The following is a 288358-nucleotide window of genomic DNA, read 5'->3' on the forward strand; positions in this document are numbered from 1 at the left end:
AAAACCATATCATGCACAATATTGCCTCCTAGGCTGCCTCATAAGCTGCTTGTCCCTGTACAATCAATTAAGGTATTTACAAATTCAACAAATATTCTACACATAAAAAAAAAAACTTGATGCAAGTTAAGAGAAAGGAAATCTTGATCCCATTCAAAGGCCCACAAGTGTAGTTTGAACAAGTGAACACTTTTGCCTAATAGGAATTGAATAATGTACTAATGTATTCTCACACACACACACACACACACACAACAGAAATACAATCAGGTTCTGTACATTATGACTGCAGACTTTGAAACTGCAACATGGTTTTAATGATGTTTTAGTCTGATCCAATGTAGGTGCGATTAGCTTATTGGAGGAATCAAAGCCAGTCCTGTGTTTCAAGGCATTGGGAAGTCTTTAAAAAAAAAAAAAAAAATGACAAGAGTATATGAATTTTTCCTCCCTCCACATAGTCCTCTTCTCAAGCTTATTTTATCATTGGATGTGACTTTTGCAGTCCTGCCACTGCCTCTGTTCCAGTCACTGAACTCTGGAAAGAGACTTCAGAATTGAATCGTTGTTTATTTTTATTTTTTTTAAAAGGCACTACCTGCTGAAGGAGCACTGCAGGGACCGAGGCAAGCTGTCACACACGCTTGGTGTTTCCCACTCGCCTTCAGATCAAGCTCAATAAGAGGTTACATGCAGGGCAAAGGTCATGAGCTCATATGACAGGCCATGCAGCATTTCAGCTTCCTCCTTCATTCAACAGAGTGGTGACAGATGAGGATGTATTAATGCAGCAATCTCAAAAATTGCTGTGTGCACTGCTCCCAATATTCTGTTTACAGATAGTTTACTATATATATATATATATATATATATATATATATATATATATATATACACACTGTACATGATCTGCCTTATGCACTGGAATTACATGAAGGAATTACATTATTAAATAGATTCCGATACAAGCTTCGGTGTTGGAAAACATACATGAAACTGATTACTATTTGAACATAGTAGATAATATAATAATCAGTAACAAAAACAAATATAGTTCAGACGAGCACTGCATAGTCCATAAGAGATTCCTGGTAAGAATGTGACACTTGTTAATATCAAAGTGTTAATTTAAATATGGATTTAGGTCATATGAGTTGTTTCATGCACTGTTAAAAATCAAATGTCTGGTTGAGCTACTTCATTCCTAAATGCTGCTTTAGGTCTCCAAGCCTCTCCATAAAGATGTGTCATGTGTGGCACTGGGGATGGAGATGTGATCATAAAGCTGTGAGGTGTTGGGACACCCCTTTAAGAGAGATGTGGGGATTGAGCAGTCATTGCAGCGCCTCACACTCGTCTGTGAGGACTGATAGGCTACACAAAGGAGTTCAAGGAGTTCATGGCATTAATAGGGGAGGGAGCCTCCGAGCTCTCGTGGCCCTCAGCAGTCTCCCTGCTGGCACTCTTTCCACTATACTGGCCGATAAACGAGCCATCCTCGTTGAACTGTCCGTCTCCTCCTTCCCCGTAGTCAACTAAACTGTCGTCACTGTCGTCTCTCTTAACTGTCCCATTAGACGGCGTGCGGCTCCCTTTTAACGGTTTATGGTCCTCATTGTCACTGAAGGAGAAAATAACATGCAGGTGTTACAGGTGAGATGATGTGACATATGCAACAAGGAGATTAGTGAGTTTTTTTTAGATGGAGCACTGAACAGCAGATATCTACTTTTACCACAACCTACTGTATGTTTGGTAGGTAATGGGAAAAGGTTTTTTCCAGATTGAAAATAAGTTTGTTCATTTCTTTAAGTCTTTGCTTTTCAAAAGTGTAAACTCAGCTCATTTATAAGCAACAGTGAGCATTGCTGCCCACTGTACAAGAAGCAAATTTGAATTTAGCTTGCTCCATGTCTAAAAAACAGTAGCAATGAATGATTAGTTGGTTTCCATCAGGCAACAGGGGAATAAAGCTCAAGCAATCATACCCTGTTCAACTTCCCCATGAAACCAAATATGAAGTGGTAAATGTATTGTATGACAAAATCATTTCCCCCAGAGACAGAGGTTGAGACAAAAAAAATGACATTCCAAGGCAATGATGTTAATAAAACTTGGAAAGCAAGGTTTCAGCCAAACATCCCCCGAAGCAAGCATGATAATAGTCACAAATTGGCAAAATGCATGTACAATGTGCAAAGAAAGTTTTCTTTGGATATCAGATAGTCGGAAACATTCCACAATCCACATACATGAGTTGAACATCAATGAGATAAGATCACAAAGCCATCATAATGCTGACATGTTTTACATTTAGAATAGATATATTTCAGGGATACAACTAGCACAGTAAAGCCATAGATTAAAATATTTGTCTATGCAAAGTACATGATGAAGGCTTTATGACCAAATATTAAACTTGATGATAGCTGTGAAAGAACCTGGGATGCTTGTACAGCGAGTGTTTTTCTCCACAGTGACGCAACTATCCACTGACAGTCCTCACATGCTAGATTTACAAAACAATGACCCTCAACCCCACCAACACACCATCGCCCTTACCTTTCCTGAGACCTACACCCCTGCGATCAGATGAGGAAATCCAGTTGAGATCCCACACAACTCACCAGTCACTCCTCAGGATGATTACACTTTGCACTTCAACAGGCACATATGCCGTGTACATGTATAATCTGAACTTACAGTATACTCTTCTGCAGTCAAACAAAAACCGCTGAGTTGAGTGAAGTTATGCCTTTATTGACATAGTGTAAGGTTCCAGCTGAGCTTAATGAAACAGCATGGAAAGAAGTTTACTCTCACAAAGGCACTATAATATTTATACACTTTGCCCTGTGATTTGTTGTCTACGGTGTTCTTTGAGTTGATGTCCATTGGAGAGATTCCCCTGCTGTGCAAAAAGGTCTCTCCACATGAGTTTTAAAGGATAAGTCTGGGGATATTCTACTTTTTTCTTGTTGTGATCAAATTCCATGAAAAGAACGAAACAAATGATGAATTAACCGCACTGACAAATATTGACTGCTCGTTCAAAGCCTGACATAGATAATTCCAATTCCTCTGTGGCATAGTGCTCCATTATTGTCCAAAAGTAAAAACTGAGTCACATTGTTGCACTGGGTGATGTTTCTTCATTTCAATGAACATAGGCACTGTAGTTTATTTTCAATGTCAATCCTACAAACACCATCCTGCTGCCTTAAATACTTTCAAGCGTAACAAGTCTGCCACTGAAAGTGGTCCCAGATAAATACACTATTTGCTCCTGTTTTGTTAAAAAAGATTTTTTTTCAGTTTTCAGTAAGAATATGGCTTAAAGAGCAACAAACAAGATGGAGAAGTCAAAAAGTATTGTCAGACAGACTAACACATCATTGGTTTTGGTCTATTTAAAGAATTTGTTAACAATAATACAAATTTGTAATATCACCAGCCTTATCCTTTAAGAATTATTACTATTAAAAATGGCTACTGGCCTGATACAAACAGCATTAACCAGCTCTGGTATACTCAGTGATGATGCTTCCCTCAAACATGCTGATAATGTCATAGAAGATCCATATATATATATATATGAACAATAATTCCATTCCAACACATTATTGCCTAGAGCAAATTTTCATATATCAGATCTCCACACCATTCATGTCACATTATTATATACTGTATATATATTGATATGTATTTATCAAAGCATAAAATCCATAGAATAGGTTTATGTATACATAATACAAAAAGGAATATAAAATATAAAAGCAAGACCCATCTTATAAATTGACTTATAAAAAACAATTCAGAAATGCTAGCTATACAGAAGTAAAGTGCTTCATTTTCTTTATTCTGCGTGCGATTAGAGAAGCAGCCTAGAATGAGGACGCTAACAAGCTTCGCTGGATAACTGCTGTAAGTTAGAAGGAAATGATCATTTCAGTAATTTTCAGAACTACCAGAGTTTATATGCAAGTAGCAATACACTAGGCAAAGTGTTAATACTATATATACTGTACACAGGATGTCTATGAGTAGCTTATTAGTTGATGCTTGGGGTCAGTTCAGGATGTGCTGCAAATGACTCTAGCTTATATATTTTTTCCTGACAGTCTTATTTAAAGATTTAAAACGCCCAAACCCCTAAATTCCTTGAACCTGAAGAATCCTTCTTCTCAAATGACACCACAATGTCATATCAAGCACACACACAAAATAGTCCAACACACGTAGCATCCAGGACGTCCATGAACCCAGAAAAAAAATTATTGTGCTTCACAATGGTAGAAGTTCAGATGAGTGGCACTTGTTGTTGTTGTTGTTGTTGTTGTTGTTGTTGTTGTTTTTTGAATTTCTGTTATTGGTGATCCTGGATCAGTTATTAGTTAGCTGAAAGGGTTGAGAAGAGGGAGGGAGTGCAGAGCTCCAGCCCAGCCAGAGAGAGCAGATCTGGGCAGAAAGCAGGGACGGGGCAGGGGTTGATGGGTAAAATAGGGCTCTGGGGGCTCCAGAGGCCGGAGCACTTTCTCTCACCTGTATTCCCCAAAAGTACAGTCATCGTCTTTCATGGGCTGGAACTCTGGGTCTGTGTGTGCATCCTCCTTCTCTTTGACTAGTGAGACAAGAGAAACAAATTTAGACAAAACAGCTTATGAGGTAGAGTATAGTAAAGATCAATCACGACGGTGTATGTGTAATATTGTATATTGTATGGAATAGTGTATAAAGTTGTTTTAATTGTCCTCATCTTTATAGTTGCTCATTATTCAGACTGAATGGGACTAAAAGCTACAGCAGAGTATTGCCACCATAACACCAAATATTTGCTCACTTTCTTGTTCTAACGAGACCCTTTTCACACAACACAATAATATATTTTTTGTCATTACTACTTATCAAATTATTCCTTTTTAAACAAGAAACTTTTCTTATTATGACAACGTATAATTTTATGTTATGTTACAAAATGTTCCTGCTAATTCAAAATATCAACTCACTCTCATATAAATATTCTCACATTAATACATAAAATATTTGTATTCCGTACTTCCATTTTGTTTTAATGAGAAAGGTTTCTAGTTTTAATGAGATAAGCCAGCATATTGTTTCAATTCAATAATTTGTGTCATAACAAGAAATGTAATGAGAAATGATGTCAAAATAACATGAACAATGTTGTAATAACATAAGAAAGTATATAGCAAGATATTTGGGGCTCTATAATTATGATATTCCTAGAAGAAAATCTCGTTATAAAAGCAAATTTTTTTTTGTCATTGTAGCAGCCGTAGACAGCCATCTTAAATATTTGTCTGATTAGTAGGCTTTCAGTGCAAAAACAAACCAATATTCCCAAACCATAACATTTAATCCTATTAAAATTAATTGAATGATGGAAAACAAAGCATTAAGGTGTAGGTTCATACTGTATATGAGTGTGTGAATGGTGATGTTTGTACTACTACTCACCAGGGTACTTCCCTCCCTTATTCCTCTGAATGAAGCAGATGATAAGGAGGATCAGAATGAGCAGAGCAATGGCACACATGAGGCCAATGAACCATCCCTGAGTGGCGATGTCCACTTGTCTGCTCGTCACAGCTGACCAGAGGAGAAGAGAAAGACTTAACATTCATGACTGGATGATCTTTTCCCAGTGGGAAGGGGAAATTGAAACATTTATCCATAATCATGTGCTAAAACTAACATATAACAAGTGCAACAAGTCATTCTCTTAGTATCTACCTAGAGAGATTTCAGTTCATGAGTGGATCAAGATTGCTTATTGTTACAGAAAAAGATGACTCTTTATGTTAGATGAGTTAGAAATCTCCTAGATTAAGCTAATGGTGACTTGGACACATTATTGAAACCACATTAGTACATAATATAGGAAATCAGTCTCTCACAAATGCACACACACACACACACACACACACACACACACACACACACACACACACACACACACACACACACACACACACACACACACACAGTCACAGACACACACAAACTGTACACGCACGTTTACTGTGGGTGATATTAGGTGGGATATTAAACCACTAAACACCAAACTTCTAATATATGAGAATTACCATATCTACAGGACTGATTTTAATTATGCTGAAATTCAACTACACAATCATGCACGCTGCTACACACGGTCTCTATGACTATAGTACATGCCTGGCATACAGAGTGACCACAACACATCTGTTAAACCCATGCTTGGCTGGATTATAGTTACACAATGGCACAAACTACTGCACATTCTACACACGGCACAGTACAAGGCCAGGCCAGACCATGGTGGAGGCGACCGCCGAGGAACTGCCTCACCTGGGACCAAGACCAATAGCTCCTCAGAGCGGTGGAGCGGCTGGTCGTGGTGACCTTTGGCCACCAAACGCACCCTATAGGAGAGGCCCCCCTTTAAGCCCTTCAGCATAACATTCTGAGAGCCGTTCACAAGCTCTTTCTGCCACTCCTCTTCACCTTCACCTGCAGGAGGGACGTTCATGAAAAAGGTATGTTTGAGGGAGCAAACAACTTCAAATGCTCATGGAGATCATGACATCATGGGATCATGGGATCTAATTACTTGAAATAAAATCATCTACTGACATGGGATTAAACTGCAGGCCATTCTCTCTATATTAGATTTAAATAGTTAATATTCATGGAATTATGGTATTTAAAAAAACTATTTAGTCTACAAATTAGTTATTACGGTGGCACTGAAAGTTACAACACACTGCAACTTGAGAAAACACATTTCACTAACTTCACCAACAGAAAGAACAGAAAACACAACCACATACAGAAATGCTGCAAGTTGCACATGACACAGCAAAAGTAAGTTACAAAACAACAGAAGTTTCTAGGGGATGATAAAATGTGATGAACACACCTGCCATATTTATTGTCCCCTGGAGACTTTCAGTTATGTTCTGTGGGACTTGCTGTGTTTTAGTATGTGATTGCGTTTTCTGTATTAGGTTCTTTATTTGACTGACTCTATTTGTGTGTTCTTTGATCTCTCTGGGCATAACCATAAATTATGTGGCGATGAGCTAAATGTCAAATATGTTTGACTGATGATCACAAGATTATATTTTTGATAACATTTCCTAAATTACTGGGAATCAATGATATTCCCTAAGTGAATCCATTAAAGGTAGGTGAGAGAGCCATACTACAACAACAGTGTTTTTTCATCCTCACTGCAGGTGGATAAGAACAATGGAAAGTGCTTCAGTCAAAATCAACTGGCAGAACAAGATTTTTTTTTTATGATGTTTGTCTACATAAGTTCCAATGAGATTGTCATGGGAGCTGCACGCAACTCTAGTCAATAACAGGACTGGGTAATTAGAAATCCAATCACAGACCGCCTTGTTTATCACATCTGGGTCCACGTTGGCAGGAGCCAGCATCAACGTGACTGCCAATATTTCTATTCACCTGCACAAGCCAATAATGAAGTAAGAGTCTCTTGCCACCTACAGTGTGTGGAACTGACAGAAATTAAGGTGTGTTGCATTGCTTACTGTTTTTCACTATGTATTCTACATAAATGTTTTTCTCCGGGCCCCAGTACTCCCAACTGATCAGGGTCCCGTCCTCTCCAGACGAGGAGCTAACGTTCCCAAAAGGACTCACAGGCCGCGCTGAGCACACAAGAGAGAAGACAACCATCAAGATTGCTCTGTTGGTAAAAGGACAATCTAATAACTGACAATTAATTGCTTTGATTTAATTATAGTCCCATTAAATGCTCTGAGCATGAACTAATCTAGACCCTCATAGCCTTACACAATAGCAGTTTGAAATCGGGACACTATACTAACAAACAAAAGAATAGACAAAGCTGATCAGATATTGTAACAAATCAGACAGACACTGTACTAAGATCACAGCAATATCTGTACCCTTGTGGAGCAGACGGCGTGGAGGAGACCGTGCAATGGAATGAGGGGTTTGCGTGTTTCCTGTAGACAACATGGAGTGGGGTAAAGGCCGCACGAAACATGAGACACACACACACACACACACACACACACACACAGACGCAAACACCTTCCACAGGCAAATACAGCACAGACACTGAAGTCATTATACACAGCGCACAGAAGTCAAACAAACGCTCGCCATGCAGCAGCAAGCAACACTAGCAGCCACCGTGGAATAAGTGAGGAGGGGTCAAAGTCGCCAAAGGCACAGCCAAGCCCTTTGAAAAGACTCATCTAGTTTTATCACACAACATTAAAAAGGCACGTCACTTAGCATCTTTATCTATATGGCTTTGAACCTTCCTCAGCTTTGAACTCAGCGGAGCATTTTGGTGGGCTGCAGAATTTGATAGAGACGAGGGGAAATTGCTCAATGATGAGGAGTTTATGCTTGCGATGGGTTTTGAAGCTATGGCTGTATCTGTAAAACATGCATGACTCTAGATACGAACGGTGCCTCTGCCCACATCTATATCAAGCTGTGATATTAGAGCTTGTAGAGAGAAACGGGACACAGAGAAACAACAGCACAGGGGGTGACTATGGGATGAGCCCCGTGCCATCTGTGTCACTGTATGTAACAGTAAGACATTCATGTAGGTCATGCTGAGTAATGTAAAAGATGATTAATCTGAGAGTTTATAACAGCATGGGTCCCCTTGTGTAACAATGCAACTAAATCACACTCATGTTCCACTAGACATGGATGAAGAGCCTATGTACATCATGCTCTGTAAAATGCAAAAAAGAAATGAAAATCCAATTCATACTGTAAATTGTACAGTATATGGCAGAATGATGAGGATTTCACATTCATAAAACACACAACAATGTTCTGACCTAACAGGAGGGCTGTAGCTAACAATTATTTTCAAACTCAATTAATGTCTTGAGCATTTATTCAGCTAATTGATTAATTGTTTAGTCTATCAAATGTCAGAAAATAGTAACAAAATGTAAATTAATTTCCCACAGTTCAAGGTAACTTGTTTTGTCCGACTAGTAGTCCAAAACAGCTAAATATTAAATTTACAATTACAAGCAAATAAAACAAGCACATTTTTACATTTAAAAAGCTGGAGGCAGCAAATGTTTTTGTATTTTTGTATTTAAAAAACAACAACATTTAAACATTAATTATTTTAAAAATTGCTGTAGCAGCCAACAACTAATTAATAAATTGACTAATCATTTCTGCGCAATCATTCTGATGACACACGCAGCCAGTCCATCCAAACTTAAAACACGTCGCACAACTCCTCTCCAGAACACCATGCAAAGGTTTTTGACTGCCTTGCCTTCATCAGAACGGTGGCTGAGGTTGATTCTGGTTTACTTATCCAGTCCATCAATATACTGTAGATCACTTATACTTCACATACAAATCTAATGCTTACAAAACAACATTACAATTATGTTTTTAGAAATATATGCCTACTGATGAAGGCAAGATAGTCAAAAACCTTTGGTGATTGAAGTAAAGTTGTGTGATGTGCTTTAATTTAGCATGGATTGCATCCTTTGTGCATATGATCTGTAGATTAATGCCCTATTTGGATCTTCTTACCTGGGTTATAGAAATAATTCATATTATCAGCTTTCCAGTTGAATAAACATGAATACTATTTAGGTCATTTACTTTTAGTTGTCTGCATTTGCTGACTTACCTTCGTCCATGATGGTGACAGCTTCCTGAGAAATGGCCAAGCCTGCTCCCCTGACTGTTTTCGCATTCAAATAAAACTTGTAGCGTGTGCTGTACTTGAGGTTCAGCAAAGTGAATGAGGTGGCATTGGCGGGCAGGGCCAGCTCCTCCACTGGGCCCAGCTCATTGGAGTTATTGACTACAGGGGTGGAGGGAGCATGGGTGACAAGAATAGTGGGATGGGGATGGAAGTTGGGAAGTAGTAAGTTGAATAGAGGTATGAGGAGGAGGGGTAGTAGATGGGGGTGAAGTGTCAATGATGAGAAAGGTGGAAATGAAAACGTTTGGGGAACAGAGGTGTAGGGTTTAGGAATAGAAGGCGAGAGTGACAAAAGTTGATTTGTTAATTTGTGTCGTAATTTAGGCAAAAAAACTAGCTGAAAATGCTTTTAGTACTACTCTAAATCTTTATTTTTTTTTTACTTCTTTCTGTTTTATAATCTCTGAACAGGATGACACTATAAGACATGAAAAAGGAGACATACAAAACTACAAACTACATGAAGGAAGGTGACATTCATTAAGCAAAAATATAAAAGTTTAGCTGTTGTCTTGAAGAAAAAAAAAGCCTCACCTGGCTGATATTTGAGGGTGTAGCCAATGATGTGTCCATTACGGTCATGAGGAGGAGTCCATTCAAGGGTTAGAGTGTCCATGTTGGTGTTGGTGACTACCAGGGAAGTGGGAGCACCTGGCACTGCAAAAAACACATACATCATGAAACCTAATACAGGTTTGTCAAAGTACAGCTAAAGATGGTTACAAAATAATATATTAAAAGAATTATAAAATCTCCATCCACTCAAAAATGTTCTATTTTTACATAGACAGAAGGAGGAGTTCTGTGCTTGACTTAAAGTTGAAGGCATGTATGAGCATGATTTTGTGACACAGAACTAGTTTGGAAGCCAATCATGGTTCAATATGCAAATTACAGTACACAAGTGTGATATGGGGACTTGAAACCTCCAGCGCTCGTACACTGAAAATGGAATTTTCAGTGAGGAAGACATTTTTTGTCCAGTAGTAGAAAATATTTGCATGTTCATAGATTCTGTTCTCATTTTCAATAATGGGGCTGGAGAAGATATGCATTTAAGAATTATTAACTAGGTAATTGTTTTTGTTTTTTTGTGTGTGTGTTATATTAGGTGTTAACACTAGACAATCGTTAATCTCTGTTGGGATATAATAACAAAAGAAAGAAACACAGGAAGAGTATTCCTTCTCCTACCCCCTTCAGGTGTCTCAAACTGCTGGTCAGGGCTTGGGGGACCATCTCCCTTCCCATTATAAACTCGGACATTAAATGAGTAGAGACTGAAGGGGTGCAGGCCTGGCAGCATGCCGTGGGTGCGATTCCCACTGAAGGTCAGGATCTGCTTTTCCACATGATGTGGGTTGTGTTTATGGAGGCTGCGCTCTCTCCAGTAGTACACCTGCAAGATACAGTTAGTATACAGTAAGTGTTGAGTCTATTATGGTAGGTGGGTTTGGTGAACATGTTGCACTGCATGTGGTCTTTTGTACGGTACCTTATATCCTTTCAGATGTCCTCGTATTGATTTGGAGGGCACAGGATCCCAGTGCACCTCTGACAGAGTACTGTTCACCAACACGGCCTGCACATTTTCTGGAGCTGCTACTGGCACTGTAAAATAGACAAGGAACACAACACAACAGTAGCTAAATACAAATGGAAACATGCTGAGTAAATGGTATAGGTTACACAGCCAAATGCATCACCCAAGACTCTTGTACATAGCACTTTTTTTAAGGGTCGAAAGAGTCAATCTAACTCACAGTCCTCTCCTGAGTAGCCGTGGGCAATAGCAGGCTCAGGTCCGGCTCCATAGTCGTTCACTGCCTGAACTTTGAGCTCATATGGAACAAATGTGGGCGTTCCAGACACAACAAACTTGGAGTTGTTAGCCACAGTCACTTTGGTCCAATCACTCTCCATCAACTTCTGCCTCCACATCACTTTATAGTGAAGCCCTGGACCATTAGACTGGAGGCCTGTCAGCGGCTGCAGAGGAGAACATTAAAATGTAACTTATGTTTCAATACTTTACTTTTGCAAACAAAAAACTGAATGTACACTATGATTTCTTTGTTTTTGGTGGATAATAACAGAGAGAAAACAGTAGGAACCAAATAAAAGCTTGTAAGGCCAGGCAACAACAAGATTGTGCTTCACAGTACAAGGACACTTTTATGCTTCCTGGTCCTCCTTGGACAACAGTAAATGCTTCAGGATTAAAACAGATAGCTTTATAAAACTCCATTACCTTCCATGAGATTACAAGATTATCATGTTCTGTTCCAAATCCATGTACACCTGTTGGGTTCTCATCCGGAGCTAAAAAATAAAAATAAATAATATGAAATGTTATCCAAAGAAAAACCTTTCACTGAGGCTCAGATCAACATACTGATTTGCTTTCAACAAAAGCTGATGCATATGCTATCTTCCTTTAAAATATTTACTCACAAAACAGTTAAGATACATCCATTTGTATTTAGAAAACATCAGCAAATTTGTCTATGTACTATTAAAACATGACAGAATTAAGAGACTAAACAAGGCCATCAGAAACACAATCAAGAAAAAAAAAGTGCTGAGGTGGCCTGTACCTGCAGGTTCTGTCTTAAACATTCTGGAGGGGAAGCTGGGACGGCTGAAACCCACAGAGTTGATGGCCAAAACTCTGAAGATGTAGTGGACGTAGGGTGACAGCTTGAGGTGAGCTGTCGTCTTGGCTCCAGGGACCTCAGTGAGATTATGCCAGTGACCTCGGTGGTGTAGTAAGTCTTCATACTGGATCAGAAATTCTGTGTAAAATAAGAAAAATACAAGTATTGTACATAACACTTCATACACGGAGCTAACAGTATATTTGCAAAACTGGAATGAATGCCCTCAAGTTATTTTTGATACTGTCACTCAAAAAGCAAAAAGGTTTGCTAAAATATGAGACAATATTTTACTCCTTGCAGTGGAAATTGTGGATTTAGCCATGATAAGTAGATTCTACTGCTGTAGTGGTTTGAGGCTTTTCTAGACATTTTGGTATTTTGGTAAGCTGTTAAAACTTGTCACCATTTGACCAATGATTTCAAATGGACCTCAGCTGTTGTCTTCTGTCAGTGAAGAAACTACAAACACTTTACAGCCTCCTTTCAGACCTATAAGGGGGGACTGTTTTTTTTCCAAAAGACAGATTTGAAGATTTTTAACTTTTTGACTATCACTACAGTACAGGCCAAAAGTTTGGACACACCTTCTCATTCAATGCATTTCCTTTATTTTCATGACTATTTACATTGTAGATTCTCACTGAAGGCATCAAAACTATGAATGAACACATATGGAATTATGTACTTAACAAAAAAGTGTGAAATAACTGAAAACATGTCTTATATTTTAGATTCCTCAAAGTAGCCACCCTTTGCTTTTTTTTTGATAACTCTGCAAACCCTTGGTGTTCTCTCAATGAGCTTCATGAGGTAACCACCTGAAATGGTTTTCACTTCACAGGTGTGCTTTGTCAGGGTTAATTAGTTGAATTTTATCCCTTATTAATAAAAAAAGCAAAAGGTGGCTACTTTGAAGAATCTAAAATATAAGACATGTTTTCAGTTATTTCACACTTTTTTGTTAAGTACATAATTCCATATGTGTTCATTCATAGTTTTGATGCCTTCAGTGAGAATCTACAATGTAAATAGTCATGAAAATAAAAAGGAAACGCATTGAATGAGAAGGTGTGTCCAAACCTTTGGCCTGTACTGTACATTATTAGTTGACTGTAATTATGGAGCCTGAAGTTTTGTAGATCATTCTGATTTTTTTCACATATCCAGCTAAATGCCAAAGACGTGATTACCGTAATCAATGGGGTACTACAGTGATTTCGTTTTGCACTTCCATAATGTTGGGAGACTCATCAGAGACAGTTTTTTTTAAGAAATCGAGGCAGCAGAGGCCCAGACATCCTGACTTTTTGTCCTTAGTATGCGTCAAATTCTGGACCCCACCCTACAATTTTCATTATGTAACTTAAAAGCATCTTTAATTTGACCCTCCCTGACGCCTACAGCACATGCCCACTTCATTCAAACCACAAGTTTTTAATGCAGGCTTTCCATTAGAAGATAATACAACTATTTTTATTCATGTGTGAAATAGGTGAAGTGTCACTTGGATAAGGTCATTGAACACAAATCCCAAACAGACAAAAACTCACACACACACACACACACACACACACACACACACACACACACACACACACACACACACACACACACACACACACACACACACACACACTTAAGGCATACTCTGAATAGGACTGTTATGTTCATCCCCAGGGGTCCAAGTGAGCTGAACACTCCTCTTTTTCTTGTCCGTCAGCTCCAGGTCAGTTGGGGGATCGGGTCGCTCTGGGGAAAATACAGCACAGGCAGCAACATCAACACACAGTTACAGTTACAGAATAAAAAGGGGTTCATGCCACAAGAAGATGAAGCAAAAAACAAAAGGGGATATCTGGTTACATACATGTGTTTCTGTGATACTAGAATGATAATAAATGCTAAATATGCTGGTTCAACCAAGCACACCTTTCAGTTACTCCTCGGTTTCTTCAAATGTTGCGTTTTATGATGCTATGTGCCCTATGATACACATGCAGACACTGCATCATGCATATGAAACAACTGATGCTCAACTGAGCATCTTCCTTAACCACTCTGCATGAAATAGTCTCGGGCTCAGTAGAGTGGTTAAACTGATGCTCATGTTTTGGAATTGTGATAATAAAGTGGGAACACGTGCTAGGAATAAATGAGTGATGAGCAAATGGCGCATTTGAAAAGATCCCAAGTGGTGCAATGATGAGATGTCTGCTTTATAAATTATCTTTGCATTGAAATGTGAGTAGAAATTGCTTCCTCTTTGCCTCCATTTTTAGTGTTTAATATATTCAAACTGTATGCACTTTTGTAAAAATGGAAAAACATAATTTCTTCAAAAGAAAAGCTTAAAACACCTTCAAGACAAAAACAAATAAATGCTGGCAAATCAAAATAAAAAATTATCTGATTGTCAAAAGAAATTATTCAGGCCACAACATGCTTCACTGAACAGAAACATCCAACAAACAGCACAAGCCCATGTCAGTATTGCACATCTGGGTGCTCATGTGTGCTGCAGGTTTACCGTAGACAACAGCTGGTGTTGGTGTGGCCCCTGCCAGGTAGGAGGGCAGGAGTGAAATAGGGAGTTTAGTGGTCAGTCAGCCATAAGAAAACAAAGAAGATTATCTGGCTTACGAAGAAGACGATAATCAAATATTCATGCTGCTGACACAATAGCTGACTAAATCCGCTCCGACCCTATTAAGTAAACTCTCAGGCAATTAACCTTGAAGGACTGAAAGGCAAACTGCTGTGTTAGTTATTGGACAGAATTACTTTTCTGGGAAGAGCTGAGATGGCGAGAGGTTACACTTTAATAATTTGTGAGTTTGTTTTATGAGTCGGTGAAATTGAGCTTCTGCAAATCTGAACATACCAACAACAGTGAGCTCAGCCCTGGCTGAATCATGGTCCAGAGTGGTGTTCATGATGCAGGTGTACACCCCCGCATCGTTCTCTGTCACATCAGTGATGGTGAGGCTGTCGAAGCCTACTATTAATCTGTAAACAAAGAATTCATCCAGCTTAGCACTGCATCTGACTGTATCAAGCAGTCAAACTAAGAATCAAGCCATGAAGCCAGGACGAGAAATCCTTTGCATTAGTAACGAAACAGAAACAAACATCCACCATTATATGTAACAGCACAATTTCATTAAAGGTAAGATTGATGATGAGATACTGGCTAGATCCATTATAAGTTATGTAGAGAGGGTCTAAGAAGTGAGACATTGCCAGCTCTGACCTCTCGTCATTGGGCAGCTCTCCGTCATCTTTGAGCCAGGTCACGATGGGCTCGAGTGAGGGGTCGTATGTCACCTTACACTCAAACACTACAGACCTGCCCCTCTGGACCTGTTTGTAGTCTGGCTGCTTCAGGATCCGGGTGGGATCTGATGGGAGGTAGAGGAGGTTCATTTTGAATTGACTAAAATGTAAAGAATCAAAACAATAAGCCTCACCAGTGGGAACAAATATTTGGTAACACTTTACTTGAAGGTATCAACATAATCGTGACATGACACTGTCATAACTATGTCATGACATGGTCATGAATGTGTCATAAACGTTATAAACAAGTCATGAACGTTTATGACTTCTGCCATTAAGTGTCATTCGGTTTTTGTCGTGACAAGTTGACATTGTTTGGGTTGTCTTGATTGTGACAACTTGACGTTAATCAAAGTGACATTACCAGAAGTTGTCTTGGTCATGACAAGTTGACATTAAATTTGTTTGGGATGTCTTTGTAATGACAACTTGAAATTAAACAGGATGACATTATGTCAAGTTGTCATGACAAAGACATCCTCTGGTAAGGTTATCCTGGTTAACGTCAAGTTGTCATTCCCAAACAAATGTAATGTCATCCTGGTGTCAACTTGTTATGAAAAAACAGAACACTTAAACACTTAATGACAGAAGTGACAAAGACATCCTCATGGTTATGACAGTGTTATGTCACCATTATGGTCTTCAATATTTTTTAAGCCAAGGACCCCTTAAATGAAAGCGAGATGGAGCAGGGACTGCCTACTACATATATTGTATAGAATTAAGTTGCATTTTAAACTGGGCCTACAATAACATTTGGGCAGCCTAAAGCCTTTACGCATACTTTTTAGTGTATAGAATACTAAGCTATTAAAATAATAATTGTCGGCATGACTTAAAAAAAAATCATCTTTTAATATTAAACTTACAGTGAATCCTTAGGATTATGACCAGCTATAGCTATAACCAGAAATAACCTTTACTTTTTTTGTTTCATGTTATTTTTACTTTTTTAACCGATTTATTATCATTTCTATGTTTTAATTTTTATTTACTTTTTTTGTGGATCTTCTTGCAATTTCTTTTTGTTGCTTACATGGTGAGTCCTGTCATATCTGCTCTGATAAAGGCTTCATGTGGAAATGTGTCAGCAGATATAAGAGCCCAGTGATTGTAAACAACATTCACCTGAAAAATCATTTTCCTGTTTTTATTCTTGGTTCTACTTTGGACTTACTGTAACCAGACATGTTTGATATTTTTACTTTTAACCCAAAATTGTTCTAGCTTTTATCACAAATATCACTGCAATAGCACTATCTATTAGGATCTTCAGTGCAGAAACATTCTCACCTTTGACCTCCAAATAGACGTGATTCTCGTAGATACCAAGGGTATTTCCGGCCACGCAGGTGTATTTGCCACTATTGTGGGCTTGAGCTACGTGAATCTCTAAAGTCCCATTGTCATGGTGGATGTAAGGGTCTCCATCAAGAGTGCTGGACCGACTGTCTTTGAACCTGAGAGAGAGAGGCAGCCGTTTTGAGCTTTTGAACATACATAAAACACTTTCTTCTGTTAAAAGTTCATTAACTCACCATGTAATTTTAGGGATGGGTGACCCGAAGGAAGCGCAGTCTAATAGGGCCTGGTGATTTTTGATGACCTGGTACACTTTGTTGGCTTGTGTCAGCACTCTAGGCGGCTCCGCTGCAGTGAAGCAGCAGCAATTATTGCCTTGTTATTACACTACAGAAATCAATGTAAATGGAAAACAGCATTCTAAAACAACTGGATGTTGTGTAATGAACTTACAGAGCACATTGACAAAGGCGTTGGACAGGAGGTAACCGTAGTCATTGGAGACATTACACTGGTAGACAGCGCTGGATCCAGTCTGCACAAGACTGAAGATGATGGTGTCGTCCTCCACTTTTCTGCTGAGATCCTTAGGGGAATCTGTTCACGGATAACAAGGGTTATATATGTAACTCTGGCTCTTTAAATTAAGCTATTTCCTCATCTAAATAATAATTTTGGTCATTTTAGGTTGTATTTTATTATTTGTATTTAGTTTTGTTGTGGTAGTAAACTCAGGTATCGTAAATATCAAACATCAACCCCAGAGAGAAGAAAATGCTTCAAAGTACCAAGATTTTTACAAATCTGTAATTGAAAAACAAAAATCCTGTCTCAAATAATGAAATTAAACAATTCTCAGCTTTTATTAAAAAAAAATGAAAGAGGCCATAACAATAAAGGAACACTTTATTCACTTACTCTCTATTGGGATGCCATTCATAGACCAGGTGACGGAGGGCTTGGGCGTGCCACTGGCCCTGCAGGTCAGTACACCGTCCTCTCCTGGAGCTAGGACAAGGTTCCTGGGGGCGCCACCGATCCAATACGGAGCAGCTGAAAATAGAACAGAGCGCAGGAGAAGGCTGGAGAATTAATCACTGAACACACTGCCCTGTTGGCATCTGTGCATAAATCAATTATGAGATGGAGGGAGTATGAAGAGACAGAAAGAAGGATTGACTGTTTCGCCACATGGTGAAAAAATGGCCTGATGGGATACTGTGCGCTTTATCACAGACACACCTTTGACCATGACGTGGATGGTGTGGTACACCGAGCCGAGCTCATTCCTGGCGGTGCAGCGGTAATCTCCTGCGTCTGATTCTGACACGTTCACAATACGTAGGGTCTTCTGGTAGTGCAGGTAAGATGTGCGATCAGCTGGGAGATCGCCGCTATTTTTGGTCCAAGAGATTGCAGGGGTGGGCCTGGATTCAAAGAGAGAGAGAGAGAGAGAGAGAGAGAGAGAGAGAGAGAGAGAGAGAGAGAGAGAGAGGATACAAAGACAAAGACAAAGAGTGATGTAATGATGACACTTGAGCAGGTGGGCGCTTGAGGCTTTCAGAGCTGAAGTATTGGCAAATTCTTTCACTTACAGTCCTTCTGCAATACACTCCATCTCCAGCACCTGTCCTCTCAGCACCATCTTGGAGCTGGAGGGGCCAGATGGGATGAGAAAGGTTGGCTTTCTCTCATCTGCTGGGTCTTCTATAGCACACACACACACACACACACACACACACACACACACACACACACACACACACACACACACACACACACACACACACACACACACACACACACACACACACACACACACACACACACACACACACACACACTTCATTACAGACCACATTCTCATATTTTATGGTTAGATGTCAATTTTATTGCCATGTTGTGTTTAATTGTATTGCTTTCTGTGGGTGTTTATAGCTAATGAATTGCCATTTGGGGTTATAATAAAGACTAAAATTAATCTAATATATAAGTGAGAATTAGAGACATGAAGATCTGCTTTCTACTACTGAATTGGTAAATAAGTAATCTGCTAAACCAATAATAAAAAAGATGTGAGAAAGATTATGAGAATCAAACTGCTTGCATGTTTCAGGTAAGAAAATGTGTGGTAATGTTTAGACAAGGACAAACCAAAAGATCTTCTAGGCAATGAGAAATGAAATGAGAGGAAAATGATTGGTGACAGAGAGATTAACAGCTAGGTGTGTTCTAAAATTAGGCAGTGCAGCGGCGAAAGAATGATTTTGAAAATAAAGATTGCAGCAAAAAGGAAGAATTTTAACATTTCTATATGTTAAGGAGTTGTGCTACGAGCAAATGTTTTGTTTATCATCAATCAGGTTACATTTTTAATATGTTTGAATTATCATAATATATGATGGCAAAGTTGGCAAAGATCAAGCCTGCACAGATTACATGTCAAAGTTACACAATCCGCTCAGTCGTCATTGGAATCATTATGCAGTGGTGGTTTAAGCAAATCATAGGAGGAAATGAATAGTTATCAAAAAAGGACTTTGATTGGATAGAGCAGGAGTGGCAGAGGGATAGAGAATTAACTTAATGGATTTAAGGGTTAGTGGGTAACAGCTACAGTTCAGAACTGTAAGTTGGGGGGTAAACACTAGGGGTTGCCAGATCTCAACCCTAAATAAATCTGTGAGATTGTTAAAAGCTTTGGGGATGAAGGGTTAGTGGGTAAAAGCTAGAGTTTTGAGCTCTAGGTTGGGGAGGTAAACACTAGGGGGTGCCAAAACTCACCACTAAATAAATCAGTGTCATTGTAAAAAGCTGCCATTGTGTCATTGATTGCATCCACTGTAACACAACAGAAAAATCAAACACGCGACAAGTTGAAATCATTAGACACATGGAGGGGAAAAAAACAAGTTAACATGAGAGTGTTCAGAATTAAAACAAAATTTTAAAATGACTCAAAAGCCGGAGATGAGGAATAATAGTCATAAGAATTTTGTGGGAACAGACAGCCGTCATGTCAACTGCAAAATGCTACACTGAATGAGAGCAGTCTTTGTTGATGGTGGAGAGTGCATGTACAGAACATCTCACAGAAGTACGAAACGCCTGCCTGGCGGATAGTGCTGGGAGCCATGAGAACTCTGACAATATGTCTTTTCAGTGGGACAACGACCACTGGCGTCTCTGAGGATGGGATCAGAGATAGGAAATGCAGTTTCACTCCTACGCAGTCATTCTAGTACATACTACTGTGAATGAACTGCCTCTTATTGCACAGAAAATTACACTCCAGTCGTCTCAGTCATGCTAGCTCATTTAATTGACTTCCTTTATTTTGGTTTCTTCTCTTCTCACACACACACACACACACACACACACACACACACACACACACACACACACACACACACACAGTTATACTTACGATTGAGGACCTTGACGGTGATGGGTTGTTTCTGCTGGATAGTTTGTGTGTACGGGAAGCGGGCGTAGCAGATGTAGTCATTCCTGGAATCCTCTCGGAGTACATTAGAGAAGTAAAGGTCTCCGTTCAGGGACTGAGACACCCTTCTGCTCTGAGGCAGCCTCTGGAAGTCTGAAATGTACAGCAAATTTAGTATTTTGAAGCATACAGCAATTTCAATACATGCAACTGTACGTAAAGGTAAACGTTTGGTTGAAAGATTATTGTGATCTTAAAGTTTTCATTGGAACGTCGTTCTACCAAAGAAAAAGTCCTTATTCATAGCGTGTTCTGTGGATTTCCAAAGTAACTAGGACACTGTTTGGAAAGAAGCATACATCTCATAGAGAGAAAACTTAAAAACTCTGAACCTCACCACAAGGTCCATTTATTAGCTAAATGTTCAATTGAATCACACAATCCTCCTCAGCAGATGGAGTTATTTGAAAGCTCCACCACAGTTTCTAAATGGACCTTGTGGTGAGAGCGTTTTGTCAACTGTTGTTTCTAAGGACGAATGAACTTTCAATCTCAACATGGATGACAAGTGGCTCGTAACAAAATTAAATTTGAAAACATTTCCATTTTCAACTATGAAAATCCATCTACTGAGGAAGCTCCAGAACAACTACTGAGTGGACCTTGTGGTGAGATTTTTTTGTCAACTGAACCAAAATTATCTGCACAGCTGTATACTACTAGACCACTACCTTTAAAATCAACACATTAAATGAATCAAGTAAAAATTGAATTAGTTTAATTACTGTGTAATAACATTAAATATACATGACTCAGGATGAGACTATTAGTAGCCTTTAATCAAAAGCAGCGGCAGTGTACTTTACATTAGGCCACATTTCCCATGAACCCCTAGTTCTCTGCCATAAAAAAGGCTAATTATGTTGCAGTTGTTTATATTAACCACATTAATGTGACTGTTTATATTAAACAGCCAAACACAGTGTGTTAACTGTAAGGAACACTAATGAGCATTATTTGAGAGCAGACTCATAATTTTGCCACAAGGACACATATCTGAGATTTCTGGACCAACCTAGGCCCATAGAAAAACCCTCAAGTCATCAACAGTATGTTATAATGTGTGTTCATGTATACAGCTAAATATCTTCCATGATTGAAGTGCTCACTATTGTCCATCCAGAATATGATGGGAGGAGGCAGGCCAGCTGGGGGTCGACACGGCAGCACTAAGGACACGCCCTCCTGAACGACAATTGGCTTGATTTTCTCCTTTGACCACAAGGGGGACCCTGGAGAAAGATACAAGTCTCGTAATTTGACATTAAATATGTGTTGTTAATGGACTGTCGCTCATAGGATGACAGAGTTGACAAGGCAGGATGAGAGGAATGATGCCTAACTGAATAACAATACGCATAAGGAGAAATATAGAGGGATATTTGCTCTATATACCGTTACATCCTGCAAAGTGAAACATGCTGCTTTCTACATGCAACCTTTACCTGTCAGGAGTGCTCTTAAGATGGAAAAGGCTAATTAATAGTTAGAAAAAGAAAAAAAGAATGATGTGAGGTATACATGACATTAAAAAAATGGAAGAAAAGTGAAATAATAGAAATTATAGACTGCACTGCACTTACTGGACTGTCGTACGACTATGTTGTTGGAAACAGCAGTTCCATGTTTGTTCCTCGCTGTGCACTGGTACACACACTCGTATTGTTCGGCCTTCGCACTGCTGATGTCCACCACCAGGGTCCCAGAGTGGGGTTTCATAGTCACGTTGGGGTCCTGGTCGATGTCAAAGTGGGTCCCATTTCTGGTCCAGGAGAAACTGAGGGGGGGGGGACAGAACAGTGTCATAACTTATATCCACTGATAACAAATTGTGTTATGATAATCTGGTAAAGTGTATAGCCACCACACTGTATTGTAATACAGGCTTAAGGAGGTACTAAGAAAAGGATAGACAATGGTTAACTGGTAGGACATGTAGCTTAGAAATTAAACCATGCCCACATAGTCCTGATGAAGCTGATTAGCTGAGGTTTTGACTATAAAACTTGAATATAATGTTAAAGAGAAATTCTTATGATTTAAATTCAAGGTTTAAGGGGCTTTAAAAAAGCACTTCAAAAGATTCAAACTCTTGTGAGTTCAAAAGGATGTTGGAGGGTTAAAAAAGACTTGGTTTCAGGGGTAATGTTATGTAATCATCTGTTTTTGAATTCACATTTGCTGAAATTTAGGGACATTGTTACATTCAAAACGAAATGAAATGAAATTAAATGAAATAAGGGTCAAGTAAATCTTTAAGGCTGAGAAATGATTTTTTTTTTAATGAGGGTCCTCGCAAGTATAGAAGTACGAACGTGTGTGTGTGAGCGTGTGTGTGTGTGTGTGTGTGTGTGTGTGTGTGTGTGTGTGTGTGTGTGTGTGTGTGTGTGTATGTGTGTTTGCATGTAGTGTTGGTGCCAGCAAATTAATTAGGTGTTACACTGAGATGGATAAAGGAAAGATGGCATAATTTAGAGTAAAATATTCAAAAGCATTAGCTACAATCAACCTTTGGCAAGGGCAGCATGTGCAGGAATAAAATGCTTTATTTATTATAGTTTGAATAAACCAGAACTTTAATCATCATATTTTAGACTGAAATTCTGGAGACTTTCTGTGAACTGAGGCTTTTAACTGAAATTTCACAGGTGGTGGTTGAATCCACACCTGGAATATTTTTCTTGGTAACAGCATCGTGAATGCAAAATCACACTTCACAGATTCCTACCTGGGGTGAGGCTTCCCCTTCGCCTCACAGTGGATTATAATGTTCTCTCGTGGGTCGATGATGTAATCCTTGGGCGATTGGTGAGTTATGGTCGGTGGCTGCGGCACTAAAAGCGATCAGAAAGAGGGTGATAATATTTAATCATGACCTTTACTGCATACCTCATCATTTTTAAGTTGCTGTTTTGACCACACAAGCAGTCATTGCCAATCACATGCAGACTTAATTTGTTTGCTGACAGACAAAAAAAGCTCTCATAACGTGCAGCAGCAAAAAGCTATACAGCACGCTCAGGTACATTTCACTTTATTGTAATGATCCGATGCTTAATGTATTCCTGTCAGTGCTGGGGAAATAACTAATGGACTATGACGAAACAAAGGATACAAGAACTCATGCAATTTGCAATAATGCTCTATGGAAAATGCTCTACCTCTGCAGAAACACACAGAAACAAAAACAGCAAACAATAACATCAATGCATGCAATATATTAAAGTCCACTCCAAATCACACTCAGCATCTTATAACTTAAAAAAAACAAAATATAATAAAAATAGATCAAATATAACCTTTAATGCACAACAAAAAAACTGCTAGCACAACCTCTGCAGTGAATTCACACGAGTTTGAGACTTACGTCCTTCCAGAACTTTAGTGTTTTCGCCGAGAATCAGCAAAGAAAATTTGTGACAGTAAAGAGAACCAGGCATTAGTGGTGAAAAATATCTTCCTGCATTATTTCGGCTTCAAACACAGTTTAAACAAGGCCAGTTCCCAGTTAAGAAATGCCAGCTTCCAGTGGTCAACCGATCGAACCAAACAATAGAACAACATATAGAGTTTCCTTTGAAAATAAAACATCAACCGTTAAGAAAACAGGAATCTGTAATACATAGGAAAATGGTTAGAAAAAATTAGATTAGAGCTAAAATAAATAAGCGATCGTAGAGCTGGGAAATATATCGATATTATATCGATATTGTGATATGAGACTAGATATCGTCTTAGATTTTGGATATTGTAATATCGTAATATGGCATAAGTGTTGTCTTTTCCTGGTTTTAAAGGCTGCATTACAGTAATGTCATTTTCTGAACTTACCAGAGTGTTGTAACTGTTCTATTATTTGCCTTTACAGCCACATTACTGATGATTATTTATCAAAAATCTCATTGTGTAAATATTTTGTGAAAGCACCAATAGTCAACACTATAATATCGTTGCGGTATCGATATCGAGGTATTTGGTCAAAAACATTATGATATTTGATTTTCTCCATATCACCCAGCCCTAAGTGATCGTTAGAAAATTAATCTGCAAATATGTTGATAACCAAATAATTGTTTCAGTCAATTTTCAAGCAAGGAATGCTAAACAGACACCAGTTCCTGCTTTTCAAATGTGAGGACTTTGTGCTCTTTTTGTCAAATGCGATAGTAAACTGAACCTCTTTGTATTCTGTTTTTTTTAGGTTCAGATTAAAAACAAAAAGTGAATGTCACCTTGGGCTCTGGGAAAATTATGAGCATTTTTAAATTTTTTTTTTAGATTTGATAGATACATGATTAATTGAATTATTATTTAAAAATAACCATCAAATGCAATAAGTTTGATGTCATTGTAAAATAAGATGAACCATAAAGCTACTTAAGGGAAAATAAAATGGGCATTTTTACCAATAGTTTTCATTATTAATGAATCTGATTCTTTTCTCTATTAATTGAGGAATTGTTCAACAATTTGGGAAATACTCTTATACTTGATACCACCCTCCTGTTTTTAAATTCTACCTTTGCCTAACTATATTCATGGTACCTTGCACATGTGATTATGTATCTTTAAGGCATACTGTTTCTGCCTTCCCTGTTCTACCTGTAAAGCACTTTGGGTCAACTGTTGTTCGTTTAAATGTGCTATACAAATAAAATGACTTGACTGAAGTTAAAGAAAATATCAAAATTGCCAAATCCCAAACATGTTCATATATAATAAAGAAAAGAAGCAAATCATCACATTTGAGAAGCTTCAACCAGCAAATGGCACTTTTGTTTCATTATTGACTTGCCAACATTTTTTATCTGATATTAGTCCAGTTTGTATATATAAATGCGTTTGTGTGTGTGTGTGTGTGTGTGTGTGTGTGTGTGTGTGTGTGTGTGTGTGTGTGTGTCCGTGTGTTGCCTTACGGTCTAGTGGGACCTCCAGTGCAGTGGCGAGGTGTACCAAGAACAGCACCAGCAGTACTGCGTCCATCCTTCTCCTCTCCATCATCAGTGTGTGACGCAAAGGTCTGCCCCCAAATACAGCGACGCCCCGCCTCTCTGCTCAGTCACACCGTCTGAGGACACGTGCACATTCACAACTACACGGAGAGAGAGAAAGAAAGAGAGAGCGTCAGAGATAAGAGGATAGAGGAAGGAACAGAGATTACTGGGTTGAATAGCACATCCAGTTACTGCTGCTATCAATCATAAGACTGAGTTTGTTCTGTTGTTTTCATCAGATGGTGTGAGAGAGAGAGAGAGAGCGAGATAGAAAGAGAGAGAGAGAGAGAGAGAGAGAGAGAGAGAGAGAGAGAGAGAGAGAGAGAGAGAGAGAGACAGAGAGAGACAGACATATCTCTGGCCATAGATCAATGTTATGTGCCATGCAGTGCAGTTTGCTGGAAGCTATCTTTTTGATCTAGTGCACTCCAACACGGACCGACGCGGCTCACCAGGGCTCACTTTGCTCGGCTAATCACCGCCGTGGCCATCATGCCATTAGGCTTCTCTGCCATATCGATCACATCAGATGACATGCCAAGGGACAAGACACAGGGACACTCACTTTACTTTCCATTTCACTTTCAGCTTTTTGATTGACTGACTGACTGAGCCAGCAGCAAACTGATCCCCAATGAGGTCAGATTTCAGACAGTGAACCATCATTCCTTAATGAGATTGTTGTAATGGGAAACATCATGTGTGATTGGGGAGATCTTAGATCTCTGACATCTTAGTAGACACCGTTCAAAGGGGACAGATTGTATAGTATAAGTTCAACAGGGTGTTCAGGTTCAAGCGAGCTGACTTGTTTACAGTTCAAAACAAAATGGTGAAAGGCTAATTGGCTACTGATTAACCGTTAATACGTAAAGATTTTATTTTCGTTTGTTACACAATATAACCTAATTATGCATCCAACACTAATGTTGAACTGTACTGAATATACCAGGTCTGAATTATTTCTCTTGTTGCCAGGCAGCTCAGTGTTGCCATATCACACCTTCAAAAGGGACTACGGGCGGAAAATAGCACTTGTGCTAAAACCAGGTACAATGCATCTCTCCTTGTTCTTACACAAGGTTAAGGTTAACTTGTGCACTGTCCCTGTTTAAATAAAATAAATTCAAAAATTCATCCAACCAGAAGCAATTATTTTTTCGAAACAAAGCTAAAAAGGAATGATAGCAAAAACGCAAATGTTGAAATAATCACTGCCAGGGTCATCAAAACCAGTGTGACTTAAGCTTCCGAGAATAAAATAGAATCAACATGACTTTGCTCAGTTTGTTTCATATGTATCTGGATAATTCAGCAATGTCACAAACAAATAAGCAGTATAATTCATTATTTTACTGTGAGTGTGAGCACAGCTTGCAAATGATGAGTAAAAAGAATGAAACTTGGAAGGAGTGGTTTTCTGTCTTTTAACAACTGCAGCCTGACCTGTTTTTATCTTGCCCCCTCCTGCCTGTCTTACCCAAGGCATCTGCTGGCACAGTATTAAAATGTCATAGCTTAATTTAGAGCTCAGGCAGACTAATTTGCGGTGTTATCACAAAAGCACACTATCAAATTTGGGATACTAATGCCGGTTACCATATGAAAGAATTAAATTGAGCCCATTAAAGGTGGAGCTGCATACGTTTACTCCTCTCCCGCCTTCGGTTGCTGGGCGGGTTAGGGCTGCGAATGAGGTGGTGGAAGCTGTGTCTGGGACCAGAGGCTAGGCAGTCAGGCCCTGGCCTAGTGCTCCTTTGGGAACTGATGTATTTGTTAGTGCTGCCCTACAGTCATGATTCAGCACCAGCCCCAGAGCCGGTGTCTGGTGGCATGGGAAGAGACCAAGGCTAACGTATGCTGCCCCGGGCTTCCACTACACCTCTCTAGGGAATGCCTGTATTATTTGCCTAGGGCAGCCAATCACACTGCCGTGTACACCACCAGGCTGCTCTGGCTTTGGGATTTGAAATAAAAAGATTTTGAGGGGGGGAACCTGCAACACACTTTTATCATCAATGTTCATTTTCAACTTGCAAATGTGTTAGAAATTTACAATCAGATGTAATTCATGCAAAATCCATTCAGTGATTAGTAAGGTTTCACATTGTAATAATTTATTTGTGCCAATCAAATTTTTTTGATGTAAAAAGTCACAACATCACAGCAAAGAGAATCCAACAATTTCTAAAAAAACAAACAAACCCCCCCCCAGAAAATACAGCCTGAACTTGGCTGTGCATAGTCACAGGTGAAGTGGAAAAAAAGGACAGCCTGCGACAGCAAGAGAATAAATGTGTTAATTATACATTTTATGGTGAATCCCCAAAAGCATGGTGATTGTTATCTGGAAAAGAGCCAGGGCTTCATCCAGGATTTATTTCCCAATTTAATGAGGTGTAGCAGCTCAGCATGTGTGTGTCTCTGTGTGCATACTGTATATGTGTGCCTGTATTCATTTGCGTGTATGTGTGCTATAATTATCCCTGTGAGCTGCAGTGATACGGGACCAACCCCTTACATCCCTCTCCCAGTAGGAGGACAGTGGAAACTCAAGTGGGGCTCTTAAGACGTGAAACCAACCACCAGGGTCCGGAACTACTGACATCCTGCGTGAGCAGTGAGCATAAAAATGATTTAAAACCAAGCCAGACCTTACCCTATTTAAATTAAGTAGTGGAGTATTCATACTCTTTAAATTTACAGATGTAGCGTGAGGCAGAAGCTTGCATAATGAGTGTATTTTGAGCTTAAGCTAGAGAAGCCCTGCATCTTAAAGAAGAAACTACAGTTTAAAGCCCACTTTTCATTTGAATACAATTCTTTCGTGGGGACATGCAATCAGAAAATAGCCATCACAATTGTTGAACTTTCCTATGCATCTCGTCCTGACGGAACTGGAAAAGCCAAAGTCAATAAAGCTCACTTTGCTGGAGACTGCTGAGGCAGAGATAAAAACACAGTACTGTTTGGGGAGCTGCGCCAAAAAACTGTCAGACTCTAACACAATCGAACAGGAAATAAGAAAGAAACACAGCAGGTTAGTACGGACACGTCCAGCAAGGAATTTTAGCTATTTTCAAAATAGATGACTAGATGATAACGATGATATTTTTAGAATACAGGCCAAGAGGATGATAAACTGAGCTACTGTCTCATTTAGAAAACTCAATACAATAGTAACTGAAGGCAGTATATCATGATGACAACTACCAGAGTACTTAAAGGACAAAACCTGAGTGTGTTGACAAGTTTTAACTCGTAAAACCTGCATAAACAATTTTTTTGGCCACTATATTATCACCTTTTAACGTGATATGGTGAACATGTTTGCAAACAGTTGCTAACTTAAACACTCACAGAGAGCAACATTATCAAACATTTGAAGTCGTTTTTCTGGCCATCACATTAATATATGTTCAATATTCACTCTTCTTTAAGCTCTGTTTTTGGTCTCCACCAACTCCTGAGGGAATTATCTGGCTCCTTAGCTGCTAAATGCTCCACTACATTCACCAGCTAGTTGCAAACAGGTGTTTGGTGGTGGAAGTCAATGGCTGTCTGGAATGGTTGGAAAAACTACCTGAAACAACAACAACAGGGTTTGCAAAATGGTAAGCTGTGATGTAAGTTACATTTTATTTAAATTAAATTAACTAAAACATTGTTAAGGACCTTTAAATTGCACTACACAACCAAAGTAGTTGTGTTTCTTCAGCAAAAAATCAATGTCAGCAAAATGAAAGGCTCTAATTGTAATTACTGTTTACAACTACATAAGACCACCTTCACTCAGGACCTGCTTTTCTCTCTGTTCATTTTGTCTGTGGAGAAAACACTCAGCACTTGTGTAAAAGCTGCATTGAGCTGTCTGGCCTCTCATTCAGCCAGCCTTTCAATTACCCCATTGTCATTTTCCCATGGCTAGCTACTTCACCATCCCAAAACTAATTGGTTTTGTGCACATGTCAGAGATGTAGAACATTACAGCAATGCACGCACACACACACACACACACACACACACACACACACACACACACACACACACACACACACATATGCAAAGACATATGCATGCGCGCTGGCTGCAGAACTTGAGGGTCAGGACATGTCTGAGCACACAGATGGAGCTGACAGGGGCACAAGCACTGAGAATTGAAGCACACCACGGTGTAAATGAATAGCAGTCAGCAGGGGGAAAAGCCCAAATGAATTTCCCTACCCAGCAACAGATAATACTACTCCATATGCTTTATGCTAACCAATAGCAAAGCTATTGTCATTGTCTATGCTAAACAATACTGATGCAATACTGCAAGACTGACTAAATCACTTTTGTTGCATCAGTACTGTACAGTATTAACATCTATGATGAAAGAAAAGCTGTTGTCTCATGCCAAGCAAGCACCCTAATTAACTCCTATAATCAGCTCTATTGATGGCTCATGGAATCGGGTTTGTGATCCTCGGTATGGCCTTAATGGAGCAGCAGGGATCCCCTACAGACGGCTGAATGTGGGGGTATAATGATGAGAATGTCTCTGCACTTAGGAAGGTGGTGATGAGAAAACGGATACGGTTGGAAGAGTTTATTTTTCTGAGGCTGGCAGGCCGAGTGCTCCCGCTGCAGCAGGATGTTACTGCATGGTATTCACGCCCAGGGCTGCCTGCCCATTTCTCTGTGCCATTAAACATCTATGGGGGAGTCGGAGGTTGCTTGAAAAGCCTTGATGTAGGAGATAATGAGACAGTCCTTTTATTTGGTTACCAAAGTTTGGAAAGTCACAATCATATTGGATTGGAATATAAAGTTATCACTCGGCTAAATAGTCCTTTTTAAGTCCTTTTAAACAAAAGCTTAAAAGGAACATTATCATTTTTATCATTTTTATAGTCTTTAATTGCTGTGCTTCAATGAGCTACAGATTCACAGCTAATGCACGGACATGATTTATAGATATGATGTATTAGATTGAATGTTCTGTGGCTTTGACTAATACCTTTCACAGGCCTTGTATGTGCAGCTACAAGATCACAATGGAAATTCCAAAGGCTGGCTTCTGCGTGCGTTTTCCATAATCTTCTCATTAGCTTTTATAATTGGAGGACCGTATGCAAATAATTGGTGTGGTTAACATATGAATTGGGGTCCTGTTGTTCAGGGAGACCCCACAGCTCAAAAAACACGCTGCGGCCCTTTCATCTGCACTGTACAATGCCAGACAATAAAGTGAGGATCTTTAATTCATCTGCTCCACTGTAAATATATCCTCCTTTCTCTATTGTTGGATGAATACTGAAGCTAAAACTGGTTTTGATACATTATTTGTACATTTCCAAGTAAACCTCCACCTATAATGTGTAAACGGCCATTTGGTCAATTTTAAAATTTTTTAAAAATGGCAGTGTGGAGTTAAAAACATGGGCATTTACCAGGCAAAAACAATCAGGTGGCTTTATGGGAAGTGTAGGCTCTGGTGTTTTTCTAGCTTGACCCCTATTAGGAAGTAAAAGTCAGGAATTATTTAGTTTATTAAGTTTACTCTCAGTAAACTTGATGGTAGTGCCATATGACATCTTTGGAGCAGCCCCTTAAATAAATCTTGCGGTGTTTTTAATACTTCTCTCCAAGTTATCAATCTTCCACAACACCTAATGCTAATGGACATTTGCTACTAATGCAACGTGCCTGCCAGTTTGTTTGGTCCTCCCCCTTTCACAGAGCACCGCACATTGGCATTCACTAAGTTTCCTCCATGTACATGCAAAAAACCTTTCGAGATTTGCTCTCAGTCCCTTCTGTCCAAATGCTAATCACTGCTGGCGCCGGCGCTTCGGCGAGGGAACTCCTCTTTAGCATGCAGATGGAAGCAGCGCCACTAGATGGGACCGCTGTGTGAAGGAGGAAATCCCTGCCTGTTCAACCTGAATGGAACCGAAGGGCGTTTTGCTTTCATCTTATCACTGCAGAGCAGCTTCTATGACATATAGTTGGTGAGTCACATCCTCACATTATACCGGCACTTCCTCTGAGAGCCTTCTCGTGATTGGATGGGTTTATGAGGCCCTCTTTTTCTCCTTATGATAATTGTTGGAGGCAAATTGGAGAGCTTTCAATCTTTTCAACGCCTCACAATGTAGCAAAAGCTATACATTATTGGCTAATAAAGTAGAAATGGTAGCAAGGTGGCAAAAGTTAAGTCCCCAAAGTGCATTTGTATGCTTGTCTGACACCAGACTTGTACAGTAGCTCATTACTGGAGAATTAAGCGAGTGGAGGCATTTATAAAAAGCATTCATTAAAATGAGATCAGGAGGGGAAGCAGCACAAGGCTGAATGAGCAACTGTGGATCTGAACTTGACCTTTATTTGATAGCTGATCCCCACACTGTAATTACTCCTTAAAAGAGGATGTTCCAATATCGCCAAGCAGTCCTGCTCATGTATTTTTGTATGCAAATTCATACTTGCTTACATCCATTTGCATCCTCCTTGTTTGTGTGTGTTCACAGAGTCTATGGGTCAAGGAAGGAAGTCAGACATTCAAGATGGAGCTTGAGAACGCTTGGCCTGCCACAGGAGTGTGTTATGGGTGAGGCCATTCATATGCTGAGCAGAGGTTCATTATCATGAGCAAATGCAGGAGAGTGGGAGGAATGCATGCCGACTGGCTTCCTGAATAGCTAAAAGGACTCTCAAAATCCTCAACATACATCACAAAACACACTTTAGCTACAGAAACATAACAGCTTTGAGAAAGTAATCAACATAAAACCAATCTGCTGTGGGAAAACAAGAAAATCCTTTGAGACAGCAGACAGAAACACCCATGCATACATGGAATGAGAGACACATACTTGTTATGGTTATACAATATAATCCATAAAACTCAGAGTTCGGCAAATGCAGGAAAATGTTTTATAGCTAAATATAGGGACACTCCATACAGCTTTCAGCAGAGCAGAGCCACTCCAAACTGCACTCCAAAGGGGCTCTCTGTATCCATGGCAATCCCCTCCTGTTCTCAGATCTCCATGCTGACAAAAAGATGTCAACTCTCTCTCATCAAACACAGACATATAGGGGGAAAATGGACAAAGAGGCTCAGACCTATTTTTTATCTCATAAGTAACCTTGGAGAGAAACTGTATGCTTGGCATCTGCTCTGCCCCCCCCCCAAAAAAAAAAAAACGTCTCAACCTCCTCTGATCTCAACAAAAGAGGTATGATTAGAATCTCAGTTTGCCACCATGTCCGCACCGGATGGCTTACTCCACATGTGAAGGGTCTCTCACGATGGGGCCAATATGTGGAGTTTACTTTAAGCTTAGGGGTGCAACAAAAAGAGTGAATGAGACAGGCAGTGGAGGAAATGCCCAGCTAAGACACACACAAAACTGGCAGGCGTGTGGGCAATGTCAGCCAGGGTAACAGAGAGAAACAGTGTCTATGTATGATTGCTCAGAGTCAACAGTTAATGCAACCAGGCCTTTCTGGAAAAGCGCTACTGTATAATAAACACTGTTCTGGTGGAATTTGAATTGTGCTGATACAGTGCCGGCAGGCAGGCAGCAATGAGTCATTTAGAGCCATCTACCCTTTGTATGGTACCATTCAGCCTAGCAAAATCTACCGACAACATCAGATAACAAAGCATGAACATTGACTGTGGGCTAGAACAATCCCTTACCCCTGTGTGTTACCAGAACATGTAATTTGCCAGTGAGAGAAGTAACAGGTGGACAGAGGCAGGTACTAGGGCTAGTCTTATTGAGGACAATCTTCTCTGCCCTGAGGCCATGTCGGAACTCAAAATCAGACTAAACAGCATGCTGGAATTCATCCACAAAAATGGACTCAGGCATTTCAAGTAAATAGATTAAAGAAAATACATTGTAATAATGTAGTCTTTAAAAAAGGTACCTGTAATAATGTATAGACATCTGCTATGCTAAAACAGGATACAGCCATGCTAGCAGCGGCCTGTAGATCAGCATGTTAACATGCTCACAATGACAATGCTAACTTGCTTATGTTTTGCAGGTATAATGCATATAACATGAGCGCCACCTTAATTCGACATGTTAGACACAATTTAATTAAAACCACAAATGTCAACCTCATGGTGGTGCAACAGGAAAAGTCAGTTTTATGGATTTATAATCTGGGCATCATGGATATCTCTACCAAATTCCATAGCAATCCATCAAATATTTGTTGAAATATTTCAGTCTGTACCAAAGTGGTGGACCAACCACCAACGTCAACAGACGTTGCCATCCCGAGAACCATGCCTCATGGCTAAAAAAAAGAGCAAATTGTGCTAGCAGTGGTCTAGCTAAATCTACTTACAATTTCAGATAACAAAGCCTGAAGACTGACTATGTGCCGGACAATCTGTTACCAGAACATGTAATTTGCCAGTGATAAAGTAGTGGTGAGAAAATCCCCGGCAGGTGGACAGAGGCAGCGCGGTCTAGTGTTATTGAGTGCCACCTCTACATTCACAGAGCGCCCCAATAGGCCTCTCCTGCATCTCCCCTCCTCCTCCTCCTCCTCCTCCTCCTCCTCCTCCTCCTCCTCCTCCTCCTCCTCCTCCTCCGCAAGCCCCTTCCACTTCACCTGTGTCTGTGAAAGGTCAGCACAGAGGAGGGTCCTCACCCCCTCCCTAAACCCACAGCTTCCACTCCACAATCGGCCCCAACACTGGAGCCCAGTGCCAGGAAACTCAATCAAAGAGGAGCTTCAGAGGGCTCCAGACCTCTCAAAACCCACCATTGTCTCCAGAAGGCTTCCCCACACCGAGCCCGGTCTATATGTAACACTGTAAGAGGAGTTGCTCATTACCGCCCGTCCCCAGTTCCACTTTGTCTCTTTTGTGCAGCTGACAGAAGAATCCAGTTGCCCAGCCAGGCAAATAAAAGAGAGTGCAGTTCCATAAAAAAAAAAGAAAAAGAAAAAGAAAGAAAGAAATTGACAAAAAGGATTTATTTGCAGGACAGGGTGATGACAAGACACATATGTTGCATGTGTTAGTGCAGTTTATTCAGACGTGAAAGGGACATCCAACACATAACTCTTTTACCTGTTGTGTCACTACAAGACAGTTCTTTAATGGCATCTAATTAAGCGTTTAAAATTTGCAATTCATCCCACGAGTTAGTAAGTATTGACTGATAGACACACCACAACACAATGTGTGTGAATGTCAGAGCAATCCATTATCACATAAAGGAAGCCCTATTTAGTTGCCCCCTCTCTCTCCCTCTCTCAGCCCCTCCTCAGCTCCATTCAGATACGGCAGGTGAATACAAATCATTTCCCCTTCGCTGCTCTCTAAAAGGACTCACCATCCAATTTCAGACATAGAGGATACAAACAATAGTCCTTTCAAAATGTGAGAAAATCAAATCATGGCCTTTTTTTAATGAAAGATACAATCAGGAGTTAACCCTTCTAAAATGCTACACAAGTTCTGAAAACATTGTTCTCATCAAAACTTATCAAAGGATCTAAGCTTAAGTTTTCACACAATAAATCAACTAAGGATTGTTTTTCTTTATTGATTAATCTGTATTTTTTTTATTAAATGAGACATAACATCACTGAAAGATCCTGCATATTAGTGCAACAGGTAAAGCAGATAAACTTCTAAAGAGGAGATGTTTTGGGGGCAGAAGAGGATGCTGTCGTTACTGTTGTGGAAAAAAGGTTGTTAACAAAATAAACAGCAACACACATTGTGAAGCTGGAACCAAGACGTTTTATATATTTTGTATCATGAAAACCATTGGGGATTAATAGTCTATTGATGCACTAATTGATAAATCGACTTAAAGTGACCCTTTTGGTTTTGATTAAATATTAGACATATTTCCACCACTTGTTTCTATTAATGCAGAAGTTATAACTTCTCCAACCTGTAAGTGTATGAAAATAGAATCGCTCAGAATATAATCCACAAGAGACACCAAAATAAAACATTCAGAAATGCTGCTTAATGTGAAAATAATGTTTGTGCCAGCTGCACTGATCCAAACACACTCTTTCAGCCAAGTCTGAATGAGCTTTGATTACACTGGCATGAGCTATGGCCACTCTATTTCAGGAGTCAGGTTTTCATATGCTAAACTCAACAAACAACTCAGGGGAGGCGAACAATTCATCAAAGATATCCCTGAGTAAACTCCACAGACTGTATTTGAAAGGAAGAGTGGCGCTGTGAATTTTCATTTTTAAATCGTCCCCATCCAAAAACTTTTGATGGGATTTGATCTAATTAAGTTCTGAGGCAGAGAAACTTGTGATATTTTACCAAAAATGAAATAATAGGGAGCGAGAGATAACATCTCCCTTAAGCGAATGGTATATTTATTTTTTTTAGCAAGTAATTGGATGACCCCATTTTATGTGAAGCAGTTTTTTGTGAAATTAAAGAGAATTTCAAAGATTAAAGAATACAACAGAAAGCCCCTGGTAGTGACTGACTGATTGCGCTTCACCAAGGCTTAGTGTGAACATGTTCCTATCTGTCTCATGGGTCTGGATGACTGAAATGTTGGCTTATAAGTATTAATGATACTAATGAAGGACTTAACTTTGTCAAAAGGAAGTCCCACCAGAGACTCAAAACTTAAAAAAAATAAAAAATGAAACGCTTAAAAGTTTATTGGTGTTATAGCTTAAAGATTTTCCTTTTTACATCCATGATGTGGAGAGTTTGAGTGGGTTTCGAGTGGGTTTGGTGTTTGGCCCAGAGGGTGTCGCAGCTCAGACAAACTGTGCTCCATCCTTACAGATCGTCCAGCCACGACAAGAACTGCTCCATCAGCCCTCATTTGTCAAATGGTGATTCCGGAGGAAACATTGCTCCCGTTTAACACTAACAGTCCACCTGGCTTCCGCTAACAGCGTCTGTCCTGTGTCTGTGTTTGACGGGATGAGAGACTGGTCACTAATGCAGGAGAAGTATCTGCTCAGTGTTGGATAATGGCTGGTTGAGGCTGTAGTGGAGGTTGTTCTGACTGCGTCTATTGCTCGGTGTGTGTATAGAAAAAGGTCGGCACTGGGATGTTGAGCAGCAGGACAAGACGTGTGTGATTTGCCTCCAGGGAAGTGTTTCAGTGTGTTTGTGCCCTCAGGGTCAAACATGACAGATGAATGAATTACTGCCATAACAGATAATGGTACAGTATCTCTGCTGGAACTACCTCACCCTCAGCTGTCTACACATGACGAATAAATAAATGCATTTTATGGTCACCTAAATATAGCCTAAACATTAAACAATGAAATAAAAAAAAATAGATTTAAGAAATGGATTTTATACTGGATTAAGGTTTTAATAAAAGTTTAAGAAATTAATGAATGCATAAGGATGCACAATTTGAGTCATGTTAAATTTATTTTATTTTAACAAAATAATTCAAAATCCATAGTGTGGAAAATGAAATTCATTATCATGTGACACAAGTGAAAAATGAAATATTGGTCAAGGCTTGAAGTAATTTACCAAGCAGTAGAAATCAAAAATCTGTGTATAGCTTGTTATTTCAGTGTGCTCTCACAGTTTATATTCATCTTTTCTTTACTCTCTCTCTCGCTCTCTCTCAGCAAGTAGAGAGATTTCTCATTAAAATTGGCCGAGATGTAGGTGAGCGAGGGGTTACATCTAAATTCCCCCATTTGTATTCCATCACAGCAACTGGAGAGCAGGCTGTTTATATTGATGAGTGGATAGACTTGGCCTTGGACCAGGACCCACGCCTAACAGCCACATAAATCATTTGGTTTCTTAGAGGCCCCATCCAAAACAGATAGATCCCCCTAGCTTGTGACGGTGTGAGGACAATCTTCTCTGTCCTGAAGCCATGTCGATACTCAGAATTCATCCACAACATGAAAGTTAAATCAGGCAGTCAATAATTCTGTACTCTGAAATAGAAAATTTAGTACAGACAAATAAAGCGTGCTAAAAAAAAGAACATAAGCTCCAAGGTAGTTAACTGGTTAGGGTTTGGAACCATATGTAGGGCAAATTTAACTTTTTATATTTTCTCTTCTCCTATTGCTCTGCTTATATAAATAATAAAAACATATGCTCTATTTTCTTACTTTCAAAAAACATCCGTCCAGTGAAGTTTTCTGTCTGAACATAATTTATTTCTTTAGCTCAAGAGAGAAATCAAGATTCTTGGATCACTGTTAAAGGAGTAGTGGAACACGTGGGAAAATAAGCTTATTGGCTTTTCCCACCAAAATTAACGTGTGTGCAGGTTTTTAAAATGAGGGTAAACCTGCTAAAAATAGGGGATAGACTCCTTTCCCATTGCCAGTACACGATTATCTCTCTCGGTTTATTTTTTTCTAGAGTTTCATGTTTGATGTCACAAACAAAAAAACAAAAACAGGGTTAGTAAGCAGGAGAAAGCTGCATGAAGCCTAGTGACGATGTTAAGGTAGTTGCTTCTTCTTTTTTTTACTTATTCAGTCTCTCTTTCAAACTCGGTGCAGCCTAATTTGGGACGATGTCCGAGAGCTGCTGGGGCCGAGATTGACGGAATTTGTGGCCGAGATGTTACTGACGGAGGTGACACCATTTACGCCAGAAGAGGGCCGAAAATTTGTGTGTTCACCCGGGTGTCACGTTTCCATCACTGACGATCAGAGCTGGAATGGACATAGATTTGTCCCTGGAATAAATAACCTTTCCCACTAAAGATAAAAGCCAGATTATAGTGGTTGTCGGTGGGTTTTTTTGGCCAGTGGGAAAGAGGCTTTATTGGGTTTTTTTCTCCGAGATTTTGATGAAAAGACTGTTACCACTCTTGTGCTTGTATGCTAAATATGGAGCTAGAGCCATGAGACAATTAGATTAGCTTAGCATAAAGACTGTAAGCAAGGGGAAACAGCTAGCCTGGCTCTGTCCAAGAAATAGTTTCAGCATATAACTCCCTGATAAACCACAACATTGGGCAGAGCCAGGCTAGCTGTTTAACCCCCTCTGTGTCCTGTCCTTATGCTAAGCTAAGTTAACTGGCTGCTGGCTTACTAGATTAATCAACTTGTCACAATGAATAACAGAATGAATAGGAATGAGTATAGATGCATTTAGCAGTGCGAATAAGAAAAATCTCTGAGGCTGGACCAGATAATTGCATAGAGAGGGCAGTGAAGGTAGAACGAGGCCTGGAGGAAGGTTGTGCAGGTGAATGACGATGAAAGGAGTTAAAAATAAAAAATAAAGATTGATATGCAGAGCCAGATATAGAATGGGGTCTCCTCAGACTCTCCGGGCTGTCTGCTGAGCAGTTTGTGAGTCAGCTGTGCATGAAGTCGGCTTTCTCCACAACCTGGAAGATGGAGAAGGAGAGCATAAACCCCTCAGGAGGGGCCTCAGCAACCTCTTTCACATCACTCAGACTCTTTCTCTCCCTCACTGTCTTTGTATCCATCTATTCATCCATTTGTTTATTCATGTCCTTTTTTCTGACACTTTAGCTTTGTCTCCCAGCACCTCCCTGTCTCTGCCTCTCATATGGCCACAGAGACACTGAAAAACACACATCTACTCAATAACCTCCACACACAACCCATTTCTCACACACTTGTATCAAAGAGATACCTAAGAAATATCTTGACACGTTCATCTGCAACTAAGTTTGCTTGGAGCAGCCCAGGGGCCCTCTGTGTGTGTTTGAACACCTTTACTTATCTGCAACTTGTATGATCTCAGAACGGCTGCTGTGTAATATCACTTCTTTCTAACCATCGAGAACAATGCTGCTTCACTACCGACACTCTTCATGTACGCTGGGGTTTATGGAAAGGAGGTTATTTGTGAGAGTCAGTGACTCACAATCCAGTCCTTAGTGTTTTAAATTTGGCAACTCACGTTATTCAAAACTAACTACATGGCACAAGTAGTTTGTGTGTGTATTATGACAGATGCAAATGTGATTGTCTCTGTACTTTGGTAAATTGGATTTAAAACTAAACAATAACTCTGAGGTTAAAGTGCTGACACTAAGTACTATTTTTTACTTTATTAGAGATTTGACAGGAAATGAGGGGGAGAGAGAAGGAGAATGGCATGCAACAAACAAATATCCCCAGCTGGACTTGAAACGGGGACCATATCATATATTTTTAAATTTGAACCTTTCTCATAACATTTAATATTTGTTTGCAAATCGTTTGCAGAAAATGACTGGCTGGATTCTACGACCCATTGGCATCACCAGAGTATTGGCATTTTCCCAGGTTTTGCTCTGCCAGGCCTGTACTGCAGCCATCTGCACTTCTTGCTTGTATCAGGGATTTTTGCTTTCAGTCTGGTCTTGAGCAAGTGAAACACATGATCTGTTGGCCTGAGGTCAGGTGGACAAGAGTTTGGCCATGATAGTCATGCTTAAACTGGGGCTTTAAAAAGGGCCACGCGTCCTTCTCTATATCCAATAGGCCACATGCGTGCATGAGTGTCAGCACTAACCTCAGTCACGTTTTCATTTTAAATCCAATGTGTTGGAGTAGAGTCAAATGGAAAATGCATCAATTCCCAAATACTTTCTGACTGCACTGTAAATGAAAAGACTGTGTTAAGTAATCAATAAAAAGTCACTCTCATGTAGAGTTAACAATAGCATAGCTATTTCTAAAGATGCCAAGCTCTGATTGGCTGATCCCCAATCTTTTCCCCACCTTCCCCCACTTGGCATTAAAACACACAAACACAAACAATAATACCACACTCCCTGACAGCCACGTGAGAGGAACTGGTGAAAGACAGCACTGTGGAGGTAAACGGAAACCTCAGCGGCCTTCCATTGAAGGTCCTGGGACATGAATGCTGCCGCTCACAATGGACGCATCACACCTCACTGCGTTTCAAACCGCAAATTCTGTCCGCAGCTCCTCAGTGTGGCCCTCTATGACTCGGCCATTGAAAAATGTGGACTCAGCATCTCTGGCCTGCAGCACACATTCACAACAACAACCGACTGCCACAGCGGGATGACAGAAGAGAGAAACAGAAAGAATGACAGATTCAGAGACAAACAGACTGACGGATAGGCAGAGGCAAAGCGAAAGATTGAAATAGGCATATAAATGGATAAACTGAGAGAGAGCCCACCCCCCATTGCCAAAAATAAAACAAGCGGAGCACCAACAGCAGAGGTAGATGAGCCCTGAGCCGTCAGAGTCCCTGAACTCTTCACTCGGCTGTGCATGCAGCCTCTCCGCCTGACTTAACGGTGGGATCCTTCCTACACACTCCACTGGGCGGTGGACACACATCACACTGTGTCACCTCCACTCCCAGAGCATTAGTTCACCTCTACGCTGAATCACAGACACACTTTCAGCACCACCGAATGAGAGGATGAGCCAAAGGTGACTACGGGTAATTTAAAAAAAATAAAAACTGTGTAAGCTGAGAGTCAATTCTCTGGGCTATAATGCACACTGAGACCTTGTGCTTAAGGGAGGTACTTTCGCTCTTAATTGTGCAACTGCCATTAGGGAACTTTTCCACCTCTGCATGCTCCATTACGACACATTATGTGTCAATAGGAGAGAGGCACTCGGCACAATATAGCCTCTAAGTGCTATTTTGTCATTTGTAAAGTATTGACACCCACTGTCACAGCAGCGCGAGGATGAGAGAGTGTGTTACCTTAACAACCATATGCATCAAACATACTGCCGAACCTTGCTGCCAAAATGGAGGCCGACCCAAAAAGATACTTTGCCAGTGGACAAATGCCAGTCAAGCAAGGTGTGACCTTTGCCTTTCAGCTAGAGCAAATGAGCACGCATCACAACAGAGACAGAAAGAGAAAGAGTCGTGAAAGGGGAGGTTGTTTAGGGACTTCAGAGCTCTAGAGAGAGTGTGAATATTAATACATTCACACTCTGGCAGCAGCATAGATGAAGATATTTGGACTGGAGACACTTGCCAGGCATGGCAAAAAGATTGACATTTCTGTGTTCACATCCTACGGGAGGGGAAATGCCTTCGAGAAGAACAGCAACGTTTGATTCTGAGAGGCAGGAAGTTCACACTGTTTTGGAAAATGATGATGTTGGTGGAGATGATGTGATGTGTAAAAAAAAAATAGATTCAAAGCCTGACGGAAATGTTTCCAACTTACCAGAGAAACTCAAATCCCCTCTCTCCTCCTCCTCCCTGGCTAGTGCTCTGCTTCGTCTTCTTCTGTGGTTTTCTTCAATCTGGTTAAACAAAAATGGAAGAGAATAACAAATTTGAGAACTCATAATTCACATTTCTCTGCTCTCTCTTTGTGGAAACAACCCGGGACTTTAAAACAACAAGAAAGAAAAAAAATTTCTTTTCCTAATAAGGTCCGGGGAGAAAGTTTTGCACGGCTACAGTATGCATATTTTCTGACATCCAGTACGTCAATTTGACTTTACAATGGGCCTGCTACTACTCCATGTTTTGTTTTATTATACTCTGTTAAAATTGTTCTCATCTTGGAAGTCTCCTGCTCTGTCACAGTCGCACCACAGATTATACACTCGGATATTCCAGCATGAAATCTCTCCTCCTCCTCATCGAACTCTTGTGTAAATTGTGATTATTTTAATAATACATTATGATCCTTTAGTGTCTTTGGAAATGCACTTAAATCACTCCAAATGTGACAAGCTTTGATGGCGAAAACAAAGCAAACATCCAAGCTGTGCAAACCAAAGTGTGAACATGGCTTTTCAGAGGCATTGGTGTGTAATCCAGATTGATAGGACACAAAAGCCTGTTGCTGGGAGCTGGAGGAGACGCATCTCCTCCCTTCGTCTCTCCTCTTGTCTTGTCTCATCTTCCCGATATCCTTCTTCTCTATACTTCTCCTTTCGCTTTCTCTCCTCCTTCTCCTGTTATCTGCTGTCGTCCTCACTCCTGTCCTCTTCCCTCTCACCTTGTCTCATCTTCTTCGCCTCTGCTCAATACTGTCTTATTTTCCTTTTCTCTCATCGCCCCTCTTGTGTTATCTCCCACTTTCTAACTTGCCATAACCAATTCTCATCTCCTCACTTCTTTTAACTTAAGAGTTTTGGTTCCTTACGTTCAGGAGTCCATGTGGAGTCGCATAATATGCAGATGTGAGAACCCAATCCTCTCCTCTCCTTAAATCTCCTCCATTCTTTCATCAAAGAGTTGTTAAGCCTTAAGATCAAGACCCTCAATGCAGAAAGTCATGTTAAATGATATGTGGATGTTCTTCTTTACAACATAAAAAAAAAATAGATTTTTGATAAAAAATTCACAACACATGCTGCTCAAAACAAAATACTCAAGTATGTTTTACATGACAACTGCTTGCTCTGATCGTGAAAATTCGGGAAGGTCAAGGGGCAGAAAAGGCGCAGGTATCCTTTTCTGATTTAGAGTACATTTTACCTTTTCTTCTCCTTTCTTTCCTATCTCTTAACAAGGGGTCACAGAAAAGGCTCAGATGCCGCTCTTCTAGCCTTTTTTTTGTTTTCTGTCCTCCTCTCTAAAAATCTCTGTACACTATATATTCTGTCCTTCCCTCCTTTATTTTAAGCCCAATCCTATCCTCGCTTCCTCTTAAACACTGTCACAGTGAACACACATACTGGAATCGATTGAGCAAAATGATTGAAAAAGCCAATCCAATTTACTTCTAGCAAAGTCTTATTGACTTCAGTCTGCTGCTCCAAATAAGAGTATGGAAGCCCCATTGTGAGACGCCGCCGTTTCCACCCGGTTAAATACGAACACTGCTTTCTGCACCGCTTCGCAGATACAATTGCAAACTACAGGTTTAACATTAATTCTGTGTCACACAAATAACAGATGTGGTTTCTTCAGTTGTTTTCCCACTAATTTCCTGTTTTGTCTCACCACCCAAGATTCAATTCTGCAGAATCTGTGCACTGTAAGCTTGTCTAAAAACATTTGAGCTGTTTTTGTCATGCTATTCTCCTAAAACCAGCATTATTTACTTCAACCTTTTGTACATTATAAGGATTCAGAAAGCCTTAGCACCATAGGCAATAACATATTACTTCTTGCAGAATATTATAAACAGAAAATCTGGTCTTCCCACAGCCCTGAATTTAAAAGGCTCCTGACCCAGATTTTAAAACCACTGACTGGCTATTCACTCACATCATCACAATGTATTATTGCTGACACGTGTGCTGACACCATACCTGCGCACAGAACTACAGTTCAGCTATCATACTGTTCAGCTCTAACAGTACAGGATAATCTTTGCCTCACTATGCATTTGCTAGATAGCAGTGATCATCTAATTACAGCTGAGACTTATGAATTAAACACAACAACAAAATGACCTTTCCACATCCTGTTTGAATGAGCTGAAGGCTGATCCCATCAAAAGCGGCCTCCCCCTATGACATCGAGCCAGCTATCCCGCCACCCCGCCTCAGCCCTTAGACACCACAGAGTCGAGCGGAGCTCGGCCCAGCTTGGCTGCCATGGTGATAAGAAGAGGGTTGGAGAACCAAGACTGAAAATAGCCGGAGATCGGATGCCGACAGTGGGCAAGGAGATGGACTACAAAACACCACACAGCAAGAAACGCACGGTGCCCTCAATACCTCGGGGAGCGTTCTCGTGTCACAAGTGCTGACTAACAAAACAGACAGCTGAATCTTTCGTGAACATTGATAGCACAACATTTCACAACAAGGAGGAAGGATTAGAGGTAACAGCAAATACATAGAGGTTTTATAACTATCCTGAAAATTAAAGCTGCTCTAATCAATATTTTCATATTAACAATGGATCAAGTTACTAAATGTATGTATAACAGGAAAGCGGTGAATCATAGTGATGAACCCACAGATAATTATCACCTGACTCTGCAGTTCTTCTCAGCTCTATGAAGTGTTGGTGTCTTTCAACTCACAGTTTTGGTTTTTAGCCCACTTGGTTATACAGTAGCCCACTGGTTCACTCTCACATCACAGAAAGCGGTTTCCAGCAAAAAAAGGTCACATTACCTGCCCACCACCAAACACCACACAGACAAAGATAGATAGAGAGACACAGATATTCCCTAGGCATATCAAAATAGATAGTGAATATTGGACTCACATTCATTCGCAGCCAGATACACGTCTAAATAAATGCGAAGTTTGCTCCATATCTGCTAGATGTGTAAATAAGCATTTGCTAACACGTTACACATATTAACTTTAAAAAGTGATAATATATCAGTGTTTTGGTTACAGCTTTCTGTGCTGCCCCCAGGCGGCCAAAAAAAAGCTGCACGTTAGTGGCAAAAAAAGTAGAATTGCAACATAAATGATTAATCTTAGGTGGTTAAATTATTACAAAAACATTTAGTATTTAGTAATGGGGATATGCTTAGTAACACATAGATGAATAAATGCTGTTCATTTCATTCAACTACAGCAGTCCATTAACTAATGCTGCCTCAAAAGACTTAGGAAACAAATTAAACTTGCCTCTAAAGATTTGGTTGGTTTATGTTTGTAAGTAACATCATGCAAAATAGGTGTTGCAGTAAAGTGAGATGTCCTCAGGTTGAACAAGCATGGCTCACTGCAGATAATGCCAGGTTGTGAGGTGTCACACATTTCTCTAATGAGAGTCTGTTGGTTTTCTCCTGCAGGCTGTGTTGTTTTGATGTGTGCGTGTGTGTCCTCAAACAGGGGAAGAGGGCTCAGCACCAGCGTAGCGGCCTGTGGGTTTAATTTTAGACTCTTGCCTAATGAGAGGCAGAGTGTGTCTGCAGATGATACCGCTCTCCCGATGAAGCATCATTACCGCCAAAGAGGGGAGAAATAATTCGAGCCGGAACACACTCTCCCCCTATGGTGAATTGACATCATGAAACACGGCTCGCAGAGACAGAGATAGAGATATGCTCAAATGCTGTTACACTTAACACAAGCTGACATACAGACTGTATGTCTTATCTGTGTGAGGATATTTCTTGCAGTGTGGTAAAATTTCCTGAGCGCACACTTTTTGCAGTGAGATGTCCATAAGAGCTTGTTTCCTCTGACAATTAACATTTTCATCCATAGTTTGTTTTTTTCCAGCACTTGCATATCAACACATCATCTTTATTCTGCTGAATGTCAGCTTGTCTTCAGTGTAACGGCATACAGTTAACTCATTCTAACTGTTGAGTTGTTATTAGAAATTTTGGAAATCATCTAGAGTTGCAAATGACAATTATATTCCTTATTGATTCATTGCTTGGTGTATAGAATGTAAAAAAAAAAAATAGTGAAAAAAGGCTGTAATACTTTTCCGAGACCCAAGCTCACATCTTCAAAATGTCTTGTTTTGTCCAACCATGGATGTATTATAATATCAAACTAACAGCCTATAACCCAAAGAGATTTAATGCACATCAGACAAAGAAAATCAGAAAATACTATGGAACAGTATTTTTGTTTGAAAAATGACTGATTAATCAAGTATCAAATTAGTTGCCGAATAAATGGTCTGTCAATTGACAAATTCTTTCAGCTCTAATCAATGTATTGTGTAGCCCATGATCAACAGTGAAAAATAGTTTAAAAAAATGCCCATCACAAGCTCTGAAGTCTCAAGCTAACATTGTCAAATGTCTTGTTTTTTTTTGACCAACAGTCAAAAACCCCAAAATGTTAATTTTACAATGATATAAAAGGAAAGAAGAGCAGTAAATCCTCGTTTGAGAAACCTGCACCATTAAATATTAGTATGTTACCTTGATGCATAACTTGGTTAATTGTTTCCTCAGGATAATCATCATAGAGGTATCATTAGTTCAGGAGTGCTGAAACATCTTCAAGACTTAAACAATAAATCCAGTTCATTTGGACTATCACTTGTCGAACAAGAGCATCACAAGCTGCACTTTCTAAACAACAGGTTAGGACTATATGGCATAAAATACCCATTAACAAAAGAAAGAATACATCACCTTTATCTCTGTATTTGTCAATAAGAATAAATCCCCTCAGTGTTTGTATCCGCTGTGTGAGAGCATCATTCAGTTGTCATAATCCCAGTGCCCGTGTATTCCTCGATGTGTCTGTTGTGACTGAGTGACAGTGAAGAGAGATGAGCTGATTCCCTCACAAAATCACCCCCCTCCCACACACCGACAACCCCTTCTCCCCTCCTCCCATGTCCCTCCCCTGAGCCTCCCTCCCCCCTCCCTCCCCTCTCACAGTGGGATTAAAACAACCTTTTGTCTCTCTACAATAGAGGTTAAACATTTCCTGGTATCACATGAACAGCTACCAGAATCGACAAAGTTGCCGGGTGGGTTTTAAAACCACATTTGTACAGACGCATTCAATATTCAACAAGTTATCTGTTTTGTATCAGACACAACTATAAGCAGGAGGAGGAGATGACAGAGCATAACATCCTGCGATATGAATTTGGCAGAGCATAAAAGCAACATTGACACTATAATTGCATGTTAAATCAAATAGCACCCGGTTAACACTGGAATAACTGTCAGCTGCACTGATTGTGCTCGGACAATGCAGCTTTTTGGATATTCAATAGAGGGTGGAGGTGGAGTAGAACCAGCAAAGCTACGCTAAGAAAAGGAAAAAGCCTGAAGGCACATCCTCTGGACTTCCCTTCCCATAAAGTGAGAAGCCAGAGAAAGTGCTCACCTACACTCAACAGATGTCTATCCCATGCAATCTAATCTAGTTGACTCAGTGAGGGGAAGCTTAGTTATTGCAGACTCCTCACCGGTATTATTGCAACCCGTTTTAAAATAATAGAAGGAATAGAAAGAAGTGAAAAGGGTCTTTTGACATAAGTTAGCTATGGTTGCAGAGGGCAACAATGGTGGGAGCTATCCCTTTGAAAGAGTCACTATTCTCTTGGCCCGGCCCTAAATAATGCTCCTCTCATTACAAAAGCACAGAAAATGTAACATTATCTGCCCAAAAGCACATTGTCCATCAACGTGAACAATGATTTAGACTAGTATTTTGTTTTGTTTTACACTTTTTTCCCCTCTCAGTTACAGTGGTGGGATGTGACTAAGTACAAGAACTCATGCTGTACTTAAGTACAATTCTGAGGTACTTTACTTAACTATTTCCATTTTATGGCAGCTTACACTTCTACTACTCTTAGTAGAGTAGTATAGTAGTGTTTATTCCGCTAGGCCTATTTATATTTGAAAGATATACTGTAGCTACTAGTTACTTTTCAGATAAAGATTTTAAATACAAAAATATATGATGAGTTTGTAAAATAAAATATATTTAATCAGTGGTCTGGCTAGTGTTTAGCTTGTGACAGTGTGCAGTTGGGGCTCCTTGTCACATTTCAGATGCCTATGAGTTGTTAGCAGTTCCACAAAAGAGAAATTTCTCATATAACAATAATAATATTATTCTCAGATGGTTTCGTTAAAAAAAAAAAGTTCTAATCATCAATTATTTCACAAAAACAGCAAAGACAAGAGAAAACAATAAATGCAAACAGATTTGTGCAGAACCTTTTGTTTTTTTCTTCTTTCCTCTCCCATGAATCATTTGGATTTATCTGGTAACCCTTTGGAGGGGGCTGACCCTTAAATTGGAAGATACTGGACTAAACTAGCTAACTGTATATAAAGTAGGGCTGGGCGATATATCGATATAAAAAATATATCGATATATTTTTAAATGAGATATGGAATTAGACCATATCGCATATATCGATATAGTTCAAATTTGATCCTTGCTCCAAGTAAGCAAGCAAGCAAGCTGCTGATCCTTTTGGATTGGCCTCTTTTATTTTATAGGCTTTTTATTTAAGATATTTTTTTATTTAAATGTGCACCTTATGGAGCTTTGATTTCAATAAAGGTACTCCTGTTGTTATACAGTATTTATATATTATACAGTTTACATTTTATTGTTATTTGAACAGCTGAGCATTTAATCATGAACCAGGTGAAGAAACCTGTTCATTATTTATTCATTAGTTTTTGTAACTGTTCACTGAAATAGCCGGTTTCTATGAAACTACTTGTGACATGTCATATTTGGCTTTGACTTTGACTCAACATTTGCTCTCACTTTACAGAAAAAATATCGGGATATATATCGTATATCGGTATTCAGCCAAAATATATCGGGATATGACTTTTGGTCCATATCGCCCAGCCCTAATATAAAGTAGTTAAAACTAGCGTCACCTCGACCAGCTACAACGGTAAAATGCTGCTTACATGTTGATGCAGTGTAAGCAGCAGTGATCAGTCACAGAGGACATTTTGAAATGATTCTGAATGCAGGACCTTTACTTGAGTATTTTTGCTTTTACTTAAAGGTTCCCTGTGTTTTTTTTGTTTTTTTTACCTTTAGTAGCGCTAAGGACCTTTTTTTTCTATGAATGGGTACCCTGTTTTGTGATCTCATACGCACATGGCAAAACTATACATTTTCTAGCCCGAGGGGGCTGGGAAGGTTCACAGATCCAGTGGATCTGTGGAACCCTATAGTTTTCCTAAGGATAATTTTTCCGTTGATAAAAGTCATGCAAGGACCTCAGACAAATAAATGCATCCACTTCCACCACTAGGTGGCGCTACAGCAGCATTTGGCCTTATAACTCCCAAACCGTACATTGTACATTATAAAATACTTACATCCACGCGTTTCCTGAATTCAGCTGAATCTCCTGATATAAGCACTGCCTATTTCCGCCTAGACTTTTTTGTGAAAAATCGTGATTTATCATAAAACCTACTGTTTCGAACTTCTCTTAGACCGTACAACCAATCTGCACAAAACTTGGTAGGTAGCATCTACAGATGGACCTGACCAAAAGTTTGCTACGTTAAACTATGCGCAATTTAACACCAAACATTTTGTAGCTAGCTACCAAACACAAACTTTATCATATCTCAGCCAAATTAAATGCTATCAGCAAAAAACTTGAGATTATTGATCAGCATCGTACTACGAAGCTCTGTGCCGATTTGTTATTAGACAACACATAATAAACATTTATGTGTTTTGGCCAATAACTCAATGCATGTAAATGGGACATTTGCAATTGCAATTTATCTGCCGTAGTAACTGCTATCAACATGAAACTTGTGATGCTCGTTTGGCATGCTGCCCTGAGGCTCTGTACCAAATTTGGCGAAGATCGGCCATAAGCCATAGTCAACGTATACCAGTTTTGGCCCTTTTACTCAATCAATGTTAATGGGATATTTGCAATGGCAATCTACGACAGACCTTGCAGCTTACACCTCTCAATATTTCCTGACGTTTGCCTCCCCACTGTTCCGCTTTGGGTTCCGTTCCGCTTTGGGTTCCGCTTTCGCATGCTCCCCAGGTCGTCGGGGGCGACTCGCGCCGATGAGGCTTGGACCCCATCATAACTGCTTGCAGTTCTAGTTTAAATAGTTTTTTTGTGGCATTTTTAGGCCTTTATTTTTGACAGGACAGCCTTAGACATGAAAGGGGAGAGCTAGGGGGAATGACATGCAGCAAAGGGCTGCAGGTCAAAACTGAATCTGCGGCCACTGCGTCGTTCTGAGCCCAGGTGTATGGACGCGCACTCTACCAGGTGAGCTACCCAGGCACCCACTATACACATTTCTGCCAACGGTTTCACACTATTCCACTGATCTACAAGTGGTAACACGCCAAGATATGCACCAATACGGCAGTTAAGGCAGGGAAGAAGAACATTGCAAGCAAGTAAACATGGATGTGTTGGATTTAGCGGTTTAATGAGGAAAGAAATGCATTTATACATTGTTGCTTAAGGATACATACATTGCATTTTGTTGCGTGACACTGAATGTAAAACGTAACTTTTATTTGTTTACAAGAAAACCCCACAGGGCACCTTTTAAAGATCTGAGCACTTCTTCAATGCTCAATTGCTCAATTGTTTCCACTGGTGTTGTGTTCCTTTTTGGGAACAGCCACTTAATAATCCTACAAAGGCATATGAATTCTGTCTGCACCAGTGGGACATACACAATATGTTCCCAACATGGTCATTGTTGCATGCCACTGCAGGTATATAATTTCCACCCACTTACCATGATGAAACAGTCAGCCTACAGACCATCAGAACTTCATAGGTGGTCAAGAGACCTGAAACCTCTGTGCTGAAATTCCACCTTTAATTTACTAATGAACGGCTTCAGTTGTTTTCTATGTACACATAACTCATCACATTAAGCTTTCTCAGCATATAACGCCACTGTATGAGAAGCCATTCATTTAAAAAATGTATCATAAATAAAAGCATTCATAGTGCCAGACATCTTTCGGAGAGATGATGGATAGCGGTGAGGTGTATGCATTATGGTATGAAATGAGTGAAAGGGCCATATTTCATTGAGCGAGGGGCGTGATTGACCAAGTCTAATGGGCATTATTTCTGCACACTGACTCTGTTGAGCAGAGACACTGGGCATACCCTGCCGGCCCATTGCTCCATCAGACTCACACTGAGATAGGACCGGCGCCCTCCCTGCTCTTTGTCACAACACCAATGGAATAACAATATTTCAATGGCAAATGCATATTTCAATGGCAACTTTTGACAGAACAAAGTTCATGCTGCGGTCTAGACCAAGCCTTCCTAACTAGAGCTGCAGCCTATGCAGACGTTTGTGTGTGTGTGTGTGTGTGTGTGTGTGTGTGTGTGTGTGTGTGTGTGTCAGTGGGTGTTCGTGGGGAGGACTTCTTTCGAATTTCCTATTCAGAAATGTGAATGGGAGTGAGTTATGATTGGCTCAGGGAGAGAATGAGGGGCTGGGTTCACAAGGCTATCAAGGCAGGGTGGGTGGGACACTTGTAAAATGCTTCAGACAAGTATAGATGATTTAGCCCTTTTAAGTTTGCTCCTAATGCATTCCTATTCCTACAAGTCATTTTCGCTTGTTTGTTTGAGCACTCCAAACACGTTTTTCGGGTCACTTTGAATCAGCTATTGTTTAAATGTGATTCTCCATCAAGCAATAAACAGAGACAATAACAACCTGATAACACAGAACAGCACTGTCCTCTGGCAATCACTTTGTTTTGTCCCTGTCCATGTCTGTATCAATTTTGGCCTTGTTAACTCTGGCTGAACTCATTACAACACAATAACGCTGAGGACTGTGGTGTCAGAGGTATCACATAGCATAGCGACTATTATGATAACTTCAGGTATCTGGTTAACTACCAAAGGAGCTAGATGAAATAATTTTAAATTCAAACATTCAAGCTGCATTGATGACACAGGCATCTGATCTGACAATGAGGAAAACAAAGCGACCAAGGTCTTAAGGGAATTTACATGAATTACAGCAAGAGGCCCGTAGGGACGGCCGCGACCTCTCCTCAGCTTTTTGAAACTAAACAAGACCCCAATCCCGCCCATCACCACAAAACACACACACACACACACACACACACACACACACACACACACACACACACACACACACACACACACACACACACACACACACACACACACACACACACACACACACACACACACACACACACACACACACACACACTCTGCTACAAACACACACATGCACAAAGACCCACTGGTAGAGAATGGTGTGACTGGTTACCATGGAGCCATGAGGCTCACTGACAGGGCTGGAGTGTTCAACATGCTCACAGACAACAGAGAGGATGATGGAGAGAAAAAGAAAGCGACAGAGGGAGAGAGAGAGGCAGAGAGAGCGCAGTAAAAAAACAACAAAGAAAGTGTAGAATAGGAGAGATTTACCACACACAGGCAGCAGACCGTCCCTGAGGTTAAGGACCTGTAGTGTCGTGCATCGTATTTCTTTTTAACTGAAAGACCCTTACTGACACAACTCACAGCAAAAGCCAGAGCGGTCTCTTTTTTCTTTCCCCTATTTACAGGATCAATTCTGTTTCTGTGATGTACATTATTGAGCGATTATTAAGTTTTATTTCAATTTGTCTCTGATTTTTGAAGTTTTGGCCATCATTCCTACCATTAATAATAACTCTGGAAATGCAGCAACATTGCAAAGAAGAAGTCTGACGGGACACGAAACAAGAGCAGTCAGACGATACAGGTCTTTAAAACACACCATCAGGTTAGCCAAACGTATTTGTAAGACAAAACAAAGGCAAAAGGAGAAGTTATAACCCTAATTTTGGCTACTGAGAAAACTTAAAATCCTGGATTACTCTTGTGCAATCACCTTGGATTAATTTACTGCTAAATATAGTGAATCTAGCATGCACAACAGCAAGACTGAGTAACACTCAGTGCTTTACGGTTAAAGGAAAACAATAGTTTCTTGCAACTTTGGTTTTATTTTTGTACCTTGAGCCATTGTGTCTTACCCTGATAATCAGACTAAATTGCCATTTAGTTTCACTTTATTGATTTAGCCTGGCATTGTGTTCATGTAAGCCGATTTGTTGTTGGGAGAGAGGGGGGTATTTTAGTTAGCCCTAACCAATCCATAGCAAGTAGCATCGGTCAAAACGTAATATTTTTCACACTAACCAAAGAAATATGTCAATTTAAGAGTTTCTATTTTTGTCCGTGCACTTACAGCACCTTGTACAGCTACATCGATCTAATCCACGTCACCATTTTCTGTTGCTTTTTTCATTGATATAGATATGTAGCTAGCTAGCTACGAAGGAAGATGACGTCCCCAGTATTAATACCTTCTGCTGATCTCTAAATGGTCTGTTGTTCTCCCAACACCAGACCTAATTGAATCGCTCAACAAATCTGAGATGTCAGAGATTATTCAGAGGTCTGGAAAGAGGCTAATCAATTTTATCAGTTACCGTATTATAGCAAAGTTGTTACTGAGATCTTGGAACAGGGCGACATTGTTTACAATAGGTCCTTTGTTGCTGTGTCCCTGGATCTCAGTAATTACTTTGGTGAATACTTTGCAATGATGTTATCTTAGCAGATAGAAACTAAGGCCGGAGTTACAAAAATAAATCTTATTCCATAGACATAAGCATTGTATCTCAGAAGAACTAAAAAGCAAATACACTTGTTATCTACATTGTTTATGTTTAGCTGTACTGTTCCCAAAAGGCCTCTTTAGGTTTGTTTGTATTGTCTGCTGCCCTCTTGTACGTCGCACAGCTTCCCTGTGTAATGAAGAATTATCACTGATATGTCCAGTTAAGTTTTAACTATGAAGGAATTTAGATCGTTGGGTTGTTAACAATCCGTCTGATTATCAATGGTGTTTTGTTTCCAGATTTCAACAATTAAGTTTGTAGAGGCTAAGCCCATGCTTTAAGTCCCTGAGGTGCTTTTCCACGGGTAGAGTAATTGATGCACTTTTTACCTTTTTGATCAATGAAAATCAAAGTCGTATTGGCAGTTAAAACCATTGGTTCCATTTATTTCCATCTCATCTTCTTTGGTTTTCCAGAAAAATCACTGCTTGTATGTGTGCTTGAGTAGCGGTGTGTCTGCGTGTGTGTAGTCAAAAACTGTATGTGCTTCTGAGGAACCAAAGATTGGTTCCTATTTATACCAAGGGCACTAATTACAAAGTTGATACATGCAATGTTATCATTAATGATTAAAATATAATGGCCAAAACTGAGAAAAAAAAAGTTGTAATAAACCAGAATTTTGCTTTAAGGATAGACCACCATTACTGCTTTGTTGCCAATGGAAACAGGAACCCCTCCTCCCTTGGCTATTGTTAGCTCACTATGTTCGAGCCAATGACTTTGAGTGACTTGCCAGCAATAGCCATACAGTATATGGCAATATGGCAACCATTCATGTGGTAAGAAAAGCTCTACAGCATGGTTTTAAACACACAGCCAGGCTTTGTGTGTGTGTGTGTGTGTGTGTGTGTGTGTGTGTGTCAGCACCAGCTGAGGACAGGAGGCGAGGTGGAAGAGGTCCAGGTTTTTTTATGCAGCAAAGAAAGAGAAAGGCCCGCTGAGCAGGTCTCCTCCTCTATATGCTCCATACTGTCACCAATAAGAAGATCATCCTCGGTCCAGTGAGCGACTATGGACGTCAATAAACACACACTACCCCACACACACGCACAACACACACTCTCTCAGTATGTACATGTGTGCTGATCTCTGCATCCATATGTGTCCACAGAAGGTGCAGGCATGTGTGCGCCTCCTTTGCTTCCCCACCAGGACCAATTTCCATCCGCCGTCTGTGTGAGAGTGTGCGATCGATGCTGCACGGGGCGCGTCATCCAGGCTGTTCATTACTGTAGGCAACACTGCAGCCATAAGCACAAACAACCTGCCCCACTGACGCATAACACACCAGCCATGGCCGGATTAATGGACATTTAATGCCATGTTAAAGCCCATACCCATTAATACAGAAAGAAGAAGAACTTGAGGTTTTTTTTATAATTTTTTGGGGGCTTTCTTCCCTTTATTACAGAGTGACAGTGGATAGACAGGAAAGATGCTCTAGCATGTGTACTAGCATGTTCATGTTTAGCAGGTACAATGTTCACCATCTTAGTTAAGCGTGTTTGCATTAAACACAAAGTACAGCTGGGGCTGATGGAAATGCCATTTTTTGCAGAAATAAACTAATGAACTAGTGTTAGTGAAACAGAAATTTAGACCTGAGAGATGAACATTTCACCCTAAGGGCAATGGATCCAATAGTTTTCAGGGCATTTCCCTTAAAGGCCACAAATGTCAACCTCATGGTGGCGCTAGATGAAAATTCAGGGCATCCCCAATGCCAGTAGGAGTAATTCTCTGGGAACCATCAATGCCTGGACCAACCGACAACAGTCTGGAAACCAAGCATCTGAGCAAGAATACCAATAGGTACAAAAGGAGACAAAGAATGTGTATGCAATATGCAGCCTTTGGCCTTAGGATTGCATCAGCAGCATATCAACCTGCAGTGTTCTAAATGAGCAGAGAAAGGTGATAAAGACTTCACATCTACACAAGCTAGAACTACTGAAAAAAAGCTAGGAGAAACACCTTGAAGCACCTGCATCACAGCACATGCTTCATGTTTGCATTTTCCTTTTTTGAGAGGCAAAATTATTTGCTTTTTAGTGAGTCTAAAAACTGACGATCTGATCTTTTTTATGAAATCCATATTGTGCTCAATGAGTCAAGAGCACACAAAAAACCAAAGGCTGAGTATAAATAATTTCTGTTCACTCCTTTAACACACATATTAATTTTGACAAATTTTCAGGGCACCCTGGTAGCTCACCTGGTTGAGCGTGCGCCCCATGTAATAAAGGCTCAGTCCTTACTGCAGCATCCCAGGTTCTATTCCGACCCATAGCCCTTTGCTGCTTGTCATCCCCCTCTCTCTCGCCCCCCTTTCCTGTCTTCAGCTGTCCTGTACAATAAAGGCAAAAAAAGCCGAAAAAATAATCTCTGAAACAAATTATTGACAGATATTCTTTTAAAAATATATAACTGTGATAGAAGTGAAACAATCCGCAGACAGCTGGCAGGGTGGGAGTGTCAGTGACGTTGAGGTGTGCTAAGCCAGTGGTGAAGGAGACAGCGCTGAAGGGTTTAATCAGCCCGTCTACTGCAAACTGATGCGTACACACTAACAAACACACACACACACACACACACACACACACACACACACACACACACACACACACACACACACACACACACACACACACACACACACACACACACACACACACACACACACACACACACAATGTTTCTGCAGGTGCTGAGATAAAAATGCAGAGGCAGGGAGACATGATGAAATATAGGAAAGAAAGAAGATATGCCAAAGGCAGGAGCAAATCAGAGGACCAGAAGTGAAGGCCAGTGAAGGCATTGGCTCATTAGTTGCAATGTGTGCGGACTGAACTATATACACACATATATATATATATATATATATATATATATATATATATATATATATATATATATATATATATATATATATGTGTGTGTGTGTGTGTGTGTGTGTGTGTGTGTGTGTGTGTGTGTGTGTGTGAATCTGCAAATGTTTGTGTTTGTACGCCTGCAAGAGTGAAGTTGTGTGTCTGTTTGGCATACGAGTACATCACTGAAACATGAATCCCCTGTGTATATTAGTGTGCATGTTTGTGTGTGCATTCTCAAATAACAGCCAGGTAAATGACCAGGACAAAAATAAAGGATGGGTAAAAGACACTGAGGGGACAGGGAAAAAACCTGTATAATTAGTAATTAGAAAAACAGGCCTATATATATGTTTCAAATAAAGGTAAAAACAGACGCTTACCCTAGTGTTACAAAAATTATTAGTGCTTGGCCTTCTCTTTTGCTCCAAAAGTCTTTGCAGTTTCTACTGGTCAAGTGGAGGAAATCCACACAGTCCTCCATCCCTCTCAAGACTCACCACCCTCCCTCACCCTCTGCCTCTTTTCTCATACTCCCTTCTCCTTCCACCTATCTCTCCCTCCCTTCTCTTACCGGACTCCATGCTCTCTGGTGCAGGTGACAGCACAGGGACAATGGGATGATATCACTGGTTCAGCTTCTAGCAGCTTGTCTGCATGCTGCACAATAACAGACTGTTGCAGCTCGAGTGTGGCACATTGTGAAGTTTGTGGGAGAGAGAGTGAGAGAGACAGAGGGTAAGAGAAGGAGGGAGAGAAATGGAAAAACAAACTGTACTACACAACTGAGGCTGAAGGGAGGGACTCGGTTTTCTCTGTAGCATCAGTGTGTGTGTGTGTGTGTGTGTGTGTGTGTGTGTGTGTGTGTGTGTGTGTGTGTGTGTGTGTGTGTGTGTGTACACACTGGTGGTCATGTGTGTATGCAAACTACACTGAGCCTATAGCCTGTGTTCCTGTAGCTAAATATGTGTGGACAGGACTGCAGATTGTGCTACCTTTTAATTACAGCACTGCTCCTTCCTCTGACAATGTCTCACACACATACATAAACACACACACACACACACACACACACACACACACACACACACACACACACACAGCAAACAGCACACGGCGCACCTGCCTTGAGGCAGATTGGATTTACACTGCATCAATAATTTACCCTCATATATATCCCCAAACACACATACACACACACACACAAAAACACACACTCGACGCAGGTTGTCTTTCAGTACCCGATAGCATTTAGAGGAGGCAGTTGTCACAAACACACGATACTGAGAGAAGCAGGGAATAACTGTGGTTAGAGGCTAACACATGTCCCACTGACTGATCCTGCATCATTACAGCACAAATTACCTCAGATATTAAGCCAATTATGAGCTGTGTAAACACAGACAGTGAGGAGACTTTTTTTTGGAATCAAGCTGTCCTATTCTTAGAAACACCTGAAATAAAAACAACATCCCTGGGCTTCCTATTCTCCAGATCCATCACTACACTTCAGCTGAGACAGGCTGAGGAGCAGACACCCTGCTGGAGAGAGGCTTTCATCTCCTCCACTGCTGTGCATTAGGCAGAATTTCAACTGCCCTTGTTTTTTTTTTTTTTTTTTTTTTTTTTTTTTGTAGTACAGGATGCAAATGGGCTTCAGTTACTGTTGTTAAGGTCTGTTGTTTTTTCCACAGTCAGCCAGTACAATGTTATATCTCAACTGTGTGCTTAGATGTGGCCAGGTGTCGTACCTGAAGCATCTGTCCTGAATTTAGATGGAGTTTTGAGATGTTCTCTTTGACTATTAGGAAAACAACTATTTAATTATCTGTCAATTTTATCACCATTTTTTAATCATGATTTCTCAGGGCCTAAGCTCATGTTTTCAAATAGCTTATTTTGTTCAGCTAACAGTCCAACACCCAAATATATCAATTTACATTAGTATAAAACAGAGAAAAGCAGCAAATTCTGAAATGTTTGCTCAATAAATGACAAACCATTTACCGAAATAATTGCCTATTAACTTTCAGCTGATCAACTAATTAATTATTCAACTAAAGGTTTCGGCATTAGTATTTATTCAGGGTAAAAATAATCAGTCGGTGATAGTCTAAAAAAGTGAGCACTTTGATAACAACAATTGGTTTGGCGTGGTATTTTTACTAATGAACATTTTTATGTTAAGAGAAACTGTTTTTCTTGAGATTAAATAAGTGTGCCAATGACTTGAGGGTGAAACCACAACTGCATCCATTTAGGATGATAACATATAAATATGGTACAGAGGATTAGGTTGTTTGTTGCCATTTCAAATGGTATGGAAAATGAGTTTTATTTTGTTTTCAACTGTTATTTTTACTGGGAACTATGCAGTTTTATCGTAACAAGATAAAAAACAGGAACCAATTTTTTAAACATGGGTGATGCATTAAGGTATCCTGAGGAGTTTTTTAACCTCTAGAAGTGCAATTTTACAAGTGTAGCCCCGTTTGTCCGTTTGTTGGTTTGTTTGTCAGCAGGTTTATGGAAACACTACTGGCCTGATTTTCATGAAACATAGTCAAAGGTTGTAGCATGGGCCAAGGAAGAAGCCAGTTCATGTTGGAGTGGCTCCGAATCACAGGACAGATACACAATTACTTTTCTAACATTGCAAGATAGGGGTGTTTGTGCTGCGTCAATGTGGTGTCGGAATAATCAGAATAATTAGTTCATGCCTTGGCGAAGGTCTGCCCTCTCCGAGTGCCCTTCTAGTTTTCTTCTCTTATTTGGTGCATAATTTATTTGACATTTTGAAACATAAACAAGTTACCTGAAATAACCTAGATATATTGTTATATCTTGGACGTTTCATATACAGCAATGCCTTGTAATTCCAGATGGGATGGGAATGTTTAGCATGACAGAGATAAAACTAACTTGTGATTTCACTGAACACTTAATGGATTCTAATGCTCTCCTTTAAATGTGATCCACTAACTTTGGCATTTAAAGTGGAAAAGCTCATGTATTGATCAAATGACCATTAGCACTTTGAACCAGGTCTTTATTGGAAACACTTAAAGTGGATTCCTTTAAAATGTTTTGAGAAAATGGATCTCCTGCACTACTGGCAATAGGTTAATGCACTTATTGCGGATACATGGATTCCATTAGGCTGAGGTCTATGTGAAAATGATCAGTAATGCAAACATAAACAAGAATGGCTGACCTTGGAGGGTACAATCTAAATACTCTTACACAAATAACGGTGCATTGTTGTTCCAAGTTGATTCTTAAGAGGGAAGTTTGAAGATTTTCTTGAGTCAAGTAATTTATTCACTTGGATGTCAAGCACAGGAGGGGGCAGGAATTTTGAGGAGTGTGTAACAATTGGGCTTTTCTTTCCTCAAATCTGCATAATTATTGAGGTTAATTCAGCACAGAGCTTGTGCACCATTGTCTTTGAATGTGGCTGCTATTGCTTAAATGAATAAATTAGTTACAAAACAAAGCTGACAGACAAGCTCTGCCTGAATGCACTATGTCAGAGAAACTGGCTCCAAAGATAAGAAGCTGCAAGAAAATGCCTTCACTTGATTTGCTGGAGACAACAGCCTTGTCATTTAAAAGGCATTTGGGTCTGAGTTTTCTCAAGTGATATGATTTCTCTGCTATCTGTGCTGCATGCTCTATTCACAACAACGAATGAATTTTACACATCTTCCACTATGTGTGTTAGTCTCAGTGGTCTGTGTTCTCTCTGCTTCATTCTTGATAAGCAAAACTAACATTGCTGCAGTTGTGACAAGACACCTTGTACTCTTCAGGGAAATTATACAGTAAAATGGGACAGATGCTCACTGCTGAAATAACTGAGATGACAGCATACACATCTGCATGATAAGAAAAGTGATGAACTGTTTTTTGGGTGAATAGATCAACATTTTTTAATTCATAAATTGGCTGGCGGGGATTTTTGTGAGCTGAACATATTTGACAGCATGTTTTAAAGTGTTTTTCCTCTTATTATCCATATCAAATGTCTTTTATGGACAGATTGGACTGTAAAAAAGCCCATTGGTATGCAGGAAACTGCTCTCAAAGATACTGAATGGAATGGGATGTATTGCAACAGAGTGCTCGACGCAAATTGCACTTTCTGCTCCTAAAACGGACTGAAATACTGCATAAAAGCAATGAATCACACATTTTTAAAAGAAATAAGGAAATGTTAAGCTATCACCAAAGCTATTACATTTAATCCTGCGGGGAATATATGTTTCTACCAATTTCCATGGCAATTTATCCAATAGTCGAGATATTTCACCCAAAACCAAAAATGTGAGCCTCTTGATGGAGCTGGATGAAAAGTCAGACCAGATCAGACCATGAATGTCTGTACAAACCTTTATTCCAATCCATCCAATAGATGTTGAGATGTTTTAGTGTGGACCAAAGTGGTTGACCAACCAACCAATCAACTGACATACATTGCCGCTCTGTTGCTACTTTGGCTAAAAAAAGTGCAATACATATTATATTTACTAGTGCTGTCAGTTAAACACGTTAACGGCGTTAACGCAAACTCATTTTAACGGCGTCAATTTTTTTATCGCGAGATTAACGTTCTTTTTGGCCCAGCAAACCTTGTAGTTTTTTCACATGCTGTTCCAACAATTAGTAACATTAGAAAAACTACAACCCCACACCGGATCTAGCTAGACCGGAAACAAAACAACATGCACGCTGCACACACTTGTTTGCACTTGCTTGTGAGCCGGCCAAAGAGTAGTACATAGCTGCAAACTAATTGCTTTTTGACAAAAATTGCCGTTTTGAATGGGGTCCGAGACCCGGTGCTAATACGGCACTGGTGCTTTAAAGGAACACGGCGACTTATTGGGAATTTAGCTTATTCACCGTAACCCCCAGAGTAAGACAAGTCGATACATACCCTTCTCATCTCTGTGCGTGCTGTAACGCTGTCTGACGGTTCCAGCATTAGCTTAGCCCAGCACAGATCCTGCAGGTAACTGGTTCCAACCAGCCTACTGCTCCGAATTGTGACAAAAGTGACAAAATAACGCCAACATGTTCCTAGAAGACAGCTGTGTCTCATGTTACGTTGTTTTTTGTACACGCTGTGACTCTAAAAATCACAACATGTAAATAGGAACATGTTGGCGTTATTTTGTCACTTATTCGGAGCAGTAGGATTACTGGAACCATTCACCTGCATGTTCTGTGCTGGCCTGATGCCGCTGGAGCCGTCAGACAGCCTTACAGCACGCACGGAGATGAGAAGGGTATGTATGGACTTGTCTAACTATGGGGGTTACGGTGAATAAGCTAAATTCCTAATAAGTTGGCGTGTTCCTTTAACAACCGTTATCTATCGGACCAAATAGCAACGCAGATTTCGGTGCTTTATTTAGGTGCCACTTAGATGCCTGGGCTTCTCTCTGATGCTCTGAAAACGGACATTAGAGAGAGCTGAAACATTGCCGTACAGGAGGCCAATCAACACTACACTTAGCAGCAGGTAACGTTAGCCTACCGTTAGCTAGCAGCTGGATTAAACATGGTTAAAATATTTACAGCTAAACGTTGTAAAGTGTGTCTGTATTTCACTGAAGAGGACTCCAACACCGGACTGTAGCTGCCGTTGTCTGAAAAACACAGTCATGATGTCATGTTGCTCGCCTCGCCAGCCTCGTGGTGCATTCACTGTAATTGTAAAATATCCTTTTCCCATCCAGTGGTTGTTTTCACCGTTTTGTGCTCCTTTTCTTTTAGATCAACTTTTTATTGTTTTATATTTTTGAACCTACAGAACAGATAAATACAATTGAACAAGGTGCTCCTTTTTTAAATATATATATATATCTTTCGGTTCAGGCACCGTTTTAAAAGTATCGTATCATGTTGATAAGAGTATTAAAATGAGAAAAAATTATGGGACAAAAAGAAATCAAGGGACATTTAAAATAGATAAAAATGTGCGATTATTGCAATTAATAGCGAGTTAACTATGACATTAATGCGATTAATCAAGATTAAATATTTTAATCGTTTGACAGCACTAATATTTACTGAAAAAAGCACTGTTTTCTCAGTGAGTTCAGCTACACATTCATCCAACTGCTGTGCTATCAACCCACCTCCCAGGAAGAAATCTAATTATACAATTGGTTTATACACCCACAGTTACTTCCTTATTTCCCATAGTGACATCCTTCTTCTGCAGTGGGACTAGAGTTGGGTTAATGTACTTAAATGTGTCCCAGTCTGGGCTTTTATGTGTGCGGTGCTGCTCTTATTTCATCAGGCTCTTGACATTATAGCTGTGTGTCCTTGACATGACTGATGGCCAGTTGAGGACTGGGGACCTCGCAGAGCTCTTGTCAGGGAGGATAAACCCTCTGAGAGGTGATGGGGGGCAAGGGGACCTTAGCTTCAGGAGCAGGTCTGAGTGCTGCCTGTCTCCAGTAGGCCCTTCAAGGGCCTGAAATCACATCTAGGGTGGGGAACAGTCTGGCTGTGAAGGGTGACTGACCAACCAGCCTGTCTGGTCTGGTACCTCTGGCCTTTCAAGGTCCCTCTCTGCTTGAGTGCTCAATTAGTGACTAAGAGCCTTGCTGACAGACTACCTGTAAGTCAAATGGCAGTGCTGGTCAAACACTGTTTTAGTTGTTTTTTTATAAGGGGTGGGGGGACTTCATCATACAAGGCCTGAGGGCAGACAACTCGGAACAAGGGCAGCCTCTTCAACTCACCAACAACAAACAGCAAGACAAGACAGGCACTAGTCACACAAAGGAGGCTAATCGTTTAACTGTAGGGCTTTTCAGTTCCGTCGGTTAAGCCTCTGTAATCAAGCTGTTTTCACTTCACTTCTTAGTTCTTGATTTGTTGACTTTCAGTGAAAGAGGTCTTAAAAGATCAGTGTCCTCATCCAGAGGACACCTGCCGCAGCTGTATCAAGCTTCAGTAGAACTCAGGTCAGGGATGAGAAGTCCACTACAATTATTTTTATAAGACTAAATTATTTGGAGGATAATCTTTTTTTTAGGTGGACAAACACTTGAACCACAGGTTTCCTGCCTTTTTTATCTAAGCTCATTTGATGTCACAGTAATCTCTGTATACTAGTAAGTATTAAAAGTCTTGGCTTTGGAAGAATAGCCTGGATCAGCACTTTATACCGCATTTCCTCTCTCTATGCAGTGATCACAATGCCAGTTAAAGCTGCCTGCTCCTTTTCCTTCCAGTGTGTACTCATTATAGAGTGGCAAGTCAAAAAGCCCCACACAGTGGTAGGCATCCTGATCCCGGTGTGCCTTTCACATGGTAAACAGTTTCAGATGGGCCCAGTATTGTGCTGCTATAATACAGCATCTGCTTTATGGCATGGAAAAAATGCATTGTCACCAAGCGGCAGTGAAAGAACCATTGAAGGACAGCCAGGGCTTCATCCCAATGCTGAGTCTGTGACCGTGACACAGGCTGGTGGGTGGTGGTCAAACGACCTGCATACTACTCTGACACTGAGGTTGTGAAGACGACGGCCAGAAAATGAAATACAGGTGGACAAGTGTCAAGTGACGGAGGAGCTTTATAGTCAGACCAAGTTTGAGAACAGAAGCCTGTGCTGTAAAAACTAGTCAATATACCGCATAACTTCAATGGAGCTAAAAAGTCTCCAATGAGGCTTTGTATCTGGTCTCAATGCAGTAGCATAATGGGTCAGAATGCTGCAGTGAGCACTGGAGCTTGGCCAGGTGGGAATAAGACACTATGCAAACAGAGACAGAGGGACAGAAGATGCCCCTTATTCCTTAACTCTCCATTAAACATTTAGAGCTGCACTCGGCACAGCTGAGAGCAGTCTATGTGTGAAAACATCTCAGTGTCACACAAGTGTTCATTTATGCCACAACTACCAACACTATCATAACTCATCCAGCACAATGCACTATTCTGTGTGATGTTTTGCTGCATTTTTTTGGTTTTTCTTTCTCTACTAAAGCTTAGTTCTGAGAATGAGATGCAGTGAAGGCATCAGAGGAGAAACTGCATAGTACATAGAAGCTATTTAAATTAGCTCATGGGGATTAAGAAGATGTTATCTTGTGTTATATTTAATCCTCACACTTCCATATCTGTGGTCAGAATGGTTAGGCTAATCATATTGATCCATGGTTACGTTTGAGCAAATGTCCCACTTACAATTATTTGATCAGTTCAGTGATACAGCCAAGACAAAGACTGAATAAAGCCTTGACTTGATAACAGACCAAAATGAAACTTGACTGCTGTCGGGTTTGTGTGCTCTCTGTAGCAGCTGATTGCACTCGGCCCAATCCAACAGACTGATACGTCATCAGATACATCTTCCCTCAAGTAGATCACGTCATGTCAATTCCAGAAAGAAAACTTTTATTCATCATTGTCCCTGTCACGTTACAATTTACAATTATCAACATCACTGTAAACATGTAAGTGTTAGCCAAAAGGCTCATTGTCAGCTGTTGTTCCTTGTGCCAAATGCTAAATTATTGATTAAAATAACAATAAAGCAAGCAACACGTAAAATCATAACAGGATAAAGCAGACAAAACATGAAGCAGCTAAACAGAGAGTAAACAAGGAAGGAAATAATACAAAACTAAAACATTTTAAGATGACAAATCGACGCATTAATAACATAACATGACAGTAGTATAAATGATAAGCGACACATTCTGACAGACGCCAAGCAAATAAGAACAGACAAGGCATGCACGCTGCCACTAGGTATGGTGGTACGTTTGGTTGCTTTTAAAGCAAGTTGTACGATTATATGCAAAAGAATGGTAGGAATGTGAAGTGCCTTCATTTGTCAGGTATTTTAATCACTGAATTAACCAAAAACAAGACATTGGATTATTTTATCCACAACCATCTCGAATGAACCTTTAAGCTCAATTATATCAAATGATTTTCCAGAAAATGTACTATATCACAATGCATTGATATAAAATGACATATGTCCAAATCGCCCATTCATATTTCCCATATTAAATGTCCAATCAACAACAACAATTTGTAGTCTAATTTAAGAAGCCAATTCTGGCCATTGTAAAATTTTAAAACTAACACTCAAACACAGTTTTCCTGCCTTATTACCATATCAAGCACATGCCTCAGATTCTGCTAATTTTAGCATTACAAAACACAGATATGTTGAGGTTGCTCCAGTTTGAATTCCCAGAGGCCCAGTGGTGAATGAAGGAGGTTAGGCATGTATTTGTCCAATGTTATGTAAAAGAGTCACTTTTATACCATTTTACCATGTCTGATGTGGAAAAAGAAGTGTCTTGTCAATCAAACTGAAGTGCTATGACGAGCTGTCCCGGGTTGTTTCTCTGTGGCCACCTACTCCATTATGTTTCAATTCCACACAATATGAGTCACAGGGATAAAAAGGGATGGTTTCACAAGACATTATGGATAAAAATGGACCTCCATCATAGCGGTGCATTAGATCAGTAGTAGGTTTTATTCAAACCTCCTCTTTTCATTTTTTAAACCAGCCATTTGGAAGTAATTAATTCAACAGGGCTGTCAAGGGTGCAGCCCTGCCACTGCTGCAAATTCTCTCGAAATTCATATCAAAAGTCCCTTTTCGGTTAAATCACAGCTTAGATAAACAGAGCAGGTGAAACAACTCACAAACAATTAAATCCCGAAGAGGTGAAAAGAAACATTTTAACTGTTGTGGTGTTTTTGTCCAAGTAAAGTCATTGATAAAGTGGTAATAGAAAACCAGAACCCTTATTCCCATGGGTACAGGTCAGTGATAACTTGGAGACATGTGAAAGGACACATGGGGAGAGGACATATCCTCAGGCCTCCAGCAGGTGCATTGTTTGCAGGATCAAAAGAAAGGAGCCATATTTCAGACTTGGCTGCATCCTGGTGAGGGGGAGAGCACATCCTGGTCACTGGCTCTTCCCTCATCCCTCTTACCCCATCCTGACCCCCTCACCCTCCTCACCTCTTCCTCCCTTCATTCCTACCTCTTTTAGGCAAACACCTAATCAATAGCAGCCTCCTGTTGGGAGTCTCCTCACAAACTGACTCTTATCACGGACTGTTAAAAAGCAACGACCACAGTAAACATGTACTTTCACTCAACGGACACAAACAAAAGAGTGAGTGAAGGGCAAACCCTAAAATTCAGAGAGTACATCCAACCCACATCCTAAAGTTGGGACAAAAGGAAAGCTACTTTGCAGGGTTTTATATTGTCTCAAAAGGCAGATTTGAGGAGGATGAGGGGGTAGGGGGGGGGTGTTAAATGCTCTCTCTAATCTGTCTGTCGTTTCCACCCATACAGACACACTTCTAATTTGACTTCAAAGCATGGGGGATTGTGAGCTATACGGCTGAAACTCTGCATGAAATCAGTTTTTCTATCACTATCTCCCAAAAACATGCTGATGTTACTGTAGCTATATGCACTATTTCCTGCTGTGGTGTTGCACATTAACACAGACTCCACTTTCTCAAACTGTGATGTTTGGTTTGAACTTTATTTACCAAATATGTTTCACTGCTTCCAGGATAACGTGACTGACATACTACTGAGCCTGTGGCGATGACAGCCATCCATGCAATTGGGTCGGCAGGTTTGCAATGATTTCATCATCAAACGACCCCCCCCAATCAACCCTAGCTTCAGATTATGGGAGTCTAGTTATCACTCTCTCCCAGGGTTGGGTTTAGGGTGCAGGGCCAGGGTAATCCTGAGGAGTTTGACTTGGGACGCCTGAGGCTTAATTAGATTTTTTTCACTGCCGATGACCGTGGAGAATCCAATCAGTCCGACCTCCGTGTAGTTCCCCTATTCTGGTCTGATTAGGCACAACCTGAACAACGCCTACGTATAAAGGCAATGTTGGAAACAGGACAATCTATAAATTCATAAATATGCATGGTTATAATGCATGCTAGTAGTTTGCTGAAGGCTTTACCCCGGGATAAGACAGTGTAGACAAATAAGATCCCAGAACTGTAATAACATAACGTGGAACCAGATGATTGTATGTAATATGGACATTTTTGGGGTAACAACATCAGATAGTTTTGTCTCAAATTCCCAAATGACTGAGTGACACTGAATCATATGGTTAAATGTTTGTTTTTTTAAACCAAGTGAAAGGAAAGAAGGAAGGAAGGAAGGAAAATATGGTAACGCTTCCTTTTGTTGTGATCTGTTAATGCAGTACTTGAAGCTGTTGTCGTACGGTCGTGTTTACAGAGTGGAGATTTAAGCATCACTGAATTAAAATAGGTGTCAAAACACAAACTAGTTCTTAGAGGTTAGCAGTTACTAAATATGTACAGTACACCCTGCAACTGCCAGGTGTAGCGGCTACGTAGCTAAATGACAAAGCTAACGTCTGCTTGTTAATACATTATGTGTTTGAAGAGTAAAATAGATCTAGGATATGATCAACACATTTGACTTAATTATTGGTTAGCATAATTGGATGTCCCACTCATTCTGAAATGCATGAATACTAGGCTAACTGGGAAACACATATTTATCTACATATGGACATATAAATAAAACAATGTCATACTTAAAACTGCAGTTTTTGGAAGATATGCTTCAGATTAATGTTACCCTGACTTCATGACTTCTAAAGGTCAGTGACAGATTTACAAGTAGCTGTGTAGAAAATGCAGATATGAAATATATTCTAAGAGTTATATATAGAAGGAAGAGGGTCAGAAAGGATAGGAAATACTCAGAGGAACAGAGAGAGTCAGAGACAGGCAATGGTAGAGATCAGTATAATCTGCTTTCAGGGCACTGCTCCTTTATTTAAATCACATGGCTACAAACTGAGATTATAAAACAGGTTTTAATAATTCCATAAGCGCACATCAGGATCTCAAAGGCTGGCTATGGAAATAAAACTACAATTTGAATCATTATCATTCAATCGAAGGAACTGAGATTTTTACTGAGATAGCAGTTTTGACAATTAAGTAAAAGCCTTAGATGTGCACTTACGTTTAGCTCAGATATCTGCCAAAATGCATATAACCCAAGAGTGAGTACGCCAGCACACTGCGGTCCCTCAGTACATTAACAATTTCAACTATTATTCCACACCAATCACATTTCATGAAACCAGCGCTGAACATCTAAAGAGTGCCCCTTGACTCTAAGCTGGGCCTTCTACATACCCTGAAATGTCAACTACAATCAAGATGCTGACTTCAGAACCAAGAGCTATATGAATTCCACCTCAGTGACACATTACAAATTACCAGCGAGTGAAAGTGTCCTATTTTTCTCTCACAGGATCTGTGGAGGCGTGCTCTCTCGGTCACGCAGTTACCCCTTTGAGTAACATGTCCACCATGGCTCTGCTCATACAGAGATGTGGTCATTGTGACTTGAGCCCTGAGAGGCCCAAAACCAGCCAACCTTGAAGACCCGAGCATTAGGTCTGACTCAGACCAGAGTCTTTTCAACCTCTGCCAGAACAATACCAACTAAAACCAATATAAGGAATGCCATTCATCGACAAAATCCAAATATACAATGGTGTAATTGTGTGATAGAATATACAGGAAATGGAGCACATGGAAAAGACAATTTCTGCTTCTGAAACGTATAGCTTTTTAATGTCATTTCTGCTTTGAGAGACTTCGGGCTCTTAACACCACGGGGCTTTGGCTATAAACCATGGCACACTGACAAAGACTCATTGATATTTCCACATAGACAGAGAGACAAACACAGTGATGAAAAAGCCCAGTGTTGGCCCAGACAGCTCTCAGCCACACTAGACGTTTGATTGGGTTATCAGGGCAGCCAGCCTCAGAGGAGATCCTGATAAATGAAGTTGCCATTTGTCCATTTTCCCCTCCTTACAGCCGGGGCCAGCTAGCCCACAGCAAGGAATTATTTTAGTGACAATTACATTCTTCCAGCTCCTAAAGAAGCCCAGCACTGAGAAACCAGCAAAGGACTGACCGCAAGGAGATTATACTGATTGCTATTTCATTGCCTGCAATTGATCCTAAATTGCTTTGGCACAGGTCCTGAGAACAGTCAACTCCATGGTGGATGTCTTCGGGTTTTTCTTAATAAATCAAATTCAAAGGCAATTGTCTTCGAAAAAGTTATGTCTGATATTACAGAAATCCTGACAAATGCTTATATTTGTTTAGTGATCTGTGTTGTTACAAGAAAAAGAAGATACATTCAACATGGCACACATATACAGTAATACATCAGTTAGGACTATAAGTCTGTTTGATAATATATTATCTCCTAACATTTCTATGACTACATCATGTAATGATTATTTTTAGTGGTGTAACAGAACAACACTCACGATTCGGAATGCATGTGAATCGCGGATTAATTGAAAAGTCTCCCCATAATAATAGTGTGAAATAAATGTTTACTGTCACTGTCACTTAAAGTAGGCTGATAAAACTATATGGAGTGTTGCCGTGAAAAGATACAGGCAACGCAATTTTCTGTTCACGTGAACGGGGCATGTTAAAATCAGTTGATAGAGACAGTCATGACTACTGGAGGAGCGGAAGAACTTGAAAAGCCGTGATACCGGCTACAGAGCTCCATCATATCAGCAGTAGTTGGTAAGGCAAGGCAAGGCAAGACAGCTTTATTTGTTTAGCACATTTCAGCAACAGGGTAATTCAAAGTGTTTTAACAGATAAAATACAAGAATAAAAATTACAGTGCAGTTGAGTTGGTAGTTGAGTTACCCGAGAATAGGGGACTTTGAGTCGGTACAGGGCACCAGGAGCTGCTTAAGTTCAGACGACAAAAAGTGAGCGTTATGCGGCAACAACAGTTAAGTTTAGGCACCAAAATGACTAGTTAAGTTTAGGAAAAAAAACGTGGTTTGGATTAAAACATTCCGAAGTAACTCGCATTTCCTTCGCAAGTCCTTTGTTTTCCCCGGGAAAGGGTACTCCGCTCCCAGGCTTGAACGCGCTGTTCTATGACATAAACAGTTCTTTAAGTAATGAATGGAAAGCTTTTTTTTTTAAATATTGTCCACCATTTTTGGTGCTGATCCGAAAATTGATCCGATCCGTGACTCAAAAACGTGATCCGAACTTCACCCCTAATTATTTTCATCATCAATTCATCGGTTGATTTTTTTACTACAAACAGTCAGAAATTATTAAAAAACTAATATCCAGAGTCCAAGATGATTGATGATCTTTGTCCGACCAACAGTCAAAACGTCAAAAGCATTCAATTTACATTTATATAAAACAGAGTAACGCAACAAATCCTCACATTTAAGAAGCTGGAACCAACAAATGTTTGATCAGCCTGGAAAAGGAGAATGCTGCCCGGGAAAGTCTCCTGGCAAATGTGGCTGATGCTCAATGTTGTAGCAATACTAACTATTGGCCCGCCTGGACCTCTTTCCACATGTGATCTCTGGACGGCTCCCCTGATTGTTAAAGGAAGGTTCGACAAGAGGCACCACATTTTATGATTCTAATGATTTTCTGACCTCAATCTTCCCTAATTATTTTGAAGCCTGGACAAAGATTATCTGGGTATAGATTATGTTTTTTGAACAACTAGTGGCACCAGGACAATAATAAAAATCAACAACAAAGCAATCCCAAGGCAGCATTGTATTTGCTGCTTTTGATATCTCAAAGGAAATGCCCATTTATGTTCTGCTGAATGGAGGAATCTCATATCTACACTTGGATTTGTTTACCATCCCATTCCTTTGTCTTCCTCAGGAGAATTTTTTTTCCCAGGATTCATGTGGCTGTGTTTGGGGGGTTTAAGAGATGAAAAAGAGGGAAAGAAAAGCCCATTGGTCTCAGCGCCACAGAAACAGTATCTAGAGCCAAGCTGTCATCCCACTTGGATTAAGGGCCCTTCAGTGGTGGCTGCTGAGTTGCTAACATGGTGCCTTACCCTCGGCCAGGGTGTGGGAGGGGGTAGAGGGTGGAGCAGAGGGTAAGGGCATTAGAAGGCCTGGCCTAAATAAGACCTCGAGGTCAGCGAGCCTCCTGAACCATGGAAAAGCCACTTTGTGTTTCCATGTCAACTTTATTCATGAGCTGACAGTTAAGTGTCTCCTTCTTTCCTGTTGATTCAATCACTGTTGCATCATGTGCGGGGGAGACAAAGATAATCTACGCCTTTGCTCCGTTTATCTCTGCAGACCCCACTTCTACAAGTTCATAGGATGTAACGTTCAACAACAGCCTGGTGAGAGTGTGGAGGATGTGGTGGATTTCTTGGCAGGGCCCACTCTTTAAATATCCAAAGTTATAAACTGAATAAGAGCTGTGGTGATGTATTTGCTTAGCCATTAAACAACACAAGTGGGCTCTATCACTGTGCCAACAGAGAGTGGGATGTGCGGCTGAGTTACTCTTAAGCTCTATGCAAATAGTAGGAAGATGGAGGCTTGAGAACAGACTACAAAGCATTCAAGTTCGCACTCTTCCTAAATTCTGTCATTTTGGCGAGCCTACACCCTGCCAGTGGAGCAATGCCCACCTCCTGTTGTTTTCAGGACGGTAAAGGGAAGCAGTGGTCCTTGTTATGTGATGCCACTGGGCCACCAACTACCTCTCCAACATCTGCTGCCCATCCAAAGTTGGCCATAGCTTCACCAGGCCCGAAGCTGTCGGTAGAAAGGACTGCCTCTCCGGTCCTCTTCAGCAGTAACAACTATGTGTTCAAACAGAGGCTCCAACACCCAAGTTTCTATTGTGGATCTCTTCAGGCATAACCCCGCATCACCCCCCTATACTGCAAGAAAGAGGCGAGGACAGCCGCCCCGCCAGTACAGACAGAGAAAACAGACCCCTTTTGTTCCCCCCGTCCCCTTCTCAGCATTGACTGAAGTACATGATCCACCCCTCCTCCCTCCTGCAACCCTGAAAGCTTCAAAAACACTCCCACTTTTCCTTTCCCTCCCTCCACTTGTTCTAGTGGGTGGCAAGACAGCAGATCATCTCAGGAGCATTCAGAAAATATACTCTGAACGCACATATCAAGTCTCATCTTCATTTGTTTACATCAAGTTCCTAAAGTCAAAGTTGACTGGGAGTCAGATGTAGTGGTACATGCAGCTAGTTAACCTGTCAGGAGCTCTAATGGGGGTAGAGAGGGAACATTAAACCACAACATTACGTTCCATTACCCCAACCTCCCATTTCAAAAGGAGGCTCTGTTGCTGTCACTCCCTGGCAGTTGGTTTGGACAGAAAAGAGCATCTCTAAATGCTTTGTTCTCACTAAGGGGTGTAATAACCTGACACAGGCGATAATAGCGTTGCTGGGCAACCTTGAGTGATTGGGCTCGATGACTGTCATGGTGTAAAGCTCTAGTGTAATGATTCTGTCACAGTGGGCCGTCCAGGGACATCCGCACTGACCGCTACCAATCCACCATCTGTCCACATTACCTGCTGCCCAAAAGATACGACCGAATGTAACAGTACAGCTCCACAATTTATACAATATAAGACTGTATCTGTGATTAATACAGCTTGAGATTAGGGCTGCAACCAACATTTCTTATTACTGATTATTGTGTTGATTATTTACTTGAAGAGCCCAAGTTGGCATATTCAAGTTGCTTGTTTTGTCTAAAACCCAAAAGATATTCTGTTTAATAAAAGACAAAAATCAACAATTATTCACATTTGAAAAGCTAGAAACAGAGAATCTTTGGCATTTTTGCTTAAGAAAAAAAACAACCAAAAAACCAATTAAACAATTGATCAAGCTTAAAAATTTATTATTTTTCAATTGCTAATCCATTAATCAACAAATTGTTTCAGCTGAACTTGAGATATAATGCACCTTAAAATACCAAATAATTTCACCATAAGGCTGCAATTTAGCATTATTTTTCTTTCGGGTTTTCATCAATTATGTTTTTTTCATGAATCGGTCTATAAAATACCAGAAATACTGAATAATGCCATTCACAAGTTCCCAAAACCCAAGGTGACGTCTTCAAACTGCAGGATGGTCAATTAATATGATATTGATACAAAACAGGAAAAAGCAGCAAATCCTCATATTTAAGAAGGTGGAACTAGAGATGTTTTCTCAACGATTATTTGATTGATGCTGTTGATTAATTTTCTGCTTCAATTTACCCACTAATCATTTAAGCAATAACTCAGTATAGTACATTGGAGCTGAGTTGTTGCAGGACTAAAGATAATACAGAAAATAGCAAAGTATCTCCACATCTTTTAATCTAATTACTCTGAAAACCAGTCTGAGTCTCGCATAAATCATCTAATATCCACTTCCTTAGTCATCTGTCACCATCCACTCCAAATACAGGTCTAGTATGCAAACATCAACAGTTGCAGCTGTGTGGAGTGGATTCACAGGAACGTGTCAATCCCCATTAGAGACTGCTGCCTAACTGAGTGTGAAAGTCTAATTGCACTCACCAGCTTGCAACCATACAGGCCCCACACACAGAGAGGTGTGTGTGCGTGTGTGTGTGTGCATGCGTGCGTGCGTGCGTGCGTGATGAACATGTATATGTCCTTCTTTGCATACACTCATCTGCCCCTGCGTACATTTGTCCAAAGTGTTCAAGCAGCCGTGAAACTGGGGGTGGGGACAGCATTCCCTCTGTGGTCTTCTAATGAGACAGCCATCAGTCCCAAATTGAGACGAACATGCTAGTGACAAGAAGGTCCATGCGATGTCAGTGTGCTGTGCTGCTGTGTGTGGCTGGCCTACTGGGAAGAAACACCCACATTGCAGTGACACTAATGGATAGGCATGGGCCTCCATCAGTCCCCAGAGATTTAGCCTCATCACAGCTGAGCAGCACAGCTCTTCTATTCACAATGGCCGCTGGATCGTCTCTGCTCAGGGCGAGCACACACGTGTCTCTAGAACACAGTCAATCATTTAGTCAATCAGCTGGAGTGACCTATGATCGTGTCTTATATAACTATGTCTGTGCCACGCAACAAAAAAGAAATTATCACAGCCCTTTTTAAAAGGATAATTATCTTCAACTTGGACATAAGTTTTGGTAATAACTGCTACCAGTAGTGATAGCACTGCACTGAGATCTAAGAACATGGCAACAGCAGTGTTGTAGTCAAGACTACCTTAGTCTATATCCTTGACATTCCACTTTTTTGCTCCGTTGCTGCAGATTTCACTCATTTAGGCCGAATATCCGTTGACTTGGGCTTCCTTTGTGTTGGCATTTTAAACTCCGGTCGATTAATGAGGACTATGGTTAACCTTTTCTCAGATCTCTGCAGGGTAAATCCAGACAACTAGCTAGACTATCTGTCCAATCTGATTTTTCTGTTGCACGACTAAAACAATTTTTTAAAATGTACACATGCTCCACCAAAACAAGTTCCTTCTGAACCTATTTTGCAGCGGCACCGCAGCTTTTCTCTGGTGCTTAGCACCGCCCAAGACGATTGTGATTGGTTTAAAGAAATGCCAATAAACCAGAGCACGTTTTTCTCCCATCCCCAAATGCTATGTGTAGTCACAGACAGTAAAATAATGGACAAAGCGACGTCATAGACTTCCACAGAGACCAGTGAAGTCAATTAGAAGCACTTTTCCGGTGATGGCTGAGCGTTGCCGCGCAGCCTCAAAATGAGCTTGACGACGTAGATGTGACATGAGCAACCTGTCTGAAAGTCTTCTGGTAGCTGTGCCAAGAGACATCTCAATCATTCCGAATCTTGCAGAGACGGAGAGTGTAGGTATGTAAGGAGATAACATGGACACAGGCTAATTATTGCTAACTAAAATGCTAGTTGACATTAGTAATTAAACTTAAACAGCTAATGTAAGTCAAAACTGCCCGCAAGCATAATGTGAGGTACAAAGTAATGGAGCCTTTTATACATTGTCGTGTTTTTTAGAAATAAACAAATCGTCAAATAGTCTTTAAACGCTTCAGATGTAAAGTTATTCGCTGTCAAAGTGACACCAAAATGAATGGCAGTCAATGGAATGCTAACGGCAGGTGATGGCTTGTTAGCATCAAAATGTCTCCATAGGCGGTACACTTTGCAGATTCTCGCTTACCCCCTGTGGAGTAGCCAGACTCTCCTCCAGCACACTTTGGAGGAGGGCCTGTCAAAGCAAGACTAAGACCACATAAACTGAGGCAATTCTTGTTGGCACCTCACATCAAATCCAGTCTTCCTCCATAACCGGTATAACTATCTCTGGTCATGACATTCCCCTCTCCACAACGGTCCCCAATCTTGGTGTAAAATTTGACCCACAACTCACCTTCGAAAGCCCATATCAAAAACCTCTGCAAGATTTCTTTCTACCATCTCAGAAATATTGCAAAACTCTGTTCCACACTCACCTTAGCAGATGCTGAAAAACTGGTCCACACCTTTGTCTCCTCCAGACTGGATTACTGTAACACACTTCTCATTGGGATACCTAACAAAAGCCTGCAGAGACTGCAGTATGTTCAGAATAGTGCTGCAAGGATCCTGATGAGAGTGCGAAAATACGACTACATCACACCCATTCTCCATTCACTTCACTGGCTTACCGTTTTCACCAGGATTGAATATAAGGTCTCCCTTCTTACCCACCAGTGCATCTATGGAAATCCCCCCCCCACACCTGAAATAACTACTCACCCCTCTAACTACAACTCGATCCCTCCGTTCAACAAACTCAAACCGCCTCCTTCTCCCCAAGACTAAGCTCAGCACCATGGGTGATCGGGCTTTCTGTTCTGCCGCTCCTCGGATTTGGAATGCCCTCCCCAACCATCTGAGGGCACCTCAAACTACTGAGATTTTTAAAAAAGGACTAAAAACATTTCTTTTTAGCAGAACTTATGAGTTTTGATTAACCCTGCAAGTCTATTTGTATTTTATATTGATGTTCTTACCATGCTTTTATGATCTTAACTGTAGCACTTTGAGATTTGCTCCAAATGTAAAGTGCATTACAAATAAAATCTATTATTAGGCTATTATTATTATTATTATAAACCAAAACCAAGTCATTACCAAGACCAGAGTGTATCGAGACCGAGACAAGACCAAGACTTTGAAGGGTTGAGACCGAGTCAAGACCAAGACCAGACCAGTGCGAGTCCCACACTGCATGACACGATAAAATGTGGAAAATGTTAACCATAGGCCCTCCTCAAATTGATCTGAAAGATCCACATTCCCATAAAAAACACCCACAGAAAAGAAATTAAGATTCTTCTTCATTCATGTCTTTTATTGCCACAACATTCAGAATATACACAACAAGCTAATATGTATAGGTAATATTTGTTTTCTTTTAGATGTTGTTTTGGAAATAAAACTCATTATGGTTTACGTAGCCAAATTTTATTACCGAGGATTTGGTTGACATCTCCCAGACAGCCAGAGCTTCTTCTCCTGTCTCCCACATTCAATTTCTTGGGAGAGCGTGTTAATGGGCGGGGAACGGGGGTTAACAGTTACAAATATCAAATTAGAAATGAGTCAAGTTATTGGTTGCATTTGAAGAAGGAAATTTTACATCCTATCACAGTAATGATGTTAACACATACAATTAGACAATGCACAGGCAATTTAGTTATATCCCTGCAGTTGTGGTCTTGGCAGGGCTTGAAATAAAATCCTGATCTTATTATCTGAGACCAAGACAAGACTGAGTGAAAAATGTCATTGATTCTGAGACGAGACCTTCAAAGAGTGGTATTGAGACCAAGACCGATCTTGAGTACTACAACTCTGGGCAACAGTGCTAAAAAGAAGCCAGACAGGGCAGGAAACAGAAGTAGTTACGCATACAGGTTGTAAACTAACCACAAGGTTAGACAAACCTTTATGTAAGAGAAAACAAAGGCTAACTGTAAAGCTATTACTCAAACTGTCTGTTGTAAACATCCATCACAGTTAACAGCACAACACACTGGTTGAACTTTGACCTACTGTACTTATTGTAGTTGTACACAGTTTTCCTGTGCAGTGAAGGATTATAACCAATATCTCGGTCGGGCTCACTTGCAGTTTTACCTCTGTTTGATCCAGGGCTGAAACTAATGACAATGTTTCCATTTTCCATTATTAATCTGTTGACTATTTTTTTCAATTAATCAATCCTTTTGTCTATGAAATGGCTAATACAATTTCCCACAGCTCAAGCTGATGTCTTCAAATTGCTTGATTTATTCGACCTTCAGTCTAACTACTAAAAATATGCAGTTCACAATCATTTATGACAAAGAAGAACATCAAATTGTTACATTTGAGAAGCTGCAACCAGAGAATTGTTGGCATTTTTGCTTGAAAAATGACAAAACATTTTACTTGATTATCGAAACAGTTGGCGATTAATTTTCTGTCGACTAATCGACTGATTGATGGAACAAATCATTTCAGCTCTAGTCTGTTCGCTCATTTCTTGCCCTGATGTCTTTTGGTGAGTACAAGTCATAGAAATGATGATCAAAACTACAAAAGTAAGACCCAATTTCTTTCAAAGCCTTATAATGGAGGACTTTCAGTTTCTTCCTTGTCTACTGTATTGCTGTCTACTGACTTTAACTGTCTCATACTCTGACTTCATCTTTTAATACATGAAACAGACATTTCTACAACAACTGAAGTGAGTCCTTGGTGAAATGAATCACCAAGTGAAAGCCTCTCAGGTTCCGATCAGTTCCTGAAAGAAATGATGTCATCATCATCATCACCACCACAAGTGACACAGAAAATGTCTTTCTATCTATGAGACACTTTGTCCCGGCCTGCGGTTGGCGGACTTCATAATGCCATAGACAGCCGCTTACAGAAGGAGCGTTGATCACTTCTTGCGAAATAGTCTGCGTGTTTCTGCGGCCCACAGAGGGAAATTAGTGGCATTTTCCCTCCAACACCCAAGCTTTTCCCATAGCCCCCGCAGCAGAGCTGCCCGCCACTAGTTTTAGGTCAGCAGTGGGACTGACTGGTGCTCTCACAATAACTCCGGCCAACGTGTGTCATGATAATCCCTTAGTTATGCAAATCTCCCCGCCTAGTGCCGTTTGTGCTGAGGGTGAAAGTAAAGATGGCAGCACAATGTAGGTCAATATCTTGTCCCGGTTTCTTCAAATTGGCCAAATGAGCCTGAAATGTTCTGTCAGTAGAGCTCCAGTAGCTGTAGAGTAGTGGCTCTCATCCTGACTTACTATTGTGAAGATGTGACCACCAAAAGGCACACACACAATGGGGGATATGTATACGTAAAGTGGTGTATTAAATTTTGCCGCCTGTTTGTGAATTAATGCAAACGAGACATAAGGCAGGGATAGGGGGATATTGTTATCTTCTTAGACAGATTAACAATAGTCTGTCTGCAGTGAATACACATTACTAGAAAGTGTGTCAGCCCTTTCAGAAAGAAAGTAAGAACAAGAGCGTCACACAATAAAGCAGGGGTCATTAGCATTGCATTAATATGGCTATCTGAGCAAGCAGCGAAAGTGTGCAGCTGAGGCATGTGTGTTAGGATGTGTCACAGTGAGTGTGTGTGTGTGTGTGTGTGTGTGTGTGTGTGTGTGTCTGGGGATGAGCAGAGGAAAGGGGGGTGGGTGTTGTTGCATGATGGTGAGTTCCCCCTTGACTGAAGCTTTGACCAAGGGGAGACAGAGGGAGGGGGGAGAAGGAGGAGGGGGAGGGGGGAGTAAGCAGAGGATTTGGGTGGGAATGAGGGTTTTTTCCAGTAAAGCAATTGTTTGGCTCGTATAATAAATGGCATGGGATGTAATTGGTGAATCTCCGGGGGCTACCGTAATCAGATTGAGTCTGATGAAGGGAAATTAGACTAAACAAACTGACTGGTCAGTCAAAACAAAATAGAGTTGTGATATGAATATGAAGGGAATTAAACATGTGGGGAGCAAATCAGCTTAGGACATGAGGGATTTTGTGTAAGACAGCTATTTCATCAACACAGGACAAAAACCAACTGTCAAATACAACAGCTCTATCTATCTATCTATCTATCTATCTATCTATCTATCTATATTTACTTACAACGTGCCATTTGAGAATTATGAAGCAAAGGACAGATCATATAAGGTTCAGAAGACAAGTGACAATGATTATCTCAGCATCTTAAAGCAGTGACATTTGACAGTCGCGCTCCGGAATTTGCACACCTGCCACTGCTCCTTCTGATGACCACAAGCTTGTAGGCTAACACGTAAAATGTGTCTTGAAAATTATTTTTGAGGGACTGAGCTTTGAAAACAAGCCGCCGTGTATTTGCGCTGATGAGGGAAAGCTGTAGAGATGACAGTGCTCTCACTGGCAGCCCTTAAAACATCCAACTCAATGTGCCGATTCTCTGCCTACAAACTCCTGACAGTGAACTGTAAGCTACACGACACGTGTTTCTTATGAATGGTAGAATTTAGCTCACCTTATCTCCTGTCTCTGCGGTGCGAAACACGAAGCCTGTTCTGTGTCTTCAGTCCCCTGCGACAGAGCGATACCGTCTGCTGTGTTTATTTACGTGGAGTCCCGTTCAGCGCCGAGCCTCTTCGCACTTGTCTCCTCTGCCTCAGTCACTGGTCCTCTCCTCTCCCGACAGTTCCCCAACACACGCACACACACACACACACACAGGCGGGGGCGCGCAGCAGCACTCCGGGGCGTGCGCACGCCCATTGCGCGCACTGCAGCGCCGCTGCCGATGTATGGTGGCCTCAAGGCACTGAACCCTTCTAGCAAATTGTTATCCAAATAGACACGTTCTATTTCGTATAGGCTTCGCCCAGTAATTTAGGCCCATACAGGCTCAAAACCACAGATGGACAACAGCTGGACGAGTTTTAGGATAAAACAAGCCACAAGTTGTCTCTTAATGCTTAGCAATGTCATTTTCTGTTATTAAACAGCAGGGAGCTGCTTTTTCATTTAGCTGCAGCATAATTATTATTATTATACAAGCAGGAATAATGTTCAACACTGAAATAATCCCCAGTCTTAAAAATCATAATCTTGTACATTTTCATTAATCTGGCCTGCAAAATGAGAAAGAGGAAATAAAAACAAAACTCAAATAAAACAAATCCACTAACTGCCATTAGTCCAATATGAGTACTTTCATTAGAGTGAACTTCATTCTTGACCTTAATTGGTTAGAGCCATTTGCATGTCCTGATACACTCCACCAGTTTGCCCTGAGAGCAGGATTGCACTAATAATCATACAGTTGCCTGTGGGATCAACCAAGACTCTGCTGGATGAGCTCATGTGACTTTAAAAGCAACATCTCCTCTTAGTTCAATCTGCAGCCAGCCAGCCAGCCAGCCATGCTCTCTTCTCTCAGTGCATGTTACACACACGCATTATCTCAGGCTTAGCAGTGGTAGCCATCTGCAGCCATAGAATCAAACACTGAGAGCAAGTGACACAGTTATTACTGTGATAAGCCTGGTTTGGCAAGAAGACGAGGTTTCTGGTTTGAGTTGGCATCCAGAGGCTGGTTGACTGAGATTAGCTGAAATTAAGGTTTAGAGATACAGTACAGGCCAAAAGTTTGGACACACCTTCTCATTCAATGCGTTTCCTTTATTTTCATGACTATTTACATTGTAGATTCTCACTGAAGGCATCAAAACTATGAATGAACACATATGGAATTATGTACTTAACAAAAAAATTTGAAATAACTGAAAACATGTCTTATATTTTAGATTCTTTAAAGTAGCGACCCTTTGCTTTTTTATTAATAAGGGAAAAACTTCCACTAATTAACCCTGACAAAGCACACCTGTGAAGTGAAAACCATTTCAGGTGACTACCTCATGAAGCTCATTGAGAGAACACCAAGGGGTTTGCAGAGTTATCAAAAAAAGCAAAGGGTGGCTACTTTGAGGAATCTAAAATATAAGACATGTTTTCAATTATTTCACACTTTTTTGTTAAGTACATAATTCCATATGTGTTCATTCATAGTTTTGATGCCTTCAGTGAGAATCTACAATGTAAATAGTCATGAAAATAAAGAAACACATTGAATGAGGTGTGTCCAAACTTTTGGCCTGTACTGTATATAATCATTTGGAAATAAGACAAAATGCAGTTCATCATAAGGAGCCTAAAGAAATGACCTTTTTAAAGGGTAAAATCCCCACCCAATACTGATTCATTTCTCTTCACATCTTCTTTATTTATTTGTTTGTGCTTTGTTTAACAGTACATCTGATGTGACTGAAAACTGAAAAAGAAAGGTTGACATGCAGTCACGGTCATTTGCTGGTCCTAATTCCCTAGGGTGGATGGAACTCTTACCCACATCTGTCGGAAGTGCCACACTGGAAAGTATTGTAATTGTCCTTCCCTCTCGTTTTAGACCGCCTCCAGATATGTCTGCATACCACTTGAATCTCATTAAAATATTCTCTTAATTTCCCTCATGCATATTACCCATAAAATACTCTAAGGGATTTCCACAAGCTCAAGGATACAGCAGCATGGAGACAAAGACCAGCACTTGCAAAGTTGCAAAGTGAATCTTGTCGGGTCTTTGTGTTGAAATGGAAAAATCCACCAGAGAAGACGTCGTCTCCATGCCTTACTGGTAACTCCAATTATTGTGCCTGTTACTGTAGTGGCTCCTGGAAGTCCTCTGCTCACTGAGATGCAAAACTTCACACATGGCATGGCTATTGTGCAGGAGAGACAGTCATCGCTCGGCCAGTTTTCTTCACTGATTCAGTGTTATTTTGTTTGATTCTTTTCCAAGCAAACTTCACAATAGATGCAGCACCAGCAAGCCAACAATTAAATGACCTGCCTCCCATCAGAGGGGATGATTAATTAACACAGATTCAACACAGATCAGCAGGCTCGTAGTCACAACTTACATCAAAACACAGCAGTCATAAACAACATCACAGAAAGACGTCTGTATTAACAAAGCTGTGTATCTGTTATGTGAAAGTTGATGGCATTTTCAAAGACAGTAATTCACAATATTATTTCTCCATTCGATCTGTCAGAATTTGATTTCTATCACTTGTTTTTTCTGTCACTTTTTTCAAAAGTGTCAATCAAAATTTGCAATTAAACTCTTCACATCTTATCTCAACATCTGACGATTGCTCCAAAACTAATTAGGTGCTAATGAGCTGGGTTGATTTGCTGCAGCTAAATGTGAGGTGTAATTGAGTAGCAGTCACCTCGAGGATAAACACTTACATAACAACAAAGATGGGAGAACACAGTATCTGTCAAAACCTCCCTGAGATATGTTCCCGACATGGACTGGAGAGACATATTTATATTCAGAGTCTGCAGGTTTGGCCAAAGGTGCAAAAGAAATCAAATTACTGATGTGATTACTGCTGGGGGACACGTTCATGAGTCAGATCTGTTTACATCAGAGAGGATGCTTTTCCTTTCTCAGTCTGCGGTGTGATTACATTATGACTTTTCTATATTGAGTGGGAGCAGCCTTTACTGGCTTCCTAACTGTGTTAACACACAGAGGGCAAAAGCATGCCATTATTTCACTAAATACAGCCCAGTGACCAGATATGGAGAACCTGTGTTTTAGTCGGTCACATGGTGCAACCATTATTCTTGTGAATCTCAGGCAAAGTAGTTTTGTCCATTTCTTAGATTTTTATCGGCAATCATTTTAAAGCTGCGTTAGGTTATTTTCCAGAATATTATATAAGTAATGTTTCATCAGTCAATTAACAATGCTTGTATCACAAACTGATGACTTTTGCACCATTTCATCTCTCCTCACTGAATAGTATGAATCACTGTCAAATTGGTTGGGATTAAGACAGTTTCTTCTGTTGACAAATTGGGCCGCTGTTACCATGATGGTGTTTATATTACACCATTCATTCATAGCAGTTCTTCATTTAATCCTGAGTATGTGTCTTTATCACCACATCTTACTTCCTTTGACACACTGAGCTTCTCTCTCCTCTCTCTTTCCATCTGTGTGCATCCATGTCCCAGAAATGCTTTTTACTAACCTAGCTCTGGGGAGCTTATTCCCTGGAGTCCCTATGTTTTATTGTTGTTTTTTTCACCCAACATGTTTCCTTGGATTATGGTGTCACCTATATCATGGTTGCAGCTGTCGCCGTGGTCCTGCTGCGTGCCCTGCTATGCCCTGTTACATCCTGCTATGCTCTGCTGTGCCCTGCTACGTCCTGGAACGCCCTGCAGTTCCCTGCTATGTCATGAACTACTACAACTACTATTTCTAGTCATAGTTCCATTATCTTTATTGTGACTATTATTGCCACTGTTCATCACACCCCCAACCGGCACCGTCAGACGCCGCCTACCAAGAGCCTGGGTCTGTCCGAGGTTTCTCCTTAAAAGGGAGTTTTTCCTTGCCACTGTCGCACTAAATGCTTGCTCTTGGGGGAATTACTGGAATTGTTGGGTCTTTGTAAATTATAGAGTGTGGTCTAGACCTACTCTATATGTAAAGTGTCCTGAGATAACTCTTATTATGATTTGATACTATAAATAAAATTGAATTGAATTAAATCTTAGGATTTACGATCCTAATTTCTGTGTCAGAATAGGAATTTGATCTGAAAGAAACTATTGGACCAAATGGTAAAGGAGAAAACATGTAAGGCCAACTTTAAGGGGCCAACATTGTCTACACAAGTCAAAGTCAAAGTATCTTTATTAGTCTCCCCAAGGAGAAATTTATTTTGGACAGAGAGAAATTGCTGCAAGGGTTACAACAGAGACACACAACAAGCAAAGGGTTAAAACAATTAAAAGACAGATGTACAGTAAAAATGTGGGCTACTCAAAGAGCCATACAAATTGCAAATTACCATTTTCTATACTTGCCATCAAGTCTGCACTGGAACAAATTACTTTACTGGCTCTCAAATGGAAAATGGAACACCAGTACACTTGATCAACACTTGATACTGAATGGATCCGGAGGAAATAAAGTAAATTGAATGGTTGCAGGGCAAAAGGGTACAGACAAAACCATGGATTTCACATTTGCTGCTTAGATGCACAGAGCTGCCATACCCATGACTGATTGGTTGAGAGGAGAATTTTCTCTAAACATCTCTCTGGTGAGATTTATTTTAAACCTGCTAGATAAGAAGAATCATTTTACCGAGGAACAGAAGCACCTCTTGATGACTGTATGGAGATTATCCCACAATCAGTTCTTTGGTGTCAGAAAAATCAGCATCAAATCAACAGCTTCCTCTTTTTCTGAGTGTTTCTGTGCTTTTATATGCTTTACAGAATAGACTGATGACCATATAACAGTTTTCAAAGACCCTCGATAAATCTATCTGAAAATAAGCTTTTCATCCAGCAATAATAGCGTTATTCTCAGTTATCTGATACTCCTGGCTGTAAATCCAAATATCTGAATGAGCCAAATCAGGACCTATTAAGGTGTAATTTTTTTACAGAGTGAAAAATCAATCGGATATCTTCAGATAACAGGGTTCAGTGTATGATAATGCATGTACCACACAGTATGAGATTTTTTTTCAACAATTCAGCAAATTCACAAATGTTTGGTAATTTTAATCTGCAAAGCAAGAGATGCAGTTTTATTACATATTTTGATCTCAATCATCTCACAAGTTCTCTTAGTACTTAAAATATTTAGGATACACCCTTTTTTATTATATATAAAGTCAAAGTCCACCTTGTGCACGTGTTGCTCTTGCCATTTGCTCTGTAATACTTTTAAATTCCAGGTAAAACAATATTTGTGAATGACCTACATCCTGTATTATTTCCCCCCTCAGACCACAGTTGATGCTGTTTGTTGTGTCCTCTGCCTTCTGTGGCCATGGCTGTGTTTTCATGCGTGTAAGCAGTTGGTGAAGAGCTGTGTCAGTGCATGGTGTTTATGCTGGAGGGAAATGCGATCCATCACAGCCAGGGCTGTTGCACAGGTGCCTGAGCACAGCCTTGCACAACCATCTCATCCCACCTTTGTCTTTTTTTATGACAGGCAGCTCAGGGAATGGCTTTCCAATTACCTCCACTAGAAACATACAGCCCTACCTTTACACAACTGGAGTTACAGAGAAAAAAAAATACACTTGTAGGAACCGCTGGTCAATATACAGTGTGTGCCTGCAGTAGTTTTACAAATCAGAATTTTGCCTCTAATCAAGCCAATCACCTTGGAAATTGAGCAGCGAAGGTGCATATCAGTCCATATCTCTGTTGGAATAGTGAAACAGCTGGGAGTGCAAGTTACCAAATTAATATCCGCAGGTCTCCTCTTCCTGAGATGATCTACAAGCTGCGAGCAAAACAGCAGGCTTTCTCAGATAACAATCCGCTAATCTTCATATAATTAGGAGGCAAGATGCAGCGAGGTTCAGTGATGGGTTTTAATTACATACCAACTCAGTCTTTACACAGGATCAACAGAACAGTGGAAATATATTAATCTGGGTAATATCGGTGTCCACTGTGACTCAGGTCCGCTGGGAGTAACAGACACATTGCTGTATCAGTTTTACAGTACTTGGCCTGGATTTGGCATGAATATATGAAGTGCATCTGTTAGCAGTACATGTCATTACAACCATTTTAAGCCATGACAAATCAATAAGCAGCAATCTTTTTTTAAATCTTCATTTTAAAATCAGTCCCTCAGCTATGACCTGCAGGTCTCTAACAAACCTTATAGTATAGCAGAGTGGGGTCTAACACACAGCACTTCAAGGTAGAAAGGGTGAAAGAGGCTTTTGAGAAGAGGCATTGAAGGGAAAGAGAGCACACTGAGGACAGAGCAGAAATGTGCATCGCCTGCGGGGAATCTATAAAACCAAACAATCAAGCACACAATAATAAAAGGGTTTGAAACAAGTAGACTTAACAATACTCAGGGTCTAAATTAACTAAAAGGTGCATCCTTACGACAGCGAGCCTCCTTTGGATACTTGTAGATCTCTTATTAATATTTACTCATTATATATCAATTTAGGTATTTTAGAATTAAATATTGGGGTAAATCTTTGCAACAAACTTCTTTGCAGGGTTTTATTAGATATTTACTTTTAAATATAACATGCATTTACAAACCACATGCAATACTGTAAAAAAAAAAGGTTAAAAAGGGCCCTCGTGTCAATGTTACTATGACCAGTATACAATTAAACAGCTGACCAGTAGATGCTTTGTAAAAATATAGTCATTATATCTGAGAAATTTCACTTGATTTAGTGTTTAAATTGACCTTGATTAGACTGTTTAAATAAAAAAAAAAAAAGGATTTTCTTCTGTCATTACATGACAAGGGTGTTTTACAGTGCTTAGTTTAACAAATACTGCATTTCAATAACACGTATATCCCATCTACATGTTTTCTCTGAAAGCTCAAACACAGGTTTGTGAGGATATATAGTTGTCATAACAAATCTTTAAAAAGGAAACCAAGTGGTTAAAAAGTGCTCACTTGGTAAATCTGTCTGTTACTGGCTACTGTAGAATTTTACAGTATTCTGATTTGAAAGGAATAGTTTGACATTTTAGGAAATATGTCCATTTGCTTTCTTGACAGTTAGATGACATACCATACCATCGACACCTTACTCTAATATCTGTGGTAAAACGTAGCTAGAGCCAGCAGCTGGTTAGCTTAGTTTAGCACAAAGTCTGGAAATGGGAAACAGCTAGGGAGCTGAATTTTGTTACTTTTGAACAGAGCTAGGCTAGCCATTACCCCGTTTTCAGTCTTTATGCTTATCTAAGCTAACCACCTGCTAACTATCTTCATATTTACCATACAGAATTACAAGGTATTGATCTTTTGATCTAACTTTTGTCAAGAAAGCAAATAAGCCTATTTCCCAAAATGCTTTTCTTTTAAGTATACAAGCCGCATTTGCTAGCAAGTGGACAGTGAATCCCTGTTAAGGGAGTTCCCAAACCCAAATGTCATTTGACACATCTTTGAATGACAACCACAATGACAACCAGAGCTACAATACAGGTCAAGAAGGAAACAACTATGACACACAATCCTAGGCAATTTAGAATTAAGGAAGTGTTTCCATGGGAGGTAAAGATGGCTTGTGTGTGATCTAGAGCTTATAGGACTTAAAGGACATGTTATACATGTCAGCTCTGAGCCTGGCCCAATCCGCCATCCTCTGGACGGAGCTTTTCTCTCGGGTGAGGATGCGGGCGACCTTCTTCAGCTTCTCCTCGTTTCTCTCCAGATAACGGATGCCCTCAGCCTGCAGCAAGTTGAGCTTCTCGTACCGGTTCTCATCGATGGGGATATCTTCGCTCATGTAGGGGTTGAAGCGGAAATAAGTGCCGGGAGGGAGAAAGGCGTCAAGCATGGCGTGAACCTCTGGAGGGAGGAAGAGAGGTGAAAGTGAGGCCGCACAGAAAACAAACATGAAATTTTACATACAGACTAAAATCATAAACACACAATTAACTTCCTAATAGTCTCAATATGTACAAACATTCATGTATTGTGTTAAGAGTAGGAAAGGTTGTGCAAAGTCAAAACTTATCTGACAGTGCTGTGACAGCATTACATGTGTTACAGAGTAAATGTGTGAGAGTGTGAGGTAATACCAAGTGAAAATGTCTGGCTTGTCCTTTATGGTTGTTTTCAAACGCTACGTCTGAGAGGATTAAAATCAACAACACGCAAATGCATACAAACAGGCAGTGAGTAACAATAACAGGGTAAATATGCCTGAAGGATCCAAAAAGGTGACAGAGGTGGTTTCTGTCTGTGTTCCCACAGCAGTCCAGGAGTCCAGACATGGGTTATATCAAAACTAGCTGCTTTTGAGGATGTGGAGCAAAACTCTACGAGGAGTATTTTATTTAAAGGTTAAATGGAAAGTTTGATTGACTTTTATTTTTTGCATTTTCCTAACCAGACAATGGGCCTGCTGCATTGCATTATTGCATTTTTAAAAGTTTTACACTGAAGAGTAAAGATAAGTTACAAAATTCCTAAAATGAGACAAGCTTGCTCGTTGAATAGATGTGTGATTAGTTTTTCTATACCATTCCTTTTTTTTTTTTTTTTTTATTTATTTAATTTTTTTTTTTTTGCAGATACAAGCTTAAAGTGGCCATATTATGCTCATTTTCAGGTTCATAATTGTCTTTAGAGGTTGTACCAGAATAGGTTTACATAAACAAAAAAAACATTTTTGTTGTACTGCAGCTCCTCTTTTCACCTTGTGTGTTCAGGTCTCTGTTTTAGCTACAGAGTGAGGCATCACACTTCTATCCCATCTTTGTTGGGAGGGGCACATGCACAGTAGCTAGGTAAGGATCACATCAGCTAGCTAGCTTTTTCTCTAACTTCAGTCAGTACAAGGCGGGATTAGCCGGAAGACATCTTCTAAACGAGGGCGCACTTCCAACTTTGCGTGGAATGCCTGCAGAACAGGGACATGTAACTAGTTCTTTTGTAGATTATGGTGAACTAGTGTGTGTTGTAGCAGTGTTTTGCCATTCAGAACGAGCTAGCATGCTACGGTTAGCCACCTCGTCTCGGCTACGGACGTAGAAAGCCGTGCCGATTTTGAACAGCTCACCCGGAGACTGAAGGCGGGACACATTCAGAAACCGTATCTCACTCAAAACAGCATGGATGTTTTTTGTTCCAAGTTTGTATGCATGTGGAAGCACCAGAGACACAAAAAAACACCCCAAATTCCAGAAAAAGTGATTTTTTTTTCATAATATGGGCACTTTAATTCAGAGAGCCTATCACTGACCTGCAGCTACTATGCCTATTACGATTGACTTTTCTTTTTTATAACATTTACTACGGTCAATGGCAGGCAGCTCCATGCTTATCAGCAAAACATGTTTGGTACTAACTGTTTAAAATTCAGACTTCCTCCTCACGCTATCACAGGGAGAACGTACAAACTCCACACAGAGGTTCCCAGACAAACAGCAAACAGCTGCACCACCGTGGTGCCCCTAAAACATAACATTAAAAGGCTTAATCATAAAACCAATATGATAATTACTGTACATATCATGACTAGCTGCTGTACAAGGCTAAAAACTGTCAAGAACTCAACGTGTTTTTCTTTGGTTGTTTGGCAATAACAACATTTGAGACTTATGGGAAGTCAACTAACTAAGAGACGTCTACATCTGCAGGTCTCAACTGCAGCTCCACCTCATGGAAAATCTTATTTGTGCATCTGCTAAACATGACTGAGCGAGTTTGAGAGTGAGTACAAGCCAGTTCCATCAGCAGCTTTGTTTATATCCAATACCCCATTAGATCAGCCTTATCTGTCTACAACAACAAACCGAGCTCTACTGATACACCTAACAAAGCCGGAGGCTTGTGCACACTGAGACAGGAGGGAAGCTTTTGAAAAATAAAAAAATATGTGATAAACACTCTTGCTAATCTGCTGTTTCTAAATAACAAAGCCTGTTGGAGAGCTCGGGAGGAAAGCTTAATCCCAAATACAGGAGGAACAAGTGCAGAGAAGCATCTAGGTCACCCACTGCACCACTGCAGCAGCAACAGGGAGGGGGCCAAGACAGATTTAGGCACAGCAGAGGTGCCCATGTCCAGAAGTGATAAGGAGACGGAAGAGGTTGCCACTACAGAGGGCCATATTGGGACATGTCCAGAACAAAGTCAACCTGCAGTGCAGTATTTAAAAAAAATACTATGACATCAAAGCCCAATTCCTTTCCTCAGAAATGACAGAGAAACAAAGGGCATAATTCATTCAAGTCTTTGAACATTCTGATTATAGTGTGTATTCATTTAATCTTTGACAAAATTAAAATAAAGGAACTAAATCAACATTGCAATTAGGTTGGCTTATCCCTGTTGGTGAGTTTTAATGTTTTGACCAGCGTTCCTCTTTGTTGATGCAGCTTGTCTGCGTTCGGCATTTGATGTCATAATTTCTGGGACATATTAAGAAGTGTTTGCACATTTTGGACAAAACTAATCAGATGTTTTTGACACTGTGTCAGTGGTCTTGTGTTGCTCTGAAAGAGTGCCTGATCTATTTTACAGTTAATCAAATCAAACATTGACATAACCCATTTTTGCTGTAGTGTTTATAATTTTGTTTAAAAAGGAAACTCCATATATTAAGTATTGCACTTCCACCAAACAGTTGGGAAACGAGAGAAAAACAAATTATAAAAAGAATGGTCCAAATTAAAGCACCAGAGGCTGATATATCCTGACAATTAGTCCATAGTATGGGTCAAGCTTTGAAAATTGATGGTTTCTACACTTCCCATAATGCAAGCAACAGCACTTTCTGTAAGGCCCCGCCGCTTGGTAAACACAGACACAACTCCTATTTGTAACACAGGGTTTCTATTATATAAACCTATATTTGTAAATTACAAATTTCTTTAGGGTACTTTACATTCAGCAATAATAATGTTATTTCAGACCACAGAAGACATTACATAACTTGGTGGAGTATCCATTTAAGTTACATTAAGTTAGTAATTTTTCAAAAATATTTTGTGCACTGTAGAGCTACTTTAAAAACAAACATTATGTAATATTGGAAGGCGATAAAGTAAACCAAGATGCTTTTAGATTGAATATGGTTGCACATTTACAGTTCAACAAATCTGTGGAAGATAATGTGCATTTAACCTTTAGCATAGTGATGGTCACTTACCCTCAGTGTCTGTGGCGCTGCTGATGACATTGGTGAGTTTGGTTTTGAGGCTCGTGTAGGTGGTGCTGTTCTTGCCAGGAGTTTCAAAGCGGCCCGTGCCGAGTGAGACCACACACTCCAGGGGCGTGTTGGGCCACAAACACTTACACTCATGGATAGCCAGTGCTGTGGGGTTGTTAATCAGCAGACCCCCGTCCTGTGGACAAAACAGAAGAAATGCCATGTTAGAGAATTAATTTACACGCTGTCAATGTTTCTTTATGCCAAGACCACGGTCAGCGAAACCAATTTATTGCCATTTAAAACCTTGACACCTTTCATGGATTTTAACAGTCAATAGATTACATTTTTGAAGACCATCTGACAAAACAAAAATAACAGATATATGTGCAGTTCCATAGCTGCTTTTAATTCAACAAAGCACCAAGCAAAATTTTTGTTGTTTTTCTCATCTTCGCTCATAGTTTCAGTCAGACAGGCTTTGATATCAAACAACCACCCGAGAGTGCTTTTGCTTTGGATCCATAGTCTACCCAAGGCAATAGAAGGGGTGGTGGGGGGGGGTGTAACGGGAGAGGCTGTGGGGATTGTTGAATAGGCATGAAGCTGAGGGGCCGCGGGGCTGTGGGTTGGCAGCAGGATCAAACACATAGGGGCCAGTCCTCATTAAAGAGGCCAGGCTGGGGGGTGGGAGCTGCAGGGCCCCAAATGTCTTGGGACACACTAGGGGGAAGAATGCTTGTTTATGTGACTGTGTGTATGTGCATGTTTGATCGAAAGCTCATGCCTGCTTAGAGTCAATGCATATAATAATGTGGGTGCGTGTTTCTGACAGCATATGTCACGTGGATTCACACACACACACACACACACACACACACACACACACACACACACACACACACACACACACACACACACACACACACACACACACACACACACACACACACACACACACACACACACACACACACACACACACACACACACACACACACACAGAGGGAGGACACACACACACACACACACACACACACACACACACACACACACACACACACACACACACGAGAGGGGAGGGAACAGCCCATCTTTTCAGTTCACTTGTGTCGCAGCCTAACAACAATTTTGTACATGTTGGAGTACAAGTTGTGATGTGGACTATGAGGGCTGCCTACCAAAGGCAAATGTCTGCTATCACCCAGGGAGCTGGACTGAGAAATTGCATCAACAATCCAAAAACCAGGAAAATAGAATTGCAAAGGGAGTAAGAGGGGCACTACATCAAGTAATAGCTCCCATAGCAGATCATTCGTGAATCAATTGCGGTGTCTTTATGAATAAAGTATTTCTCTATGAAAACTTTGAGTTATATTGAGAAATAACAGAAATCTCAACAAAGCAGGCCACCAAAGAGAAATAATTCAGCATCGGATAAGAGTCAAAGAAGACTAGAGTCTATAGACACATTTGAAGCTCTTTTAAGATTAATTTTAAGCCCCTGACACACCAACCCGATAATCGGCCATCGGACAGTCTGGCGAGGTCTGTGACTCGAGTCTGTTCGATGTGTTCCGTGCAGTCGTCAATCGGCGTTCATTTGGGCCGATTTGACATGTAGAATCGGAAGGCGGGCAGTCGGACTCAATGGCCAATCTGATTGGTGGAGCGCTAATTCGGAAATGATGAGCGGGATGAGCCTGACTAAAGCTTCTCAAAATCTGACAAAAATCTTTTAAACTGCCCTTTGTCGGTCTGAAATGAAGAGAGATTCAGCAACTGCATGGCCTATTTCTCGCTTAAAATGTTTTTAGAAACACATTTCGGTGAACTATCTTCGTAAAATATGAGATTATATTCTGAACAAAGCCGCCATTATGCTCGGTTGTAAAATCCGGGACCCATGTGACGCGTTCGTCCAATCAGCTGCCTGTTTTCATTTTCACCTGCTGTTATGGAGACGTATTACGTCTCGCACACACGCAGAACGTATGCTCAAATCGGCGTCGCTTCGGTGTGTTCCGAGGCACTTTTTTTGACCAACTCGGGGAGGCAGTCAGTCCGACTGCCTTTTCTGCCAAAGGTCGGCTGTCGGGTTGGTGTGTCAGACAGCAGTCTTTTGGCTAAGTGCTACAGTCAGCATGTTAACATGCTCATAGTGACAATGGTAACATGTTTAGCAGGTATAACGTTTACTATATTTACCGGCTTACACCGACACAAAGTACAGTTGGGGCTGACAGAAATGTTTTGCAATAATGTTTTGCAGGAATTAGGTCATAAACCAAATTAGTGGCACTACAGTAAAAGTTGTAGGAGGGGGAGGGTCAACAAAATGATTAGGATTCATCCTCTGGGGACCACAAATGTCTGTGCAAAAAAAAGAATTAAGAAATATGAAACATTTACAAAAGGCAAATGTTCCTCTGAGTGACACTGTCTAATAGATATACTTTCTATGATTTCAAAGAAGTAATGTGTTATGATAAGTAACTGTATGAACCATTTAAAACCTTAAAACCAGTTATTAAGAGAAATTCCTGTGCGAGCCAGTGACTCAGGGGGCACCCTTCTCACTGGCTGAGATGGATGTCACACAAAGAGGGTTTCACTCCGCCACAAAGCATGGAGGAACTGCTGAGGCAGCCGTTTGTCCAAAGCACGTCATTATGCACCAGTAGGGTGTCTGGCAGACCAAGAAATGAATCACAGAAAAGGGAGGAAAAAATGCCGGGATTGGAGTTGCTCCTAATGGAGACTTAGAGGGACTTGCACTGTGGAGAGCACCAGACGAACCCAGCTGGAAATGCAACATCTAAGCAGTTTTCTTATCACTCCCACCACTGTGAGAGGCTCCATTTTCTGAACTCAGTGGCAATTATGGCAACAGTCTAGGTCCAGTCCTTGGTTCTTTGTGTGGATAGCTAGGGGCAAGTTTCACAAGCACAGTGGCCAGCCTTGCACGCAGAGTTGAGGCATGTAACATTAGAAGCCAACTGCACAATGCTCCTGTGAGCTGCGAGTTGAATGCTATAACTTGTCTCTATTTCAGTGCACCTGCTTGGGCAATTCAGAGCTGGTGAGGCCTTTAGAGAAAAAATAAAAAATGTTGGCAGTGAAGAAGCTTTTTGGTGCCAATGGAAGATGGTAGGTAGGTCTTCTTTGTGTGTGGTGTTCAGAACTTCAAAACGAAGAATCAATAATTTAGAAGATAATTTGCATCTGAAATATCCTTCCACAGCTGCCAGACACAAACAAGCTTGTTTGAGGAAGATGGTACCAGGCTTAACCTACACTGAGAACAGTTTGGCAGATGCTTAAGCTGCAGTGGTAGAACCGGGGCTCTTTAAAGCCACGTTTCTGAGAGATATCCATACTTGGCCCACTGCCACATTTTCACACAAGGGATTCTTGAGGTCAGGGCACATTTGGAAGAAGAGTTAAGTTAGAAACAATGATCTACTTAGGACAGACTGCAAATGAGCTTTGAATACAAAAAAGCCAAACTCAAGCTGTCAAACAAGCAGCATGACAAAGGTCACTTCCATTTATGTGGATTTAGAGCTGTAATGCTGCTCATACTTACAACTTAATTTCACTGAAAAAAAACATGCCATGTGTCAACGGATGAATGTCCTCAGAGGGCACACCCCTGTCAGTCAAGACCATCTGATGAAGTTCAGAGTCTGAACTCAAACTGATTTTCAATATGGCAAGTTTGAATTCTGCCTTCCTGAAAGGCCTAATGATTTCCTTTGACAGTGTTCCTTGATTCGTTTGTTGAGACTCTAGCCCTTGTGTTGACTTCGGGTCACATTGACCCGTTTTAAATTTTTGTTTTATATCAGAAAATATGGGACGTAGAAATAAGCGCTGAAAATGTGTAGAAGAAAAAATTAACAATTTAAAACGTTGGAAAAAGCAAAAACAAACTGTAAAAAAAAAGGCGTCAAAAACGGCTGAAAAAAAAAAAGTAGTGTTTTTTTTTTCCAAGGTTGACGGGACAAGACAACACAAGGTTTAAAGGATCACAGCTCTTCTGGCCTTGCCTTTGCCCTTCAGGGTCTAATGGCTGATTCACAAATCATCTTCTCATTTTCATGTAGCTCGGATAAAGCAACTTTTCAACTAATTAGGGCTCCTACACCTTTGGGAACATGTTTCAAGTCTACCAATGGTCAATTAAACTGAAATATGGCTTTTTTAGCGTATTCTGAAGTAAAACTACAGAGATGATATGAGCTGTGATAAATAAACAAAGTTAAGACATGCACGATTTATAGGTCCCTTGCATTGCTGTTTGAAATGTCTTCGCTGTCATTAACTTTTGGGAGCTTATCTTCACTGTGCCAGTTTAAGCTGTCTGTAGGGGGAGTGCTGATTTGAATAGGAAAGAGGTGCTATCGCCAGGATCAGTAAAAGTCATTTCACGCCCCAGTGTATGCCAGCTCCCATTAGCTGGGACAGCAAACTTCCTCCTCTTCATTTAGCCTGTACCTCTCTGCCTCTCTAACCCGTGGGTGAGCTTCAATGTCTTGTGCGAGGGTCATTATGAGCAGCCACAATACAGAAGAGAACAGCGCGCTTGCTATAATCTAAATGAGGTGAGCCTTCGACCTACATCTGGTGTAGCGTTCACATCACAGTCTCAATAAGCAGCTGTAGTCATTAAGATTTCTTCTTTGGCTTCTTTGACAGGGCTGGACTGAGGGGCGCTGAGCTCTGTCATGATTTATTATGAGGCTCTGCCAATGAGGCTTCCTTCGCTCAAATGAATAATTAGGGAAGAATTACATAAGTTGTGGTTATGTGTTATGTGATTATGCTTGTAACAATAACCGGACTGACTGATTTCCAGAGAGATGGGTTATTCAGTCGATAAAGTAGATTAGGCTGCTATAAAAAAAAAAACTGTGCACAAATCTTCCAAATCAATCCACACTGGTAGCCCATAAAACTGCTTCCTCAGTGTCTCTATGTAATCAGAAAAATGTATCTCAAAATGAATTGCCTAAATGGCATCCAAGCCATATAAAGGCCGTGACTGTCACCAGCGAGGATTAGAACGTGGGCAGTGGGGTGAGTGCCACTCTTAGGTCAAGTCAGGGGTCTTCATGCCATATTAAGCGATTACAGCGACCAGTTCTCCTCTTTGCCTTTTTGCTTTATAGGCCCCAAAGGGTCACATTGAGGTTCAAGTCATCTTTCCAAGCTGTCAATAGAGGAAGGACCCATCTGTGTAACTGCCAACTTTGCCCCAGGCAGGCAAAGAAATTGAGATCTACTGTTCACGGTTACCTTTTCCCACACATTGGGTGAATAAATGACCACACATGTACACCCAGTATTGAAACAATAAATCTTTCCTGCCGGCTCTAGCCATTCAGATTAAATGTGACAACTTGTGTAGTGATATAAATGGGTGTAGAACACCCTTGCTCATATTTACTCAGTCTAGATTCCTTTGAGGCTTTATTAACATATTTGACAACTTCATATTAGAAAGCATAATTTTTCTGTCCATCATCTACTGAGCAATTTGAAGCTAATTTCCCTGCTGCACCCAGGAGACGTGACTAAGCACACACACTTGCATATCAATACATTGTAATGCAGGGTTCAAAGCTCCGATTTATTCCAAGGAATCTCATCTGGAGCCACTGCAGTGAGAAGCCTGAGGAATGTGGTGCACCATAGAAGACAAGGGGGTTAGAGACAGAGGAAGATTCAGAAAGGCTTTCACACAGCAGTCAGTCAACACATACTCAGTGGACTGGCCTAATCCCCAAACAAGTGTGGCAGTGCAATCAAGTGTTTGTTCATGAGCGAAAACATACGAATACAACAGAACAAAAAGAGCTGCCAGTAGAGGTAATGTAACAGTGGGACAACCCATGGGTGCACGTGTATACTCAAGGGACAAAGATCCTGAGTCCATCTAGATGAGGAAACTGTCTGCAGAAGGGCTCAAAAGTCTGAGCTCCATCCTCCAACAGCCTCCACGCCGAGCTCTCAGGGCTTAACACAGGAGGATGAGGAAGTGGCTAAAAGCTCAGATTTATACACTCTGTCGCCTCCCTGAATCCACCACCTCTCTTCCTCGCTGCCTCATCGGTGCTGAGAATGTCATTTATCACCAATAAATTCACCTCCAGTGGCCTTTACAAGGAAAAAAAGGGAACAGAAAAAGATAATCCAAAAGGTAATGATTTCTTGAAGTGCACTTTTGGAATGGCACTTAATTATGCGAGACCTGATGCCTCTTTCTCCTCTCTTCTCACACAGAATCGAAAAATGTATTTCTTTAGTCAAAGCTGCCACATTTAATGACTTCTTATATTCATTTTTGTCTCATTCATTAGCAACAAAAAAATATGGGAGTGCTGATGTGAACTACTGCATTTCAAGCTCTGTGAAGACTTTCTGCAGAGCCCTGTGCCATGCCAGGGCTCTCAAGAGCTTGCACTGAGGGTGGTGGCACACTGATCCCATGCCTCCCATCAAATGCTGGTAGAGGTGGGCACAAAACATGCTTCCATTCCTCCCCGTCGCCTCAGGAGACGTCATGGCAACTAACGGAAAAAAATTGGGCCCTCCTCACCAGTCTATGCATGCCCTGGCATCCATTGTGAAAGGTCTGAAGTCTTCTACTTCTGTGTTCTTCAGAGCAGAGATAACAGAGAAAGCTGTAATGTGGAACCACCCTTCCTTCATCTCCTCCATTTTTTCGCTCTTTTCCCTTTGTTCCCCATCACTAAGGTATCCTCTCCATGGCTATGGTAGCAAGTGTAAGGCTTTGATAACACCACGGCTGCTCTGCTTCAAAAGGTCTTGCTCCAAATTACAATTTCCCCTGCGTTACCAGTCTGAATCTAAAGCTCTGGCTTCGTCAGACTTCAATTTCCAGCCTGCAGAATCACAAAAACATCAACAAACAATCACAACTTTCTTGAAACACTGCTTGAAAATTCCGGCATTCGTTCAGCACATGGCACGGCGGCTCTCCTGCGCTCACCGTACAAAAGGGTGATTGTTTAGGGCTTGAATTAAGTGGAAAACTCTGTGGGCGTGATGACTCTCTCTCTGGGGAATCCTTGACATCACACAGACAACATGTTATGTTCATGACTGATTTCAGTGGCTCAAGCAGCCACCGTATAAAGCCGTCATGGGTGGCATTTTGAAGCTGGCGAGGTTCACATGGAAAGTAAAGTGGCTGACATCTGTGTGAAACTGTATTTTAGAAGGAATGCATTATAAATACTCTTCTACTTTTTCACTCTTGTACTAACTTTACTTTATCCTAGATTGCACTGTCCAATCATAAAAAATAAAACTACATTTGAAGTATTTTCATCCTGGTTTAAATTAGTTTTAAGAAATTAGCGTTTGCTTTATCACTCAAAACTGAAACCAGTCAAGCTTATAATTTTGACACTTCTGGATGCTTCTGTTAACTTTGATTAAAATTAAATTTGACAGGTTTTTTGTCATTTGTTTCATTTCTTTTCCGTCTATAGTTTTGTTTTTGTGGTTGTGAAATGTTTTTCACTAAAGAAGATCTTTACCAGCTACAGCTGGTGGAAGTAAAGGTTGTAGAAGTTAAACAAGTTACAAAGACTCCTGATTTAAAACAGAAGAAATGTTTCAGGAGGCACAAATCTGGTGCCCTCTCCTAACTCCTTTCACCTCTTGTGGTAATTTGACATATGCATTAATATTAAACAACAAACTGAACCTTTTTCAATGCAGAGGTTTCTAGCCTAATATTAATGTTATGATGTTTAAATGTCTTTTGGAACAGCACAACAAAAACAAATGCTAGTAAAAAGTGTAAAAGTGTTTCCAAAAATAAAAAAAGGGACAGAAAGTGGAACAAATGAGCAAAAGTGAAAATCACACAGGAATTGCCAGTCAAGTCAAAACACCTACTTAAAATGTTCTTTAAAGATGTACAGTATTTGCCTGAGGAAAATATGAGCAGAGCAAAAAAGTACTAAACCAGGACAGAAGCTCTCTTTTTCTAATGTCATTAAATTTAATTTGGAATAAATGCATTGATAACCTATTTCACATCAAATGTATTAAATATATTTAACTCCTGATGGCGTCTCATCCTCTCACAGTATGAGGATTCCTGCTGGCGGCTAACACAGTTTGATACATCCGTTCCATAATTAGAATTTCTGTCTTTTCATTCTATAAAGAGGCAATGTGGCAGTTGTGTGTGCTGCATTGGGCTAATTTATTTATCTCAGAGTAGGGTGAGAGCTGCTAGACAGCAAGCTGGAGAAATCTACCACCACAGGTGGGTTTTTGTCAACCAGTCTCTTTCATTCTCTCCTCCTGAACTTCCCCCACTCACCTACATAACTAACACAGCTTCTAATTAAGAGTGTGGGAGCGTGCCAACACGGGATATTGCTTTTGATGCAAACACATGCTCATCCACGTGTTCTGTGTCTACGTTGAGTTCCTCAGTCTTTATACCCCCATCTGTGTTTTGAATGTCGAGTCAAGGATATTGAAATCTGAATGTAAGGTCAAACATAGGCTACATTGACTGAATACTCAAACAGAAGTGGAGCATAATGACCTGTATCTGTGTTTCCCTGTGTGCTTTTTTATCTCTTTTTCTATAGCACTTTGTAAATCCTGTTTTCAACAAAATAAAATGAACACTTACTTACTTGTTTTCTAAGATTCTACTATGCTACTCACGTGGTTTCTTATTTCTTCTGTGCTCTACTGACTGAGCTTTTACTGAAAAGGTAAAGGCAAACCGAGTAGCCATACATATTGATTAGTAAAACGGTAGAGTGGACTGGCGGTTCGTTATGTCACTGATGGCTAATGCAAACCTGTTTTAGTGGAGATGGATTTAAGTGCGTCTTACTGCAACTCCCTCTCCTGTCAAGATGTAACTGACTGGAAATAAAAACACTGACAGGACGGAAATTGAGGTTCTCCCTCTCCCTTGCTGTGCAGAGGATTTTTCTTATTAGGCTCCTCAAAATCCTTCAGACTCTTCACCGTCAACACTGACAGTACAGGGCATTTAAATCCAGCAACCCAACAATAAGCTGTGGATTACTGTAGCAGAGCACAGGACTGCAGTAAAATTGTCACTATGTGTTTAAATAGTTGGTGTGAATGTGAAGCAGGGTGTGAAAGAGAGCGCGAGTACAAAATAAGCCTTCACAGGCACAACGCATATTAAATATCAAAATATTTCCCTGGCCAAAGTCTTCAAGCTGTGTACTGTACATGGTGGTACATTGAGGACCTGCCTATGCATTCTTTTATTGCATCATAGCCAAACAGTTTGAAGTATTACAATTGTACTGTATAGAAAATAAATATTTATAGTCTAACAATAGCTTTGTTAGAGACACATATGTGTTTTTGTAAAAACGTAAGCTGGGCACTCAATTAATTTTCTGAAACTGACCAAATTATAGTAATTGGACCTTTGGACTGAGGGTAGCCCTAGAAGACTTGTAAATATGAACACACAGGTACTTTACTGACTTGACAATGTAATTTTGACCATGATAAGCAATGCATCGACACGTCTTCATAAAATCAAATCCACTTGTGTATCACACTGTCACCAGAGTACTGTTGAGTATCAGAAATTGTGCTAAATAATCATAGAAAGGACATCCCACTCTGACACACGTTCGCTGGGAATTTAAGTTTATGTAACAGTTGTGGTCATGACAATCATCCTGAATAAAAACATCAACTAATGGCTTAAAGGGCCTCGATATTTAGTAAAAACAGTGGGTTGACACACACACACACACACACACACACACACACACACACACACACACACACACACACACACACACACACACACACACACACACACACACACACACACACACACACACACACACACACACACACACACACACACACACACACACACACACACACACACACACACACACACACACACACACACACACACACACACACACACACTTTTACATAGCAAAGACTTGTTTACTACTTTATTAATATTCTGAATATCAAGTACAGCCCCTTTAAAATTGAAATGTGGAGTTTAATCCACTGCCATGAGTCTTATCACTTCCCCTTTTCTGTAACCAACAGTGACAGGAGATATTTCTGAGATAAATTCTATGATTTACCACTGCCACCCTTTCCACCACCATGTTACTGTTGCGAGTAGGACTGACCTGGTGCAGATCATTTCCCAAAGTGAACTCCTGGAAATACCCAGGGGCTGCTGATGTGGCACGGATGGCCTGCCAAAGCTGGTGCTGGCAGCCCCCCAGGTAGTGAGAGCGCACCCCTGGCAGCAGGTTGTAGTTCCTGAACACATAGGCCTTAAGAGGAGTGCCCCGGTTCACAATGGTGCTCACCGCTGCCACCTACAGGTAAGGGACATGACATACAATTTGACTCTCTTTTTCAGCATGAGGAAGCATTTTACATACAGATATAAAATGCAGGAATGATATCTAGACCGACATTCTGACAGACCAATTTAATATCATCTCTGTTCTGGGAACCTCAGAGGAGTCTGCTGACATATGAAATCCTGTATACCTCTTTATCCACACTGTCTTATATGGCTTTAACGTTTATTTTTCTTCCACTTGTCATTGCAGATGTATGCCAGACAAAGACAGAGCTAGAGAAAGGAGCTTTCTTTGTAATATCCCAGTAAACAAGGTGAGATGAAGGCTCACTGGTTAGTGCCAGAACAGAACAAGAATGAAGAATGAGTCAGACCATCTTGTAAAGCTCACCTTGGGGCATTCAGGGTTTCTTGAAGTTTCCACCAGAAGGTGAGAGCCCATTTTCTCTCTGTGGAAGTGAAGATAGGATGATGTTATTTTCTGGCATAGTGAATTCTGGACAGTAATTCTGGCTTGTTACAGATTTCTTTCTGCAAGATTAACAAAGTCCTCTTGCATATCAGTTAATGGAACTTGAAATGCTTTTGTGATCGTCTTAATTATTTTTCAAAGGACTGTTCTAAAAGATTTTAGGCCATTTACAACTATATATGTATGCTTTGTATGAGTGCTGACCATATTAAAGCATGCAGTGGTGGTTTTTATCCTTTCACAATTTTTTCAAATTGTGTTTCAACCAGCCACTGTTTTACAGTCGTTTCCATACATTATAATACTTAACTTATGTCTGCTTTTAAGGTTACCCAAGATACATTATGGTTGCATGGCAATGAAGTACAAACATTGCAAATAAATCTGCAGTTTAAATGCATTATCACACAATGTTAACATAACTCGGACAAAAATAAAGATCAGGCGTGATGTTTACTTTGAGGGACTTACAAATCACTGTGTGTTTACGGTTAGGTTACTTACAGTTTTACCACTTTCATGGCATTTTAACAAAGCTCCAAATTCACTAAGCACAAGCACCACTCTGCCATAAATGACAAAGGAACTGACCTGAGGATCTTCTCCCAGGCTTCACTGTCATAGAAAGCATGGCTCCAGCCCATCTTCACAGTGCCAACAATGAAGTTTTGCTTGAAGACATCTGAACCCAACTTCCGGTAAAGATCATCACACTCGTTCAGTGGGATTTGGAACGCACCTAGCATGAACCCTAAAATAGCACCTAAGAAGAAAAGAAAAAAGAAAAACATTGAAAGAGGGAAGGTGACTTTAGTATAATATAGTACTGTAGTAGAAGTACAAGAGCTTCAGTCACTTCGTTGGAAATGCAACGAGGTAATACATTAGCAAACAGGTAATGTACAGCTTGTTATTGTTACTCTCAAGGTCGGAGTTGATGCAACGCTAATTGCCTGAAGGATTATCTGTTAAGAGTAACATTTCCCTTGGATGATCTGTTCATAGAAAGTGCATGAGAGTAACATGGCTATTACACTACAGGCAAATCCTTCTCAACTACTTTCTCTCCATGATTAAGGATCACTGACAAGATTACCAAGCCACAACAGTGCTATGAGCACCTGAAAAATTTGGGTGATCATATTCGCCCGATATGGCCCAGATGGGTTTTAAATGTGTAAACATCATATAATCTAGCAGGCAGATCACATTATGCTTTGACGACATTCACTAAATGTGAAAATGTAGTACCTCCAACTGGTGGAGATTAAGACTTAGAGAACCGATAGGAACTGGGGACAAACAGAAACTTCTGGTAGTAATTAAAGGCTCTTTTTTTTTTTATTTTATTCTGCTGTGAAATGAAAACAACAAAGTGGCAGATGGAAAAGACAGTGTGAGGATGGTCCACAGCACCCCCTTGTGGTGGTTTTGCATATAGAGAGAAAGTATCAATTGAGAAGTCCTGCAACCAAATGAAGCAATTCAATTTTATGACAAATATCATTTTCTAATCTATTTAAGAATTTAAACAATTGTACACAGTTGTACCGTGGCCTGACTTGAGTACAAAGCAGTGTGATTTTGGTGGCAATATTGAGGTAAAAACAAGACCAGAGGAACACATGGGTCAGTGTGTGATCAGTGGTGTCAGTCCCACTTGCAATTTACCCTGCTCACATAATCGGGACACACAAACACATACAGCAGAAGGGCAGGAGGACAACGCACCTGTGCTGACACCACAAATATAATCAAACTGTTTGTAAATGGGTTTGCCGGTCAGGGCTTCCAGCTTGTGTAACGTCTGAAGTGCAACAAGCCCCCTGAAAGTACAAAGTCACACACAGACATACACAATGAGCCATACATTAATAGGATGACAACTGCAGAACACAAACTGGCTACAAAGAGTGACAGCTGATTGATATAACAAAGACAAATAGGAAATAAATCCTTATCCATTTAACTAACTGTTTCTCAAAAATACAATACATTTACTTGACAGATTGAAACTGCTAATAGAAGCAGTAAATTGTTTTTCAAAACATGGTGTTGAATGCAGTAAATGCTAGTTCCACTTTAAATAGAGTTGACATCAGTGACTAATATATTTTGTGATCAATTTATTTTTATTTTATTGATATACATACATTATACAGGGTGAGATTACACATTTATGGATTGCTAATAAAGTATGTTCACAAATGTACATGCAAGCAAATGTATATGCATATCAAACTAGCGATCAACTACATGAGAAAACAATAAAACACAGGACACTAGTGACTCATATCTTACAAGAAAGGAAAGAAAAAAAAAAAAAAAAAAAAAAATTAACTAGTACCTTAACCCTCCTCCATCTATGGACAGGATCCGTATGCCACGGCCTTTCACAGGATTATGGTAGCCCACCAGAGCGAGGGCTTCTCTAACGGCCGCCCTCAGGCCTGGGTCACTGGCCTGTTTCAGACGCAGCAGGCAAGGGATAACCTGCTCCTGAGGAACACAAACATACTGTGGCAGTCAGAAGTGGAAATTAAAAACATGGTCAGTTCACCATAATATGGTCCGACCACAATTGGCCAGGCAAACAGGAGTACTGTAGTATATAACTAGTTGAAAATAGTACATCTGACATCTCGCTGTATTTACCTTCTATCCCTGTGTTTGTTCTCATTAGCAGTCATACTGCATTGCTCCTATTCTGCTACTTGTTTTCTTTCTTTCGGCATGCAGTTACTCAAACAAGGGCACAAACAATCAATGTTTTCTAAATGAGAGGTCGATCCCCACGGTCTCTCTCAAATTGGCTGCCCATTAACAAGTTTTGTCATTTCGCAGGTCATAGTTGAATTAGAATAAAGGTGGGATCATTTGCAATGGAAAAATAAATGCACATCAAACCCTCACTGAAATGAAAGCAAAAATGTGTGCACATTACAGTGTTTCAAGGGTGACCACTATGTAAAAACCTTAGTTGTAGATAAAAACATGATACCTTAAAGCTACTACCAACAGAATCAGAAACTGTCATGATATAAATTTAATCATAGAATTGGAACAGATGTTTGTGAAGAGTCAAAAGACATATTTTCGTCACAGAACGACTTCATTGAGACTAAATGTAGGTCAGTCAATCACCACAATTAACTCATTTATTTCTGTTGCAAAGATTTGCAAAACATATACAAAATTATTCAGTCCAAAGATATGTTGGGCTTCTTTTTTTTTATTTTTTTTTTATTATTTATTAAACTTCCCCACACTAGTAAAAGTGGCATTGGTTTGAAATCAGCACTGAACAGGGCTGTCTAAAGAAATTCTTAGTCAACTAATACTCCGATCATTTTATTTATTTTTTTTAGATATTTGTTTTGGGCTTTTTATGGCCTTTAATCAACAGGACAGCTTGAAGACAGGAAAGAGGAGTGAGAGGAGGGACGACATGCAAGCAAAGGGCCACGTGTCGGATTCGAACCCAGACCGCTGCCAAGGCCTCAGCCTACATGGGGCACATGCTCTACTGAGTGAGCTAGAGGTCGCCCTAGTACTCATATAATTTTGTCAACTAATCGATTACTTTTAACTAATCGATTTAATTTACAGATCTGTAAAACTGAGTTTCTCCACAAAGAATCATGCAAAGGCACCATTTTAAATCTTGTGTTTACCAAAGATGTGCTCATAACTTTCCTGGAAATAAGTCATTCAGCATGAAAAAGCCCCCAAGAGGGGGCAGCCCTAGCAACAAAATAAGTTCCTGCCACCATCACAGATAAGGCAGAGTGATAAATAAATGCTGCAGTATGTAGTCTGCATATACAGTATTTGCCGAGCTCTGACATTAAACAGAGAACAACACATAACTTGTTGCCACAGCTGATAGACTTACATTTGTCTGGCATGGGAAAATTCCCAAACACAAGCAGAAGGCCATTATATCCATTATGTACATGCTACGACGATTTAACAATCCTGACGAAGCCTCAGGATGTGAAAAAGAAGAAAATGATAATGCTAGGCTGTTCAGCTTTCTCACCTTGACTGCAACACCACTAGTCTCTGGAAACTCCAGGAGATGGTAGCTGAGGTCCTCCACCCTGTTGATGTAAACCCTTACATCTGATGCTCTGTGCAGAGCCTGAACCAGACCCCGAGTTCGATTGTCCACACTCACCCTGGCAATGATCTAGGAGACCAAAAAATGTGAAACCGGTTAGGTCGAGCTATTAAGCATTAGCTGGGATCCAAGTTAAAACCTGACACAATGTATGGCTCATTAAAAAGTCTTTTATTTACAATATGATAAGGTAAGTAATGAATGTTGTCATTATTGTTTTCATTTCTTTCTCTACTCACTTCCTACAGCAGACCAGGATGAGAAGATGCACTCAGTGAGAATACACACAATCAAATCACTAAACTACAGTCCCCAATAGGACTGACATTAAGTTAATGACAAAGTTTGTTTCACTTCCATGGGCCAGACCCCAACATTTTACTTTTAAGCTCCACTTAAAGGTGGACTAATACAATCAAATACTTTGAAATGCTATATGTATATAATATTTTTGTACAACAGCTATTGCTTGATTAGCACATTTATATATTGTAATCAACACATGCATTTATTCATCATCTAAAAATAAAATTGGGTAAGAGTAACTTCTTAATAAATGTCCTGGAATTGAGCCTAAAGGTGAACCAGCCCCTAAAATCCAATTGACTGTGGAGGGTGGTTAAATCATGAACACATTAATGACAAAGCTGCCACTCGGTAACTGTTATTTGTATTTTTTATTACTTTTTCAGTACCTTAAACTAGATTGTGTTACTTTGATGGTACAGATTTCATGTCTGCTCCTTTAATGTAACATGACCTGGACCATAACCCATCTGTATATTACAGTACATGACTCTACTGTGTAACATTAGCCAGAGTCATGCAGGGTTTCTGCTACCTGCTATTTCAAACAAAACATATTATATTATTAGTTCCTGTTTCAAATGACTAAATCCAGCCTTGACATAATGCATGGCTCAAGTACACACCTTCTGCGGCCCTCTAACTTCACAAGGGGGTTATTTTTGAAAATAGATTCCCAGAACTCAGGCAGCACGTCAGCACACTACACTACCCTTAGACATATAGAGTAGAAGGAGCTCCTGTCAATGTCTGGAGAGAAGGCGTCCTGCTATAGTAAACCAGATACTCTGAACTATCAGATGTGGGGAATGTTTCACTTAAATCAGACACAGCTTTTTGTAGACCTACCTTCTCCCTTTGAAGCAGTAGTTTCTTGGCTTTTTCCTCTGCAGCCTTCTGCTCTTTATTAATTGTGGGCTCAATTTGTTTGACTGGTGCATCCTCAGTCTTCTTTTCCTCCACTGTAGCACTTTTGGACTCTGCTGTCCTAAACTTTGGGACCAGGGGAGCAATGTAGCTTCCTACAAAGGCTTGTACAGTGGGAGCGGAGTAGGACAGGTAATGTCCTAAACCCTTCTTGGTAGAGGGTGTGGTAACTGGAGCAGCAGAGATGGTTTTATCCGACACCGGCATGAAGTCACTAGTTTGTTGACCCTGAGACGAAGCAGAAGAATGGTCAACATTGTCCACTTTCTTGTCCTGAGTCTTTGTACTGCTGCCAAAGTATGAGTTGATGTGATGGGCCAGGTAGTTGTAAGTCTCATCCAGGCTGACTGAAAAGGTGCTGGGATGGAAAAGTGCTGTAGTTTGTGGCGTTAAAGTTGTGCTCTTGCTGTCAGTATCACTCAGTGAAGGTTTAAGCTCCTCTTGCTTCCTGGCAGAACTGGCTTTGACAGCGGGAACAACACGCCTCAGGGTTTTCTCCCTAAGTTCGCGCACAGTCAGAATTGTGGCAGTGACAGTCACTTGGGTAGAATTGTGAGGATGAGTGGAGGTAGTGGCACTTGCTTCACATGTAGCAGCAGAAGTAGGAATAGGACTGACAGAAGATGAGATACATATAGGTTTGGGTGTAGTAGATGTAGAAGAAGGCGCAGCATTAGTGGGAGCAGGAGTAGGCGTGACTGCACTCTCCTCTGCTTTTGGCGCTAACTCAACACTTGCCTCAGCCTTTTTCCCGCCTTTTAAAGCATTAGGCTTGAGTCTGGCGATTTTAGAGAGAAGTTCTGTATGTGTCCCACTCACAGCTTTAGAAACTGTGTTCAGTGTGTTCCTGACCCGCGACATGTGTTGGCTCAGACCAGCAGACCAACGTGACGCTGAAGTGTTCAAATACAGGGTGCTGGTGTGGAGTCCAAGCCTTTGTCTAACCTGGTTAGCTTTACAGAGCCATCCCTTACGCCCCGTGATCCTCAGGTGGTAGATGTGCCTCCAGCTGAGATAGCTTACCTTGTAGCAATAAGGTTGTTGTACATGAAACCTGCAGTGAGAGGTATCAGACAAGGGAAGTGATGCTGCTGACTTGTGGGCATGTGTCTGCCAAGAATGAAATGTTCTGCTTACTTTCACCCAGGTATTTGAAACCCATTTGTGACTCATTCTTTCAGGTCACAAGAGTTTGTGCCATCCACAGCAATATTAGGTCTATGCTCTCCCTTAACCTGATGATAAACAATAACAAAAGTGATGTATACATGAAAGAAAGGAAACAGTAAGAAAAAAATAATGAAAATGTCATGACGTGGAATAAAACACTGCTCCCAAAACTGGCTTCTTAGAATTGTTCTGTTTTCTTCACATGTAAAATCACCTTGGACATGACACTAACTGAGAGGACAACAAGCAAACTTCTACTCAATAACACATTTCAACATATGTTAGCTCCGCTAGCGCAGCTAGCTAGCTAACTTAACACAATTCATAAATACCACACAAAATATAACAAACCATACCTTTTATGTCGCCGTATCATAAAAGCAAGAACTCCTTTAATATTCTTATTGAGTCGCCATCATTCGTTAACGTTAATACAAAAGTATACCAACGTTTGACAACCAGACTAATATGGCAGCAACAACACTAGCTACTCGATTTCCAGAATGACGTACGAGGTCAGTCAAAAGGAAAACAATGATCACGTGACAATACATGTGCTCTGCAATTGGCTATATATCACTTGCTCCTTAAATGGAGTCTGTTGATTGGTTGAGGAAATTCTCCCACCGTAAACTGTAGCAGAGGTATGGAAAGCCAAAAGGGTCACAATTCGTCACAATTCGCACGGCGTTTTGAACGGCGTTTGTGGCGCCACCTAGCGGTTAATAAACGCCACTACACGTCTAATAAACGCCACCTGGCGGTTAATAAACGCCACCACGCGTGTGACGTCACCAGGCGTTTAATAAACGCCACCAGATGCTTATTAGACACCTGGTGGCGTTTTGCTAATCAACTCTGCCCTGTGGCTTTCACAGCCAATAGATTTGAACTCTAATCACCCAATCAGTAAAGAAGGAAGTCAGGCAACACTAATCAAGCACGGATTTCCTTTGCAGCTTGTTTAAGTAGCCCAAAGAAAATGCACAACTTTGTAGTATGTCACTTTTGTATTGCCAGACATCAGTAGGCACTGGGTGCTCATACTTTATTTAATTAATCAATCCAAATCATCCTCACAAAAATGTAATAAAAAGTGGTGAGGAGCTATTTTCATTATTACCTGCTTAAATTGAATAAGCGCTGTCACACTAAAAACTGACTAAACGCTGTCACACTAACAACCTAATGGCATCACGTCTGCCTTTTATTGTACATTTTATCTGGGTCTATTGTTAAAAGGGTTTCAGATATGGTGATATTTAACCAAGAGAGGGGTTAACATGAAGAGTAAGCAGATTTTCAAAAATACTGTACTCTTAATTCAACTACTAGGAACCAAAGAGTAGCTTACCAGAAAATCTGACAACTCTGAAAATCTTGACAAAAAGGATTAATAGTTTCTATAAAGGACATGCAACAATCAAACCTAAATATTATTATAAATCTTATTTAATTACTAGAAAAAAAGCTAGTTTGGGACAATTTAAGACAGCCACAGCTGTCTTGCATACAGTCAGTTAAATAAGAATTAGTTATATCTCAATAAAAACTAAATTAAAATTATAATGGCAGCATAGGGCACTATCACCATTTATTTTAATTCCAGTAAGCGCAATTGACCTGAAAATGGCTAGATATACTAATTATTTTCTCTACTTTCATATCTTTATGCAAAAAACACCCACCAGCGCTCTATATAAAGCAACTAAATTAAACATACGTGTCATACTTCATTTGACGTTTCAGGAGACTTATCTTGACACAGGAACAGCAGATGTCAGATCCCTCAACACATTCAAATACTATGGTTTATGATCTTGAGTCAATTGGACATTAAGTTGTAATGATAAATCATTATAAGCATTTTAATTTATTTGTATTCCATGCATTACTAAAAATGTAAAGCTGAAAAAATGTACTGACAAACACAAAAGCATGACAGATATAAAACATGACATTTATTAAATAACAAAAAATTCAGCAGCAGTAGGGTGCTAGTAGTCCTTTGTGCATAGTTTCTGGTATATATTTATAAGGACCACGTGACATCACATTGCTTTGCTGTCACCATTTTTGTGTCTGGTCAAAGCTAGGGGACCTACGTCATATCAACCACAACAGCTACAGGAGACGGATACGTGATACACACAAGAGAATACGAGAAACAAATAGGTTTGGTCCGTAATGTTAACCAGCCGTCAGCCCTTAACGAACAACTTGCTAGTTAACCTTACTTGTGTGATCAATCTATACTTAACCACCACAAAAATAACACTGTTGATAATTGATGACTTGCATGTCCTGTTATCACATACTCTACTTTTGTTTTTCTTCAACTGCCATATCTTGGTGTCATTTACCTATCCTGCAACAGCGTATTGATGGGCATCTGTACTCATGAGATACTCCAGTGTATGAGGATATATTACGTACAAGTTAATGTTAAATGTGCCAGGAAAAGTAAGTAAGCCATTTCTATATACATTTTAGAGTATCGTTCAATATGTTTGATGTTGAGATGGAAAAAAATGTGCAAGGTCCAGTGGAGGTGAGTTAAGCAGGAATGGTTCAGGAGGTTCTTTTATTGACTGCCATGCAGGGCTGCGATGGAGAGCTGACAGTCAAGTGACACCTTTCAAAACAATGGATGACCCTGCAGCCTCCCCGGGAAAAGTTGAACTGGATCAGCACTGTTTCGGAGAATGTGATCTCCCTTACAGGAAGATGTAGATGGAGCAGATGAGGGGAGTCACTAGGTTACAGAGAGAAGATGACATTAGTGGAAGTGACAGACATTCAAAGTTCACTTCTGTACAAGCAACACAAAATATTGGTTATTCCATCCACTCAAACTTAGAAAATACAGAAATCCCTGTTCTTTTGTTTCTGTTTCTGTCTGTATGGAGTATATAGTGTAGGTCAGATCCCTGTGCCCTGTACCTGTGACTGGCTGACTTTGAAACAAAGATAAATGAGCATACATGAAGAAAAATTATCTGTGCGTTTGTTTTCTTTGATCCTGTCACTGCCATACAGTCAATACACTGTCTAACATTTGGCGCTGTGTGGGCAACTTTCCATTATATTATTATATGTTATTATATTATATTATATATATTAAAAAAATGCTCGGCTAGAAGTTTTCATTCTTTGATTTTCTTTTACTGCCTATTTTGTGTAAACAGCTGGTAGCGCATTTGCTGCTCGTGTTACAACCCAACGTGGAGACTGCAGTGCACACCTTTTTCTTAACTTTAGTCACACATTTTTTTGCAGTTATGTAATTGCACAGAGTGACATCGCAATTAGATTAATCTTGCAACCCTATTACTGTATATACAGTATACTATTTGGTGTCCACCTGTTTTATGCAGAGGACACTTATCTCTCCCAGGGTGATTGCATGCCAGACCAGAACTGCAAACTGGACTTTTGTTTTGAATCTCATTTCCGACACACCTGCTCATGATAATGCAAGTTAACAACATCCCACTGCAGGGTCATAAAAAAAACGTCCCTGGCTGCATTTGCTGTATATTTAGGATCATCCTCCTCCTGCATTGTCTTAAAATTGGTAAGACTCCTTGAAAAAACGGGTCTACATTAGCTTCATTGTTCACCCAGTATGTATTTCAACACACTAACACTATTGAAACCGAGTCGGAACTTGGTTTTAGTCAGTTTGAGTTTATGTTTCATTTCAAATCATATATGCCATTCATAACAACCTAAATGTGTCACTGTCTGAGTGATGGACTCTACTCTCTAATGTTACTTACCAGCTGTTAGTTCCCCCTGGCTGTCCACAGGTTACTAGTGCAGTAATAGGGTTTATACATGGTGGACCCACCGGTCAAATAGGGACACACTACATTTATTATATTTGTAACACCTGTCCCATGTAGCTATATGGTCTCTATAGAGTAGTAGTACTATGGGAAGGCGCCTGGGTTTTTTGTTTTTGTCTTTACTGGTATTAACTAATGCTTGTTAGCAATCTATGTTTCTCAATATTATTAAAATAACTGGCGGTGCCTCCAATATGAATTAGGTAAGTTTTGTGTTAACCTTGATTACTCTTTTAAATTGTAACTCAGAACAAAACCTCATGTACAAAATCTAAGACCCAAAAATGATACTTTAAATACTATAAACCCAGATATTGGAATTTATTTAGTTAAAGAACAAAAATAATAAACACATGTATGGTGTATTAGAAACATTAACACAAGTGAGGCCAGTATAAATAACTCCCTATTTTTTATGACACCCAAAATAATATGTTACGTCAATACAGCTATCAGAGTATACTATAAATTGTTACCTCTGCTTAGGTTTCAATAAAATAAATGCATAAATCCTTTTGACATCTAAACCTGAATAGTTATCTGTGGGCCCACGCTCACACATTCATACTCAGCAATCAAAATACAAACAAAAAAAACCCTGTTGCAGGCCTGAATAGAAGCTTGGGAGAGGAGGCCTAAAAATGTGACGGCCGTTTCACTTGTTTACACATGTTTACACAACCAATAAAATAAAATGCACGTGCAATATACTCAGTACTCACGAATCCCAGCCAAGGGGATATATGAAAAAGGCGAACTTGGCGATGGCAGCAGGCAGAGCACCGGGTAAACCACAGCAGGAAGATCACCAGAACAGAAAACAGCAGCGACAGTCTACATCACACCAGCAGGATGGAAGATCGCTCTCTGTGTGGTCCAAAGGAGTTTCCCCGATCCTCTCTCTTTTACAGTCACAAATGTCCGTCTCCTGAATCAAATAAATTAACCGAGCAAGCAGGTCCATCCACTATTTCACGGCGAATTATCGGTAGCTTGTCTCAATTATTTCACATGCAAAGCTAACAGTATGCTACGAAAACACTTAATTACAGCATATATAATCACACACATGCACATGTATACACTACCGGTCAAAAGTTTGGGGTCACTTAGAAATTTCCATTCCAGACAGAATACCAGCAGAGATCAGTTGCATTGTTTTTTTTAATCAGGGCAGCAGTTTTCAGATTACATTATGTGCTTACATAATTGCAAATTTGGTTCTCGACTGTTGTAGACAGAAGTGGCTGAAGAAATGCTTGAAATTCCATGCTTTTTGGTCTAAACGTCATACCCAAATTAAAAGTGGTACAGCTCCCATATACTTTGACACTTAGGGGTGTGCCTGATATCATTGGAAAGGAAACACTCAAGTTGTGTCAGGGTGATTCTAGGCCTTACTGACACAGAGTTACAGAGGCTAGAATGGAGATTTTTTATTTCTGTCCAAGTTATAAATCTGTAAAATTATTAAAATACACTGCTGTAAACACATCTGACAGGTGACAGACAACACAGCATTAGCCACGTCTCAGCTTACTACAGAAAAAAATTCAGAAGCCTCAAAAAAGACTCAAAAATGGATTTTATATGAATTCTTTTCTACAAATATGTCTTTGCGTTTTTTTATTTCTATTTGAAAAGTGCAAATAAAAAAGCCAAAAAACTACAAAATACAACACTTCTCAAATACACAAACAAACCCACATCAATCACCTTTCCAATGATATCAGGCACACCCCTGAGTGTCAAAGTATATGGGAGCTGTACCACTTTTAATTTGGGTATGACGTTTAGACCAAAAAGCATGAATTTCAAGTGTTTCTTCAGCCACTTCTTTCTACAACAGTCGAGAACCCTTTTGCAATTATGTAAGCAAATAATGTAATCTGAAAACCGCTGCCCTGGTTAAAAAAAACAATACAACTGATCTCAGCAGGTATTGTGTCTGGAATGGAGTGGAATGGAAATTTCTAAGTGACCCCAAACTTTTGACCGGTAGTGTATTTACCTCTTGTCGATTTCAATATGCCAAAACACAGCAGAACTGGTTGTCAGCCTCAGTAATGGATAACAATGTCCTTCTACAACCTACTAAACCTCACAAAGTCCGTTCACTTAGCATCTCTGACTCTCTGACTGGATCTCTGCAGGTTACAGCTAAGCCCCGCCCCTCTACCTGGGATTGTAATTACATTGGCTGATAGGTCATGACCTTCCAACAAAAGTACAGAAAGACGATGATTGACATATTCGTGTGGCAGATACCCTTACACGTGCTGAATCATGTACACTTCACTCAAACTACAGTCAACTGCATGAACTTTTAAAAACTGTAAATGTAACTCTTACCTTTTAAACGTTTTATTAATGTTAACCATTTTAACATATGGCATTAACTTATATTTTTTTCACCATATTTATATATTTGTATTGCATTAAAATAATTTCAATAAATATCTAAATGAAATGTATCCAGGGCTACATATTATTTAGAACACTTCTTAACTTCTTAACTTTGCGTCTGTATGCACAAACACTTTGATGGTAATATACATATTGTGAACACAAAAACCACACTAGAGCAAGTCAAAACTCCTCTACTCCTTTATGACTGAAGAGGGACCAGTTAACTAACTTTGTAGAAAGTTCACACAGACTAGGAGCAAAATATCCAGAAGAGCTGCAAAACAAGTAGCCTAATAATATTTTTTTTTTTTTAAACGATAGTGTAGCACTGTAGTTACTCACTGACAGATAGGCCCAGAGTCTAGGTTTGAAGGAGATCTAGAACTAGGACTCAGGAATAACAGACCAAGGGGTGAATTTGAACTTATTTAAGAAGACAATAAGTAGTATTAGACAATTTAAACACATCAATTTGATACCAAACCACACAGAAATTTAAAATACACACACACACACACACACACACACACACACACAGGAGGTGCACTGCAGATGGAGCAAAAGATAGCTCGCCTTTGCAGTTTAACATTGCAATGCCTCCTAGTTCCTAGGTTCTGGTAACAGGCTGGAGGTTGAAGGGCAAGGCAGCTTTATTTCTATAGCACTTTTCAGGAACAAGGCAATATAAGTGCTTCAGATAAAACATTATAGAGCAAAAGGTAAAACCTTTCACAGTGCGCATTTTTGATTTTTGATTTCATCTCCTCACACTCCTAATATTCTTTTGAAAGGTTAGGTCCTTAGACCATGGTGGCTCCACTGTTTCGTGAAGGCATTCAAGTCCCTGTTGATCCTTGGTAAATATACATAGTGCAGTGCCCAAGGATGCATTTCATTATCAGGGTTCACTATATCCTCTCTCTCAAGAAAACTGAAGAGGTCATGGTAAACATTGATTACTCCTGCATCATGGAGTGACCTGAACATCACTTCCTGCAACGGAAACAGCTCCCAAAACAGGCCCAAAAAGTCATGCAGAGTGTGGTTTGTCCCGCTTAACCTACAAGCGGTGATGCCCTAACCTTTCAAAGGGATATTAGGAGTGTGACGAGATACTCAGCTAACAAGATGAGACACAAGATTGGGGTTCACAAGAACGAGACCAACACTATTTTAAAGAAAACTTGAATGATGAAAAATGACTGCAAAAAAATCTTTTATTCAATGGAAAGTCACCAAATGAAAAATGTGCACTGTGAAAAGTTTTACCACACACTCAAATGTCTTCTCTTATGTATATAACTAACCTCTAAAGATCCTAATAACTGCTGCCTCCCTCTCTCCTCCCAAACCTGTCGCTACCACCTATTAATCAAAAAAATATTTTCTTACACGGCACTGTAAAATTTATTTGCATCTTATTCTTTTTAGGCGGTTTTATTTTCATGACCATTTGCTCTATAATGTTTTATCTGAAGCACTTACATTTCCTTGTTCCTAAAAAGTGCTATAGAAATAAAGCTGCCTTAACTTTCAACCTGCAGCCTGTCACCAGAGCCTAAGAATGCGTTTGTCTTGTGCCTGGGTCATAGAGAACACTGTGGTCCCTGTCTGTCTAGGAAGTGATATTGACTGCATCAGCAGCAGCAGCACTGTTTGATTCCCCTCTCACACATCTGACACTCATCGCCTGTGTCTTACCTTAATGCCTTTCCTGTGATAATGCCCCTTACTTCTATCATACTTCTATCTCTTAAGTGAGATCACATTGTATGGTTACTTATTCCTAATATGAACTGCTTCAAATGAAACCTCAAATGCAGGACATTGATTGCATGAGATTACCGTAAATTTGTCTGTATGAGTTTGTAAATGGCAGCCTGTGCCCTTTTGTACTGTACTGTGTAGCCTACTGTATATACTATTTCTCATCACAGCACAGTCATTCAGACAGCAGACCATACATTTCGATAAAAGTGCAACAAACATTATATTGAATATTTAATTATATACAATTTAAATGATATAGGTCTTACAGTAATATGTTTATGGATACCGGCGCATATTGGTATCAAAGGAAATGAAAGTGCAGATAAGGTTGCAAAGGAGGCTAAAAAAATAATAATAGTTAGTCTCAGCAAAATAGAATATTAGACCATTATTAAACAGAGATTGAAAGGTGGCAAAGGAATGGGAGGGAGAGAGGAAAGGACGATGGTTTTTCAGGTTCAAAGGAAAGTGTGAAAAAAGAGGTGTGCAGACAGGAACAGAAGAGACAATAATATCAAGACTCAAATGTGGACAGACTGGACTAAACAGAACACTGACATGAGTGTAGTTATTTATTTGTATTTATTATCACTATTATTATTTTTAATATTGTACGTAGTCTCTGTTATGATCCACACTCCATAGACATACATGAATGTCTATGCCACACTCCATACCAGTTGGTGGCGGTCATGCACCAAATTGTTGTTTGCCAACCGCCAATAAACCTCGAAGAAGAAGAAGAAAAAGGAGGGCACAAGAGAAGCAACTCCTGAGTAAAGGGATCGAAGAATACATGTGTAAAGTGATGCTGCTGCTTATGACCGCTTGATATCACCCACTTTTAACCACTGAGCACTGTCATGTTAAGAGCGGATAAATAGTTTAATAGGCAGAACTGCAATACACCAGCTAAACAGCACTCGTGTCCCCCAAAAAGGTAAGTGTGGGTCTAAAAGAAAGAAAAATACATGGGCGGTACCTTGTGTTAGCGACGTTAGCTAACGTTAGGAGTGACGTTTCATTGAAATAACGTTAGTCAAATATAACTTTTAAGAAATGTACATGACATCTGCTCTAGCGTTAATCTATCTGTCTGGAGAACAGAATGTCTTTTCTCGAAATAATTTAAATATAGGGCAATTGTTATTGTGGTGTGCAGTGTTGATTCATCAGTCCAAGCTAACGCAAAGGAAGAACAGATAAACGCTACTCGGCCTCAGTCTCTTAACTAACATATTAGTCAGTAGAAAGTAGTTAATATGGCAGTGTTTTGTCAACAACAAACAAAATACTATAATATTGTATCTACAAGCTAACTATTAACTAAGGTTCCTTCTAACTAAGGAGGGTGAACTAAGGTTCACCCTCCAGATGTGTTAACACTAACTAACTAATTGGCACTAATTAACCCTCCTTTGCTTTACTGCATGTAACCCATTTTACTCTTTACCAACTGATCATTTTCTCTCTCTCCCTTCTATGCAGGGGGCATCACAACCATGGCAACTGCACAGTCTGCTGTAACGTTTGCAGTGTGCATCCTCATGATAACCGAGCTAATACTTGCCAAGAAGGACTATTATGATATACTGGGAGTGCCTAAAGATGCTACTGAGCGTCAGATAAAAAAAGCTTTCCACAAGCTTGCAATGAAACATCACCCAGATAAGAACAAGAGCCCTGACGCTGAAGTGAGATTCAGAGAAATTGCTGAAGGTACAGTTGATTCTTTCTTTCTCATTTGTGTGCAAAAAATAATTTGTTGTCGGACATACTGAATAATGTACTTATTTCTAATGTAACATTTTGTCCAGCGTGGAGATGAAAGTATTGTTTAGCCTGTCTGAATTTCAATTCAAGAACTCTGGAGGATAAATGTGTCTGAGCTTGCAAATTACCATATATTACACTTGCCATGACCTTAGTTAGGCATTTGTCACTATAGCCATGCCTTTTTAAAATGTTAATACGATACAGTACTGAACTACTCCAGACCTGACTGAATCTCTTCTTTCTTTGTGCAGCTTATGAAACTTTATCAGATGAAACCAGAAGAAGACAATATGACCAGTTTGGTTACACCTCTGCATACTTTAGTGGGGAGACGCAAGGCAGACATAGACAGGGTGCCCACCAACCTTTCAGCTTCAACTTTGATGACATTTTCAAGGACTTTGACATTTACAGCCAGAACAGGCACGCTCGCCACCGAAGACACTTGGATGAACACTCAAGGTACCACAAGGAGTCCCACAGCAGACATAAGAGACACTTTCAAGGAGGTTTTGGAGCAGGTATCTTTGATGAGATGTATGACGACATAGAGCGAATGTTTACCTTTGACAGACACACTAAACAGACTGACAACAGGTTTCGTGGTGCATCGAAACAACACTGTAGAACAGTGACACAGCGCAGAGGAAATATGGTAACCACATACACAGACTGTACTGCATCTTAAGATGCAATGTAAAATTACATCTGACTCAAAATTGCTTTAACGGTATACAATACTGTTGTATTGATAAGGTAATGGAGGCCACATTGTTCAAGTACTATGAAATTTGAGCACTGACATTGATATCTGACATTCAGGCACAGGATGGCAAACAGTGAACCCTCAGTTTTCTTAGGTCTAAATTCAAATAAGCGAATAATGTTTTGTTCAAGCTATTACCTGTGTGTGTGCTCATTGACTTGTACATGATTGTAGTAGTTTTTCACTTATTGTTGAAATGAGCTGACAGACTATTTTGTCAGTGTTTTTTAAGCACCTTCTTTAATAGTGTAATGTTACTGTTTGGAAAAAATATGTGTCAGTTCACCTCTAGTTCACTACTTCCACCCTGTTATTTTGTACAGTTTTTAGTTTCCTTTTTTATAGTTTTTGCCATTGTGCGCCTAAAAAACAAACAACAAAAGGTAAAAACAAAAGCAGCCCGTGGAGTTTTGCTTATGTCAGCAATGTCAACAAAAATCTGTGACCCTCTACATGTTTAACTGCTGTTTGTACTACATTGTGTTGAAATATTCATGTACCCTACACTGCCAGTCACATGTTTTGAACACCATATATTTGAGCATTTGTAGTTAAATCTGCATCAATGCAGTTGTAAAGTAATTTTAAATATCTGTATTGAGGCTATCTTTAATACAAAAAAGTCACAGACATTTCTGAGTTCTGAATCACAATCAATATTTTTTGGATGAAGAGTATTACATTTAAATTTCCAGTTACAATGCTTGAAATGTAATCAAAAATCCTAAAATATGAATAAAAACTTTTGACTGGCATGGCAGACAAACTTCAAAGAATGTTTTATTTGTAACTTGCAGAGGACCAATTTAACTATGCGTTGACTACAGTACGTACTACTGTATATGTTTCATGACTTCTTATTGTACTAGTCGCACGGTTTATTTTTTTAATTTATTTTATATAACGGTGTAAAATATTGCTGTTTTATCAACAGTGTAAGTGTAAGAATACTGCAGTGCTACAATGCTGAAGAAATACTGTATGTATAAGTACATACAAGCATCAATGTTCAGCACATTCTCTGAATCTGGTGATGGCTACTCACCAGTGTTAATGAGCTAGTTGATACAACCCCCCCAATATATTGTTTTCCTAACATATCATCTGTTACCTCATACTTAAAAACTGTACAGTTACATGCTTCTTTTACATTGTAGTGTGCAATATTTATGATATAATGCACTATAATGATAGTGTTTATACTAAATGGCACTTTCAATTGTGTATAAAATGTGTTTTAAGAAATAAAAAGTAGAGACCAAACTGAGCCTTCTTCTCTTTACTTATTTCTGATAGTGAGAGTGAGAATGTTGTTTATTCATATTCTGGATAAGAGAACCAAAATCTGGCATATTCCATTGTAGTAAATTGTTATGCTTTGAACACAACTTTGGTGATGCTTACTGAGTGAGTCAGAATCATAGACAGACCACAGCTTACCAAAGATATTTAAATGGACGACTAATTCAATGTTAACGTTACTGTAAAGTTCCAATAAATGGCCATACTTTTTTCTACCAGAAATTCGCCACTTAGCTAAACTAAGCTTCTGACTATTAAATCAATAAATTTATACCGTTTTAACTATGGTTTTTAACATATGGTTTCAATATGTAGCTATGCCTTTTCATGATGGCTTTCACATAAATATTTTGGTACTCACCTTAGTTACGGTTGCGGAGAGGAAAAATAATTGTCTTTCTTTTCATTGGTAGAACACGAGTATGATGTCACCCGTAGATAATGTAGTTCAGCTAAAGTCAAACCCCGATCACAGGCATGTTGAGTGGGACTATAGTAAACTACAACTCCCATGATTCAAGTCTGAGCAACTGTATGCGCAGTTGTTGGTATATCCTCCAAAGAGACGCCAGTAGCTTTAGCCGTGAGACATTGAATGACTTTGTTGTACCCCTGTGCTGCAGAGTAAATAAAGTTGCCTATCTGACAGGTCGGGATTAGTATCGGAGCTCATGGAGGCCCTCATACCTGTCGTAAACAAACTGCAGGATGTATTTAACACGGTCGGCACAGACATAATTCAACTGCCGCAGATAGTTGTTGTGGGAACTCAGGTGAGAAACGTCACTTTGCTTTATGGCTAGCAAGTTAGTTAGCCTGCGCCAACTTATTGTTTTGGCTACCTCTGGTATGTAAACCTCAGTTTTTCTTTAAGTTTCATGTAGGTGTAGTATACATAACTGTGTAGACTGGCCTGACATAAGCGTAACCTTTTTAAATCTAAGCTAACTTACTTAGCAGCTAAAATAGAATTGGCTACATGTGACTGCAGTATAAAAACTTAACGTACATTCGCTAGCAATGTTTTTGGCTGACAGTCAACAGTTAGCTAGCTAGGGAACGAGCATTTATCCACATAGCCTTCAGATCACTATCCTAAAATATTTCATTCCTATTTACATTATTTATTATGGATTATTAAACATACACACATTCCTCTCCTCATATTCTCACTATCAGGCTTCTGTCTCTGTGAAAACATGATTTGCTATGTTGGATATTAAAAAATATGTTCCATTATCACACACACACACACAGTCAATGGAATATACTAAGATAGCATATAATGTTTATTAAATACACCTAGCTAAAACTAAAGCCTTGCAAAAAGACCTACCTTAATACATATTTGTTAGTCTACCATCATTAATATAAATGGGGTGAATTACATATTACAAACACCTCGATATTACACCGTACAATTCAACAGCAACACAAACTACTAATGGCCATGAAGTTGAATCAACACCTTTCTTCTTCTCTTATACACTTTCACCCTGTCCCCCTAACTACGTTCGGCCTAATTGGTCCACTAATAGGATGTGGCTGTCTCAGACTTTCTGGCAAGCGTCTGATTGTGTTACAGTGAGACGGAAAGCCAGGGGATATTTTAAATGCCTGATTTGTTATGTTTGTCCTTGCAAGGGCTTCACAAAGGCCCAGATCTGCAAATACCTTCAGTTAAGGACAGCTCGACCTGATGCCAAGTATCAGTTATCTCTGTCAGGACTATTAATAGGCCTACCTTTATCAGTCAAAACAACATTAGGTTTACTGCTACAGAGGAAGTAACTTATTACGTTTTAGTCCTCATCTCCTACTGGGGGAATTGGCACCAGTCTAACTAAGAGGAATCCGCTAGCTAAGTGGGGTATTTCAGATTTCATTAGGAGTTACTCGACCACACATGCCAATAAACCAGAAATTTCTTCTTAGTTGCACCTGGTGCTTGTGTGAATGAAAATTGTACTGTTGAAGACGCTACAAGGTTTGTTCTCGATCAGTGAGTGACGTTCAGCACTGCTAACTTCACCCCAATACCCTGGGCCAGCTGAAAGTACTACCCGCTGAGCAGGAACATGTTTGGGGCCCTTAACTAAATGAGGTCTTCTAGGCAAAATACAGTTAAGGTTCCTGAAATGGTTTCTGTGCCTCTGGAAAAAGTTCTTGTAGTGATAACTGGCTAAAAGCGTTGAAGTAACGCATAAAGAACTAGGGTCAAATACAGCCAACCTCAGCACAGTGTGTTTTGTCTGTATCTGCACGATAAGAAGACTGATTTCTCTCGTCAAACTCGTCATTAATACTTCAGTCTCCCCACTAATGGTGTTGTTTATGATGATGATGACGTTGTTGTTGTTATTGTCTTCAGAGCAGTGGGAAGAGTTCGGTTTTAGAGAGCCTGGTTGGCAGGGACGTTCTGCCACGTGGCACTGGCATCGTCACACGCCGGCCCCTTATCCTACAGCTAGTGCACATCGATCCAGAGGACCGCCGAAAAACCAGTGAAGAGAATGGTAACATCACTGTCACTTCTGTTATTTCTGTACCTGTGGAGCTGTTACATATTAATCTTTTCCCACAAACTATTTGATATTCAGTATTTATATATGCAATATACTGTACATGCATTATGGCCAGATTGGTGCTGGATTCTTGAGGCAGATACTGATTTTTGTATTTGGATGTTTAAAAAACAGACAAATTACGTAAAGATGACGCTGTTTCTAAATGACTTCAAACCTAGTTTGACATTTCTGTACTGAAATTTCATGTTACTTATCAGCCACATTTACACTGATATGATATATCATCAATAAGCTATCTGCCGATATATTGCCCTGGCCAAATATGGTAAAACCATATAAGGAAATGTAGCAGACTAAGTGGTGTACCACTACAATCCACTTGTCAATGTATGGGGATGTCTCAGTTAGGGCATGATTCAGACAGGAAGCTGTTAAGTCATTTAAATTCAGCCATCTGGCTTCTGTACTATGCTTCACTGGCCAAGATTTAAATCTAATGGCGATTTTCACTTTCTATTGTCATGAAACGTCACTGCTACAGTGCTATAATAATAATTTATTCAACTATGGAATGTTTTTATATTGTGAAAAGAATAGCAGTTTAACTTAGCACTAATAACATCCACCTCTCATTGAAAAGAACAGCAGGAAAATTTGCCAAGATCCTGGCAGGTTTTGTCTAACACATTTATTTTACTGGTCAGCTAATGGGATGTGGCTGTCTCAGACCTTTGGGCATGCGTCTGATGGTGTTACAATGAGACTTGGCTTGTGCCAAGATTCAGCATTTATTCAATGCAGTCCTCTGGTAAAGGCTTTATGGTCACTCTGCATTGCTGCAGTGGCATGCAGGAGCTGCAGATAGCCAGGCTAACCATTTTGTCTCCTGTCATTTCTCTTTAGCCACAGAATCCAAGAAAAATGGACGCCTTTACAGAGGTCTCCTTTTGCTTGTTCTTTGCCTTACTGTGTTGTATATTACATAACCTCCCCAGTCTTTTTTGCCCATTCTAGCCCATCCTGCTTGTATTTGTGTAGCTTTTCCAAAGCTGCAAAACCACGTGGCTTCACTTTACTCAGTTCACACTCTCCCCTCAATTTAGGCTGGTCTCTGTCAGTTGATGTTAGACAAAGTAAATGAGCAGATTCCTGTCGAAAATAATAATTTTGGGCTTAGTTTTACATTTTCAAAATCTCCCTTTGATGTCCTCAGACAGTCTTTTTAGAAGACTCTCCAGGTTCCTGCTTCCCCAAATGCACATGCTTTTTTGCTTTAGGCTTTTATTTGCTTTCATGACTGTTGTGTGAAAACAACAGTTGTCACACTGTGTTCTTTTTTTCACTCTTCAGCTATGGAGTTTTGCTCTGAGGAGTTTTTCCATCCCTTTTTTTGCTAACAGAGATATCCTTCTATGAAACTTAGCACTGGTAATAATAGAAACACTGATCTCAAGGCCACAGCTGTTATATTAGTAACTGAAAAATCTGTCCTCAACTTTTTATTTCTGCAGGAATCGATGGAGAGGAATGGGGCAAATTTCTACACACCAAAAACAAGGTAGGGTTGTCACCCTCATGTCCTTGCCAGATAACAATATTATCAATAGAGTCTCCCACCACTGCTGTACTGTATATGGAAACATCTGAATATTTGATCAACTGCGTCTCATGGAGTACCTTGTTCTGGACCCTTATTGATTCACTGACATTCATGGATTAGCTACTTGAAGACATTATGTGGAATGTGTGCTGTATTCTCCTAATCTGTAATGAGATCAGACACATATATGTGTTTAGCTGTTGGGCAAATGTCCTCCAAGATTGAATTGTGTCTCTTGAGGTCCACATTCATAATTTGTTAACAAAGAATCCCTTTCTATGTGCAGATAGCCTCATGACACTAAACAGGAAGTGTTTTTGAAAACTAACCCTGTCATGTCCTATTTTTGTGTCACTCTATGTTGTTATTATTGTTTGAATATCAAAAACTACTGCTTGTGTTGTTGTTGCTACTAACATATTGGGTCTTTCATGGTTAAATTGCTCTTCCAGATCTACACAGATTTCGAAGAGATCAGGCAAGAAATTGAAGCAGAAACACAAAGAATTTCTGGCAATAACAAGGTATGCTTATTACGGCCATTAAGAGGAAATCAAAAGTTGCCAGACGAGAAATGATATCCATGGAGAAACTGGATGGTCTCTCAATATCAGCATCAAACTGAGATTTCAGTCAACCTCTGAGGCAAAATCAGCCTTTAAGAGTAACCAACGTTGTTTTTTTTTTTTCAGGGTATTAGTAATGAACCCATTCACCTGAGAATCTTCTCACCACACGTTGTGAACCTCACATTGGTGGACCTTCCTGGCATTACAAAGGTGAGATAGGTTTCCCCTTTGCTTCCCCGTGTCCAGCGCTCTATTAACTCTAAATGATCCTGCTGATGATTTCATGGTTTGAAGTCAAAGTGTGTGTATTTGTTAAAACAGGTACCGGTGGGAGACCAGCCCAAAGATATAGAGCTCCAGATCAGAGAATTGATCTTCAAGTACATCTTCAACCCCAACTCCATCATCCTGGCTGTGACTGCTGCCAATACAGACATGGCAACCTCAGAGGCCCTCAAAGTAGCTCGTGAGGTTGACCCTGATGGTAAATGGCCTTCTTTTTTATTCTTCACTTTCTTCTGTTGCTCTTCCTAAGGTTTTTTGATTTATTTATTTTTTCCTTGTTAAAGGCTTTTTGGGGGGAGATTATCTTTATCTGAATCAAAGACAGAGGGTGTTGTATCCTGTACAGATTTGAAAGCCCCTTGAAGCCATTTTGTGATATTGGGCTACAAAAAGAAAATTGACTTCATATCAGCATATGCCCTTATTTTTATGTTATGTACTCTATGCATTTCCAGCCTCAGTGTTTTACTTTTTGTAGACCGGTATGTATGATTCCTTTTGTCTTCAGGCAGGAGGACGCTAGCAGTGGTGACCAAGCTGGATCTGATGGATGCTGGCACAGATGCCATGGATGTATTGATGGGCAGAGTCATTCCTGTCAAACTGGGCATAATTGGAGTCGTTAATAGGTAACACTGCACTTCTCTGCCACATTACTGTAGGTAATTAGTTAGAATGGAAGGAAGGTAAGAAGGAACAAACTTTATTGTTGGCTTCACCACAAAATAAAAAAAAAAAAAAAAATAACTATACAAAGCTGAGAACAAATGGCAGGGACACAGTACCAACAAACAACACAGATGGTGGGAAGGATTGCTTATAATCTGGAAAGCTTCACTCTTTATGTTTAATTTACATTTCTCACTTGGTTGAATCTGGAGCTTCCCTGCTTTTTAACTAGCTATATTTGCTATCTCTGCCATTTAAATGTATTCCTAACGTTCAGATTTGTATGACCATGTAGAAAAATTAAATACTTTCCACCAGATTCTTATACACCATTTCCTTTAATATCACCTTGATCTGAGAGTTTGTGTCAGTGGTTGGTGGTGGTGGTCATCCACAACAAGCCATGTCTAAGACCAACTCACCTCCTATTTCTTTTGTGTGTGCATTTTCTTAGGAGTCAGTTGGATATTAATCAGAAGAAGTTGGTGGCGGATGCCATCCGTGATGAATACGCCTTCCTACAAAAGAAATACCCCTCCCTTGCAAACAGAAATGGAACCAAATATCTGGCCAGAACATTGAACCGGTATGGAGTTGGAATTTCAATTTTACTTTGAATTTTTAATTAATTTATTTAGTGACTGTTTGTTTTTTAATTTAATAAACAATATGTTTGAGTCGCCTATTGACCTTGTACATTTGAGGTTAAAACGTTATTGACAATAACTGTGATACCTAATAATAAAAAAATATATATATAATTAATTATATAATAGTTAATAATACACACAAAATAAGATCATGTAAATAATCCAGTGGCTCTTAAAGCTATAGTATACTGTCAGCGCGTCCACATGATGCAAGCCTTCCATGCACACATTATAAAACTAATAAATCCAAAAAGGAATGTCTTCTGTAACTATTCATTCATCCGTATTAAAAGGAGTTGTTGTTGTTGCCGTTAGCTGAAGCCTACGCAGGGCAAGATGTATCCCATGATGCATAGTGTCAAATCTGTCAACGAATCGGAGGCCGTATTTCTGACTAGGCATGTGTGCATTAAAGTGCTGATCTCAGAGGCCACACACAATGAAATAACATGGCATCCACCCCATCCTAGTATTAGTAAATCTGTGCTGTTTGGGCAGCATCCTCTTTGTTTCCCAATCAATGTGTAAACTGATTTCGTGATCGTATCATAGGTTACTCATGCACCACATCAGAGACTGTCTTCCTGATCTGAAGACGAGGATCAATGTGCTGGCATCGCAGTACCAGTCGTTACTCAACAGTTATGGGGAACCTGTTGAGGACAAGAGTTCCACGTTGCTGCAGCTCATCACCAAGTTTGCTGCAGAGTACTGCCACACCATAGAGGGCACGGCCAAATACATTGAGACAACTGAACTGTGAGTTACACAATTCTCATAATACCTTTATACACCACTAAGGGGTGCTAGCATCAATACTATCCTAAATGCTCAAGTTAATTCTGTCTGTATGAAAATGTAGTTTCCTCTCCTTTCTCTCAGATGTGGTGGAGCAAGAATCTGTTACATATTTCATGAAACATTTGGTCGCACATTGGAGTCCGTTGATCCTCTGGGTGGTCTGACAACCATCGATGTGCTGACAGCAATCAGAAATGCAACGGTGGGTCTCTGCTTCCTCTTTAACTTGTAATCTGTGTTGTAAATGGCACCTTTTTGAAGACTTATGGTTTCATTGGGTTTGACAGGGCCCGAGGCCTGCTTTGTTCGTGCCCGAGGTTTCGTTTGAGTTGCTGGTGAAGCGACAGGTCAAGCGCCTGGAGGATCCCAGTCTGCGCTGCGTGGAGCTGGTTCACGAGGAGATGCAGAGGATTATCCAGCACTGCAGCAACTACAGCACCCAGGTGAGAAACACGGTCACACGTACACAGATACACATTAACAACAAAAGCACAGAGGCATGCTGTAAATCCACAAAACCGGTGTCACCTCTTGTCCCGCTCTGGACTAACCACGCCATTCTACTGGAGTATTCAATACAAACAAACACTAATTATGACAATGGTGACAATGGTTTATCTCTGCAGGAGTTGCTGAGGTTTCCAAAGCTCCATGATGCCATAGTAGAAGTGGTCACCTCATTACTCAGAAAGAGGCTCCCAGTCACCAATGAAATGGTCAGGACCTGCTCAAACTAAATACCTCTGAGCATTTTTAAGGGGTGTATATGGACCTCCTAGTAGTGATTAATCAATATATGTTTTCAGGTTCACAACCTGGTTGCCATTGAGTTGGCCTATATCAACACAAAGCACCCTGACTTTGCCGATGCCTGTGGCCTCATGAACAACAACATAGAGGTAAGACAGTGTTAAAACTAAAAACAGAGTTAAAAGAGAGTACATATTGGACTTATATTCACATTTCTTTCTGCTGCCCCCTTAACTGGCCAGGGAAATTGCAGGGTTAACCAGGATCTCAGCCTGATCATGCTAACTGTGTCATTTCTCAGCTTTTAATCATTTGACATTACAAATCTCATCGTGGAGAACAGCACAACTACAGTCTTCTCAGCTATGTAAGGTGCTCAGCAGCCAATAATGAAATTCTCAATATTTCTCTGTACAGCTAGCAGGTATGAATGCATGTAAAAGGGTGAAAACAAAGAATGGCAGTGTTAAATTCAAACTTTTCCCAAAGAGAAAAAAAAGCTTGTGTTATCAAAAAATATATGAATCTATGTAGCTATGTTTTTGAGACATGGAAAACTGTTGAGTTGCATTTCTTTTTTATAGGAGCAGAGACGCAACAGAATGAGAGACCTGTCCTCTGCTGTCCCTAGAGACAAGGTACAGTCAGTCTCCATGGTTTTTCAGTTGTTTGTAACAGACTTTAATGACTTTTTACAAAGATTCAATCCACTTTCACTAAAGAATGAACCAACTTCAAAATTCTTGCGTATTAAAGGCCCCTTCCAGCCAGTATTACTTCCTGTCCAACAGTTAACGTTCTTTCTCAAACAGAGAATGGGGATGTGGATAATAGTTGGACGTAACTATGTCAACCATATTGCAGCTACAGCATCTTGGAAAACCACGATATGGCACTTAATGTGATGAATTCACTGTTTTATCACACCACGAATGAGACAAGAATTGGCACAACGCAGACTATCTCTCTCCCTCCCTTGTTTACCGTCTCCTCCTGGTGAGGTGGTTTTATGGCTGCTGCCGCACCGCTGCATGTCAGCAATAGAACACCGTAGGATAAATAGACATGTTGTCGACATTTGGAGGTGCACCGTGCACCAGCGTTGTCCGCTCTCGCCTGAGGCCCCAGCACCAACACTGCACCGGGCTGCACTGTGATTCTTTTTATTCTCTAATGGGACTTTGTCTTGTCGCTGCATGGTGATGTTCTCGGTAGGATGACGTATGACCTGCAGATTCTACTATAGTCATACGTCATATTACCGTTTTTAGTTGTGTTTTTTTTTTTTAACTTTGAGCACATGATTAAGTTATTGGTCAAAACGTATTTGGTGAACAGTGTGGTTAGTCAACATTGTCAGGAAATGACTCAAAAAAATATGTAATATAAAAATGTCACAATACACTGGAGGGGGCCTTTTAAATCTAACACAATTATTCCCTTCACATTAACTGACCTGCACACCTCTGTCCGTAGCTCCTGACAGTTTTCTATCCACTCTTTTCTTCTTGGTGTTGTCTTTTTCTAGTCCCTTAAAGGCCCAGGTGGGCATTCTCTCTCTCCCACTGAGCCTCATACCCTCGAGGGCGAGGCCACCAAGGTGTGTCCCACATTTGCCTGCCCACATTTGACCTCTGCCCACCACCAAGCCCTTACTGTCGTCCTTATTTCCCAAGTTTACACCATACTCAGATCCCATTTGACTTTATGTATACATATTGCGTTGCGCCTGGACGCGTGCGTCATCGGTGTTGTACTTCACCCAAACCCCTGTTGCAGCAGGTGGTTGGGCTTTATGTGTCCTGAGAATGCCGTGGGATTTGAGGGGCACTTTTACCCAGATCTGAATGACCTTTAAACCTTCACCTTGTAACTATCTATATCTAACCTCCCTTTTGCTGCATGCTGCTTGCTCACAACTAACAACACACAACTAATATAATATTCTCTATTGTTAAAATATAGTTATACTCATTTGGCATGTGCTGTTTTACTTAGAATTAAGACAAATTGTATTAGCCTTGGTAGGAGTGGGCAATATAGAAAAACAGATCAGAATTGTATATTTAGTAGAGATGTTCCTTCCCGACACCGATTCTGAGACCTGATCTCGCGTGTCGGCCGATAGTGAGTACCAGTCCGATACCAGCGTGTTAAAAAATACATATATTTGATTATGTTTTAACAGCTGTATACTACTATCCCTGTATGGATGTGATATGATTTCTATATGTGTTGTTCAGCCTGGCTCAGGTTAAACTCTTTGTGAAACATTAACAAACGCAGAGAATAAACACACTAGAACTTTCTTTTATTGTCCAGTTTGATAGTGAGCCAGAACAGAAAACAACCGTACAGAAAGTACTTTGAAGTAGATTTTCTTCTGGGCTAAATTACGTGCTATTGATCGGTGCATAAACTCCAGGACTCACCGATACCAGCATTTTAGGCGGTATCTGAGGCTTTTCCGATACTGGTATCATAACATCTCTAATATTTAGAGAGCAAAATATCTTATTTTGGGATATATATATATGTATATGTATATGTATGTGTATATATATATATATATTTATATATATATATATATATATATATATATATATATATATATATATATATATATATATATATATATATATATATATATATATATATATATATATATATATATATATATATATATATATATATATATATATATATATATATATATATATATATATATATATATATATATATATATATATATATATATATATATATATATATATATATATGTATGTGTGTGTGTGTGTGTGTGTGTGTGTGTATATATATATATATATATATATATATATATATATATATATATATATATATATGTATATATATATATATATATATATATATATATATATATATATATATATATATATATATATATATATATATATATATATATATATATATATATATATATATATATATATATATATATATATATATATTCATATCATATATATGTATGTTCCATCATCCAATCATCATTTAATCATTTATGTACTCTACCTGTCATGGTTTCCAGCAGTCCTCCTACTTGTTCAGTTCTAAGTTAGAAAAATGAACAATACTCTAGATGAACTTCTTTAAAGTAAAGACAAAGAAGGCTTGGGCATGCTACTATTTAAAACTGTTTTAAGTTAACATTCATTTTCTTTACCTCTGTGCACGGTGTGTATAATGTATTAACCTTGTGTGTGTGTGTGTGTGTGTGTGTGTGTGTGTGTGTGTGTGTGTGTGTGTGTGTGTGTGTGTGTGTGTGTGTGTGTGTGTGTGTGTGTGTGTGTGTGTGTGTGTGTGCCTGAGCATGTGTGTGTGTGTGTGTGTGTGTGTGTGTGTGTGTGTGTGTGTGGGCCTGAGCATGTGCAGGATTCATCCCACGTCCTCACCTCGTCTCTCTCCTCCCCTTAGGCAGCAGCCAGTGGCTCTCAGAGCGGCGCTGCCAGCGAGCAGACAGACGGCGGGACGGGGAACTGGAGGGGCATGTTGAAGAAGGGAGAGGACGGACCAGCTACTGACAGAGCCATGCTCCAGGCCCCACCCCCTGCAAACCCACATAAGGGCTACGCTGTCAACCTGCTAGATGTGGTGGGAAATTTGCATTTGTAGACACACATAGGGTCAAGACATCATCCATGTCTCATAGTAGCATGGTGATTTTGTAACCGCTTCAAAGCATGGCATGTTAACAATTTAAAGCATGTGCACTTTCTGTATTGGAGTTTTAAAAGAACAGTCAAAACGTTATTTTAATTTTTATTATTTTATTTATATTTATTTCACATTTCCCCATTATTAAACATATATTTTCCTGGTCATATCCATAGACTGTATATCATATAGATGTAGTCTCTGTGACGTCACCCATAGGTTTCTGAAGAGCCAATTTCTGATGTAAAGTTAGGCATTTTAAAATGGGGGTCTATGGGGATTGACTCCCTTTTGGAGCCAGCCTCAAGTGGCCACTCGATGAACTGCAGTTTTTGGCACTTCTGCATAGGCCTCATTTTTCAGCGCTGCTGAAGGTTAGCGCTTGGTCACATCCAACTTAATGCATTAAAGTCCAACTGAAATCACATTTAGATGTTGTTTTTGTATAAAAAATAATAAGTAATAATAATTTTTTCTTTACCAGCCTGTTCCAGTGTCCAGGAAGTTGTCTTCTCGGGAGCAGAGGGACTGCGAGGTCATTGAGAGACTCATCAAGTCATACTTCCTTATTGTACGGAAAAACATCCAGGACAGGTACACGTGTAATCAGTCTCTTTTTTTTTTGTTTGTTTTTTTTTTTCACCCACCATGATACCATTTTTGAAATATTGACATGATTGGTCCCTTCTTATGTGCTGTACTGTCTCTTCCCCCTCTGTTGTTGTTTGGCCTCAGTGTACCGAAGGCTGTGATGCACTTCCTGGTGAACCATGTGAAGGACTGCCTGCAGAGTGAGCTGGTGGGTCAGTTATACAAGACGGGCCTGCTGGATGACCTGCTGACGGAGTCCGAGGACATGGCTCAGAGACGCAACGAGGCCGCTGACATGCTCAAGGTAACCGATTCATTAAGTGTCCCAATGGACTGCCTGGATCAGTCATATGCTCATTAAAACATTTACTTCACTTTTATATTTTATAAACGTGAAAAAGGGTTGACTTCCTGCACACTGTCTGCACTGAGTTTCGGTCATTGACCTAGGCATGTTTTAAAAAAACAACAACATTGTTTTAGTATCCCTAAAAGAAGTAAATCCAGATAAAATCTTTTATTGATTCCCCAATTAAAATGATAAGATGTTGAGACAAAAAGGGGTTATACTGGCCAACAAAAGATCCCTTCCTAAAGCGATTTCAATATAAGTGATAGGGGACAACAGCTGCAGTCATTGCTCTAAGTTTATCTGAAGTTTATTTGCGGCTTCAGCAGTTTGAGGTGAGACAAATCAAGTAGATATCTTCTTACTCTTACTGACTATGTTTTTGCTCAGAATGAGTACCCTGGATTTTGTCCCCTATCACCCTTATATTGTGAGCACATTAGGAAGGGATCGTTTAATGTGTTACAGCAAGCAAAATCTATTTCAGTGTTCATATGGGCACCTGCCTTAAAGACAGCATTCAGTGTGTAAGTACTAGATACTCCACTATCTACCCAGAAGGCATGCGCTGAGGCTATAGGAATAATAGAGTTTAATGAATTACCCTCTTTTTATTTTATTTGTTTTTATCTTTATTTCCAGGCGTTGCAGAAAGCCAGCCAGGTGATTGCAGAAATCCGAGAAACCCACCTGTGGTGAGGGCGGTCTCTCTTCATCCCTCATGAGCCATCCAGAAGCTCCTGTTGTGTCTGCCAGCTCCTCAGACGGAAAGGGGGAACAACTTAAAAAATGCACTGTTGTGGATATGTGTATATCGAAACATAGTTTTAATGTAAAGAAAGGACTTGGATTTAATGAAGGGCAGTACATATCAGCTCCTCATCATCAGCATCACACATACTCTTGTCCTAGTTATTATATTTTTCTTATGTAATTGAAACAATAAATAAATAGGTGTTATGCATCACCACTATGTGGAGCCTTGATGAGGAATGTCTGCTCTTAATGTAGACTTGAATTAAAGCTAGAAATTACAAACCTATGCTGCAACATGTGGTTGCTTCCTTTATCATGTCAATTATTTTATTAGATGTTGACAAAATAATGTGACTACTGCTGATTGTTCAATAAATGTACTTAATTTAGATTTTTGTTTTTGGGGAAAATGCCCCACCACTTCTTCTGTTTTGTGTTAACAGTTTTGTTTTTATGTAGACATGGAACTATTCTACATCCCACTCATACTTTGTTTACATGTTTCAACAAGATCTCTTACACATATTTATAGGTTTATAGATTTTATGAGCTGTTACGCAAAGATTCTGGCTGCTTGAAGTTTTGTAAAAATGTGTTATGGTACTGTATATTGGACTTAATAACACCGAAACAGACAATCTGCGGCGTTTACAGAGTGGATGTAATGATTTATTTATTGTTTTGATATGATAATTGACATGTAACCCAACACAACAGAACAATGAATACACATATAATAGACCCAGTGGCCAATCGGTGGTGTCGTGGTCTGCTTCGTCCTGGTCTGGCTGCTCCTTTACCTCAGCCGGCCGCCCATCTTGCCCTTGCCGCGACCTTTGGCACTGAAAGGATGCAGAGAAACATGAATGCCAAATGCCAAGCACTGGGTTTAGGACAAGTGGAGGTCATTTAATTGCAGCATGCAGAAAATCAATAGAAAAAACAGTGTATTTTTGTTTTTACAGTATTGATGTTAAATACCGGCATATTCTCTGTCTCAGACTTGTAAAGACATGAAATAAGTTTTGCTTAAATCAAAATTGTAAGAATACAGCAAATTATATCCCTAAAGCTTGAGTATTTGTCACGCTAATGACTGCAAATAAAAGTACAGTTCATTTCCTTTGTAGTTTTTGAAAGAGACTTGTTCAGATTTGTATCAAAGTATGCAGTCATGACTAATTATGCAACTTCTGTTGGAAGGTTTTTGCATATGCTGCGCTGACTTTTCAGACCATATCGATTAGGCTACCATGCAGAACCTACCAATGCAATATTAAAACCATGATGGCCATATGAAAAAAGTGAGCAAGGACGTTCCTAATGATATCCCAGTGTTTGAGATGGGTGCAGAATGATTGGCCTCACAGAGGGTTGTGGCTCATCTATATTTTGAGTGTTTGAGTTGTGTTTTAACATTCAAAGAATTTACATAAGTGATTGTACTCTGGGATCTCTGAGCCTTCCTTATCTATAATAATGGGGAAATGTGAAATGGCAAGGAGTAGAAATTGGCATAATGGAAAGAAGTAGCACATTTTGGAGATGGGGTTTGTGTATTTACCTCTGGTGGTCCTGGACTCGAGCAAGAAGCTGGTTAATCTGCAAGAACACATAAACCTTGCTAAGCCTTTTAAAGAACACACATAATACCAGATAAGCCCAGCAGAGGTTGTCAGAAGGAACTGAAAAGCCCTCTGATGACCCAACATGGACACCTGTCATTTGCCAGGCACTTATATCTTACTTCATGCACATACAAGCATGGACTGTTTCTCTTGATTATATTTGCTACACTGGGAAATATGCTGACAACGTAATTTATGAAATGTGAAGTTAAAAGATGGTTGTTTCGTGTCTCCGGAGCTGTTTGTTGAGATCTTAGTCTTTTGTTTCTCATAGAGGACCTCTTCACCAAGTCAATTATTTCCAGTATTTTGTTGAGTGCTGGATGACTTACATCGTATTTCTGCTTTTTGAGTTTTTCACCGAGATCAAACTTCTCAGCCTCCAGACCCATCAGCCACTGCCACAGCTCGTTGGCCTTCTCCCTAAACACAAACAACCAGAGGTCATATTAAGAGAAGTTCATATCCAATGACACCAACGATTTGCATCATCAGAATCCATTGTCAGGATTCATCATTTGTGACATGGTGTACTGGACAGTACTGCACGAAACCCTGCACGGCTTTGACATACTTGAGTTTTTCCTCGTTCAGATGATCCACGTTTAAAGCCTTCCTGCGGTCAGCCAGGATCTTCTTCTTCTTCTCTCTCTCAGTTTGTTTCTTGGCTCCTTTTCTGTTATCACTCTGTGTTGGTCATAAAGCAGAAATACACGTACTGTAAGTCAATCTGAATGCAACAAAAAAAGTAGATGTTTTTTTTAATTCATCTTTTTCCTACAAGGGATTGATAAACTTTTGTTAAAGCTACTAAATGGTATTGATATACTATGCTAAGAATTCTGATACTTTGCGTAAGTAAAAGTAGTGATGGTTGTATTAATATACACCATATTAGACTAGTTACAGTATTTTACTGTATTACGCACATGTTGACACTGGAAAAAAGGATTTGCTATAATGTGTATAATGACAATAAAAGGCATCCTATTCTATTATCTTTACTGTTGCGTTTGCATTATGTGAAAGACGCATTTCAGTGTTGTAGTTGATCATGGTGATGTAACTTATTTTGTTGGGTAATTATCTGCAAAATAACGAATAACTAAATTGTCATGTAGTAAAAAAAATGTAGTAAAAAGTGTACTTCCTTCTCAATAGTAGTGGAGTAGAAGTATAAAGCAGCGTCAAATGGAAATACTGTCATTAAAGTACATGTACCTCAAAATCACTGTAATTACATAACTTTATACTTTTAGCCAATTTTTTTAATCTACATTCTGGCACCATTAATTGTATTTTCATTTATGTTATGTTCATTTAAGGTCCCATATTTACTTCAATTTCAGGTTACTACTAGAACATGTTGACATACTTTAATGTTCAAAAAACTTTTTCTCATACTTTCTGTCTGAATATACCTCTGTCTCTTTAAGCCCCCTCCTGAAATAGCCCACTCTGCTCTGATTGGTCAGTGTTTCCGCTTATTCTGCATCTGCACTCTCGGTCATTGGAGCAGGAAAATGAGTGTAACGGCACTGTAGTGGCTCTTTCTACCTACATATTTGTATAGTTGTGACATCACAACCGTACGAAGTCCTGACGGCTCGGCACAGTTTCTGAATACGGGCTGTGTGCATTTCTCTGTGGATTGAGCTTTTTGATCCTTTCACAGTATAGCACCTCAGCCTATGTTATAATAAAAAAGACATATCAATCTCACTTTTTGCAGTATGGGACCTTTAAAAAAAGGTAAGAAATAACGTAGCTTACAGTGATGCTGTTATGGAAGGGAGGGCATTACGTCACCACTTCTAGGTGATGTAATGCTGAATATCGCTGAATAGGAGAGTCCTTGGTTTGCAGTTTGCATTGTTGACCCTCTCCAACAAAGTAAGTTATAAAGTAAGTATGTGTGTAGCTTCTACTTGAGTAGGATTGTTGAGTACTTTTTCATCCCTGTACATTATGCTTCACATTTAGACACTTATAGGTGATAGGAAGTTGAATGACCTTTTGTCCAGCACTGTACTGCGCGGTCATGTTTGACAGAGCCTTCTTCTTCTTGGCATCGTCATCATACTTCTTACGTTGCTCCTCTTGCTCCCTCCGCTCTTTTTCCTCCTGTATGCAGCACAGGAGGAAAGGAGGAGAAAATGGTGTCACTTCATGTTGTCTGGTATGATGTGCTACACGAGGATATTAAGGATATGAGTTTAATGTACACTGAGATCATACCGCAAGTCTGGCCTGCCTCTCCTTCTCTCTCTCTGCCCGGACCCTCTGCTGCTCTGCTCTCTCGGCACGGCGTTTCTCCTAGAAAATGAAACATGCACTTGTCGTCGTGATTTGGAACAAAAGAAACACAATAATTCCTTTTTGATTGACAAACTCACAATTCTGTTAACGAGGGTGATGAGCTCCTCTTCCTCTTTCTTCCTCTGGATGAAGTGAGCCTCGATCAGAGACTGCAGCTCAGACAGATCCTTCTCCTGACGCTTCCTGTGGATGTCCTGCCATCAGAAACACATATCAGGGAAATCAGAATGGTTTACCAAATCTTATCCAGATGGATGTTTATATCAAGAGGGAAGCATTTAATGAGGTTGACTCACATCAAAATCCACTTTTTCACCGTCAGGGATCTTTGGGGCAGCAATATTTGTCATGAACCTGTTGAAGTGAACAGTTTATTATTATTATTATTATTATTACTACTAAGTGGTGTTTTAACTGCTTAACTAAAGAAGAGCTTACTTTGGCTTGGGCTTTGATTCATCTGGCGCGAGGAAAAGGAAATAAAAGACATGAAAAAATTGACGAGCAATGAGAAAGTGTATATTAAAGTGGTCATTAAGGTAGCTACGAGGAACCTTTAAATGTTTCTGAAACTGTTTAATTTTTCATCCGATGATCATAAATGACCTGTAACAGCAAACGAGACTCACAGTGAAAAGAACGCTATTTTGATATATTTTTTTATTAATGCCCCTGCCTGGGGTTCTGATTTTTCCCTGCAAAGTTACAAAAATAATTTACAGCAGGTAGAAGGTGCTACAGAGCACACATTCTGACGGGTCACAGATTTCAGCGTAACACCGGAAATGCCTGTGTTTGAGTATCCAGCCAGGTAAAAGGTAGCAGGAGATTTCTTTTACAGGCCTGAATGTATTTTATTTTATTTTAGAAGTTATCTGCTGTAGTTATGTCTTATCCTGGGGCAGGGCCATCCCAGAACAAAAGGAAATTAAATGAAGAACAACTAAAAGCTAAAAGGGAAAGTGACAGACGACGGGCGAAATCCAAGTCAATCTCGGTCGGTTGTAAATAATTCAAAACTGAACCTGAATTAGCCCTCTTCCTCCTAGATAGGTATGTAATATATTGATTTCATTCGTAAAATAACTTTACAATGCGAGATGTAAGCAGGTGCCTACATGAATTTAGGCCCCCCTTACATTTAGCGCCCGGTTTTAATTTCTTTTCAGTCCGTGTTTGTGTTGGCCTTCTATTTTCTTTTTGTCCTCCCGTACTTGTGTAAAGCGTCCTTGGGTTTCATGCAAGGCGCTATAATAATCTAAGTTATTATTACGTTGTTTGCTACAACAATCTCTTAATGCTTTGGCTCGTGACACAGTGACACTGATACCCTGTTTAGCTCACGATACACCCAAAGTAGGCTAAGTTACCGTTTGCAACACTGGAAATGCAACGATGCATCTGTTCATATTTTCTTATTGTAAATTAATGATTTTCTGTCCGAGCAAAACATTCATCGTAACCATATCACCTCCCGGTAACGCTAACTCTAAAAGATCTTTACGACAGCAGGTGTGGTAAAAAAACTACCGCTTCTGTCCAAAGGGGCCGCTAGAATCAACACAAACTGAAAGTTCCTCGTAGCTGCTTTAACAAACCGTTGCATGAGAAGGAAAAAGAAAAAAAATAAAGTTTTCTCACCTGTCACCTCCTCTTGCGCTGGAACATAAATGATTAGTAAAATGTTAAATCAAATAAGGTACCTACAATACATAAAAACATGATGCAGATGCAACTTTCTTACCTTCTTCCTCCCTTCAGAAGATCAACAGTATTGACAAAAAGAATAAGAATAATACAAAAGTGAATAAATCGTTTGGAAAATCCAAAACAATATTAACATATTTTATCACCATATGAAAATACAAAAGTACAAAAATGTACGTACTGAACTTCCTCCTCAATGACTTCTTCTGTGTCAGACATTTTGTTATGGATGAGCTCTGCAAAATGGATCCCTATTAGTCTATTTTTAGACTGGCAAATATTTCCAATCATTAAACAACATAGCAGAGCATGAGATGGCAACAGTTTACGCCATTTACAATGACTGCTATTACCGACCTTAACATCTGTGGTCCCTTTGGCAGTAGTGGAAAACGTATTTTAATCTTTTACTGGAGCAATACTAGCAATATCACAATAAAATACTACTAAAAGTAAAAGTCCTTATAATCTGATAACTCATAATCTGAAAGGTAATGCTAACCCTGGCAGTTACTACAACTGGAAGGTAATGTAAGAAGTAGAAACAAAAATTAGCACAAACATAAGGAACCTCAACTTTTTCTCAAGTATTCATGTAAATGTACTGTAATGTTCTATTTAAACTATATTGTGTGAGCAGTTAGTGTTTAGTGTCCGAAAAGTAACTAGTGAAAAAATCTTCCCGTAAAATGTGGTGAAGTAGCACAAAATAGAAATACTCCAGTAAAACACAACCTCAAACTTACTTAAGTACAGTGTTCGTGCAAATTGACTTTACTTATTTTCCATGAAAGGTTATTACTTTACAAATATTTAGTTTATTTTGAGTGAATTAATTGTGAATGCCAATGTATGCATTAACAGCAGTACCACTAGTGAGAAGTAAGTCATCTCAACCTTTGTGTGAGTGGTTATGGATGCAAGTTCAGTCACATTTGGTGAGAAAATTTTTTTAAATGTAAGTACTACTTTAAGATCTTAGCTGGCAGTGAAGATGATTTATGACTAAACAAGGTTTTAATTTAAAGTATCAGGGCTGAAATAAGAGAGTCCTTACCTGTGACCCAGACAGAGGGAGCTCAGAGGAAAGCGACAGATTTCATCTCCTTGAGGTTCACAAACAGGTTGAGCATCAAGGATACATAGTCCGGCCCTTCTTACTCATGTGACTGCAGCACCCTATGGCTGCTCAGTCTATTATTAGATAGGGCTCTGTCTCACACACACACACACACACACACACACACACACACACACAGACAGACAGACAGACAGACAGACAGACAGACAGACAGACAGACAGACACACACACACACACACACACACACACACACACACACACACAAACAAACACACATGCACATTTACATACATGCACATCATAGACATTCTGCAGGTACATTCTTGCCATGGTAAAACATCATTCATCCATTCAGGCTTTCACCAGCCACTCACATTTCAACACTCCATGATTCCACGAGTGGTTAAGAGGGACATGAAGCAACATTACCTCCCAATAGCTAAAAACAAAGCAACAGAACTATGACACATTTTTTTTTATTCATTTATTTTTATTGCTAAAGCAAACATTCGAACAAAGCAATCTAGCTCTGAAAGACTTTCAATACATTTTTGCAGGATTCAACTCACGTGCACTGATGACTGACAGAAATACCAGGGTACAATTTAAAGTTAATAACAGGCATTGATAAAACAGTGCATATTACCGTTGTCTTATAAACCTTTTCACTACTGCTGAAATGTAATGCAATACAATGCACATAAACTGCAAAGTTAGTGGCATGTAAACTGATGTTAGGAAAGCAAGACTCCTACCTGCCTGTTAAATTGAATTGCATTGCATACACACGTATCCATAGACTTTGTTCGTGCTTATATTACATAATTTGACTTTATAAACTGCCACAATGTAAAAAAGAAAGTAACACCCCCATGTGTTGTTGATAGAAATGTTGAACTGCTTGCACACTGTGTTCCTCTGGCTGCAGTCCTGGGCAGAATGTGCCACTGGTATTATCTGGTCTGAGGTTGTGGATTTATGTGACCACTTTATACTAAGGCACACTTTATGAGGGGTTTATAAACTTTGTAACTAATGGTTCTCATTTTCTAGTACGCCATCAAGTCTGCATTAATAAATGCCAATAATTAATAAAAAGTTGCTTCTTTTTACAATAATCCATCCAAAGCGTGTGAATGTTAATTCAAAACAGTTGTCGATGATTGAACTTTGGTCCAGATGACCTGTAAAGTTTTCCATGAGGTCAGTAGTCAAGCAGTCTTTCTGGTTTGTTAAAGAGCAAACAGGACTAACAGTCTACAGCCATGCTAGCTGCTCAAGCTATTGCTAATTAGCACTAAACAGTAGTTCAGTACAGCTGAGGCTGATGGGGATGTTTTTTGTGAAAACATTGAGCTAATGGTGGCGCTAAATGAAAGGTTGGGGAATCACCAAAGACGTGATAATTCACCCTGAGGAAAACATTAATGTGTGTACCAAATTTCATAGCAATCACTTCAATAGCTGTCGAGGCTTTTCACTCAAAACCAGATGAACGCTAGATGAGAAGTCACAGGATCACTAAAGTTTTGTGCCAATCCATGCAGTAGATTTTGAGATATTTCACTGGATAAGTGTAAAGTTTGACGTGCTGATTACGCTAGATGAAAAGTCAGAGGATGACTGAAGTCATTAGGCTTCATCCTCTGGGCACCATGAATGTCAGTACCAAACTTCATGGCAATGCTTTCAGTAGTTGTCCAAAGAGGTGGACCAACAGACTGACCGTCATTTCCATCCCTAGAGCCACAACGTTAGTGTTGCAGTTGTTATAACTTTACAATGGGATTTTTCACAGCCTGGCCCCCCAAAAACTCATTAATGACTTATTACCATTAATGAAGTCATTTGTTACTATTTATAAACCTTTATAAAATGCCTTATTAGAAAGACTTATTAAATGACTCAATTATGTAAATGAACATTAAAAGAGCCTTGGTTATCGCATGGAGTCAAAATAGTGACTATCATCCCAAAAAGCAGTGATAATGTATGACAATAACAACACAAATGCTTAGTATTGGGTTTAAGCTATTAGACAATACATGACAAGAAAAGAAGACATGTCATTGTGGCTTGAAAGCAATATAACATTTACGCACCCTGACAGCCATCAGAAATGTGTTACTTTGTTATCTGATTAAAAAGATGGATACAATCCATTATACCTAAACATTTGGTACTTTGTCCTGAAAACCCTTACATCAATACTTTTTAAACTATTGAGGACAAAACTGTGGAAAGATCTCTGGAGACTTTGATGCTGGAGTCACTCATCCTGGTCCCTCGTTTTTCCTCACTCCGGTTTGAACTTAATGCGAAATACAGGTACGTTGAAGGGAAATGGATGCACATACAGTAGCAGAGCCTTGTGTTTGGTCAGGTGAGACTGGATTTAAATGGGGATGCCAATGGTTAGGGTCTCACACCTGCTAATAGAGAGAGAGAGACAGACATTATAGATCTATTAGTCAATGCATCTGTCAATGTTGCATTTAGAACTGCAACTTCTCACGAGATTAGTCTCAGAGCTGTTAATCAATGCTCTTGCATTCATACTTCTCTATGTTTATGCTGTATGTGCATGTGTTTGTCCATCAGAATCAGTTCTACTCATAGATATAGTTCTACTTTTGCTGACACATACTCTGCAGTCAAAGCCAGGACACTTCTCTATGTGATTTAAAGCTGTAATTTTGTCATTAGCCCTTCATTCCTCAGCGGTCTATTTCTGATAAAGAAGCGTGGAGGTTACAAACAAGGATCACTATTTAGCACTATTTAACACTTTTCCATTCCCATTGTTCCTGCTCTGGCTCAAGCTTTGGGGGCTTGATGTCAGAAGAAATGTGTTTTTTGCACACGAAGAAGAGAGACAGCTGCTAACATCAGCAGCTGTTTAATGTATTTTTAATGATTTATGCACATTAAAACTGTAGGTATACGTAAGGAAAGGTAAGGTAAGTTCTTTATCATTAGCACTGAGTGAATAAGCCTGGTGATCAAGCCCGATTTGTTGTTTAAACAGTTGGTAATCCTCTCCAGCAGTCAGTTTCTAATGTGAAAATCAAGCAGCTGCACTCTGGTATGCCTAACAACTCCCCAGCACCACGCCATTGGAAAGTCCAGGTGCCACCGAGTGAACTGTGCACTGCAAAGACATGTCAGCCATCCCAGGAGTCTGGAAGGTTCTTTATACTGGAAAACAAGGTCAGGGTGAAGGTTTTTTTTTTAAATATAGACCACAGTGCGACAGAGCTCAGCCTGTGCCCAAAACTCTCCAGCAGCAGATTTGATTTACAGTGAGCAGCAACTCTGGCATAATGGAAGGTTGGTGGGTTGTAGTGGTTCTCCACAAGGGGCTTTAAATCAGTCATGGCCGCCCCCACTCGCAACACACTTGCTCTTCAACTCACTTGTGTGTGAAGCGGCATACCGTTTGGATCTCAGTGAAATGAGATCCGAAAACACCTGCAATTGCCACTTATCCCCAGAGTACGAAAGGGAGATCTTTAAGATTGGAACTTCAACATATAGAACTGGATCAAGAGAAGCTATAGCTGTGGTGCAGTGAAAAGTGCAATATTTTCTGCTGATATGTAAAGTATAAAAGGTGAATAAAATGGACTGTTCTGAAGTACATAACCTCAGAATTGTTTTAAAGTACAGGCCTTAAGTAAATGTAAATTCAACCACTATTATGAAACCTACCATTAGTGACAAACTTGCTCTTGACTCCAACAGCCACCTGTAAAAAAAAAGGAACGAAAGAACAAGGAAGAAATAAAAGAAAAAAGGGAAAAAACAAATTCAACCAACAAATGGTAAACCACATATTTAGTAATTAGTTTAGCTATTGAACCTAATAGGGATCCTTATTAATAAAGAAATAAAGCTTTGTTTCATATGTGGATATACCAAGAGAGGTGGGAGTGAGAGTGGTGAATGTGATTAATAGCATACTTTATAAAACATATACTCATAAAAATGGATGTACAGTACAACATTCCCACACATATCAGATGGGTTACTTTATATACGGTTTGAAACTCTCACATGAAAAAATGAAGTGAAATCAATCAAAGAGTCTTTTGTTCAAGTACTTCAGACTTTAAAAAATGCATCATACTCAGCACTCAAACATAACCACATGCACTCCACTCTAATATTCTCCTAAAGCTGTGCACAGTGCAGCCAACATGTCTTGTAATAACATATAGATCACATTCATGTATGGCAGTAATCCATGTTCCAAATTAACAACCACATCAGAGCCAAGGAATACCATTTATGTCCTCCAAGCCAGTGTGGGAACTAATGATAGCATACGCATAATATAGTGTATATTACAGTGCGTGTGTGAGCCGAGGAAGGAAGGGAAATACCGCAAATCCACACCAAGGCAGCAATCTCCCTTATCGCATCAAAATCAGTAATTTCCTACAGTTCAGGCAACTCAAAGAGAGGCTTTTTATTCAAAATGCATCCCACTTTTAACTAGAGATAATGATTGTATACAGACTAATGAGTTAGGGATGTATACAAATTATTAGGGTGGGGTAGGGAGCTGACGTTATGTCACACCCCCATCACCCTTGATAATTTTTGTACAGTCCCTTGCTGAAATATCATGTATACAGATTGTAATTTAATTAAATATGTCCACCTTTTGAATTGACTGAACTGAGAAAAAAAACAACATAAAAATTGTTGCCAGATTGGACTAAAGAAAAAAACCTGTCCAATCATCAAAAAAGTTGCCAAATCTTTATCTATTATACATTTATTTTAATTATACTGTTAAATAACAGGAGTCATATCTTTGAATAAATAAAGGTATTTTTGATAATGTTACATTAAAGGTTTAGAAGTCTTTTCTCACAGAATTATGATAGGATAATAATTGGAATAGGAACAACAGTTTCAACTTAGTTGTAATAAACTGAAATGACATTTAGATTTGTCGGTCATTGAGCGTCAAGTTGAGCTGACTGAACTCAACTTTTTGTTGGTGTTTAATTGCCCAAATGTTGCAAAACCCCCAAAACTTTTTTACCTGCAAAATTAGAGAAACATTTTCCCAAAGGGGCGAATACAGGCCAATCTGGCAACAAAGACCCAAATCATATATGTGCGTTGAGACAGCATGAAAACAGTGTAAACAACACAAATATCAATCACTCTGTGTCGGTGGAACGTGCACTGAGTGTTGTCGCCACAGATCCACAAATTACCTCTTTCACCCTTCTAATAGGTAGACTGAATGAATGAAACAAACAAACAGGACCATGTCACTACAAAGCCTTTAAAACATTAACATCCCCCCTCCTTCACAGTACAGGTGTGTGTGTGTGTGTGTGTGTGTGTGTGTGTATATGTTACCTTGCCAGGTGCAGTGCTCTTCTTGGTTTCCCACATGCCACGCTTGTTACCGATATCGCCTGGTTTCACATCCTGACAAAAATAAGACCAACCATGACTCTATTAGTCTGATGGAGTCGTGGAAGAAGTGCTCTGATGTTGTACTGAAGCACAAGTACCAACACAACAGTGCATATATACTACGTAAAAAGTCCTACATTCAAAAATCTTACTTGAGTAAAAATTCAAGCATACCCCGCAAAATATAAAGTGTCAAAAGTACAAGTACTCATTATGCAGAATTGCCCATTTCAGAATGATATTCATACGTGTGTATATATGTGTATATACACACACACACACACACAAACACATAAAGATATTTAAATAATTGGATTGCAATTAGTGATGCATTAATGTGTAAGCATCATTTTAATGTTGTCGCTGTTAAAGATGGGGTTCATTTTAGCTATACACTGCTGGGTACCTTAATCTATAATAATACATCTATTTGTTGATTATTTGGATTAATAATCTGAATCTGCAAAGTAATTAAAGCTCTCAAACAAAATGTAGTGGAGTAAAAAGTATCATTAGATGGAAATACTAAAGTTAAATACCTCAAAATTATACTAGTGCTGTATTTAAGTATATGAGCCTAATTACTTTCCACCACAGGCTGTCAGAAAACATTTTGTACTTAGTATCTTTCTAACTATAAGCCGTAGTTCTAGAGAAATGTATGCAAAAGGTACCTTTACCAGTTTGAAGAGTAGGCAAAGAACAGCAGGATAAGTTTGAGTGAGGAAAGCTGAGAAAAGGAGTGCAGTTGGAAGGAGGAAAGAAAGTCAGGAGTGAATTAAACAACACATTAAATAAACAAAAGACAATGCAGACATTAGACGTGGGTCTGCTGTACAGCTTCATCCCATCAGAGGGAGGTGTTGCCGCATTAGTAAAGGAAAGGTTACAACCACTCGTCTGATGGCCAAGACGCTTGACACTAAAGATATCTCGCTCATAAATTTCATGTCAGGACAATGTCACACGTCATCCAGCAATGCTACTGTATGTGGACATAGTGTAATGTCTCCAGAAGACCTATTCAGATTAGCAGCTGGTGTCCTACTTTAAGAAAGGGACACAGTGTCCACCAAGTACACAGTTACAAGTGTCCACATTTATTTATATATGATAATACATAAACCAAAATAATCATTCAACATCTACTTACTTGTTTGTTGTTTTGTTGGTGTGTAATTGGATAATAATGTCTCTGTGTGTGACAAATGTGAAGGGACATGACCTTTATCCTTGTCTGAAGGAGACTTTAAAGATGGAGTCACAGTGAAACCGAAATAAATTGTTTTTTGGCTTAAAGTGAGTCCAACACAACAACAAAAAATTGAGATGACTGTTGTAAAAGTATTGTATGGTTTATTGCTTTTATGGACTGTAATATAATCTTGAAATACCTACAGAGGCCAAAGTGACTGATGTATAGAGGGGTGTAGAAACAGCTGTGCATAGAGGCACGTTGGCATTTAGCCACCTGCCACATAAACTGCTGCTGCTCTGTGCTTTGGGGTTGCACTGTTGTCCAACAATGAGAGTAATATTCTTCTTCCATCCAATGATTTCCCTCAGGTTTAGGCTTATATACATATATTAAAAACATTCCCATCATGTAAAGAATAATACATAAAGGCTGTTGGAGCTTTGGTAGCAGGTGTTGTGAAGTAAACTAGCCATGTGGTGTCACTAGACTCCAAACAGCTTGCAGCCTTGGAGTTTAGATATATGGCGGCATGTTAAATGTGCAAATGAGCACATTAGCGTGTGCAGAATATCAAGGGATTATTCTATTGAAGTAACACTGGTGTCTAATTTACAATTCTGTGTATGTGTGAGATCAAGACAAGGGTTTATCAAGCCTTACTGCTGGCTTTGCTGCTGCTGCTGCTGCAGGGGCTGCTGCAGGGGCTGCTGCAGGGGCTGCTGCAGGGGCTGCTGCAGGGGCTGCTGTCTTCTCCGCCTCTGGAGGCTTTGCCATCCAACTGTTGACACGTCCGGCTATACCTCCTTTGATACCAGCCAACTCCTGGTAAATGAGACATCTCAAATACTCAGATCACATTTTAGCTAATCTCTCCATCCTCCCCTCTTACTCTCTTTCTCTCACCTTGTTGGCAGGAGCTGGACTTTCAGAGGAGCTGCCGACGTTTCCTTTCTCCCACATGCTCTTGATGTTGCGTGCGCCTCCTGTAGGAATATCTGCCATCGGAGACTTTGGGGATTTAACGTCTTTGTTTCCCTGTGGAAGTAGAGGATGGATTTTACTACATGGGCAAAAAAAGCACTACATTGACTGAGGATCAGTGGTGGAAAGTGACTTTTAATCAAGTGCTGAGTACTTAGGTCCAATTGTGATATATTTGTACTGGAGCTTTTGAATAAGTGTTTAGAAGCACAAAGAGGTGATATTATTTAATGTCTAAAAAATAAATAAAAGATTTAGTACAAAGTCCAAAAGGCTTTGAGTATTTCTTCTTCTAGATTAGGCTGGTGCATATCGAGTCTCACCTGGATGGCAGAGGTGTACTGCTCCATTCTGTTGCCTATCTTGGAGACAATTGGAGTGTGAGACACTCTGGCTGCGGTGCTGGGTTGATGAATAACACATGGGACATTAGTGCGGCTCAACAGTGTAAGGGTCTTGTTTATTCATTTCTTTTAATTTTACTGTAAAATACCTTTTATGGCTCACCTTTTCTGGGCTGATTTGCTCAAGAATTCTGCCTTCGCCCCGATCTGTATGAAACAGCATAGTTTGAAGCTATAAACCAGTCTGCGGTTCACATGCACAAATAAATCCTGACATGGTCAAGCTGTCCTGGCTTCCTTCCTGTCTCCAAGACGACCTCACTGAGAGGCAGGCCAGTCTGTCCTTGGTAAGGTTTCTCTGTACTTGGTGCCTGAGTGATTGAACTGGAGTGTTTGGCTGTCAGGGAGCCACGATACACACATACACACATCTCTCTTTCTCTTGTCGGTCTCACACACACACACACACACACACACACACACACACACACACACACACACACACACACACACAGAATTCTCAACATTCCTCCGAAAATACTCTGGCATGGTCTTGGCTCAAAAACAGCCATATTTGAGCACAGTGCAGATGCCAATTCACATGTTTTTTTTTATTCTTGTCAACTAACAGTATAATTTCAGATAAGCTGAAATAGAAACAGAAAAACAAACAACCACATTAGACACAAAACATGTCTGGAGACAACAAATACAAACACATCTATCAACCTTAATGGTATCAATCTTCTCATCTAACTCTCAGCAAGAAATGAAACAAGTGCAGTTCCCAGAGATTGTCACAGGGCTGAGGAGTATGCTTCTTGTGTGAAAAACATTTACCTGTTACATTAGGGTAGCATAGCTGTTTGTTTTTTTGTTTGGGATCATTTTAACTTGGACTAATCATACTATCTGCATGGCCAGCTACCTCCACAGGTAAGTAAGACCATGTTTTAAGATATCCTTCTCTGAGATTCCTGCCTTCACCCCAATACACTGGAGGTAAATGGAATTTTGTTTGTGATGTTCACAGCATTGAAAAATTACATTTAGGAAATTCAGCAAGGGCATCTCTTTTCAAAAACAGTGTCACAACTACTCTGTATAATCCACAGAACATGCTGTCAACAATATATACAATATTTGTGTGTATATATATATATATATATATATATATATATATATATATATATATATATATATATATATATATATATATATATTTGTATATAGTTTGTATATATATATATATTATTTAATTATCGAAAATATAGTGAAGTGACATTATTGTGCTGGACTCTCTGGAACAACTGCAAAATTCACCTTTGAGGAGCCTTTGGGACTGATAGCAAAGACAGGCTTTGGAGACTCTTCCTCCTTCTGTTTCTTCTTCTCTGCAGCCTCAGCCCTCCTCTTCTCTATCTCCTCCTTCATCCTCTTCCTTTCCTCCTGTTAGAAAAAACACAATTTGCTGTCCACTTTTGTCACGACAAAACAAATTCTTTCTATCATTCTGTCTGATCCTTGATAAAAGCCACATGGCCAAATCAAACCAAAATAAAATGATGCTTAACACCTATATCACAATGTGGAATATTTCACTGACATAATCCCTGAATGTAAAATGACTTACCTGCTCTTTGGCTTTCTTGTCCTCCAGCTCCTGTTTCTTCTGCTTCTCCTCCTCCTCCATGACCTTCCTCCTCTCCTCTCTCTTCCTCTTCAGCTCCTCCAGCTCGGCCTCTGCGTCCTGCTGCTTCTGCTTCAACTTCTCAAAATCCTCGCTTTCTGCATCGTTCCGCCGACGCTTCAGCTCCTGCAGCTTACGCTCGGCCTCCTTTCGCTCCACGTCGTCTGCCTTGGGGGAGGAAACATTGTCCCTGCACACAAACACACACACAAAATTTATTTAATGATCAAAAAACACATGTATACAAACTCATGCAATCCTCAGTATACAATTGAGTTAAAATGATAACTTTACCTTGATGTCTTCTCTGTTTTCTTGAGTTTATTCTCAAAGAGCCCTACGTTCTGTTTGGCTGGTTCATTCTAGCAAAACAGGGAAGAGTTAAACTACCAAATACTCTTTCTACTCACATCTTTGAAAAGAATATACATACAGTAATACAGTATATACTGTATATATATATATATATATATATATATATATATATATATATATATATATATATATATGAAGAGAGAGAGAGAGAGAGAGAGAGAGAGAGAGAGAGAGAGAGAGAGAGAGAGAGAGAGAACATACTTTACCTTTTCCTTAAAGCCAAATCTCTTTGGCTTCTCCTCCTTTACACGAAAGACAGAAATGGAAGAAAATAATTTTAAAAGAAAATAGCAGGCTTAGTCAAAACACATAATGTAGAAAACCCACAAAAAATCCATCAAACACTATGGTGCAATCACAGGCTGGGCAGTGAATGCAATGCAGATGTAAACTGAAGACACACACATCACACTGTGTCCACCTCTTTCATCCATGTGGCAAACAAAATGCTGTGCCTGCTCAGTTATCTGTGACCACACCGCAGATCCATATATCATAGGGTAAATATCTGAAAAGCGAACACAGCCTGGATAAATCAGATGTGGTCTCCCAGAGTCACTTAATCTGAATTCTAATTTGTGTTTTCTGTAGTCTCTTACTTTACAAATAGGGACATTAATACTTTCATTTGACTTTTCCAAGCTTTTAAAGTGGCAATTACAGTATATAAGAAATCTCATCAATACCTCCTCTTTTTTCTTCTTCTCTTCCATCTCTCTCTTTTTGTGCTTGTCCTCTTCCTCTTTTTTCTTCTTCTCTTCAGCCTCTTTTTTCCGTTTTTCCTCCTCTTCTTTCTTCTTCTTCTCTTGCAGCTCTTTCTTCTTCTGCTTTTCTTCCTCCTCCTTCTTTTTCTCCTCCAGCTCTTTTCGGCGTTTTTCTTCCTCTTCTTTCTTCTTCTTTTGCTCCATCTCCTTTTTTCGTTTGTCCTCCTCCTCTTTCTTCTGTCTCTCTTCCATCTCCCTTTTCTGTTTATCCTCCTCTTGTTTTTTCATTTTTTCCTCCTCTTCCTTTTTCTGTTTTTCTTCTTCCTCTTTTCTCAGCCTCTCTTCCATTTCCTTTTGTTGTTTTTCCTCCTCTCTCCTCTTCTTCCTTTCCTCCTCCTCTTTTAGCTGCCTTTCTTCTTCCTCTTTCTTGAGCTTTTCCTCCATTTCCCTTTTTTGCCTTTCTTCCTCTTCTATCCTCAGCTTCCTTTCCATTTCTTTCTGCTGCCTTGCCTGTTCCTCTTCCTCTTTCCTTTTCTTTTCTTCTTCCTCCTTGTCAGCATCAGGAACAGCTTCCTCTTCAGCATCTTTCTTTTCTAAATTGGACTGCTCAACCTCTTCACCTTTAGCTGCAGCCTTCTCCTCAGTCTCCTCCTATTGAATAAAGTTTTGTGTCAATTCATGCACGCATATCAATAAACTTAAGTTACCAGAAAGCTAAGATAAGAGACCATACCTCATTTCTTGTGCTCGAGGTTCTTGATCCCTCAACAGATTCCTGTCAAGAGATGAAAAACCTGAGCTACAACAGAATAATCTCACTCCAAACACTCTAAAATCTTCAGACATCTTTCATTTTACCTTGTCCTCTTCCTCTTTTCTCCAGGAGTTGGTACCATTGTCCGCCACCTCCTCTTCAGCTGGTTTCTCCTCCTCTTCCTCTGTATGTCGCTGTCTGCCGCTGCTGTTGGATGACTGCTCTTCCAGTGTGCTGTCTGTGCCGTTGGTTATGCTAACGGTGGGGTCAAACTCCTTCTGTCTCTCCATTGCTTCCATCATTCTCCTCTGCCGGCGCTCCTCCCTCTTAGCCAGGCGCTCCAGCAGAGCCTGGTCGTCATCTGCACCTTCAGCACCGGTCGTGGTGGAGGACTCCGTCCCACTGTGAGCACATGGAATTCACTTGTTCATGAGAGCAGTGGAGCGTGAAAGTCAAGTCTAGTCCAATTTGAATTTCCAAATCCCCATTTTAATTAAAGGTTTTGTTTTGTTCAAAAGTGTGATGGACCCACATCTAAGTCTCTGACTGGATCTTTCTGCTGTGGCTGGAGGTGATTATGATTAGGAGATTATATTATTGGATTATAATTATTAATACATTAATGTGTTCATCCCTGTAATGTTGCAGCTGCTAAAGGTGGAGCTAATTTTAATTACTTTATATACAGCTGGGTAGTTTAATCTATAATAATAATAGATCTTCATTTATTAGTTGATTATATTCTGTAATCTAAATATGCAAAGTAACTAAAGTTATTTAATAAATGTAGTGGAGTAAAAAGTATAATATTTTTCATCTGAGATGTAGTGGAGAAGTATAAAAAGAAAGAAGTAAAGTACAAGTCTCTCAAAATTGTACCTAGTACAATACTTGAGTAAATGTACTTAGTTACTTTCCACCACTGCCGATAAGCAGCAAAAAATATTTTTATGGATTGATTGGTACTTGTGTAGCCTTGCTAACTAGCAACACTGTTGCTAATGTAACTGCACCAGATCTGTTGTCAGTTGCTGATCTTTAACTGACAGCAAAATATCAATGGCATGGTTTACAGTTAATGCTTGACAAGACAGCAGCCACAGTAGCCACACAACATTTTTTGGATCTTACTCTACATTACTAATTACTAATCCTACAGACAACAGGCTCTTGGCCCTGAACATACCTGAGGATAATAAAGTACTGGGAGCAGCAATCCACCCAGCTCAGTGCCAACACATCTTTACTGTCCAACAAATGACATCAACTTTTTTTCTGCTTTGTCCTACAGCTGTTTAGAAAGAACAAAATCCCAGGTGGGAGGTTTCAGTTTCTCTGTGAATCTTGCCTCTTGGTTTCCTGGTTTGTCCCACTACACAGTGTTGTAAACTGTTTGTCCCTTCTGCTTTCTACCCGAGACTTCGTCTACATTGCACCTGTTAGTGTCGATCACATCAGTGGTTCCAGACTCGTCTGAGTCCTTCATCTTCTTCCTCTCCTCCCTCGCTCGTCTCCTCTGCTCCCGAGCTTCCTCATCCTCATCATCGTTGGTGTAACCCATCCTGAAATATCCCACACACAGATGCATAGTACATTTACTATGTTTGTGTTTTCAGCCCAAAATGAGACTGAATGTTGAAATTCCACTATGGGTTATTGAAGTTAAGCCATCACTTATAGTTTTGTTATAGTTATATATTTATTGTGTTTTTGAAGGCATAATAATTAGTGGTAGTTAATACTGACTAATGCATTTCAAATATGCAATATGGATATCTCATAGAATAAACGGCAAATGTAACTCTCCAGTATTTGCATCCATGATGGCACATGATTTAATTTCATTGGAGAATCAGCCACATTTGTATTTGAGCATGACCTTAGTGTGGGCATGAGATGTGATTAGTTCATTAATTTTAAGGATTTGTAGGCCTGAAGAGCTGAAAGTATCCATGATTTCACAAGAAAAATTTAAACATATACACATTATATTGTGTAAGGGAAGTATATCTGATGACTCCTCACATTTAGATTGTGAACCACTGATATAAGCCGCAGTGTCTCAAGATGACTGCATAAGACATGGTGGAGTTGGGGTATGCCACAACAGAGAGAAGGCTAAGAAATAGGAAACACACGTGTCTGCGATCAAAATGTCATATTGAAGAAATGGAGAGCTCTCCAAAAGAGTGATCCCTCTTGGCCTTTATTAATGTAAGAAACATATTTAATCAGAGACAATGCTGGCAAGAAAAAGGGTGAAAAAAGAAGAAGATAAAGAGAAAAAGATGAGGACAAAATCACCAACATGAGCCATACAAATCTTTACCCTCCTGTCCTTCTCTTTCAATCCTCCTCATCTCGGTCACATTCTGCCATTGACCTTCATCCAACTGTGAGTACACCCACAGTGAGACATCTGAGCATGTCAAGCTTGTATCTTCCCAAGCATTACCAGGCTTTATGAGGCACGAAGAGAGCTTGAAATGGCCCATTGATAGAGCATGGGTATTATTTCCCTTTGCTCTTCCTGAATCCGCAACATAATCATTTACAGATGTTGAGAACAGATGAAGAGGAAGATGTGATGGTAACCAAAAGAGTCCTTTCTGTCTTTAAAACCGAAACAAAGCAGGCAGAAATCCAACAAATCCTGAGGCAAAGTTCTTTGGCATGGCATGGTTTGCTCTGAGAAATCACCGAGGAAGTAATTCAATTACATTACTCCACCCACTGCTAGGCCTACTGTGAGAGTGCTGTCAAAATGTTGCAGTTACATTTCCAGACGAGTAACCCAAGGACATGAAACATAATAAATGGAGGGACATATGATGACAGCTTCTTGGCCATAAAAACTACTGTCAGTCTTAAGTGTTCAGAGTGGGCTATCTCTTGCTGAAATAAAAATGGCAGTCAAAACATGCCAATGTCTGCAGCATTTCCTCAGGCTGCAGAGAGGGCAGGCTGGGTTGGCATTTCTGGCAGAGCATGGATGCAGGACTGTGAGAAAAATAGCTAGGAACGCCTTTTTTTCCACTGGGGCTCTGATAGGACATCTGATTTGACAGCACCTGACTTCTGAACTTAACAAAAAAGTGAAACTGAGGAGGTTCTGTATTTTTAACAAATCCAATGAAAAGACCAAAACCAATAATGTTAGGCCCGCTGCCTCTAGGTAGCTTCTCTGTTCTCTCCCCAGTAATCAGGTGTCCAGTTGCCTCTCATCTGCCACAATCAACCCCTGCTTCATATACCCAGTCCTTCCTTCACTCTGCGTCAGATTGTAGACAAAACCGTTGCCTGCTAGTTTAGCCTACTTGTATGTTTGCCAATTCTGATTCTGTTTTTTGTGCCTCCAGCTGCCATTGTAACCTGACTCCTGCTACCGCTCCACTCCTGCCAGACACCCAACCGGAACCACCACCACCGGACCCCGCCAAAAGCCTGTTAACCTGCCTCTCTCTGATGGACCCGCTCCTTCTCGGAATTCCCCTGACTTGCTTCCGCCCCCCCCCTTGGAAATCTGGACTTGTTACTTGAGTACTTAATAAATAATAATAAATTATTTTCTAAAACTGCTTTTAGCAAACGAACAGGAAAAATGTGTTCCGGACCATTTTCAGCTGTAGATTAGTACACATTTGGTGCTCTAGTGAAGGAACATCTCAACCAGTGCAAGGATGTGGCTCATTAATGTGGTTTTACAACAATGGAGGTCTATGGCACAGAGGAAGAAGATATATCAGGCTTTGGTTACACAGACAATACTCTGGACAAAAAGCAAGTTAATGAATGAGGGTTGGTAAATAGAAATGACACTTTCAAATCAACATGATCCAACTTTATATTTTCCAAATGGTTTCCATGTCTCTTTTACTTTTGTCTAAAAACCGATGAATTGGTTGCTGAGCTGTTCCGATCTAAAACAATATAATAAAGTGAATGCTTGCTTTTGATTAATCGTAAGATTTTAGTTTCTGTAGGCTCTGATAATCAAAATTCATCCCAATGTTTGTCGTTATCTAGCCCACATACACATACACAGGTATTTATTAAACCGTTTTTTTTTCTATTGCCCTTTCATCCACATGCAAACTACATTTTAGCTCACTGAAAACTCCAAGGTGATTTTCAGTAACTTGGTTTTTTTGTTTTTGTGTAGTCAGGGCTTGTGACGTAAGTGTGCTCTGTTATCTTCTTATGAGGCGCCACAAATGAGGTGAATTCGTGCAATGGCAGACGTAGCCAAAATAGTGCTTGTTCTAACCTTGCAAACGGGACTTTTTACATGTTTACACATTAATATTGTTACTTTTCCACTTTACTAAGGAACAGAGGCATTCAAATGCGTCACGGAGCAATCTATGCGCGATTGCACCCCATGTAGGCTTCTGTTAATCACTTTTTTCAGGCTTGGCCAACATGGCATTAGGGTTAGGGTTATATTGCTGCCTGTAAGCACGAGCAGAGATTTTTTTTTGTGTGGATGGGATTTTTTTAGAAGGATGAAAGGAAAACCCCCGTTTTCACAAGTACCCGTGTACATGTGGACTAGGCCTAAATCGCTCTGTAATCAAGCAGCAGCTGACGGCTACAGGTGTCAGCAATTGTGTGTTTGTTTCCACTTTACCTGGGGTCATGACATTACATGAGGTCTCCATGTATTTCCTGTCCTGTGCAAAAATATCTTAAGCTTAAGTTATATGGGCATCTTTGAAAGATGTTCCAGTTTGAGTTTCCCCCATATACCTGCGTTCTTATGGTGTTATGAGATACTATCCACAGAGAACCTGCACCTTTACAACCACCGGAGTGGATGGCAGCAATAACTCTTTAACGTTATTGTAATATTTTTTAGGAGCACAAAGAGAGAGTGATGAAGATGACCTAGAGACTAATCAGACTAATCCAAACAGCAGCACAGCCGACGGGATGAGTGAAAAAGGCAGTGGAGATCATAAAGCATCATCGCCTGAGCACCATCCAAGTCCTGTCTGCTTTACTCTGCTGCTCCATGTGGAGACACACGGGCACTCACACATCCTTCATACAGAAATGCAAACACCCAAAGCCAAACAGTAAACCTTTATCACTGAGCATCTGTCTTCAAGAGTTTGCATGATAAGAGGAGAAACATCTTGAGTATTCTGAAGCTCTGAAACACCTCTAAAATGGTTAATTGCACTATAGTTTGTTTAAAAACAGATAACGTTTTTTTTTCTACTAGATTAAACCACACTATGGTGGCACAAATATGGTGTATACTGAAAATGTATCAGGGTTAAGTTGTGACTCAGAGAGTCAAACACTGAAAAACTAATGAGGCTTCAATTTAAGATGGTGTGGTGTATGATGTCCTTAAATAGCATTTGTACAATTGCATTCACTTTTGTTTCCCACTAAATTTTGTTTGTGTGTTAAGGCCCATAAATGTGTGCTTCTGTAAGTGTTCTTTTGCACATTTGTTTATATATTCTTAGATGGTTCACTCACTTGTCAGCGTCGAGGCGCATCTGCTCTCTCCTCTGCCTCCTCAGCTCCATGCGGCGGTCAAAGTCATCGTCCATGATGCCCAAAAGATTTTCCTCACTTTCTCACTAAAAGACACAATTGTGATATTGGATCATGAGTGTTAAATTCATTACAGCCAGTCAATCACTCATCAATTGGTTTATCATGGATTGCATACTTGATCAACAATTTCACAAGGAGAAACACATGCTTGAAATTCTGATTGCTGCAGTATATGGGGAATTTTTGAGTACAGTGGGATCTTTCAACCAGATGAATCTCATTTCATAATCATGGTAATTTCACAGCTATGTGAAGTTACAAACCCTCACAGCGACAAACAGAAAAATGCTAAAAAGCAATTCAAAAATGAGCTCCAAATCAGTAACGCATCAAAGTTTAGGAGACCACCCAAGACAGCTTCATAACATGGGCAGAAACATAAAAAACTACAGTGCCAGTTGGTTTACAATACCTTAGCAGTAGCTCAACTTTAGTCCATGGACAGCGGTGTCTCCCCTCTCTTCGTATATCAACCTCTACAGTCTGGTTTATATCTCAACCCTTCTGCAGCACAAAGAATTCCTGTTTGTTCTTTCAGCGACTTTAACTACCAGAAAAGGCAAAGCCTGCCTCTCTGCTCTCCTCTCTTTCTTTCTCAGCCTCCCTCCTCCTCCTCAACCTGACTCCTGCTCTCGCCCTCTGTCTCACTTTCCCCTCCCTGATCTCTGACTTCAGACTCTGTTTTGTTTGATTTGTCTTGCAATTTGTCTTAATCCTGCTTTCTTTCTGACGTGCTGCCGCTTTGTTAGCCACCAAATGTGAAATCCATCCTGACCTGACTTAAATCAACCGATAAACCATTTAAGCAACCTGTCAATACTGTCTTTGCTTGAAACCAGTGGCCAATTAAGTTATTTGGCTCTACTAATAAGACATGTATGCATAGATTCCTCTGTTGTCTTGAATTCTGCCAGTAAACCAGTCTAACTGAAGATTTAGATGTCTTTTAGGCGGCATATCTAGTATTGAGCATTTTTACTCAAACCCATTGGCCAGATTCCCATGCACATCTTACCAGGATTGTTTTCTTTTTTTAACATTTTAGTAAGCAGGAGCAGATTTATGCCCTGACCTCGCTTTTATTCAATGTTATTCTATTTTTACTGTAACACAAACGTGCTCCATATAAGGAAATCAGAATAAAAAAAAAACTATATTGTATCTGTGTTTTCCACCAAACATTTATAAAACTGAATGCTCAATTCTGATAATCAAGAAAAGGTTATATCTCTGTTCTTCAATTTTTAACTTACTTTAATTATTGATTGTGAACATAAGTGTGTTTTCGAATTGTATTTGTCTTATCCTTTTATTTATATATATATATATATATATATATATATATATATATATATATATATATATATATATATATATATATATATATATATATATATATATATATATATATATATATATATATATATATATGTTTTCTTGATCAATAAGTACTTCCTGTTCAAACTAAGCTTAAACAAACTACCTAACCTTCTTTCCTGAATGGAGATGGAGGCCCATGTATTCACTGGGCTACCAGGGCTACCAGGCTACTGGACAGCTTTATTTGAATTGTAGATGCTGGGCAGACATGATAGCACCAGTCATTCATCATAATAATCATGAACCCTTAACTCCCTCTACTCTTGTTTAGTGGAGGGCTACTAAAACTCCATGACAACCCTCTGACATCAGACATGATGAAGTGTGCATGTGAAAATCAGAAATAGATAAAACGTTAATTCTAGTATAAGGCTGCCAAAGTACAAGTCTGTTTCTTCTAAGAGTCTACAATTCAGTGTGCGTCTACACCAATCAATGTACCTAAAGCCTCTAATTAGGGTATAGTAAATCTATAATTTTGCCTGCATTGGTAGGAGGTCATTACCCCAAAGCGTAGTCACTGATGACCATAGCATACTGTGTCAAATGACTATCTGTAAAACTCCTTTTGGCTATATAGCAAGAAATTAGATGCATAATCTTGAGTGTTCATAGATAAAATCTTAAATAAGTTGAGCGTATAGATGTACAGTTAGATGTCATATCAACTTCTTGGGCTGAAGAATTAAACAAATGATTCATTTTAAGGGTTTGAGAAGTGTTGTGTTAACACTTTTAGCCTTGCCAATTCCAAACCATTAAAAACCTTTATCAAATTATCTTTTTTCTTGACCACGTTGTTTTAGGTAAGAAAGTCTGCCAGTAACTCCAGCCAAGATATACAGTGCATAGGAACTCTGAAGTGTGGTTTCAGAAAGTTAAGCAATTCTGTCCCACTCAGAGGAGGAAGGAAAATTAAACATTTTAGTAAATCTGATGAAAATCATTCTCAAGTATTCCTTTTGTACACTCATAATTATAATATCCCAAATGATAACAGTTTAGGAGAAGATATTAGTTTTGGACTTTGAAAAACAAATACCTGCTGAAATGCAGTCCATCAAACACATACATACAATGGATGGATTTCTTCTTGGGATGGATGGATTATGTTGGTGGTGAAGGAAAAACACCTTCATTCAACACACACACACACACACACACACACACACACACACACACACACACACACACACACACACACACACACACACACACACACACACACACACACACACACACACACACACACACACACACACACACACACACACACACACACACACACACACACACACAAACTCATTTGTTTGACATTTGAGAACATGCTAAAAGAAAATGTCTGGCCTACTTCACGAGCAAACCATGTAAACCCTCTTCTTCTATAACAACATACTAAATAATGCTGGGAATTGAGATGAAGTGAATTCACAGAGTCAAACTTTATTCCCTTTTTTATCATCTGTGTTTTCTCTTCTCACTCTGATTCAACATACGTGCAATACATTTATGTCCCAAGCACTTTAGCACAGCTAGTGTTATGATTCATGATCCTATGAGGTTATGGAACACTTTACATTGTCATAAAAAGGGTCACTTCAGTATCATCCCTTTATTTAATTATCATTATCTTCAGATCTGAAGTGGAGCCCACCAACAGTGAGCAGTCGGTCATCAGATTAGTTTTTACAATGGCCGACACCATATACAGTCACAAAGGCTTACAAACAGAATGGGCCAAAATAGGCCCTTTTCTAAAACATCCACTACATGGGTAACAAGACAGTTTGGAGTTTTCCTGGAAGAGGAGGACACTGTTGTAGAAATCACTTCCCTGGAAAACAGGAAAGTGATTCATTAAAACTCAAATATCTTACTTTTGGACAAAACATTTGAAGAGGTGGTTGTTGGTAGTTTATAAAACACAAAGATCTACAGAGTCCAGAAATGAAGAGCTTAAAAAAACTAGTAGGAGAAAGAAAATGCACTGTTCATTTGTCTGTCCACCGTTTCGGTCCAGACTGATTTATCTCAACAACTAGGCTATTAGTTGCCTGGCATTGCCAGACTGATTTGCAAGTGCAGAGCAAATTAAATATGAGCTCGCAGATTTGTCTGGTTTCCAGGCTAGGCTATTAGATGGATTGCGGTGAAAGTTGGTGCAGATATTCATGTTGCCCAGAGGATCAATCATAATACTGTTGGTGATCCCCTGACTTTTTATCTAGCACCACCAGCAGGTCAAAGTTTTCACTTATCCAGTGAAATATCTTAACATAATATATTAGATTGATTTGGACAAAACATTGTTCAGTATTACAGACATTACAGTAACCATTTATGGTTAGCTAATGCTATTCCCATCAGCCTCAGCTGTACTTTGTGTCAAGTGCTGATTAGGAACATGCTAACATGTCAAACTAAGATTGTGCACATGGTAAACATACCTGCTAAACATCAGCATGTTAGCATTGTCATTATGAGTGTGTCAGCATGCTGAAGTTAGCATTTAGCTCCAGCGTTGAATGAAGACGTGCATATCATAATGACCACAGCAGTTGATTTTGTTACTGTTTTTAGCATTGTCATCATCACCATTATCTTTATGAGCAACTTCAGTTGTGTAGTGAGGTGTTTCATCACCACCCACATTTCTTATAAAAGCATTACATTTCACATTTTAAGTTATGCTTTTCATCTCTAATCTATGGAATATAATTCCTCACACAGTCAAACAGACAAACTGTTATCCACCACTCCCTCACAGCTCTTCTTATATGGGACCAATTAAGCTTCTGGAGATGACAAAGTCTGGCCTGTTTCAGTGCATTATGGACTCCATGGAGCAGCAGACGAGGACTGACTGACCTGCAAGCTAACACAGACCTGTCAGAGTCGTGATCCAGGCCTGTTTGGAGTTCTGCATTTCTAAAGTTGAATAACTTACCGCTCTGGCAGCTATACGAATGCCTGTCTTTCCCCCACTTTGTTAAAAAATGTAGCTGCACACACCGAGAGAGACACACACACACACACACACACACACACACACACACACACACACACACACACACACACACACACACACACACACACACACACACACACACACACACACACACACACACACACACACACACACACACACACACACTTTAATATTACAGTTGTCCCATCAGTCACCAGACAGGTGATTTGTATGGATTAGAGGTGTGTTGTTGGCGGTAAATTAGTCGTGCTCTATCAATGAAATAATACAAATGTGAAAATATAGTCCCCATTAGATGAAAGTGTTAATCATATTATAGTATATGTGGTCAGCATCTTATAGGTTGATATATTCTTTCTGTCATAAATTGGAATCAAGTTCACAAATCATTTCCACATGACAGATGCCCCAGGACAATTTCTAAGAATACATCTGTAACTGATTTGTCCAATCTGGGTAAGCTCTCCCTTCTGATGCGATCAAAAGATGGTGCAGCACCTTTTTTCTTTATACCTCTGCAGGGTCACTCTGCTCTCATGCAACTGGAAACTTGTCATTGGCTTACCAATGGCCAAGTGCTGCCCCTAACACTCACCAGACACTGCTCATGAATATTCATATCAACTAATCAACTGTCACAAGAGGAGAAAGGCCGTGACAAGTAAACAAGTCTGGCTTTCTGCTGGCTGCATCTGACTGCCTGGCACAGATGTGAAATGTAGACTGTGTCATTCTGTCAAATGTCTAAATACAACATTTCAGTAATTCACAGCTAGATATCCAGAGCAAGTTTTATCTAGATGTTCACATGAAACTATAACACATAATGGCTTTTAAATGACTAGACTGACCACTGGGAAATGCACTTGTTTGTTTTTTTTTGACAAGAGTCAGATTTGAGGCAACTAGCCTACTCTCTGGTGTGTGAGTTAGCTGTGGAGCTAGAGCCATGAGGCAATAAGCTTAGCTTAGTTTAGCTTAGCATAAAGACTGGATGCAAGGGTAACAGCTAGCCTGGTTCTGCCCAAAGTTTAACAAATGTGCCTTCCAATACAATACAATAAGTAGTCTAGGCTAACACGTAAAGCACATACACATTGTTAACATCTGTTAGTTTACAAATTAAGCAAAATATAAAATTAATTATTGATTAATTAGAGTGTGGCTAGTTGTTAGCCCCACTACCAATCTGTATGCTAACTCACAGACATGGGACATGGGAGTGGTATCAATCTGGAAAGAAAGCCAAGAGTTAAATTAACTTATTTCTCAAAATGTTGAACTGTTCCTTCAATAGACACAATTGCTGGCATTAAAGTAGCTGTTATGTTACATGACTGTCTCTCTTACCCCATCCAAGCAATGCTCTTATCCTCATAGTTCCTATATATACACACAGAAGCAATATATAGCACATATAAAACCTGATAACTGCAATAAAGCTACAATAAGTAGACAGAGAGTATTCGGAGCCAGCGAGAAGACACTTTTTTAACATCCAAACATCAGCTGTAGATGTTAAAACAAAAAATATTTTCTAAACCTGACAGTCTCCTTGGTCTGTGTGTATTTCATCTATAAAAGTATTCTTGCTTAACCCTTGTTAACACAAGGGTTAATACAGCACCTTAGTGCTCGTTTGTACAGCATTTTGGACAGCTTAAACTGTGTTTAAATGTGCTCTAGAAATAAACTTTACTTACTTACTTTACAAGAAACATGGTTTAGAGAGCAATTCTCAACAAAGTAAACAGAAATACATAACCACCGGGACCCGAAGGACAACACAAGGGATAAGTCATTTCACATGGAGATTAGACTGTAATTACGTTGAGGACCAATAATGCAGAGCTGGCCACAGCTGCAAAGTGGAAGAAAAAGCAGGTTTAAGGGAGTCTACTAAAAGCATGCAGGTTTCTGGCATATTTAGGGAAAAAATACTGAATAGATGATGTGTTATATGATGTGATGTCTATAATTTGAAAGAATAAATACAGTTCATACTTAATACTGGAGGCATGGATTTATGAACCAGTCTTTCAGTATACTAATTGAAGTTAACTAGGTGACCTATCAAATGTGATTAATGGATATGGCTCTAAGAAAGAAACAAGTTTTCTTTTGGAAGTATTTAATGCGAGTGTTGCCTATCAAAAGAACTTAAATCACAGTAAGCCCACATGTAAGTCCTTTGTTTCTGAAGCCAACTAGGATTTAGCCTGAGAATTCCTCAAGTGGTCCACTGAAGGTTATAATAAGTAAATAAAACATTAGTGCTCGGTATGCAATACAATAGTTAAAAGCCTTTCACTAAAAGCCCCATAATTACATCAATTGCATGGTACTTCATTGTGTCTTTATTCATCTTAGCATTATGTACACAACATGAGCTATTTGTATGGCTTGGAAATTTTTGGCTTGATGATGGCGTCTTTACAGAGTGTTTGCCATTGTATTAATCAGACAACAAAAGGAGGCAGAGGAAAGTGTTCTGTTAAAGACTATTTCTAATGCATGATTTACATTTGGTCACAGTAGGAAATGTTCAGGAAAGACATGCAGGCAGCTGGATATTAGTAACTGTATCTCTCTCTCTCTCTCTCTCTCTCTCTCTCTCTCTCTCTCTCTCTCTCTCTCTCTCTCTCTCTCTCTCTCTCTCTCTCTCTCTCTCTCTCGCACAATAGGTTTATCTACATTCTATCTTTACTAGGGAAACAGTTGTACGTTTTTACTCCCCAACTTGTACATTAACTTTATCTATATCTGTTGAATCAGTTGTACATTTTATTTCCAGTTTGTATATATTTTAAATATTGCTCGTGTAGTATTCAATTATTATTTAATGTATATTGTTTCCTATTATTTAATGTATACTCTGTATGTGTGCTGTGTGTCTGATATTTTTGCTGCTGCAACACCATTATTTCCCTTTTTTTGGGATCAATAAAAAAAAAAAAAAATCTAAATCTATCCAACAATAAGGAAACCAGAAAATCTAAAATGTGCTGCTGGCTCACCAGTTTAACTGACATTGTTACATCCACCATTTGTGGTATCTTATCTACTGTGCTTCCCAAATACCCATGTTGTATCTGTCTTGTACTAAAGCTAACTATAAAATATTTCTGCGCTCAGTTTACTGCTAACCAAGCTAGCCATTTAACAAGCTTTCTAAGGCTAAAGCTAAGTCAATTTATTGTTGGGTTAACTGTCATGTATTTACTCTTATTACTTTTTACTCTTGTGGACTTTATGTGTAGTTTAACCATATTAATTGTAACATATTTGCTTTCTTGCTGAGAGTTAGCTAAGAAGATTGATACAACTCTAATGTTTGTACGCTAAATATGACACTACTGCCAGCAGCCTGCTAACTTAGCTTAGCACAATGACTGGAAACAGGTCAAAATAGCCTGGCTCTGTTAAATGGTTTTAAAAAAAAAAAAAAAAAACACCTATCAGCACCTCTAAATACACATACGTATTGCAATATTACAGGAGGTTATGTGCCAGACTATTACTTTTCAGTACCAGTAACTTTCTGGAGGGTCCTCTACTTGTTGCCGGCAAACAGATCCTGACCAAGAAATAGTCTGGCACATAATCCACTGTAAAACGGTCAATATGTTTTTTACACTTTGGTTTTGACAATACAACTAATTTTGATAGTTTATACTTGGAAATCCATAATCATTATTTAGCTGGCTAAATAACCGTGCACCTACAGGTACATAGTGAGAGTAAGATAAGCATAAATATGGCATATAATACTTGTTTCATGATACATCCTTTGCCATTTGAAGTTATTATACTGGTTAGTTGTAAGGTTGGTAATACAATTATGAATCTAATAAAAAGATTCAGTTGTTGCTCTCATTGTAATTTGCACAGAATAACAGCATCATCTAAATATACAAAATATACATGTAGGTCCTCCTCCGACAATTCTACAGCCTAAAATCAGACACGGTTCTTGTTAAAAGATAAAGAAAGTGCTTCAATACACTTATAGATAAACAGTTGTTAGAGAGGCTTTGCAATCAATCAAGAAGCTGCAGCAGCTTAGTCCACATGACCAAACATGGTATGAAAAAGTCCCAGACCAGTATACAAATTCCACACCGTTTACAAGTCACAACATACTGTAGTGGTGACCTTCTCTGCTGCTCATTAAAATGTTTGTGTACTGTACAGTTTGGTTAAAATGGAGAGTGAGTTGTTTTGTGGTCAAAAACCATTGACTGGTAAAGTGGAGATTTGGAAGCATCTTATCATCTCTATGCAGAGAGGTTAAACAGGACGCTCACTCAGGCTCTTCAGCTCTCCACTCAGTGCTCTGCAGCTCAGCTTTGTTTTATTAAGCAAAAAGACACAAGACGTCCATCATTAGCTGACAGGTCTACCTTAAAAAAGTGGAAAGTTGCTTGCTTGCTTGCTTGCTATATTTTGTCCTTGATAACAACTTAAGAGTCTGAGCGAATGTTGAAACTGGAATAAAATATGTCTGGTGACACAAGAGGCTAAATTCATTCAAATTCAAAACTGAGATTGAGTTTCCTTCTCAACCGGGAGTCAATGGAAATAGATGCAGCTATGTGCACTCCCTGTTCTGCATCCCATCAGCTGAGATGGTGTACTCTGCCTCCTTTTAAGGAAGTACACAGGCAGTGTTAGTTGTAGTGTCCCAGCTTGGCAAGGTGCTAGGCCATGGACAGTGAGCATGGTTTACTCTAGAAAATACCTGCTGCTATACAAACTGTCAATCCAAGAATAACTTATTTCCATTGTGATTACTAATAATTACCTTTCCATAATGCTGCTGGGAGACAGAAAGTATGAAGAAGGCAGATTGCCATTGTTACTGTCAATAAAAGGAAACTCACTATTGCTGTTAGAAACTTTGTTATATTTTATAATATTATTTCTTTTTTTTAGTTTAACACAGAGAATAGGAACAGCTGGACAATTAAACAAAATAATCTAACTTCTAAATCATTCTAGTATTGAGGTGAGGAATGTTATTTCTCCTTACAACTGCGTAGACTTGATGGCAGACTGATTGCGGATTAATGACTCCATTAATGTCAGAGCCACTAAACACTTTAATTCACAAACTTTTAACAACGCCTTTTATAGTCTAACTGTTTAAAAAGGCCTCGGGGCTCTTGTTCACAGGACAGCTCACATTTACAGGCACCATGCAGATAAGGGTGTTTCAATCAAGTTTTCAATTTAATAAAAGGGAACACAAGTCATTCACATCTAAACATGCCATTAAATACAAATCTGTGAACTCTTCTTCTTTGTATTGTTGTTTTAAGGATGTGTTTACATGTATGCTTGAACTCAAATCTCTCATAAATAACTTTTACACATCATGCACAAACGTTTCACTGTACGAACACAAATAACCAAGAAGGAGAGGATTATCTCGGAACTCAAAAATATTTCCAGTCCCCAAAGAGTCTGTGGTCATAAACTCACACACTCCAACACCATGTAGTTGTAGCCTTTATCTTCAATACCATCTAAGGAATAGGAGTCTGACTTGGCATGTCCACCACGGCAAACAGCTTTTCCACAACCAGACGTCTGCACAATGTATGAGTTACAGAAACCTAAGTCAAATTATAGCATTCGCTGCTGTGTTGGACACAGCAGATACAAGCCTCAAGGACACAGATTTGCAGAGGCATACGCCAACAAAATGCACGTTTCAGCTTACAATTTCTTTACCCAGGTCCAACCTGCCTAATATAATTTAGTGTATGCAACTTGGATGCAGTGCCTACCAATTCTAATCCTTCTTCAGAAATATACTAACTGATACCAGCTTTATTTTTTTCATCTTCCCAAGAATTTATTGAGGAGTTAACTGGAAGCCCCATCCACTGAAAGGAATTCATTATTGCATTAAATCAAGTCCAGTAACATTTTATGTATATTCAAATGTTTTGATAAAAGAGTTATATCCAAAGCACAATTAAATTTCCCTCATGGGACAGTATTTTTGGTAAAACATAGAGTACAGTAAAGAAGTGATTGCTAAGTTGTCAGTATATATAGATTCTATTCCGAGAATTAACATTTTCATGTCATTTTTCCAGCTGTTACTGTGCCTGAAGATGACACTTCTCAAGCCAGAGCACACATTTGTACAAAAAAGAGGGGAGACATTTCAAGATCCTCTCCAGTCCTTTTAACATCTGTTCTTTTTGCTTATTCTCTGCTTCTTCTCCAATATTTTTTTTAAGTGAGATTCATGGTACATATATGATTAATTTACTTGCAACTTTTCAAAAGCACAGGTCTAATTTGAGACAGGCGTATCCAGATTAAATCAGATGTAAAATATGTTTTACTTGGAGGATTAGAGCAGTGTGGGATCTATTTAACCTAAATTGTGTCAACAAGTAAGTTATAGTCTGTTAAATGAAGAGCATGTGTTCTAATCTAAACCAGCTGGTTAGGTTTAAGACTCATTAACGAGCCATACACCTGCAGTACCTCGTCATGACATCAAGGGATGTATGGAGACCAGCACAACTTTAGCAGTCATAAGTGCCAGTAATTATCTGCTCAACTCTGATTACAAATCTCTAATTCTTCTATAGAGGTCACTCTAAATACAAAAAATAACATCCCTCTTTATCTGCATTAACTTAAGTTATGAGATAGCATCCACATCATAATCATCATCATCAAACTTACCAGGCCGACAGACCAAAGTGACTGTTCCTGCAGGAATCAGCAGAGGAGAGCAACCAGAGGTTTATAAGCACAGCATGCAGTGGACATGCTCCGCCTGCTCAAGCTGCAACTCAGTGATGCTCACACAGGGCTGACGTGTGTGAGTGTGTGTGTGTGTGTGTGTGTGTGTGTGTGTGTGTGTGTGTGTGTGTGTGTGTGTGTGTGTGTGTGTGTGTATGTATGTACACAATTTAACTTTAGGGATGTATTTAGATTGCAATGCAATTGATTCCTCTAGTTTATACACGGTTAATTATTTCTGGGATTAATAATCATTTAATTTCATAATTTTCAAAGTAATTCATGAACAAGCTAAAGTCATCTTACATTCATTGTCTTGGTGGTTGTGAATGCAGATTTGGTAAGAAATGTAAAATGACAAGTTTTCTTTAGATGCCTGACTGAAATGACATGCCTGGAATGATGCACATCTGCAGTACAAAATGTCTTGCCCACTGTGATCCACACAGTATGATGTCTACCAGGATGCATAGTATCATTGCTGCCACATAGATGGGAATAATAATCATGTTAATCATTGTGTCCATTTAAGAGTGTTTCCATCCAATTAGAGGGTTTCTTCCTGGCTCAGCCCCACTGGTTTGGCCAAATTACAGAAATGGTTGGGAAATGAGGAGCCACTCCTCTGGATCCATCTGTGGTAGCCAAACAGACTCAGTTGTTTATCGTTTTCAGTGGGTTTAAGCCGACCAGAATCAAAATTGCAAGCATAACTCTACTTCACAAACAGCATTGTTGTTTGTTTTCTAATTTGTTTCTGTTGCTCCATCACACAATTTATAACTATGTCAGTCTGACATCTGACTCGCCTTCCTGTTGCAAAATGATCTACTGTCTGATAAAATGAAGCTTAAAATTGACACAAAACAGAGATTTTAGGAAAATTGTAATTCCCTTTTATTTCATCATGTAGACTATCATATGTAAAGGTGTGAACAGCAGGGAAGACGTTAAATCACTTACATAAAATTACAAATATATCAGATTTCTCCTCTTTAGTATCTTCAAATGCATGTTCTTATCTCTTTCCCCCCTGTTGACCTAACAGACCAGCGTACAAAATAATAGTGGCAGAGAAACATGAGACAAATATGATGCACAGTACAGTACACCTACAAACAAGAGACACAATACAACATACAGTACAATGAAGTAGCCTGTGCCACACACAGTAGTAACACATATGAAGTAAGATAGTGCGGGCTAGTGCTAAGACATAATGTGCAGACTCAAGAGTGGTTTGTAACATTTTTACACGTTATTAACATTACATAAGCGACATGAAAGTTCAAGCACGTATGATAATTTAGAATTTAAAATGAAAAAAAATAGTGCTTGTTTTTAACAACTTTTAACATATTTAACCAAGTTCAATTACCACTCACAGTTGTTGCATTTAATTAGAAAGGGGGTTAATTAAAAAGAATCCTCATAAAATCCCCCAAAAAGTGCAAAGCATAAACCAGTTATAATACCAAATAGCCACAGTGTTTTCAACTCAAACTATTTGTCAGAGTAAATGTGCTGTTTAACCTCATAAAAAAACTTCAGCTGTCTTGCTTACTCTTACTGAGTAGGCAATAAGTATGAGTAACTCATATGCGTGGGACAGTAGAGTCTTTCAGTGGTTTTGCATATTTACAGCATTTCTGTGGCTCACAATTATCCAATTATTGGAATGAACAGCCTATAGCTATCAGTTTTTATGAGGTAAGATTTGTTAACGGAGTGCTTTTATTCTTAAATAAAATCAACACAAGACCTGTAGCAGAATTTGAGCACTACGTTAATAATGAAGGCACATGTTTAGATGCAAGGTAATATGCCTAAAGTTTATCAATGTAACAGAAAAGCATCTTTTCCTTCTGTCTAGATATGATGTACTTCAAGATTTTTCAGCTTCACCACATTACTATTAATCTGCAAGGTAGAGTCAATTAGTGAATAAATAACCACTTTAGGGTCACCCTACAGGCATAAGTAGGGACAGTTAGCTTAAATATCAGTGCTTACACATAATACAACCATATAGCGCCAACATATTTTCAGTACAGTACTTCCTCCTGCTCCTGTCAGACCAGTCTAACCTGTGACACACTTTCTGTTATCATTATTGTCTGATGGTATACAGTATATTATTCTTTTCAAGTCTTCTCAAGAGTTTTCACTGTACATGTACCTAATAAAAGTATGTGCACGCAACCAGAACAGAGCTATGTTAAGTCTTACAGCCATTTTAGTGGATTCAAGTTGATGGTCTGGCTTTTCCCTGGTCCTCCACCTTTTTAATTGCTGCCTGAATCTTCGCCTGGTCTCCCAAGAGCTGTCGAGGTTTCACAGGCTTGAGGTTTTCATCCAGCTCAAGCAGCACTGGTATCCCTGTGGGTAAAGTCACACTGGCAATATCCTTATCCGATATACCTGTTGAAATAAGGACAGTAATATTAAGATCACACTAGACAACTTTGCCACAATCAGGCTTGAAAACTAACATGCATGAACGCTGTAATGAAATCCTGTTACAAAATGCTGCTTAATATTAAGTAACAGTCGATACGTGTTAAGTTAAGGAGTGTCCTGTGGCACAAGAAGCCTCCAAAGGTTATGAGTGTGATAAAAGGTCAGCATGGACATAACAGCCACAGCCGAATGTAACATAAACTCACTGGCCTTTTTACCTAAGTTCAGCTTTCCATTTGTGGAACTGAAACATGTCCTTCCTAATTCAATGACTGAGAACTAGAAACAGCAGCCTGTAGAGTCCAGAAGCTGTTGCTGAATTCAACTGAATGCATTCACTGCACAATCACAAATGCTGAGAGAGCACTGTTTATATAGCTTGGGTCAGTTCAGTTGCATACCTTCCAGGTATTTCAGCAGAGCCCTGCAGCTGTTTCCATGAGCACTAATCAGCACAGTCCTGCCTTTCCTTATCTCTGGCACCACAGTGCTCCCCCAGTATGGCAGCAGTCTGTCCAACACCTCCTTTAGGCTTTCTGCTCGGGGAAGGTTCTCCTTTGGCACATCACAAGTGGTGTATCTGCGGTCATTGTAGATTTCCAGGAAGTACGGGTGGGATTCATCAATCATAGGTGGAGTGACATCATAGCTCCTTCTCCACAACTTCACCTTTTCTTCTCCATGTTGTAGAGCCATCTCTGCCCGGTTAAGGCCAATCAGGGAACCATAGTGGCGTTCGTTCAGTCTCCAGGACTTGACCACGGGGACCCACTCCTGACCCATAGCCTCCAGCACCAGCCATGCTGTCTGGATGGAGCGGCTGAGTATGGAGGTGAATACTAAATCAAACTTGTAGCCCTGCTCCTTCAGGAGCCTACCACAGTCCTGGGCCTCCTTCACCCCATCCTCGCTTAGCTTCTGGTCAACCCAGCTACAGAAACGGTTCTCTTTGTTCCAGGCCCCCTCCCCATGCCTCAGTAGAAAGAGTTTGTACTTGGACATCCGAAGCACCAGCAGCAGAAACCTGCACAAGTTCAGCAGAAATGAACAGAAATGAACAATAAAGTTATACAGTTAGTGATAACTGAGTTACTAAGTTAAACTATATTATTTTAATACCATTAATCTTCAGTTTACAATGTACTGGCTCACTTAGTCACAGGTCTGTGTGTCTGATTTGAGATCAGGAGCAGTAACGTTAACGTTAGAGGCAGCTGCCAGCCAAAGGTTAGAGGTTGTCTTAAAAGAGTGACAGGCTAAAGGCAGACAGCTACAGCAATTGCCATTTTTAACTAGCTTTATTCATAGGCTGGACAGAAGAAAATGATAGATAACGTTAGCTAACTACTATGCAAATATTTAATTGGAAGCTGCTGCAGAGCTTATTAGCAAGCCTGAGAGGATGGATAAACGTGTTGCAATGCAAATGAGCGTTAGTACAGTGTATATATCATGGCCGCTCAGACCGAGGTAGACAAGATCAACGCTTAAAAAAAGAGTAACGTCATTCCAAAATTATCAGAATATTGTGAAAATGTCGTCTTACCCTGTTTGGGTTTTAAATCCGGCCAAAGAGTAGCTAGTTCAGTCGTAAGCGTAAACAGTATTAGTGGCTGGCGGCAATGTACAGCAGTTGTTCCCGTGAACGTTGATGATTGGCATTCCGTTCCTCAAATCAGAATGTCGCATATCACAAGTAGGCGTTACCTTCGTCACTGCCAGGCACGTTCACCGTGGAGGAGGAGGGGGAAGAAGGGCAGTGACCGTCATCTCTCAACCATGGATGTATTGAAGAGGTACGGTCCGCTAGCTAGCTAACTGTTGATGTTTTGATTGTGGTTTACAGTTTGGAAAGGATGTATGGTGTTTGTAGGAGAAGGACAGCAGTTTAAGACAACTGAATTTTAGGCAGAGGGAAGGGAAAGTTTATGTAAGCTTGTATAACGTTGACGTTACACACCTAAAGCTATGCAGGTGTTCGGGAAAACAGTGGGGAGAATGTAGCTATCAAACTTATGTCAGTGTTTAAGTTCAACAACAAAAAAAAAGAACAAAAATGATCGTTTAACCACCAGTTTAGGGTAAATACTGCCACATTGTTGTTCACTCCAACATAATGTACATTAAAACTACTTCAAAAATTAACAGTTTTTGAATGTTTCATTTAAGTCAGGTGCCGCAATGAAATGTATTGAAGTCAGGTTAACCTGACTTCAATACATTTCATTGCTGCATTACTTCACACACTTGCCTTTGTCATTTAAAAGGACAAATTGGTTTATTGATTTAATTCCACGTGAGATTGGATTTAACTTAACCCAACTAGGTCTCAACCCCAAAACGTAACGGTTCACCTTGAGGGTTAGGGTTAGGGAATAACTTTTTGGCTTCAAGTGGCATGTACACATGTATATATCAATACAAAAATGATTATATAGGCTAATACATTTTGGAAAACCAATTAAGAAATTGTAAATGGGTAAAAAAAAAAAAGATGGCAAAAATGACAAGCTAATTGTTGCTAAATCCTAAAATATGTAATATTGTTATAAAACAGCCCATGATATTAGATTTGCCACATTTAAGCACAATAATGTAATTCACCAGAGATGTTAAAGGGAAAGCTACAACAGTACAAACTGTATGGCAAAAATCTCTGACAGTGGACAAATTTATGACAATACAGTATGTCAGATGCTAACGTGATTCATATTAGTATAAGAATACACCGTGCTGTAAAGGGATGAACAGCATTCCAGTTTAAGACACAGAGGACCATTCTTCTCTGAGCAATGTCATTAAGATTTTATTATTTAATACACAATTTATAACACTGCTTCTCATCATAATTTCTTAGTTTAATACCACATTCATTTTCCAGGATGCTCACTTTATTTGACTCCATGAACAGCTGACTGCCAACCGTAGCTGCCCCTGGAATGTGTATTCTCTCAATCCAACAGAAACATTGTTTTTCTTGAGAAAGCACACAGATACAAAGAAATTTTCATGTTTTATGTTGTCATCTTACTGTTGGCCATGCTTCAAAAGACCCTTTTGTTGGCAATACAGGCAAAGTATAAATTGTACAAATGTTGATAACTGTAGACAAATCTGCCTTTTCTTTGTCTTGCCTGTTGTATATTATTGTAGCTTTATAGCAGAGGTCAAAAAGTAAGATCGTAACATTACTAGAGGTGAGCCAAAAGTGGTATTGTGTTCATTAATTCATATGTAAGCTAAACACTACAGTGCTATAATATATACATGCAGTATATTTTATCATAATCCATCAGACATTATGTAAAAAAACTATATGTATTATATGAATTATCATAAAGGTAAACACGTTAACTTTTGTCATTTTCACAACCTACTTGTTAACCTGGTCTTCATGTCATTCACTGTCATTATAAAGTGAAAAACAGTCTTATGATCCACTGGTTCCACCTGTTTTAGAGCAGCAAATCTTTACAAAGTAATTCAACACAAACTCTACTGCCCACTATTAAACAGCTTCTTTCTGCCCTCCATACCAGACATGGCGTCCACGTTCTTACGCCAGTCAGTCACTTCCTCTTTCTGTGGGGTGAATAGATGATGATTTTGAATCAACTCAGTCTTATTAAAACATGAGTACTTGTAGTCATTTTGTACACCACAAATAGGCACACAACATAGGGGAATATAGGAATTCATGCTTGTTAATATGAAAAGAAGAATGATATTCCTGCACTAAACAGTGTACCCTCCGAACTGTACTACTGCATTCTTACTTCCTCTTTTTTGAAACAAATTAAACCCTTCCTAGGTTGTGTCAGTTTACGTTTTAGTTCATTTAAAAGCATTTTAGCAGTGCATTTTCTATCTTTAGCTTTGGCATCGTAGATTCATTCTGCTACTAGGTCAGCAATCAGATTTTTGTCAAAGAGTTAAAATGAAACCTGCACTCATGCAGTGGTAGTCTATTTAATCAAAACTTCCAAAGCTTTCTTACCAAAACTCAGACTCTCAAAATCAGCACTAATACTACAGTAAGTAGACTATTCTCATTGAAAAAAAGTGAATTGAGTTAAAGTGACACCACATAATATGATGTGTGAGTTGCAGCCAGCAGCCCTTACCTTCTCCTCCTCTTTCTTCACAGTCTTCAGGTTGGCCTTGAAGTCCACAGACTCTTTGACCTTAGAGCCCAGCAGAGCTCCCAGCATGGCGTCAGCAGACACCCTCACCCTCTTCAGGGCCGGTCTCTTCATCTTGCCCTTCAACTCAAAGATCTTCTGAGACAGGTCTTGTATCTTTTTCCAACACAAATGACAAACCAACCCTCAACATTACCTTAAAATCTTCCAAATCCCAATGAATATTGTTTACATACAGTATGCATCCCTTAAATTTGTGTAAAAAAGTATAGAACTCAAATGGTCATTCACATATGTTACATACCTCCATATTATTTTTCGTCACTTTAGAATCAATGTTGTACCGCTCTTCATCAACCACATCAATTTTCTGGTGTAGCTCTTTGCAAAGATTCTGTGGACAGAACCACAGAAGTGTATTATGCATTTAAGTACCAATTCCCGAAATTTGTTTGACTGCAACTGGTTTGGATAACTTCATTGACACACACTAAGAAACCATGCACAGAGACAGTTATATATATAATATTGATTAATATAAATACATGTTAATTTGTATGATCTGTAGATTAATCCAAGGACTTTGTTGTGGATAGTTTTCATTGGAAGTATTTTCTAATGGTTCCTATTAAAGCTGACATTTAGGTCTGCAGATTATTCTGACTGACTGAGACATTGTTCATGGCAGACTGAAGTTTTTTTTAATGTAATTTTTTTAAAGCTTTAAGCACCGCAAACTCAATTTCATTCACCTCGATTGTATATAGGTGGCAGCAGAAGTCTCAGTGACAGATATCTTAAAAATCAAAAGTAATTGCTTGTGGCCAGTACCACAAGGAGGAGGTGGGGAAAAGTAATTTGCATAAAGTGTTTAGACAGTTGTGTGATTTAATGTTGACTTCCTTTAGAGGCAAAACCAAAAAAAAAAATCCTTATGTGGATTAAAATGCTTTAATGATAAATTATGAATCTACCTGTAGATCCTGCAAAGACAGGCCTGACATTTGCAGTTGTGGGACTCTCTCAGCGAGGGTTCTCTCTCGTTCATCTTTTCTGACTTGCTTTTCATTGTCCAGCATAGTCATGGCCTTCTTTAGCAGTTTGGTCTGGTGCAGATACAGAACCAGACAAATTATTATTATTAATTTATTATCTTGAACAATATTTTTACAGTACTACCCAAGACTAACACACAGTTACACATAAAATACCTTCAGGAACAGTCTGCGCGATGCAGTGATCTTTGGCTTTGGTTTCTGGAAAAGAAGATGTTATACGTGTCAGAATACTGCCAAAACATTTAAAATATCCAACATTCATTTTTCTGTAATGTTTTGCACATTTATTGGTCATGTCATGGTATGATTCAACAAACACAAAAATGACGTAATGAGTTTTTAACTTTTTTTTCTTGTGATTATATTGTGTAAAAAATATATATATATATATATATATATATATACATTGTGTAAAATAAGTGTTAAATCCATCAATTCCACATAAAGTCAAGGCACATATTTGTGGATTTGGAGTGCAGAATATGTAGAACAATTCTAATAATCCAACTCAAGTGGAGTTTTTAGTCCTACAACTGATGCAATGAATTCATAACTGAAATTATATTTCAGACGTTTTAGTCTGTCTGTTACAGTAGAATCAACTCACCGAAGACCTATCCAGTTAGGAAAGCGGTGTCCATATTTCAAGAAGAGAAACAGAAAAGGTGCAATTACAATTCTCGAATTTCACATACTAAAATTTGAATCACTGTGCGGTGCAAGTAAATGAAACATGAGTACTTACCCTTCAGACATGGTTGCAGTTGTATGTGTCTCCCCCTGTTAAATCTATCTAAAAAAAGAAGACATTTTTTTTACATTACAATGCACATACAGAAAAAAGCTCAATTCATCACAGCTGATTGAGAAATCGTACAGTATATCCTATAGGTTGCTGCTCCATAGCAGGGGACACAAACAGTCTATGACATTGTCTAAAGGTCATTGGCTTAAAAATACTTTCTCAAACAAAGACAAAAATACTTGTTTTAAATTAGCACACATGTAATCAATCAAGACCAAAAAGGACAGGATTCATGTTGTTTTTTATCATAAATATTGTTAAATATAAAAAATATAACTTTTCATTTAATAAGCACAAACAATTTCAATTCCAGATCATTACATTGAAATGACACTACAACAGTATAAGCAATGGGAATAGGCTGCAAAGAATAAGAAGAGATAAATCAATTCCACGTGTTATTTCTAACTTGAGCCAGCTGAAAAAAATACTCTCCTCCCTGACTCACATGTAAATAGGTTCCTTTTTTAAATGAGATAGCTTTAATTTGATTTAAAAAAATGACTTTCAGTTGTATGAAATGATAACTACGTTACGATAAATGCTGTTTTGGGGTACAAAACTCAGCCTTGTTTTTTAATGCTGATAAATGTATTATGTTTTCTCAATTTTTAGCACGAGTATTGTAATTAAAAGCCTTCATTTGTTATTTTATCCCTTCGTGTTCTGTAATATTTCAAAATAATACTCCTTACCTTATGGTGACAAATAATCACAGGCGTCTTTTTCTGAGACGAGAAGGGCAGAATCAGGGTAGATATATAGATTCCACCGCTCATGTGAGTGGCTCACTAAAATAGACTCCCTGTCCTCACCATTCTTGCACTGTGCCTCTTATATCCAGTATGTATGAGGTGTGAAATCTTGCTGGGACTGTCCACCTGTGATGCTTTCTTAGTTTATCCGTCTCCTCAAGAAGGACAGGGGCAAAGTTGGAAGGCGCTTTACTCCAACATTATGTGTGTGAAATTAAAGTTGATCCCACATACAATACAAGGCAATTAATGGGGCGCCCTGGTAGCTCACCTGGTTGAGCGTGCACACATGTACCAAGGCTCAGTCCTTACCACAGTGGCTCGGGTTTGAGTAAAACCTGTGGCCCTTTTCTGCATGTTGTCCCCCCTCTCTTTCCCCCCTCTCCTGTGTCCATCTGTCCTCTCAAATAAAGGCCAATAAAAGCCCCAAAAATGATCTTTGAAATTACACAGTGGAGGAAAACAATGGCAGGATAGGGATTCTTTTTTTTTATTGAGAGAACACTTGTGGTTTCATGTTTGGATCACATCCATGAACCAAATATGAAGATAACATGCTTTCACTGCAATAACCTTAGCAAAGACTGCAATAATAGCCAATACATTTTGAATGTCTGACAAGCTGGATGGCAATAAATTACAGCACATAACACATTTGCAGTTAATTAACAAGGGACAAATAAGTATGTTTCTCCACAGTCCCCACATTAGACTGTAGGTCTGAGTATCCTGTGATTGTTTGAAATAGTTATGCTGCCATCACAAGGCTGCAGAGGAGAACTTCTGCAAACAGTCACTGCATCACTAATACAAAGCAGTTAATGACAAAAAACTGACATATATTGAATCAATATCAGTGTAATTAAAATTTTCTGAAAAATAATAATTTAAAGAGCACTATAGCCTATAGTCATATAGTCAATGTTGTCGTCCCTTTATTTCTATAAGATTACAAAAAGCAAGACTATCCTGGTTTTAAGGGTGTTTGTCCTACCTGCAATTCATAAATTGATTTAGTATAGGTAGGATTAAGGTTAAGAATTTATTATAGGAAAATCTCTTAAACAAAAGTAAACGTTTCTTTAGTTGCCGGAGGCGTCAAACAGCTTCTTCCTGCCCTCCATACCAGACATTGCCTCCACATTCTTACGCCAGTCAGTCACCTCCTCCTTCTGTTGGAAACATAGATATCACAGACAAACAGTCAAGATAAAACAGGTCATTTTGACCAAAAACAGTGGTTACCTGAAGGTTCCTGTGACCCTAAAGCAAAAGCCAGGCTTACCTTTTCCTCTTCCTTCTTGACCGTTTTGAGGTTGGCCTTGAAGTCAATGGACTGTGAGTGTTTGGAGCCCAGCAGAACGCTCAGCATGGCTTCAGCTGAGATCTTCACTCTCTTCAGGGTCGGCTTCTTGAACTTACTCTGAATCTCAATGATCTTCAGGTTCATGTTTTCAATCTGTCCGGGGGAGTCAATTGAAAGAAAGGATTGTGCTATTGCTATTCTACCATTGTGAGTCAAGTACACCTTAATATTACCCTCACTGCTATTTAGTTATTTATTTATTTTGTGTTAATTTATATGAACACAATGTAAATGAAAAATCCCAAGATTCATAAATTCTTCCCCATCAGTTCACTTTTTCAAATCCATATATGGATTTATGACACTGGAATTTATCAATAACACGTGTAAATAATCCAAAACTGTGAGCAAATGTTATGTAATGTCCATTTTTCTGGAGCTTTTAACCAAAGCTTGCAGTCTTCCTCAGCTGATGTGGTTTACTCAGATGAAGATGTGGTTAAAAGCTAATAAGTAGACTTTGTGTTAGGATTTTAAATTCTTTAGATTTTGTTGTGGATAACTGTATACTATACTTTTCTAAAATGTTTAGGTGTAGGGAACAACTGTCTGTTTGTTCTAGTAATTCCTCAAAAGATAGCAGTTCTTTTAAGATTGTACCAACCATACAAACGCTCTAGTAACACTACTGCTTTACAAAACAAAACAGAAAAGTAAAGCATGTTTTACTGGATTACTGGAGAAAAATAAATAAAATATGCAAAGAAAACAATTGTTAACAGCTACTTTAACCTATGTTTTATAATCTGTGGTTAGGAAGTACTATGTGATTGCTCAATACCCCATATATAGCCAATCTCGGCCAAATTTATTATTGGTCTAACCCTAATATAGAATATAAAGGTCGCTGTGTCTGGTTTTGTGTTTCATTATATCATTGCAATTATCAGCTCCAAACAAATTAGCACCTCATATTTCACTGCTGTGTTTAAGCCAGTTGAATAATGTGACTCCTGACTTATTATGGAGCCTGCTTGTGTGCTTAAGACAAATCTAAAATGTTCAATTCCCTCTGAGCTTACTGTTGATGTAAGACAAAAATGTGAACTGTGTTGAGTAGGGCTGTCCTCGACTAAAGAAATTCTTAGTCGACTAACGCTTACACGATTTTGTCGACTAATCGATTTGTTAATTTAATTGACAGAGCTGTGCGCTTTGAGAGGTGGTTAAGACTAGAAAATCACAATATAAATGTAGTTAATTAACCATCTGTAAAACTGAGTTTCTCCACAATTAATCCTGCAAAAGCAGCACTTTAAATTTTGTGTTTACCAAAAATGTGCTCAGAAGTTTCTTGGAAATAAGTAATTAAGCATGAATAAGCATAAAAAATTACTAATCGACTAAAGAAATCTTAGTCGACTAAGTCCAAAACGACCGATTAGTCGACTAATCGACTAAGAGGTGGCAGCCCTAGTGTTGAGTCACTGTTTAGTGCTATAACAAAGCCACAGAGTGCATCAGGCTTCATGCATAAGATTCTGTTGTATGTCTTTGTGCTGCCACTTGGAGTCAGTGTTTGTTTACTTTTCACTCTTTCATGTTGTGACCACGTCTTCATTGTAAAGACATGGGATGCAGTAACCTTACAAACATTTCCACATGCATTGATAAGCAGCTCACCTCTTTGTCGTTTTTGGACACCTTGAGGCCGATATCATACCACTCCTCATCTACGACATCAATCTTGTGGTGCAAGTCTTTGCAAAGATCCTGTAAAAAAAGTAAAAGACACCCCCTAGTGGTATCAGAATAAAATAATAAACTAAAATAGAAAAAAAATATACAGTATTAGTTAGAGAGGGTGTACTGGAAGATTTGAATAAGGTTAAATACCTGAAGCTCTTGCAAAGACAGACCAGACAGATTTAGAGGAGGAACTCGTTCTGCTAGAGCAGCTTCTCTCTCCTTCATCTTCTGCTCCTTCTCCTCCTGCAGCATCTGAGCAGCGACTGCCAACAGTCTAATCTAAGGGAAACAATCAAAATAATAGATGAACATTTTTTTTTTCTTTTTTTCAATGTATTGGAATCTCTAGACCAAATAGAGCAAAAGTCTACATACATACCAAACAATTTCATTAATTGACATGTTAACCATGAGTATGATACATCCTTTAATAAAAATATGTATTCATAAATAACACACATGTAAATGCATAATGCAATTCTGAATAGATATCAACCAGTTGTCTGTGGTTTATACAAAGAGCATACAAAGTTATGCACTCTAACATCTTAAGTCAAATTCTTCATAAAAAATAGATTCATAAAACATCTCAGACAAAGAAGAATTTACCTTCAACCCCAGCCTTCGAGAGGAGGAGATCCTAGATTTTTTCTATAAGTTTACACATAAAAAAAATCATTTAATACCACCTATATATACAATATATGGACAGCACATTTGAAAATATGATTTTTTAAATTGCATTAATAGACAAATAGTGGACTGAGAAAGGGGCGTTAAGATGATGTATGATAGGTACTCACAGATCTGTTGGGGCGTTAACAAAAGAAAGAAATTATATATTAACATAATGAATATCAATACATAGTTTTACAGTATACAGTACCTTGAAGCTACCAGTGAACACATTAAAACAAACCAGAACTGATAATACTCACTGATCAGCCATGATTGTCCCAAATTCCCGCTCTACAATTGGAAAAGTAAAAGAAAATGAAATGTCTCTTTGCAGAAAATGGAAACAGAAATCTTTCACTTTTAACACATTTTCAATTGAGCTGTACGCTGAAGACTGATGATCTTTTTAACCTCTCTGGTCAAAGTATTTCACCCACTCCAAACATTCATTGGCCCATTAAAGCTGCACAGTTATTTATGTTCACTGATTGTTCCCCTGGTGCATTTGGGTTGGATTGGAAAGCGGATTGGAATATTTTATGAACCAAACTGTTGTAGTACACATTTTGCTTTCATCATCAAATAATAATATAAATGGACTTTTTTTTTCTCCTCATTTAAATGAAATATCTGGAGAATTCAATGTAATGCTATTACAAATGTGTAACTAAATTAAATAATAGGTTAAGTTCAGACTTTGATTTGCTGTTTCATATACATGCATTAGTACAGGATCCAAACAATAAGGATCCAAACAATAATAACAAAAATTACTATAACTTTAAAAGCACTTCTGTCATATGCAAAGTTTCAAAGTGCTGGGTCAGTGGTCGTGTTAACATAACTCACAAGAGTCTCTGCATAGGTGACAAAAAAGGTGAATGGCCAGATAATCCACAGGCATGTAAACTGACAATGTTCAACTTGATCACGATATCCAAATAAAACCATAAAGTAAAGACAAGACACTAATCTGAATTAGACTTTTTTGTCAACTGTTAGTCATTGTTTTAAACTTGTAGCATGCTGAGAAGTTATTCCTTATTTACACATCTCAGTTCAATGCCTCAACATGCCTACCACACCAAGTTTACTCTTAGTACCAGAATATAAGCAACTCTGTACCTTCTTGAAGGCGAACAGCTCCTTGAGCCTCCAAACGTGTGAGGGAGTTAGCAATCGACTTTCTGAGGGAGAAAATTCTATCAGATTTATAGTGTCAGTGCAGAGTGTGAATGGCTCACTAAAATAGACTCCTGTCTGTCCACCAACAGTGACATTTACTGTTGCACATAGCATCTCCACAATATCGGACAGGAAAGGAGGTAATAAAACTTCATTTATGGGCTTAAACATTTGGGTATCTTGTGTACTTTTAACAACACCTGTTGTTGCTGGAGGTGACACTGACACTTTAAAGAGGCATTACCCACTGACCGACATTAATGTTGGGCCAGTGTCACACATTCACATTTGACCGGGGCCAACTTGTTAGAGTTTGGATCAAGTTGTTAAGGAGTCCAACTGAAGGAAGAAATCAACCTAGCGTGTCAGCATGCACTTGTTCTGATTCTTTATTTTTAGAACAAACAGCACAGTCCAAATGTGAATCTGGACCATCTGAAGATGTCCATCTATAGGCATCTAATAGTTTCACCAACTGAGACTGAAGAGGTTTTAAACAGCCATATCACACATCTGCCTTTCTAGCGACCACATGCTATTGCCATGTTCATGTCAATTTGAAAATTCATAAAAAAATACACTTTGAAAACATTGAAAATTAATGAAATTATGATTTTTTTTGGGAACTTGAGTTTTAAAAATGATTACTTTCATACCCTTGCATCAGTTCGAATGGAGTACTTTTCTTACTTTCACCAAATCGTCAGAAAAGTAAGAAGCATTTTCATGTTCAGTGCACATCTTCTATCCACCTTGCTTGCATGTGTGTGATGGCAGACTCTAATAGCCTGATAACATTGCAGGACCACCTTTGAGGAAAGAACAAACCAAAAGTTAGTCATGTTTTATTTAGGGGAGCAGAGAAACAAGAACAGGTGCTGGTCAGGACTTGATGGTTTGTAAACTGAGCCAGCCAGAGTTCAATCTGCGTCATTGTTGTAACAGGGAGTCAAATGGCTCAAAGTGCTGCAATTTATGCCTCACGTAAGGATAATATAAATATATATAATAATACCATGGGGTCAAATACTATTTTCAGATCACTTCTTATAGTACCCTGAAGAAGGCCATTTTGTGCCGATTCACGTGGGTTGCTGTCCAGTTCTATTTTCAATGTAAGATTTCGATATTAACCAGCCATTTAAATAAAGGCTTTTTATTTTTTTCACAAGAAGAGTGGCTGGGACCTTTTTTCTCTTTTGAAGTTTTGTGTTCCCTTTCCAAAGAGCACCTTCATGATTTGTTTTTAACTTTCAAGCACCCCAGACTTTTTTTCTTCTTCACTTATTGTAGTAGTTGCTTTAAAGGAGTATTTAAACAATTTAGTATTGCATTTTTACACAAGAGATAATTAGACTGGACTAGAATGGTCAAAACTGATGCAGAAGAGGCCGAGATATCCTGTTAGTCCCTATAATGGGTCAAGCTCCAAGAACACTGGAAGCCTACATTTCCCATATTGCATCTAACAGCATCTACTTATTATGTTGCATTCACACAATATCAGCAAAACCTTGGGAGTGTTCATGCTTGATTACCTCCATTGCTAGCCTTGTATTCACATCAATCAGATACTTCTGTGGTCTTATGTATTAAAATCAGTTCTTCAACAAGTGAAACGGATACAAAACAGCGTATAGCTTCTTTTAAATTCAATGAATTGATTGTATAAGGGTTTATATTGCATTTCTTTTTAGATGTAACTGCCACACATATCTGTAGTTCTTTTTACCGAGTGGGAGAAATTGATGCTGTCAGAAGTCCCCAAAATCTTCGACTCCAAGGCTGACAAACGATATGTGAACGTGTACTCAGCATTAGATCCCTGTCAAGTAAACTTCCTTATCTTTGAAACCACCAGTTTGTAATGCAGACTTTCTGTCACCAAACCCAAGCCGAGTAACCCTGATGACATCACTTTGACATCATCATAGGTTCATTTATCACACTTGACAAATCGTTGGCGGTATGTAACTTTTTAAATAGGCCAAGTAGTTCTCGCTTTGACTAGTTAACTGACTTTTATGTGTAAATCAGTGGAGTTCGCCCCATATTACTTTACATTATTATGATCATGTACTGTATGATTGACCACATTAGAAGGGTTGAGAGAGTTACTTATACTTTGGGCTCAAGACTGAAAGGGCAACAGTTACTGTAAAAGCATTTACTAAATGGCAATTCTTTTAACACACAGGATAGAGTTTATTGTTATGCCTTGGGATGCAGGTATTTTACTGAATGATCTGCTGGTTAATTTCTGGTTTAATTGATTCTTTAATGGTTTCCAGAGACTCAAGGACTTCAAATAGCATGTTTTTGATTAGTCCCAAATATAAAGATTTTAAGTTAGACAAAGAAATGCTGCAAATCTGAAACCAGCAATTCTTTTGGTATTTTTGCTTTAAAATTGTTTAAACAATTAGTTGATGGTTGCTGATTAATGAATCAACTAATTGTTTAATTTCTAATCATTGTTTCTAGCAGTAGTGTTGATTGGTACTTTGTGCTCTGACGGCTCTCTTGTTGCTTTAATGAGGGGTTTACTGCAGCCCTGAACCTGCGACCTCTCATATTTTTGGACGTTCACAGTTTTTAATTTGAATGTTACGTCTGCTTTGATTTACAGATGATGATATAACAACTTCTCAGCTGCTGCTGTCGACAACCTGGAACTATGAATACCACCTGGCTGATGTTGTGTCCCAATCTAGTGGATAATAAAGTAGATGAAAAGAAAAGTGTAGCATCAGTTTTTTGTGTTGATCAGAAGTATTTATTATGAGGACATAAACCAGGCAGACACACAGCAAATCTCACTATATCCTTATCTGTAATGTAAGTGTAGACAATTTAAAAAGTGCCAACACCACAAAACGACAACAGAATGCAACTGATTTATGTGCAAAATATACACAATTCCTTTGAATTTAAATATTTTTGCATACTGCAAATGGTCTATACAAGTACTATATATACTTATACATACTTATGCATACACTGTCAACTATTGTAAGCAGTGAGAGTAACTTTATTTCCCTCTCTATTCTTGTAAAACAGCATTTGTATTCAAAATGTCCATCAATATAAACTCTACTGCCCAGCATTAAACAGCTTCTTCCTGCCCTCCATACCAGACATGGCCTCCACGTTTTTACGCCAGTCAGTCACCTCCTCTTTCTGTTCATAAGAAGAAAATAATTCTCAGTGTTACTGTAGGCCTACTTAACACCCAAAAATAACATGAGCAATACCACAGCATTGTGAGTTTAAAACCAAGGAGTCAACTGAGCCTGACATAATTATAAAAACTTTAAAAACAGTCTGCTGTTACAGTTGCCGCACTTACCTTCTCCTCCTCTTTCTTCACAGTCTTCAGGTTGGCCTTGAAGTCCACAGACTCCTTGACCTTAGAGCCCAGCAGAGCTCCCAGCATGGCGTCAGCTGAGATCTTCACCCTCTTGAGAGCAGGTCGCTTCATTTTACCCTTCAGCTCAAAGATCTTCTGAGACAGATTATGAATCTGCAGGAACAACAAAGTAAAGTACAAAGTACACAACATAGCCGCCTTTTAAAATTCCAATAAAAAATAGTTTTAAAAATGATAAAAACCACACTCAGTAAGACAATTAACTCAAACCTTTGCTGGTAAATTATAGTGAAACTGAATATGAACAATTAATGCTGCATCTTCTCAATGTTATCAAGAAAAAACAATCAGTACATCCATAAAGTCAAAACAGAATTAAATCCACATGTACTGTAAGTCAAATGAATATGAATAAACATGTACCTCCTTGTAATTTTTAGTCACTTTGGCATCAATGTCGTAGCGCTCTTCATCTACGACATCGATCTTATGATGCAAATCTTTGCACAGAGCCTGCAGACAGAGAGATATATCATATTTTTTGAACATTTAATCACAACCCTGCAATCCTCTGGCGTGATGCACATGTCTATGTTTTTCTGTGTGTTGATGCAACACACTTACGTGTGAGCCCCAACCAACATTGGAGCCCCATTGTCTTTTATTACTACTGTGTAGATTATTGCACTCATATTAGTGGTTACTTGTTATGTATTGAATGTGAAACAATATTGTGTCTAATAGTATGCATTATTACCGCAGGCCCTTCGTTCTAGCAGCAGTCAGACTCTTTAAGCCTTGTGTTTTCCTCTGGTCAAATTTGACCCATTTTCAAAGTTTTTTACATCAGAAATATGGGTTTCTTTCAACCAAATTGCCCAAAAATAATTGTTTAAATGGTTTCAAAACAGTATCCTGACAAAACTTTGACATATACCAGTCTGTGATCCACTGAGCATCCTCTGATCTTAACTATTTGTCAAAATAATTCCATGGGGGGGTTTTAAACTAAAAAATTAGGTATAACGTCATATAAATTAGGTTTATTGACCATGAATTACATCTTTTTTTGAAAAAGCGACACAAACGTCGAAAAAACAACAAAAAGGGTAACACTTTACTTGAAGGTATCTACATAAGAGTGACATGACACTGTCATGACACAGTCATGACACATGAACCCTGACCCTAACTCTAACCCTGACCCTAACTTGTCATGACAAAAACCGAATGACACATACTAAAAGAAGCATTATGTCATAAACGTTTATGACTTGTTTATAATGTTTATGACACGTTCATGACAGTGTCCTGTCACTCTTATGTAGATATCTTCACGTAAAGTGTAACCAAAAACAGTTCATTTTCAATTTTGACCCAGAAGGACAACAAGTTAATGGTCGATGGGATGACAACACAAGGGCTAATACAACATTTTAATGTAGCACTGCTAGCTGTTTCTGCAACATGAGCCATCACTTGACAATATTCTGCACTATGCATATTTATTTATTTATTTATTACTCTGTGTGACCTCCTACTGTGCATTATGCCATTTCTATTCATCCTCACCTTATCTCATCTGTCTATGTCTGTCTGTTTATTATAAGGGTGTTTATAGTGTACATAATATTATTATTATTACTCTTATTCTATTTATTGTAAAACGTTTTGTATATTTTCCCTATGTCTATTTAATGTGTATTTGTCTTTTTCTGATGTGTGTGAATTTTTCTGTAGCTGCTGTAACAAGGGAATATCCCCCAGTGTGGGATTATTAAATCTATTTTATCTTATCTTATCTTAAAGGTTGCTCTAAATGAATGTCAGCTAAATTCCCAAAATGTAGCACCTCTCCTCTAATGCACCTACTGCATTGCATTTCATTGTAATATGATTGACCTGCCCATACCTGAAGGTCCTGCATGGACAAACCAGACAGCTGAAGTAGAGGGACTCTCTCACCCAAAGTGGCTTCTCTCTCCAGCTTCTTTTCCTCCTTCTCCTTCTCCAACATCACAGCTGCAGTTTTCAGCAGCTTGGTCTAAATTGAGAAAGAATCATTAACTTTTTGGCACAGATCACCGTTGTTTTGTGACTTAAGTAGTAAAGACGAAGAAGACAGTACCTTGAGAGCCAGTCTGCGAGATGCAGTGATCTTTGACTTTTTCTACACAAAATCAGCAGAGAAGTTTTACAGTTATACAAAAATACATACAATCACAATTAAGATTTGTTTTATATAAGCTACACTAATTATATGGATAACTAACCTGTCTATGGTGGATATGATGATGTGGATAGGAAAAGGAAAAAAAGATAAGAATTAGTATCATAACATGATAAAGATCCAAAGAATTACTCTAATTTTACAAATACTGATTTACATGAAAAATCATAACTTACCCTTCAGACATGATTGTTTTTTGTCTGTAGAAGTGAAATAATAAAAGTAAGAAAAAGTATATTACTTAGAAACAGTATAGTTGCATTAGTAGCAATACATACAGTATATGCTGTATAGTAGTATTTTTCCTGTTTAACATGTACAAGATGTGCTATAAACACTCAGCTTTTATAAATGAACTAATATTTAATTATTTATTATTTTAATGAACCAGTATTTATTAATTCTACTGTTCATATGTTTATTCACCTCTTGTTGACTGGGCCAGAGTCATCCAGACTTCGGTATGGCAACATACCAACACTAAGCCTTTCAAATTAGGAAAACTGCATGTGTCAGTGCTGCAGATTGTTGGAATGATATTCCTTTTTTTATTACCAGTTGGAGTTGATCCAATGTTCAAGGCAGCCAGAAACATAACCAAAATCAGAATTAGCTTTTGCTAATCAAGACAAATATACATTGCTAAATGTAAGTGGATCATCGTTGTAATAACAACTATTTCCAAGTATTAGAAAAGCAACACGTACACCACTTATTTTATCTCCTTTGTTGTGCTGGGAATTAATTCCCCTGAATTCCCCTTCTTGTCACCTCTCTATTGATTTATTGAATTAACATTTCGGTGGCATTTGTTAAAATTATAAAAAAAATTGTAGGTTAGTAAGTGCACATAAACATTTGAATTACTTGATGAGTGAATTGAAACATTATATGGATGTGCCTTTACATTAAATACATACAATGTACAACAAAGTAAGTAGATATAACTGTCTTGTTTTGGTCTCTTAAAGGTCAAACAGTATTAACTATTTTACGGTAAATGTGCACGTTTATGTTTTTCCATCAGCCGAATAAATTCCCTGCTGTTCTTTAAATTATTCCAGATAAATGCAACAAGTGAAATCATATAAGCAAGATATCATCATCATAAAAATCAACATACCTTTCTTATCTCTGCAGAAAACCTGTGAAGTTGAGCAGTAGCTCTCCTTAGATAACAAGAGGAAAACTCAAGTCAAATTGAATGGCTCCTATTGCCTTCTGTGAGTGGCCAACTAAAATAGCCTCCTCTATCCTGACAGCTAGCATACTCTTTATAAGTACACTTCTACATGGTATCCCCCAGCACCAGGTTAACCACCACTATTCCATTGCTCAACACCAAGGTGTTAGGGCAGCCAGTGATTAAACTGTATGAATACATCATCATGATTATCTCTGTTATTGAATAGATGGAAAATAAAAGTCTGGGATTTTAAACAAACCAAAGAAGCCAAGCAGTAAAGTAGTTATGGTCATTTAATCAATCATCACGTATTACAGACTACCTGGACAGCGCCATCATCTGTGTAACACAAATACTGCACTTTAAAAGACAAACTCATAAAGCTGATCAGCCTTTTCTTTAGCACAATTTCAATATGCAAAGGGTACTGTATACTATACAATTTACAGTATATGATTACATCCATGGCATACAGTGGCATTTTATACATACATGTTTACATTAAAGCAAGATTAAACAATTTAATACTGTATAATCTAATTGATTCTTTTACAAGTGCCGGTGGTTGATATCATTCTTTACAAAAACAAGTTTTATTTCATCTTGTAATGGAAACTTCTGGAAACAATAATTCTGAAACAAAGACAAAGGGATTATTTTTATTTTTTTTTTACTTGAACATTGCAAACTTAAGGTTTACTTTAGGAAATATGATGTGTTACTGATATAGTAGCACCTTCTTATTTTCCTGCATTAAACAGCTTCTTCCTGCCCTCCATACCAGACATGGCCTCCACATTCTTACGCCAGTCAGTCACTTCTTCCTTCTGCAAAAATAAAAGATAGATTGTGATCTGCTTTGTCATGCAGTTTTTTTTGGGGGGGGGGATTGTCTCAGCCACCAGGTTTACCTTTTCTTCCTCTTTCTTCACTGTCTTAAGTTTGGCCTTGAAGTCAGCCTTCATGAGTTTGGAGTTGTCGGAGCATGCACCCAGCATGTCATCTGTAGTTTTCTTCACCCTCTTCAAGTTGGGCCTCTTTGCCCCCTTCAGCCCAACAATCTTCTGAGACAGCATCTGGATCTGTGATACAAACATCACACACTTCAACGTCCTGACAGTAAATGTATGATCTTTTATTTGTTACTTGTGAATTTAGTTTGACTGTACCTCTGTGTCATTTTTGGCTACCTTAACCTCCATATCATAACGAACTTCATCTACAACATCAATCTTATGATGTAGGTCTTTGCAAAGATTCTGTAAAGAAAAATTAAACCAACAGTCAAGATGATGTAGAATAATAATGGCTGAATGGGCATGATTTGCTCTGTTAGTACCTGGAGCTCCTCGACTGACAGACCTGACAGCTTTAGTGGAGGGTAGCTCTCATTCAAAACTCTCTCCTTCTCGTGTTTCCTCTCTTCACTTTCAGCCACCAGCATAGACGCTGCCCTTTTCAACAGTTTGGACTGTAAGATAGTAAGGGGATAATAAGCCTTGATCAAAACTAAAGCGGTATTAGAGCATGTGGCATACCGTTAAATACTGTTCACACATGGCCTGAAGGTCTACAAGACCTACCTTTAAATGCAGCCGGCGTGTTGCTGAATATTTTGGCTTTCTCTGAGAGAAAGACAAGAATAGTTTATACATCAAATAGAGTAATTAATACAGGCTTTCAAATATATGCTTAAGCATTAAATAATAGATAGATAGATAGATAGATAGATAGATAGATAGATAGATAGATAGATAGATAGATAGATAGATAGATGGGTAGATAGACAGATGGATAGATAGATAGATGGATAGATAGAATGATTAATTGATGATTGTGAAAGAAATTTACTCACCGGTCTTTATCAACATGTGACAAGAAAAGTAGAAAAGAGGTATAAAGATATGTTATTATTTAATATGCAAATGGTGTACACAATTCTGGCTCCATTTATAGGTTGCAACTCACCCCTCAGACATGTCTGCAGCTTACAGTACCTTTGGAGCAGAAACAAAGTTTATTTACTAGTGACCTATAGATAATCATAATGAGTATTATCAAAGTCTCAGTAGTGTTTTCTCCAGATCATGTGAGTGATTAATCCAACTACAGTAGGTCGCAGTTTAATATATTGAATTGAATATACATGTCAGTATTCAGCAGAATACCTCCAGGAGCAGACACTCCTTCCTATTGTTATAAGAGCTGATGAGAAGCCTGTTGCATGGCTATATTTAGCTACATTGCCACCGTGCTTTGCTGTGTCCCAGCAGCTGCTGTGGCCTTGATGGTGCCAGAGAAATGTTTGGAAGCCAAGAGACAAAAAAAACTGTTCTCAATACGAATCCTTTAGCAACCACAACACTGCTTATTTTCTATTTTTCTAGATATTATCTTTTTGTGATTTTTTTTATCATATCTCCTCCCCTGTCTTCTCACTTTCTTTGGCCTTCTCTTTGTAGCATTATACTTTGTGTTTTCAATTTATTTAACAACAGCATTAATATTAATAAATAGATGCCACTGCCACAACACAGTAATAAATCCAATTTAGAATAAGCCAGCCTGACAGGGTGCGAAAGTCAAGGTAAACAAGCCAAGCAGCAGACAATTCCAGGAAGCCTGCAGCCTTGCCCGTCCACCCAGCAGGTTTCCAGTTTATAAGAGCGAGCCATCATCACTTATCACCAGCTTTTCGGCCACAACGATGGGTCAAGTGTGCTGTTACCAACCACCAATACATTGGCAGGCGGTTCAAGCTTCAGGTTACATTTCTTCACTTTGAGGATCAAGAGATCATCAAGAAGCTTGAGGTGTCGTCAAAGTCAAAGCTGGAAAGCCATGTTCGGAAAGTTACTTTAAGACCTTGACAAAAGTAGCGCCATAGCAGAGATTCCCTCACATAAATACCAGCCACAGTAAATGTGTCAGGGCATGCTCATATGTGGTCTTTATTATTTCCTACCTTAAAGCCGGACTCCACTTTACCTAAACAAACACATGGCTGTAGAGACTTAGATAGCTGGGCTGCTGTAACAGCAAGACAAGAAGTTAATCTTGCAATGTCAGGTTAAAGAGCCCCTTTCAATGTCTAGAATAAATATGACTGACTTTTATTTTCTTGTGATAAATATCATAGGTTGATTATTTGATTTGAAACTTACCTTAAAGGTGAGAGGAAATCAGAGAGGGCAGCGACAGTGGTCAGTCAGGAAAAGAAAAAGCACTTCATGATTATTAGTGAAAGATTTATGTATTCAAAGTCTCATGTGAATGGCTCGCTAAAATAGACTCCCTGTCCACCTGACAATTGTTGTAGTCACAGTGCAACCCTTTTTGATTTGCCCTCAACCCATGACCCATTTATCTCATGTGATGTGAAGGGCACACCTCACACATCCCTCACCTAACTGGCAGCTGACTTATCCTCTCTGCAGATATCAGGCGCCCTGAGTGTTTGCTTTTGAAGATGTGTCATGGGGTGTACTGGCAGAGGCTAACATCAGAGACCAATTGTTTGAAAGATGCCTTTTAAAGTCAGTTTTTAAAAGTTGATAATTGAAAGCTTATTAAGTTGAACTTGAAGTTTAAAGTCTTTTGCTGAAACAGTTGTTTTATTCTCTACCACTTGAAGTTGACAGCCACGTTTACTATGCAAGGCTGTACTTTGACAGGAATGCTATGCATGCAATATGTTACAGTTTTTCTCAATCGCTTTGGCATAATCGTCGAATGACTGACGTTTCATCAAACTATATGACTATTTATGTGAACATTAGGTCAGTTGTTCACATGACTATAGTCATTTGTCATTACTTGGGCACAAAATGCATTGAGTAAGCCTTGCAGATCAAAATTATTTGCATTCATTTGCTATTGAAACATTGCTCTCAAATGAAACTACAGTGTTTCCTCTATGTTAATTTGACCGTGGCAGCCCCCCACGGCAACATTTCTGCCCCCCACGGTATTAGAAATAGGGCTGCATTGTTAGAGTGCATGTCGGAGAAAATTTTTTTTTAGGTGCATTATTTACATGCTGTAGTTACACTGCATTAAGATAATGTAATTAATAGTGGGATTATTGTTATTTGCTTCGGAATGCTTAGCCTATATGTCAAGATCAAAATTGGCAGTTCAATCACAACTGAAAATATGCCTCATTGTGTGTGTGAATAGAGGTGAATAAATATATTTGTTTGTGTTGCAGCAAAGTGTCAGTTCCATTTCATGGTGGGGTGGGGGGTGGGGGTGGGGTGTTCAGACCTGGCCCCACTGCTAAAAGAAATCCTAAAGGAAACACTGAACTATACACGTTTATTGTAGAAATCCCTACATGCAAAATAGAGCACCCAACAATCACAATAACCTGTCACATATATATTAGGTACATAATAGGTGGTTTTGTTGTACAAAATTTCAGATTAATTGATTAAGGCTATATGGGAAACAATACAATTTCCTCACAATAGACAGGTAACACAGACAGGTGACAGGTGAAGACATCACATCAGATTGTGATGTCGATAAGATTTTGTGGTCAGACAGACAGGAGATTGGATGACCCTTGAGGTTGATACATTTGTAACATATTTTCTGATTATTTTGCCGTTTTTTCTGTATAAGCTTCCTTTGTGTATTCTTTGTTGGCTGGTGTGTACATACATTGAGCAAGTATAGTGTGTGCCGTGACTGACATCAATACTATTCAGCTGCCTATATACACAATGTTAGCAATTAGCAATATTACAGAGTGGTAACTATCACACTTTTAGAGTACACTGTCATTTGACAAGATGTCTTTGCATTTTGACTGTCTAGGTCTAAGCAATGATAAAGGAACCTTTTGTTTTGATGGCAATGATTTATTCATTGATTTACTTACATTTGAAACAGGAGTTAATTATTTTGATTGAGTAATCACCTTTTGCAGGTCACATAGAGTGATGTGCTCAATGTACCACCTGGTTTGAGGATTGTACTTAGAGTTTTGATACTTGTAAGTTTGTTTCAGTAAATGTGCCAAATAGGCCTGCACAATAAATCGTTATAAAATTGCAGTCTCGATTCACCCCTGTTTGCAATTTAATTTTTTAATAACTTTTTTTTTTCTTTTCCAATTAATTTATTGAAAGCATTTGACATTGACATGTTTTAATTATGTTAAGACATGTTCCAGGAGCTCTGTATCAGGGCCATATTTAGTTCAATGTGTTATATGTCACTATGTTTGGTAGTCTACTGTACTTAAATGGCCAGTATGTACTTTATTTTCTTTATTCATTGAAGCCTCTATGTTTACAGGCTTGTGTCGATACACAATGTGCTATAGGTGCCAAAACAAATCTGTTTGGTACTTGTTTTGTTTTATCATGGTTCATGTGTGCAATAAACATTACACTTCGTGAGAAAGAAATCGTGGCAGAGAATCGTGATATCAATTCTAATCTAAAAAATCTTGATTCATATTTTTCCCCGAATCGTGCAGGCCTAGTGCCAAAGCGATTGAGAAAAACTGCAAGTACGTAGGTATAATGTTTACCATGTTCACTATCTTAGCTTACTGTGTTGCACATGCTAAAAACATTTGTTTAATAGCACTAAACACAAATTACAGAGAAGGCTTAGTTTTGCAGGTATTTGGGTAAAAAACCAAAGTCTGTAGGATTTATCATCTTGGGTCCATGCATGTCTGTATAAACTGAATGGCAATTCATCAAATGGTTGTTGAGCTATTTCAGTCTGGACCAAAGTGGTGGACAGACCGATATTTTCATCTCTAGAGCCACTGGCATGGCTAACATAATTGCATTTATATGCACTATTTATACACACCTAATACATGGTTTCTAACATTATAACACACTATAAGACATGCATGTCAATCTCTCCTGGTTGAAAGTTGAGGAGAGACTATCAGCATCACTCCTGGCTTTTGTTAGAAACATTACTGAATTGAAAATGCCTAATTGTTTGTATAGTCAACTCACTTTTAGCTCTAACACACATAAATACCCCACCAGACATGCCACCAGAGGTCTTTTCACAGTTCCTAGATCCCGAACACAATCAATGCAACGTACAGTATTGTATGGAGGTATGGTTGCATGGAACTCACTTCCAGCTGAGATTCCTAAAGCGCACAATAACATATTTTGTAACTACATGTTGTATATGTATAGGAATATTTTTATGGATACAAAGATGTTGTAAGATTTAACTGTTCTATATTCAGTGCATTGTGCATTTAGTGTAATATTTATAAGAGTATATGAAGAGGAATATGTATAGTTATGTTTGCAAAAAAGAATAATGCTAGTTATACTGTTCTTACTTTTGTCTGAAAACATCTTATCTGTTGTAATGTTTTGTTTTGTGTGGACCCCAGAAAGAGTAGCAGATGTTCTGCATCAGCTAATGGGGATCCTAATAAAATCAAATCAAGGTAGTATTATTAACTTTATACAGACCTACCTGTTAAGGATGCTTCAGTAGTAGGAGTTATAATCGTCGACAAATACTCCAAACACCAAAAATGAGTTATAATGTGTTATAAACCATGTATTAGTTGTTTATCTACTGCTAAATATTCAACACATCACATCACATCACAACTGACAGTACTGAATAAAAGTGTATTTCTATTTTTATATTTGGATCAAGGACCTGGCGACTGAATCACAATTGCCATGACACCACTCTCACACAGAGCACAGATCAAATACAACCTCTGCAGTCTATTCTGGTCAGATTTCAGTGGCACAGGAATTAACACATAACCATGGCCACATTTAGTCCTGTAGTAGACTATAATCCCTGGTAACCAAGCAGTGAATAGCTGAAGGTTCAGAGGTCATAATCCTGGGTCTTCATGTGTTGATCCTCTGGACCAAGATGTTCTGGTATCTGTATATTTAAGTGATGTTGCCTGGGGGTTATGTGAGGTCAGGCTGGATGTTAAAAGATGTCCTGGTGGTCTCTGGAAGTTTACAGTAAAGACTAAAGCCCAATCCCTTTTCTATGTGGATTGTGCACTGAGTTTGCAACTATGCAAAGGTACTCATAAGGCTGCTTTCTAAAACAAATTCCTTTATACTTTATTACTTTATATGTGTATTAGTTGTCAATGTATGACATTGTACAATGTATAACATTGTCAACCAATTCTGGAAATGAACACTGAGGAAAAAAAAGAATAAAACATGTAAAATAAATAGCTAAATAAACATCAGTACTGTATGTTCAGTATCAGTCAATTGCTCTCTGCTGGACAAACTATGTAATAACACCATTTCTTAATTATCCAAAAGCATTGTTTTCTGTATTATATGTTCTGTAAGAAAGTTTTCATATTGCTGCATATTGGACAACATATATGCAGATACCGATAGATACCAATATGTCTGTGATAGGCGAATATCGCTAAATCGGCAGGGCTCTATTTAATACACTGATCTTGTAATCACAACATCCTAGGTTCAAGTCCGGCCAGGGACCCATTTTCTTGCACAGTACTTAAAATATAAATCTGTTTCCAGCCACCAAAGTGCAATTTAAACTTTGTGAACAGGAAATGTAGGCCTAACTCTTGTAAATGTGGTCACTGCTGCCCTCTAGTGTGTAGAACTCTCTGTACAAAATGTCAGATTACAGTTTTTTGTTTTTTTCGATTGCTAAACAACAGTGGGCACAGCTGAAGCCACATGTGCAAAACTCAAACCACAGTCTGCACTACCAACAGTCACCTGAGCTAAACAGTTCACATCACCTACAAAACTCATTCCAAGCAACACAACTCTTAACACACGTCTCAAAACAAACTCAGTGCAGCAAAACAGACTCAGTGCAGCAAAACACTCTGAAAAATTCTCACTGAGATAACACACACTGTCAATCAGAACACACTGAGTAGAAACACTAGCATCAAACACCAATACAGAAATTACAAACTTCTCATCTTTACAGTTTGAACAATTTGAGTGACTTCATACTACTCAAAAGATATAGATTTTATAATATACCAATTTTATGTAAGGTAAACAAGAAGGAATGAAAAGCAGCAGTTTGCTTCAATATAGTATTTTGTCTCTAGTAATTTATGGAATTACTGGAAAAAAAACAAAAGGTACTGTACATAACAGTAACAAAGAATATTGTGACTAAGTCTGCATCTCTCCAGCATCATGTGGCAAGTTTTCTTCATCATATTGGACGTCTGCATCATCTCTAAATACAAATGAATGTGGTGTTTCCATTGCTTTCACCTCCATTACTTTCTGAAAAACAGTAAGAACACAGTTTTACTATTGTAAAGATATAGTGTTTTTCACTTTTTTTTTATAGCTGTGTACATAACCTCAGACATCTTACCTGGACATATTGGTATCTTTGCTCTTTTACTTGCTTCTCTCAAATGGTACAGTGTGTAATTGTTTCATTCTTATTTAGTGTTTGTAAACAAAAAAAGGCTTTCTGAGCTTTCTCTGTATAAATACCGTATATGTTCACTAACTAGTCTAAAACAAGACACCTGTTTAGGCTTTCAGCTAAAATTCCAATCAGCATTGTTTGATAGGCACCAGACTGAAATCTATTCTGTTTTGAATGTGTGGTTAACAGTTTTGACAGCAGTGTGTTAGCATTTGAACAAAGTGCTGTAAATCTACAGTGTTGTGCACATTGTGGTTAAAGTCATGGGATAAGTGTGTAGAGTTTTAAAAACTGTATTCAAGCAATGAAAAACAAACTAGAGATTGGTTCACATGAACTGCTGCTGTGCAGACTGAAGTTAGAGTTTTGCACGTTTCTCACCCCCCGCTTTTTTTTCTTCTTTTTCCTTGTTTCCTCACAGTGACAGACGTCGCATCATAGACAGAGATAAAGTGCACGGAGTTTTTGTCGATATACGGTGTTTTTTCAACTGTTCTGTCGTCTTACAAGCTGTCAACTTATCAAACGTAAGTATTAAATTAACGTGTCTCCGTTGTATATATGGGCAAACTGTTGTTATACACTGTTAGTTGTTTTAGGATTGATTGACAGGTTCAAACTGTTGTTTACTTAGCTAAGGTAACGTTAACGTTAGCTAACAATAACGTCAGTACATTCATGTTTTTCATGTAACGTTATGTACATGTCAGCGTTTACAGTAACGTTTACTTGTAATGATGTTACGTTGCACATCTCTCTTAACTTGTAATGATGTTACGTTGCACATCTCTCTTACAAACATTGCTATTGTGCTTTCTTTGACTCTTTCATAGTGTTTATTTATTTACAAACCATTAAACACAGAGGTACTGTTAATATGTTGCTGCTACATACGTGTTTCAGAATATTTTCAATGGCTAAATACTACAGTATGTCTAAAATGGGGTTAAATTGATAATAGGTTAAACACAGACACTTTGTTCTATCTATCTATCTGTCTATCTAGTTATCTCTATGTCTGTCTAGCTGTTACCTAGTCATTAAAAAGGCTGATTTATGTTAACATGAATAACTGTTTATAGTATGACTGTCTTTTTAATTATTACTATATAATATGGATACTATTTAGCTACAGTCGTGTTTCAGGCAATTCTTGTGTATATTTTCAATAAAATAATACAGTTTATGTCTAAGATGGGGTTTATTTGCTATGGCAAACAGCATATAGAATTATTGTTAATAGATTAATATGTGAATTATACATTTTGATCGATCGATCGATCTATCTATCTATCTATCTGTTTATCTATCTATCTACCTATCTATCTATCTATCTATCTATCTATCTATCTATCTATCTATCTATCTATCTATCTATCTATCTGTGCTGTTACTTAGTCATTACAAATGCTGATTGATGTTAAAATAAATAACTGTTTATGTAACAGTATGACTATATTTTGATTATTACTATATAATATACATTGTGTTTTGCTGTGCACAGGAGATAATGAAGAAGACAACCAACTTCTTTCCCGGAAAGACTATGGTGTCTTTCAGGAAGGGTCCATCAGGTCATCTGCGGCAGGATCCCTCTGACGAGGCCATGCGGATCAAAAAGAACCCTTCTCTTTAGGACAAGTCTCCCCCTCAGAGACATGACCTTGTGAAGACCAATGCTCTCACTGTGGTCTTTGAGCGGGGAGGGGATGTGTCTGACCGACTGGAGGTAATGGGGGAGTATGTGCTGCAGTTTGGCAAGTACAAGGGTAAATTGTTTAGGTGGCTCCTGGAAAACGATGTTGGCTACACCATCTACCTGATGAAAAAGGTAGAGGAGGAGGAGAGAGATGGGACCTTCAACCCTCAGGGACACAACAAGGACAGCCTGATGTTATTTCTGGACTATGCCAGGAGCTTCCAGGAAATTAGGGACCTCAGGGAGTATCTAGCTTCCAGGCTGCCTGCTCCACCAGTGGCATCAGAGGGTGAAAATACTGTCGGCTTTGGAGCCAGGGCAAAGGACACCTGGAGGCAGATCTGGGAGAGCAGGGCAGATGGATATGCTGCCTTCATCGTAGGAGTAAAGTGCATCAAAAACAGCAAGATGTACAACCTGCAGCAGTACATCCTCAAGCAGCAGAGGGCTGAGTCTGGGGAGTCCTGTCCACCACCTGCAGGAGTCTCCACTACATCAGCTGCCCCTACACCGCCTACATCTAGCATTCTAGGTCAGTACACAAAAATATGCAAATACAGATGTTTAGTATTTTATGACCTGACACACAATAATTGTTATTGTTTAATCTTCTAGCGATGGAGGAAGACGAGGAGTTGGAGAGGGGATGCTGAATCTGTCTCCTGTAAATTTGCCACTGAACTAAGTAGGTGGAGATAGTTTAATTAACAGAGTGTTTTTAAACTCTTACTGTTTACGATAGTACTGTAGTCTAATCTAGTAGTCACCTGTGCTTTCAGGACCAGCAGCAGTCTCCAGAGCCCCGGCTGTGTCTCCACCAACAGGTTTTTCTCCATCGGTGTAGAGGGAGGATTCTGTTCTCAGCAGAATCCTCCTGCTATTACTGTTCTTCTTCAACTAGTTTGTTATTTTGGCCGTGTTCAGGCCTGTTCTGATGCTTGTGTTCTCTTACTTTCCCACTAACCTAAGGAATTAACAGGTCAGCGATGATGGTAAGTGTTTTTTTTTTTTGCATGCTTTTTCTCAGGCTGTCATTCAAGGATTTGGCATTTTCTTTTTGCCATACCACATCTTTGAATGACAGGCAGTGTGCTTACTATATATTCATATTGTTTCTGTGCTTTACCTGTTTTCTTAAAAGCATTGTGTTTTGTCATTGCAAATAAATAGCAATTCAGAATTTAAGTTTTTTTTAGTTTTCAGTCTGTACTCACAGTTTGTTAGAGAGACAACAGGTAAAGACACATTCTGAAGCATAAACAGACTTGACTGTGGGAGGAAAATGACACTGAATTGTTTTTACAGCACACAGGACGGAGCCAACAGCGACGGTTTCCAGACCTGCCGAGCCTGATGACTCCTCTGGGATTGTTGCTTCTGTGAAAGGTTATTATTTGTTTTGTCTTACTTTAAACCATCATGAATGACCTGAATGTTTTTGTGACCAAAATCTTCTTACAGCCAGGCTGGAGGCCCCGCTGCCAGCCCCTTCTACCTCCTCAGCTCAGATGATATGTGGACTTCAGCATGTGGAGCCAGGCTGTCGTCATGTTGTGTTAAATTGTGACAAGCACAGGGTACAGCCCAACATCCCAGCTGCTGTAGCTATGGAGACCGAGGATCACTGCCCTGCTGCTTTGGTGGCCACAGACTCTCAGGTAATCCAGATTACAGTTTTTCTCAATCTCTTTGGCACATTTACTGAACCAAATTTACAATTGTCAAAACTCTAAGTACAACTCTCACACCACATGGCACATTCAGCATTCCAATAATCTATGTGACCTATAAAAGGTGATTACTCAATCAAAAGAATGAAATCCTGTTTCAAATGTAAATAAATCCATCAATGAATAACTAAGTGGCATCAAAACAATCATTATTAATTTTTGCTTGGACCAACACAGTCAAAATGCAAAGACATCCTGTCTAATGACAGTGTAATCTGAAATTGTGATAGTTGCCCACTATGGAATATTGTCCGAAGTCTAACATTTTATATTGAGGCAGCTGAATACTATTGATGTCAACAAAAACATTTTCAACAGAACATGTATCTTGTCATTGTGTGTACATACCAGCCATAGGAAATATACATAAAGAAAGCTTGTACAGAAAAAAAGATATGCAAAAGGAAAACTATTAGGAACTGCTGTACAGTGCAGGTAAAAAGAAAAGAGGCTGCACTCTCCACCCAGCCTGTCATGCTCAGGCCATGGTTGATTAAAGTGTAATTGTTGCCCTTATCTAATTTGATATTTCACTGGGCCGTCGCCTTTCCCCACACTCTAATGCCCTTTCCTCACCCCCTCAGCACCCCACACTCTAATGCCCTTTCTTCTTACACGGGGAGGCTGTTGCCCCAGTCTGTCTCCTGCATGCTCCATATTCTGCTCAGTCTGACACTTGCAGTGTAAATGTGTTTAAAATTGTGAGGAAATTGAATTGTTCCTCATTTAGCTTACAACTTTTTAAAAAATGTCACATATCTATTATGTATCTAATGTGTGACAGGTTATTGTGATTGTTGGTTGCTCTATTTAGCATGTAGGGATTTACACAGTGAACATGTGTATAATTGCATTTGAGAGTAATATGACCCAATAGCAAATGAATGCAAACTATTTTGATCTGTAGGCTTAGACTGACTAAATCACTTGATGTGATGCTGTATTGCAGGAGACCAGTGAAGATCCGGTTGGAGTGGTGCTGATCACACAGCTGGAGTGGTCTTTCAGCAGGGCTCCGGTCCCAGCGGTCCCAGCACACAGCTGCTACCAGAGGCAGTCTTTCATGGATACAGGTCATTCAAATGACCTACCTACCATCCTCCTACAGACCAGGTAATGGTCAGGCTTAATAGGCTTAATAAGGTTGAATTAGTAAACAGTTACCCTATACAAAATGTCAAGACTATGGGGTAAAATAATATATAATAAATGTAACAAATTGAACTGTTTTTTTAACTGAATTTATTTCAAACAACTCTTCACACAATCCACAAACAATTTTTGATGCATGTTTTTTCCGAGTTTGGTAAGAAACTATATAATAAATATATGCTCCTGCCATTCTTAACCCCTCCACCTGTTGCTCCGCACTAGGAGGAGTCTCTGAGCCGGTCTACAGTGGAGCGGATTGGGTCAGACATCCTGGTTAAACAACAACAACAAGAACATCATCATCATCATCATCAAGCAGCAGCAGCAGAAAAAGATGACCAGGAAATGTTTAGCCTACAGTCAGCTGAAGTCGTAGATGGAGTCAGAGGAGAGGGCGAACAGGAAGTCAGCAGTGCAGCTTCCAACAGGTCGCCTGTGCAGGTTCTGTCATCAACCCCTAAAGCCCTCACATACTGTACATGACAGCTTCCCCGGGGTACCAGGGAAATACATCTACTGCCCCTCCAGAGTGTTCTCCCCCTACAAGGCACAGGGCATGGGGAAGGAGATGACCTGGGGGGAGTTCAAACTGTCGGACTTCTATGAGGCTGAGAGACACAAAGATTCAAAGAGAAGACAGACAAATGGACTGCTAACCCACCAAACGACAAATATATCCTCTCGCATGCACACACACGCACGCACTCACGCACACAAGACACACCACTGTGCATTGTCAGGACTGTTTCTTCTGTTTTCATAGCCAAGCAATTATGATCTTTAGTTTAATTTAACTGTATTCACCTTCACTGGATGTCTGGTCTGATTCATCATCATCATCATCATCATCATCCTCACATAGTCTCTCAGCACCTTTACATGCACTCTCGTGTGCCCTCCACGTGTGTAAATGTGTAATATTTTAATAATAAATTATTCCGTAAATGTATACCCATATTTAGTTGTTAATTTGTTTTATATATAACATTTGAATTATATAAATAAGCAATGTGTCAATGTCAGTTTTTATTTTGTGTTTAAGAATGATGTTGTTCTTTATGAAATATCTTGGGAGCATTACTATGACTTATTGATATTTGATATTTGATTGAGGAAGTAAAAGTGATAGAAAATGAAATAAAATTATACGTATAAATATATACATCGCTTTGGAATTTTGTATCATTATATGGTAGTATACTATTCAATTCAACTTTTACCACTAGCAGCATGTAAAAGTATTATTGTCATGACCTTAAAATCACAAGGTCTTATCATATTGTTGCCACATAATTTTTCAGAAACATATTGAATTAAATTTAACATTAAACGGTTAAAAACTTTATATATAATTGTTTTGTGTAATACAGACATGCTGTAGCATAATATTCTGAACTAAATACAGGACAATGTTTTTGGGTAAGGGGGGATTCGAACCCTGTTCTTTTGGAGAGGCTTCCCGTCAGGAAAAAATCTTTTTTTTATTTTTTTATTTTTTTATTTTTTACGAGAAAGTCTTCTACACCTATACGCGACTGGCCCCGGGGTGAAAGTCCTGTGTTTTCGCCTTATCAACTACTCGCTACCGTCAGCGTTCTGGGATCTCGAAATATGCTTTCCATTAAAATGCATTGCTTTCACTTTCGTAATCGCCACACGAAAAAAACGGCATTTACGTAACCTGTCCACGACTTAATAGATTACAATAACGTGACTATATAACGACCTGGCATGAGACTGGGCTGCGTTTCTCCAGTTGTGCCCACTGTCGTTTAGCAAACGAAAAAAACTGTAAGAGAGCAATATTTTCAGCCCATGCAATGTTCTGCAGAAGAAAGGAAATTGCAAACCACATTTGATAAGAACATCCTTCCTACGTATTTAGATGAGCGTCTGATAAACATGAAACAAATCACATTGGTTGAGTTTAGATCACAGTGAGCCTTCTCTATGTTCGTTCAAGCAAACCATTCAACCATTTTTCTAAATGGAGTTGATTATTGTTCTTGTTTACTTGATAGGTTTTCAATCTTTTCCACCAGTGTTGTGTAGCTACACCAGAATGATCCACTTTCCTTTTTTCTGTTTTTGTTTGCCTGCTGGACTCAGAGTGTCATCTACTCTTAGGATTCTGGACAAGCGTCCGGACTGCAACCAACAGGTGAGGATTCAATCTATTAATAATTAATAATTAATAAATACAAGCAATCCTATGAAAGAAAACTGAGGGAAACTTGCAGTCCTAGATTCCTCAAGTCAAACTTATCTTGTGTTTTTCCAGGGTCTTGACAACTGCAAAATTAGTAAGTATCTTATTTGTCAAATCAGTAGAATAAAGTTTAAATAGCCTACTTACTGTATATATACAAAAGACATTAATATGTTGAGGGTGGCAATAGTTTGTGCAAATAGTTAAAATCTTTCCATTTTAATTCCAAAACTTAAATATAAATTTGGTGTTAATCTAAGCATGATGCATGATGAAATGATTTGTGCAAGAAAATAACATTTTAATTTGGCATTCATGTGACTCATATGTCCCCACACATAACTACACATAAGTTGAATATATTCACAACATTATAATATATATACCATTCCCTAAATGTCAGATAACTGCTCAGACAAGCGCATTGTCGTACCTACAAGTTATGCTCCTAACTGCCCAGAATGGGATAGTGAGCATGTGGGAGTCTGGAAGGACAAACACGGGCCTGTTTCTGTTGTGAATGTGACGTGGAAAATACGGTGTGATGGTAAGTAAAGCTAAAATTATGTATTTTATTGTAGCTCACATTTTAAAATGCATCAAATGCAAATTGTAAACTAACCAGTCTTTAATCAACGGTGAATTCAGACATTAGAGATAGCATTCAAATCAAATCTACATTCTCTTCTCTTTACAGCAAGTGTAGTGGCCCTTACTGGATCAGAAATAAATATTGTGGATGAAAGTACAAATCAAAGTATCTGTGTGCAGTATTCTTACAAACTCAGCCAACAGCAGAATCCAAACAATAATATGGTAAGATTGTGACACACTTGTTTATGTATCCATTGATATAGTAACTGAGCAAGCAGTATAGACGTTACAGACATGTTTTTCTTTATTAGTGGACATTTTCCTTGGACAAAGTCGTGGTAGAGCCTGGGCATACATATATGGTGTCAGTTATAAATCTGCCAGAACGTGATATTGAGGACAACTCAAATAAAACAAAAAAGAAAATCACCATCCCAGGTAAGTTACCTCCAGATCCCTGAAATCTGCATTATGAAGCAGGGAGGCATTTATTATGAATTATGCAAGTTTACTGTACAAACAATGTGAAAAGATGTGTGCTCTTGTATCACGAAGTAGTAGCAACATAAACCATCCCAAAAATGAATCATTTTAATACATATTGTGACAATGGCGCTTACCAAAACTATAATTTGTCTTTCACATTTTTTACACTTTGTTAAATGTAAAAAAAAAAAATTGTTGCCTCTGAAGAGCTTCCTCATGTGTCTTGTCAGAGTGGGGCGGGGCAAAATATCGATATCAAGATGTCAATTGTATATTTTATTTCTACATCATTTCTATCGCAGTGTTGAAAAAACAGTGGCCAAACTGTTACGGAAATATTTACATAATTTGGGCGTCGCTTTTTGTTTTGATCCTTGCACAATGCACATGGGAACAAAGCTTAAGCGAACCATAGAGCTGCTGTTTTGCTAACATGGTGTATACACAATATACAATACAATAGACTTTACGATGTAGTTGTTTCATGTAAACTATATTGAATTGTCAGAAAACATGTTACAGTATATCATGATATATATATCGTTTTCAGATATGAAATTACCTATATCAGGATAGAAGATATTGGCCATATCGCCCAGCCCTAGTTCATAATGATTACCACAATTCACTGAGTGATTTGATACATTACATTACATTACATGTCATTTAGCTGACGCTTTTATCCAAAGCGACTTACAATTGCTATATATCAGAGGCCGCACACCTCAGGAGCAACTAGGGGTTAAGTGTCTTGCTCAGGGACACATTGGTTGATGTATTGCAATGGGAATCTAACCCGGAGCTCTCACACACCGAAGGCATGTGTCATATCCACTGCGCCACCACCACCCTGCTAGTAACACATCATCACAATACTTCTCGTAAATCCAATACAAAACCATCTTTAAAATGCTCTAATCATAATATTTACTGTCATGGCCAGGGTGCGGGGACAAGAAAATCGAAAAGGCCCAAATATGTCTGGAAAATGGTAAATATTACATCATTAACATCCCACAGGTTTGAATGGACCGAAGTGCTCCAGGACCATCTAAGCATTGTGCTCTGCATGTTTTGTTATTTCAGGAAGTCTATGGGATCCTAACATGACCACTACTGTGTCTCTTAATAAAGAACGTAAAAGGTTTTCCATTGTTGTGGGTTTTGAGGCAGCACCATATTCTGAGAGATACCAAGTCTCCATACAGAGTCATGGTTTCTATTACTCAACTAATGTCTCGAAGGTAATTACACTGAATACAACTACAACTCACTTATTATCAATGATGACAAGAGATGTGTTGTCCCATTGTGTGATTTACAGCTTGTTTAGGATTAAATATTGAAGAGTGTGCACACATATCTTTGTCATATCTTCCTCCATAGGAAAACAGATCATCACTGAATGTGACATTTGAGTTTGGTTGGTGGCAGCTCTCACAATGTAAAATGTTTTTAATGGTGAGTTCAATTTTTATATTTAATGTCCCATCCCTGATAGTTAATAAAGTAATCTTACATGTAGAGATATAACATCAGCTCACTTTACTCTGCTTGTCTTTAAGATTCAGCCATTCTTTATTCAATGCAAGAATGACTGTAAGATCAAAAATAAAACAATCGATTTATGCCCAAGTAAGTACGATTTATGACATAAATACAGTATAATGTATTTTCAACAGCCATAATGGCGCAGAGCATAAATCAGTGGTTCCCATCCTTTTTGGCTTGTGACCCCTCAAAATAAAGCAGGACTCACTTGCTGTCCCTTGTTGAAGGTGTCAGAAGCCTTTCAGTTTTTACCTCTAATTAGAAAATACTAAAAGAAGGTTATTTATATATTTAAACAACAAATATTTATCTATCCCGTTAAACATTTCGCAAACCCTTCAGATTTATCTTGTGACCCACTGGAAGGGGTCACAAGATATCGCCCAGGTTGGGAATCACTGGTGTAATATTATTTGAATTTATTTTTTGTATTTGTAGAGGTATTTAGCAAAAATATATGTATTTGTTTTTGTTTTTTAGATTATCTACCACGGACCTTCATTATAAAAGCAACTGTGGGGCTGCTTTTCATTGGTGCTTGTCTTGCTTGTTTACTGTGGCGTGCCTCTCAGAAAGGTTTGCCTTCTTGTAAATGCACAGTATTGGATAGAAAACACAGCTTGAATTGATAATTAATCAACAGACTTCACTCTTCTCACAGATCCTGTGAACACAGCGTTATCTGCTGCCAAACAACAACCAGAAGGTTTTCAAGTGCAAGCGAGAAAAAGAGTCCTCGTCATCTACTCCCTTGATCACCCTTTATACAAAACCATTGTCCTGAAGCTGTGTGCCTTCCTGGTGACCAAATGTGGTACTGAAGTGGTCCTGGATATGTTTGACTCAACAAGACTGGGAGTGTTGGGAAGCATCCAGTGGTTGGACTGGCACAGAGAACAAATAGAAAGCTCTTCAGATAAGATACTTATTCTGTGCTCACGAGGAGTGCAAGCCAAATGGAGAGCCATGTGTGGTGACAAACAGGTTTTTCTGAGAGAGGACGCCCGTTCACCTGTAGGTGACATGCTCAGTCCAGCCCTCTTCCTCATGATCCCCCATTTTATCCGATCTGCGTCATTTGAAAAGTACATAGTGGCTTACTTTGGTGATGTTTGTTCTGAAGAAGATGTTCCTTCACCTTTCAACATTACAGTAAGATACAAGCTGATGAAACAGTTTGAGGAGCTCTTTTTCAGAATCTTGGACACTGAGAAGCACGAGCCCGGCAAAGTAAATCACATTGAAGGGCTTTCAGAGGACGAGTACCATCATTGTCCCTCAGGCGGAGCCCTGCGAGATGCCATAGAGGCTTTTCATGCACACCAGCTGGAGAATCCCCAGTGGTTTGAAGATGAATTACTGGAAAGCTCAAATACCTCAGCTGAAATCTGTTACGATGCAGAAATAACCACAAACCTCATTACATATTCTGTCCCCGACTCGACCCATGTCGTCAGTCATTTAAAGACACAAAAAAGTGATTTCAATGCAGACAAAACAGGACCTTATGTGACTGAAGAGTTTCAAATGTGCACCTCAGTTGAGTTCAACCCTCTTATTGCAGAGAACATGCAGCCAGCTTGATATGATTGCATTTTTGAGACATCAATGGAGATCCTCCCAACACTTTGATGAAACTATCAAAAGCAATCCATCAGTTATTCAATTTGATGTGACTCATGTTCTACAATCGTAGGAGCAACAGAAATCTGCTGAGAGAAATAACCAATGGATACAAACAGATATTAAACTCATATTGGAGCAAGTAATCAGCAGATATGTGGACAATGAATGTAAAGACTTGGATGAATCTGTTTAACTTTTCTCCAACCAGTTACCAGATGTGAATAAAAAAGAAAATATGTGGAGGTTTTGTGCAAATTTAGCTTGGTGTTTTTTTATATTATTTCATTTATTTTGTATCTACTTGTCTTTATGTCAGTTCTGCAGTATTTTTGCATATTGCGTTAATGTTAAATATCTCTTGCTTTCATTCAGCCAAATGCAGAGGTAGTTTAGACCACAGGGATCTGTGGTTGATGCTTTTGGTCTGTGTAAACAGACTTTGGGTCGAAGTTCAGCCTTCTGGGCAAAGTTTCTAGCATTTTGTTGCACTGGAGAAGGTAAGCAGTAAACCATGTTTGTGGGACGCTGTTTTGTATGATAATGAGCTGATTGAATGTAATGTGGTTTGGACTTTAATATTGCAAAGCATTGGCTTTTTGATTAAACAATTGTAACACAGGTATATGGTCTCACTCCTACTGCAAAGATAGAGCATGTGAGCAGAAATGAATATTTGTTTTTAACTCGTTTAGACTGATGAAGCTTTTCAGATATTTTCATTGTGATTTGAATTGTTTGTTGACGTGTCTCTGATCCTCTCAGTGTCATTGATGAGATAATAGATTAAATAGTGTTACATTTCAATAAACAAAATCAGTTGTAAAGTATTAACTAAAGTGTTTTTTGTCTCAGATAAGTTACTGACAATGTAGTAGGCTACATTTCAGCTAACAATCTTTAGTACAGAAATCAGACTATGTATAAAGAATGGACATAGCATCGGTGACGTCACCCATTGGTTTTTAGACTGCCGCTTTGAAGCCAGTGGAGTCGGCCACTGCTGGAAATAAGTTCAATCAGGAGAGACTTCGTTTGCAGATATGCAAATATATTTATTGTACAACTGTATGATATTGAACGTACAAAGTCTTTTGGAGATTGGACTCCTTCGAATTAATCTTCTTAAAGGGGTAGGGAATAGGAACACCCCCCGATGGAGTCCAGACACTGGTGGCGGCGGAGAAGAGACCAGAAACCGGACCGAAGAGGCAAAGGAGCGGTCAGCCGGGAGAAACACAATGACCGGAGGCGGCAGGGGAGGAGGAGGGTCGAGTGCTTTGCCTGAAATGACAGCTGACAGCACAAGGAGAGAACAGATTTAAACCAGAGTTGTAAGGCTGTGATTGGCCCTTGAATCTCGTGGCCGAGTCTGATTGGTTTAACTGACAGCGTCACTTCTTGAACAGCTGATTTGATTTAAGAATGAGTAGTGATTGGGTTAATGACGTCTTCCTGAAAGAATTTGCGCTGAGCTTCATTAGAATGCAGGTTTAAAGGTGCAATATGTAATATTGTGTGTAATACTGGCAGCTAGCGGTTAAAATAGTTACTGCACTACCAATTCAAAATACTGGAGAGTCGTCTCCCCCGCCCCCTCCTGCCCAGACTCGAAGTTCACGGGGGTTGCCAGGCTGAGACCGCAGCATTCACAACAATGTTGCCAGACGCTTTTCTCACATAGCCAGACATTACTCCACAGCACAGCGGAGTAGCTAACGTTAGATGCTAGTCTCACATAGCCAGACATTACTCCACAGCACAGCGGAGTAGCTAACGTTAGATGCTAGTCTCACATAGCCAGACATTACTCCACAGCACAGCGGAGTAGCTAACGTTAGATGCTGGTTGACAGTTATAAAAGCCCGTGCTCACGCGGAGCTCTGTAACCAACTGACAGACACACTTTTTCGGCTTAAAATTACAGTATGAACCGCTAAAAACACAACAACCTTACTGTCCTCTCCACACGCCAGTCAGGCACACTTCCTCGGCTTAGAATTACAATACGAAACGCTAAAAATACCACTACGTTGCCGACGGAACACACTTCATTGGCTTAGAATTACGGCAACAATCTCTAAACACACTGCAAACTCACAGTCCTCTCTTTCCGATTTACACCCCCCCTTTCGTGGTTTAAAATAACTCACCGTTGTCGGCTCCAGCCGCTGAAGAGGCTACACGCTGTAAACAGCCATGGGCTGCTTGCCTGGTCCTCCCGTTAACGTTAACAGTTAGCAGGGTTAGCATGGCGGCGTTAGCCAGGACCAGTTGGGATCACTTTACTGGCTATGTCTCAATTGTTTTTTATGGTAACCAACTCGGTTACTCTAGCTATATAATTCAATGTGAGTACACAAATGTTGAAATGACAAAAAATGCCCGTCCCTAGTAGCTGTGATAAATTAGCCTGAAGCTAATGCTTACCTGTTCAGGAGAAAATAAGCCAACTCTGCGTCCTTTTGGGCTCTAAGCTGTCTCCATCTTTAAAATACATCTCCAATATTTACCAGGGGGTTGTTACGTCTCTGGTCACGCAACTGTTAGAAACATGCTGTTTTCTTTTTTTTATGTCATGTAGAATCTATCTCCGTTGATCCTGTTCGTTTGTTTGCTGCTTTCATGGCTGTACTACCGTTACAGCTCTAGCGTGCTGGGTTTACGTTTTTACAGGTATATCCGGCAACCCGGCCTGCCTGTCAAACTGGGCCGTTGATAACAACACACAGACCAAAACATAAACATAAATTCCGTCACGGAATGTAAATTTCAAAAAGAAAAAATACTGAAATTAGCATTGTTGTCAGAAAAGATAGTATTTCAGTTTAACATGTTTCCTTAATATTTGATGAGGCATTGGTGTCATTTTTGGATTTATTACAGTACAAATATTACATATTGGACCTTTAAGGCACTTCCACATTGAAAGTGCCTTAAACTTCACTTTTCAGGCAAGGAATTTGCCGCTTGGTATAAATTTGTGGTTTGGTAGGAAAGAAAGATAACAATACTGACCCCAGCTCTGGAATTTGGTTTTCTGTTTCTGAGAGTGGCCCCAAAGAGGGGGGATGGGGGTGGGAACTTGTCCTAACCAGTCCCAACTAACTGGAGCAAAGAAAATCCTCACAATGGCTGAGTTGGACTTGGAGTGACAGAGAACACACTGCAGGGTGTGATGCAACTGGGTAGCCTATTTGTTTGGTACTTAAAGAAGCTGAGGTAATGTTCATTGATTTGACATTGTGGGTTACTTCAACAGTTCTTTTTTTGAAGAGATTAGTCTACATATAATTTAAGTTAGACACACCGTATATATATGTTTTACATCAAATAAAGTAGTCTAAAGGAAGTCAATTTTGCAATAAAATCAATCCACCAGACATATGGGGATGTTTATTTTTGTAATTTAATGTGGGACTGTAATTTTTGAATGTAGGTTGGAAAGAAGATGTGTAAGGGGTTTGTTTTTTTTCCTCCTTACGTATCAACCAATCAGAAAGTACATTTTCATTCTCTTGATGCCCAGTCCACTCTTGATTTTTTTTAGACTAACACAGTCTCCTCACAGTCGTTTAAACATAAAAAACTGAAGAAAATGACATCCCTAATATCAATGCAAATAACTACAGAGGATGAGGGGGAACCCTGGATGGAAGACCATAGCCTTTGGTGCATCCGTCTGCAACAGTCAAAGAAACTTGAACGGCATGTTTATTGGGAGAAAAGCGTCAGCTGACACAATTTTTCTCATTTTGATTTAAAAACTCTTCATGTTTTCAGGGTTTCCCTCAAAATCTGAACAGAATGAGGATGCTAAAGAGAGCCTCTGCACTCATCCTGAGACGAGGGATCACAACTTATCAGAGCAGATTGTGCAAAAATGGTAAATGCATCCAAAAGTATAATGTAGGCTATGCACAGTTCATAACAGATTGATAATAATGATGATTTATGTAAATGGCACTTCTTCTCTTAGACAGCCTCTTCAGAGTTCATCCATCTGTATCTCAGGCGCTGGCAGAAAACAAACCAGTGGTGGCACTTGAGAGTACTATTATCACACATGGCATGCCCTATCCACACAACCTGAGGTACCCTGTTTTAAGTGTCAGTAAACTCTGATCCCAGTTGCTTTAATCCTTGATAATGAATGCCATTAATGTTTTAATGCAGCACAGCGAAGGAGGTGGAAGCAATAGTGAGAGCTGAAGGAGCCACCCCAGCCACGGTCGGAGTGATCAAGGGTGAAGTCCATGTTGGTCTGTCCTCAGAGGTGCTCGACCACCTCGCCCGCTGCAAGAGCTCCCTGAAGGTGTCCCGTCGTGATCTGCCCTACGTCATCAGCAAAGTGAGACAGATTTGTGTATTTGGATGTATGCACCAATCACCAAGGCAAATTCCACGTAGGGTAACTACTGTGGCAATAAACTCCTTTCTGTTTCCGAAACCCACTCATCTCAAAATAATCTGAACATGAAGGCCGACCCAGTGGCACCCACTTTGATTACCTGAGTCTGTCACTTATGGTGGTGTTTTGTTATTTTATTTTCTCAGGGGCTCTCTGGGGGAACAACAGTGTCAGCCACTATGATAGCAGCACACCGAGCTGGCATCCCTGTGTTTGTCACAGGGGGCATCGGAGGAGTTCACAGAGACGGAGAGAACAGTAAGTAGACTAATTAATACTTTACACATACTCACACTAACTTATTACTCTTAACAAACCATGAAAACAGACTCACTGACTGAATGGTTTTGGCTTCCTTTCACATGGAGACTGAACAATCGTGTCATCAGGTGAAATATATATATTTTATGTCAATCTGGATTTGATTACAAAGACAGTAAAAAGAGATGAGGGTGCTTATGGAGTCACCAATAGGACCCAGAGGAGTCCATATATAAAGGCCTGGCGACAGGATAGTTTACTCTGAGGAAGACCTCAACGTGTCACCAAGGACACCAAAACTGTCGGGACAGTAAGTTTGTCTTCTCGGTATGTTACAGTAAGAAGAATAAGTTAGTGTCATGCTGTGAAGACTTACTTATGACATCATCATTCCTCCAGGTCTGGACATCAGTGCAGATCTGACCGAGCTCGGCAGGACTCCCATTGCAGTGGTCTCTGCTGGTGTGAAGTCTATTCTGGACATTGGTCGGACCCTGGAGTTCCTTGTAAGAATATTGAGATAATGTTGTCACTGTAAAATTATACTGTGTTTTCCATTTGAGTGTGTACAATTAGTCAGCCAAATGTGTATTAGCAATATTTTATGTATCATGTTGGCTTGTAGTGACTTTAGTTCAAATGTGATTTAACAGTAGATAGGGGTGTTAGAAGATGCATACAATAAGACAAGCTTTACATCACAAATACTTAGACAGAGGTGCAAGGTGGGGTGGACATTGTGCAGTCTTTTCATTCTGTGTTTATCCATGTTTGTGTGTGTGTGGGTGTCGGCGTGGGTGTCGGTGTCTGTGTGTGAGAATAATGAATATAATAAATAGACGGAAAGAGAGAAGAAAGTGGATAAATAAATGTTGTCGGTGCAAAATTCATTAATTAAATAAATAAAGCAGACAGATGGGCGGAGTGGTGTTTAAAGGGCACTCAATGGGGACTGTTATTTATTTCTATGTATTTCTGTTATTGTATCTTTTATTAGGAGACACAGGGTGTCTGTGTAGCCACTTATGGAGCGTCGAAGAATTTCCCAGCCTTCTTCGCTCCACGAAGTGGATTCACTTCTCCATACCAAGTCTGCAATCCTGAGGAAGCTGCAGAACTCATTGGTATATCAACATTTTATAATCTTGACTCTTAACACACATAGGTCAAGATTCAATATCTACCAGCACTTGTTTTCTACTCAAACCTGTTATGAATGTGAATGTTTTTGCATCATTTAGCAAGCACTCTGTCACTGGGTCTCCAAAGTGGTGTACTGTTAGCGGTCCCCATCGCAGAGGAGCATGCAGCAACCGGTCAGCAGATAGAGGAAGCCATACAGGCAGCGGTAACGGAGGCAAGGTACAGAAAGTCTCTGTGGCTTGTAATCTGTTTCCTTACTTGAAATGCTAGTTCAATAACATCAGAGGATTTTTTTATTTTTTTCATGACAAAGCAAATCAAATGGACTGTTTATCTCAGCTGGAAAAATGATCCCTTTCTGTTCTCTTTTTTTATTTACTCAGTGCTAAAGGAATAACAGGAAGAGACGTGACGCCATTCATTCTTCAAAAGGTCAATGAGCTGACTGAAGGAAAGTCCCTTCAGGCCAGTATCCTTCTGAAAATCTGAATTATTGAGAACTCAAGCAGACAACATGATCATATCAAATTCTTTGGAAAGGAAAAGGCACAGAGAAGATTGATAAAGTTGTTTTCTCATAGGCCAGACAATGTTACAGTGCAGTATATTACAACTAAAATCTCCTAAACCTGTTATGTTCTCAGACATTGCTCTCATTCATAACAATGCTAAAGTTGGCAGTCAGATAGCATGTGCACTGTCAAAACAAATGACTGAAAGAAAGTTAAAAACAAAGACTCATCATCATGGAAAACACTCAGAATCAGATATTGTGAGTATAAACACTTATGATGATCTTGTTTAGTCAAAGATTGGCACAATACAGTACCCACAAAGCTGTTCTTTTACAGGTTGTCATCGGAGGAATAAATGTTGATTTTATTGCTAAAGGGAAGACAAAAACACTTCATGTAAGTATAATTTATCCACACTGCAGGCTATGTAAGGTCATATTACATAGGTTACTTCTGAGAAAAAAACATGTTGTCTCTTTCAGTTTGGACAGACCAACCCAGGAAGTGTCTGTCAGTCATTTGGTGGTGTAGGACGGAACATTGCTGGTGGGTTTTTATCTGATTATGTACATGCACACGTTTTTATCAGTACTTCAAATCTGATTGTCTCCCTCTCACTTCTTCTGTGCTTTCATCTCAGACTCTCTGAGTCGATTAGGCATTAGCCTCCTGTTAATCTCAGCTACTGGAGCTGATTCACACAGCGAAGCAGTGTTGAACTATTGTAAACATATGGTATGTAGACATCAACAGTTGTTTCTTACATAAGCAAGGTTATAATTCCTTTTACTCATCTATGTAAATGTTACATTCTTGACTTCTTTTTCTTATTTCTGTAAGAACACAAGTGGTGTGGCCAGGCTTGAAGAGCAAAGCACAGCAACTTACTGTGCTGTTATCACTGAGAGTGGAGAACTGAGTCTTGGATTGGGAGACATGGACATTCATCAGCAGATCACAGAGCAATATGTAAGAATTACTGACAAAGTTATAAATGTTTAGCAAGGCTAGCCCAGGATTTGTGTTCCAATACCATTTTCACCGACATCCACCTTTCCCCCCCTGGAATGGACAGAAAATTACACGTGCATGTACTGGATCAAATTCAAAAGACAAGAGCTGCCATGCAGCCATCGCAAATGATGTGTGTGCATACTCATATGTCACATAATGACGTAATGCCTTTATCATTCACCCACCACAAATGGGGATCATCTTTTAGTTTTTCAGCTCCCACACTGTCCAACAAAAAGTCTTTTTTCAAGTAAAAATGCCAAATATTTTCCAGTTGCACCTTCTCAAATGTGTACATTTGCTGTTTCTCTATTTGACCATTCCCGGACATTCTTGTTGCACCACTTGTTTTGAAAGGTGCTAGAGAAATAAATGTCCTTACTTAATTTATTTATTCTATCTTTGGATATCTTTTTGTAGGTGTCACAGTTTGAGAAGCAGCTTTCATCAGCCACTCTTGTGTGTCTCGACGGAAACATTCCCCTCTCCACCATCGACTATGTTTGCTCTATTGCAAAAAAACACAACATAAATGGTAAGCATGGGGAGATAGACACTATGAACAATCAGTGGTCAGAAGCTTTCATTGATTTTGATGCAATACAATCAATGTGTGTCACAGTTTGGTATGAGCCAACGGATTCAGAAAAGGCTTGTAAGCCTTTCCTGTCAGACGCCTGGAAGTCTCTGTCCTATTCATCTCCAAACCTGGCAGAGTTGTGCACCATGAACAAAACACTGGGTATCCCAACACCTGAAGGTAAACTGTATTCCTAAATGAGAATTTTGTGGTTCAATTGTTTTTTTACTCCCTCATGCTTTTTTGTTTTTGTGAAAAATGCAAATAGTGTAACAGTGATTGACGATGTGGTTTTGACTTGTGGGGCGGCAGTGCTGCCGAGCTCTCTGGAGGAGGTGCTGAGTCTTGCTGTGGCTCTCTCACGCCCCCTACTGGAGCATCTCCACTGCCTGGTGGTGACTCTGGGGGCTAGTGGAGTGCTGGTGTGCGGAGAGTATGATGCAGGCTCGGTCAACCTGCAGCCAAGAAAACAGAAGAGGGTAAGGGCATCTTATATTTAAACTGATAATGATGATGAAGGTTATAGCAGTGAAAGTGAAGATGTTTTCTGCATCTGTGTTTGCAGAGGAGGCAGCTTTGTGCTGTCCACTACCCAGCACTGACTGTGACAGCAGAGGAGACAATGAATGTGTCTGGAGCAGGAGATAGGTGCTAACATTTTACTTGACCTACTTTCTCTTCCTTATAGTTATTTAAATTCAAAAATTCCTCTTCAGTTTCTTCCACTTTTCCTTTTCCTTGACCTCTTTTTCTTCCTGTCCCTGTCACACTTTCTCTTACTTAAAAAATTTAATTATTTGTGACTCAGCAACATTCACTCATCTCCGCTCTGTCTGAAGTCTGGCAGGTGCTTTAATGGCTGGGATTCTCCAGCGGCGAGACACAGACAGCTGTGTTCGGATGGGGCTCCTGGCTGCACGGTTGTCCCTGGCGTCACCGCACCCCATCGCCCCCACACTCACCTTAGACTCTGTGGATCCCAACAAAGTCCAGACTCACTGGCCCGAACCCAGCTTCATGTGGATAGCCTAAACATATTTTCAAATAATTTTGAAGCATTGGTTCTATTATGCATTGGCTTGTTTACTTTATCATTTTTTTGTGATTGGATTCTTGAAAAAAACAGCATGTAAAAAAGTGAGTGAGTAAATGAATGTAAGCAGATGACACGGTTTTAATAAAATCATTTAATCCAAATTTTATTTCATAATGAAATTAATATCCATAATAATTGATAAATAAATTAACTATACCTTTCTTAAGTTCATGATTGCAACTCCTTGATTGCAAGATGTTTTGATTTCTCATAATAAAAGAAGGTACATTATAACAGCAGTGGTGGAGGAAGTACTCGGGTCCTTTTCTAGTAAAATACTCCATTACAAAATTGTATAGGATTATTCTGGTCAAGGTGGGGCTCATTTTAACTACTTATTGTTTCTTATTGCTACTTATTAATTACTAAACAATATTTCCAACTGAAATGCAGTGGAGTAAGTGCATAGTCACTATTTATCACTAAAGGAGGTAACACGATGGAGATTGAGCCCTTATGATCCACTGCGGAAAGTATTGCAATATTTATATATTTGTAGTATTAGTAGTAGTATATTATTATGTGAACTGCGTCTCTGGCGTGACATCTGCTGTATAGCAGTTTTTCTCCGTTGTATACACACACACATAAGTGAACTATGCACGCAATTCTGAAAACCTGAAGCTTATGTATCAACAACAAGACTCTGCTGGACCATAGAAAAAGAAATAGATTAATTCTATTTCTACTCCAGACTGAATAACTCTCATCACAATTCCATTGTTTACACTCAAATAAATTATTCTAAATCAACTAGGACTGAAATATTACGGACTGCCACATTAGATTAAATACAAGTAGGCCCTATCTCAAATATGTATTTAAGTACGATACATTTTGATATTTTATTTTAAATGCACCATTACACGTTTGTAGGTAATGTGTCCAATGTGTCCCTGGTCCTAGTTTATAGTCGTCCAAAACTCCTTTTCCCACAAAGCATCTGTCTATCTGCGCAGACTCAGTCGCACTGAACACTTGCCCCACTCCCTCCTCCCTACTTTAATGCTAGCTAAGATGGTGGTTAGAGCGTAAATTGTCTCCACAATACCAAGAAAAGAAAGGGGCAAACCATCTTTATAGCCTTTTAATCACAACAGAACAACACAACTACGGTTATCTTAAGTGACCGGTGATATAAATTTTGGCATTTCAAATACATTGGCTCGCAGTCCCCGCCCAATTTGGTGTGACTCCCTCGGAGTGGAATCCTAAGCTAAATACGGACAGGGTAAGTAACGCTAACGTTAGCAAGTTTGCTAGTTGGGCTAGCCAGCTTCCATCCTCCCTTAATAAATAAAGGGCAGTTGTGTCTGGCACGATTTCACAGACTGACAGTAGAGTATTCTTGAGTTTATTTGATCACTGTCCAGGTAATCTCATTGTCGTGAAAACAATGTCAGTTGTTGATACTGACAACAACTTGCTCCCAGTCAGCGTTAGCTTGTGTAGGCCGCATCGTAAGCTTAGCTCCTAAACCCCGTACATTTTGATGATAATGTAGCATGCTAGCTACACCGATGCTAGCGGTTAGCATAAAGCAAGCTGTCAGATAATATGTGAGAGAAGGCGTACCGTTGTGGCATACGTATTTTAAAACATTTAATGTCAATATCAAGTTAATATTGACCTCAGTATGTTTTGTGATTTCCCTTGCAATTGCTCCTGGATACTTGCTATTAGTTAGACCGGCTGCTAGTGTTAGCTTAGCCTAACGTTAGTCAACTAACATCTGTCATAATGTACGATCCAGAAGACCGAGCAGCTAAAGTTACCAGCTTGGCTAACTAGGTATCCTGGCTTCATACACGACTTTACCAATCAGTTGATATATGTAACGTTAGGTAAATCTGCAAAACTGTGATCCTCCTGTACACGTTAAGTATATTTTAAGTATTTGCAATCTCGGCATTTCTCTGTAATCGTTTAATTCAACTTAACAATGTCAGTTTTTTTCAACGAATTCGTATTATGGCAGCAGTGTTGTCGCGTAGAAAGAAAGCAGGCCGGAGTTAAACTGCCAACAACAGAAGGTTTCATTTGTAAATAAACGCAGTTTGTTCCATTTCCCTTTAACGTCAGTCTACTACTGTCAACCCCTGAAAGACACCACAACATCCGCATTATCGCTGATGATAACAGCTGCTTTTTTCTTAATATATTTTCTTTGTTTTTTTTACAACTCAAAAAACAGAAACAAAGAATTAGACATGACAATAACTCCACGTTCACAGAAAAAAGTGCACATATGCATGTCAATCTGTAAAATGACTTAAATGTCCACGAGTGGATTGACAGTTAGAAATAGAGTCCATAGAGCCAAGACCAAGTGAGGTGGAGAAAGGCTCAAGATGAAGGCTGGAAATCTGAAATCCTGGCAAATCAAAAATAATACAATACAGGTGCAAAAAAAAAGTTGTTCTCTCCTAATATGTTCAATAAAGTCCCGCCAGATCTTAAGAAACTTAGGATGGGCATTGGAGCGAGTATACAGATTTTTTTTCGCGGTATAAGCAAAAAAACATGTAATTTAGCCATTTTTAAAGCAAGGAGGGGAAACTGAATTCCATTTTCACAGGATGACTCTTTTTGCAATGACCATACCAAACATGAGGGCTTATTGTAATGCAGGGGGGAGAGTGAAAGAGTAGTTGGAGCAACCCAATATTGCAGAGATACTGTCGGGGATTAGCTGCCTGCTGTATATGTCGCTGTAAAAAATTGTATCCCAGAAAATCCTGAGCTTGAGACAAGACCAGAAAAGATGACCTAGGGTCCCGTCACCCGACTTACATCTATTCCAGGTAGCAGAGAAAGAAGGACAGATTCAGTTCAGTTTGGTCTTGGATAAGTGCAGGTGATGGATGACTTCAAACTCAATGAGTTGAAGTCTAGCGTTGATAGAACATGTTTTTTATTCTAGCTAACCCTTTCGCCAACAAGATGACAATGTTTTTGACTTGTTTTCTAAAATATAAGTCCGTTGTCTTTTGTACATCTAGCTTAAACTAATGCACTCTAACACAAAGTCCAGCAATAACTCAAACCTTGTTCAGTTTTTGTTGAAGCTGTTTAAGAGATGTGTTGATTCAACTTTATGATAATTTTTGGAGGCTGTAGTTTGCGACTCATCAGTTTCCCCGAGCCCAAAGTGACTACTTCAAATTTTTTGTTGTTTGACCAACAGTCAATAACAAAAGATATTCAATTTACTATCAAACCGGAAAAACACCAAATATTCCCATTTAAGAATGTCGAAACCAGTACATTTGTAACACTTTTGTTTTAAAATGACAGGAGACAAATTGGTTTTCAAAATGTATCTTTCATTTCTGTCAATCTTCTAATTGTTTCAGCTCCAAAATGTACTGAAAGCAGTTTATGATATTTAATCTTCCCTCAATGGTATAAATACAGTAGATCAGAGATCTTCAACAGGGGTCCTCAGATTTAGTGCAGGGGGGCCACCAATGTTACAAAAATGTTGTTTTTTTTTAAAGTAATTTTAAATATGTCTAAAAATATTCAGTACATTATTATGAATCCAACATATTAGGGCTGCAGCTAACGATTATTTTAATAATCAATTAATCTGTCGATTATTTTTTCGATTAATCGATGAATCGGATAAAAAAAAAGCATTAATTTACATCAACTCAATACATGCATACTTATTGTTTTAGTTAATAGTTGTGTAAAGGTAAGTAACCCAAATAGCAGATACAGACCAGACAGACAGACAGACACACACACACACACTTATTCATTAAATTATTACCATCATTGTAGTAAGTGCAAGTTAAGTTAGTTTATACACCACACACTATTATATTTGTCAACAATAACTGACAAAGCACATAATATATGCATAACAGATTGAAAAATGAATGGGCCAAAAAAGGCGAGTGAATAAAACAGTGTCTTTAGTCTTGCAAAGTATACCACCCCTGCTTTATTACTGTTATTACCGAGCTAACGCTAGCTTGTCATGCTAGTCAGCTGGATAACGAGTAAACAGCAGCACCAGAAGAGCTACTGGAGGGACGGTACGTTCCTCACTTCAGAACGGAACAGAAGTAGGATAGTGTAGAGACTTTACCCTGCTGTTGAACTCCCTTCCTCCTCATCAAGGACTCCAACATGTTTACGTTTTAGGTGCTGACTCATCACCGTGGTGCGCCCGTGCCATGCCGTGTCGCTTTTGCTTATCTTACAATTAACACGTTTCTGATTTATTTAGTGTGAAATGCTCCCACACCTTGGATGACTTGGGTCGTACTGATTTCTCAGCCTCCGCCGTGTGTTTCAGAACAACGTTACGGGTCTCTCCGGTCTCTCTCCGTATTTCCTCTACCCCCCGCTCTGCTCTTTTTTTCTTTTGCTCCGCTCTGCGCTCAACTCAATTTTTTTTTTATCTCCGCGACTAAGTGGCCTAATAGTTGCGCGACACAACGAATCGATAATTAAATTCGTTGCCAACTTTTTTAGTAATCAAATTTTATCGATTTTATCGATTCGTTGTTGCAGCCCTACAACATATTAATATCAAATATAAATTAGCCTAATTGTGAAAACATGATTTACACATTGAAGATAACCTTACTGTAGGTAACTATGGTAGCCATACAGTTGAGTTTAATGATTCACTGTGCCTTCCAAATGTAGGTTTATCATTAAAACATGATGTATGAATGATAACCATTTATTTTCATCCTTTCGGGGGGGGGGGGTTCCTACTCGGTCTCTCTCTCAGCTAAGGGGTCCCTGGAAAAAAAGCGTTGAAGCCCCCTGCAGTAGATGACAAATTAAAAACCTCTCTGCCTACAGCACAATGCAGCTCACCAGCACCACAAACTACAGCCTCCAAAAGGACCATACACTTGAGTCAACTCCTCCCTAAAAGGTTTATTGAAAAAATGAACATTATATTCATCATCATCAAGTAAGATGTATTGCATTAGATTGCAGTATTTTGGTTGGTGGACCTAAAAAAACTGGCAACTGAGTGGAGTGCTTCCTCTGCTGCTAAATAAGTAAAACTAAAATATTATGTAAATACATTTTCATGTGCCCAGCCTCAGTTTGATGTTGTGACCTTGGTAGTCAGAAATGAAGTTTCAGAGGCTATACCATGCCGCTATAAAGTGTGTGGGAGAAACATTGACATTGAATGATATTATTTTGAATTATGTCAGGATGAAACTCTAAAACGTAGCCTTTGTGTGTTTTCTTAGCCCTGTGCTCTGTGACCCGCCTCAACACTCACCTTCGCCGCGCCATAGGATGTCCAACAGCCCTGAAATGAAGGACGACCCCATGGAGTGCCCTCTGTGCATGGAGCCGCTGGAGATTGATGACGTCAACTTCTTCCCCTGCACTTGCGGCTATCAGATCTGCCGCTTCTGTTGGCATCGCATCCGCACAGACGAGAACGGCCTGTGCCCCGCCTGCAGAAAGGTGAGATGGACACGTTGGCAGAGAAACTCCTCACAACTGAGGGGCAATTTCTCCGTCTTGACAAACCAAAGGGATGATGTTGAGTGTCCAAATATTAATACGGGGTTAGATCAACTTTGATCCCCCTTCTAAAGTAGCCTGTTAGTTAAGACATCCGCTCATCATCATTTACAATTTACAGCTTCAGCAGTTTGGCATGAGATGCCTGTTGAACTATTGACAACTAAAGCCCTCCATTACCCACTGTCCTTTACAAAGCCAAACAGTGGATAATACTATCATAATTCTTTTGTGTTTATTTTGTAGCCGTACCCAGAGGACCCTGCTGTGTACAAGCCTCTGTCACAGGAGGAGATCCAAAGGATAAAGAACGAAAAGAAGCAGAAACAGAATGAGAAGAAGCAGAAGGTGACAGAAAACCGAAAGCATCTGGCCAGTGTCAGAGTGGTCCAGAGAAACCTGGTGTTTGTGGTGGGGCTCTCACAGCGACTCGCCGACCCAGAGGTGAGTGTAGTGTCTACGCCAGAAAGCTTGGTGACGTATGCTACCTGTGACATTGGAGCGCTGGAACTGTTTTAGCCTGATGTGAATAAGGCTGTGACAAACTGAAGGCACAAGCTCCTAGATATATTTTGGACTTTTCTGACATATGAAAATCATAAATTACTTTAAACGGTAAAACCTCTCTCTGAAGCCTCAAGTGTAAAGTTCATGTTGAATATTGTGTATAAGAGTTCACAGTGCACCCAAACATTGTGACAAGTGATATGAATATGTTTTTATATTGTGCCCACAGGTCCTGAAACGACCAGAATATTTTGGGAGGTTTGGGAAAATCCATAAAGTGGTCATCAACAATAGCACATCCTACGCAGGTTCACAGGTGAGAGTTTGGATGAAAAGAGGACAGGATGTACTTGCAATTGATATGTTTATAAACATTATCAGAACTTAATCTATTTTAGTTTTTCTAATAGAAGAACCATTTATCTCTTAAAGGTCCCATGGCATGACAATTTCACTTTATGAGGTTTTTTTAACATTAATATGCATTCCCCCAGCCTGCCTATGGTCCCCCAGTGGCTAGAAATGATGATAGGTGTAAACCGAGCCCTGGGTATCCTGCTCTGCCTTTGAGAAAATGAAAGCTCAGATGAGCCGATCTGGAATCTTGCTCCTTATGAGGTCATAAGGAGCAAAGTTACCTCCCCTTTCTCCGCTTTGCCCGCCCAGAGAATTTGGCCCACCCATGAGAGAGAGACATCATGGCTTTCAAACGAGCAAAGTGGCAGTTGGTCAAGGCCACACCCCCACCCTCCACCTTGCCCCCCCTCTCTCCTCCTCAATAGCTACAGACACAGAAATGGCACATACTAAGGAAAGCTCACTGTGGGGCTGGCTCTAGTGGCTGTAATTCTGCACCAAGGCTGAATTTCGGGAAAGAGACTTCAGATACAGTATTAGAGGACATAATAATAATAATAATAATAATAAGGCCTATATAAAAGCATCCAAAGAGCACCATGTCATGGGACCTTTAACAAGCAAACATGTGAAACCTTGTGAAACCTGGTATTACAAATACCAAGATTTGTTTTTCTTTTGAGTTACATCTATTGTTTTCTCATCAAAATTGCAATGTAAGCAATCTGTAATGGAAATAATTGTTTATTGCTGCTCTAGAACAACACTGTAAGATGTAAACCGCTACAGTAGATGTGTTTGACTTTTATGTTTACTTTAATTTTGTGGTTCTTCAGGGGCCCAGTGCCAGCGCTTATGTCACTTACATCCGCTCTGAAGATGCTTTAAGAGCAATACAGTGTGTGAACAATGTGGTTGTTGATGGAAGAACTCTCAAGGTGAGAAGTTGACAACTGCTGTTCTCATATGTGTCTATGATTAGTCGTTAAGTTGTATTTGCATAAAAGCCCCATGATAACTTTATTCTATATTTTCTACCTGTCTGTAAAACCGAAACATCCTTTTTATAAAACAACCAATGTTTCAATGTATAATAGTAGGATTAAACTAAAAGTGCTTGAAAGAGAAGTCCTTAACTATAATTTTCTTCTCTTTCTGTCTCTCTGTAACAGGCTTCTTTAGGCACAACAAAGTACTGCAGTTACTTCCTTAAAAGTATGCAGTGTCCCAAACCTGATTGTATGTATCTACATGAGCTGGGGGATGAAGCCGCTAGTTTTACTAAAGAGGAGATGCAGGTAAGATAGTTGTTTCTCTTTCTGAAACGTAAATGAAATTGGCGCTCTTTGCTTTGTGTCTTGATCGCGGGTTCATGCTTTGTGTATTAACAAAAGGATTGATGTTGACTCATGTTGTGTCCATTTCTTTCTAGGCGGGCAAACATCAAGAGTATGAGCAGAAACTCCTCCAAGACCTCTATAAAATTAACCCTAGCTTTCTACAACCTCCAACATGTGGCACAGAGAAGTTAAAGAGTAAATCCAGCTCCACACAGAGGTTGGCGTTTTATTCATTTTCTTTTGTTCTTCCTCGTATTACTTCCACTTGTGCCAAACCAGCTAAGCAAAGATTTTTCTGCTCCTTACAGAACCAACGGTAGCAACGGTAAAGATGGGTGGCCGACGCTGTCAGGACACAACAAACTGGCCAACGGGCTTTCAGAGGACCGCAAGTCTCCTCCGCTGCTAGACTACCTAGACCAAGAAGTTCTTACTTCAGATGGGCTAGAAACAGACCTGGGTCCTGGTCAACATACTGTGCTGTCTCCTTTCTCCTCTAACTGTGACAGTAACAGGTTATAAAGACTACTATACTATAGCACCAACGTATCCTTAAAGAAAATTGTTTTATTTCTTTTTCTGTAAGCATTTTAATGTTAATGTGTATCTACATTCTATTTTCAGTCCCAGTTATAAACCTCCAGATTCAATTGGTATGGTGAATGGAGAGACTTTACAACAGGTGACAAGACCTCAAGGTTTTATTTCAGTTGCATGAAGGTGAATCAGGGCTGAGAAGGACAATCTCACAAGTGTTTTCCCTTCTTCTCTCTCCTCTCTCTTCTTCCAGATCCCCACCAGTGACTCCCCTTCTCCCCCCCCGGGTTTAACCAAGCCCAGCTTGGTGGTGCCTATCAGCGTGTCAGACCTCACAGCCCGTTCACCCTTCGAGGGAGCGGCAGCGGAGTCCCAGTCGCTCTTTTCAGACAACAGTAACTTCAGACACCCTAACCCTCTCCCCGCTGGCCTGCCGCCCTTCCCCAGCTCCCCCCGCAGCAATTCTGACTGGCCCATGACCCCTGAACCACAGAGCCTCTTCACGTCAGGTACAATGGAGATTTACTTACACGTTTTGCATGTCTACAGTGCTTGATTGGTTGTGCTTTTTGTCTAATTTTCAAATATTGGGTTGACCTGCAAACCCACATTGTTTTTATGAAACTGTGTAGCGTTGTACACCAAAACATTGATTGTAATAGTGGTGTCTCGCTAATTTAGTTTTTTCTGCCGTTGCATTTCGCTGGATATTACAATCGTCATCTTTAGAAAGAACAACTAGATCAGAGAGACAGTTTGAGTGTTTATTTAAATCAACTATATAATAATACATTTATTTGTATAGCATGTGTGTTGACGTTACATAGTGCTTTACAGGGAAAAGAAAAAGCAAAGCAAATATAAATCAACAATGACATAATCAAACACAGCAGAATTAAATCAAAGTTGATAGGTGATGACAGTTTATAATTGCAAGAATGGAAAGGTAAAACCATAAGAAACAAAGGCCCGACTAACTAGACTAAGAGTTGCTCACATGGAGGACAACTCCAGTAACGTGTCTTTGTTCTTTCCTCACAGACACAATACCAGTGTCTTCTTCAACAGACTGGCAGGCGGCCTTTGGCTTCGGCTCGTCCAGCAAACAGCAGGACGACGATCTGGGCTTCGATCCTTTCGACGTCACTCGCAAGGCCTTGGCCGACCTGATAGAGAAGGAGCTGTCAGTGCAGGACCAGAGCCCCTTGTCCCCGGGGCTCCTCTCCCATGGTGGGATCAACCATGGTCCCGGCCTGCCTCCTCTCAACCCCAGCTCCTCTCACCACTTCCCCAGCGGCCTGCCGCGCCTCCCCCAGCTCCACCACAGAGCTATCTACAGCTCCTTCAGTTTTCCCGGCAGTCAGAACAGCCAGGCCAATCAGCAGCAGCCATCCGCCAGACACCCCTGGATGGGTGTCCCGACACGAAATAACCTCACACACTTGAACCACTCAGCCAGTGCTGCCTCACACAGTAATTTCCTAGACCTGAATCTGCCCCCTCAGCACAATACAGGGCTGGGAGGGATCCCCATCTCAGGTACCAGACACCTGAATCACTGTGGCACCTTTCTGTGTGTTGTGGAAGCAGTGCATGTTAAAACAGAGAGCAGATGTGTTGCACAGTGATGTTATTTAATATCTTAATGTATGTACACTGCCACATAGCATTGTGATACTTGTTTTGATTAGCGTTTATTGACCTTGGTAGATGCAGTTCTGCAGCTGACCACTAGTCGGTGATCAAAACACCTGAGGAACTGACGTACCTGTTTTTCTTCTCTCCTGCAGAAAACAGTGGCTCTATAGATGGCTTAAATGTGAAAGAGTGGCAGGATGGCCTGAGAGCTCTCCTGCCCAACATCAATATCAACTTCGGGGGCCTCCCAAACTCCTCTTCCTCTTCATCCTCCTCATCCTCCAACAGTGTTAACCACATCGGTGGGCCGGTGGGGCCCGCAGGCCTCTCACACAGCCTGAGCTGGGACGGCACAGCCAGTTGGATGGACCCTGCTATCATCACAGGTAGAAATTGTTACTTAAATGGTTAAGCAATTAGTTAGGTGATCGAGAAAATCGATCAGCAATCATTTTGATTTTCATTTAATTGCTTAATTCATTTATAAAGCATAAATGCCAAACTTTTGCTGCTGTTTAATACCATTGTAAATTTAAATTAGAGCTGCAACAATTTTCGTTTTCAATTATTCTCCTGCTTATTTTCTCAATTAATCGTTTGGTCTATAAAGATTTAACACTAGAAGTGCCAGAATTCCATAACTACTAGAACTGTCGTGAGTGGTCATTTTGACCGCCAGATTCCAAACTCTATAATCTCTCATGATAAATACCTAATTGCAATATTGTATTATGTATTGTGTTAGGATATCTTTAGAAAAATGTAATAACACCGAAATGTACATTTTAACAAGTTTAATTATACATTTACATTAAACATACACGATTCCAGCCAGCTCGAGGATGTATAAAGTTATATGAACATGTAAACAGCCACCGGCCATCTACGTGTACCGCGCCTTTAACAGAGCGAGCGCCCGGTGTTTGCATTCTGATTCAGAACCGAGTCCATCCACGCCGTAGTAGCCTACGATACCGACTCTGGCTTTGCCTTCGGCCCATCGGTGATGGCCACACTTGTTACTCGAGACCGGTAGTTATGTTTCTCTGATAAAGACTGTGGTAGTTACTAAGCAAACAAGATGCATTTTCAACCCCGCAAAAGATTAAAAACAATACCGCGAAAATCCGAGCGGTCAATATGAGCGTCTCTGGCTGAAATAGGTAAAAGTGATTGTATTTTCTTTGCCTTTTGTGTAGTGTATGTAAAAACAATTTTAAATTAAAATAGAGACTCTTTTAGGAAAAGTCAGGCAGCAGCAGGATTGTATTTTTTTAATAACATAAATTTCAAAACGGCCAAAATGACCGTCATGGCCGCTCTAGTATTAAGAACATTTGTGAAAAATGGCCATCATTTCTTAAAGCCCTTTAAAGTTGGACATTCATTATACTGAAATGTAAGACAAAGAATGAAGTCAGTGAAGAATGACTTAAACAATTAGTCAATTCTTTAAAATAGTTGTTAATCCTAATTAATAAATACAATGTTGTGTTTTGGAATTGATCGAACAAAACAAATAATTATAAAATGTCACACTGGACTCTGGGTAATTGTGATGAATGTTTTTCCAATATTTTCTGACCCTTTTGTTGACTTCTATAGAACAATAAATCAAAACAAAATGAAGGAATCACTGAAAGAATTACTAGTTGCAGCTTCATTTGCATGAGAAAACGGCCGAGTTATTCATTAATGAGGATATCAGGAAGCTGATAGAGAAGGTGTTTTACCGGAAACCTCATCCAATACAAAAGCAAGAATAATATCCACATCATTTTTGATGTTCTTCTCTTTGCTGCATTATACAATGCAGTTTCTGCAAATAGTGCTCCTTCAGTCAAAGTAAATAGTTTGATTCCTTATTCATTTTCTGTGGAGCCTGACCGATAAAGGATTTTTAAGGCCGATATCGATACAACTATTTGGTGATTTAAAAAATCCGATATTACGATAAATCGGCCGATATTTATTTTTTTTTATATCCAGAAACGCGTAACAAAACAGATTTCCCTAACATTAGTTATTTGTAGTTTTTTGAGTCCTCACTAAAATAATATGATAATGCAGTTTAAAAATAAACTTTTATTGTCACAACAGAACAGAGGAACATCAAAATATATTAAAGTTCTGATAAATTAAAAAAAAAAAATACAAACTTAAGATATGAAAGTCCTTTTGAACAAAAGCAATAATTACAAAAATCAAAGAGTGTTGCCAACAGGGACGATGTAGGTCCGTGTACGTTTTGATAGTTTGTTTTTTCGTTTGAACCACAAAACAAAATAACGAGAAACCAGCTGTTTTCTCGTTTCAAACCAAAAACAAAGAAACGGTAAAAAAAAGAGCCGTTCTCCGTTTTTGGTTTCTGTATCCAAAAAACAAAAAACGACTAAACCATATTCAAATAACGGTCCGATTTTGGTTTTTTGAAATTCCTTTTTTTTATTTCTCCGTTTGAATATCTACATTAAAAAGACAGGCTGGCCATGTGACCCGGAAGTAGGGCTTTGACTTTTGCCCAAAAATCATATTCGAAGTTCGTTTGTTTATTAATATTCGAATATATTCGAATATTTATTAATAATATTTTGACCATTAAATGTCTTCAGTTTAAAAAAAATAATTAAAAGTCAGACCCTGGATACAAATAAGTGCTGTTAAGGGCACTTATTTGGATGTGCAGTGACCTAACCCACGTAAAAACCTAGTGAAACGACATTTTCCACAATAGAAACATGATATAAATGGGAAAGCGTAGGCTACTGTTCTAGCTATAAAAATGGCAGAATCATCATGATATTTAAAAAAACGCGCTTCATAGGTGACGGCAATGAGTTAAGAGATATTCACGAAGACATTGTTTCTATTGTGGAAAATGTCGTTTCACTAGGTTTTTACGTGGCTTAGGTCACTGCACATCCAAATGTGCCCTTAACAGCCCATCAGTCTAGGATAACGGTACTAGGATAACGGGAAAACTCACCGACGTATAGCCCAGCAACAATCTGTCTTAAATAACACCTTTTGTGAGTAGGCTACCATTCATGATATGTAGTAAAATATGGAAGTTGTGGGAAGTTTATATGGCTTAAATTGTATGTTTCATTCGTCCCCCTGTGCTGTTTCAATCGTCCCGACCAGGGACGAATGAAACATTACGCACGCCCCACTTCTGCTGTAATAATTCCTGAACGGTTTTGTTCAAAGCTGAAAATCCAACTGTATTTGACAGAGGACAGGTGTAGGTTGATAGTGACAAAATATTTAGCTTTCAGTGCGATATGATCGCTTTGTAAATTACGTTTAATTAAAAAGTATTTAAACTGTCCCGGCTCTCCCCTATATAATATAGTGCTAACAGTAACCACTATATAAATAAGTTCTAGGTTAACTATTACCAACTGTATTGAACCAATGCATGCGCTTATTAAACGTGACTGGTGATGTGTACGTGGATAGGCACGATATTAAATCACTGTAATAAACTACTGTTGCTAACATATTTCTTTCAGTCCAGGTTTATATAAGCATATTTATTGATTGATTTTTTTTCTTCTAACGTTACTCTGGTATAACGTTATGCTGCATGACCGTTCTAAAAGCTTGGATTTTATTTTTATAGGCTTTATTTACTATTACTTCCGGGTCAGGTGGCCAGCCTGTCTTTCTTTTAATGTAGATATTCAAACGGAGAAATAAAAAAAGGAATTTCAAAAAACCAAAATCGGACCGTTATTTGAATATGGTTTAGTCGTTTTTCGTTTTTGGATTCAGAAACCAAAAACGGAGAACGGCTCTTTTTTTACCGTTTCTTTGTTTTTGGTTTGAATCGACAAACGAAAAACAGCTGGTTTCTCGTTATTTTGTTAAAGTGGTTCAAACGAAAAAACAAACTATCAAAACGTACACGGACCGTTGTAGAGCGCCCTCTGGTGTACAAACTATGCAACGCCAACACTCATAACATGGTTTGAATGGTGTTTCTTCCGTTTTTTTTATTTTATTTTTTAAATATTCATTTATCGGCCATTATAAATGCTGATACCTGTAGTTTGGAAAATGCCTAATATCGGCAATTTACTGCAGTGTTGTTGTGTTGAAACATGTTTATTTGTCTCCACCCTGTTTGTCATTACTCATCTGTTCTGTGACCCCCCCCAGGCATCCCGGCCTCAGCAGGCAACAGTTTAGACTGTCTCCAGGACGACAACCCACCCCACTGGCTCAAGTCCCTGCAGGCGCTCACAGAGATGGACGGCCCGGCCAGCTCAGCGGTGCCCACTCCTCCCCAGCCCCTCCACAGCGGCCTTCTCGACGCCCACCTCCCCCTACACCACAGAGCCGCCGGCGGCTGGGCTCCCTACCTGCCCCCTCCCACAGCCAACCCCGCCAGCCAGTTCCACTCCCCTCCCCCAGGCTTCCAGACAACCTTCAGACCCCCGGGACAGCCCGCCACAGAGCTGCTACAGAGTGCCGCTGTGGACCGCCACTGAACACAGACTACAGCAGACACCCATCCATTCCCCCACTACCACTTTATACCCACTCATCCTGTACCCCGCCCCCCCCCTCCCCTCAATGCAATACACACCAATCTGCAGAGTATGAAAAATTATTAACAAAGTAACAAACATGCTTTCTTCTTTTTCTCTTCCTCCTTCCTTTTTGTCTAAACCGAAGGCCTCTTTGTTTTTGTTTGTGGCACACAAGTTATCGGTACCCTTCATCTGCTCCCATCACCACTCCTTAGAACTAGTTCTGGGCGTAACATGGGATTCATCGGTGTTCTCACTGTTAACGGAGAGCACAAGAAACAGAATAGCATTGAGCCCCCAGTGGTGACACTAAGTAATAACTCCACAACTGCCGACGAAACAAATTAGCTGAAGGGAGATCTTTTTTTTAAAAGTAACTAATGATTAAGCATGAACAACATTGTGTTTTTGAAAGTTGAAGTCACGATTAGTATTGTTGAGGAATGAAGCAAGCTGTGAATCTGCTCTTGAAGCTTTGCCCCAAAGACCCTCATCCTCCCCACTTTAACAGGAGACTGTGAAGCGGTTAACCCTTACAGCTAAGTTGTGAACACGGCGAGCTGAGAGAGAGAGAGCGAAAAAGGGGTTGGCACTTAACTTTTTTTGAGAGTGGTTTTAAAAAAAAAAAAAAAAAGTTAAAAAAGGGGCTGAGATTTGGTTATCAGCGAGTGAATGCAGATGACACAGGGGAGTTGAGGGCACAGGCTATGCATGGGCTCCCTGTTAGGTAGGGACACAGATGGCCTGCTTGAGAGGCCGCTTGGCCCACATTCCCTTTAGTGGAGGGCTCCCTGGACTGGCCCCATCCTGCTGGAGGGAAAATTTTGCTGAACCTCTGTATCAGAGGGTAGAGCACTGCCTAACCGCGGGGCGCCAGGGCTTTGGGAGATTGTGGCCAACATCCTGAGAACTAGGGTTAGACTCTTACTCACAGTGCCACTGTGTGGTACCTACAGTAGCTAGCCCTAACACGGACAGCCACCAAGTAGATACAACAATGACTGGATGGATGAGGATATGTCAAAAAACTAAAGAGGGTAGCAACAGGGTTAAAAGGTCCCTTTGTTCGACCCACGAGGGCTTAAACGAGGCCTTAACATGGACAGATGAGAGAAAAGAGCTCAAGTGAGTGGAGGGGGAGTCTAGCGTCAGTGATTGCTAAAAAATATGCAATATTGCATATGACTTGAACCACTGTATGTGATTGCGTGTCCCAAAGGAAGGTGCTGCAAGACAGTACCAAGTACTGTAGTAGTGATTTAAGGGGCTCTCAGCCTTTAGGGTATGAGATGGACCTCCGACCACCGCCTTTATTCTTTTTGAAGTCTTAATTCTGATCCATGTTCGCTCTGTCTTTCTCTCTCTCTTACCCACCCCACCCCTCCTGCTGTTCCCTATTTAACAGTATTTCACAAAAATGAACAAACTCATCCAGGAGAAACCAACACCGAGTCATACAGTGGGTTTTAACATGATGTTGCGCGAAAAAAACAAAACAAAATTGAGGCGCTTAAAGGAAGTGAACTGTCCTCTGCAGGTCTGGAAAAATGAACCTTAAATAAAACTGAAAACTCAGAGCTGGTGTTTTGTCTGCTGTTGTGTTCTCAGCACCCTAATTCAAACATGTGCACTTATAAATATTTAAACTTTAAAGTACTCACCACCGTACTGTGTATAACTCCTCAGGAAGGTCACTTTAAATCACTCTTGCTTGTTGTTCCAATGTCTTCCACTAGGGGGCAGATCACTTTTTGTCAGTGAGGAAGCTCTGCAGTCAAACTTCAGTTTAGCATACGCACACAAGGTTACACAGAATGACTCCGATACTACAGTTTTGTCACATATACCATGGTTGTTATCACTAACTAATTTTAACATTTCGGTAACACTTGAAGGTATCTACATAAGTGTGTCATGACACTGTCATGACACATGAACCCTAACCCTAACCATAACTTGTCACGACAAAAACCGAGTGACGCTTACTAAAAGAAGTGTTATGTCATCAACGTTTATGACAGTGTCATGTCACTCTTATGTAGATACCTTCAAGTAAAGTGTAACCAACATTTCAACGTATTTACTAGGTACATGATTAAATGCAACTATAATGCAGATAAGAATGAGGCGTTCTATTTTTTAGTGCCATGTTTGTCTTTTCAGTGGGAGCAGAGCATGTGTTTCAGTTTGTAGCTCTGCTCTTTCCCCCGCCAATGCAGCAGTAGATACCTGCAGCAGACACTGCTTTTTTTCCGTCCTGTAGGTCTTCTGACAGACACAGGGAGGAGCACTGTCGATACTCATACAGTGGCTTCACTATTTCTACTGTTAATCGGAATCAGGTGACTCAATGTACACGATTTAAAATGTAATTATTTTTGTTTTTTGCAGTCCCCAGGGAGCAAGCCCAAAGTTGTTCCTGTTTAGAGATGCAATTTAAGATGATTTTCCATTAAATCTTGAGGTTATTTTTCTGATTAATCATTTAGTCAAGTCTGAGACTGTGCCAGACCAAATTAAGACTGGCAACAATTATAACTTCTCCTATGAAGAAATATGTTATGTGATTACAGCTGTGTTATAACAAGATAATATCTCCACCTACGGGTGCCCAGCTATTGACAAATACATTAATAAACACTTAAACTGCTTACAACTACATTATAGTGTGTTATAAATGTTTATTAAATGTTTATATACTGATTATAAATGATTAATAGGAGGGCTTAAGGTGGTGTTAACTAAAACCCAATGATATAAAAAAGCAATTCCTCACATTGGAGAAGCCGCAACCAAACATTTTTGGGCCTGCTGTCACTATTTTTGCTTATTAACCATACTGATCCCTAGCCTCGTGAGAACGTCCTGATCTCGCGAGCTCCAGTTTTCCACTCGCAGATCAGTCTGGCATCTTGAGGCAGAGAAAATTTGGAGCCGTTAGCCAAACGACCGGGCCAATCAGCGTTTGTTTTGAGGTGGGTTAGGTGGTGATAGACAGATGATTTATCCGATCAGCTAACCAGTATTTTCAGACAGCGGTAGCCGCTCGCTAATGCTTTTTTTCTCTTGGATCCTTCTTTTGGAATATGGTCCGGGAACCCGAAATAGTGACTTTTATTCCTAAATTCTCGTTACACAAACGGCAAATATCCTTTACCGACATGTTTGCATGCTGAGCTAACGAGCTATGCTTTGCCTGCAGCAGCAGGGGCAGGCTTGTGGTTGTATTTTCATACGCTTCGTGGATCTGATTGGTTGATTTGGCCCGTCTATCACCAACATAGGTGATAGACAGATGGTTCATCCAATCAGCTAACCAGTATTTCCGCCCCTTCCCAAAAGTTCTCCAACGGAAAGTTCCCAGATGGATATGCCGAGCAAATGTGAAGCAATCCATCTGGCGGAGTCAGGTTAACTGATCCCAGGATCATTCTGGAATATTCTTGCCGACTTTTATTTTTGTCTTTGCTTAGCATCTTTTAAACTGTCCTTACCCCACATGCATGGTGTCCCTTTTTCAGCACAAACTCAGTTATAAGTCGGATTTTACATTTTGTCAATTTAACAAAGTGTAAAGCTGCCAGGAGCTCAAAATACAAGACAAACAACACAAGTTTATACTTCTTTATATACATATTATTATAGAACAGTTTTAGGTTATACAAATATTGTTTAAGTATTTATAAACACAATACAGCAGCCAAATCTAAGAAATAAAACTATGAACCAGTATATTATATACTGTATGTCCCAAATCATTTTGGGACTTTTTCAAGTATGTATGTCTGTTAATCATTGAAAATATTAACAATTCACAGTTTTAAGTGTTTTTTATTTCAGACATAAATGATACTGTGTTAAAAACTCCACATCAGCACTCAACTCAGCATGTCTCAACATTATACATAAATAAATATATGTTACTATGAATAAAACATGTTCGCTGATAAATAGGCAGACTCTAAACAATTATTCTATTAAAATAATCCAAAAAATAGTTTTAAAGGTCCTATGACATGGTGCTTTTTGGATGCTTTTATATAGGCCTTAGTGGTCCCCTAATACGGTATCTGAAGTCTCTTTCCCGAAATTCAGCCTTGGTGCAGAATTACAGCCACTAGAGCCAGTCCCACAATGAGCTTTCCTTAGTATGTGCCATTTCTGTGTCTGTAGCTTTAAATGCTATTGAGGGGGACAGAGGGGGGCAAGGTGGAGGGTGGGGGTGTGGCCTTGACCAACTGGCGGGCCAAATTCTTTGGGTGGGCAAAGCAGAGAAAGGGGAGGTAACCTTGCTCCTTATGACCTCATAAGGAGCAAGATTCCAGATCGGCCCATCTGAGCTTTCATTTTCTCAAAGGCGGAGCAGGATACCCAGGGCTCGGTTTACACCTATCATCATTTCTAGCTGCTGGGGGAACGCATATTAATGTTAAAAACCTCATAAAGTGAAATTGTCATGCCATGGGACCTTTACATGTTTTCTGTTGATCGACTAATCAGTTAATTGTTAATAGTTTCATTGGTTCTGGTGTAACAAGGCATGTGGGTAAAACAGACACCCCGGGACGGCTGGAGCAGCCCCTTCTGGTTTCAGCCCTTCTAGTTTTTAGGTCCTCTAGTTTGAGCCCCCTCTTTTTTTAAGCCCCCTCTAGTTTCATGCTCCAGGTGCTGAGGGGGCTCTAGCAGAGAAAGGTGAGTGTGTATGTGAATAATGCAAGCAGGCAGCAGATTCAGAAGCTGTGACAATGAGTCAGCAGCAACACAGATGGGGAGGAAAGCTCTGCTGAGAGTGTTCCCGGCCAACACACACTCATGCAGACACTGCACTGAAACATAATGGAGGTGTCTTTGTGATGATGCATACCTGACAAGAATAGCATCTGTTTATTTTCTACAGCTACAGAAAATAACTCGTGTTTGGGCCTTATTTTTTTGCTCCAGTGCAAAAAGACCGGCACAGAATTTGCTTAAAAGCATGCCCGACTTAATTATTAAGTGCTCTGTGACTGACAGTGTTGCCAAAAAGGAATAATTAGTTTATTGATTTGCATGCTGAAACTGCATATTCATGCTCATTGTCTTAAGGGGAAGGGGAGGATTGGGGATGAATGATGAAGCAAAAGAGGTTAGAGGTAACTGATTGAGACAAATCACCTTTTAGTTGCATATTGCAGTGTTGTAGTGTTGTTAATTTGAAAGCACCAGAATTGGGATTTTTACATCACTGGGACTTCAAATTCCAGCCTGTAAATGTCTAACTGAGGTTTTGCAAATAAATGTGTGCAAACAGCATTTAATTATGGCCAGGTGTTTCATCAGGATAAGCAGGAAAAGCCCAGATTTTTCACTCTGTCCTCTGCGGGGGTTCAGTCTGTTAAACTGCTGAAATCTCACTTTTCTCGAGGACTGCAGCTATGAGGGCATGTGGAGAGGGCACAGTAGCTGCAGTGGCTGGCGGTAAGAGAGAGCTGCCTGTGCTGAGAGGTGTCGATGGATTAGGAGACAATATACAATAACACGTTGTTTGTAGTTTTTTGCCTCTCTTTCAGTGACATTTTACGGGTGAATCAGAACTCAGGTGCTGCTGTTGTATCTGTACTTCAGTATTTTGTTCAAAATGGAGGTGAAGAAAGGCTACTTTAAGCTTCCTGCTACAACACATCCACACTGACACTCCTCTGCACAGATATCATACTGAATACTACAGCATAGGCTACTATGTTTTCCTAAGTTAGTGTATGAAAATTATTTCGGGAGGGGGAAGCAAGCCTTATTAATATTTTCTTTGGACTCTCCCCTTCACTTAAAAAACTACAATACATGTGGCAGGTTTGGCTCATTGGGTAGAGCAGGCGCACATATACTTGGAGGTTTATACCTCAATGCAGAGGTCCAGGGTTCAAATCCAACCTGTGATTTTCTGCATGTCTTACCTCTCTCTTTCACCTAGCTGTCCTATCAAAATAAAGATGGAAAAGCCCTCCCCCCCCCAAAAAAAAAATGCAAAACTGAAATACAGCAGTGTTGCTATCTCATTCAATTAATTTGATGGGACCTGACCTTGTGTGTATTTGTTATTTTAAGATATGCAGCCTGCTTAAGGACTTTCCATCTTGCTTATGAATATGGACATTGGACATATGGACATACAGCCATGTTTTGATGCTTTGAGCTAAATGCTAACATCAGCATGCTAACATGCTCAGGGTAAGTAGATATTATTATTACCAGCTTAGTTTAGCGTGTTAGCATGGTAACATTTGCTAATTTGCGCTAAACACAAAGTACAGATGGGCACGGGATCGTCAAAAATATTACAATTTATCCTGAGGGGAACATGAATGTCTCTACCAACTATTATGGCAATCCATCCAATAGTTGTCGAGATCACAAAAGTCAATTGGATTCATTCTCTGCGGGACATGAATGTTGCTACAATTTTATGCCAGCCCATTCAATACTTGTTGAGATATTTAAGTCTGGACCAAAGTGGTGGACTGGTCATTGTTGCATCCTTGGAGCCACATTACTAGCATAGCTCAGTACTTTTAACTATGCTCTGTGACTTTACAACAAGTAATGTTAACAGTCACTTCAAACAAAGGCAGAGGCCTAAGGGCCCCCTGACCTCTTGGGCCCCTGGGCCTCTGCCTGATAGGCCCGTTCAGTAATTCATTAAGATCTGTACAGCTGTTTTGCTTTGTCTTACTCATAGACTGTAAAAAATAACCTTCATGTGCGTTACAATCTGAACTTACATTTAGAGGTTATGTGGTTTTCATATGACATTATGATGGTCGATGATATATATAAATAATTTCCTGACCCTGGTCTGGCTGCCTGCATGGGAAACCTGTACGGACGGCTCTCATCAGAAAGCACTCTCTCCATTTGTCAGCCTTTGACAGGCTCTCTCTCACCACTGGAGCTGCATGCACTGCAAGAAATTTCCATTTTGACAGGTTATGTAGTCTTATATGAAGCTATTAAAACTACAGCTGAACGTTTCGTCACTTAATTGATTAGTTGGTCAATTTTACCACCTTTCATCCTCTTACGATCTTATTAAGTTTTCTTATGTTTTATAAACCCAACTGTTCAATCAATAACTAATTGATTAATCAAGAACATAATCAGTGGTTTAATACATAATAAAATATGTTAGTTAAGTTGGTTGTAGCCTTGAAACACTGAAAAACATTATTTACAATTGCTAGTACGAGTAAATAATTCCACTTCTTTGCAGGGCTTTGCATTTACATTTTCTTGTGAGGACAAAATAAAGAAAAAGGCAGATACTGTAATTGACACTCAAAATGCATCACAGTTTTTCATCTTAGTTGTATTTATTTTGCTTTCCAAAAAAAAATAAAGTTAGAGAGACTCAGAAGATTAAATGACTCAATAAGCTGGATATTTTTTGCAGTGTGCATACAAGCCTTTACTGTAAATTCCACCAGCAGTCCACTTAGTGTGTCATGGCCAGGAAAACTGACATGCTCCTCCATCATCGTACAATATGTAATGGCTCTTCTGTATGGGGTCTGTATGTTGTGCAACATGGACAGTGGTTCATGTCCAACAATGTCTCTGTGTCCCCTCCTGTAACATCAGGGAAAAGACACATTGAATGCATGTTTTATTTTCCTCGTTTGGCTTTTTATTTTTTATTAAAGACATGACAGATATTTATGGGTCATCAATATTTGACCTGAACATCAAAATGCCTCAATACTGAATATAAGGTTAAGATCAATTCAAGATTCAAAAGAGGTTTAAAGTACCCATATTATGAAAAAATCACTTTTTCTGGAATTTGGGGTGTTATTTTGTGTCTCTGGTGCTTCCACACACATACAAACTTGGAATAAAAAAACATCCATGCTGTTTTGAGTGAGATACAGGTTTCTGAATGTATCCTTCCTTCATTTTCCGGGTGAGCTGTTAAAAATCTGCAGGATTTTCTACGTCACTAGCCAAAACGAGGGGGCTAAACCATGCTAGCGGTTAGCTAGGACCCCTAAACTAACACAAATTAGACCACCCAGAAACCCATCATCAAAAAAGTCTTACATCCTGTCATTGTCTTACTTATGGATGCCATCTAAAGACTTAGCATAACTTTTATTCTTGTATTTTATACATATATTATTCTATTTTAGATGTTATTATATTCTATTTAAATAACGTTTTTACTAGTTTTTAATTGCTCTTTAATGTTTTGTGTAAAGCACTTTGAATTACCTTGTTGCTGATATGTGCTATATAAATAAGGCTGCCTTGCCTTGCCTTATAGGGAAAATAGATTATTTGGAACCCCCTCAAGGACTCCTGGGGGTCCCCGTCCCCCACTTTGGGAACCTCTGACTTAAAGGATAAGTTCAAAATTTGAGGAAATATGTTTTCTTGCCGAGAGTTAGATGAAAATATTCATACCACAAATATAAGCCATTGCAGCATCCGGTTATTTAAACTTAGCTTGAAGACTGAAAGATGGGAAAACAGCTAGTGTGGCTCCGTCCAAAGGTAACAAAACCAGCCTACAGTACCAGCACCTCTAAAGTTCAATAATTAAAACATTGTATATTGTTTATTTAATCAATACAAAAACTACATTGAAGCTTTTCAGAGAGAGCTAGGCTTGCTGTTTCCCCTTGTTTCCAGTCTTTGTGTTAAGCTAAGATAACCAGCTTTAGATTTAACATACACAAACATGAGTGGTATTAATCTTTCCATTTACAGAAACTCTTGCCAAGAAATACAAATTTCCCAAAATGTCAAACTATTCCTTTAAAAGATCATATCCCTGACAGTATCAACAACTAAACACCCTTTCCAGCTTCACAGTGACCTTTGGTGCTGCTTCAGACTCCAGTCAGCATGTGTACCTCGGCACAGCCCTCGTGCTTCATGGTGATATCCTTTTGTGGTTTTGTATTTGCCAACCTCCTTAAGCGCTGTGCTGTGATGTAATTGAAGCGGGAAGGTCACAGCACCAGTTTTCGTTGATGTTAAGTTTTGAATTTTCTCCCCCAGACAAGCACGCTGACACTGCACACTGGGCAAGAGGAGCAGGTAAACTGAGATCCACATCGCCTGATACCACAAGGACATATCCAGACTGGGAGCATTGATAACAGTTTCTATCCTGGCTGGAGAGATGGTTGGAAAAAAAGAGCCATTAACAAGTAATTAAGTGTCAGTACTTTAATCTTAAACTAACTGAACAAATCTGCCATTAGGGTGAGATAGTTCTGCTTATTTAGCTATGCTAGTGGCGGGATTCCAGAGATGTGGGTCGATCGATTCACCACTTTGGCCAACTGGAATATCTTAACAACTATTGGATGCATTGCTGTGACATTTTGTACAAACTTTACTGGTCCCCAGAGGATGAATTCTGATGACTTTGTTGATCCTCTGACTTTTCCTCTAGCTCCTCCATGTGGTTGGCATTTGTGTTTTTTAGTGTGTCTTAACAGCTATTGGATGGATGGCCATGAAATTTGGTTGAGATATTTATGTTTCTCTAGGGTAAAATCATCTAAAAACAATGTCCCAACCATTTGTACACTTTTAGGTACAGAAGTGTCACATTACAAATACTTGGGCATTATCATTGATTAATCACTGTCTTTTACATTGCATGTCCAAGGTTTGGTTAAAAAACTGAAGTTGAAGTTAGGTTTTTTCTTTAGAATCAAGTCTTGTTTATCCTACCTCTCAATTAGGTGTTGGATGCACTGGCATCTTTTTATTTATAAAGCAGTACTAGGACTACTTCCTCCTTATCTGAACGCTTACATCCTCCCGAGGTCTGCAGGGACATATAACTTGCGTTCACAGGATCTGTTTTTATTGTCAGTCCCTAAAGCCCGCACTGACTTTGGCAAAAAGGCTTTTAATTTTGCCGCACCATGTGCATGGAATCAGCTTCAGAATGAATTACAGTTGAAGGAGTTGGTCTCACTTTATTCTTTTAAAGGCTTTTTAAAGGACCTTGCAGAAAGGCAGTCTGTCTGTCATTGTTTTTAAATCGATTTAGGACCCAGATTTTCTTTATGATGACATTGTTGTTGAATATGATGAGTGAAAGTGTGTTTTTACTTGTTATTTTCTTTGTTTTTATTTGAAACCACGCTGCTGCCACTTGCCAAGACACTCTTGTAAAAGAGAGTTGTAATCTCAAGGAGTTTTTTATCCTGGTTAAATAAAGTTTTGAATGAATGAATGAATGAATGTTTCCCTCAGGATGAATTGTAATTACTTTGGTCATTACTTAACCTTTAATTCAAACTTTTAATTTGTCCAATATTTTGGTTTATGACCAAAAACCTGCAAAACTTATGACAATTTCATCAGCCTCATCTGTAGTTTGTTTAGTGCTCATTAGCAAATGTTAGCTTTCTAACACTAAGATGCTGAACATGGTAAACATAACTGCTTAACATGTTAGCATTGTTATTATGAACATGGTAGCATACTGATGTTAGCATTGAGGCCCAGCTGTGCCAAAGTACAGCCTCACAGAGCTGGTAGCATGGCTGTAGACTCTTGTTCCAGCACTGCTTCTTTTCATGGATGAGTGGATGAATAGATGGACTCACCAGTTTATAGATTGATTGTTTTATGGGCACAGTGAGGGACTGTGGACAATCAGACATATCGATGCATCTTTATAGTTAATGTACTCCATCATGCATTATTCCTAGAACACGGTGTGATGGGAGACACCACCACATGTGTGAGTGTGTCTACGTCAATGGAAATTGGATAAACTGATAAAAAGATGAGTGGGTAATTCTTGATGAACTCATTCCTCCTGATTGTCACACCTTCACTGGATTGTATCATCTCCTACGTATCACTACAGTGATATAGGGTAAAGAGATACATTTAACTGGCCTGAGTTTCACAGAGACCATTTGTGGACTTCCACAAGGATGAGGATATTATGGACGTGCCCTTAATTATTAAACAAGTGTGTCAGCAGCTCGGCCTGATGGAAGTAATGCAAAGAGGAAGTGGGCCAGAGAGAGGACCTCTGGGATCGGGGTAAGAGAGGCTGGTGGGCTTGGACCTGGGGGCGGGGTAGTGTTAGGCCCAAGGACTTTGGCTCAAGCATGGGAGATCCAATAATGCTGTCAAAGCTATTTTGCACGTTGTTGACGTTCAGAACCTACTGTATATGAGGCTGTTAGAGGCGGACCACTGTGTATTTAGTTTTACACAGCGATAAAGCCAACACCAGTGGACACTTGTGATTTGATATAGAGTGATCATATGGTACTGTTATGGGGCCACAATGAAAAGGCCCTTGAGAAACGTTTTGGATGATGTCAACAGGAATGGCATGGCATTTTTGTACAAGGGATATGGGATGAGAGTCTGTCTTCAAAGAAATCGATCAGGGAATAACAAGTGAGCCAGAGGCCTGACTCAGGCAAATCAGCCATCCTGTGTGTGTGTGTGTGTGTGTGTGTGTGTGTGTGTGTGTGAGAGAGAGAGGGAGGGAGTGAGCACATGCAGCCACAGTACATTTGCACGGTTGTAAACATTTATTCCTTGATAAGAACACATTTTCCTAACAGCTGATGAGCGTTGGGTTCAGGCAGTTGTAAAATAGAGCGTAGAAGGAGGAGGAGGAGGAGGAAGAGGAGGAGGGAGTTAATCTCAATGGAGGCCTACTGCACCACTGAACGACAGCACCTCAATTAGTTCTACATGCTGATCAGGGATTACCAAGACAGAGTCTTATACCACAGTTTCAATTACATCTTTCTCATTTGTAAGTGGAGACTGAGACCTGGGTGCATGTGTTGACCTGAAATGTCCAATAAACACCCACCAGGAAGTGTGTAAAGTTAACTTTTTAGAAAAAGAGTCTGTTGATATTCTGTATTTTTCTTGACAACAAATCCATTAATGAAGTGATCCTGTTTAATCGTTGATGTGAAATATTACCATAAACACAGGCACTGTTAATCCTGCATACACCATCATGTTGCTGTAAATATTCAGAGCACCAAATCCGCAGCTGAAAGTAATCCCCATCAAATGCACAATGTACCCATTTTAGTATTGTATGCTAAAATCTACAGTGCTCAGCTGTTTAAGGAAACTATTCAGTCTCTTATGGAAATTAAACTATATATTTGAGTGGGCTTGTGTCTCAAAACGTATTGAGAGACAGACTAACGCCATTTCTTGGTTTTGTGGAATTTGTTGACAATAAGAAAATCATATCACCAACCTTAATCTTTAAACCTCACTGACAAACTATGTGCTCTGTAGCCAAACATTGTTCAAACACATACAACTTTATATTAAATTCTAGTGGAGATCCTAAAGGTTTCAGTGATACCAAATAATGCCAGTTTGACTATTTGGAAAAATTAATCTAAAATGATGCACAAGACATTTACAATATTCCTTTTGATGGAGTGGTGTGTCTTAGGTTTTAATATTTCACTAAGTTGGCTAGTACAGAATATACTGTGTATGTGATAGTATCAGAGAATATGGAATAAGACAAGCTGTAAACCTTACAATCCAAGCTGTTAAAACAACACTGACATATGTTGCTATGCAAAAAGTTGCCAGCTTATACATCCAGCAGTTACAGAAAAACATTAGCATTCAGTTGTAGTCGTGTTTCTGGTCACCTGGCAAATCAAAGTCCAATAATCACTCTCCTGTTACCTCTATTTTGGTCTCCACTAACTCCAGATGGAAACATCTGGCTCTTTAGCTGCTCCACTATGTTCTCCAGCTAGTTGCTAACTGTGTCTGCTGTTTGGTGCTGGGCAGGTAGCGTACAGTTTTTTTTCTTTTCTTTTTTACTGAAAACAGCTGCCAGCTGCTGCTGGGGACAGGGTTGGTGACAGCAGTGAGACTGAACCAAAACAGTAAAGTTGAAACCAAAAGAATGAACTGAAAAACGATTAAATGCTTTTCAGAGCTAAGTCGGTTGGTAATTCTTTGCGGGTTTGTCTTTCACATTACACATAGTCATTTATGTCTTTGCTGATATGGAAATATTGATTTGACAAATGGCCATGGAGGACATGGAAAAAGTAAAAATGAGCACGTAGAAACGTAGTTTTCTGACAGTAATGATTGGATGTTTGAATCCCTATGTGTGTGAGCATGTAGCTAGGTGAAAGATAAGATAAGAAAGAGAGAGAGAAAACTAAGAAAAGCAGGTGTAATTTCCTTTACTATGACTGAGCTCCTCTTTTGTACTATGCTCTGTCCTATTACAGTCCGGTGGAGCTTCACAGCTCTCAGGAGAGAGAGAGAGAGAGAGAGAGGGAGACAGACAGACAGGGAGAGAGAAAAAGTGTGTGTATGCAAGAAGAGTGGGACCAGCGCCAGCTTACCCCACCCTTACTGCTGCTGCCTGCAGAGTGAGGAGTGCTGCATTTCCTGAGGGCAATGCAGAGGACAAGGAAGCAGAAGAGGCTCACTTCTGTTAAGGTCACCAAACAGCAAACACAGAGCCGGGCTGCAGTCAACAGAGAGCCTGCAGCGGACAGAGAAACTGAGAGGGACAGAGACACAGAGAGACACAGATGGACAGATAGAGAGAGAGACAGATGAGCTGCAGCATTCAGCCTGATGCCTCCGCTTTCCAATGTTCTCCACAAATATTCAGCTTCACGCCATCACAGGACAGAAGTGGGAATTAATCATTTTCACACCATAAAAATTGTGCCCACTTCTTTCAGTTGCATTGCTTGACTAGTCTATGATTGGATGCTGTTTTAGGGTTACTGCCCTCGACAGCTGCATGTATTTAACACTGTATATGATATAATATAATATAATAAATCATTTAATAAATCACACTTTTAGAAACAAGATGTTTAAGAATATGCTTGAAAAGGTTATATTTTAAGTCGATGGATTACAAAAACTTAACTCAGCATTTAAAATCTACTCTGAAACAACTATTAATTTTAAAGCAAAAATACCAAACATTCACAGCATTTATTTGTCTTATGTGATAGTACACTGAATATCTTTAGGTTTTAGACCAAACAAGCAGTTTGAAGACCTCACCTTGGGCTTTGGATATTGTTATGGGCATGTTTCACTATTTTTATGGATCATTAATGAAATAATTGTAAGTTGCAGCCGTAATAACTCTAAATACCACACTTAGCAAATGCACAACCCCTCAGAGTCACGCTCTGTGGAAGAAGCAGAGAATGGAGGGGAGCCCCTAAGGCCCCTGAGGTGTGTAACAACTCGCAGGTAATGACAAAGGTAAGTGGGCCTCCCCTGGGGCAGGAGGATTAGTGTGTAGCCATTACCTTAGCTCCGTGAATCACTGCTAATAGCTTCAGTCAGAGGATATTGTAATACAATGGTAGGACACGTTTAGATTGAGACCTCGAGCTCTCGCACACTGCAGCACATTTCTGCAGATAGTTTGATTTATGTAGGTTTTTGTGCAGGTCCGTAGTGCAGATATACACACCCATCCCGAGCCGAAATGAGAATACACCAGCAGATCCTTAAAAATTTATTGAAGTTAATGTAAGATGAAATCATAAGTGATATAAGAAAAAACAAAAACAAATAACCCTTGCATAGATCACAGACCATGCCTTTGTCATCATCTGACATACTGAACACATTGTAGCATAATCCTTGGTAAACACAACATGACAATGAAGGCTAGATTAGATAACACAATCAGAGTTTGGTTTGCTTGTGGATGAAAACAAGAGCAGAATAATTCAAGTCCTTTTTGCGCTTTGCTCCAATGCTTCCCTACAAGCGATTAAGTGTGCATTCTTGACAGGAAAGACAAACTCATAGCCATCACACTTCTAACACAAACAAGATCTTCTCATCAATAATCACCTTTGGCGAGTGAGGTACACAACTTTCCAACATTTGATCCTGTTAAGTGCCTCATCAGCAGGCACAAAGCAGTCCAACATCAACACCTTTAGCAAACAAGAATGCCTTAAAACCAATGTAGTACAGAGGAGGGGGTGTGGCACAGGCCCTGTTTAAACATGATGGGCACGTTTCCAAAAACACAGTATCACTACAGTCTAGACTGAGATAACAATGGGATAAATGTCACTTGAAAAAGCGTTTCAGTCCTAGAATAGAGATAAAGTTTGAGAAACTAGCCCTTAATGCCTGACCTCACATTCAGAGCCTAGCGGAGCACAACCTGAAAATCACAAACACGCTGAGCACGGCTCGGATACCCAACGCTGTCTTAGTGATGAGGTCAGCGCTAAGGTGCTTTTTGAGAAATCCAGCAGAGGACACGTTTCACAACAACTTCTGAACAGGGCCTTACAGGAAGCCTTGGTGCAGATGAAAGCAAGGGTTTCTTTTTTTAAATGATGCAACTGTATTATAGTTGATCCATAGTTTGAAAGGCAAAACTCATGCAGTCTTCCATCGACCATGCAGTTTTTTGCGATTAGTAGGTTTCTGTAGAGATACATTGTAGCATTGTAGATTGGAAGAATGTGAACATGGTGTTTGAATGAATCCTGTTTTTTTTTTACCTAAAACCAAAAAGAGAAACCACACTGGGTTTTTTCATAATAGTACACTTGTCCATATCAATTCATTTATAGCAATTGATCATAATACAGTAGTTTCCTTATCATGGCTTGCCAGAGGAACATATTGTCTTTGATATTTCAGTATATGGCATGTTCTACCTAAATCAGTCATGTTACAGTGCCACCAAAAAAAAGGAAAATAAAAACACATTATTAAAAAATAATCATGCGTAATTGCAGTATATAGTGGTTACTTTTTCTCTCTTATTGTAGCTAAATTGCATTTTGTTCTCATGACATTTCATGTTTTTTCTTACAGTTTAATTATGTTAATGTCGTCTTTTTTTTTTTTAGATCTTCTCACTTGTGTTTGTTTGCAGAAGCATTAACATCTAACAGTAAGCTAAACAAACTAATGTGTAAAAAAAAAATGTAGGCACCTTCTCTGGCTTTCTCTCACACAGCTGATCAGTCCAGTGAACTGACGATAGAGCCATAGATCCTTTCTAAGTGCATTATGTTATATATTATGGGCTGTTCCTTTGGGACTGTGTTATAGGTTCCGACAGAACCCTTCAGCATGCTATGATCCTGACTGCAAAACAACTCCAGTCTGACCTGGGTGGTAAATGGGGACTGCCACTATTGCAAAGCCTATATTTGGACTTTTCACAGGTTTCTTTCAATAAAATGTCAGCCTCTACATTTGACTCTACTGACCTTACAAAATCACAGAACAGAGGGTAAGAGATTGGTACATAAACAGCCCTGTTGCGAGTTATCTGTCAAGTGATCGCAGTTTCTCTGACATTCAAAATAGATTTATTTTCCTATTTTTTACAAAAAGCATTTAAGAAACAGGTTATCTGTCTTTCTATTGCTGTTAAGAATGCATTTTTCCATTGGGTTCTGTTGGGTAACTGAATGCATAGCACCGTCCAAACATGGCCTCGCAGCACTGCTAATGTGAGGAGTATCATTTAATATAATTTTCTTCACCTCACTTACAGCTGTGTCCTGCAGGACATGTTACACACACCACTACTTTCAAGCATCAGTCGTACAAGAAACTCATTAACAAAGCGAACAATTTCCTGATAGCTGCATTAATGAGACTACTAGAATTTCCTTGTATTTATATATAGCGTTATAATATATGGTATTGGGTATTATTGATGTCCTTCTGTATGAGAAACCCTAATTGAAGATCCCTGACACAAATGTGTATCTTTTTTGCTCTCATGAGAAGTTACTGACATCTAGCAAGGCTCTTGAATTTTTACCTCGCCTGAGGCAGACACTCTTCAGTGGTACAGTACAAAGATCATCCAAATAAAATGACAGATAGTGCCCTAAACTAACCAACCAGCCACCTATAACAAAACAGTAACAAGAATTAGAGAATGAAAAAATTCTTGTCCAAAATAGCATGTGATGGTAACAAGACAACAATGGTACTCCTGTACTAGCACCACAAAGGATAGCCTTGCACCAACAGAAACAACTATATGACATTCAAGTAGCACTGCAGTGTAGCTTCTTTTTTACAGGACCTTGTCAGGAGAGTGCTAAATAAAAAATAAAAAAAATAAAAAGCGCATTACAAAATCGTACTATTATTTGGGTGATTTCATCTCAATACTAATTGTATTGATGTCCAGTAGCTGGAGTAGTCATTGCAATTTGTCCAATCTGCTGTTAGTCTGTCTGGAACAATATGCCAAAGAAACATTACACTACGTATGATCAAGGGTAAAAAAGAAGAAAAAGAATCTCACTATCAAAAAAATTTTTCAAGCAACAGAACAAAATGATTGTGCAAAAAAACAGGCTGCACTTTGCTGTGCATCATAATGCCCAAAGATATCAGGATGACGGATTTAAAAACTATAACAAACGTTTACACCAAACGTGTGTGTCTGTGTGTGTGTGTGTGTGTGTGTGTGTGTGTGTGTGTGTGTGTGTGTGTGTTGAAACACATTCAAGCGGCACAACAGTAACTTTAGATACCATTGTTTCAAAGAAACCAACATATAAAACAGTCAATCTCATCCCGTTAGGAGAGTCAAGCAATCTCTACAAATAAATGTTCTGATTGTGCGTAGCTTTAAGTGAACAAAAGGAGCGGCGTTAGTGGTACACTATTTGTCCTAAGTGCTTGTGTAAAGGCTATACTTTGGGACTCTCACATTCAATGTTGCATGACTGCAGTTTACACTTAAGGTTCCATTTTGCATTATGGTATAGGAAGCCCTGCATTGAAGCTTGCAGCTCTGCAGCAAGTTTGCAATGACCTCACTGAGGTAGAGACCCTGAAAGGATGCATGGTGCACAAACAAAAACAATAGACATAAATACAATATGTTTAAAACCTATGGATATTCCCTTTTGAATTGGATTGGTAAACATGCAGAGTACAATACATTGCTGCTTAAGGGCATAATTAAGTGCATGACAGCATGAAAACTGGGTTGTGCATAACAGCCATGGATCATCTTTTGTTTGTTTTTTGACCACAATCACCTGCTGTTTTAACCTTGTTCATCTGTTCATCTTGTTCATCTGGCATCATTAACATCATGACCAACAGTGTATCAACACTAGAACACAAGGTAAATCATCTCTGCTCAACCTCACAAATCCCACTGTGCACAGAGGCACTTTCACTGGTCCTGTTGGTGAAAGGGATAAAGGCACTAGCAACTAATGTCTGAATAATTCTCTGTAATATGAAGTGAAATTTGGTATTGATCCCTTTTTTTTACTGGATTCCAAACCAATATGTTCTCAAATGTGACGTGGAAATGGAAGCATGACTAATGATATGTTAACTTTTCTTGTTAAAAGAAGGTCCATGCACTGCACTATTGATGTAATACTGTAATTGGTGCTTATTATAATTATATGCATTTTTGATAATATTTATTTGGTATCTTTGACTACTTGCAAATTAGAAACTCTGCATCCTCGAGGTGGGTTTGGATATATTTGATCGCATTTTGGAAACATCCAGAATTTCATTTCCTTAGCTTCCCTGACAATAGGGCACTGCAGAGTGCCTGAATTGCAACAAGCTGAATACTCATGTCATGCATTAAATATACCAGGTTACAAAAGTACCTTAGTTGATAGACCATAATGCAGGTAACTTTTTTCATGCTAAGATCTCATTTATGTACTGTTCCCTTAAGATTGAACATTCAATTTCTATACTTCTAAATTATTAGCATTTCAAATTAAAAACTCATCCAGTGCACTCGTATGAAAACAGATGAGAAGAGGGGGATGGAGCCAGGTATCTGAAAGAACATCCTTTCCATTATGTGAGATATGTCTTGTGCATGCTGATATCAAAATGGAAAGTCTCTAATCATGCTCATGTGAAGCTCACTTTAACATTGTGCTGTGTTGCATCTAAAGGGCATGGCATTGAATCACTTGGTGATATCATAATTACAGCATCTGCTGGAAAACAGCAGCATTGCGGATGTCCGTAAAGCGAGTAGATCACCATCTGTTTACATCCAAACAAGAGAGATCAGTCTTCCTCCCATAAGGTGCTTTGCTCAATAGTAGATCTCATTTGTAGGGAGAGAGGAGAGAGGAGCGAGGAGGAGGGAGCAGGGGTCACCTAACATCTTGGTGCTTACCACTTGGCTGCAGGTGCTTGCATGTCTCTGCAGACTTTTCTGGTGCATTGTGCAACTTGCTGAAATGTTATCTGTACTCCATGCATAAGATTTTAATATCACACCGTCATCTGATAGGACAGTGTGTGCTCTGCGTCCTCCAGGGAGCCGTGTATATGCGTAATAGTTGATGTTTTCTTTTTGATGTACCTTTATATTTGTAGGATCAGAAGAATTAATTATTCTATCTACCTGTCATATACTCTAAGAGCTTAGATTTTTCTGTTTCCTTTCTATAAAGCTGAGCATAGTTGTAGGCCTAATGCCATAGAGTGCTTTGGGGAGGTAAATGAAACATTCCTAACTGATGGTCTACTCCACATATGACAGTCCCATAGAGATTCCAAAGTTACTAACTAGTGTTTAAACATCTGTAAGCAGCTTGCTTTTATTTACACAGTTTTGGTTGGCTATAGTGCAATTGCCAGTTCTGAGGTTTGCCTCCCTAAAGTTGTCGATGCTATTGTTTATGTCTCCATCAATCTCCATGTACTCTGACTTGCTGACGGTGGATGAACTACGGCGGCTGGAGTTGGTTTCAGAGGGGATGTTGGGATTGCTGACGTTGAGCAGCTGGGCCTGTTCTTCTCCCTCGGTCTCCCTGTGGTAGAAGTAGTTGAAGTTGGACACAATGACAGGCACAGGGAGCGCAATTGTCAACACTCCAGCGATGGCGCACAGAGATCCGACAATCTTGCCTCCTATACTGATGGGGACCATGTCCCCATAGCCCACAGTTGTCATAGACACAACAGCCCACCAAAATGCATCCGGGATGCTGCCAAAGCAGGATCCTTCCTCCTCTGCCTCAGCAAAGTAGACAGCGCTGGAGAACAAGATGACTCCAATGAACAGAAAGAAGATCAGCAATCCGAGCTCTCGCATGCTGGCCTTGAGAGTCTGCCCCAAAATCTGCAGTCCTTTGGAGTGTCGGGACAACTTGAAGATCCTAAACACCCTGACCAGACGAATCACCCTGAGTATGGCCAAAGATGTTGCCTGCTCCCCCACCCCTTCTTTTTCTGGGTCTTCGGCCAGCTCGGTGCCGAGTGTAATGAAGTAAGGGATGATAGCCACTATGTCGATCATGTTCATCATGTTCTTGAAGAAGGCCGGTTTGCTGGGGCACGCCAGAAAGCGCACAATCAACTCAAAGGAGAACCAGATTATACAGAGTGTCTCAATAAGAAAGAAGGGGTCAGTGAGGATATTTGGCTTATAATAAACAGTAGTGTTCCCAACTGCTATCATTCGACCCCTTGGGTCTTCTTTCAGCTGTGGTAAAGTCTCTAAACAAAATATGACTATTGAAATCAGGATTACCATCACAGACACTATGGCAATCCCTCTCGCAGGGCCTGAGCTTTCCGGGTGCTCGAAGAGAAGCCAAATCTGACGCTGGAACTCCTTCTCAGGTAAAGGACGCTCTTCCTCCCTGATGAAACCCTCGTCCTCACGAAACTTCTCCATCGCATCCACTCCCAGCTCGTAAAATTTGATTTCTTCTGAGAACATATCCAAAGGGACATTCACTGGTCTTCTCAGCCGACCGCCAGACTGATAGTAATAGAGGATGGCATCAAAGCTGGGGCGGTTTCTGTCGAAGAAGTACTCATTTCTCAGAGGGTCAAAGTACCGCATCCGCTTTTTCGGGTTGCCAAGCAACGTCTCTGGAAACTGGGAGAGAGTTTTCAACTGTGTCTCAAACCGAAGACCGGCTATGTTGATGACCACCCTCTCGCAGCATTCATGGTCATTGTGGTCTGGGGGGTAGGTGTCCTGAGGGTGGCCCGGGACAGCCGAGGTATCGTCCATGTTATCTCCTGCTACCACAGTCATTTTGGGAGGAGGTGGAGGGGGATGAGTAGGAGGAGTTCAGGTTTGGGGCAAATTTTCCACTCCTCAGCTTCCCACACCCCTTAAATTGTTGGAGACGTCCCCAGATATGAGAGGGCTGGTTGGCTGCTTTGCCTTAGTGCGGCTCCACTGCGGTTCTCACTGACTTGACCATTGCTGCTCTCCAGTGCATCTGCTGCTGTTGTTACTGCTGCCTCTGTCACTTAGAGAGAGAGAGGGAGAGAGAGAGAAATAGAGGAGAGAGAGAGAGAGAGAGAGAGAGAGAGAGAGAGAGAGAGAGAAAGAAAATAATGGGATCAAACAGCCAAGATATTGCAGGCTCAGCATTTTTGCAGTTATTTATTTATTTACTTCTCTCAACCTGCAATTTGTGCCCTTAACCAGTAGTAAAGCTAAAAAAAAACACTACACAAATGAGGAATTCGTATGACATTTCTATAATATAGACATTTATAATCTTTCAGATTTTCTTCCACTACACAGTATTTTCTACATTCTTATATTGGTGATTCTATGGGTATTTTTTATCCTGTTTTTCTGATACACTCGTACTATATTTCTGTACGGATGTTTACTTAAATTTAACACATAAATGCTGTGGTTCTATGTCTTAAACGATGTATCCTACGCTACTCTAACCATCCTGAATAACGTCTTCTCTCATAACATCTGATACTTATATCACACCAACTGATGTTTCTACATGCTTACATCAGGCCTACTGCAGGGCAAAAAAATGCATCTGCAAGATTGAAAAACAATACAGTAGTTGTCTATTATGTTTGCATCAACAGCAGCTGTTGAGAAGAAAATTATCTAACCGATATCATTATTGTATAAGTCAGCAGTTTCGAGGCTTACGTGGGCTGATCTTGAAAGGTCTTGAATGCTCTTATCCTCGAGTAAAATCATCCAACGGCAGGGCAGCAGTGGGCGTCATGTGGCAACTTTACATTGCACCTACCAAAAAAAAAAGCCTAGAGCCTTACTGTGCTCATCGCCATCCTAACTGTGTCCGCCACAAAGTGCTTTAAGATGTCTTTGGACGATAAAGCAAGATGAGATAAGGCAAAATGAAAACCAGGTGAGTCTAACAAGGAAAGCCAGAGATGAAAAATGATCGAAAAGAGAGAAAGGCAAAGCTGCAGCGTCGGTAGTTGCTTGCGCGGCGGCACGGTGGTGTGGACAGCTTACAGTAGCCTATACCGCAGGAAAAAAAAAATCTTGCGCTGCAATTCAGGGGGGCGATACATTAAGGGGCAATAAGCGAGCCCTTGGCATTTCCAGACAACACTGCATCAGCAGAAATCTGCTGCTTTTTGCGACAGGATGACGAGCAGAATGTGTTTCAGCGCGGCTCGGAGAGCAGAATAAAAGAAACCAAAACGGATAGTTGCGAGAGAGTCAAGTGCAGCAGCAAGATCCAAATGTTTTATCCACAATGTTAAGCAAGTTTTGCTGTGCATTTCACATGCAAGTGCAGGGGAGGTGAGGAAAAGAGAGGAGGGGAGGGGAGAGGAGAGGGGAGGAAAGGCAGCAGGAGGATGAGGAGGAGGAGGAGTTGGAGGGGTTTCGACGCAATGCAGACCGGCTCTACTAAAGCACGCCGCCAGAAGTTCTCCACACACCACAAAAACAAGAGCGCTTGTGTGCCAGCACTGGCGCAATCAGACTGCAAAGGACAGCATGTAACAAAACCTCTAAATCCACACTGGGTAACATCTGAGATGTTTAATAATTTATAAAACTAGCCTATCATCAATCCATCAAATGGTGAGAGATTAAATCATATTTTTATTCTATCACTCCCGGATTTAAGGATTCCACGGGCGTTAGTTAGACGTGTCAGTATCTGAGTTTATGTGAGACCAAAATGATTTTACTAGTGAGCAATAAGAAAGATACAAATCGTCAACAATGTGTTTGCAGATCTCATAGCAATGAAACATCACATCAGGGGTTCTTGCATCCAGGATGCATCTCAATATCTGACTAAGTTGTAACACTCGTCGCTACAAATGGCTCCAGAAGTCACAACAGATCTGAGGCAAATGCAGGAATGTTTGGCTCTACAGAGTTTCAGCACCATGGACAGCGCTGATGTTTGATACACCTCACAGAAAACTACAATTCCTAAAACAAACACCAGCACATACTCAAGTCATTGCGATACAGTATGCAAAAGAATAAATATATGTATCAATTGCTGACTTGTGAGGGCCTGTATGCAGGTGGATGGTTTTCCGGGGTCTTAAAACACATTGAGGGGTAGAGCTGACTCAAAACAACTGTCTTCTGACTTTCTACAACCACAACACAAAATCATGTAATCAGACCTTTGTTCAATTTGTTAAAATGTGCCTCCAGCGTAATAAATCCCCATACATGTATAATTATGACATTTTATTAAGTTAATTGGTTTTGTGGCTGGACAACACGACGTCTGATTCTGCGCCTTTTTAAACATTCATCACCAAACGTGATAAAGTGTAGAATTCATTAATGGGCATGGATTTGTATTTTTCTTTACACCAATGACTTGCTGTTTGCCTTCTGTGAGTCTGATCTGTATACTGACAGTGAAAAATAACGAGTGGTAGTATATTTTCTGAGTCAAAATTTATTTATAAAAATGATTAAGTTAAGTTCACATACATTTTTAAAATAGAAAAATAAATATTTAATTACATTTTAAATTCACAATGCATTCGTGCCATGCAGACATTGCATTGTAATGGCTGGGGCTGTGGTGTTGTGTACAGCGAGCTGCAATGCAATCCGAATGTTTTAACAGCACAGAGGCAAGTTGCGACTCCAACTTTGAATTAAAAGCTGCATATAAGAAAAGGGAACAATTCAGAATTACAAAACGCAGGCTTTTTATACATATAAAGCGTGGTCATTAATAAAGCCTGCACAGAAGAATGTTGTTTTTTTCTAATGATGATACACACATTGTCCATTAAGGCAGACTGAACATTTTCTAAGCGTTTCCTCCATGAGGTCTCTGTAGGCTACACACACTGGCAATGCACGAATATAGCCGTGAGAAAACGATCCACTTTGGAGAAGAAAAGAATCCCATGCTTGTATTTTGCTGCGACTGTGAAGGAGTAACAAGCTTCATATAATCGTCTGCCTCCTGCAAGTAAGCAGAAAACAAAACCCACTATGTTAAAAGTGAGAGAAGCAGTCAGGCTTTTGCTGGGCTAAGTTAACCATCACAAGCATCCATACAGAGTCAAAGAGCATGGTCTCTGGTGCTGATGTCGGGCCAGCTGCAACAGTGCAAAGATACTCAAACTCATACATAGAGCCTGAGCAGAAGTGTTGTCTGCAGGGATATTTATCATCCACAGAGTGGCGCTCAGAGCTTACTTGTTGTGATCACATTCATATAGACGCATATTACAGTACAAGCTCCAAAGAAAAATGAAGTCGGCAATGATTTCTATCTCTCATTGTAAGATTTGTTAGCTTCTCCATGCAGAGCTGGTCGCATGGTGCGTCACGAGCTCTCCTCTTCTACTTTATTTAAAGCCTAGGTACTTTGAGAAGAGGATACGTGATTTTCGCAACAGTCTAAAGACATAGTGTGGTTCGTGCGTAAACACTTAGAAGTAAAAAAAAAAAAAAAAAAAATGTCCCAAATGTTTTCATGTGAGGGCTCGCTTTGGTGCACAGTTCCCCACTTACTGATTTTTACCCCCTTCAAATCCATTGCCATCTAGTGAATTAAAGTAAGGTGAACTTAAGACAATCCTCATCTTGGAGTGGGTTGTAGCATGAATAGCTGAGGCTCCACGTTTGGGAACCACAGCTTGCGTAAAACAGCCTAAATTGTAGGTCCACTGGAAGACAACTCACCAGAAATTAAACCGTCTTGCAACGTTTATACGTCTGACAGTCTCCCTGTGTATGTCTCCACTGGGGTTACGTTTGGATATGTCAAAGTTTCCAAGTCGTCGCTTTCCTGAAAGGACTCTGTTTTGGAAAGCGACAGGTTACTTCTGTTTGAATCACATTCACCTAAGGACGGCTGCTGCTGTCCGCATGTCACATGTACGTACTGAACATTTTCCTCATCCTCGTTCTCTCTGTGGTAGAAATAATTGAAATTTGACACTATGACAGGGACAGGTAAAGCTATGGTTAACACTCCGGCGATGGCGCACAAAGATCCAACGAATTTCCCCCCGATGGTGGAGGGGCACATGTCTCCATATCCAACTGTGGTCATTGTCACCACAGCCCACCAAAATGCATCAGGTATACTTGAAAATCCAGATTCGGGGTCTTCTGCTTCTGCAAAATAAACAGAACTGGAGAATAAAACGACTCCAATAATCAGGAAGAATATGAGCAGTCCCAGCTCCCTGAGGCTTGCGTGAAGCGTTTGGCCGAGAATCTGGAGGCCTTTGGAGTGTCTGGAAAGTTTAAAAATCCTGAAAACACGGACCAGACGGATGACCCTCAGTATGGCCAATGACGCAGCCTGCTGACTGCTGCCCTGATGCTCTGCCAGATCAAGGCCCAGGGTGATAAAATAAGGAGCTATAGCCACAACATCGATCAAGTTCATTATGTTTTTAAAAAAAACTGCTTTACTGGGACAGGAGATAAACCTCATGGTGAATTCAAAGGAGAACCACACGATGCAAAGTGTCTCCACCATGAAAAACGGATCTGTAAACGGACTGGGCGCTGCGTGAGCACTTCCATTGGCGTGATTCTCGGGCACTGCGGGGACTTCTCTAAACTCGGGTAAAGTCTCCAAGCAGAATATAATTATGGATATTAAAATAACCACAACTGACACAATGGCATTTATCCGAGCAGGTCCTGAACTCTCTGGATACTCGAACAGGAGCCATAGCTGGCGTAGATACACGTTGTTTGGCAGCGGGCGGTCCTCTTCCCTCGATAAGCCCTCATCTTCTCGGAAAACTTCTATGACCTCTTCGTCGAATTCATAAAACTTTAGTTCTTCCAGGAAAATATCCACAGGTACACTTACGGGCCTCCGAAGCCGCCCTCCTGACTGGTAATAATAGAGGACGGCATCAAAGCTCGGCCTGTTCCTGTCAAAGAAGTATTCATTTCTCAGCGGGTCAAAGAAACGCATCCGTTTACGCGGATCTCCCAAAAGCGTGCTCGGAAAGCGGGAGAGGGTCTTTAACTGCGTCTCAAAGCGCAGACCTGAGATGTTGATGACCACCCTCTCGCTGCACTCCTGGTCCGCGGGTTCCAAGTCAGCAGCATCTTGCAACAAAGGAGTTACGACCACAGTGTCGTCGTGGTTCTCCTGGGACACCACAGTCATGTTTTACCCCTCCGAGGGTAAATCCGTCACTCACCTCCTTGGTGGCTTCCTCTTTCCCTTTTGCCTTTGCGTCCTCCCAACTCGCTTTCTCATGCAGCCGCCAGAGACAATGTCCCCTTTTTGCTCCTCAACAGTTTTGTTTGTTGATATCCAAAATCGTTGTGCGGTTGTTGATTTACACAGTCCTTTTGTCAGATTAGTGCCTCTGAACTGTCAACTTTCAATGGTGCAGACAGATCTCCACTTGCATAAGCTATACCGATGGCTATCATATTCACACCATTTTAAACTCCAAAGCCCTCCCCAAGTTGGAAGACCAGATGACACTTGCTGCTGTTGCTGTTGCTGCTGCTGCTGCTGCTGCTGCTTCTGCTGCTGCTGCTGTCCCTCTCATACTCACTCACTTCACTGTAGCTGTGATTTCCAAGCAAAGGGGTAGCCTTACAAAATAGTTTTAATTGTAAGTGAATGTCTTTTTAAAATATCCCACATCAAAGTCCTCAGAGCAAGGTCCAATAAGTTTTTCAGATTCAGAGTCGACTAAGAAATGAAGTCTCTCACCCTGGCTGCAGGTCCCTCATTCATGAAATCACGGGGCTATTCTAGTCACAAGGGGAACCTCCAGAACCCGGCCTGTGTCTACGTGGGGTCACAGCCCACAGTTTTAGAAACCAGGAGTACGTACAAAAGTAACAAACAGATCCATCTTGTTAGGGGTATAGTGAGTTTTTTTCTGCAGCTATTAAATGTCTCTTGAAATAAACAATAATAACAATTAACCTAAATGCTTTGAAGCATGGGGCTTCGTATAACCCATAGACTGTATAACCAGGACCCAGCTAGTGGAAACTGCTGGCTTAACTGACACTTGAGTAGGCCAGAGAGGATAGCATCTTCAGGAAGCCACAGCAGAAATAACATTCACCGTTCATAGCATTTAAAGGGATCAATTGTACAACTTCTAACACAGGGAGCCCCAGAAAACAAGTGACCCTGGCAACTGAGATACTGAGGTGTAAAAAAAAACCCAGCTGCAAGTACTTCTAATCGTATTAGTTCCTTATCAGACCCTGCAAATCATCTGAAGTCAGCATAAGAACTGAGTGTATTATCCAACACAAGTTTAGGGTCTAATTTATTTCATGTTAAAGTTTAATAATTCTATTATTCTTGGATATTAAATGATAAAAGGTTTAGAATATGTGGCGAGGGTGTGCAGAGTGAAGTTATATGTGTACTGCAGCATTGTAGTATTTGTAATATCTATTTATAGCTCAGTTTTTTTCCACTTTCATTGCCTTCATAAAGCTGCATCAGGTATGTCAGTCACTGCAGTTGTAGACAGGATCGGAGCGCAATAATAGCCCAAGGGCGCTAATCAGTGTTACTAAAACCAACCTGGATGGTTTGCATTATTCCGTTGATGCGGTCAATCTTTTGGCAGGTATAACATGCCACCACAAACATTTATGTCAGAGAGGTTTTTATTTGTGTTCAGGTTAACAAGTACTGGACCCTAGAGGAGCCCAGCTTTTTTCGGCCTTTCCATTCACTAAAGAAAGGGTTGGATGTCAGAGTCAAATGTCAGGGTCAGGACACGGTGCCGCCTGCTGCTAATGTGTTAGCATATAGCGTTCACCAAATGACTGTCTGGGTCAAGCCAAGGTGTCAGGGAGTCAGACCTTGACCGTAACCAAGGAAACAAACAATAACAAACAAGCTGAGAAATGGACAGGTGACTCTTGTATATTGGTCAGACCAAATATAAATTACTCAAAGGATTTATCAATCTGTCAAGATCCACAGTAACCTCCCCTGTGTCACCTTTATTTATAATTGTTCAAAATTCATTGATGGTGCATTTCATCTTTTTGGGATCAAAAAATCTTATTTTAGCTCATTATTCATATTAACTCTTGATTATTTAATAACAGTATTAAATAACAGTATTAACAGTATGCTCCATGCGTGTTCCTGGTGGGTCCTCCAGTAGTGCCTTTGATAAAAATCCATACATTTAGATATGCAGATAGATATGCATGTGCAGTATGTACATGAATACTTTTCGTTGACTGCATGTAATGAGACGTAGCCTGGGAGACACATGCCATAAAGCATGCAGAGTGCATGAATGCTGACAGCGAGGAACCTCCAGTCATTATTAATGGCTCGACCTATGAATGCAGGAGACTCCCATGGAAACAAGATACTGTAGATCCACTCACACCAAGAAAGCTGCTTTCTCATCATTCTTCAGAGAAATACATTTCTCTGAATTGCTGGGAAATCAGTGATCTCCATTGACATTTATGTCATCATAATTTATTAATTGTGACAGTATGATGATAAATACAATAAACAATCTCTAATTGCCACAATAGCATGAGAAAAAACATTCTTTATGACTAAAAAAGTATTTGACTCTTGAAGTTTGTGAATTATGTCAATATCATAATTATTTATAACATGAAAATTGTTTTAATAATGCATCGTTTTAGCCATGCTCAGATATTCTGAAACACGCATAAACTTTATTTCTTTTAAAGCCAATGTATATTAGCATTTTGGTTGATTGCACTTCTTCCTGTAAAGACTGTCTTTTTCTAAATATAGACGGAATGAGGTTCCTTCCTAACGCAATACAGACGTGAGGTAATCACAGTAGCAACTTGTGTCAGTGACTCCCCTTGGCCTTCCTCCTCTCAAAACCCCAGGCCAAGTATTTACAAAGTGTGTGTGTGTGTGTGTGTGTGTGTGTGTGTGTGTGTGTGTGTGTGTGTGTGTGTGTGTGTGTGTGTGCGCGTGCGTGTGTGTGTGTGTAGGCTTGTTTAACTATATTCGTGGGGTCCAAAAACCGGGAGTCCAGTATACTTGTGGGGTCCCGACAGCTTTGTGGGGCCAAAATGCTGGACCCCACAAGTTTAAAGGGCTGTTTTAAGACTTGCGCTTCTCAAATGTACTTTCAAATTCGTGGGATTTTTCTCTTTAATAAATTATCCATATATTTTACCACCTTCCACTGCGAGGCACTTGCTTTTATCTGACACATAATGAAATAGGACTCTGCCGCTTTCTTCCGACTTTCGGTACCGCCATGATGACAGGCGAGTGTTCAATTTGACATGGAATGTCGGAATTTCTGGGTTCCCAGTCAGAAACTATCTGTCTACGGCATAGACTGAATAAAACAGGTCTATGGTTGGAAATGTCAACTCTGAAAGATATAACGCTATTTGCTCTATGAAAGACATTGACAAAAACGAAAACTAAGGACATTTACTCGATAATTTTATTTTAGTTATCGTTTTTTTGTAATGCCTCATTTTTATTTTATTTCAGTTAACGACAATGTTTTTTTTCCCACCGCGCTAATCTGTATTACCGGCAGCTGATTGGACGAACGCGTCACGTGGGTCTGTTTTCTTTGGAAATTTAAAGACTGACCGTCATGGTGGCTTGTTCAGAATACGATCTCATATTGTAGTAAAATAGTTCACTGAAACATATTTTAAGCGAGAAATAGGCCATGCAGTTGCTGAATCTGTCTTCATTTCAACCCAACAAAGGTCAGTTTAAAAGATTTTCGTCAGATTTTGAGAGACTCTAGTCACGCTCATTCCGCTCCCCGTTTCTGGGTTAGCACTCTACCAATCAGATGGGTCATTTGAGTCCGACTGCCGGCAGTGTCCGCCCCGCCGATTATACATGTGAAATCGGCCAAAATGAAGGCCGACGGCCCCTCGGACGGATGACGGAACGGAACACACTGAACAGACTTGAGTCACTGACCTCGCCAGACTGTCCGACGACTGATTATGGGCTCTATGTGTCCGGGCCTTAAAGGAACACGCCGACTTATTGGGAATTTAGCTTATTCACCGTAACCACCAGAGTTAGACAAGTCGATACATACCCTTCTCATCTCCGTGCGTGCTGTAAGGCTGTCTGACGGCTCCAGCGGCATCAGGCCAGCACAGATCATGCAGGTGAATGGTTCCAGCAATCCTACTGCTCCGAATAAGTGACAAAATAACGCCAACATGTTCCTATTTACATGTTGTGATTTATAGAGTCACAGCGTGTACAAAAAATAACGTAACATGAGACACAGCCATCTTCTAACTGTAAACAAACCGGGAACTATATTCTCAAGTGGAAGAATATAGTACTTGGGCGGAGTGATATGCTCGCAGCAAGCCTGTCTGAGAATATAGTTCCCGGTTTGTTTACTGTTAGAAGATGGCTGTGTCTCATGTTACGTTGTTTTTTGTACATGCTGTGACTCTACAAATCACAACATGTAAATAGGAACATGTTGGCGTTATTTTGTTACTTTTGTCACAATTCGGAGCAGTAAGCTAGTTGGAACCAGTTACCTGCAGGATCTGTGCTAGGCTAAGCTAATGCTGGAACCGTCAGACAGCGTTACAGCAGGCACGGAGATGAGAAGGGTATGTATCGACTTGTCTTACTCTGGGGGTTACGGTGAATAAGCTAAATTCCCAATAAGTCGGCATGTTCCTTTAAGGAGCTAGGAATGCATTATGTCAATGGAGGGTCCCCACAAAGATAGTGCCACAAACCTCTGTGTGTGTGTGTGTGTGTGTGTGTGTGTGTGTGTGTGTGTGTGTGTGTGTGTGTGTGTGTGTGTGTGTGTGTGTGTGTGTGTTTTTGTAAGCGTGTATCCGGAGTCGCTATTAGTAGAATTGGTAAATGAACACGTGCGTATGTTTGTGAGAGTGTGTTATAAATTGAAAGAGGAGTTTTTAGAAGGTCACCAAGCTGGTCAACAGCTTCTTCGGTTTACATCATTCTAGTGCCAACTACTCTGCTTGAAATGAAATAGGGGGCATTTGCCCCAGTCTGACGTATGCTCTGTAGGGCTGGTGATGACAGCGTCTCCGACACTCAAATGAGTCTATAAAGGTAGAGCTATACCTGGTAAGTCTCTGATTTAAGCCACTTTTCATTAACTTTACGGACTTACAATTTCAATAAAGGATCACTAGTAATTATTCCAAATAACATATTACCAAAAGCAAAATTTAGGATTGAGATGGAAAACTTCTCAGTGAGTGAGCAGTGATTTAGTGATTGTCAGGTCATATAACTTCTATACAGCTAGGTTAATAATAGGGTTGCACAATATAACGTTATATGTCACTTAAACATCTCTGGGTGTTGCAAATCACTGAGCAAGACTGCTTTATGTCAATATTACATTTTACATGATGTTTGAATCAATATGATGAAGTGCATTTTTGTCAGGAATGCTATATTAACCAATTTCTTTCATTTAATCCTTTAACAATTTCTCAACAGATGTTTTGGAAAATGTACTATATGGATATTGTGTTATTAACTAGGTGAAAGGAATATTTATTTAAAACAGAAAACTCATCAAATCACAATATACAGTACAGGCCAAAAGTTTGGACACACCTTCTCATTCAAATGCGTTTCCTTTTTATTTTCATGACTATTTACATCGTAGATTCTCAGTGAAGGCATCAAAACTATGAATGAACACATATGGAATTATGTACTTAACAAAAAAGTGTGAAATAAATGAAAACATGTCTTATATTTTAGATTCTTCAAAGTAGCCACCCTTTGCTTTTTTATTAATAAGGGAAAAAATTCCACTAATTAACCCTGACAAAGCACACCTGTGAAGTGAAAACCATTTCAGAGGACTACCTCATGAAGCTCATTGACAGAACACCAAGGGTTTGCAGAGTTATCAAAAACAGCAAAGGGTGGGTACTTTGAAGAATCTAAAATATAAGACATGTTTTCAGTTATTTCACACTTTTTTGTTAAGTACATAATTCCATATGTGTTCATTCATAGTTTTGATGCCTTCAGTGAGAATCTGCAATGTAAATAGTCATGAAATTAAAGAAACACATTTAATGAGAAGGTGTGTCCAAACTTTTGGCCTGTACTGTATGTAGTTTAAACCTGAATTTAAACTAAAGTTTTTAAACACATTAATGTGGTTTCAACATCTTTTCATGACTATGTTTCAGTGTGAAGCAGGTCCTAACTTAATATTGAAATATAGTAATTGAAATGCTGTCGAAATAGTGGTTATATGTAACTTTTCAACCAAATTCAGCCCAGTTTTAATCTAGATGATATAGCCCATTTACAGATACTGATACCGACAGTATTTCAATTATTTAAAGTATTTTAATTTAAAAAAAATCCAATGATGAAATCAGCCAATATTTTGTGGAATTTCTTTTCTGCAATTTTGTATCACTTATTGGCTGACATATTCACTGATACGATATATCTTCCGTAAATTAACATAGGCCCATAAATCATCCCTGGACAACTTATCAGTATAGTTCTACGAGACACCTAAATGTCTTTTGACCTGCAAACCACCACCACAGTTGCTGTGATAGATTTGCTCTTTTTAAAGATTTATGTTTTGTTGTCACTGTATGGGAATGTGACAGTTGCCATGCTGAGACAATAATACAGTGACAATTAATACATATTATCATAAATCTTACATTTATACTGAAAAGTGAACTTTATATGGATTAGAGCAAAATGTTAGTCTTCACTCATCAGACAGTGTATATGGCTGAGATGTGAAGAGCATGTCCAGCTGCATTTAATTAATAGTGTGAAAGTTTTTGTCTAATGGAGCCTAAGCTGCGTTTATGCCGTCCCCATTACCCGCTTTGCAAGTGAGTGGAGCACACAGTCTCCTCACCCTGAGGTGTCTGAACCCAGGGCTTCCACTCTAGAAAGTGGATACTCCAGCCAAGCTCGTTGCCAGTTACTGGGTTTTGATATCCACCAATTTTAGCTTGCTGTCATCTGAAGTTGATGTTCATGTTTTTGCTAGGTATCGGGGCGCTGCATGATGAAATTGGACACCTTAGATTCGGAGGGCGGGGCTGGAATTACCTCTGCATGTCCTGTCCCACGCCTACTTCGGATTCGCATTTCACTCCTTGATCAAGCCTTTCCCTTTTTTAGTAGACAGCGTCTTCCAAACTCCAGGCCGAGGGCAACTGCAGGGGGATCAGTTCACAGGCAAACCCACATGGGTTATTAATCAAGGATGACTTCAAAGGTCTCAAAGTTGAATATGTTCAATATGATTCTACTCTCAGACTCTACTCTCTTGGCATTTAGTTGCACAACGAGGCTGACTGAGTTCCTGTTGACTTCTATCAGTATTAGGGTGTAAGCCCTCTTCATTCTCAATGTGCTGAGCCTCAGCCTTTTCAGATTTAACAAAACACAGGGATTAATATATCCACAGTATCCCTACTAGAGCTGAAACATGTAATTGACTTATTGATTAGGTGATCTATACAGAAAATATGTCTGCAACAATGTTAACAATCTAATAATTCATATTAGCCTAAGTCATTTATCAGTTATTAATCTGGTTCTACACTCTGATGATCTGCCTTTCTCTCTTTTGTATCATTTTAAAATAAATATATTTGAGTACATATTGGACAAAACAAAACATTTTGAAGACAACCCCTTGGGGCTATGGGAAGTTGTGATGGACACTACTTTCTGACACATTATATTATTATAGACTAAACAATGCATTGAATAATACAAAATAAAAATAAAAAATTGATGAACAATATAAAATAATCATAAATTGCTGCCCTAATCCCTACTCCCTCAGGCTGCTTTGGGTCAGCACTTTGATGACTAGGCCCATGACACTGATTAGAGCTATAGCCAAAAAGATAAACAAAAATAGTTCTCCAATCTGTGATTATTTGTCAATATTTCACCTACACCACCCTTTAATAACATAATGTTAAACCTTACTGTACATGAAATGATCTCCTACTCCACTAGTAATCTCAGTACAAATGGGGTTTTCCCTGCTGGATGAAAACCTATCAAGACCAAAGTCACCTGGTGATGTTGGTGACTTTTCCACTTTTTCCACTAATCTACTATACAGTACTTCCTGATTAGTTTCTTTTTTTGGCAAGCTGCTGAAGACTCTATAGCCAAATTAAAAAACATTCTGCCTGTATAAATAATTTCATTTGAAGTAAGTGCACGTTCTCCTTTCTCTGATTATTTTCTTTACAGGAAGAACCATATTTACACTGGCACTTACAAGGACTCACTTGTACAGAAGCTCAGAGGTTTACTCAGTGTTAACTCAAACATATTCCTTTGTACCTCACCTGCCATGTCCCTACATGTCACAGTGAGCTTTACAACGTAAACAGGCTGCTGAACCGTGATATTTTGTCAGGCCGAGGTTGGGGCTTGACCACCTGGACTGCAAGTTGTTACCATGTGTCTGATAGCATTTCTTAACCCATACAGTAGTTTCCTTGAAGTACTCTAACTTGTCCGCTCATTAATAAATCTTTCATTTTGTCCATCGTGATCTTAAACAAGGCAAATTCAACGCATGGGGTCTAATTCAAAGCTGATTTCCTTCCCTGATTTTTAGAATTCATTTCTGTTTATTTATTCTCAATTGCTGCTGCTGGGGCATTCATTTTTTATGTGTTGTATCCAACTTAAAATTTTAACATGAAGGTATGTTTATGAGCACAGATGACTTGTGGGCTCCTCATGCAGCCACTGGTTAACTGGGTTTGGGATGATGACAGCACATGCTGAGTTGAAAATGGAGGATACTGTTGCCATCATAGTAGTTATATCCATATATTACTTTTCTACATCCACAACAGTTATCCTACATAAGTTCCCTACATAACAGTCAACATACAATAAATAAGAAGCCTATATGAATATTGAAAATATAGCCTAAATGTGTCTAATTTTGCAACCTGTATTTCTCTGGAGAAAACGTGACGAGTGTGTGCTTCAACTCCTGTAAATACAGCACAATAAACTAGGCCTATAGATTCATATTAAGAATTTATACTCATGTTTGTGTCTGTATAGATGCTTTATTTTCAGCTTTCACCAGAGCTGTAATTGAATCCAGCTCAAAGAGCAATCCTCTGCTGTGGAACCTTAGAGACTCCTATAAATAAACGGGCAACACTCCTTCAACACTTGCCTATATGGCACATGGAATGATTAGCTCATGGGCAAGAGCCCTCTGATCTTACAGTGTGTACAGCCACAACTATTTTCTGTCAGCTACGTGCATTGCTTAACTTGAAGAGTGTGTCAAGAATGTGGTCTCTTGGGAATTCACAAAATTGAGTTGGCCTATACTGTACATTGGCCTTACATACATTTGTTAATGAATGTTGCAGTATAGGGTAATTTGCAAAGAACAACACTGTATATAAAAGGCATAATAGGTAAGGCAATATGGATGCAATAGTATGATTAATTATGTTGCACAAATTATTGTACATTACCATAAAATGAGAGTATGGCTCAACCAGTGCGGTGGTGTACCTAAGGCCTTAATGAAAGAGAGAGAAAAATTATTTTATCAAACTAAATAAAATGCATTAACTCTTCTCTACCTAATTTAGAATTTGACTATAGTCTTGTTATAATACTTGACAGGATTGCCATGTAATTTCTATTGCATAAACATCCAATTTGACCCATTACTTTTAGTTTTAGGTTTCATTAAGCAATATTCATTTTGAGTGGCAGACATTTGCCACACAGCTCTGATATAGTACCATTGGTTTATAGATGCACTATCCAGTCAGGGCCGGGGGGGTGTCTAACTGTGTGTCAATCACTGCTCATGCACAACATTCATTCTCATTTGTGGGGCTTAGGAGACCGTTTTGGGCTTTAGCAGAAAGGGGGGAGGGACTGAGAAGTTGTTGATGTTTAAATTTTTTGGCTAAGTCCTGGATCTTCACAATCCTACCTACGGCACTTTTAACAGTTAATGGCTCTCCAGCAGTAAACGGCAGATAATCACTAATGGTGTTTTTTCCCAGAAACTATGGGAAGCACCCTTTTATTTAAGCTTGCTGCGTGTACCGTCCTTCTCATCAAAATAAACAATTTTCTTCATCATAATATGATAATGCAACATTTAGCGTTACTATATTTGTACCTACCACAGTTTTAATTGTGTGAAACAGCGCCCCTCTGGATTGCAACGTGGTGAACGATGGTATTTTGCGCCGCAATAGAAGTATAATTTCAAGTCAACCACCTAGAGGCCAGGTGAAGGTGGCTTCCCTTGATTAACTACAATACTAACGTAATTTCACTGACAGAAACTGTTAACGTTAATGATGGACTTAAGCTACAGCAATGTGGCTTAAAGGGATACGCCACCGTTTGTTGAAATAGGGCTTGTCACAGTCTCCCCTAGCTGTAGATAGGTGGACCAACGCATTTTTTGTGCATGCATTGTTTTAGTCCAGTGCAACACCAGCAGCGCCACCGCTAGTTAGCTTAGCGTAGTGAATGGAATCCTATGTTGCCGGTTAGCATGTTGTGAGTAAAAGTGAACCAACAAAAGACAAAAAAAAAGTCATTATACAATATATTGTGTGTAAAAGTAGACAGGGACTAGGCTCACACTGCAGCTCCTCTGTTGGTTGTCCGTGATTCTGTGGCATCAGTGTTTTGTAGTGACTTCCTTTTGTTTTCAGGCTGTGCTCCAAGACCTTGCAGACACAGACTAATGCCGCCTTCACACTGGCAATTGAAATCCGCTCCGTAATACGCAATGTGCCCCCAATGGACGTTGTACTACACCGCTGAAAGCGTCGGAATAGTAGAAATTGGGAGTAGAAAAAACATGGCAGAGAGATCGACTCATTCTGTCAGTGTCTGAATGTTTAATTCTCTATGACCTCTCAGCTGAGACCTCTCATCTAATGTCAATTCACTTGAGCTAGCGAGCTCAGGCTAGCTGACCGGACCCATTCGCATGTGGTCTGCGAATCTCCATAGGAAATGAATGACTTCCGGTCGTTTCGCAGCCGCATCAGAGCTGATTTCAAGTGCCAGTGTGAAGGTGACGTAAGGTAATTTTACCTATCTGTACAGTCAGGTGCACACATTTAAAGCTCCAATTTTAAATCTTCCCTAAAGGCATACTGTTTCACTTTTAGCTAAACTACCCTACACATTGCGATACCTTTAGGGTAGAGCCAACATTAGGTCTATAAAAGTAAAATAAGTAGAAGTACCTCTTCATTAAGCAAAAACATGATTACACTGTACCAGCATTGTTTAAAAGAGATCACATTGTACACTCTTGCTTATATAAAAATACATGATAATGATGCACAAGAAAGTGTGGTGGCTGTCATCTTAATACATGTAGATCTGTCAGGAAAGGTTGCTTCATGTAGTAGATGCCAAGGAGTTTTAAGTGACAAGGTAATTGAATTACATTCTGGCAGCAGCTCCAGCAAAGATATTTTGGAAATAAGCCCTCCAACCATTATAGAAATTGTTCGGGTCAGGGTTTCCTGACTCAAAATTATTGCTCGCAAACACTGACGTATAGTATCAAGATAATAAAACTCCCCAGAGGAACATGCTGACTCGAGAAACTGAGAATGTGCAGGACTGAAGAACAGAATATCTTGTATCTGATTTTCTGATGCATAAGGATGCTATATCACCAGAAAACATCAGAGTTAATAGAACCACCTTGAAATGTAGTCCCCTGTAGTGTGATGCAAAGTTTGAAAGTCAGATATTGACGACCAACTTTTGCAAAGTGAATTGTTTTATTTAATTATTATAAAAGATGCAATCAAACATCAATTCATTACCAGTGGATCTGTCAAATGGAAATGGAAGCAAGAGTATTCAAAGGTAATGGGTAGAGGCGTACATCACCCAAGAAACATCACATGATTATTGCTTCATTATTATCACCTTATTATCAAGCTGGTGGAGCACCTGCCTTTGATTTATTTTCTATGAGAAGCAGGAAATGCCTCATAATGAGCACCACAAGATCACAGCCAATAAAAGTCATGTACCAAATGTTTGCTTTTATTGTTTATAGATAATCTTGATTTGTTCAGAGGTTGCAGAGCAGTCTCTACACTCTGAAGTACGTTCAGTAGATTTACTTTTTGCGCCCAAGCACGTGTTCTTTATTGCTTCACCATATCCGACATGCTGATGGTCTACAGATGACGGTCTGTATGAGTCAGGCCAGCTGCCCTTGCTGTACGCTAAAGAGAAGGCCAAAAGTCAGGGGGCAAGCTGACAGAGGGAGGGGCAGGCTGTCTCCTATTACTGCAGCGGCTGCCTGTACTCAGCCAGACTTGTTATTCCCTTTCCCAATCCCTTTGCTTTCTGTATAACTACAACACCTGCTGCATGCCCCTTTCCTCACTCCTCTCCCACTCCAAAATGTAGACCTAAAGCTTCCTGGGAAAAAAGTAGGAAGTCAGTGTGCTTTTATCTGATGTGCGTGTGTGCTGCTAGTGAGCAAAGAATGGCACAGTGACCCTGGTGGTGTTACTGGTGATCCACCAAGGGGACAGCCAAGAGCTCCTTTGGAATAAGCAAATTTCTAAAGAAGCAGACATCCCTGAAACTCTTAACGTTAGTGTTGGTAATGTGCCTTTGATTTGTTAATGTTTGATTGTTTAATAAGCATGCTACCCAGCGTCAATATCTGACTTGATAGTGTTATGTCATGTCCAGTCTTTCTGCTGTAAAGAATTGTAACTGCAGCTAGAAAGAATATAACTAAAAGAAGGCAATAACATCTGTATTTATAAGAGCACAGCTCAGAGACAGTACACCTGTATTTAGGAGAAATATAGCCTATCTGAATGAAATCACTCTTATAATTCCTGAATTATAGTTTCAACTCCCACATTATTGTTACAGTTTCTGCATTACAATTATTCATTTTTCTGATGGTCCCTCACCATTTCTTTACTCTGCATCTATGCATCTTGCTCTGTAATCACCATAAAGACAAATTCAGTATCCATCTTTTTAGTAGATATTTAGCAATGTGAATAATATATAAAACTTGCAATAATAGTGTTGTCATTCTGTCCAGCATCGTTGAAAGGTCACTTTTGATGGCTCAATTAAATTGTATGAAGGCTGAGAGGCTGCAGCTTACCCCACGGTTTATCATTACCAGTTATGTAGTGTAATACTAGTGGATCATATAGCTCTATTTAATGGCCATCCTCTGCCAAGGCAGCAAAAACCTACTGAATGATTGGTCACTGCTTGGAAAAATAACCACTCTGTGAAAGTTTTTGTCATATCTGCATTTGCATTTTGCATTAGAGCTTGTTGTGCTCAGATTTTCAAATATGATGGAACACTGCAACATGTAGTAGTACAGTTTGTCTTCAAATGTACTGTTGGTATGAAATGGAAGTGAAGGAAATGGAGACCAACTTTGCTCTGGAGCAAAGGGAAAAGACAATTCCACTACATTTAATCCACTTTTTTAAATGCAAACATTTGAAAAGTAGATTGTTTTCCTGCCATTGTAAAAGTCTCAGTTTCTTGAAATAACAAGAACATTCTCTTCCGTTTGTGATTTTTGTCATTCAAGATGCTGCTGTTTGAAATTATTACAACAATCATTTTTTTCTGAGTAAACAAATATTAAGTTATTAAGCCACATTTGTAATGACTTAAAACACCTCTTAAGAAAGACGTTGTAATGATATTGTAGAAAGCAAGCAATTATCCTGTGACAAATTTAATATACATACAGTACAAATACTACACAAAAAGCTTCATAAGGCTTTTGTACTGGCATGTAAAACAATAGAAAAGTGGACCACATGAGAAAATCTAAGGGACAGAAACATCTGGCGCAACGAAATGAATCAAAGCGATAAGACTTAGTAGTAGTAATTGGATAATTACATAGGTTCCCTAAAATGATTAGATGCAGCTACTAACATTGTGACGATTACTGCTGTTTTTGTAGTGAATGTGAACATTTGATTGTAGTCAAGCCTGAAAAATAATCCTAAACCATTATTTTTTCTCACCTTCTTATTTGTACATTTATACCTCAAATATGGAGGGGAAATCTAAAAGTAATCACAAAAAACATCCATCTTATTGTTCACAAAAGTAGTTGATTTGTATTAACAGTAAATATAAAAAGTGTCCCTGAATGCCAACAACCCATTGCTCAATTCCCTGTATTTAAAATGTGTCTGTGGTGACACTGATGACCTGCGGCTGCACTCTATTCCTGTTACAGCTGAAGAGCCAGGCTGCCCTCCTGTGGCGGTAGCGCTTTGATAGAAGCACATAGAGCACAGGGTTTATACAGGGGTGCAGGTACTGCAGCACAGTACAGATGAAGTAAAACATCTCCCAAGCCTGTCCATGGTGATACAGCCCCAGGTACACACACAGCTCCAGCACATAACCAGGCAGCCAGCACACTGAGAAGGTAGCAGCTGCCAAGAACACCATGACAGAGGCACGGCGGGTGTTCCTGGCACTGGACACCGACATTACAGGGCTCTTGTGGAGAAAAAGAGCCAGCCGGACATAGTTGAAGGCAATGACTAGCATTGGAACAAAGTAGTAAAGTACAAACTGGCTCAGGACCACTTGGTAGTGGTGCTCATGAATGGTTGGAAGGCAGAAGGAGAAGTTAGTTAGGCTTGGGCCCAGGCTCTCTTTGGTGGCAAACATACGCAGTGGCAGGCTGATGAAGAAGCTGAGGGCCCAGACCAGGACAAACATGAGGATCACCAGGTCCATGGTGGGCGGCTGGTACGGGTTGGTGATGATCATGGCGCGGGTCATGGAAACGGCACATAGCGAATAGGTGCTGGCCGCCAGGCTAAAGGCCAGCAGGAACTGGTAGACCTTGCAAGAGGTGTTGCCCAGAGGCCAGGAGTAAGTTACGGCGGAGTGCAAGGTGAAGGGGATGAGCAGGAGGGTGAGGAAGTCGGCCAGAGTCATGCTGAGTAGGAGGATGTCAAGGCGATTCTTACGCAACGTGTTGTACTTGGCAAACAGAGAGAAGACCAGCAGGTTGGCACAGAGCCCGATGCCCAGGATCACTCCACAGGTACAGGCAAAGATCAGCACATAGGTATTAGGAACAGCCATATTATCACCAACTTGACCTCACCTTTCGAATAAATAAATAAAACATTTAGTCATAATTCATGTCTTGGATTAGTCGATTAACAAAATTAATCGGCAGCTATAATCTCTTAATTGTTTCAGCAAAAATTCCAAACTTTTGCTTGTTCCAGCTTTTCAGGATTTTATGCTTTTCTTTGTCATGTACAATAGTGAACTTGATATTTTTTTGGGGGGGTTACTATTGGCTAAACAAAGCAAGACAAAATATGTCATATTGGGCTCGGGAAAAAATAAAACGTAGTCTTTATTTTTTTTGTTGCTATTTTTCTTTGACAACTAAACAATAATTTAATTGAGAATATATCATTTTTAGTTTTAAATAGCATCTGAAAGGCTTATTTAGACCTATAATGATAGACAATATACTATGTATCATAACGTCAAGAAAACACACATGATATAATATCACCAAAGTAAAAGATACAAAGCATTTACAAAACAACCGCAGGTTGTCTGCTAAGATACAAATTTATTCTTTTTTAATTAACATTTTGACTGCTACTGCTGTGTAATTAAATGGAACAGGTGTTTGCCTTAGCGGTCATAGCATTTTAAAATGGTGCCAGATGTAACAATTCTCCGTCATTTGGACACACTTACCATCTTCGTTCCTCAAAGCACTATCTTCAGGCTCATGTTTGTGAGTGAACTATCCCCATAATGTAAACTTCTATTTCACTTGTGTCCATCCTGTTAAACTGGGCTGACGAAGGTAGAGGTGACAGTCTCTCAGGACTCATTACAAAGTGTGATAGCTGAATGTGAAAGGAAGAAAGGCAAACATCACCTGGGTCTAATTGATTCTGGTTGAATTGGTTTAAAGAGAAACAGCCTCAGACCAGCTGCTCAGGAAACAGTGATGTACTATACATGCCTGTTTTGTTATGGTTCTTAGAGGATCTATGTGTATCTTTAGTCTTTTTAGTTACTTTCATTTTTAGTAACAGCTACACTTGACATTATTAAGGTTTGTTTAACTTACTTTCTTTAGTCTTTTTGGGACTAAAGAAATACCTCATTAACTGAGACTGCACTGCTGTTTGTAAATACTTGAATTGACCTTTCCTGGCCTGTTAAAGTCCCTCTCTCTCTCTATGGAGATGGTTTTAGGGATTTCATTCATACTGTATGAATTACATTTTAAAAATGAGCACTCTACAAAGAAAAATAGACCAGTCCATTGATTATGTTCTCTGTTCCCACCCTTCTCTGGACATATTAATATCTCTCTCCATTGTTTGATTGATTTCTTCGGTGTGAGCTGCAGGCTCCTGATGGCAGCTTTATCAGGCTTTCCACAGTATTTATGACTCTGTGTCAGCTAATGGCCTTTGGTGTACACTGCTGCTCTTAGCACAGGATATAGCTGATGCTGATGCATTTGCTAACCCCTCCATTACCAGTGTCAGTGCCGTTCAGTCAGCGGCTATTAAAAATGCCATGTTCTCAAGTGGGACATTAACAGCTTCATTGTGTTCTGTCTGTACCCAAAAGTCAACAAAAAATAGTTTTTCACCTTTTTATAATACATTTTAAAAACCCGTTTTGACCCAAATCTTGCACTTCTTATTTATTTTCTCTCCACCTCTTTAGCAAGGTTATTGGTCACAATGAAATATACAAACTTCAGCAGGACGGATACTTACTGCTGATTGAACTCAGGCCCATGGTCAACATTACCCTGTTGCCATTTTTCTACCTTTTTCTATGTTTAGCCACTGCTTCTTTATTAAGAGGCAGGTAGTGTGCATACAGGTCTATTCCTTATGAACTTTAGATTCTAGGGATAAAATGGGTAACTGACCATGCTGCAAATTAGTCTGCTTTGCATTCATAGTTTTTGTATTCCCTTGTAGTATATCATTCATATTATATATATATATATATATATATATATATATATATATATATATATATATATATATATATATATATATATATATATATATATATATATATATATATATATATATATATATATATATATATATATATATATATATTAGTCAACTAGACTAATCGATTAGTCGCTCAAGAGAGATTTGCTGCTTTTCTTGTCTTATATGATCACATACTAAATATATTCAGGTTTTGGAATTTGGACTGGATCAAACAAGCTATTTGAATAGATCATCTTGTGCTCAGTGAAACTCTGTGACGGGCATTTTTTCACATTTTTCTGATATTGTATAGATAAAATAATTAATTAAGCAGCCCTAGTCTCCTCCATATCAACTTCAGGTTTTAGAAGTTAATTAATTAGCTGAACATTTGAGCCACATATGGCTAGTGAACAAAGACACAGTGAATCAAAAATATTTCTAATGGCTACACTTTTAATGTTTGATTAACTGGAAAAAATGTACAGTATGCCCTCAGTGCAAGTAGAACATTAAATGAGTCTGACAGCTGACACCTGACTCGGGCTTGTTTTTTATAAAAAATAAACTATAATGTGAAATGGTAAGAATGGATTTGATGAAGCATCCAATAAGTTACAAGTCCATGAGGGATCTAAGGTGAAGAAGGAAAGCAGGACCATCAAAAAGAAACATCCAAATAAAACTCAACCACAAAAGAACATGTACAGGATATAACTAAAGTGCATTACGGAATTTAGTCAGCAGCACCGTGATACATTCACAAAATAAATACACACTTTTAAAGTGAAATAAATTATGGCAGACAAGTTCGAACAGATGTATGCAGTGAACAGTTTGTATGTAACTGTAAGTTCCCGATAGTCAACAAATATAGAGCCAAACAAAAGTAGACCATTCAGCCTCCCAATTTTGTGAAGTTACATTATATATAGGCAATAAATAGTTAATCCTGATCTACTTGAGCGCACAGCTGGTTAGAGATCACAACATATGGCTTTGTTTTGAAGTCAATCAAAGTTACAGAGGCCTACAGATGTTCCAAATAAATATGGACTTAAGATGATGATATTTCACGAAACTTCAAACGAAAATACAAACACAGCAAAATATTACCATACAAGCACAACCTCAGGGCTGTAATATGAAGTGACTGAATCAGCCATGCGTAGAGTCTCTCAAATCCCAGTCTAGATGGACCAATGTCAGTGTCTTAGTGCAGTACCATATAAAGGCTGTTGGGAGTCTCTTAGTCAGGGCACTGCATCCTTCATGGCTCCTTTGATGTGACAGACCGTGCCCGCCTTCGCTTCTTGTCGCTCTCTCTACGTCGGCCTAACCTCACCTTTTTTTTTCTCTTGGTGGCTACTTTTAGTGGCTGGTCCTTATATGCCAGAGCCTTGTTGGTCTCCTGGGGCAGGTTAGGGCCCTCTCTGTCTGGCCTGAACCTGTCAGGGAGGTTCTTGGTGGCCCCTGGGGGCTTCTCGTGCAGGGCATTCCCACTGAAGATTTGGCTCTGGGTTCTGCTCTGCACGGGTGGAGCGTGCTCATCAGCAGTGTGCACCTCTTCCAGCAGCTCCTGCAGCCACATGCGCCGCTTGAACTCCTGTAAGGAGCGGCCCTTGTCATGCATCAGCTGGGCATGGCTCACTGATCTCCTCCTTAAAGCATGAAAGTGAAAAGACTGAGTCAGATCAACAAGGAAGGTTGCATAAAAGCTAATAAATAAATCCTGGCATCGTGCATGAGAGGGGAGCAGCACCAAGTTAATTTATTTCTAAATCTGTCAGAAATCTGTTTTACTGATTTCTCATTCCTGAGTTAGCACCTACAAAATCTAACCATTTTTCTTTTTTGTTTGACCTTTGTTGTAATTTCATGGTACACAACAGTGTTGAGTTGAGTTTCTGTGTGGAGCCCTTTTAGAAGTGGTGTCAGCTGAAATGTAAGGTCAGGCACCATGACACCTCAGTACAGTAGGTGGCAGCATAAACAAGTTTGTGAGAGCCATCTCTAATCTGAGCTCCAGACCCCAAAAAGCCAAACATAGAAAACCTTCTGTACCTTAATTTAATCTGATTAATAAACTGTAGTTGTATTTTTTTGTATCATTAATATTGTGTTAAAAAGTGTTGTTCACCACTTTTAAATATAGTCCTTCATTTTTCAAGTTAATTTTGCATAACATGGAATTACTTTTCTATCATCAAAATGAATATAAAAAAGAACTCACGTTCTGCTACTAAGTGCATCAACTGGTTTCCCATCAAGAGTCACTGGGGAGCACAGCAAGAACATAGCCAGACTCCACTGATGAAGCATGACTATAGAGCACATCCTTGAGCCTAAGATCTGAAGAACACAAGAAATATATCACTTTAATGAATTAAGTAAAATTTTGTTTTATGAATTTATGCTCAACTGTTTGTCTACTACTCAACATATTGTCATTAGCAGTGTAGGCAGCTAAAAAATTACACCATTCCTGAGTAAGAACTCCCAGGCAGCATTACTTGCCAACAAACTGTTTTAATAAAGTCACGAAACTTAGACTTACATAATGTGAATCTTTACAGTGAAAATCCACAAAAAGGTTGGTCTGCAGGCTGTAAAGAGATGATCTCGTTGCAAAAATGAGTTTGCAATGTAAAAAGAAAAATTATTTAGCCAAATTCAATTTGGCCATCTCAAAACGTGTGTCCAGATCCATTGGTGTGAAGGCAGCCTGGGGAAATCCCCTGTCACTCTGCTCCATTCATTTGCCTCCCAACAGTGTGTGTTGAGCTATTTATTTCTCCCCAGCGTCCCAATTGAAAGAGAGATAAAGATGGAAAGAGCAACAGCAGCAGCCCATTAGCTGCAGAGCTGCCACTCCACCCAGTGTTGCAGTAATCTCATGAAGAGTAACGATGAAGCATCTTCTCTGGTGGCCAGAGCCGGAGAGCAGAGTTGAGAGGTGTTTTACAGTCCAGCACTGTGCGAGTCTGTCTGAGAGAGGCACAGTGAGAAAGTCAAACTCCTCTTTGGGTGAAGATGCAGGCACTACCTTAGCCCCTACCCATTAAGTCCAGTCCTAACACCCTCCCGCCCCCAACAGCCCTTCACACACACCTGCTGTGACAAGAAGGTAGCGCCCATGCAACATCCAAACAACCACACAATAAAGAGTATATTTAACACAATCTTGGAAAAAAAATGTAATCAATTTCAAATTATTTTAGCAATACTTTCTGAATAAAGTCTACTAATTATTTAATCAGAAAGAGGTCAGAAATGACAGGTGTGCACCAATGGAGGTAATCATGGGTTACCAAGCAGAGTGTATAAGGGGAGGGGCAGGGTTACTCCAAAGTAAACAGCCAGGCCTAACCACTTTCCCAGGGGAGAATGACCATAACCTCAGCGAAACCCAACCCACAGCCTCTCACTGCAGACCATTCAATTTAACTCCACTCTGCCTCAGCAAACCAGCTCACCACCGAATGGTTACAGTGGGCTCTGAGGTATCTCTCATATCCAGCTAATAAGGAAAGTGGAGCGCTTTGCATTGAGGCAGCCATTCACTGTGTATGTTTAGGTGATGAAACAAGCCTGAAGCATTCAGTGACATTTGTAATTTTTCTGAAAACAATAAATGCATGCATTAAAGGGTCATAGTGTGATGTATGAGGTAGCTCTGTCGCTAAATGTATTTTTAGTATCACATTGATTGAAAGCACTACATGCCCAAGTGTAGTAGTACCGGTATATGCAGCAGGGCGACTTTTTAAATATCTTGCAATGTTTTATAGTTGAACACGGATCATTTTAAGTATTGGAGACATTGAAGTTTTCACCTGTTGATGGCACCAGATGAAAAGTGAAGTAATTACTTAAATTGATCCTGAGGGCAATATTAATGACTGTACAAAATTTCATGGCAATTCATCCAATAGTTGTTGAGATATTTCAGTCTAAACCAAAGTATTGGACCAACAAAAAGACCAACATTACTATCCTTACAGCCACACTGCTATCATGGCTAAAATGTGTTATCCTTTGTAGTCTTTGTTTGATCTGAAACGTTTTTCTTAAACTGCAGGACTGAGGACCTGCATGTTGCGCCACTTGTAAAACTTTGTGATCTTAAATAATACAGTTTTCTCAAATTTTCTCCACAACATTCAATTTTGGTACAATACGAACATGTTCTTGAGTTTGTTCAAAGTGATCTCTGCGTGAAATTTAATTAATCTCAAATTAGAGACAAAAGACCATCATGCAATAGGATCACCGATGCGAAACCAAATGGGCCAGGGGCATACACACACACGGACTCCTGAGGTGAAAACAAAAACAAGCTGGTATTAACAACAAGATTCATGAGAATATTCCGCAGAACATTAAACAAATTAAAATAAAACTCAGATTGAAAACAGTGTGCTAAATTCCGCAGATTTTCATTCTGTATCACTGCTGAAAACAAAAACAAAAAATCCCCCAAAAAATCTGCAGCTTCCTCATGGCCCATCAGTTGAAGAACAATAGTACAGCCTGTGTTGATACAGGAAGTGCATTTGTAAGGAGATTCATACAAACTACCAACGTTGTCTTTATTATACTCAACACTATTTCTTTTAGCCATGTTAGTCATGTGGCTGTAGGGAATAGTAGAGTTGGTCTGTCAGCCAGTCAGTCTTTCTGTCCAGTGCCACCAGCAGGTTGACATGTTTCACATTTAGTGAAATATTTGATGGATTGCCATTTGCCATGCAATTTGGTACACACATTTGTGGTCCCCAGAAGATGATCCTAATAACTTTCTTGATCCCCTGACTTTTCTTGTAGTGCCAGCTATAGTGTCAGCAGTTTCATTTATCCATGAAAAGTTGCAACTGTTTCCGAGACAATGTATTAAAATACTTTGGCGACCCTCTGACTTTTCCTCTGGAGCCACCATGAGGTTGACATTTGGGGTTTTGAGTGAAACGTCTCAACAACTATTACAAATGGTAAAATTTGGTTCACACATTAATTTCCTTCTCTTTGTAATAACTTCCCTACGCATGCCCACCATTATCAGGTTGACGTCTCTAATACCTTGGTTTATGACCAAATACAAAACTAATGGCATTCCCAACAGCCTCAGCAGTACTTTGTGTTTAGTCTTAACCAGAAAATGTTGGCATGCTAACACCCTAAAAAACATGGCGAACATTAAACCTGCTGAACATCAACATGCTAGCATTGCTATTGTGAGAATGTTAGCTTGCTGATGTTAGCATTTAGCTCATAGCACCACTGTGCCTGAGTACAGCTTCACAGGGTTTGTGCATTTTTTTCACAGGGCTGTGGAGTAACATCTGGCTACACCACACATACGTTCTATAATAGGAGAAAAAAAGCTTTGTAAAATGGTCTCGGGAACGAACTTGTTTTATTGGAACATTTGCACCCCGCAAAATAATACGCCACATGAAATATTAAATTAAGTTAACTGTTCAATACAGTACAATACAGTAATGTGAGCTATTTAAATTACCTGCATACATGGTTAAATGTAATTTGTTCTTCCATTGCAATCTGATAGCAATCCCACCAATCGGTCCCAAAACATCCCAGTAAGATAGTTAATGCCATTAACATTAACATAGCAGGCCTGCCTTGCTGCACAATCCAAATTGTTTTCAAAAGTTGCCATTTTCAGTGTGTAGCTTGCTAGCTCGAAGTTTGTAGCTTGTAGTTTCCCGTAGCGAAGGGATTTTGAGATCGGCAACACACAGAGAGTGGAAGGTGAGGGACAAAGCCTGGCTTTATCCTGGAAATGTACTTCCGTTGATCCAGACTAATACAATATGAATACACTGCGTCTTTGCCTTTTTTTTTAGGGATTCATACTGTAGTTAAAATTGTTTGTGAGGTGACTAAGATAAATACAGTCTATTCAAGAAACCTTAGTCATTTATGTGGTCACTGCACCTATTTGCACTGTTTTACTGGATGGAATAACTTGCATTTCTCCTCATGAATAAAACCCATAAATTATTTCTGTGAGCAGTGATGATTAGTAGAATCACTTCAGGCTAGACTGTAGACCAGTTGGTGGTAAATTACTTAATAGAGGGCTCAGTATTTTACAAGCAGCCATGATCCAATTCAGCAAGAGGTCCAGAAGGGGTTTGAGGCTGGGACAAATATATGGCAGACCCCCCCTGCTGTCTCCAAAACTCAGCTTTCTTCTGTTTCCAGCGAGTCTGCCTCAAACTTCCAACACTCTAACATTCAGTAGGGAAAAAATACCTCATTTGATTCCATTCTGCAAAGACTTTACCTGCAAAAAACTATGAAAAAAATCCCATTTCCTGGCAGACAGCAGCATAGGGAATGGGAGCCAGGAAAGCTGCTTTTGATTCATGCTAAATTGCACTCTCAACACAGAACAGTATTCCTGTCCGTTTTTCATCCTTTTCACACTGCACCTACTTCACATTCACACAAACAGAACATATACCCCCCCCCCCCCATTCCAAGCATCCAGCTTACACACACTCGGCATCCAGAGAAACACCCTCATCTTGCGTATTAATTGAGAGCTCAGCATCTATTTTTGGATGTGTTGTACCCATTCCCTCTTATTGGCCCACCCTATTATGTCATAAATCCTGGCTTTAGTTTCAGCAACAGTTCCTGCTTTTGTTGTGGAGTTACATTCACTACTTGGCATGTACATTTGTCACTGTTAATTCCCACACAAGTCACACTGGTGCTGTTAGCTTTCTCTATTATTTTATTACTATTTTATAGCACCACTCCCCTTTAACTCAGAACACTATCCCAGCTTTAAGTGAAATTTGAACATTACAGCAAAGTGAAAAGTGACGGCACGCACACTAAATACACCAATGCCCATTTAAAATAATAATAAATTCAGTGCAGTTTCTGTTAAACATGACTTTCAACAAATGTATATAACACCTCAAATGTCATCTGTGACCATATATTTAGCTGCAAAGTAAAGAATCAAAGTTTGTACAGTGTATTTGATAATGGTCCCTTTATGATGCAGTCATGGCTTTGATCGCTTGGCCATTTGTTCACATGAGAACTTTAGGTTTGTTATCCTGGAAAACCTCACTTGAAAAATGACTTTTGCAGAGTTACTTTCCTCTCATAATGGTTTTTTAACGGTGAGTTACTGAACGGGCCGTTTAATTTCAGGCATGCTTTATAATGTCGTATTGTGGGCAGTTGGAGGAGTTTTCTTCTAATCATTCACACCTACCAATCATAACTGTCATCCTAGGAATGCTCTTAATTCCTCTTTACCTTCTTCTGGTTCAGCTATTTTCAACAGCTCTGTTACTGAGGCAGAAATGTATTAATAAAAGCTCAGGAGATGAAATTTAAAATTGATGCACTCTGTTTTCTTTTCATTTGGTGGTTTCTTGGTGCTTAAAATGTGTCACATTAAATCTGGATGCTCTACAGAGACATGAAATTAGCAGTCGAAGAATAGAGCTCTTCATTGAATTTACTTTAGGACAGTTAAAATGCTGTGAACTTCAGGTGACTTTTAGTGATTTATTTGGTTAGATGTAGTCTTGCATTGCCAGACCTACTGTATCTACACAGCACATGGTCACCACTGGAGTATGGTCTTGCTATCTATCTATTCTGGGATAGAGGGGAAAAACACTGTGGTTTGTTTGTATTTCTTTAAACCAATCACAACCCTGAGGGGGAGGTCATCATGTACATCCGTTGAGCCAGGTTAGATGGAAAACTCTGGAAATGTAAATCAATTGTTTAAGCAATCAATTAAATCACTCTTAAGTATGGGATAGCTAAGCCAGGCTTTTGTATGTGCTGAGGCTTGACCTTTTTTGTTTACTGTTTTTTTTTATCTGTGGGGTGAAACAGTCCTGTGTTTGGAACTTTGACTAAATATTTCTGGAACATGTGCAAACATGCAAATATTAATATTATTAAATGGTTTAAGAAAGTCATGATTACATATTCTACATTTGTATTGTGGCAATGATTAATTTAAAAAAATGTATGCACAATTTTATTCCAAAACATTTCCTGATTGTATTGGTGGTGCTGTGGTTGGTACTAAATCCAAATAAATGTAGCATCCATAATTATGTAAACCTGTAGAGTATTTTTGTCTCGTCGTCCTATTAAAGAATAGACATTAGCCATAGCAGGTATTACTGTTTTAGGACTGTGTGTATTTCATAATAGATTAATCTGCATACATTTTCTCAACTAATCAACTTAGTTTTGTTTATAAACATCTTCAGATTGCTTGTTTTGTCTGACCAACAGTCTAAAACCTAAAGGTGTTCAGTTACCTATCATATGACAAATAACAGCAGCAAATCCTCATATTTGAGCAGCTGGCACCTGTGAATGTTTGGCATTTTACCTGGAAAAGGTATTACGATTTATAGATGATCAAAATAGTCTTGCAAAGAATGTTCTGTCAATCAACTAATAAAGTAATTGTTTCAGCTTTTTAAGAATTCATAAATAACTTGGATCCCATTGATACTGTGGATATAGCTCTTAGCTATTGAGAGAACATACTTCTCACAGTTCAAACAATCATTTTTAGGACAATATTTTAAATCTTCACATCCATTGTATTGCACACATTTAGATGTACAGGCTTTAAGTTGATGTTTCCAACAGTAAAAGCAGACTTTTAGGTTTTGAGCCACAAAGCACAATGGACAGTTTAGTCAGGATGTCAGAGAAGGGTCACTGCTCCACACTTTAAGAGCCATACATCCTGAACATTACCTAATTCCTGCTCAGGGTTACCCAAACATGCCCTCCTCCGTCACGCATTTACTTGATCTGAAAGTGGCTGCAAGATTTGTCTGTTTCTGTTTCTGCTGCTTGATATATAATAATCCTCCTCAGGTAGCGCTTTGGGGCTGATTTCTTATTTACAACTAGATTTTTTTTTAACATTAACCATAAATGTCAAGCTCCTGGAGACAGTGAGTCGGGGAGGTCCTACTAGGACAAAAGCATGTTGTCCAGACTCAGTCTAGAGCACAGTACATTAAATCATAATTTTTTTCATACAGGAAATATCTGCCACTGCACATTTTGCCTGTAAAATGTATTTCTAAGATGAAATGATTCCTGCCTGGCACTATACTCTCATCTGAACTGGCGGGGTTTTACACTCATCTATTCAATGTAAGAGCTTGTTTCTAGTGAAAACCTTAAATGTTGTTCATCTTATGATTAAACTGTGTGTTTGATCATGTCCAAGTTGTGATTCAGAGTGAATAAAAAAGCAGAAAAACAAGTTCAGAGCCTGGGTCTTTGACCTGGCCTTATGAGGTGCCCACCACATTAGCATTTCTCTATTGGCAGATGTTGATGGTAGGGTGTCTGACTGTGCCCCCCCGCCACCCCCTCACTCTCCTGACCTCAGAGGCAGACCCCAGGCCAGCTGGACACAGCCTGAAACCCCACACAGTCACCACACAGCCACCACCAATGGCCGCCACCCTCCTGCCCCTGACCTATCACCCAAAACATTACCATAAACTTCTTGCTGGCTGCCAAGCAACACACACAGCAGAGCTCACAGTCAGACTCTGCACTGCTCGTCCATGTAAAGATGGCTCTGTCTGAGGGTAGAAAGTGGAGCTGGTGGAGAGGGGAAAGCGCTCTCGGTTATGATGGCATTTTACACGCAATATAAAACCTACTGTGGTGTTTTATGTTTTGTGGCTTGTGGTGATGCCGTGGCATTGCCTGTGGAACAGACTCATGCCCGCTGCAACAACTACTGTGCAGTATTTGAGGCTGATGAAAAATATGTCCGCCAGTGTGTGAACCTCTTTGAAACATGCCACAAGTCTGTGTGCCCCACATCTTTTACACGCTTGACAAATCGTGCCGTTTTGCGTTGCCTCGGCGAAAATTGAAGAATCAATAGAGGTCTGATTGAGAAGACCACACACACATGGTGTTACGGTAATGACGGGCCGAGTCTGTTTGTTTGCATAAGTGAAGAGCAGGCTCAAATCGTTAATGAGTGCTTTGCGTCCAGCGTGCAACCACAGCTCAGCCAGTGGGTCAACAAGGTTGGCCAGACTAACCACTGTGTGTGTGTGTGTGTGTGTGTGTGTGTGTGTGTGTGTGTGTGTGTGTGTGTGTGTGTGTGTGTGTGTGTGTGTGTGTGTGTGTGTGTGTGTGTGTGTATACATGTTTCTGCATGTCCTTGACAAATAAAAGAAAAGTTTACATGCAGAAACTAAAGTAATATCAGAATTGATCATAATCCCTTTGTTTTCCTTGCAATTATTAATTTGCTCTTACATCATCTATAAGCACTCGCTGTAATGTTTCTATATTTAACATCATTCTATATTTACATGTACACACACAGATACAGTTTTGTTTTTCAAGTGAAAAAAAGTGCATTTAGGAGACAATTCAGTGAATATTGAAACTGAAAAAAATGTTTCACTTGAAATTTCCAAATCGTTATAATGCATGGTCTGAGCCAAGTGCACTTCACTAACTCAAAGCTGATCCATTTACTGTAAATGAGCTTGTCTCTGTTGGTTTCCTGACCAATTACTGTACAGTGAACTTAGGTCCTATATTTATTTATCCATATGTTATTTTAAATGGACTGCACTCAATGCAGAGGCCTTGTTGAACGGTCTTGTCCTCCCAGCCTACCCTGGGACATGCTAGCAGCGCTTGGCAGACAGACACGGATGCTGAAGGCAGCCTCTGGACAGCTTTATCCTGCGCCGAGCAAGGCCACCCGCTTCGTGCTCACCAGGGCACAGTGACTGGCACAGCGTTCCCCTGCCTCAGTTTTTACCTCTCAATTTTCTGCTTCTCCAAGAGAACTAGAGAACACTGTGCACTTTTTAAAGCTGTGTGACCATGAAAGGATATCAAGGGCAAACAGAGAATAGGAAGTCTCAGACTTAGTAGAATACATTATAACTTTAAAAAGGCACTCCAATGAGGGGATTATTAAGTGAATTAAAATGTAATCTGAGTGGTAGTCTTAAATATTACGAGTTAAAATAAATTAACTGATAAAGTGAAAAACAAACATTATATTTAATAATGATTAAATATGTTGAGCTGAAACAATAAGTCAATAATAGATCAGCTGATCGACAGACAAAACAACAACAACAACTATTTTGATAATAGATAATAGATAATTTTTCAAGCTAATATTTCTGTGTTCCAGTTTCTCAAAATGTATAATGATTGGCTGTTTTTTTGTCTTACGTTATATAATAAACTTTCTTTCTTTGGGCTTTGGACTGTTGCTGATCTTGAGTTAAAGGAAACAGTTATGGGCATTTTCAAATATTTTCTCACTATTTATAGACTAACGATTAATCATCAATAATTAAAGATTCAAGATACTTTATTGTCGTATGAACACAACGGAATTTCATTGGTGGCAATCAGTGCAGCTGCAGTAAATAACATAAAGAAGGCAATGCACATTGCACATAGTACTCATATGAGTTTATGAGAGTTTATTTTTTTTTTGTTTTGTTTTGTTTTTTGATTTGTTAAAGTGATATTGTGCTTTCATGACAGTAGTCCTTAGTCCTTAGCAGCTACGTGTTGTATTTTTGTGCTTGTGCATGGAGGGGGGAGGGGGTGATGGAGGCTACAGCTCTTGGTCTGTTAGTCCGGGTTTTGATGGTTCTGTATTTTTTTCCAAATGGTAAATGGAATGAAAGTAATTGTTAGTTTTAGCCCTATTTGAAATATGTTTAGGATGTCTATGTGCCATAAAAGTTGGATAAATTAACTTGCATATATACATAGGTGAATCCTGAAGACAAGTTAAGAAACAATGAGAATGAAACCAGTTCACTGCAGCAGCAAATTGGATATACAAAGAAAAATATAGCACAAATGAAGTTTTATGGCTGTAGCAAAGCAAATATCAGAAGGAGCCACTTCATTTTCAGACTCACTGGGGCTAAATAGAGAAGGGATATGTCATGTTTGATAATTATTATGAATTGGTATGGTTCAGTGTGTGGTTTCATTTAGTAGAAGTCTCTTTGTAAAAGGAACTGTTAAATCTGCAATATTCAAAGATGGGATTTGTTATTTTATTGAAAATGCCTTCCAGTTGGTTTATAAAGCTAAAATAGTCAAATGTGGTGAACAGTGACATCATGCTCTTTTACAGAAGGCCACATCTTTTGTTACTCAAGATTTCACCAAACGCAGACAGACAGACTTTTAAAAATACATAAGCTCGGTCATCTAAGTGTTTTTTTTCTGTGAGACACAATAATTTAGAGCACTATTAAAGTGACAAAATGCAAGAGGACACTGTTTAAGGAGCATCTATGTCTCTTCAGATCTACACTAGAAATCAACCGACTTTGTAAAGAAGCATTTCTTTTTGCTGACTAAAATAGATATATCTGAAAATATGCAGTGAAATAACTCATAGAAACATACACTAAACAAAAACATAAAATACCATAGCTTATTAAAATCAGGCTGATGCTAAAATCAGGAAAAATAATAATAATACAAT

General features: G+C 39.5%; 19 protein-coding genes across 33 annotated transcripts; 6 read left to right on the forward strand and 13 right to left on the reverse strand.

Annotated features, from left to right (window-relative positions):
• Positions 1-908: 908 nt before the first annotated feature.
• Positions 909-80092, reverse strand: LOC114560003 (neuronal cell adhesion molecule). Of its 5 annotated transcripts, XM_028585106.1 has the most exons (30): positions 79923-80092; positions 41727-41805; positions 25492-25667; positions 23304-23409; positions 22159-22352; positions 21685-21807; positions 20498-20668; positions 19855-19911; positions 18666-18777; positions 18313-18497; positions 17989-18123; positions 17524-17667; positions 17307-17418; positions 17062-17228; positions 15680-15827; positions 15311-15435; positions 14077-14178; positions 12367-12564; positions 12021-12091; positions 11533-11758; positions 11265-11380; positions 10964-11168; positions 10304-10426; positions 9692-9868; positions 8482-8517; positions 7563-7682; positions 6352-6513; positions 5479-5610; positions 4543-4621; positions 909-1621 (listed from the first exon to the last, which is right to left on the reverse strand). In XM_028585106.1, exons 3-30 carry the CDS (start codon positions 25574-25576, stop codon positions 1375-1377), a joined length of 3858 nt encoding a protein of 1285 aa, XP_028440907.1. In that variant the 5' UTR covers positions 25577-25667; positions 41727-41805; positions 79923-80092; the 3' UTR covers positions 909-1374. The 5 variants fall into 5 exon arrangements, with proteins under 5 accessions (XP_028440907.1, XP_028440903.1, XP_028440905.1 ...); XM_028585102.1 differs by lacking the exons at positions 6352-6513; positions 7563-7682; positions 8482-8517; XM_028585104.1 differs by lacking the exons at positions 6352-6513; positions 7563-7682; positions 8482-8517; positions 79923-80092 and adding an exon at positions 55799-55885.
• Positions 80093-85864: 5772 nt separating this feature from the next.
• On the reverse strand, positions 85865-109067 carry LOC114559963 (calcium-independent phospholipase A2-gamma). 2 transcript variants are annotated; one of them, XM_028585030.1, is made up of 11 exons: positions 108915-109067; positions 108526-108623; positions 107311-108442; positions 106075-106224; positions 104380-104531; positions 103764-103858; positions 102624-102795; positions 101952-102009; positions 101376-101570; positions 91162-91357; positions 85865-87851 (listed from the first exon to the last, which is right to left on the reverse strand). In XM_028585030.1, exons 3-11 carry the CDS (start codon positions 108247-108249, stop codon positions 87577-87579), a joined length of 2232 nt encoding a protein of 743 aa, XP_028440831.1. In that variant the 5' UTR covers positions 108250-108442; positions 108526-108623; positions 108915-109067; the 3' UTR covers positions 85865-87576. The 2 variants fall into 2 exon arrangements, with proteins under 2 accessions (XP_028440831.1, XP_028440830.1); XM_028585029.1 differs by having other exon boundaries at positions 107311-108623.
• Positions 109068-117322: 8255 nt separating this feature from the next.
• dnajb9a (DnaJ heat shock protein family (Hsp40) member B9a) lies at positions 117323-120397 on the forward strand. The gene is made up of 3 exons (XM_028585752.1): positions 117323-117528; positions 118077-118307; positions 118616-120397. Exons 2-3 carry the CDS (start codon positions 118091-118093, stop codon positions 119050-119052), a joined length of 654 nt encoding a protein of 217 aa, XP_028441553.1. The 5' UTR covers positions 117323-117528; positions 118077-118090; the 3' UTR covers positions 119053-120397.
• Positions 120398-120928: 531 nt separating this feature from the next.
• On the forward strand, positions 120929-134064 carry dnm1l (dynamin 1-like). 4 transcript variants are annotated; one of them, XM_028584184.1, is made up of 20 exons: positions 120929-121205; positions 122804-122948; positions 123864-123899; positions 124472-124518; positions 125013-125084; positions 125253-125339; positions 125451-125613; positions 125923-126043; positions 126538-126669; positions 127286-127492; positions 127616-127736; positions 127822-127977; positions 128161-128250; positions 128341-128433; positions 128869-128922; positions 129813-129884; positions 131738-131914; positions 132462-132571; positions 132713-132872; positions 133560-134064. In XM_028584184.1, exons 1-20 carry the CDS (start codon positions 121104-121106, stop codon positions 133614-133616), a joined length of 2202 nt encoding a protein of 733 aa, XP_028439985.1. In that variant the 5' UTR covers positions 120929-121103; the 3' UTR covers positions 133617-134064. The 4 variants fall into 4 exon arrangements, with proteins under 4 accessions (XP_028439985.1, XP_028439987.1, XP_028439986.1 ...); XM_028584186.1 differs by lacking the exon at positions 129813-129884; XM_028584185.1 differs by lacking the exon at positions 123864-123899.
• A 252-nt stretch (positions 134065-134316) lies between these two features.
• Positions 134317-140490, reverse strand: tnnt2d (troponin T2d, cardiac). Its single transcript, XM_028584188.1, has 13 exons — positions 140385-140490; positions 139509-139563; positions 139365-139375; positions 139262-139279; positions 138059-138080; positions 137917-137974; positions 137698-137814; positions 137540-137617; positions 137315-137425; positions 135876-135988; positions 135634-135724; positions 135238-135275; positions 134317-134515 (listed from the first exon to the last, which is right to left on the reverse strand). Exons 2-13 carry the CDS (start codon positions 139544-139546, stop codon positions 134470-134472), a joined length of 741 nt encoding a protein of 246 aa, XP_028439989.1. The 5' UTR covers positions 139547-139563; positions 140385-140490; the 3' UTR covers positions 134317-134469.
• Positions 140491-141459: 969 nt separating this feature from the next.
• On the reverse strand, positions 141460-158058 carry LOC114559708 (non-muscle caldesmon). The gene is made up of 18 exons (XM_028584524.1): positions 157884-158058; positions 157391-157494; positions 153334-153459; positions 152002-152299; positions 151877-151918; positions 151540-151794; positions 151126-151158; positions 150646-150681; positions 150359-150426; positions 150008-150254; positions 149698-149823; positions 148538-148581; positions 148354-148432; positions 147953-148084; positions 147710-147871; positions 145792-145863; positions 144121-144157; positions 141460-142841 (listed from the first exon to the last, which is right to left on the reverse strand). Exons 2-18 carry the CDS (start codon positions 157462-157464, stop codon positions 142825-142827), a joined length of 1848 nt encoding a protein of 615 aa, XP_028440325.1. The 5' UTR covers positions 157465-157494; positions 157884-158058; the 3' UTR covers positions 141460-142824.
• Positions 158059-169491: 11433 nt separating this feature from the next.
• On the reverse strand, positions 169492-172742 carry bpgm (2,3-bisphosphoglycerate mutase). 2 transcript variants are annotated; one of them, XM_028585708.1, is made up of 3 exons: positions 172618-172742; positions 171473-172095; positions 169492-171032 (listed from the first exon to the last, which is right to left on the reverse strand). In XM_028585708.1, exons 2-3 carry the CDS (start codon positions 172071-172073, stop codon positions 170857-170859), a joined length of 777 nt encoding a protein of 258 aa, XP_028441509.1. In that variant the 5' UTR covers positions 172074-172095; positions 172618-172742; the 3' UTR covers positions 169492-170856. The 2 variants fall into 2 exon arrangements, with proteins under 2 accessions (XP_028441509.1, XP_028441510.1); XM_028585709.1 differs by lacking the exon at positions 172618-172742 and adding an exon at positions 172191-172298.
• A 1119-nt stretch (positions 172743-173861) lies between these two features.
• On the reverse strand, positions 173862-178207 carry tnni4b.3 (troponin I4b, tandem duplicate 3). Its single transcript, XM_028585714.1, has 8 exons — positions 177772-178207; positions 177017-177064; positions 176879-176885; positions 176425-176469; positions 176188-176319; positions 175518-175607; positions 175196-175369; positions 173862-174653 (listed from the first exon to the last, which is right to left on the reverse strand). Exons 2-8 carry the CDS (start codon positions 177025-177027, stop codon positions 174567-174569), a joined length of 546 nt encoding a protein of 181 aa, XP_028441515.1. The 5' UTR covers positions 177028-177064; positions 177772-178207; the 3' UTR covers positions 173862-174566.
• Positions 178208-178299: 92 nt separating this feature from the next.
• On the reverse strand, positions 178300-182807 carry LOC114560380 (troponin I, slow skeletal muscle). Its single transcript, XM_028585715.1, has 8 exons — positions 182690-182807; positions 181825-181855; positions 181690-181693; positions 181496-181537; positions 181034-181165; positions 180821-180910; positions 179117-179290; positions 178300-179003 (listed from the first exon to the last, which is right to left on the reverse strand). The coding sequence occupies exons 2-8, from the start codon at positions 181833-181835 to the stop codon at positions 178914-178916; spliced, it is 543 nt and encodes a 180-aa protein (XP_028441516.1). The 5' UTR covers positions 181836-181855; positions 182690-182807; the 3' UTR covers positions 178300-178913.
• A 2701-nt stretch (positions 182808-185508) lies between these two features.
• On the reverse strand, positions 185509-189633 carry LOC114560378 (troponin I, slow skeletal muscle). Of its 3 annotated transcripts, none has more exons than XM_028585710.1 (9): positions 189473-189633; positions 188776-188835; positions 188526-188549; positions 188393-188396; positions 188248-188289; positions 188032-188163; positions 186543-186632; positions 186099-186272; positions 185509-185929 (listed from the first exon to the last, which is right to left on the reverse strand). In XM_028585710.1, the coding sequence occupies exons 2-9, from the start codon at positions 188820-188822 to the stop codon at positions 185843-185845; spliced, it is 600 nt and encodes a 199-aa protein (XP_028441511.1). In that variant the 5' UTR covers positions 188823-188835; positions 189473-189633; the 3' UTR covers positions 185509-185842. The 3 variants fall into 3 exon arrangements, with proteins under 3 accessions (XP_028441511.1, XP_028441512.1, XP_028441513.1); XM_028585711.1 differs by having other exon boundaries at positions 188776-188891; XM_028585712.1 differs by lacking the exon at positions 188776-188835 and having other exon boundaries at positions 189473-189604.
• Positions 189634-189810: 177 nt separating this feature from the next.
• Positions 189811-192932, reverse strand: LOC114560381 (troponin I, slow skeletal muscle). Of its 4 annotated transcripts, none has more exons than XM_028585719.1 (10): positions 192700-192932; positions 192501-192523; positions 191504-191532; positions 191391-191394; positions 191119-191160; positions 190875-191006; positions 190705-190794; positions 190447-190617; positions 190272-190362; positions 189811-190168 (listed from the first exon to the last, which is right to left on the reverse strand). In XM_028585719.1, exons 3-9 carry the CDS (start codon positions 191512-191514, stop codon positions 190276-190278), a joined length of 537 nt encoding a protein of 178 aa, XP_028441520.1. In that variant the 5' UTR covers positions 191515-191532; positions 192501-192523; positions 192700-192932; the 3' UTR covers positions 189811-190168; positions 190272-190275. The 4 variants fall into 4 exon arrangements, with proteins under 4 accessions (XP_028441520.1, XP_028441519.1, XP_028441518.1 ...); XM_028585718.1 differs by having other exon boundaries at positions 192501-192562; positions 192700-192931; XM_028585717.1 differs by having other exon boundaries at positions 192501-192565; positions 192700-192931.
• A 5418-nt stretch (positions 192933-198350) lies between these two features.
• LOC114560385 (uncharacterized) lies at positions 198351-203683 on the forward strand. The gene is made up of 7 exons (XM_028585721.1): positions 198351-198492; positions 199470-200196; positions 200444-200488; positions 200970-201050; positions 201126-201322; positions 202344-202507; positions 202769-203683. The coding sequence occupies exons 2-7, from the start codon at positions 199698-199700 to the stop codon at positions 202779-202781; spliced, it is 999 nt and encodes a 332-aa protein (XP_028441522.1). The 5' UTR covers positions 198351-198492; positions 199470-199697; the 3' UTR covers positions 202782-203683.
• An 815-nt stretch (positions 203684-204498) lies between these two features.
• On the forward strand, positions 204499-209747 carry LOC114560624 (interleukin-17 receptor A). The gene is made up of 11 exons (XM_028586127.1): positions 204499-204707; positions 204828-204849; positions 205159-205302; positions 205453-205571; positions 205661-205787; positions 206779-206826; positions 206922-207079; positions 207222-207296; positions 207401-207470; positions 207867-207962; positions 208048-209747. The coding sequence occupies exons 1-11, from the start codon at positions 204534-204536 to the stop codon at positions 208968-208970; spliced, it is 1956 nt and encodes a 651-aa protein (XP_028441928.1). The 5' UTR covers positions 204499-204533; the 3' UTR covers positions 208971-209747.
• A 2409-nt stretch (positions 209748-212156) lies between these two features.
• zgc:136858 (pseudouridine-metabolizing bifunctional protein C1861.05) lies at positions 212157-218087 on the forward strand. The gene is made up of 19 exons (XM_028586373.1): positions 212157-212231; positions 212793-212895; positions 212989-213103; positions 213186-213360; positions 213567-213678; positions 214081-214187; positions 214679-214805; positions 214923-215043; positions 215208-215293; positions 215469-215596; positions 215676-215735; positions 215822-215885; positions 215980-216074; positions 216180-216308; positions 216774-216888; positions 216976-217113; positions 217246-217412; positions 217499-217581; positions 217773-218087. Exons 2-19 carry the CDS (start codon positions 212817-212819, stop codon positions 217963-217965), a joined length of 2094 nt encoding a protein of 697 aa, XP_028442174.1. The 5' UTR covers positions 212157-212231; positions 212793-212816; the 3' UTR covers positions 217966-218087.
• A 932-nt stretch (positions 218088-219019) lies between these two features.
• Positions 219020-234040, forward strand: cnot4a (CCR4-NOT transcription complex, subunit 4a). Its single transcript, XM_028586081.1, has 13 exons — positions 219020-219260; positions 223264-223486; positions 223793-223990; positions 224283-224369; positions 225247-225348; positions 225583-225708; positions 225843-225967; positions 226059-226265; positions 226375-226432; positions 226541-226796; positions 227329-227826; positions 228078-228311; positions 232090-234040. Exons 2-13 carry the CDS (start codon positions 223313-223315, stop codon positions 232419-232421), a joined length of 2397 nt encoding a protein of 798 aa, XP_028441882.1. The 5' UTR covers positions 219020-219260; positions 223264-223312; the 3' UTR covers positions 232422-234040.
• A 12940-nt stretch (positions 234041-246980) lies between these two features.
• kcna1a (potassium voltage-gated channel, shaker-related subfamily, member 1a) lies at positions 246981-253649 on the reverse strand. The gene has a single exon (XM_028586473.1). The coding sequence runs from the start codon at positions 253531-253533 to the stop codon at positions 252058-252060; it is 1476 nt and encodes a 491-aa protein (XP_028442274.1). The 5' UTR covers positions 253534-253649; the 3' UTR covers positions 246981-252057.
• A 2578-nt stretch (positions 253650-256227) lies between these two features.
• Positions 256228-259138, reverse strand: LOC114560039 (shaker-related potassium channel tsha2). The gene has a single exon (XM_028585176.1). It carries the CDS (start codon positions 258872-258874, stop codon positions 257444-257446), a length of 1431 nt encoding a protein of 476 aa, XP_028440977.1. The 5' UTR covers positions 258875-259138; the 3' UTR covers positions 256228-257443.
• A 13821-nt stretch (positions 259139-272959) lies between these two features.
• Positions 272960-273883, reverse strand: LOC114559709 (galanin receptor type 2). Its single transcript, XM_028584525.1, has one exon. The coding sequence runs from the start codon at positions 273881-273883 to the stop codon at positions 272960-272962; it is 924 nt and encodes a 307-aa protein (XP_028440326.1).
• Positions 273884-276435: 2552 nt separating this feature from the next.
• On the reverse strand, positions 276436-278695 carry LOC114560645 (parathyroid hormone-related protein). The gene is made up of 3 exons (XM_028586167.1): positions 278360-278695; positions 278036-278154; positions 276436-277463 (listed from the first exon to the last, which is right to left on the reverse strand). Exons 2-3 carry the CDS (start codon positions 278137-278139, stop codon positions 277073-277075), a joined length of 495 nt encoding a protein of 164 aa, XP_028441968.1. The 5' UTR covers positions 278140-278154; positions 278360-278695; the 3' UTR covers positions 276436-277072.
• Positions 278696-288358: the final 9663 nt, after the last annotated feature.

The sequence above is a fragment of the Perca flavescens genome, chromosome 8 (genome assembly GCF_004354835.1).
Source record: "Perca flavescens isolate YP-PL-M2 chromosome 8, PFLA_1.0, whole genome shotgun sequence".
Classification (NCBI taxonomy): domain Eukaryota; kingdom Metazoa; phylum Chordata; class Actinopteri; order Perciformes; family Percidae; genus Perca; species Perca flavescens.

Bases quoted from the DNA above. Each gene is read 5' to 3' on its own strand.
- LOC114560624 (XM_028586127.1), top strand. From the start codon at position 204,534: ATGGAGTTGATTATTGTTCTTGTTTACTTGATAGGTTTTCAATCTTTT. The intron at 204,708-204,827 runs GTGAGGATTCAA...GTGTTTTTCCAG, and splicing joins GTCCGGACTGCAACCAACAG to GGTCTTGACAACTGCAAAAT. The intron at 205,303-205,452 runs GTAAGTAAAGCT...TTCTCTTTACAG, and splicing joins GTGGAAAATACGGTGTGATG to CAAGTGTAGTGGCCCTTACT.
- kcna1a (XM_028586473.1), bottom strand. From the start codon at position 253,533: ATGACTGTGGTAGCAGGAGATAACATGGACGATACCTCGGCTGTCCCG.
- LOC114560645 (XM_028586167.1), bottom strand. From the start codon at position 278,139: ATGTGCTCTATAGTCATGCTTCATCAGTGGAGTCTGGCTATGTTCTTG. The intron at 277,464-278,035 runs GTGAGTTCTTTT...TCATGCTTTAAG, and splicing joins GATGCACTTAGTAGCAGAAC to GAGGAGATCAGTGAGCCATG.
- LOC114559708 (XM_028584524.1), bottom strand. From the start codon at position 157,464: ATGGACGATGACTTTGACCGCCGCATGGAGCTGAGGAGGCAGAGGAGA. The intron at 148,582-149,697 runs GTGAATTTTGCA...TGTTTCATACAG, and splicing joins GTCCCAAAGGCTCCTCAAAG to ATCGGGGCGAAGGCAGAATT. The intron at 145,864-147,709 runs GTAAGGCTTGAT...TATTTTTGTCAG, and splicing joins CAGCAGCAGCAAAGCCAGCA to GATGTGAAACCAGGCGATAT.
- LOC114560380 (XM_028585715.1), bottom strand. The intron at 179,291-180,820 runs GTGAGCTGCTTA...TCCCCCGGACAG, and splicing joins TGTCCAAAAACGACAAAGAG to ATTGAAAACATGAACCTGAA. The intron at 179,004-179,116 runs GTAAGCCTGGCT...TGTTTCCAACAG, and splicing joins TCAAGAAGGAAGAGGAAAAG to AAGGAGGAGGTGACTGACTG.
- dnm1l (XM_028584184.1), top strand. From the start codon at position 121,104: ATGGAGGCCCTCATACCTGTCGTAAACAAACTGCAGGATGTATTTAAC. The intron at 124,519-125,012 runs GTAGGGTTGTCA...TTGCTCTTCCAG, and splicing joins TTCTACACACCAAAAACAAG to ATCTACACAGATTTCGAAGA. The intron at 127,493-127,615 runs GTGAGTTACACA...CCTTTCTCTCAG, and splicing joins TACATTGAGACAACTGAACT to ATGTGGTGGAGCAAGAATCT.
- bpgm (XM_028585708.1), bottom strand. From the start codon at position 172,073: ATGTCCAAGTACAAACTCTTTCTACTGAGGCATGGGGAGGGGGCCTGG. The intron at 171,033-171,472 runs GTATGCAACTGA...TTATTTCAACAG, and splicing joins TCTGCTGAAATACCTGGAAG to GTATATCGGATAAGGATATT.
- LOC114559709 (XM_028584525.1), bottom strand. From the start codon at position 273,883: ATGGCTGTTCCTAATACCTATGTGCTGATCTTTGCCTGTACCTGTGGA.
- zgc:136858 (XM_028586373.1), top strand. From the start codon at position 212,817: ATGAGGATGCTAAAGAGAGCCTCTGCACTCATCCTGAGACGAGGGATC. The intron at 213,361-213,566 runs GTGAGACAGATT...TTATTTTCTCAG, and splicing joins TGCCCTACGTCATCAGCAAA to GGGCTCTCTGGGGGAACAAC. The intron at 215,044-215,207 runs GTACAGAAAGTC...TTATTTACTCAG, and splicing joins GCAGCGGTAACGGAGGCAAG to TGCTAAAGGAATAACAGGAA.
- dnajb9a (XM_028585752.1), top strand. From the start codon at position 118,091: ATGGCAACTGCACAGTCTGCTGTAACGTTTGCAGTGTGCATCCTCATG. The intron at 118,308-118,615 runs GTACAGTTGATT...TTCTTTGTGCAG, and splicing joins ATTCAGAGAAATTGCTGAAG to CTTATGAAACTTTATCAGAT.
- cnot4a (XM_028586081.1), top strand. From the start codon at position 223,313: ATGTCCAACAGCCCTGAAATGAAGGACGACCCCATGGAGTGCCCTCTG. The intron at 223,991-224,282 runs GTGAGTGTAGTG...TTGTGCCCACAG, and splicing joins AGCGACTCGCCGACCCAGAG to GTCCTGAAACGACCAGAATA. The intron at 225,349-225,582 runs GTGAGAAGTTGA...TCTCTGTAACAG, and splicing joins TTGATGGAAGAACTCTCAAG to GCTTCTTTAGGCACAACAAA.
- LOC114560385 (XM_028585721.1), top strand. From the start codon at position 199,698: ATGGGGGAGTATGTGCTGCAGTTTGGCAAGTACAAGGGTAAATTGTTT. The intron at 200,489-200,969 runs GTTTTTCTCCAT...TTGTTTTTACAG, and splicing joins GGCTGTGTCTCCACCAACAG to CACACAGGACGGAGCCAACA. The intron at 201,051-201,125 runs GTTATTATTTGT...ATCTTCTTACAG, and splicing joins GATTGTTGCTTCTGTGAAAG to CCAGGCTGGAGGCCCCGCTG.
- tnni4b.3 (XM_028585714.1), bottom strand. The intron at 176,320-176,424 runs GTATTTTATGTG...TATCTGCACCAG, and splicing joins CGCGCAGACTGTTCCTGAAG to ACCAAACTGCTAAAGAAGGC. The intron at 175,370-175,517 runs GTATGTAACATA...TGTTGGAAAAAG, and splicing joins TGACGAAAAATAATATGGAG to ATACAAGACCTGTCTCAGAA.
- LOC114560003 (XM_028585106.1), bottom strand. From the start codon at position 25,576: ATGATGGAGAGGAGAAGGATGGACGCAGTACTGCTGGTGCTGTTCTTG. The intron at 23,410-25,491 runs GTAAGGCAACAC...GATCGCTTTTAG, and splicing joins ACTGGAGGTCCCACTAGACC to TGCCGCAGCCACCGACCATA. The intron at 21,808-22,158 runs GTAAGTGCAGTG...ATCTTTCTCCAG, and splicing joins CATAGTCGTACGACAGTCCA to GGTCCCCCTTGTGGTCAAAG.
- LOC114560381 (XM_028585719.1), bottom strand. The intron at 190,795-190,874 runs GTACTAACAGAG...TTTTCTTTACAG, and splicing joins TGTCAGTCGAGGAGCTCCAG to AATCTTTGCAAAGACCTACA. The intron at 190,363-190,446 runs GTAAACCTGGTG...TTATTTTTGCAG, and splicing joins TGAAGAAAGAGGAAGAAAAG to AAGGAAGAAGTGACTGACTG.
- tnnt2d (XM_028584188.1), bottom strand. From the start codon at position 139,546: ATGTCTGACACAGAAGAAGTCATTGAGGAGGAAGTTCA. The intron at 137,618-137,697 runs GTGAGTTTGTCA...TTCATTTTCTAG, and splicing joins TCACCCTCGTTAACAGAATT to GAGAAACGCCGTGCCGAGAG. The intron at 135,989-137,314 runs GTCATTCAACTT...TGACCAACACAG, and splicing joins AGTACAGTGCTGGACAAAAG to AGTGATAACAGAAAAGGAGC.
- LOC114560039 (XM_028585176.1), bottom strand. From the start codon at position 258,874: ATGACTGTGGTGTCCCAGGAGAACCACGACGACACTGTGGTCGTAACT.
- LOC114560378 (XM_028585710.1), bottom strand. From the start codon at position 188,822: ATGTTGCCATACCGAAGTCTGGATGACTCTGGCCCAGTCAACAAGAG. The intron at 186,633-188,031 runs GTATGGGCAGGT...CTCTGTCTGCAG, and splicing joins TGTCCATGCAGGACCTTCAG to GCTCTGTGCAAAGATTTGCA. The intron at 185,930-186,098 runs GTAAGTGCGGCA...TCTTATGAACAG, and splicing joins TGAAGAAAGAGGAGGAGAAG to AAAGAGGAGGTGACTGACTG.
- LOC114559963 (XM_028585029.1), bottom strand. From the start codon at position 108,561: ATGAGTCACAAATGGGTTTCAAATACCTGGGTGAAAGTAAGCAGAACA. The intron at 106,225-107,310 runs GTAGGTCTACAA...TTGGTCTCCTAG, and splicing joins TACTGCTTCAAAGGGAGAAG to ATCATTGCCAGGGTGAGTGT. The intron at 102,796-103,763 runs GTGCGTTGTCCT...TTTTCTTCTTAG, and splicing joins TATTTGTGGTGTCAGCACAG to GTGCTATTTTAGGGTTCATG.